The sequence below is a fragment of the Brassica napus genome, chromosome C2 (genome assembly GCF_020379485.1).
Source record: "Brassica napus cultivar Da-Ae chromosome C2, Da-Ae, whole genome shotgun sequence".
In the NCBI taxonomy this organism is placed as follows: Eukaryota; Viridiplantae; Streptophyta; class Magnoliopsida; order Brassicales; family Brassicaceae; genus Brassica; species Brassica napus.
In genome coordinates, this window is record NC_063445.1 from 11,035,914 (window position 1) to 11,305,172 (window position 269,259).

At 35.6% G+C, this 269,259-nt stretch overlaps 25 protein-coding genes, 4 long non-coding RNA genes and 3 pseudogenes across 40 annotated transcripts; 19 read left to right on the forward strand and 13 right to left on the reverse strand.

Annotated features, from left to right (window-relative positions):
- Positions 1-15,943: 15,943 nt before the first annotated feature.
- On the reverse strand, positions 15,944-25,017 carry LOC125581561 (flavone 3'-O-methyltransferase 1-like). Of its 5 annotated transcripts, XM_048747210.1 has the most exons (4): positions 23,394-25,017; positions 22,555-22,868; positions 17,295-17,365; positions 15,944-17,170 (listed from the first exon to the last, which is right to left on the reverse strand). In XM_048747210.1, exons 1-4 carry the CDS (start codon positions 23,789-23,791, stop codon positions 16,949-16,951), a joined length of 1,005 nt encoding a protein of 334 aa, XP_048603167.1. In that variant the 5' UTR covers positions 23,792-25,017; the 3' UTR covers positions 15,944-16,948. The 5 variants fall into 5 exon arrangements, with proteins under 5 accessions (XP_048603167.1, XP_048603166.1, XP_048603165.1 ...); XM_048747209.1 differs by lacking the exon at positions 17,295-17,365 and having other exon boundaries at positions 15,947-17,170; positions 23,394-24,384; XM_048747211.1 differs by lacking the exons at positions 15,944-17,170; positions 17,295-17,365 and adding an exon at positions 20,194-20,438 and having other exon boundaries at positions 23,394-24,382.
- A 2,131-nt stretch (positions 25,018-27,148) lies between these two features.
- Positions 27,149-27,649, reverse strand: LOC125581562. The gene has a single exon (XM_048747213.1). The coding sequence runs from the start codon at positions 27,532-27,534 to the stop codon at positions 27,343-27,345; it is 192 nt and encodes a 63-aa protein (XP_048603170.1). The 5' UTR covers positions 27,535-27,649; the 3' UTR covers positions 27,149-27,342.
- A 14,245-nt stretch (positions 27,650-41,894) lies between these two features.
- On the reverse strand, positions 41,895-44,767 carry LOC106390186 (uncharacterized calcium-binding protein At1g02270). Of its 2 annotated transcripts, none has more exons than XM_048747215.1 (9): positions 44,358-44,767; positions 44,144-44,273; positions 43,846-44,057; positions 43,689-43,765; positions 43,499-43,607; positions 43,253-43,378; positions 42,900-43,010; positions 42,701-42,808; positions 41,895-42,511 (listed from the first exon to the last, which is right to left on the reverse strand). In XM_048747215.1, the coding sequence occupies exons 1-9, from the start codon at positions 44,577-44,579 to the stop codon at positions 42,287-42,289; spliced, it is 1,320 nt and encodes a 439-aa protein (XP_048603172.1). In that variant the 5' UTR covers positions 44,580-44,767; the 3' UTR covers positions 41,895-42,286. The 2 variants fall into 2 exon arrangements, with proteins under 2 accessions (XP_048603172.1, XP_013686056.3); XM_013830602.3 differs by having other exon boundaries at positions 44,168-44,273; positions 44,358-44,766.
- Positions 44,768-48,368: 3,601 nt separating this feature from the next.
- On the reverse strand, positions 48,369-50,202 carry LOC106353614 (vesicle-associated protein 4-1). The gene is made up of 7 exons (XM_013793370.3): positions 49,721-50,202; positions 49,559-49,629; positions 49,387-49,468; positions 49,163-49,284; positions 48,957-49,034; positions 48,753-48,872; positions 48,369-48,669 (listed from the first exon to the last, which is right to left on the reverse strand). Exons 1-7 carry the CDS (start codon positions 49,974-49,976, stop codon positions 48,607-48,609), a joined length of 792 nt encoding a protein of 263 aa, XP_013648824.3. The 5' UTR covers positions 49,977-50,202; the 3' UTR covers positions 48,369-48,606.
- A 919-nt stretch (positions 50,203-51,121) lies between these two features.
- Positions 51,122-53,506, forward strand: LOC125582177. The gene is made up of 2 exons (XM_048748734.1): positions 51,122-53,102; positions 53,202-53,506. Exons 1-2 carry the CDS (start codon positions 51,122-51,124, stop codon positions 53,504-53,506), a joined length of 2,286 nt encoding a protein of 761 aa, XP_048604691.1.
- Positions 53,507-55,001: 1,495 nt separating this feature from the next.
- On the reverse strand, positions 55,002-56,871 carry LOC125582178. Its single transcript, XM_048748735.1, has 4 exons — positions 56,602-56,871; positions 55,856-56,317; positions 55,508-55,766; positions 55,002-55,435 (listed from the first exon to the last, which is right to left on the reverse strand). The coding sequence occupies exons 1-4, from the start codon at positions 56,869-56,871 to the stop codon at positions 55,002-55,004; spliced, it is 1,425 nt and encodes a 474-aa protein (XP_048604692.1).
- Positions 55,955-59,710, reverse strand: LOC125581563. Its single transcript, XM_048747216.1, has 2 exons — positions 57,280-59,710; positions 55,955-57,198 (listed from the first exon to the last, which is right to left on the reverse strand). Exons 1-2 carry the CDS (start codon positions 58,198-58,200, stop codon positions 56,926-56,928), a joined length of 1,194 nt encoding a protein of 397 aa, XP_048603173.1. The 5' UTR covers positions 58,201-59,710; the 3' UTR covers positions 55,955-56,925.
- A 282-nt stretch (positions 59,711-59,992) lies between these two features.
- Positions 59,993-63,129, forward strand: LOC106390205 (stomatin-like protein 2, mitochondrial). The gene is made up of 9 exons (XM_013830623.3): positions 59,993-60,925; positions 61,012-61,255; positions 61,330-61,479; positions 61,709-61,766; positions 61,852-61,944; positions 62,065-62,163; positions 62,295-62,386; positions 62,613-62,672; positions 62,770-63,129. Exons 1-9 carry the CDS (start codon positions 60,648-60,650, stop codon positions 62,908-62,910), a joined length of 1,215 nt encoding a protein of 404 aa, XP_013686077.3. The 5' UTR covers positions 59,993-60,647; the 3' UTR covers positions 62,911-63,129.
- Positions 63,130-69,441: 6,312 nt separating this feature from the next.
- On the forward strand, positions 69,442-71,152 carry LOC125582179. The gene is made up of 4 exons (XM_048748736.1): positions 69,442-69,521; positions 69,606-69,682; positions 70,358-70,701; positions 70,814-71,152. Exons 1-4 carry the CDS (start codon positions 69,442-69,444, stop codon positions 71,150-71,152), a joined length of 840 nt encoding a protein of 279 aa, XP_048604693.1.
- Positions 71,153-75,213: 4,061 nt separating this feature from the next.
- Positions 75,214-77,687, forward strand: LOC106380940 (stomatin-like protein 2, mitochondrial). Its single transcript, XM_013820790.3, is given in 10 exon segments — positions 75,214-75,454; positions 75,540-75,783; positions 75,871-76,020; positions 76,279-76,336; positions 76,412-76,504; positions 76,637-76,735; positions 76,834-76,925; positions 77,211-77,270; positions 77,379-77,458; positions 77,460-77,687. Coding segments are annotated over 10 exon segments (1,065 nt in total). The 5' UTR covers positions 75,214-75,314; the 3' UTR covers positions 77,509-77,687.
- A 228-nt stretch (positions 77,688-77,915) lies between these two features.
- Positions 77,916-78,803, forward strand: LOC106377883 (translation initiation factor IF-2). Its single transcript, XM_022695974.2, has 2 exons — positions 77,916-78,275; positions 78,368-78,803. The coding sequence occupies exons 1-2, from the start codon at positions 78,165-78,167 to the stop codon at positions 78,644-78,646; spliced, it is 390 nt and encodes a 129-aa protein (XP_022551695.2). The 5' UTR covers positions 77,916-78,164; the 3' UTR covers positions 78,647-78,803.
- Positions 78,804-81,911: 3,108 nt separating this feature from the next.
- LOC125581564 lies at positions 81,912-84,445 on the forward strand. Its single transcript, XR_007319171.1, has 9 exons — positions 81,912-82,332; positions 82,415-82,452; positions 82,534-82,605; positions 82,802-82,889; positions 82,968-83,056; positions 83,351-83,492; positions 83,624-83,723; positions 83,813-83,904; positions 84,014-84,445. It is a non-coding gene; the product is annotated as an uncharacterized LOC125581564 (long non-coding RNA).
- Positions 84,446-86,281: 1,836 nt separating this feature from the next.
- LOC106380943 (endonuclease MutS2) lies at positions 86,282-90,335 on the forward strand. Of its 2 annotated transcripts, none has more exons than XM_022695975.2 (18): positions 86,282-86,564; positions 86,650-86,778; positions 86,864-87,031; positions 87,114-87,197; positions 87,278-87,328; positions 87,482-87,538; positions 87,619-87,701; positions 87,779-87,902; positions 87,977-88,036; positions 88,114-88,368; positions 88,444-88,591; positions 88,668-88,795; positions 88,892-88,939; positions 89,017-89,147; positions 89,221-89,303; positions 89,392-89,566; positions 89,674-89,936; positions 90,026-90,335. In XM_022695975.2, exons 1-18 carry the CDS (start codon positions 86,319-86,321, stop codon positions 90,193-90,195), a joined length of 2,403 nt encoding a protein of 800 aa, XP_022551696.2. In that variant the 5' UTR covers positions 86,282-86,318; the 3' UTR covers positions 90,196-90,335. The 2 variants fall into 2 exon arrangements, with proteins under 2 accessions (XP_022551696.2, XP_013676248.3); XM_013820794.3 differs by having other exon boundaries at positions 86,283-86,564; positions 90,023-90,335.
- On the reverse strand, positions 90,217-92,667 carry LOC106380944 (homogentisate 1,2-dioxygenase). Its single transcript, XM_013820795.3, has 9 exons — positions 92,318-92,667; positions 91,868-92,098; positions 91,715-91,794; positions 91,448-91,615; positions 91,186-91,361; positions 91,031-91,100; positions 90,801-90,955; positions 90,622-90,705; positions 90,217-90,556 (listed from the first exon to the last, which is right to left on the reverse strand). Exons 1-9 carry the CDS (start codon positions 92,497-92,499, stop codon positions 90,326-90,328), a joined length of 1,377 nt encoding a protein of 458 aa, XP_013676249.2. The 5' UTR covers positions 92,500-92,667; the 3' UTR covers positions 90,217-90,325.
- Positions 92,668-106,881: 14,214 nt separating this feature from the next.
- LOC125582180 (bidirectional sugar transporter SWEET8-like) lies at positions 106,882-107,589 on the forward strand. The gene is made up of 4 exons (XM_048748737.1): positions 106,882-106,989; positions 107,071-107,139; positions 107,284-107,400; positions 107,491-107,589. The coding sequence occupies exons 1-4, from the start codon at positions 106,882-106,884 to the stop codon at positions 107,587-107,589; spliced, it is 393 nt and encodes a 130-aa protein (XP_048604694.1).
- A 2,006-nt stretch (positions 107,590-109,595) lies between these two features.
- On the forward strand, positions 109,596-111,385 carry LOC125582181 (glutathione S-transferase T3-like). The gene is made up of 2 exons (XM_048748738.1): positions 109,596-109,834; positions 110,782-111,385. Exons 1-2 carry the CDS (start codon positions 109,596-109,598, stop codon positions 111,383-111,385), a joined length of 843 nt encoding a protein of 280 aa, XP_048604695.1.
- A 53-nt stretch (positions 111,386-111,438) lies between these two features.
- LOC125581566 (uncharacterized protein At4g04775-like) lies at positions 111,439-113,570 on the forward strand. Its single transcript, XM_048747218.1, has one exon. It carries the CDS (start codon positions 111,920-111,922, stop codon positions 112,496-112,498), a length of 579 nt encoding a protein of 192 aa, XP_048603175.1. The 5' UTR covers positions 111,439-111,919; the 3' UTR covers positions 112,499-113,570.
- Positions 113,571-114,358: 788 nt separating this feature from the next.
- Positions 114,359-119,351, forward strand: LOC125581565 (annotated as a pseudogene).
- A 2,896-nt stretch (positions 119,352-122,247) lies between these two features.
- Positions 122,248-124,559, forward strand: LOC111202560 (UDP-glycosyltransferase 79B9-like). The gene has a single exon (XM_048747219.1). The coding sequence runs from the start codon at positions 122,887-122,889 to the stop codon at positions 124,228-124,230; it is 1,344 nt and encodes a 447-aa protein (XP_048603176.1). The 5' UTR covers positions 122,248-122,886; the 3' UTR covers positions 124,231-124,559.
- Positions 124,560-124,655: 96 nt separating this feature from the next.
- On the forward strand, positions 124,656-127,955 carry LOC111203045 (annotated as a pseudogene).
- An 8,236-nt stretch (positions 127,956-136,191) lies between these two features.
- Positions 136,192-137,627, reverse strand: LOC111202559 (homeobox-leucine zipper protein ATHB-52-like). Its single transcript, XM_048748081.1, has one exon. It carries the CDS (start codon positions 136,871-136,873, stop codon positions 136,304-136,306), a length of 570 nt encoding a protein of 189 aa, XP_048604038.1. The 5' UTR covers positions 136,874-137,627; the 3' UTR covers positions 136,192-136,303.
- A 13,921-nt stretch (positions 137,628-151,548) lies between these two features.
- On the reverse strand, positions 151,549-154,219 carry LOC111197947 (probable aminotransferase TAT2). Of its 2 annotated transcripts, none has more exons than XM_022695976.2 (7): positions 153,733-154,219; positions 152,853-153,192; positions 152,555-152,773; positions 152,403-152,462; positions 152,148-152,303; positions 151,978-152,071; positions 151,549-151,892 (listed from the first exon to the last, which is right to left on the reverse strand). In XM_022695976.2, exons 1-7 carry the CDS (start codon positions 153,975-153,977, stop codon positions 151,753-151,755), a joined length of 1,254 nt encoding a protein of 417 aa, XP_022551697.2. In that variant the 5' UTR covers positions 153,978-154,219; the 3' UTR covers positions 151,549-151,752. The 2 variants fall into 2 exon arrangements, with proteins under 2 accessions (XP_022551697.2, XP_048603454.1); XM_048747497.1 differs by having other exon boundaries at positions 152,853-153,195; positions 153,733-154,176.
- Positions 154,220-154,326: 107 nt separating this feature from the next.
- LOC106379401 lies at positions 154,327-157,650 on the forward strand. Of its 4 annotated transcripts, XR_007319313.1 has the most exons (8): positions 154,327-154,747; positions 154,870-154,970; positions 155,338-155,873; positions 156,019-156,266; positions 156,352-156,854; positions 156,950-157,066; positions 157,136-157,200; positions 157,310-157,650. It is a non-coding gene; the product is annotated as an uncharacterized LOC106379401 (long non-coding RNA). The 4 variants fall into 4 exon arrangements; XR_007319315.1 differs by having other exon boundaries at positions 155,338-155,597; positions 155,810-155,873; positions 156,950-157,650; XR_007319314.1 differs by having other exon boundaries at positions 154,866-154,970; positions 156,950-157,650.
- A 12,707-nt stretch (positions 157,651-170,357) lies between these two features.
- LOC106379283 lies at positions 170,358-172,053 on the reverse strand. Of its 2 annotated transcripts, none has more exons than XR_001275952.3 (2): positions 170,981-172,053; positions 170,358-170,651 (listed from the first exon to the last, which is right to left on the reverse strand). It is a non-coding gene; the product is annotated as an uncharacterized LOC106379283 (long non-coding RNA). The 2 variants fall into 2 exon arrangements; XR_001275951.3 differs by having other exon boundaries at positions 170,977-172,053.
- A 20,450-nt stretch (positions 172,054-192,503) lies between these two features.
- LOC106380947 lies at positions 192,504-193,807 on the reverse strand (the record flags this gene model as incomplete). The annotated part of the gene is made up of 4 exons (XM_048747626.1): positions 192,504-192,902; positions 193,178-193,243; positions 193,315-193,542; positions 193,619-193,807. Coding segments are annotated over 4 exons (561 nt in total), but the record flags the coding sequence as incomplete, so codon positions are not given.
- A 9,689-nt stretch (positions 193,808-203,496) lies between these two features.
- On the forward strand, positions 203,497-205,923 carry LOC111212877 (protein CUP-SHAPED COTYLEDON 2-like). Its single transcript, XM_022714500.2, has 3 exons — positions 203,497-204,083; positions 204,200-204,483; positions 205,043-205,923. Exons 1-3 carry the CDS (start codon positions 203,894-203,896, stop codon positions 205,670-205,672), a joined length of 1,104 nt encoding a protein of 367 aa, XP_022570221.2. The 5' UTR covers positions 203,497-203,893; the 3' UTR covers positions 205,673-205,923.
- A 20,031-nt stretch (positions 205,924-225,954) lies between these two features.
- Positions 225,955-228,039, forward strand: LOC106380948 (transcriptional regulator ATRX homolog). Its single transcript, XM_013820797.3, has 3 exons — positions 225,955-226,161; positions 226,339-227,688; positions 227,810-228,039. The coding sequence occupies exons 1-3, from the start codon at positions 226,099-226,101 to the stop codon at positions 227,873-227,875; spliced, it is 1,479 nt and encodes a 492-aa protein (XP_013676251.2). The 5' UTR covers positions 225,955-226,098; the 3' UTR covers positions 227,876-228,039.
- LOC106380949 (ribosomal protein L11 methyltransferase-like) lies at positions 227,943-230,047 on the reverse strand. Its single transcript, XM_013820798.3, has 7 exons — positions 229,789-230,047; positions 229,579-229,695; positions 229,303-229,443; positions 229,132-229,197; positions 228,727-228,894; positions 228,345-228,614; positions 227,943-228,234 (listed from the first exon to the last, which is right to left on the reverse strand). The coding sequence occupies exons 1-7, from the start codon at positions 229,993-229,995 to the stop codon at positions 228,133-228,135; spliced, it is 1,071 nt and encodes a 356-aa protein (XP_013676252.2). The 5' UTR covers positions 229,996-230,047; the 3' UTR covers positions 227,943-228,132.
- Positions 230,048-230,101: 54 nt separating this feature from the next.
- LOC111203043 lies at positions 230,102-232,499 on the forward strand (annotated as a pseudogene).
- A 1,035-nt stretch (positions 232,500-233,534) lies between these two features.
- Positions 233,535-235,728, forward strand: LOC111212878 (L-type lectin-domain containing receptor kinase IX.2-like). The gene has a single exon (XM_048748192.1). The coding sequence runs from the start codon at positions 233,594-233,596 to the stop codon at positions 235,589-235,591; it is 1,998 nt and encodes a 665-aa protein (XP_048604149.1). The 5' UTR covers positions 233,535-233,593; the 3' UTR covers positions 235,592-235,728.
- Positions 235,729-237,991: 2,263 nt separating this feature from the next.
- LOC125581853 lies at positions 237,992-239,134 on the reverse strand. The gene is made up of 2 exons (XR_007319612.1): positions 238,293-239,134; positions 237,992-238,202 (listed from the first exon to the last, which is right to left on the reverse strand). It is a non-coding gene; the product is annotated as an uncharacterized LOC125581853 (long non-coding RNA).
- A 3,347-nt stretch (positions 239,135-242,481) lies between these two features.
- Positions 242,482-243,263, forward strand: LOC125582065 (PRA1 family protein H-like). Its single transcript, XM_048748535.1, has one exon. The coding sequence runs from the start codon at positions 242,730-242,732 to the stop codon at positions 243,234-243,236; it is 507 nt and encodes a 168-aa protein (XP_048604492.1). The 5' UTR covers positions 242,482-242,729; the 3' UTR covers positions 243,237-243,263.
- Positions 243,264-269,259: the final 25,996 nt, after the last annotated feature.

Consider the following 269,259-nt stretch of genomic DNA (forward strand, 5'->3'; position numbering starts at 1 on the left):
TACAAAAAGATTTGTTGTATAGCTTTTTTAAAGGGATGTACATTCATATATCCGTTTGGATTTAGTTGATCTATTTAAATAGTATTCGGATATTTACAAATTTTAGTTTAGATTTGGTTTGAATAATTGTGGGTTCGGTTCGGATTCGACTTCAACTTCGGGTACCCATTTTAATTATGTATGTTTTTAACAAAAATCCAAATATACTTCAATCTTTAAAATCCAAAAATAAAATATTATAAAACATAAAATTTGAATAATGTAAGACTAAATATTTAAATTTACATAAAATTAGTTCAATTTAAATATTTGAATGGAAATAAATAAACACTACAAGAAAACATATTTTTTACTAGGGCAGTATTCGTTGTAAATTCGTCGTAAACGGGGTGTTACAACGAATTAACGTCGAAAGACGTTTCGTTGTTAAACGTCCGTCGTAACGGAGGTTTCGTCGTAAACAACTCGTTACGTTTACGATGAAATATATTCCTCGTAAAGAGCAGGGAAAGGATTCGTCGTAAACGCCACGTAAGTCTTCGTCGTAAAGCCCACGTAATTATTTTGATGTAAAGCACACGTAAATACTTTCGTTGTAAATCACTCGTAAACATTTCGATGTAAAACCGTCGTAAATATTTCGATGTTAATCACTCGTAAACATTCGATGTAAACTCCATGTAATGTTTACGAGGAGTTTACATCGTTTCTTATTATATTATTATTAATTAGTATATAATAGATTTTAATTTATATTTAATATTCAGAATTTAAAATAATTTAAATTTTAAAACGAAATATGAAATTGGAAAACATATTTTAAAAAGTCATACAATAATATTTAAATTCATAATACAAACAGAAAAATAAAAAAAAACTACATATTGTCGAAGTAGTTGGTGGGGTTGCTCGGCTGTTGACGGGTTGGATCGGACTCTTGGGGATCTCGTGGTGGCATTCCAAGAGCGGCTCGTCTCTCACTCAACATTCTCTGCATAACCGGGTTTTCCACGGCCATCACGTCTAGCAAATCCTCAAGAGAGTCTAAACGAACCTGCTGGCTATCCATTTGAGCCTTCTGGCTATCCATTTGAGCCTTCATCTGAGCAGTATCTTCATCCCGTCTCGAAGTGTATGACGAAGTTGCCCTTGCAACTTCGTTAACAGAGCCTATACCGACTATCCGTCCCTTCTTTTTAGGAGCCACCTATAAAATCAAAACATATATTAATATAGTTAATTATGTTAAAATATTTAAAATAATGTAAACAAAAATTTTAAGTTACCTCTTCCAAGATTCTGTCGACCTCTTCGGTGGACAATGTGACTGGTAATCCATCGGGAGACTCCTGGGTTAGTTGCGTCTCCCGTTCTTCAGTCCGACCAGCCACTGTTCGGAAGAGTTTCTCAGATGCAGGATCCACAAAAACTCCGTCGGATGTGGCGTGAGTCATCTTGAATAGGTCAGACAGAGAAGGTAAGACTCCCGTCTTCTCGAACTACAAAAAAAAATTAAATTAAATATTATAAATTATATTAATTGAATATTTTAAAATATATATTTAAAACAAAACTTACAGCTTCTAGACGGACTCCTGCATGAGGTTTTTGTCCGGTTCTGTGAAGCATGGGCAAATGACCATCTTTATCCTTCGTCCTTCGAGAAGCCGAGAACGAATTGGCCTTTTTGATCGAAGAGGGGTGCTCCCAATAGGCGACGAGGCCATCCCACACATCCGTCGTGAGCTTAGTGGGCTTTCCCTCATACCCGTAGATCTCCCACTTGTCCTTCCAATCAGAGACTGTGTTGCAGAGGCGTATCTTTGCCTTTGCAACGAATTCCGCCTTCACCCTCTCGGTGATTTCCAAAGACCAATGCCACTTTTGCTGAAACATAAAAATTTTGAAAAAATTACAATTAATAATAAATATTAAAAATATATATATATTTAAAAGTGAAAATTTAATTAAATTTAAAAATCTTACCGCAAAACATTTAAACCACGTGATCTTAACGTGATTTGGTGTCTTGCTCCAGTTCGGGTATGCCCCGTCGTAGTAACCCTTAATCGTCGCCGAAACGCTCCGGCTAACACGGTTGTTAGCCCCAAACCTGAAAAAAAACAATTTAACCGTTACAAAATAAAAATTAATTAAATTTTAAAGTAATAAAAATTAATAACTTACCAATAAGTTCATCGGGGTCTATCGGGGTCTAGAACATCCAAACCCTCCCGTCCAGGCTGGGCAAGCAAATCCTCCACCGTATATCTCGCGAAGGGAGCATATGAAGGCACCCGCAAATCCGGATGAACTGCACCTTCTGGGACAGGCTCAGGTGCAGCCGCTGGAGGAGGAGGTGGAGGCATCTGCGGTGGAAGAGGAGGACTCGAAAAAACTCTCTAAGAAGTCTGAGAGTCTGGAACTGCATCGGAAGACGATGGACCGGAAGAAGATGTACCAGAACCATCGCCAAACAACTGGGCATAAGTAGGTGCTGCTGGTTTCCTTCTAGGAGCCATCTAAAAAAAATTTAAATAAATTTAATCAATTATGACGACATAATTAAAAAATTATTCCGTTACCTAACTAATCACCTAAACTATAGGATTCCGTCATCTAACTAATCACCTAAACTAATTATCTAAATAATCACCTAAACTAATTACCTAACTAATTAATAACCTAAACTAACTTTAAAAAAAAAAAAAAAAAAAAAAGAGGGAAGAGAATGTACCTTAGAGGGAGAGGAGAGGAGTTTAGGAGGAATGGACGAGGCAGCCTCGTCTCGGCGAACCAATATATAGAAAATGTTTCGTCGTAAAAGCGACGTAATATTATGACGAAGTTACCAGGCCCGCGTTTTTTCATTTACGACGAAGTTACCAGGCCCGCGTTTTTCGATTTACGACGAAATTACGTCGAAACATCGGTTTACGACGAATTTACAAGGCCCACGTTTACGACGAAGTTACCAGGCCCGCGTTTTTCCATTTACGACGAAATTACGTGGAATAGATAACCATTTACGACGATTTTACAACGCTTAATCCTAAATACCGAGAATGAAATCCCTAAACCCCAAAGTCACATATCATCTAACATCATATCTCTTCTCTACTACTTTGTGCTCTTTCTCCAACTTAAACTCTAAAACCCTAAAACTCCAAATAATTTTTTTTAAATTAACACAGATACATATTATATAAAACAACATTTGTTACACATACATTAGGATGGTAAAAAAACAATATTTCTTTAAACATACGTTACAATAGAGAAATACAACATCAGAGACATATATTACATCACTCTAAATCGTTTTCGTTCTCATCAATATTACATCACTCTAAATCGTTTTCGTTCTCATCACTATCATTACAATCATCATCGTCGCTTCTCTCGAACTCGTCTTCACGTGCTTCATCTGTCGCATCTTCGGGAATATCTTCATATTGAAAGTTTTGCGGGTCGATCAAAAGGATTTCATCAGTTGGTTGTTCTGGTACCTCAACTTCATTGATAGCGTCTTCTTCTTGCAAGGGCGGTTCTTCTCCAGCGACAATGCGTCCACGAGGTGTAATTTTGATAGCAGCTAACCAGTTTATCCCGGAAGTTCGAAGCCGAGGATAAGGAAGGAAGCTTACTTGCTCGGCTTGTGAAGCTAAAATGAAAGGCTCAAATTTGTTGTATCTTCTCCCAAAATTGACATCCACAACACCAAATTTGTTGTATCTTCTCCCAAAATTGACATCCACAACACCAAATTTGAAAAAATTACAATTAATAATAAATATTAAAAATATATATATATATATATTTAAAAGTGAAAATTTAATTAAATTTAAAAATCTTACCGCAAAACATTTAAACCAAGTGATCTTAACGTGATTTGGTGTCTTGCTCCAGTTCGGGTATGCCCCGTCGTAGTAACCCTTAATCGTCGCCGAAACGCTCCGGCTAACACGGTTGTTAGCCCCAAACCTGAAAAAAAAAAAATTTAACCGTTACAAAATAAAAATTAATTAAATTTTAAAGTAATAAAAATTAATAACTTACCAATAAGTTCCTTGGGGTCTATCGGGGTCTAGAACATCCAAACCCTCCCGTCCAGGCTGGACAAGCAAATCCTCCACCGTATATCTCGCGAAGGGAGCATATGAAGGCTCACGAAAATCCGGATGAACTGCACCTTCTGGGACAGGCTCAGGTGCAGCCGCTGAAGGAGGAGGTGGAGGCATCTGCGGTGGAAGAGGAGGACTCGAAAAAACTCTCTGAGAAGTCTAAGAGTCTGGAACTGCATCGGAAGATGATGGACCGGAAGAAGATGTACCGGAGCCATCGCCAAACAATTGGGCATAAGTAGGTGCTGCTGGTGTCCGTCTAGGAGCCATCTAAAAAAAAAAAAAAAAAATTTAATCAATTATGACGACATATTTAAAAAATTATTCTGTTACCTAACTAATCACCTAAACTATAGGATTCCGTCATCTAACTAATCACCTAAACTAATTATCTAAATAATCACCTAAACTAATTACCTAACTAATTAATAACCTAAACTAACTTAAAAAAAAAAAAAAAAAAAAAGGAGGAAAGAGAATGTACCTTAGGGAGAGGAGAGGAGTTTAGGAGGAATGGACGAGGCAGCCTCGTCTCGGCGTCCCAATATATAAAAAATGTTTCGTCGTAAACGCGACGTAACATTACGACGAAGTTACCAGGCCCGCGTTTTTTCATTTACGACGAAGTTACCAGGCCCGCGTTTTTCGATTTACGACGAAATTACGTCGAAACATCGGTTTACGACGAATTTACAAGGCCCACGTTTACGACGAAGTTACCAGGCCCGCGTTTTTCCATTTACGACGAAATTACGTGGAAACATCGGTTTACGACGATTTTACAACGCTTAACCCTAAACACCGAGAATGAAATCCCTAAACCCCAAAGTCATATATCATCTAACATCATATCTCTTCTTCTCTACTACTTTGTGCTCTTTCTCCAACTTAAACTCTAAAACCCTAAAACTCCAAATAATTTTTTTAAAATTAACACAAATACATATTATATAAAACAACATTTGTTACACATACATTGGGATGGTAAAAAAACAATATTTCTTTAAACATACGTTACAATAGAGAAATACAACATCAGAGACATATATTACATCACTCTAAATCGTTTTCGTTCTCATCAATATTACATCACTCTAAATCGTTTTCGTTCTCATCACTATCATTACAATCATCATCGTCGCTTCTCTCGAACTCGTCTTCACGTGCTTCATCTGTCGCATCTTTGGGAATATCTTCATATTGAAAGTTTTGCGGGTCGATCAAAAGGATTTCATCAGTTGGTTGTTCTGGTACCTCAACTTCATTGATAGCGTCTTCTTCTTGCAAGGGCGGTTCTTCTCCAGCGACAATGCGTCCACGAGGTGTAATTTTGATAGCAGCTAACCAGTTTATCCCGGAAGTTCGAAGCCGAGGATAAGGAAGGAAGCTTACTTGCTCGGCTTGTGAAGCTAAAATGAAAGGCTCAAATTTGTTGTATCTTCTCCCAAAATTGACATCCACAACACCAAATTTGTTATACCGAATCCCTCGGTTCACAACAGGATCGAACCATTCACATTTGAAGAGGACGCATTTTAGCTTCAATAACCCCGGAAATTCCACTTCAATAATCTCCTGCAAGATCCCGTAAAAGTCCGTTTCACCTTTCACACATATTCCGTAGTTACTCGTTGCCCGATGTCTCCCATACTCGTATGTGTGAAAGGTAAATCCTCGTGTGAAATACATAGGTGATGTGGTGACCTTTGCAACTGGACCTTGAACCAATTCGTGAAACCATACGGGATAATAAGGATCGTCATAATCAACCTGCAAAAAGCAGTTATTCTTAATTAATATTGAAGTATCAAAACACTTACTTAATTAATCAATGTATGAGATATATTACGTACCTGTGATTTTAACCACTTGACAAAGTGCTTATCTTTACGTGTGTCCACATCAGTTGCAGATATTCCTGGTATTGCTTCTTCAACTTGAGATACAAACATGCTGCAAATTAAACAAATAATCAAGTCATACATAATTAACTGCAATTCATATAATTAACATTCACAAAAATATTTACCTTTCAAAGTAACGGGTCACTGCATCCTCGCAGTTGAGCAGAATATAAGTGTGGGCACTATGTTTATCCTCTTCACATGGCCACCATACTTCTTTCGTTTTACCACCAAACCGTGCAATTTCGCAGAAAATGTCAGGAACACCATCAATTGGATATGATGTCGGTACTCCACCATCATCATATCTTCTAGGAACTCTTTTCCTCGTACGAACAGTTGGAGCAAAGTAGTATGATGTGAAGTTAGATGTTTCGGCTGTCAAACTACCCGCAACTATTGAACCTTCCACCTTTGCAAGATTTCTTGCTTTTCCCTTCAAATGTTTCATCTGTCGCTCATACGGATACATCCATCCGCTGTGAACAAGTCCACGAAGCAATGCTTCATACGGTAGGTGGACAACTAGATGCTCCATGACGTCAAAAAATGAAGGAGGAAATATCTTCTCCAGGTGGCACAATATGATCGGAATGTTATGATGAAGTTGTTCGATGACTTCTTCCTTGAACGTACGTGTGCTGAGATCTCTGAAAAAAGCGCTGATGGCTGTATATTGCAAAAGTAATCAAATTAATAACATTTCATAACATATGTATATATATTAACGTTTTATAATTACCTGCAAGTGCTTCATGGACATTTGCTGGAAGGAGCTCGGCAAAAGCAAATGGAAGTAGTCGTTGCATAAACACATGACAATCATGACTCTTCATTCCGGAGAACTTTTGACCTCGTTCAACACATCTTGACAGATTTGAAACATAACCATCAGGAAACTTAACTTCTGATGCAACCCAGTCAAACAAGGTTGTTTTGGCTTCTGATGACAACCGGAAGATGGGAACATGAACGTTTCCATTGCTCTTGATATGTAACTCACTTCTTGAGCAAATATCAGGTAAGTCCATCCTTGACTTTTTGTTATCTTTTGTCTTCCCAGGGACGTTAAGTAATGTATTCATGATGTTCTCAAAAAAGTTCTTCTCAATATGCATGACATCCAGATTGTGGCGTAAGAGAAGATCCTTCCAATAGGGTAGCTCCCAAAATATACTCTTCTTATGCCAATTGTGAGACACACCATACCCATCAGGCATATTTCCAGGAACATGCCAATTTCCTCCAACTTTAACTGTTTCCTGAGCTCCGTAATAATCAATGTCTGCTTCGATCTGCTGGCCGGTGAGATATGGAGGAGGACCGTCTCTGACAATTTTTTTGTGCCGAAACAATGTCTTATTTCTTCTGTACGGATGGGCAAGTGGAAGAAAGCGACGATGACAGTCAAACCAACAACTCTTCCTACCATTTTCAGTTGAAAAGCATCCGTCGATCCAAGACAATATGGACAAGATAATCTTCCATGTGTTGTCCAGCCAGACAACATCCCATAAGCAGGGAAATCACTTATCGTCCACAGCAGAACTGCTCGCATCGTAAAATTGTTTTTCAAGGAACAATCGTACGTCCTCACCCCTTCTGACCACAATTGCTTTAGCTCTTCTATCAACGGTTGAAGAAAAACATCAAGAGACCGTTTTGGATGCTTCGGCCCAGGGATTAATATGGTCAAAAATAGAAATTCTTGTTCCATGCACATATTCGGCGGTAAATTGTACGGCGTAAGAATGACTGGCCACAAAGAATATTGTCTACCAGACATTCCAAATGGACTAAATCCATCGGTGCATAACCCAAGATAGACATTCCGAATATTTGTAGCAAAATCTGCGTGTACCTTGTTGAAATGTTTCCACGCTCTTGCGTCTGATGGATGTGCAACCTCACCATCTCTCTGGACATGTTCCGCATGCCACCTCATCGACGCAGCAGTCCTCTCAGATTGATATAATCTTTTCAATCTGTCTGTAATTGGTAGGTACCACATCCTTTGGTACGGTACCCTATTCCTCCCACGGCCTTGCGGTTTGAATCGTGGTTTTTTGCAGAATCGACACTCTTCTAACTTGTCATCTTCTTTCCAGTAGATCATGCAGTTGTCGATGCAAACATCAATCATCTCCGAAGGCAACCCAAGACTATAAACCAATTTCTGAATCTCATAATAAGATTCAGCAGACACGTTGTCTTCTGGCAAATACTCTTTAAACAACTCCGCCCATGCATCCATGCAATTCTCAGGTAAATTATGATCCGTTTTAATATTCATCATCCTAGCTGCTAGAGACAATTTAGAGAGACCTTCTCTACAACCAGTGTAGATTGGTTGATTTGCAGCATCTAGCATTTCATCAAACCTTTTTGCATCCAAATTAGGTTCTTCTACATTTCCAGTTCCATCAGATATTGTTGTAGTTGTTTCTAAAAATGTATCACTAATCATATCTTGAACCCTATCATGATCTACAATCTGCTCATGATCTTGATGATAATTATATTCATTATGCAAATGATTCGGTTGTTCACTATGATGACCATCCTCAAAATTATTATTACTACTACTAGCTTCATTTCCCCCATAACCCTCTCCATGTTGATACCAAATGTAGTACTGTGGTGTAAATCCTCTGTTTACTAAATGCTTCCATACAGTTTCACTACGTGCAAATTTTGAATTCTTGCATTTCCGACAGGGGCAGAACATCTTACCGCTTTCCTGTGTGATCGGTGTACAGCCCGCCTGGTGCATGAATGTCTCTAGCCCGCTCAGAAATGCGTTCGTCACCCTCCCGTCGGAATCTTTGTGCAAATACATCCAACTCCGTAACTCGTAAATACTACAGCCACCGGCCATGTTTTTCTTAGATTTTTTTTTGAAATCTTTTTTTTTCTGATTTTTTTTTCAGATTTTTTTTTCTCCCGTTTGTGTGTTGTGAGGAAGAGAGTTGTGGGAAATGACATATATATAGAGAAATTTTTCGAGTTGGGTAGTTGAAATATAACAACAATTTTACAAGGAATATTTTACATGGATTTTACATGGTTTTAACATATTATTTACAACGACTTTACGACAAAATTAGGTAAGTTAAAGCACATTGAATACACGTTTTCACCTAAATATAACGGTAACATGCTTCGTTGTAATGTCGATGTAATGATTACGACGTATTTCTCATTCCACGTACATTCGTCGTAAACTTACATGAAGTTTACGACGAAATCTATTCGTCGTAAATTTACATGGTGTTTACGACGAAAGTTAGATTCCGCGTAATTTCGTTGTAAACACCATGTAAATTTACGACGAAATATTTTCGTCGTAAATGTTCGTTGTTATGGCCACGTTTTCTTGTAGTGAAATAATTTCAGTATTTTGAACATTTTCTATTATTTTTAGATATTTACCTGTGACTATGTTGATAATTTTTGAATATGTTCATATTTTTAAATATCTAATAGATATAAAATTTAAAATAATTAATATATTTAAGTATATAATTGTGATTTAGATATTTGTAGTATCCAAAATATTTTAGTTTGGATCAGATTCAGATATGGTTATCTGGATATTAAAATTTAGATCCATCTGAGTACTTAATCAATTTTAGTTTGTATTTAGTGTTACTTTGAAATCTAGTTCGGTTCGGTTTTTTTGGATCCAAATATTTGTCCATACTTATTTTCTTTTAATAATATAAAGAAAAATAAAATAAATGTAAAACAAATATTCTAGGCTTATTTAACATACATAATTATCAGACCATATTTTAAGAATACCAATAGAAATGGTTGGGCGTCGTGTCAATATTGTTGGGCATGTTGCAAAACTGACGTAGTATATAATCAATAACATATATCTTCTTATAAAAAATATATTGGTAAATCAAATAAAAACACAATAAAATCGAGTGAAAAGTGTTAGAGTTGCGTGGAAAGTAATATGTCTCTTTAGTCGGCACTTGAATTATGTTTTTCAATCGATTTCGTGAACTTTTTTCTTTTAAAGCTTTTCTGATTTCTGTTTTTTTCTAACAATCTGATTATGTTTTTAATTCTTGGCTGATATAAAAACTGCGTAAAGAAAATCAATATTTTGCTAAACTAAAGATCTGACTCTGTGTGAGATGTTTTTTACTTCAATTTCTTTAATTCATAACCACTCACAATTACTTATTGCATCCGTGTACAAAACATCAACCATCGCTAAGTTCGGCAAGATACAAAACTTTCAATTTCTAAAAACATTCTCATTCCAACATTTTATTTGATGTGAATCTTAGTCGATCGTAAATGAGAACACTGCTTGCGTAAAAAAAAGGCTATTTTGTAATTTTTTTCTTTCAAAATGATATTATTCAGTAGTTGCACATAGAAAATTTCAGTTTACTAATACAAAGGTTAAAAATGCAGGAACTAAAATGAACTTGTTAAAAAAAATAGTGTGAACACAATAAATTGTAAGCTGTAGAGTTAAAAAACATTAGTGTATGAATGCATTAATTGTTAAATGATTGTGACGCCGACACGTCATTATACTCAACTTTAAATCGATGTGACACTACAAGAAAACATATTTATTACAAGGGTCATATTCCTAATTAATTCGTTGTAATAGAAGGGTTACAACGAATTAACAAGGAATAGCGTTTCGTTGTAAAACGTCTGTCGTAATTCAAGATTCGTCGTAACTTCCATGTAACATTTACGACGAAATAAATTCGTTGTAAAAGCGAAAGAGAGTATTTCGTCGTAGTTTCGTAGTTATGCTTCATCGTAAAAGACTCGTATAGTTTCCTTGTAAAGTCCTCTTTAAGTACTTGTACAATTTACGACGAATTTACAAGTCTTTTAATGTAAAGTCCTTGTAATATTTACGAGGAATTTACAAGTATTTCCTAGTAAATTTCTCGTAAAGATTACGAGTATTTTACAAGTAAGTACTTGTAAAATCCTCGTAATCTTTACGAGAAATTTACATCTCATTGTCATATTATTATATTATTATGAAATATTCAAAATCAAAATATATAATTTATAAAATAAAATATTGAAAATTAAAATATTTTTTTTAAAAAAATATATAAATGTCATAAAATAATATTCAAATTAATAATAGAAAACAAAAAAATTGAAAAATAAAAAGCTAAGGGAGAACGCCGTCGAAGTAGTTGTTGGAGGTGTTTCTTCATGGAGAGTCTCGTACTTCATCTATGGGTTCCGTCTCGAAGAGTAGGATGAAGTCGTCCTTGTGGCTTCATTGATGAAGCTTATTCATACCGCCAGTTCCATCTTTTTAGGAGCCACCTTGAAAAAAGAAACATATAAATATAATTAATTACATAAAATTATAAGAAAATAAAATATATTTAATTTTTTAAAAAAAATATCTAATCAGTCGTTTAAATGCCTCAACCTAATATTTGAATATAGTTTTGTTACCTAAAATTACCACCTAAACTAACCACCTAATCTAATTAACTAAACTAATCACCTAAACTAATTACCTAAACTAACCACCTAAACTAACCACCTAAACCTAAATTAATATTAAAAACAACATACCTTTGAGAGAAGGAGAGGAGTGGTTTGAGATGAATGAAGGAGGCATTCCTCATTCACGTGTCGAGTTTATATAAGAAAACAACCTTCCTCGTAAAGTCGTCGTAATTTTACGAGGAATCTACCAGGCCCGCGTTTTTAGTGTTACGAGGAATCTACCAGGTCCTCGTTTTTAGAATTACAACGAATTTACAAGGAATATTTACGACGAATTTACAAGGAAAATTTTACGACGACTTTACAGGGAAAGCTTTACAATAAAATTACAAGGAAAGCATTACAACGAATTTACAAGGACACATGTATTACGAGGAATCTACCAGGCCCGTGTGTTTTCTATTACGACGAATTTACTAGGACTATATCTGAAACCCCGAAAATCAAATCCCTAAACCTCAAAATCACTTATCTATTTACACCATACCCTTTTACCACATCATCCCCTTTATCATATTTTTTCTTAAACCCTAAACTCCAATTGAATCCTTAAAACGCAAGTTATAAGTACTATAATCAAACAACCACTTGATAGCAAATAATCAAATTATTCTGTAATCTCTAAACCGAGGATATGAAATGAAGTTAACTTGCTTGAGAATGCTTACAACAAAATCAGTTTGGTAAAACAGCTTAAACACGTTTTCACCAAAAATAATGGTAACATGTTTCGTGAAAAAAATCTTTGTAAAGTTACAACGAATTCACAAGGAAAGCATTACAACGAATTTACAAAGAAAGAATTACAACAAATTTACAAGGACACATGTTTACGAAAAATTTACCAGGCCCGCGTTTTTAGAGTTACAACGAATTTGCAAGGGAGCATTACAACGAATTTACAAGGAAATCTTTACAACGAATTTACAAGGAAATGATTACAACGAATTTACAAGGACACATGTATTACAAGGAATATACCAGGCCCGTGTTTTCCATTACGACGAATTTACTACGATTATATCTGAATCCCTGAAAATCAAATCCCTAACCCCCAAAGTCTCTTACCTATAACCTCATATCCCTTTTACCCCATTCCCCCATTCTCCCATTTATCCTATTTTCTCTTAAACCCTAAACTCCAATTAAATCCTTAAAAGCCAACAAATAATTATTATAACCAAACAATATACACTTGCATTAAGTCTTAAACTGATTTATATATTTTTTTAAAATATTTAAAACATATATTACATCATTCTGAATCATTCGAGTTTTCAACAATATCAGTACAATGATTATCATCGCTTGCATCGAACTCTTCTTCACTTTCTTCATCCGTCATATCGTCGAAAAGATCTTCATATTGACGGTTATCCACAGCAATTAGAAGGATGTCATCAGTTTGTTGTTCAGATACTTCCACTTCAGTGATACACACTTCTTCTTGCAAAAGTGATTCTTCTCTAATAACTATTCGTTCACGAGGTGTAACTTTGATAGCAGCTAATCAAGTTATTCCAAAATCTCTAAACCGAGGGTATCAGTTTGGTAAAGCATGCTTAAAATACGTTTTCACAAAAATTAATGGTAACATGTTTCGTCGTAAAAGCCTTGTAAAGTTACAAGGACTTTACAAAGAATTTTCTCTTTCCTCGTAAAATCGATGTAAATTTACATGTAAATTACCACGAAACATTTTCCTTGTAACTTTACTACGACTTTACGACGAAATTCAGTTTTGTCGTAAAATCGTAGTAATTTTCTCGTAAATTTACGAGGAATATATTTCCTCGTAATTTTTCCTCGTTATAGGCATGTTTTCTTGTAGTGATGCCACGTGTCTAATATAATGTGAAAACATTAAATGACAATGATTCTCTTTTAATAAATAAGGGATTTTTATTAAAACGTGGATACTCTAGCTAACATTTAGTTTTATGACTGAATAATGATTGGATTTCCAAGTTTTCTTAAAAAATGATTTTTCTTGATCTGCTTCGTTCCGTCCGGTATAATTCAATTTTTTCTAACACTGTCAACAAATTTGAAATATAAGAAATAAAAATTAATAAAAAAACTAAAATTAATAAAATATAAGAAATAAAAATTAATAAAAAAACTAAAATTTTGTGAAAACAAATTATTTCATTATAAAATATTGTCACATTTTAAAAACATAATTAACGAAATCGTGAATTTAGTAAAAAAAAATATCATAATGACACCAAGGGCGATGACGCCACCTCTTGACCTAGTGGGCAGCAGCGATGAAAAAAGCAGCACAGGAGACGTTAGCAACATTGGAGGAAACAACAAAGAGTAACGTTAAACAGAAAGGAAGTAAAAAACGTCAAAGGTCAGAAGAAAAGTGAAGGAAAATAAGAGGAAGAAGATGAATGTTTCAAGACGGTTGAGAACCAGCTGAAAACGTTGGAGACATAGTTTAAGGAGGAGAAAAACTGAGACTTGGCCAAAGAGAGATAGAAATATGTTTCATCTATCCATGTCAGGATAAGATTAGTAGTGGATGAGGACAGCTGGAATACAACGGATTTTAAGTAAGCCAAGAGGATGTGATCTTCATAAGTTACAAGAAATTCTAAGGAATATGGCTTAAAAAAAACTGTTATATAGATTAAAGATGGAAACCTTAATCCGACGAGTCACTTGTGTCGATGCAAAGAAGCATGATGGACAAATGAAGACCTAATCACAAGAGATTATTATTGAAACACAGTGCAAATATTGAGACGGGGAGACAACAAGTAATGCCAAGGTATTATGTGGATGGCGAAAAAACAAAAGTCGAATATGATTGACTGGCTGAATTAGAGAAGCGCTAAAATTTTCCGGCTGGGATTTTGAAGAAAACGTTGACTCAAGAAGGACCCTTGAGAAATCTGGCGGATAAAAAACGTTCCTAGATCAACCAAAATGTCCTCATTTGATGAAATAATGGGAATATGAAAAACATAAACATGAACTCACATAATAGCCTATGGCAAGGAAACCATAAGGCGAAATGCCAAGAAAATGATAGTACTATTGGAGCAAGAAGAAGAAAATGAAGTTGTAAAGTTGAAGATGTGACATATTGTGATGGTAAGGATAAATGTCTCCTTTTAGAATTCGAGGATTAGTTCTATTAAGAGAGGGAGAATGTAATAACCCTCAATAAAAATAAGGACATGGACGAGGCTAAAAAATGGCTGAAGAGATAATGTTTGATGTATTGCCACGAAAATGGTCGAAGGATGACAGGTTAAGAACATTCGAGCCAAGACGATTTTGGTAAGCGGTATAAGTTCTAATGGATAAGATGAATATGGATAAATCATTGGAATGAGTTTGGCACAAGGAAATACTTCATGAAGTCAAATGGCCAGAATAGAAAAGGTTTCAAAAAATTTGAGACGCACCGGGAAGCCAAAAATAGAAATGGAAGTATTCAAGAATGAGAAATCAAAGTCCAAAGGATAAAAGACATAGACAAGTAGTTTTTTCCGAGTACACGTTGAATCAGCCAGATTTTCAGTTGCATTGGTTGAGAAACTGTTTTTTCGATAATTTGGAAATTATTGCAAAACGCTAGAATGGAAAGACTGAAAGTGAATCGATATAATAACCAGAGAGCATGGTATGTAAGGCCAAGTGATGTTAAGCTGCTTGAGAGGTGATTTAATTTGAATTTGAGATTTGTAAGAATTAATGGTATGAGAAGGTTCTTTAAGAAATTTAGCGGGTTGAAAAGCGCTCGCGGTTTGGCTAAATCGTTCTAGAAATCTCGAAAAAATTGATTTAAGTTTTTAAAATAGGAATGATCTTAGAACTATTTTAGAAGTGTTTAAGACATCTCCAAACCCCCTCCCCCACCCCTCACCCTACTCCTTCTATTTTCTTCTCTAAAATAGAATTTAGAGTAAAAATGCTCCAATGGTAATCTAATTTCCACTCTACAATAGAATAAAAAATAAGTTTACTCTATATATATAGTAACTTGTTTTTTTGTTTATCGCTATATTTTTCACTTTAAAATAGAGTACCATTAGAGCAACATCCAACTCTATTATAGATTTACTATATTTTAGAGAAAAAAATAAAATAGACTAAACTATTGGAGATGGTCTTAGATCTAGGAAAACAAAGTTTTAGCCAAGGAAAAATATTTTCGTCAATCCGGATCAGACAACGACAGACACGCTCAGGATTAAATGTGCCTCGTTCGGGTCCGTTTAGGGCATGTCGGGTGTGTTCAGGAACTCCCGGAAAATACAGCTGCTTGCTCCCCTCCTTAAAGTAGCTGGACCCGTGTCTCTCCTTGACTGAACCACTTCTAAGCTTCGGTTGTTCAATTGTTATTGGTTGGTTTGGTAGCTGAACACAATCGATCTTTTAGTTGGGATTGAACTATAACTTGATCTAGTTTTTAGTTTAAACAATCAATCTTTTACTTGGTTAGACTTTGTTTTATAAATGTTTAAGTGCATACATAAAACGTCAGAAAAGAACATATGACTACAAAGGAAAATAACACAGACAGCTCAAAAAGTGTAGCTTATAAAAAGGGATTTCAACATTACTGAAAACAATTAACATGGCCTAATTCTGGCCACTTTTAGAAAAATAAATATTTTTTGCCTTCAAATTTATTTGCCACAATTTTCAATATTTGATCATTCCAGATAAGTTTGTAGAATTAGTATAAACTGCTTCGTTAATCATGAGACAAAAGAAACATTTTTTTCACAAGTTATCAATTATAAATAGTAGTAATCTTTATTTTGTTAATGATCAATCAACAAGGAAGAATAGTTTCGAACACCGTGGAGGTCTGGATCTATCCTCATTAGTTGGGTCATCTTCTTCTTATTCTTTTCATCGGAGTTCTCGCAGAGCTAAATCTCGACATCATCATCCTTGAATTGTTTTTTGCTGCTTTGATCAAATCACTTATTATCTTTTGTGAAACTAGATATGTTTGTTTTCTTGACGAGAAGAAATGGTGAATTTAAGTATATATAACTGGACACGAGAAGGAAAGCTAGAAGACTCTAGTAGTAACAGAAGTTTGAGTTCAAGATTCAGTGAAACTAGTTTGGTCGATGAACTAACATAGTCCACGTCGATGGAGTTTGAATGTTGATTTTATCAGTGTAGCTAGATAAGATTATTGACTTCGATTCAAACTTTATTTTATTTTTCTTCAAACACATAATTATTTTCCACACAAATAAGATAGTTTTATTAATTAGTCAGATAAATGAAACTCTACATGAGTCTCTTAGCTAGTAAACCCTAATTAAACACTTTAGTCGATCTTCTTGAGCAACTCGATAATGTAAACCCCAAAAGCGTTGCAAACAACTTTGATGCCTTTGAAGCCTGATTTATTAGCTAATGCCTCGAACTCTTTCTCGGTCCGTTCTTTACCTCCAGGATTGTGAGCCAGCATAATGCAATAGACATGGAAATTTGTTTGGTCAAGAGGCTTGTTGTGTCTATTGTCTCTGGAAGTAGACACTCTGCTAATATCACTTTTCCATTCTCTTGAAGCGCCTTGTAGCAGTTCTGCAAGAGTTGCACGCATTTGTTGTCGCTCCAATCGTGGCATATCCACTGTTACAGCAATGAGACAAATCGAAGGAAAATGTTTTGAGATCAATTTCCTATTGATGAATTATTTACAATATCAAAGAGTGAGTTTTCGGTATAGGAGTTTTGGTAACTACTAATTACTAACCTTCATGAAAATTGCATCACCTTCAGGAACACTTTTAAACATATCTCCTTCAACGTGTTGTATTGAAGTATCTTGAATTAATGTGATAACCAAAATAGTTTGTTACACAGTTTGTTTAAATACTCCGGATAAGCTAACGGAGACTCAAACCGGAGTGGTTAACCTCTAACCATAATAAACCAATACTCTATTGTATCTAATACGCCCCGGTAAAGTCTCTGAATCCGAAACATGAGGAAGAAAGAGACTTGAGAGTGACATTCGATCAAGTAAGGATCGAAAAAGACCAGAGTGCAGCGGCTTCGTGAAGATGTTTGCATGTTGATTGGCGCTTGAAACGTGCATCAAAGTAATGAAGCCTCTCTTCACCTGATCACGAACCGTGTGGCAATCTATCTCCACGTGTTTTGTCTTCTCGTGGAAGACCGGGTTGGTGGCTATGTGCATCGCGGACTTGTTGTCACAGAGCTTCGCTTTGGTGGTGACTTGAATCTTCATGCTAGTAAGTAGCTGTTGCAGCCAAAGAAGTTCACAAGTCGTGTGTGCCATGCTTCGATACTCTGCTTCAGTGCTGCTTCTACTAACCACATCTTGTTTCTTCGACTTCCAGGTAATCAAGGAAGTGCCAAGATAGACACAGTAACCAGTGACTGATCGATGACTGTCAGGACAAGTAGCCCAGTTTGCATCGGAAAAGGCATTGAGACACACCGTCGAAGAAGCTGAGTAGAATAATCCCTGACCAGGATTGTTCTTGATATATCTCAGTATTCGATGAGCTGCGGTAAGATGAACATCAGTCGGAGAACTCATGAACTGACTCAAGCAGTGGACCGCAAACGTGATGTCAGGACGAGTGATTGTTAAGTAAAGAAGTCGACCAATCAGAGCACGAAACGGAGAGGGATCATCAAGAGGGGTACCGGATTTGCTGCTCAGCTTCACTAGCGGATCCATGGGAATGGGACTTGGTTTGCATGCAAGAAGGCATGTATCAGATAAGAGACTCAATGCATACTTCCGCTGAGAAATTGAAATCCCTTCAGAGCTTCTAGCCACTTCCAAACCAAGAAAGAATCGAAGATCACCAAGGTCTTTGATCTTGAAGTGCTGGTGAAGCGTGTCTTTGAGTTGATTAACCACACCATCGTCATTCCCAACAATCATGATATCGTCTACATAGACAAGAGCAGCAACAAAGGAAGAACCAGATTGCTTCACAAACAGGGTATTATCCGCCGGGGATTGTATGAAACCAGCAGATTGAAAAACTGCAGAGAGACAGTTATACCACTGGCGGGATGCCTATTTCAACCCATACAGTGATTTGTGAAGTCGACAGACAGGATTTGGAGGCAAAGAACCAGATGCAGGAACATAACCTTGAGGAAGGCTCATGAAGATTTCCTCATCCAAATCACTATGCAAAAACGCATTGGAGACATCCATTTGAGACATACTCCATCCTTGAATCGCAGCAAGAGCCAGGAGAAACTTGACACTCGCAAGCTTTGCAACTGGAGAGAAAGTATCAGTGAAGTCGACACCCTCTTGTTGCGTGAAACCCTTGGCAACCAGACGAGCTTTGTAACGCTCAATCGTGCCATCAGCCTTATATTTGATCGCATAGACCCATTTACAACCAACCACGTTCTTCCCTGGAGGCAATGACTCAACAGTCCAAGTATTGTTAGCTTCCATAGCCTGCAATTCCTCATTAGTAGCCTTCCGAAAATTAGGGGATAACATGGCTTGTTTAAAAGATGTGGGTTCTGTTTCGAGAGAGTAAGAAAGAATATAAGATTGATATAAAGGTGTAAAGTGGGAATAAGAGAGAACAGAGGATATTGGATATGGTGTGGAAGTAGATAAAAGAGGAGTAGAAGATGAATCAAGAGAGGTTTGAGAAAGAGAGCACCTCGCAAGATTGCAGTGATACTGAGACAAGTAACTTGGAGTTTTCACATTTCGTTTTGGTCTTCCACCCAAAAGATTCCCTTGACCTGTGCTTACTGGTACAGTCTCTCTCATAACAGGTTCATTATGAGGTGAATGCAAATCTACATGCTCAGGAACACTATCAATGATCACAGGAATAGGCAACAGAAGTATAGTATTATCAAAGATTTTAGAAGAAGAATCAGAAGCATTAGTCTTGTCATCTTTATAAGGGAAAATTGATTCATGAAAAACCACGTTTCTGGTTACTGAAATCCGATTAGTATCAAGATGTAAAACTTTGTACCCTTTGTAACCAGAAGGATAACCAAGGAAAACACATGAATCAGCTCGAGCAGTGAATTTGTTCCGATCTTTAGGCAATGTAGACACATAACAAAGACAACCAAACGATTTCAAAATTGAGTAATTAGGAACTTTCTTTGTCAACAATTCATATGGAGTCTTGTTACCTAGAAGAATAGAAGGAGTTCTGTTGATAAGAAACACTGCAGTGCACACACAATCACTCCAATATATCAGAGGAACACTGGATTGAAACAATAATGCCCGAGCAACATTCAATATATGCTGATGTTTGCGTTCGACAATGGAGTTCTGTTGCGGTGTGTATGCACATGAAAATTGATGAATCATACCATGTTGTTTAACAAATTGAGTAAAGGCGAGTTCAGGAGCATTATCACTACGAATCACTTTAATAACAGATTTATACTGAGTAGAAACATGTTGAATAAACTCTGGAAAAACAGTGAGAACATCATTTTTATTACGCATCATGTATATCCAAGTAACACGAGTACAATCGTCGACTATAGTAAGAAAATATCGATATCCTTCAACAGACTCAATAGAGAAAGGACCCCAAACGTCTAAATGAATCAAATCAAATGGTGATACAGACACAGTAACACTAGACTCAAAAGAAAGACGCTTTTGTTTTGCCAAAGGACAAACAGAACAGTGTTCAGACTTATCAACAGTAGAAACAAGAATATTCAGAATACCAGACATTTGCTTTAACTTGGAAGTTGATGGATGTCCAAGGCGTTGATGCCAAAGAGTCTCATCGGCTCGCAAGGATCCACAGAAAGGCAGAGAAGAAGCAGTAGTATTATTAAGCTCAAGAACATAAAGGTTTTGAAGAAGAATGCCTCTACCAATCATCAATCCCTGAATAGACTCCTGGAATAGACAAAAATCAGGATAGAAGTGAGCAGAGAAGTTACTATCACGAAGAAGGCTACCAACACTTATCAGGTTAAACTTGAAAGATGGAACGTGAAGAACATTATGCAAGACAATGAAAGAGTTAATATGCACAGTTCCTATATGAGTTATGTTTTCACGAAGACCATTGGGGAGAGAGACTGTAACACCAAGCACAGACGAAGTGTTACTAAAGAGTGATAGATCAGAACAAACATGTGTGGTAGCTCCACTGTCAATTATCCAAGAATCACTAGCAATAGAATTTGAAAGAGAAGAAAGGCACTGATTTTGAAAAGTGAGAATATTGTTTTGAAATTTTAGACTGGTAGAAGGAAAAGGGATGATACCAGAAGTAGATTGGGGTGCCATGTATCCATTTTCGGAGACGGAAGACTGCTTACTAGAAATTGCATTCACAGAAGGACTAACGTAAGCTTGAAGCTGTTGAAGTAATGCCTGAATTTGATTTACATCCATCTGACCAGGGAGAGAAGTTGATGAAGCAGGAACAATCTGTTGAGCAACAACATTAGCTTGTTGAGAGTGTTGTGGTTGAGTGTAATGATTGTTCTGCTGCTGCATCGATCGTTGATTGTAGTTGTTCTGCGGCTGCATCCCCCTTTGGTTGTAATTGTTCTGTCCCCGAGGAGCATAACCAGCAGTAGCGTGAGTGCCTTGTCCAGGAATAGATGACTTATTGAACTTGTGACCAGGAGGATAGCCATGAAGACGAAAGCATTTATCAACAATGTGACCAAGTTGACCACAATAAGTACACAAAGGACGTTGCTTTGGACGGTATCCTGAGTTGGCATGAGCTGCAGCAAAAGCTGAAAGATCAGGAGGAGCAGAAAGCAAATTCTCATCTGGACTAGAGGCTTGAAAAACAACACTTGCTGGAGTAGAGCTCGGCTTGATAGCTCTCTGACGTTCATCCTGTGTCACCAGATTAAACACCTCCTCAATAGTTAGAATTGGCTTTAGCATCAGGATATGACGACGTGTTGATTCATAAGATTCATTCAGCCCCATCAAGAATTTGGTAACTCTGCTACGTTCCTGAAGACGTTCCCATAGCTCTGCAGCATTGCACTCACACTTTCCACAAGAACACACAGGCAATTCAACATAGTTCTTGTGCTCTTCCCAAAGAGTAACTAACGCAGTATAGTAGGTGGTTACATCATCAGGGCCTTGCTGAATCGAACTCAACTTCTGATCAATCTCATAAACGCGCGGAGCATCATCTTGTTTGAATCTGGGGAGAATATTCTTCCAGATCGATTCAGCGGTGGACACAAACAATAAGCTCTGACCTATCTTCTTGGATACAGAGTTCATTAACCATGTAGCTACCATATCATTGCAACATGACCAAGATCCCGAGTCTCGATGATTATCAGGCGGTTTAGGAATCGTACCATCGATGAATCCAAGTTTATTCCTGACGTTGAGAGCCATACGAACCAATCGTCGCCAGGAATGGAACTCTGCACCGGTGTTGAGGCGATCGGAAACAAGGACGAGACCGGCATGATCCGAGCTATGAAGGTAGTATGGATTTTCGTAGTGATCGAGGTGACGAGTTGAAGAAGGTGAACTCATCGCGATGACGATCGGAGAAATGACACAGCGTAGTTGATTTCACAAGAATCGGAGTGAAATCAAGAAACGCAGAGAGCTTTAACAAAGGAGAAGAAGCAAAGCCGAAAGGAAGTAGACGGAGAAGACGATCTCGAGCTCGAACACAATCAGATCTTCGATGAAGAGACGAAGGATTTGAAGAATCGAAGAACTCATGAAGCTCGATGATGGAGAATCGTCACAGGCTCTGCTCTGATACCATATTGAAGTATCTTGAATTAATGTGATAACCAAAATAGTTTGTTACACAGTTTGTTTAAATACTCCGGATAAGCTAAAGGAGACTCAAACCGGAGTGGTTAACCTCTAACCATAATAAACCAATACTCTATTGTATCTAATATGTTGGATACCTGTGGTAAATTTAACAGTTAATACAACCTCTAAAACATATGTAAATGAAAAACAGATTTTTGTGTGTAAAGTGTAGGAAAATGTACTATACCATCATGGGGAGTAGCATTTTTGATGACATGAAGGAGATCAAAGTTGATGCCCTTAAGGTTAGGGTATTTAGAGAGAATCACTTTGAGAGTAGCACCAATGCCACCACCAACATCAACCAAAGACGTCAATTCCTCAAAACCCTTATAGGTCTCGAGAATCTTTTTCATGGTGATGGTTGAATGATTAGACATTCCATTGTTGAAGACCATGTTGAACTTATGGTCCGTCTCGTGGTAATCGAAAGAGGTCATTTCATTATGAACCTTGTTGAATGGAATCCCATCATTAAGAATTGCATCTTTCAAATGGTACCTGAAACAAGTATCGTTGGCATGAGTAAGAAACAACATTATCAATCATAAAGAACAGTTTTTTTTTTCTAACTAGGTTTATCTATCTTAGCACAAGATCTATACTGAAATCATATAATAGTATTTTTTGGTAATATCCAGAAAATATTGTTTTCCTCTAGCTCTAGGGATCAACAAAAATATTTCTTTTGATTATTATTCTTTAGATTGTATGATTTTGGCACAGTAACAAACAAACAAAAAATCAACTATGGAGCTCGTATAACCTCTAAAGAAAAAAAAATGGTATATAAATATAATTTCTTTAGTGGACAGCAGGTATAGAATAGAATCAATTTCTTTAGTGGACAGCAGGTATCCATTAATTTGTCTGTTTAAGTTTCAACAATTGCATATGATGATAACCAGGAAGCATAGCTTATGAAACAACATAATCAAAAATAAAGAATAGTTTTTCTAACATGGGTTGGCACAAGATGTTTTGAAATCATATGATAATAATTCTTGATAATATCAAAATACGTACCAGCTTTGCATGAGAACCTCGTCTTGGTTCATAAGACAAAGAGCAGCAATCGAGACACCGTCTTCGTTCTTAGTCAAATACTTGCAAACCGGACCAAGCTCGTAAGTCCTCTCGACGCCGTCTCCGCCGGAGCAGATGAGGATGGAGTAAGACGTCAGAAGACGGAGAATACGGTCGAGCATGACCGGAGCGTTGGAGTTTTTCATCGAAAGTTGAGAAGCTATCTCAATCGGAGACATCGGAGAAGACTTCTTGGCCATGATCTCGAGAAGATCAAGGTCTAACGCCGTTTTTAAAACCATCGGAAGAACGGAGGCGCTGGCTAGCTGCATGGCGAAGAGAGCCAGTTGTTCGTCGTCGTTGGTTACTTGTTGTGGAGTTATCTGTGTATCCGCCATTTTTCTTGAAGATTCTTAGAATGCTTTAGTTTTTCTTTTCTCTGGTTTGAGAGGATTGTTTGATGGATGAGAAGTAGAACGTTAAGAGGTTTATTTATAGGGGTGAAAAATATACTTAGGAGACAGGGGAAGTGTGAATGGTGGAGTTAAGGAGAGAATGTTGTGCTGGTGAATCTTGGGATGCAGACTGGTAGACAAGTGACTGGTGGACAGGCAGAGGCGGACCTACTTTATGAGATGGTGTGTCAATTGACCCAGGTTAAATATTTAAACGTTTCTTGTGGCCTATGGTAATTATGTCTACTCACCTCAAATGGTAGTGTTGCACCCCCTCAAATATGAGTTAACGGGTTCAATACCCTATTTTATTTTACTTTTTGAAATTTAATTTGTCACTGACCCAGATTAAAAAAAGTCTTAGGTCCGCCACTGTGGACAGGAGACCCGTGGACAAGAGACTGGTAGATAGGAGACTATAAAGTCCTACCCACTACCGTGTTCAGTGATATGTCACTATCAAAAGATTCACTAACCATTCATTATATTATATCAATAAAGGATATATCATTATATAGATGTAATCTATTACATTTGGCACCCAAAACGTAAAATGAATGGAAACTAGAAATGAGTTGTCCATCCATTCTGTGGACATGAAAATCACAACTTATGATTCGGTACATTTGTTATTCGCATATACGAACAGAACATACTTATATACTTGTATGGTTTTCTCAAAGCTCGTTTAAATTTGTTCATTGGTTTTATGAACGAAAATAAATTCCGAGACTTACAAAGTGTATATTAATAGTCAAATCAGTTACCAGGTTTATAGCGAATTAATACCAAATACGGATCGAGTATGTGTAGATAGATGTAAACGGATTAGCTTATGGATTAAGAAAGCTAAATATAGCTGAAAAACTTCAGCCACTTATCTTCCAGTTTTTCTCATCTCTTTTTTTTTGGGGTCAAATCAATATGATATTCAATTTATTCTTCTCCTTTATAATTAACTAGATAAGAATGTACATAAAGTTATATTTTAAAATTGAAATTGTTATAATTATCATCCTTATACTGTTATACATTTGAGCAGTGCCGTGCCTGCCTTATAAGAAAAGAAACTTTAGCTTAGAGCATCATTTTTTCATAATGCATCGAATCAAGTCTTTAGATGTGTTATTGGCCACGGTTAAGTATTCATACTATTCATTTTTATATACTGTTGTATTTAGATAAATTCGGTTAAAGTGGGACAGATAATAAATAATTAACATGGACTAGTAATAACCCCTGTTCAAAAATTCGCTAGGCGCAACGAGTGAAGTCGATCCGGGCCTAGCGAATTAACAACAAATCGGAAAAAACTCGGAGAGTAAGAGAATTTTTTTTAAGAACTATTATCGATTTTATAGAGATATATATTTGAATCAGTAACAAAAACATAATAATTGTCTGTGGCCCAGCGGTATTGTGTCTAGTTTGACTATCAGTTCTCGGGTTCAAAGCCCAAGTGATGCATTTGTGGCTTTTTCTGTTTTTTATTAATGAAGGGCAAAAATATAATTTCCGCTTCATCTTCCTCACTGAACCTGCAACCCTAATTGCGGCGCTTCAGATTTTGTTCACGATGGTGCTTCAATTTTTTTTAGTGATTTGCGTCGTTTAGCCTCTATTTCTTTGTTATTGATGATAAAATATGATAGATTTATGATAAAGGTATCGGTTTCAAGCTTGAAAAACTCAGATTTTTCTTTTCCCAATTTTTTGTCCGAATAAGGGTGAAATGCCACGGCCAAAGTCCGTAGAGCGCTTAATCGCCGAGAAAGCGGCCCAAATCGGCGCGTTTTAGAACATGGGTAATAACTCATACGGTTAAACTCTTATATACTTTTGTTTTAAATCAATTTGTTTTAACTGAGACAAATAATAAATAATTAAAAATAATAATGCTTTACATAATTAGAAGTTTACGAGTTACTTTTTTTCTTTTTTCGGTGGTTATCACTTCTGAGTATAATATTATTCTTTCTCAATATTTATCTCAAATTTGTGTTTATTCTATAATTATTTGAAGTTTGTATAGTAATGCATTTATCTCCATTTGAAAATCAATTAAAAATATTGAGTTACTTAATTATTTTATATATGCAAAATAATTATGATGGTCATTTAAAAATATTTTTTTATTTTGAAATTTGTTTATATTTTTTCTAAGATAAATAGAAATTTTTTATATTTTAAAACTATTTTTTTTTGCTAATTTAATTTTTAGTTGTTTGTAATGTAATGATGCTGTTTTTTGTCAACAATAATATTATTTATTAATTTTGATGTATTTTTTAAAAATGATTTTATTTTTTTATTTTTTGCTTCGGGCCGCTATAAAAGCTTGCACTGGTCTGCATTTGAGGAGAGAATGTTATTAGAAAAAATAAACTTGGATGGTGATGCAATATTGCAATAAACGATCAGAAAGGGGAATAAGTAACGAGTACACACGATTAACAACGACGTTAAGTAGAACGAGAAACCAATAAAATAATCTTAAAGAGGAAGAAGACGATGGCCCAATAACCTCCTGTCTCGGCCCAACTAACCCTCTCGAACACAAACGAGCTGTAACCTTCTTCAGTCCAGAGACGGCTTTGAGAGAAGTATTAAAAACACAAGCACAACAATACTATATAGCGAAGAAAAGCAAAAATCAATGCTCGTCAAGAGATCGGCTTTGCTTTGTATCGTATTAGTACGTGATAAAATGAATGTAGAGCTGTAACGGGATTTTATAAAAGAATTGCGAATCATATACTAACGTGAATCAACATTTGCACTACGGTAGCTTAGTCTCATTTGATTCAGTTAACCCTTTTTTTTTCAACCGCTTCTTCATCTGAACATTTGATTCAGTGAACATATTTTTCTTCACAGTTGTATTATTTTGTTCTATAGCTTTGGAATTAGTGTAGATATTATTATTTATTATTTTACTAACACATGGCTCTGTCTGTATAGAAGATGGCGTATATTACACAACTGTCGATTATAATTCTCAAGTCGTTGAACGTCAGAATTTTCTTTTTCAACCAATACACTTTTTATTTACTCCGTAATTTATCAACTTGTATGCTTCATTGACACCACGCTATGTTTAATACTCCATCTGTTTTTGAATAAATGTTAAATAGCAGAAATATATATAAGAACGATAGTATTTGAGATAAATAAAATTATTTTTAAAATTTGCAAATTAATTTTCATTTGAGAAATGTTTTATACTATTAATAAGTTGAGGAATGTGCGGAATGAGTTAATAACATCGAAGTTAGCGAGAACTATTGAACAAAGAAAAAATGAATGCAAGATCTTCTTCATTACCATAAACATAGTTAGTATTATCACAGATCACGAGTAACAAAAGTCATCTCTATATATAAGATACGGATCTACAAAAGCTCTATACGATTCAAAACCAAGAGAGGGAGAGAGAGAGAAGACTAGGAGAACACTCTGTAAAAATCCTCAAGTCACTTCTCATCGATTAGAAATCAGAAGTCGACGAGATGAGAAGAGAAATCAGGAATGGTCGAAGATGTTGAGGAAGGAGCAGGAATGAGGAAACCGCCGATCCGTAAGGCGTTTCTATCGCCGGAACGCCGTGGGAGAATACCGGCGGTGAGTTTAGCGAGAGCCGTCGTGTACTCCACTAGCAGCTCAGTAATAATCACCACTGAGATCATCTATTTTGGATCTGGAGACTCTTCGAGTTGTTCTTTTTTTTTTCTTGATATGCGAAGAAAGATTTGAGTAGTGAAGAAGATGAGGGAACTTGTTTGTGTTTTTATAGGCGACGATTTTTTCACTTTCAGTATAGAGTCAGAGAGAGAGAAAGAGCCAGAATATTATTAATAATAATATTATTATTAATTTAGTTTTTTGGTTTTGTTTTTTTCTCTCTCTTTTTTAATTTTTAAATCACCTGCTTCTCACGCACACTGAACTTTACATGTAAAACCAAATCAAGTTGGAATTTTATAATTGGACTATTTTTTTTTTTTTGTCAAATGGGACTATTTGTTTAACGCAGGTTTTGTTTGGCATCAAACAGGGGAGGAAATTAATCATTTTAAAGTTATACCTGTAGCAATAAATTATTGGTCCTATAATTAATTTGATTCTTTTATCATCGAAATTCATTTTTTCTTGATAAATATACCTTTTTAACCAGACATATATATATATATACCAAGTAAGAGTATGCACTTTATAGGGATTAATATATGTACCTAAATATTAACTTTATTTAAATTATTAAACTAGATATAAATTTTAGATTTATATTAATATTATCTGTAAATTAATAAATTTTGATATATATTAACAATTAATATATACAATTAGTTTTTCATCTTTTTGTTTAGGCGGTATATTAAATATACTAGTTGCTAACGCATTATACATACCATTTTCTGTTTCTTAAATTGAAATACAAATTGCTGTAAAAAAAGGAAATAAAAACTAAAACTATCAATCACATTACACTATTAGGAACAAACTTTAAAAGATATATCATCGTAAGAATCGATTACAGAAGTTACAAACCTAAACAAAATGCAAAGAGCAAATGAAAGGTGAAATCCTATTCTATAAATTATGCGGTATTCCAAATTCGAAATATATTCTTAGGTTGTCGATATATGTGGTTAGACGACGTGAATATTTAACTCTTACATAAAGCAACCGAGCTTATCTCTCAATCAATTGGTCGACCTCCTTAAAATTAGTCTAGGCCTCTGATTTGAGACACCCCAGGTCTATAAAAAAATCCTATTATATACGTACATTTCTGGATCTTTCTTTCTTTCTTTCTTTCTTTCTTTCTTCCTTTTCCTTGGTTTGCCAGATGCGAATAGCTGGATTCATCAGTATTTGTTGTTTTTCAATTATGTGGATATAAAACATTATCTATTTATAATATTTCCATAGTACTGCACATAGTACATGCATACCAATAATTCATATTGTCTTATCTGGGGCTAGCATGAATCACTTTATATAATTATATTCATATAACCGGGTACGCTCTTTGTTGCGATCTCTGAGAAAAATAGATTAATTTATTTTGAAACAAAAAGATAATTTTTTTGTCAACGATGACAACAAAAAGATAATTTATTCTTATTGTTAAAAGTGTCACCACAAAGAAAATTTAACAGCAACGCTCTGAAAAATATAAATACCTGATATTGTTCTACGTTTGTAAATAAACCTTCACAACTTAATTTTTTTTTAAAAAAATTCTTATCAGCTTATCATTACCGGTTAGGAACATACGTAGTGTTATAGAAAAGCCTGATTATCACCAATGCTGATCTACTCTATTTATATACCCTAACTTTTTTTAAAATATGCATTTTCCTCATAATTTTTTTAATCTAATTTCATAGTAATATAAAAACACAAGTTTTAAAAATTATATTTATCATACAAATAATTTTTTTATTTTATTTTTAATATTAGTCTGGAGTCATTGTTCATTACAAATTGAAAATCTTTGGTTGATTTTATTTATTTAAAAAAAATAGCAAGTCATAATATTAAAATAATAATGATGAACATATAATGATAAATAATATTACAATAATAAAAACTGAATATATTAAAAATATAAAAAATGAATTTATATAGTTTTCTCGTTGTTTAGCATTTTAAAAATACAATTTTACTAAGATTCACAGTTGTTATAAAGTTTATAGGTTTTAAAATAATAATAATTTGATAATATTTTTAATTAATAATTTTGTAGTTAAAAATCAAAAAAAAATACTAAGAACTATAAATATTACTCTTATTTTTATATAAATTATGATTTTTTTAAGCAATAATGGATTGAGTAGGCCTGGGACTTTTATCCGAGATCCGGATTCGATCCGAAATTCGATCCGAAATTCGATCCGGATCCGATCCGAAAATCCGGATATCCGGAGGGGCCGAATCCGGATCCGGATAATAAAATGTTGGATCCGTCAAAGCCGGATCCGGATCCGGATACCTTAATTTTTTAGTCCGAATATCCGGATCCGTAAGTTTTATTAATAACTATTTCAAAAATAGTAATGTCTATATATAAAAATTAATTAATTTAATATAGTTTTATTTTTATAATAGTATATATAAATTTTATGTAAATTTTGTAATATTATACATAGAAATAAATTAAAACATTATATATGTTTTTTATTTTTAAATTATTTTTAATATTTTTTATATATTAATATTATTTTTTATTTATTTTAAAGATTCAAATCCGGATATCCGCCGGATATTACAATTTTTAGAAGGATATCCGACATCCGGATATCCGAGAACCCCGGATCCGGATAAGGATAATAAAATTATGGATCCGCTGGATAAGGATCCGGATCCGGATATCTTAAAATTGTCGGGATATCCGATCCGTCTCAGATCTAGGATTGAGTATGAAAATTTTAATAAAATTTATTTTTCAGGATGTCCTAATCGACGGCGTGAGTGACTTGTGACCTAAACTGGCCTCGGTTTACCACATTGTTTTACTCAAATTAGAATACTTTCCGACTAGAATCAAAAGCAACCAAATCATCTATTACTGAATTACAATATAAATTACATGGACCAAAATCCAAATCTACACTAACTAAATAATAACAATTTTTTTTCCAATAAAAATCAAACCAAAACAGACATGTTTACACCATTTGCCAATCTTTTTACTAAAAGACTATCACCAAATTGAAATTTAAGACCGCCACTCCTGCATTCGATGCAAATATATTGTGCTGAAAAAAAAACTTTCTTAAATTATACGAAAACATTCATGTATTTATAATGGCTATATATGAGTATCAATAAGATTGACGTTAATTAATTAGTAGAACGTATTGATTAAATCATTTTTTCCTTTTGAAAAAGATCAGCTGTTTTATATCAGAATTACACTATATTTATATCCAAAATCTAGTGTTACATAATCTTAACAGTTACTCAATACGTACTTCATTTCATCTACATGTTCTTTATAATTAACCACTATAAATTTCACATAATAAGATTTCACATAATAAGGTTTCAGCATAAGTTCAGTCTCATTTTAGTTATAGTACTTATGTACTCTTAACTAATTTTATTACGTTTTAACTAAATTAGTAATTAGTTTTAAGATATGCTTTAATCTTTGATTTTTATACCGCAATTTTCATTTTATAATTAGCTTTTAAAATTAATGAAATAGCATTTATGTAAAGTAATCTTATCATTTAAATCTTACGTATGATTAAATATATATTTGAACTAAATTTTAAACTATTTAATAAAAAAATTGTTCTTCTTAGGCCTCTAAAAAATGCATATCTTAACTAGGATCTGGAAAATGCAAACCACCAAAACACTATTGGGTGGTTATATTCAGGGAGATGTTTAGTGTGGAGAAATGATGTTATGTATTATTGTACTGAGCCTAACTCACACGAAAAACTAATTCAAAAGTAGATAATTGTCACATTAATTATATATTACGTAAAATTCTTATCCAAACGATGTGGGAATAAATAGTTAAATGAAAAAATAAATATTTAAATAAAAAAATGAAATGGTTTAGACATTCATTCATTTTTGTATGTCTAAAATACCTTAGAACAATCATGACAACAAACCAAGTATATATACACCATAATTGGGGCGAAGAGTTAGTATATATATATAATTTGGAGTGGCGAAGAGTTGGAGTATATATATTTACATGGGTGATATTTTAACTTAGAAACTATATATGGAATTAGAGATCAATGATCGGTATGATTAAAATTGACGATGTGTTCCTATATGAGCACTAAATACTTTGTGTCAATATCTTATTGGAGATGATATCGTAGTTTTTTTTGTTGATCTGGAAAGGCGTGGGCAAAATAACCGGAACCGAAGAACCGAACTGGAACCGAACCGAAATACCCGAAACCGAAACCGGACCAATACCCTTAAATACCCGAATGGTTCCTATATTTTTATATCCGAAATAATCGAACCGGAACCGAACCGAGAACCGAACGGATATCCAAATATATAAAAATATTAATTATATATATATATATAACATCACTAAATATATATTTTTAATTTAAAATTCTATTAAAAGTATCTGAAAATAGTTGAGAATAACTAAATTATTATAAAGTATCCAAACTACTCGAAAGTATCTGAAACTATCCGGATAGTTTTATCCGAAATATCCAAAGTAATCCGAAATGTCCAAAATTTTTATCTAAATCATCTTAATTATTTGATATTTTATCCTAAATAACCGATATTTTATCCAAATTATCTGAACTACCCGAACTATCCGAACCCGAACCGGATCCAAATGAGAACCGAACTTTTTCCAGATATTCTCTGGTTCCTACATTTACTATCCGAACCGAACCCGAAACTATCCGAACCGAACCGAACCGAACCGAGAATAGGTCAAGTACTAAATGGATCCTCTAGCCCCTATCCGAACTACCCGAAACCTAAAATACCCGAACCGAACCGAACCGATACCCGAAATGCCCAGGCCTATCTGGAATATCCGGCGGACCGATATCTAACTGACTAATCTCCGGGGATTCAAAGAATATTTAGTAGCTTACTCAATGGTGTGTGTATATATAACTTGCCATTTTCACATGTTGATCTAATGTTACATCATCCGATTTATCACGTTTACTAAATAAATATTCAGTGAACCGAAAATTGGAGGTGTGAATGAAATAACTTAATACTCGCAGACATTTGTAAATAAATAATTTAGAATTTTACGAGATATCTATCTTCTTGCTTCTTAAGTTAAGTCGATTAAGTTTAAGTTTATTCATAGGCCGGATAATGTTCTGGCTGACTCTGGTCTTTGATTCCGGTTTAATTTGACTGAAATGTTTGGTTTGCACAAAAAAAAGTTAAGAATTTACTTCAGAATTGAGGCTTCTCAAGTGTGAACCTTAATTTTCTCTTATCAAATCTGAAAATGTGTCCAAATTTCGGAAAGAAAAAAAAAACTGCTCCAAAATGGGTAATTCATTTTGTGTTTGGTGGATCCCTAGAGAGTAGAGATGTTAACTAGAACTGTTTGTCAAAAAAGGTAGAACCATTAAAAATGTTTCTTCCGGTAAAAGTAAACAAGAAAATCAAATTAGGGGAGGGGGATTATTGGTTTAAGAATTCTTAAAGAATTATAAAATTTTAAGAATCCATTGTTACTGGTTTATGGATTTTAAAATCTTTTCAAAATCTTTTCAAAATTCATTGTTATTGGTTCAAAGACTTTTAAATTCCATTCAAATCTTTTGTTATTCAAAAAGTCTAGTTTTTATTGATTTTGCTATTCTATTAAATTCTATGGTTATTGAGAACATGTTTCTTTATATTTTGTCTCATAAGACTAGAGTTTGAAAATATCATGTCTACTCATAAGATTTCTGAAATCTGTGTAGTAATAAAAAATTCACATACCATATGATATATTTTTCTTGTTTGACATGTGATTTCTAGAAGATTTATTTGTCGGTTAGTTTTATATTTGATGTGTTCAAACATAATCTTTCGTCTGTAACAATGATGTCTTGAAAAAAAAATGTCAATGAAAATAAGACTAATAAAAATCTGTCACGTAATATGAAGATAAAAATGACTATTTTCATAACAAAACAAAGGACAACCCATAACACAAAAAAACTATACCATAAAATGCATTTGTCTCATCATCGAGATTCACTTTTGAAAATTTCTACAATATTTTGTATATTACCATAGAAAGAAAAACTTTTTGAAAACATAAATTGTGCAAATTTTTAATAATCAATAACAATCTATAGAAATCAATACAAAATATTTGATAGAAATTTAGAAAACATTTGTTAAATCTACTAAAATTTTAAAAATATGTCAACTTCTAAAATCACTAAACTTTTTCCAAATTCTGGTTCCAATAACCCCCTCCCCCTAGATTCTATGGTTGACCAGAGTAATACGGTACCTAATCAACTTCGTGCTGTCATATCTAAAAACGTGAAACTCAATAGAGATGAATCATTAATTCTTGTTAATGACAAAAGAAAATCAATTAGAATACCATTATTACGTAATACTCTCCATGTTTTAGAAAGTTGTATGTTTTAAAATTTTGACGCTTATTAAAAAAATATCAGATTTTAATTAACAATGCATTCATTTACGCAATTAACTATTTCTCACAATTTTTAACCAATAGAATTATAATAAAAATGATTATATTTTTTTAAGTTTACAATTTACAATTAATTTATGCATTGAAAATAGAAAAATATATCTTTTTGAAACGAATTTTTTTTCTAAAACATGGATTTTTTTGAAATGGATGTAGTATAAAATTGTTAAATATGTTAAATTTAGGACATGGTTGAAAATTGAAAATTGAAATTAAAGCTATATATATATATATTTAAGGGTTGTAAAGAATCTGGCTCTCAGTAACCATAGAATGTGAGTTTATTTTGACTTGGTCTTGTGCAGAAAAGCAAAGAGTAGACTTTGAAATTACAAAACTGGTTAAATAAGATATTAGAGATCTTTAAAATCCCCTACGTAATGGGCCATTATGAATTAGATATGCATGGGTCCCTTCTTCCCTTTATAAAATTGTATACTTGATTACCTCGCCTTTTCCGCCTCCTATTTAGTAGTACTAGGTCCTTGTCCGCGCTACGCGCGGATAGTATTTTAATTTTTTTTTTATATTTTTATACTATTATGTCAATTGTTTAGTTTTATAAAATGTTATGTTTTTACTGTAAATTTGGAATTAAAAATCTAATTTTTCCTTACTATAAAGTAAGTTAATTTTTTTGAATCTTACCACAACATATTATACATGAAGAGAATATAGTTGGTCTTTATATTCTTATTTGCTGTAATATTGAAAATTTTGATGATTTGTTTAAATGGTTTTTTTTAATTATATATTTTAAGATTGATTTTTCGTGACTACATTCTATAATTGTCTAAAAAAAATTGTTTGTCCCATATAGACATCCACATAAATATGAACTTCTTATAAATTTGTTCATTGGAATATTTAGTTTCACTTTCAACTTTATTCTCTTTTTTGGCACCCTCATGCTAACTTGTGGGGCTAGCCAACTTGGTGCAAAAGGGTTTACAAAAGCTGATCGAGATGCGCGTGATCGGACACCTTTTGCTAGGCTATTCGTACAGAATTTTAAAGATCTAAGAATATAAGCAATAGAAAGTTCAGAAAATTATTTAGATACAGCATGTATTTCGTCTAGCTCTGAGTCCAAAGCAGGCCAGTCTTCCTCCTTTTGAATGAGTATAACCAGTTGTTCACAGTTGATTGAAAAACCATCTCTTTGTGTCCAAACTTCAGTATCACTTGCATTGCCCATAGCAAACCTTCAGCTTCCGCTTGCAGTGGTGATTTGGTGCGTGTATATTGGCCCTTGCTCAAAACAGCATTGGAAAGTCACCATCTATTAACACAAAGCCAAGTTCATATATATCTCTTTCATTTTATTCAGGATGTCTAGCAAGAGCGTTTCTTTGCGGAGGAACAGTTGTGTCCGTTACTTCAACTCCCATATCAATCTCCATAATCTCGTCTATACGTTGAGATATCCTCCAACAATCTACTTCAATTTTATTCGCTAATGGAAAATACATAATTCCTACGACACTATTAATTATTGTTTTTTTTTGTAACACCGATACGACAAACTTATGTTTGATTTAACAAAACTCTTATTTTAATTTTGTATTAAAGAATCAATCATATTTCATATTATCCATAATTTTAGTAAATTTGCTTATTTGTCATGTTTTTATTAGGTTTTAGCTAAGTCATTGATTTATTATTTATTTTTAGCTAAGTCACTAATTTATTAATTAAAAAAATACCCTTAATTAATATTATATATATATTAAAAAATAAATTTTATTTTAGTAATATTAAATTTCTATTTTATATTAAAATTTAGTTAGTTTTTCTTATTTTTCATATTTTATTAGGTTTTAGACTTTTAGATAGGTTATTGATTTATTATTAAGTTCTAAGTGATTCGCTAATGTGTTAATTAAAACAATACCCTTAATGAATTTTATATATAATTAAAAAAGAATTTTATTTTAATCATATAAAATTTATATGTTATATTAATATTAAATAATTGATTCTAAAATAATATAATAAAATTATCAAAAATTGAAAAATAAGATAATTTTTATATATATTTTGTTGCTATCTGAAAACAATATTTTTATTATAAAAGTTAAGAAGATACAAAAAATTATAGTTAAATATTATTCAAGAAAAAAACATTTATATAAAGATATTTTCTAAACTATTTCTAAGATATGAGTGTTTTAAAAAATTTAACACAGGATGTTTAGAACACGGGATTATGCTTATGAGAGAGTGGCTCGGGAATAGGCTTCGAAATGGGTCGAATGGGCTCCGAAAATAGCTTATTTTTTTTAACTCAAACTCAAGTCCGGATGACATGGCATCTTGATTGGTTCACAATATTTTGCCTATGTGGCAAGGCTTAGAAAGTAGGGATTTAGTCCCTTTTATATAGTAGGATTAACTACAACAAAAAAAATTGTTTTTTTTTCTCTTTCTTTTATCAGCAATTATTTTGTTATCCAAGCAATATCAGATTTCTTTAATTACTGGAGAAGAAACAAATCTTCCCATTTTATACTATAAATAATAAATTAAATGGAAAATAAAATAATAATATTTAAAATTAACTATAATTTTATTAATATTTATACCGCCCTAAACACATGAATTACGTATCTCAGACCAAAATATATAAACTGGTAATTTTATTTATCTCTTTTATTTATTATAATGTTTCTCAAATTCAAACTTTCATACAATATTGTATGTTTAATGGAAAGGCATTTATATATGTGCTTTTGATAAAGTTAATCCAAAAAGCTTTTGACTTATAATTTATTGGGGGTCAATTCTGTACTCGTAGGTATAGTGTGATTTATTTGAAATTTAAAATTAAAACTTATATAACCGATTATTATACTATAAATGTTCAGTCTGACAAACCCATCGTTCAACACTTTGGGACAAATAAAGATCAATATTACGATGGTTTAATATATTTTATTTTTGGAACTTTGTGTCATCTTCAACTTGCATATTTTAAAGAAAAACACTCTAAACTAATACAGTATTTAGAACTAGTTAATTTTCTTCCAAACTTAACAAGAAAGTTCCAAAATAGTATTTGTTAGTGTGTACAACTATTGTTTAATACTAAAAAAATTAAAAAATAAATTAAATATTATGTATATAGTAAATTTAGTTATTACTGGTAATTAAATCGATAGCGCTATGCTTAGCACAAAAGCTTTAAAATAAATCATTTTAGAGAACCATCCTACCTTAAACAAAATATTTAGGTCAGTTCCATATATTCAACGTCCAAAGTCGAAAACGGCTAACCATACGCATATACGGCCCTCTGTAATACTACCAAGAGATCCTCTAATATCGGCTCATCTGATAGTTGCAGTGATTAATTGACTAATTAACAATAATCAATAGACATATAAGTATTCCAGTAAGGACTTGTCATCGGCTAAGCAACCAGTATCCAGTACCATATATATATATATATATATAAAACAATTAGTAACTATGATTGATATACAAAATAAAATTCCATACAAATTATACACAAAGGAAAATATCAAAAATTATACTACTATTTATGATATGTTTAGATTACAGGTGGCTTTCGATATCTCTCACTATAATCAATAATGGAGAACTTATGATTGTTACATGTTCTATATAGAAGATATGGTGAAGATTTTTCTCAACCCCTAAAGAAGATGTGGACTTTCTTGATTAGGCCAACTTAAAGTTTCAATTCAAAGATTTAATGTTAGTAAATTGACAGATCCAATGACAGTCACGTGGTCGGAGGGATTATCGAACTACGTGTTTAAACTTGATTAGAAGGAACTGGATCTTGGAATGATCATCTTTCATGGCTTTCCAAGTGATGGAAGAGGTTATAACGAGTGATAAATCTGGTTTTAAAATTTGGAGTTTCTTCAGGAATCAAGAAGCCAATATGACTTCTGCTTAGCTAGAAAAAACAATCTCAATTGTTTTTTTTTTTGATAAACCCTATCGGTTGATCCGGTCGGCTTCGGGAAGAACGCACTTAGTAATACTGAGTCGACTGGCTACCACACTTCCTGACCGAGTTTGAAATACATTCCGACTAATGCCAAGGGGTGAACCGATCATATGTTATGATCCACCATGTACACTTGGGCCGAAGCTCAAATCCAGACTGACCAAGTGATGATAATTTAGTTCTCAGAGAGAATCAAACCTAGGACTGATATAGGTACACACCAAGTTCCAAGATATTGCCACTAGACTACTACCACTTGGTTATCTCAATTGGATTTCTTTTTGAACTATATATAATTGTTGGACCCAATTTCGTTCAACTATGCAGTTGGGTCTGAGTAACTTGGACCGCGCAACCAACAAAGAAGCCCGATTCCGGTGAGCAAGAAGAGATCGGTTCGAAGAGCCAGAGATCGCGGAGAGGTTGAGAGAAATCTGGAATCAATCCGCTATAAGAAGAGATCGATACAAATGAAGAAAGGACACAGAGAAAACCCTAGAGAGAACTACACACATCGACCTCATTTCACTCTGGTTTAAGTCTTTTCTCCTATCAACTTCGTTTGTAATGTTGGATCTCGTTTCTCTTGTTGTATTCAATCTTATTAATCAATAAAATTCATCTTTGTCTACTGGAATCTGATTACATCGTTGTGTTCTAAAGATATCGTTGTCCACATCATCTTTTTTTCCCTAGATTAAACTTACAATCGCTACAAAATACTTAGTGTAGATTTTAGGATCTACAGTAATCAACTTGCTTACGTCATACCTGGGTGTATTTGGAGATATGTAATTGTGAATCACTTGTGTACTGTTTATTTTTTACTTATTTGTAATTAGATTTAAGGTTATGTATATATAGACTAATTAGAAGTCGTTTAAAAAAGTATATAGACTAATTAGTAAAGATGTTGTTGTTGGATGAGCATGATTTATCAACACACTTGGGATACATTCGCGAGGAAGAGAGATGCAGTAGTTAACATAAAATTGGATTAAATTAGAAAATTGCAATTCTAAAAAAAAAAATAGAAATTATAACTACCTTTAAGCTAAACGTAATTTCCTGTGATAATATAGATGAACTGCAGGTTGTTGAGTTCGATCGTCGTATTATGCTTCTTTTTTTATTCCTCGCGAGTGGCACAAGGAGATTATTCTTTAAGATCATTTAATGTCTTTAGTTAGGGATCACATGTGTCGCAACTTTTGTCTTTGCTTTATAGCCTTTAGGTGAGATTAAGCCCTTAAACCTAATCTCACTCTCTTTCTTTATCTCCTAGCTAAATTTTCTTTCTTCAAATTCGACGAGCTTTGTATCTCATGTGAGAGTCATGTGACACAGTCAATGTTTATATTATCCTAAATTTTTGTTTAGGAAAAAGACAAATTAAATTTTATAAACAATACAAAAGAAAACTTTTCTTTTCATGGATTTATAGACTAACTATAATCCAAGATGCTGCTTTTTCCCAGAGACTGACTCTTTTGGTCATTGTTTTCTTAATCTGAATAGTCAAATTAAATATTGAAAATACACCATTTTCTGTTTTGTTATATATTTATATTGCTTATAAATATATCAAAAAACTTTACCTGGTTTTTTGTCGGTATCACAAAATTAAATGGCATTGTTTTTATGATACTCGAACAAGTTGCAACTACCATTTGAGACACATTATTACTAACACAATACTCGAATTTTGATTTGTTAGTAAGATGTTCATAATAGTTTGCCAAAAAAAAGAGTATGGAGTCTGATGGTGGTGTACGTGACTATATATATTACTTATCTACTCTTACGTGAGTTTGCTCGAGGGTTGCTTAAGAGAATAGAGTAAATGCATCAGAGCTTGATGTCTAGGAAGGTTACTCTGGAACCTTGTACATTGGTGGCCATGTTTGAAGCTTATGCATACTTTGTTGTATTAGGAAAAATGGAGGAAACGTATGATAAGATGATAAAATACTCTTACCAATAAAATAACATTATTTTTATTAAGTTTTGTTAAACAGTTCAATTTAAATCAAATTAATAAAAATGTTTAAACCAGTGAAACGTAGACACATGTAATAAGAGTCTTTTAATTTTTTTTTTTGTAAAAAATATTTTTGAGAGACCCATTTCACTCTCTTTCATTATTTTAATTATCTTACATTATTTTACTTTTGAAACATACTGAGAGCCTCTCGATGAAAATGATCTAGGAGCCTCTGCATTGTTGTGTGAAGAACATCTCTGATCGTTATTATATTTTATATTTAGGATAATTTGATTATGCATTAAAATTAAATGGTGTAAAAAAAGTTATGCCAATAAAACAAAGACAGGTATAGACAAAGTCTCTCAGCTTCCTTCGATAATCTTTTACGAAAAAATCGATTCAATGTCTCTCTCTTACTTTTTAGTTTTTTTTTTAATATTTTCTCTGAGAGACTTTTGCACATACCCACCAGTGCGGATGACCTAAGGTATGGGATTTGTCTGGATGAGAGTTTAATTAAAATGTTAGCTAATGTTCACATTGATAACCTTATGTTCTCGAAGCTGATGATTTGGGTCGTGACATTCGTAGGAACGATCTGACTTGGTGTCTCTGTGTTATGCCCATCTTGTGAGTCGAAAAGGTTTAGATTATATTGTTAAAATAGATGGAAGAAATAGAGTTCTATAGGTTACTCAAAGATGGGTATTTTCAAGAGCACTGAACTGTTACACTTCGAGTTACTGAGGAAACATGTGAAACTTGATCTTGTGATTGTAGGAATTGTCTTCGCCTTGAGTGAAGCTACGTTCGATGGTACTGCATTATTCATGAGTTGGAAAAAGATTGGGTTTCTTGATATGACCAATGTCTTTTTTTTTCTTCGATAAACCCTATCAACTATCTGGTAGGACCTAGGAAAAACAATTTAGTGTTATTGTGTGGATTCATCAAAAATAACTATCACATGGTCTAACCTGAGTTTGAATACCTTCCGACTAATGTCAAGAATAGTCAAAACGTCTATTACTAGCCTACCATATAAACCATTTGGGCCGAATCTAGGCCCAAACTGGTAAACATCAACAACTTAGTTCCCACCGGAAATAGAAATCAAGACACTAAATATGTTTGTAATTGAACTTTCGATTTGCTTTAGAACATTTTTTTAGAACATAGGTTGCTGAAAGAAACAATTGGTTAAGACTTGGTGAAGATATCATCCAATTACTTATCAGAGTGGAATAAAATTTTCAAGGCAAAGCATTATTTATGGAAATTTATATTAAAAGTGATTCAATCTATTATGTAGAGCAGGCGTAGTAGATAACTAGATGGCATAGGTGTTATCACAATAGAGCTTTGGGCTTGAGTGTAGAGGAAGACCAGTGTCCCGCATAAGTGAACCTATCCAACATAGCTCAACTGCAATATGAGATAGTGTGATAAGTACTCTGCTTCTGTACAGAACCGTGACGCTGTTGGGTGCTTTCTAGCATACCAAAATATATGATTAATAAGCCCAAGAATGTAAAAGGTCACCAGTTGATTTTTCTTGTTCTCCACATCCTGTCTAGCCACTAACTCCCTATCACTGTAAGCTCAGTGTGATTATGTCTTAGATGAGACTGTCAGATCCATATAAGTATCTCTCAATATCCACTTCAGAACTGTGAAATCTGCAAAATAGGAACATGAATATTTTGACACATACGATTATTTGTTTAGTTGAATGCGTTAGAATCAAACACTGAAATTTTCCCACCACACTAGCTTAATTTAAAAAAATGGACCTACAGAGAAAAGAACAAATGGGACCATTTTAATATATGGTTAGTGCCCGAAATCATTTTTTATCTATCTATTAACTTTGGAGTAGTGAATAAATTTTATTGGTTTCATTTCTCTCTAACAAACTCTACACAGACTCACAGAGTCATAGAGGTATCAAGTTTTTTTGCAAAAATAAAAACAGAAAGAGGCAAAATAATGAAGACAGTTGCAAAGCTGCTTATTAAATCTCTACTACAGCATTTCATTCTATATTTGGTTTACATGTTTTGTACATGATGGTATAAAGGCATAAGACTCGTGTTCTGTCTTTTCTCTCTTCTTCCCCACAGACGCAGAAACCTCAGGGTGAGAGCGCTCAGGACGGTGCCAGTCTTCCAATGGAAACCGAGCAAAGCGTTGATTCTGATCTCTAAGGACACAATCTTAGAGCTCTCTAAAATGGAAGAAGACAAAGGTTTGTTGTAGAGTGTTTTGTCAGGAAACCAATTGGGAGCAAGGCATTCTTATGGGAGAGAATACAACGGTTAGTCTCGCGTGATCTGAGAGAGAGTAATTTTCTGGCCACACTCCTTTCTCCACTTCAGGAGGAAACAATACTGCGTTCTTGACGCTGAAACCAACTGTTTGTTCTTGGTTGCCTTTTGCTTCTCCGTCCTCTGCATCTCTCTGTTCAGACCACGTTTGATTCCAAATTCTTTGCTGTAATGAGTTATATAAACAAATGAGTAAGGGTTATAGCTGCTATTGGCATTATCAAATCTCTATGTTCTTAGTCTAGCTGTTCACCAGTGATCACATTCAGCTATTGTAACTCAAAACTTACGATCTGGAACTATAGCTTATGAGTGATCTATTATGAACAGGTTTTAAAGAGAGTAGTCTCATTACCTGAAACTCCTTGTAATCTACAATACCGTTTCCATCAATGTCAGCTTGAATCCACAGATCTTTAATCTCTTTCTTCGTAAGTCCATTGCAATGACCCGTTAGGTTGAGCTGTATAGTGGAGGAAAAGCAAATTAAGAAAGAGAAAACTCTGTGAACATCCTGGTGGATAAAATTAAATTGCGTTACAGATTCAATGTACCTGTCGAAGAGTCTCGCAGAAGCCCAAGAATGTAATGTAGTCACCAGCATTGTCGGTTTTCAGAAAGGCAAAAGCATCTTCAGCTGTTAGTGAAGCTCTTCTCAGTAGATACTGCAAAAACGAGATGTTACATGGATAATCTAGTAAACAACTCTGTTTCAGGAAATCATTTAGACAAGACTAGCGAAGCAAAAGACTTTCTTCTTCGTCAATACTCTCTGACACAATGATAGAAACATTTCAGGATCAACGATTAACTACCATTTTGGATAAAAAAAAGTCAGAGCATTTGGACAGTAAAATGAACAAAGAGGTGAAATATTGTGATGAGAGAAAGTTAAGGAGTGTCTCACTCTGAACATGCCAAACACTGCCTCACTCCAACTTGTTTTGAGAAGCTTTCTATAGCGATTTGGATTGAGAAGCCATATGAAATCTACAGCGCATATGTTACCCCGGTGATTCCTATGGCTTACCCACTGTAAAAGCCAAAAAAAAGACGACAAGAGAGTTTAAAAAACCTTGATCACCAATTCACAACATCACCAAAAATCTACAGCAAACCCAAAAGTATTCTCCAAATGAAGAAAGACAGTGACCTTTTGAGATTCTGAATCTGTGTACCGATGAGCAGTGTCGTAAGACGACACAAACCCCTGTGACCTGAGAAACTTGTACACGTGTCCTCGCTTGCTTCCGTTCCAATCTCTGCCCACAAATAGACACAATCTTCAGTACTCCTCTTCAGATGAAAATGTAAATAAAAAATGCAGACTTGGTAGTAGTTACCCGCAAAGTATAATAGGCATTGGACTGAGATTAACTTCTTGCTGATAAGATTCAACGTACTGAAGAATCTTATAAACCTTTCAAAAACAAAATCTTGATCAGAAGAAAGATGCAAATCATCAACAACAAAGAATCAAGACTGAAAGTATTATAATACCTGCTGCAATCTTACAATAGAGAGTGTGGAATCATGAGGAAAGAGCAGATGAGTGTTGACGATCAAAACTTGCTGATGCGCATCGTACTGAGAGTAAGGAGGAACTAGCTCCACATGTAGCAACTGCGCGACTCGGTCACCACAATCATTGAAAAGCAAATCTCTAGAGCGGACAACTCTGAAGTAGTCCTTATGAACAGCCGTAAGCAAACCTAACAAACAAAATATATTAGCCATATAAAATATTATTTATCACAAATTAATTTTAAGTTGGAAGCATATAATAAATAAACCAAACCCGAATCTAACAAAATAGGTTTACCGTCACCACGGTTGTTGGTACGGCCAAGTTTGTAACAGAGGTAACCAGCGTCTCCGAGTCTCTTCTCGTACAAGCGAACAAGCTCTTCGTTGCCTACCCAAAACTCCTGAAAATCACAATCATCGACATTAGAAGACATGATCGAAAACCAAAAGGGAGGAGGAGATTGGTGGTGGAAGGGAGAAGGAACCTGGAGACATATGATTGAAGATCTCTCGTAGAGTAACCAATCGAGGATTCGGTGATTCCTTCCCATCCAATACGCTCGATTATCGCTTTCGCGGATGCTTTGGTCCTTTCGGGAGAGGCGTTTGTAGATGGGAGCGAGGATGTTGAAGGTAGTGCAGGAGATGCAATCTCTTGTGGATGATGATATTGCGTAGCTTCCTATCTTCGATATTCTCCCCTTCATTTTTCTCTGAAGATGACGAATCTCGAAATCGTCGCAACTTCCCTCTGATTCTCTTAATTATAGATTTAAACCAATAATTAAAGTAAAATCTCCCCCAAAATTAGAAACTTTAACGAACCTATTTTAGTTTTATTTTTCTTGCTCTGTTAAAACCTTTAGTTTTCTTCCTCATGAGCGTATAATTTATGGTTCGTGTGCATGTGTGTATTTATAGTGGCGGAGCACTCTGATGTGTGGCCGAATTGTAATCTAATGACGTTGGAAATTAAATATTTTTATTTCCTGAATTTGCTCGTTGGTCAGATTAAAGAATAATATTTTTTTTCTGAGTCAGTCTTTTTATTTTTCATGATGAATATTATGCTTTCCATCGAGGGCATAATCAATGGGCGCCGCCCATAATTTATTCCTTTCGGCCCTCCATTAAATTGAGATACGATTTGTTTTTGTTTATTTGTTATTAATAGTAAAGTCTGCACTTTTATTTTATTCTTATCTTAATGAAGAACAATGCATGGACAATTACACATAATGATAGGTTGTAGCAGTTCTTGTCGAAATCTTTGGTTTAAGGATTTTTAAATTGATGACGGTTTTGTTCCGGTTTATACTCTTTATACAGCAGTTGAAGTATTGTTTTATAAAAATAAGTTTCCTCGTTGTAGGATAAGAGAAGTTGACAACAACCAAAAGTTTGGTGGCGGATTAATTGACAATGACTACGTTTTAATTTTCTTGTCTCGTATTGATTTTTTGTTAATGAGAAATACCGTAATATTAATTACTTTTTTGAGCGTCAAATTAATTACTTATTGATGAGCGGGGTATCTTGAAGAACTTTGATAGTTAACATTTTACCCCCAAAAAAAAAAAAACTTTGACAGTGAATTGTTTGTCTATATGCCTTACAGTTATTTGTGCGAGAAAATATGTTGAATGGTTTTTTAATTTCTGAGTGGTAACATTGATAGATGATTAATAATCCATGTTCTATGGACATTTGTTTCCTAAACTGTGTTTTTTTTTCTAATAAGCATGGAAATAGTTGTGTTCGTTTGCCACAAAACGCAATGAATTTAGGAGCACTATAGTAAACAGTATTTTTGTTATTTTTTGTACTCTTATGTATGAAGTAACGCGAAGTTGGTGGTCGAGTGGTGTGAGGCGACTCGCAATGGTTCTAAGGGCCGCGAGTTCGAACCTTTCCCTCAGATATACCCCTACGCCGGGTCACCCGGGCCCACCCTGCTACTTTCTGTGGTGGAAATAACGTGGCTGCTGCGGGTCTCGAGGGACGTCTGGGTCCCGGCCTGGAACATTCGATATCAAAAAAAAAAAAAAGATATGTATGAAGTAAATATTACATTAGATATGTTCTTGGCATAAGTATATAATAGATACTCTGATTCTTTAAGTCTTATCAAATGACATTTAAACAATTCTTATTGTCAAATGATATTTGATAAGAATTGTTTACGAATTGTTTACTGTATTATATGAAGTAAATATTTCCTCTGATTCTCAAAACTTAGTTTTCTAATATAGTTTAGTGTATTTATAATATGCTTAGCTAACAAACATGAATATAAAATTTCTTAGACATACTTATAGATAAACATAGCTTTTCAAGTACAGATCTGACTCAAAAACTACAAAAAAAATTCCAATTTATGCGATAAACAAGTTTTGATCTTAAGAAAATTAAAAAAAAAAAAAGATTCCAAACCTTCATCCTACATGTGCCACAACCTAAACTGAGCTAATAGGCTTTTGCTGGTTTCAGCATATTTTAGGTTTAGTGGGCAATTATAATTTTTTACGAATGGGCAAATATCAAATTATTGGGTTTGTGTATATTAAAGATTTCATTTGAAATAGGCGGACAAGTAATACATTTGTTCGGGAACGCGGGAAATGATATAACCACCGCGTTGGGTTACCGAATCGCACATCCACACCGCGGCCTAGCTCTGGTTACCGACTACGCGGCTAGGTTCCTGCATTTTTTAACAAGGATATATAATAGTAGAGAACGTGTTCTTGTTTTGTAGTTGAATCAGTCGAGTTTGTGCATATTAAATGTAGGACATCTATAACGGTGAAATTTACCTCAACACAACTGTAAAATTTATTTTTCTATTTTCAGTTAATTTTTTACTTATCCAGTTTAATTTATTATCTTTCTGTTACCAAATGAATGTATAAAAAGAAAATTTCTTCGTTCCAAATAAAAATAAAGCTATATAAGGGAGTGAGGTTGGTTCAGCGTACAAAAACGAATAAGGTTAGAGTTCCGTGTTGTCAAAGGTTTTAGAACAAGCTCTCATTCTTAATATAAAATTATACTATTATTTTATTGTTACTTTGTTTGTACATTATTATGATATTATTTATCCAAATTGATGATACTAGAATTTGATAATATTAGAAGAATGGGAGACAGGATTGGCCAGAAGAGCCCATCAAAATCAAAACCGCCTAACTGAACTCTGAAAATGCAATAACGTTTTATAATTGCATCTTCAAAACCTTCAACTAGTTCATTAATCTTCAACTGGATTGTCAATTTTTGAAATGAAATTGTATAAAGTAATTTATTCCATTAATTTATTATTTTTTTATCATTTAACTTGAATGAAATAAAATAAAACACACATTCTATAGATTTTACTACCATTCAAAAACAAAAATCCTTCCTAAACATTATTCTACAATTTTGATAAAAAATGAATTGAATGAATATATTTCATTTTTAAAAAAATATTCCATTCATCTTATTCTCTCTCTCTTTTTTTTTTCTTTCTGAAACACCAATTCATCTTATTCTATCCGTTTTTATTCTACTAATCCCATTTCACGGTTATCATTGGGACAGAGATGAATCTGAATATCACAGTTTTTGAATGCAAGGAGCAAAATAGCAACGCATCAAACTCACCCTTTGGGTACACGTCTTTTTGGTACTAGGGCACTCGTGCGTGCGGTTGGTTGTGGTTTGGTATCAGTCTTTTAGAGGTCACTCTTGCGGACCATAGAGTCTTATATAAAGTAAACATGATTTTCCAAAACTATAACAAACTAGGAATGTAAAAGAAAAGATAGAAAGACTTCACAATTCTGACTAATAGCAAGGACCAAACTTGGTAAAAGACTGTCATCAAATACAAACATGTACTTTAGTTTGAGAAAGGTTCCAAGCGAACTGGATCACGGTTCTTTGGTAAACTTATCGTCTACAAAACCATCATTCATATTTCACACGTTCACTATTATTCCAAAAGTTGACAAAAAAACTATTATTCAAAATTAACGAATATTTTATCTTGTTCTAAGAAACCAGTTGTATATAATGAATTGTAATAATTGTTTAGCTTTTTTTTTCTAGTATTGAGAGTGTTGTAAGATGTAGAGAGAGCTCTTAAATAATTCGAAAACTTGAAACAATAACAAGCAGCACTGTAGGTAAAATTAGCTATGTTTTGTTACACAGCCGGTAAGAGGTGAATTTACTCTTGATGATATAAAGCTTTTGATTGTGGAAATAAAATTAAGCCTCAATTCCAAGCTACTTGTCTACATTTTGAGCTGGAATATAGTAAGCATTGTAAAAGAGTCAATACCAACAATGTGATTTTTCATTTTCAAAGGAATCAATTCAAGATCAACTCAAACTAGAGGTATCAGATACTCTTATCAAAACGGAATAACAAATCTACATTTGTAAACGGATAAAATATACAAAAGAACCAGTAGTGATACCACAGAAGTCAGAGAGCACAAATCGAGAACTGAACTAAGCTATGGTTCGATTCTAGAATAATGAATTCGTTTAAACCGAAACAAAATTTGATGAAAACGGCGTGAATCACACAAGAAGCAGAGACATACAAGAAACCACAAAGTAGCCACTCTAGACATTATAACACACATAAAAATAGACGGATACAATTATGTACAGCTGCAAAAGATGATGGAGAAGCGGGTCTCTTACCTCCGCAAATGACAAATGCAAGTTCCTCTCTGCGTTTTAGGAAGAAGAATCAATGGCTTCGACTTGTTGTCGAGCAAGGTACTTCTCTCTTCTCTCCTTCTGATAGATGACACAAACTTTGGTTAGTAAAAAAAAACCATGGAAGAAAGAAAGCAAGAAAAAAATCTTAATCTATATGTTACCCATTCGTCTATCACAAGACCTTCCCCGACCACACGAGGCCCTGTCTCCGGTAGAGGCTTCTTTCTTTCTTCAACTGCAGCTTCAGCTTCATCCAGTTGACGTTTCAGTTTCTCCAGCGCCTGATAATTATATATCAACAATCCTCCTTATTGAAAGATTCATACTCAGAATTTTTTTAAAAGTATCTACTACTTAAAGCTTACAGCACTTGGGCGTTCTGCATCAAGAAAAATGACCCGGAGAACCCTCTCCACGGTGACTTGATCTTTTTGCTCATCAAACTGCAATGATAAACACACGGGAGAGTTGCATTGCATCATCTAAAACATGCTAAGAAACAAGATTGAACAACGCTTTAAGAGTTGTATATAATAACCTAATAGAGTTAGAGAGGAGCAAGATAACATACCAACTCAGGGACAAACTCAACACCGGGTTTGACTTTGAGGCTCATGATCTTAAACTTAGCCTTGCTCTTCTGGTTCAACTGCTGTTTCTCATTGTTCTCTGGGTGTTCCACGAACTTAAACACTGAACATTTTCAAGAAACAAACGGAATCAGAGGACGCATGTAACAACTAGTTAGAGCAAAGACAACGTTTTGATTTCCACAAAAAAATAAAAACTCATTACCAGTAGCAAAGGCGCTCTCCCCTGGAGCCAAAACGCCACCAGGAGGACGCATGTAACAGCTCTTCGGTGCAGTTGTTTGGAACTAAAACAAAGAAGAGACTTACTTATATTAGATGAAAACAAAGTCAACTTTCTCTGCTCTATGAATGATACATGTACAAGTCTCGGTTACCTTGAAAGCAGTATGAGATTTGCTAGTGTTCTTAAGCTTGATTGCGCTTCGCACTTGCTTCCCAGGCTCATCTGCGAACACACACAAACCAAGGATCCTAAACTTCAATCTCTAACTAACGCAAACAATCAATCGAAAGGAAAGGAATCGAAGGAGACGTACAAGGGAAATAGAGATAGCTGGAAGGATCCAGTCGGAGACGACGGCGAGCGGGGAGAATTGATCTCGCGACGGAAGAGATAGACAAGGCGGATGACCGCTTGGATACATCCGTATTCCGATTTCGATGGCGGCCAGGTTGATTCTGAGTTGACGAAGGAGGAGAAGAGGAGGCGGTGGTTCTCCTCTGCCAGAAAGGGAATAGCCTGAAGAGACTCTTCGTCTCCGCCCTCGGATTCTGACGGTCAGTGATAGCCATCGGAACTTAAGTCAATTTCCGGTGACCGGAGAACAGTGACAATCTCTCTCTCTCTCTCTCTCTCTCTCTCTCTCTCTCTCTGGAAAGTGAATTTTTCAATTTTGAAAGGACATAGAGAGAGAGGAAGAAACGAGTTTACAAGTTGATTTTATTTATTTGTCAAGTTTATACTGAAGTTATCAAATCAAAGTCCGTGTGAAAACGAGTTTGACAAAATGAAAAGTCCACCAAAAGGGTTGTTGCGTTTTCGCATTTATAACAGAAAAGGATTTGAAAATCAGTGAGTGGTTATCCTTGTTGTGATTTCATTTTCATTCCTTGCCTTGTATGTAGTATATGTTTGCTAACCACTATTTTATTTGCTTAATATCTTGCGTACTTTCTTGTGGTATATAAAAGGGAAAATTGAATGGGACACTTTGAACTTTTATTTATCACAATAGGATTTCTGATATTTTCGGCAATTCTGGACATATTTTACCTTTTTTTTATGGAAAAAATAGTAAACTGAATTTTAAAAATGTTAAAAAATATCAAAACTATTGGAAACATAAGTATGACAATATATATGTTTAAATTGTTTTTTTTTTTTAAATGAATCATATTTTATTTCATCTTCTAGCTACAGTTACAATACTCATTCTAGTCATCTACTTAGTCTAGAAATCGGCTACTAATGTTTATACATAGATATATCTTTGGTATACAACGTAGCCTATCTTTTCTTATATATTCTAACCAAAGCTAGGTTACGTTACGTTATAATCAAGAAAGATGTCTTTCTTATACCTTTAGCTTGATAACGACATATAGCCACAATGCGTTGATATACCCTATCTATATTTGGAGCCATGATATGGTCTGTCTTTTACCTTATGTGGCGCCTAGGGAAGAATATGTTTCACATCTACTCTACTGTATTCTGACTTACATAGGTTATACATTCTACAGGAAATCCGAAAAATATGGAAACTTCCATAATCGGTTAAAGATGTTTCCTAAATGTAAACTAAATCTTCCCTAAATATCTCCAAGAATATTTTCTCCCACGTTTTTCTCCTTCTCCCACGATCTTTTGTCGTCGTTCTTTGTGTTTCTCTCTTCTTCATCGACATAATCATCTCTCTTTTCTCTATCAATACAACATGGTTCTAATCTATGTCAAATCGGGTGAATGGATGTGTAGTCGCGGTGATGACTGGAGTTTCGTGGTAGACAAAGAAAGGCGTGGTCGAATGGTAACATTAGCAACTACTACTACGTTGAAGCAGCTCAAGATAACGGTGTGTGAGGATTATGGGGTGGACCATAATGCCATTAATGCCGAGTTCAGTTATTCGTTGTTGAATCAAAAAGGGAATCCTCCAATTATTATCACCAATGATCGGCAAGCATCTAATTTTGTGGGCTATGCAAAGAGGGAATCGTCTACTACCTTGTGTGTGATGTTCTCTGTTTCTGGTGTAAATCAAAAGGAACGAGTCAATATCGATTTGAATAAGGAGCCTTGTGATTCAAGTAATGTTGAGGATGAAGAAGTTCCTGAGATAAATCGAGCAGAGTTTGTCAAGCCGTCAAAGGAGTCTTTTGTTAAAAGAACGAATCATGTCGCTGCGGATGGTTGCGGTGCTTTAAGGAGTGAAAACATTGAACTTTGTCAAAACAATGGAGACAGTGATAAGGATGGTCGAGCTTGGAGAGGAGACTTCGTGAAGAAGGATCAAATTTTCACAAGTAAAGGGGTTCTGAAGGCAACAATGGAAATTTTGGCGATGAAGAATAATTTCGATTACACTGTTATCAAATCCACGAGAAAATGGTGGTATATTCGATGTAAGGATGCATTGTGCAACTGGACTGTGCGTGCAGAAGGAATAGATGGGTCTACATATTTCATGATCAACCAATGTGATGGAAGACATTCATGTGCTCCTTCAAAGAAAAGGAAATTCGGAAAAACAGCATCTGCAAGAACAATTGGGACTCTGATACAACATCGATTTGATGATGCAAACGATGGCCCAAAACCGAATGACATCATTCAATTTATGAGAATGGAGCATAGTTGTGAGATTACTTATTGGCACGCTTGGGAAGCTCGTGAGTTTGCTATTGCAGCTGCTAGAGGTATACCAGATCGCAGTTACTCTAAAATACCAGCATATTTGCATATGATTAAAGAAGCAAATCCTGGTACGCATACTCACTACGAAACTAATGAGAAGGGAAGATTCATGTATCTATTTATGTCATTTGGGCAATCAGTTAGAGGATTCTACAATGCAATGCGAAGGGTGATTGTCGTTGACGGAACTTTTCTGAAAAATAAATACAAAGGGACACTTCTTGTTGCTACTGCTGTAGATGGTAACTCTAATTTGTATCCGATTGCATTTGGGGTTGTTGATTCAGAGAATGACGATTCATGGGGGTGGTTCTTCAGACAGTTGAAAGTGGTTATTGCTGATTGTCAAGATCTAGCTTTTGTCTCAGATAGAAATGCGTCTATTTCTAAAGCTATTGGGACTGTCTACCCTCGATCAGCACATGGAATTTGCATTCATCACTTATTGACCAATGTGGTCTCATTTTTCAAGACAAAAGGATTGACTGCGTTGGTGGAAAAGGCTTCACGGGCATATAGGTACACTGAATTTCAAGAACGTATCACCGAAATTTTTGATATGAGTCCTGAGCTTGGAAGATATCTACGGGAGGCTGATGTGCGCAAATGGGCTCGTTCTCTCTTCCCTGGCTCCAGGTATGACATTAGGACCACGAACCCTGCAGAGTCTATAAATTCAGTTCTTAGAATACCTAGAGAATATCCGGTTATTCCTTTGCTTGATAGTATAAGAGAACTGTTGACTCGATGGTTCTATGAGCGTCGCTTGTTAAGCTCAAAGCATGTAGATCCTTTAACCGCTAAGGTGGAGAGAAAGATTGATAGGAGAATTGTGAAGGCAAAAGGATTCCAGGTTTACAAGGTTGACAACTTCAGATCGGTTGTAAAAGGAGACATATATGATTGTCATGTTGATTTGGAAAGAAGAACATGCACATGTGGTAAGTATGATATAGGAAAAATTCCTTGCCGACACGCCATTCCTGCAATTTATTCACGAGGTATGGAAGTATAAACACATGAATACTTGAGAATTATTTATTTTCGGGATTTTCATCATATAGACTTCATATTGATCAAGTTTTTTTTGAGATTGACAGGTATGGAAGTGCACAGATTCACTGACGCCTTATACAGCACTGCAGCGTGGAGAACCGCCTATGCAGATTCCATTAATCCAATAGCAGTTCTAGAGTCTGAATGGAATGTCCCTGCTGAGGTTAAACTTGCAAAGGTTTTACCACCAAAGACAAGAAAGAGTGCTGGTCGACCAGTAAAGAGAAGGTATGAATCAGTAGAAGACAAGATCGCATCTTCTCAAGGATCAAGGAAGAATAAAAAGCATAAGTGCAGCCGTTGTGGAACTGAAGGACACAAGAGAGGAACATGCGATTTACCCATCTAGTTTGTTATGTGTCTGCATCTGTCTCTGTTTTTTTTCTTATTGCTTTTGAAACTATTTGATCTTCTGTTTAAGAACCTATTTGACAATTTGGTATTTGCTAAACTATAGAGACAAATCGATTTATTCTAGTAACAACCAAAGTATTTGCAAAATAATTCGTTTCAGTAGATGATGATCACCTCGAAATAACAAGAAACATGGTCTTAACTTCTTTGAAAAAAAGAAACAACAAGTTGAGGAAGCACATAAAAGTAGTTGTGCGCGAAGTCGCTGCCTTTGTTGAACATCATGCATAGATATGGTACAAGAAGACCATCACCAAACAACACACAAACAAAGCTTTTATGCCCCTTAGTTCCCTAATGCATTCCGAGGTCTTCTCTTCGTAATGGCACATTGCATCTTCCATCTCTTGAATTCTACTCTCATGGCGTGTCATCATGGCCTCACCAGCTCTCACTGATTTCTGAAACTCGGAATTGTCAACGAGTAACACGTCAAACAGGTCTTGGAAGTCTTCAATCTCCTCAACAACTGACTTGTCAGTCCATTTGAACAAGTGGGTTTTGTCCTTCATCAGTAACATCCAATACACAATTAGATTGACTAATTCTACTCTCATCGGACAACAAGGAGACAGTTATATGATAACACGACTAACCTTCTGAGATCCCAAAGGACAACAATGAAATAATCTTCCCGGATTTTGAATTGTTTTTGAAGTGAAACGATTCACTGCCTCACCGCAATTGCATCTTGTGGGAATTCCCCGTTGTTTCGCGAGGCGATCTCTTGTAGTGGATGAAGAATTTACTGAAGACATGAGGGAGTCGATCTCCAACTTTTCGCCGCTGCAATCTCTCTGTCGAGGAAGAATGAGGAAGAAAAGTGATTAGGTCAAAAAAATAACCAAAACTACGTCGTTTCATACTCCCATAACGCGTATTCTAGCTAAGGCAGAGCAGAAAAAAGTCACTAAATTTATCGATAACACCACAAGAACTTTGTCTTTGAACCCTCTAAATTAGTGTTTAAACATCTATCAAACATAGTGGACGGACGTACTTAGATAGTGACCAATGTACAATAATCAATAAATAGGTGTGTGTTTGAGGCGTTGGATTAATTTGTACTTTGGTTTTAGTTAAGGGTTTGGTTAGAGTATGTCTACGGTTATGGTTTTAGAGTTTGTTTAGGGTTAAGGGTTTGACTATGAATTACGGATTTAGGGTTTGTTTAGGGTATGATTAAGAATCATTATTGTATTATGGTTTTAGGGTTTGGTTAGGGTATGTCTATGGTTATGGTTTTAGTTAAGGGTTTGTTTAGGGTTTGGGTCCTCAGGTTTTATGATTTTGTAGCACACAATTCTTTATAGGGTTGTTTCATAATTTATACAAAATCAAATCTAGAGTTGTTTCTTAATTCAAATCAAATACCAAAGCCAAAGTTGTTTTCTAATTCTAACAAACCAAACTACTAAAATCACAGTTAATCAATCATCCTCGAGGTCAAAGACCTCAGACCTCTCCCATGGTGAAGGCACATATCGTGTCATAACCTCAGCAAAGATGGGGTCGTGTGCAGCCTCCCATAAGTCCACTCCAATCTTCTGTCTACAACCCATAATGATTTCATCATCCACTAAACTGACGTCAAGACCAAGCAGCGAGCATTCCAAGTGCTTCAGAGCGTATGCACCGCAATCACAACAACTTTTGTTCAATCTCAACTTCATAGGCACATCCACGATAGAATATGATGAGAGGAGTAGCTGCTTCTGTCTTTCTTGTGGTGCAACGGACTTCACTATCCTAGGAATGATAGCAGCAAACTTCTCAACGTACTGTCTGTTCTTTCCCCGACCGCAATCAAAGACTTCCACTTTTCTTTCAATGATGTTTACACAGACACCAACCCAGTGATTACCTGCGTTCGAGTCCACAAAAATATGTAAACGAAGAAATGTATACTAGGATGTAAAAAGAACTGAATGGTTACCATTTACAAACAGAGGAAAGTAGAGTCGATCAACATCAACACCCCAAACTAGATCAGTCTGCCCATGAGATGGAAGCTCTCCTCTGCCGTACCCAAGAAGGAAATCAGGCAATTGATAGGCTTTTTTGTTTGGTAAAAACTTCTTGTATGCAGCGTCTACTTGGAGGCAAAACATAGCACTCATGAAAGCAACACGGCGAGGGGCCCAACGATTCAATGTAGTGTTCACACGCCATATAAACATAACCGCATCCATCTCCTAAAAATTTACAATGAAAGTTAAGTAATATAGCATATAAGAAGTATTAGGAAGATAAATTCACTAAAGGTTAGTACAAGATTCATTACCTCGTTTCCAAGCCATTTTCCAGCACTTACTACTCTTGTAGCTACAGACAAATTAAAGCATGTAGGACCAATTGTTAAAGGTATAGGCTTTAATGCCCATTCCGTGAATCCTTTCCATGACTCTTCGGAGATATAATAAAGTGACGCCTGCGGAGAAGCATCTTCTGGCAATGGTGAATCGCTAAGCTGAAGTCCATGACCTTTTCTTTTGCACCATTTCTCCCACTGTGACGGCGGTGGAGCTGTATTCATCTCTGTCTTTTCTTTCTTTACTGGATTATCCACTGAACCTCGGACCGAAGTCATTGGAGTCCACCAGTCTTCTTCTTTTTTGTCCTGAGATGGATCAAAGCCTGGCACATACGACGTCTGAGAAAGCCCTTCAACCCCTTGCGTACCTATCCCGCGACCCATATCATCTGCTTCACTATAATTCACATCGAATGTAGTCTCGGAACCATCCTGTTATGTCACGACAAATAAGCAATAATTGAGACACCAAAATACATTATCATTACATAATTATTTTACATAAAAGTTCCAGACCATTACATAAGTTCAAACAAGACACTTACAAACCAAGGACACTTACACACCAAGCACACATACAAACCGAGACCTTATAAAGTACAACAAAATTCAGGCCGATAACTTAGATGCCAATAAAACAAACAGACACGCAAACCACGAACTTAAACAAGACAAAATAACATTGAAGAGGATGGTGAAGACTAGTGTTTGTTTACCCCGCGTGTGGACCTCCTCAACGGTGCCTGGCTCGTCGATGGCTTTGTCGGTGAAGGCTCTCCAAGCTCAACTTCAACGCTGGCTTCCTTACGTGATTGTTTAAGCTCTGTCCGCATCTGCTCAAATGTCTCGGCCATCTGTTTCTGTATCCTTTGTTCCATTCCAGAGAAGTTGTGCTCAAACAACTGTGTCATAAAAGCCTTCATGTCTTCATTAAAAGGAGCTTGCTTTGCACCACTTGCGAGAACCTTATGCTTTCTCTTCTCCATACCACGATCGGGAAGCCTCTTTTTACCCCTCTTTGATCTAGAACCAACGTTTTTTTATCCTTTCGGAGTCTGAAAGTCGTCATCACTCTCGGCTGCTTCAACATTCACGCTTGCTTCATCATTCACAGCTGATTCGTCATCGAGAGATAAAGAAATCACTTCATTTTCTTCAGTTTCCCAAACATGCTCACTAAAATCATGCCCCTTCTTTATCATCTCCATCAGAACATTGATTCTATCATCCTCCACATCATCATCTCTGCGAAACGCCTGAGCTTTGACAACATCATAATTTCCTGTCCATGAGATGTATGGGTAGATGTCATCCTACACAAGAAAGGGAAATACAGTTAGATACTAAATACTCATTTCAAACCGGAAGGAATCGTCATAAATAGATAAAATTACCTTGGGTGTAATAATCTCCTCCAAGCGAATGATCTCCTCATATGACACCTTCGCAGCTCCCATCCAGTTTATGCATCTAGGACCGTCCTTGAAACCCTTATCCAGCTTTTTTCCACAAAGCTTCCCAATTTTTGGTACCGCTTCCATTGCCCAAATCTGCAAGGCGTATGAGAAGCCATCCAAGACATAGCTAGTGGTCTTTTCCTTCAGTTGGGAACGATTTTTGGCTATTGATTTGCAGAGAAGGTCATAAGCAGCAACTCCCCAAGGATACCTTCGAACTCTGTCAAGATCCATGACCACCGCGATGTACTTCAGGGGGATATTAGCCTTCTCATCTCTCGCCAATACCACACAAAGAATGATCGCCAAGTAGACAAGACGTATGCGATCTGCATTCCTCCACTTCTTTACAGCTTCCTTGTCCTTAGTCCACAGGTTGAAGAGTGTAATTGTTCCATCTTTTCTCCTCAAAACCTTGCTCCAGAAACCACCATCATATTTCCACTCTTCAAACTCCTCAAGCGAGATATGAGTATCGCATTCAAACCCGGTTACGGCGTGGAACTCTTGCAATGAGAATCGAAGCGGTCTCCTCGCAAAGACAAACCATAGCTCGTGCTGTAAGAAAGTCACCAGCTCCCTACACAAGAAGCTGTGTATCACCCTGGCAGAGTATCCAAGACCATTCTCATGGAGCTTAAAAATCTGATGAAAAACCGGGTCTTTCTTCACGACATCCAACTCCTTTGGCAGCCACGCTTGGAACTTTCGGATTATGTAGTCGATCCTGCAGTTGTTGTTGATCTGAGTAACTCGGGGCTCCTCGCCCTCCTTAAAAAGCCTCTTCGGTAGCTCCTCAGACATAGCTACAAACCGTGACAAAATTGTTAGTTCAACATGTAAAGGTTTCAATATCATCACACAAATAATGATGTATAAGATGTTTAACCAATCCGTGAAACAAAATTAGTTTAAGAAACACGCCAAATCGTTTTTAAAAAAATCGAGCTTTAATGGAAGAACACTTCGATTTCGTTTAATATGAGAATCTATAGATGTAATCCAATACCTTATGTGAAGAATTGTGAGATTGAGAAGCGAAATTGATGGAAGAACACTTCAAAAATCGATTTGACCCAACGAAGAGGAAGAACGATTCGCAGCCGTTGTGTCTTCAGTGAGATCGAAAAGGATGGTGACGGAGACGAGAGTAGAGACCACGGGCTGATGAAACACCGACGAAGAACAGCGCTTCTCACCGTTGAACCCTAAATCGCCGTGGGAGAGCGACGACTCTACGACGGAGAAGACAAGGAGAAAGAGGAATTAGGTTTGCGGCATCCCGCGTCTCCCTTTTTCCCATTTAGTGTTTTTTTTTTAATTTTTATAGATTTTAATTTTAACATTAAAACGACTTTTTTTTTTAATTTTTATAGATTTTAATTTTAACATTAAAACGAAAATTATTATAATTTATAATTTAAATTCAACATAATTGGTAAATTAAGGGTATTTTGGTATTTTACAAGATCTAAAATCCTATTTTCCTAAAATATCTTCTAGAAATCGTAATGTGACAAATCCAAGTTTAAAGTGTCCTATTTATCCAATTTTCCCTATATAAAATTAGTACGCATGTTTGATGTGACTAGTTTTGTTACCTACATTTAATGGATAAACATTAGAGTATAATCTGAATGCTAACTACTTGTATGTTTCTAAGATCGTACATTGTTCTTGGTAACACTTCTTTTTTCAACTTTTTGTTCCGTTAATTAAGGCACAAAGCCAATACATTCTGTATTTCTTCGGATAAAAATTTGTATATATATTATTGTTCAATTTTTTATATAACTATTATAAATGTTGGAAAACCGTGAAATGCCAATTTTTTATTAGCTTCATAAATTTTTTTAACTAAAATCCATACATAAACCGATAAAAATGTTATAACTAATAACTTAACTTGAAAAGGTGAAGATATTAAATATTAACTAATATTTATATCATTCAACTATATGGTGTATCAAAATAGGATATGATGATTAATAATATTGCAGTTTTTTTCATGAGTTAGTTCCAAGTTCCAACAGAACATAGAATTTTAAAACCACTTTAACTCGCAATCAACCCATTTTTATTATGAAACAAATTAAATAATTATTAACAAGCTTAGGGTCCGACTGGTTCAAACGCGTCGGTTGTGGTTGCAGGTGCGGAAGTTTACATATGCGGGTGGTTGTGGTTTCAAATGTTATTAAGCGATTTGTATAACTGGTACAACGTTTGAAAATTGTTTCGTTTGCGGGATATTTGTGACTGATTGATTATAAGATATTGCAGCGGTTTAATAATAAATTACCAATATTAATATATTATAAAATTATATAAAACATACTATTGAATTTAAATATAATAATTATCTATATAATATGATTAATAATAATTTTTTTTTATTAATTTAAATTTTAAATTAGTTGAAAGTTATAATTTTAATAAATGTTTTTGAATATTTATATTAAAACTTTAAAAGAATATTTTGTTTCGTTTTATATATGTGTATATCTTTATATATGAATGTATATTAATTTTTAAAAATTCTAATGAATAGTTAGTTTAAAGTGTTTATAAAACAAATTATGATACTTTTGTGATTTTAAATTAATATATAAAATCTGTATAGATTTTAATTTATAATATTTCCATTTTCGAATTTTAATTTAAAATTTTAAAATATTTTTGAATTTTTTATATATTTATTTATCCACCGCAACCGCAAACGCTAGGTGAAACCATCTTTTGATTTTAAGAGGTTCAGAGCGGTTTGAAGCGATTTGTAACGGTTTGTATAATTGTTTCGAAATACTGTCAACCGCTACCAACCGCAAAAACTGCGTTTGTGGGTAGTAGCGGGGAAACCAGTCAAACCCTTAATAGTCTACTACAAAACAGATTAAATAAACTGATTATTCCATTTTGACTCACATTAATCCATAATTATATTTATGTAAATATAATATTAGATTATAGAAAGATAAAGTAACATATATTATCAATGTATAAAATATCATAAAATGTTAAAATATCTTATAGCAATGTAGAAAAGTTAAACTTACATTACAAAACTTTATAATAATTATTCTATTAAATTAAATTATCACAAAATTAATTTTTTAAAGGATATTTCTGAGCTAACCGCCAGATCATTAAGTCTTGTCTTTTCTTTGGCAAAAAGTTTGAAATATTTCCAATTTTGTTTTTGCCTCTTCTCCACGTTACTTGATATCTAAGTATAAAAGTTATCATGAGAAAAGAGAAGAAGAGAGTTTTACCTAGTTCCTTCCCAGTTACAAGCTACAAGGATCATGAACCAACTGGTATCTTCACCATCCTTCGGCCAAGCCGCCGTTAGGTCCCTCAACTACATCCGTCCACTCTACGCAGCTCTACCTCTAATATCAGCAGGACTCAACGCCGCCTCCAAGCCCGCCACCACCACCGTCCGCAAGTTCAGCAGCTCTCCCGTGCCTAATATCAACAGGATTAAGTCTCCCGCTGCTCCTATGACGCAACTATCCTCCGCCGCCAGCGCCTTCGTCCGTAACTTCAGCAGCAACTCCTCTGCTAGTGCTGTTCTCGACAGGTTTCTAAGCTTAGAATTTCGTACTACGCTATAATATGTGTGAGAACTGAACGGTAATAATCTTTGTGTTGATTGTTTACTTGTAGATTCCAAATCACGCCCCAGACTAACTGGGGAGTCCGAATCGTGCCGGAGAGGAAGGCGTGCGTGGTCGAGCGGTTCGGCAAATACGTCAAGACTCTGGGGTCGGGGATTCACTTCCTTGTTCCCGGTGTGGATCGCATCGCTTATGTTCATTCCCTCAAGGAGGAAGCCATTCCGATTGGCAATCAGTCTGCCATCACAAAGGATAACGTCAGCATCAACATCGACGGTGTTCTATACGTCAAGGTTTGAGACATTCTTCTTAGTTTAAAGGGGTCTTTGTGTCTATGTTGTTGAGAGTTGTTCATTGGTTTTTGCAGATAGTGGACCCTAAACTAGCTTCTTATGGTGTTGAGAATCCAGTTTACGCTGTTGTCCAGTTGGCTCAGACTACAATGCGTAGTGAGCTCGGTAAGATTACACTTGACAAGACCTTTGAGGAACGAGATACTCTCAATGAGAAAATTGTGGTTCGTTCTCTACACACTTTCTTGTTTCTTGTTCAATTTTTTGTTATGTTATTGTCAGTGATGTACTTTGGTATTAGTACCTAAGCTTGCAGTTGAGCTTCTTTTTTTTGTCACTGCTTCCTATTAGTTTGAGTTTACTTTTGTAATGAAGATAAAAGTAACAACTCGTGCATTTGTATTTAGTTATGTTTTGGATATGATGGTTTTGAGATGGAATTATTTCTTGCAGGAAGCTATCAATGTTGCTGCAAAACATTGGGGTCTTGAGTGCCTTCGTTATGAGATAAGTGAGTAATTTTTCTGTTTTTTGAATCTCTTTTAATGGAGTCCCTTGTTTGCATGTTACTAAATACATGTGGTGTGTGTATCTAGAGGATATTATGCCTCCTAATGGAGTGAAGGTTGCTATGGAAATGCAAGCTGAAGCTGAACGTAGAAAGAGAGCCCAGATTCTTGAGTCTGAAGGTACTTAACTTTGCGTACTTATGTCATTGAATGCTTGCTACTGCTCATTTGTTTCAAATTATTTTCTCAAAGCTACCTACTTTACTTGTTGATTTGTTTTCTCATAATCTGTTAATATAGGAACACGTCAAGCCCATATCAACATTGCTGATGGTAAGAAAAGTTCCGTAATCTTGGAATCAGAAGCTGCCAAGATGGACCAAGTCAATCGAGCATCAGGTTAGTATTAACTATCTAGTAACCAAGCACTTCAAAAGCATGAACACATAAATAATAAAATTTCAAGTCATTTTTCAATATATTTATGCTAAAAAATATTTTTTTCAATAAATTGTGCTGCGTCTCCCCAGGTGAAGCAGAAGCAATATTAGCTAGAGCACAAGCCACAGCCAGGGGTCTGACCTTGTTATCTCAATCCATCAAAGAAACTGGTGGAGTGGAGGTTAGTAAATATGCAATGATTTGAACAAAGGTTTAGTCATTCATTGCTACTTAATCATCAGATGCAATTTGGTTTAATATCAGTCGCCAATGCATTAATTGTTTTTGAACCGTTATCCCATACAAATTCTCTTTTAGATTCTACATAGTTTTTTTTTTTGTATCTTGTTGAGTTAGGTTAACTTGTTTTGATTTTAAAATTGGGACTTCGTGGTGCCAATATGCAGGCTGCGAGTTTGAGAGTTGCGGAGAAATACATTGAAGCTTTTGGCAACATCGCTAAGGAGGTAAACAATTATGAAACATAACTTACTACTTTTAAATCTCAGATTTCACTTGAGGGTATTGATCTAATGGTGTAATTAATATTCTTCTTCTTGATAGGGTACAACAATGTTGCTTCCGAGTTCTGCTGAAAATCCTGCAAACATGATCGCTCAAGCTTTGACAATGTACAAAAGTCTCGTCCCCAAGAGTGCTCTCCAAGAAACTTTAGCAGTGGAATCCTCTGACGTGGTTACCTGAGCTACACATTTCACTAGAAGCCATGGTAGCTGAACTAGGAACTATAATTATTTTTTGACCTGTGAAAGCTTTTTCATATGAGAGACAGTTATCAACTTATCTATATATACCTTAGTGTCATTTTTTTCGCAAACAAGAAAACATACCCCTAATCTCCTAAGGGGGTTTTCTCCAGATTTGGTTGGCTTTTTTCTTGTTGTCTTAAATCTTTATTTTAGTATCAAACTCTTCTGTTTTGTTTTTATTGGTTGCTATCGTCCTTTAAGTTTCAAGGACGATCTCTAACTACAAAAGCAATCAGAACCAAATCAATTAAGTTTAGAAAAATAAAACTCTTTGTCCTCAGCGAGAACAGGCAGCTTCTTGTCCGCACTCGGATTCTGACGGTCAGTGATCGGCAATCAATTTCCCTTGAACACTCTAAAGCTCAAATCGGAACAGTCACGCAATGAAAACAGAGCACATACGTTAACGAGTGTTTATAAGAACGTTATTACAAATCCTCAAACCTGGATTGAGTTTCTGTTGGGTTTCCCTCTTTAGCCCAAGATTAATTACCAATTAAGTTATAACCCAAAAGCCTAAAATGAAAAAAAATCTAGAAGAAGAAGAGTGTAGATTAAGAAGTGTGTAGAATGTGTTTAGGATAAGATCAAAAGAAAAATCTAGAAGTAGCTTGCACATACTCCTCACTAGTATAAATAGGGGTGTTTAGTTCTCTTGTAATCATCCAAGAATCAAGAAAAAGAATAGAGAGAAAATATTTCATAAAGAGTTAGGAGTCTTTAAGAAATCTCCAAACACAAGCCTTAGTGAAAATCCCTTTCCTAAAATACGAAGGTTATCTCAAACATAAACCGTGTACATTCCATCTTAACCTCTCGAAGAAAATATTATCCGCTAACTTTCCCAACAGCTGGTATCAGAGCCAGGTTACGATTATCTTTGAAGAAGTGAAGATGAAGGCCACCGTTACCTTTGAAGGTGACATGTTCAAGCTCACGACCGACAACTTCTCTTATTGGAAACCGATAATGGAAGGTCACCTTTATTGCAAGGATTTGCATGAGCCCATCATCATGAAGGATAAGCCGGAAGGAAATGATGATAATGCATGGGATATTCTTAATAGAAAAGCGGTTGCCATAATACGCAAGTATGTCGACCGATCTCTTTTTAAACATGTCTCTACCTACACAAATGCTTTTGAATTATGGACAAAACTTGGATCCATGATTCAAAAGAAAACACCTCGAAACAAAGCTCTTCTTGTTCAACGGTTGGTAAAGTTGGAGTACAAGGATGGCCAGAGCATGATGGAGCACTTGAACAATTTCAAGGGGATCGTAAATCAACTTAACAAAGTTGATATTAAGGTTGAAGACGAAATGCAAGCCCTTTTACTCCTTAGTTCACTACCGGAGAGTTGGGACACACTAGTTGTCACCCTAAGCAATTCAGCACCGGAGGGTAAGCTTACCATGGACACAGTCACTGATAGCCTTCTAAACGAAGAAGTTCGCAGGAAGGAGCGAGGTTCGAGTTCTTATTCAGAAGCTAACATTGTTGATAGACGGGGTAGAGAAGAGACTCGTGGTCACAACAGAAGCAGAGGACGAGACCAATCTCGAGGAAGATCCAAGTCACGTCCAAGAGTTATCTGCTATTATTGTGGCAAGCCGAGTCACATGAAGTCGGAATGTCAGTTTTTCAAGAAAGACAAACAAGCCGGTAATGTCAAACCAGATCGATTCAATTCTACACAGAAGCATGAAGACAATACTACCACTATTGTGGAAGACCAGAGCGAAGAATTATATCTCGTTGGAGAATGTAATCTTAGCTCTGATGATAGCTCATGGATCGTTGATTCTGGTGCGTCTTTTCATGTCACCCCTCATGGAAGCTTCTTCACAACCTACCAAAATGGTGACTTCGGTAATGTTCAAATGGGAAATCAAGGAAGAAGCAAGATTGTTGGAAAGGGGGATGCTATTCTTACATCAAACACATGATGTAAGATAGTTCTCAAGGATGTGAGACATGTTCCCGACATCCGACTCAATCTCATATCAATCGGGAAGCTTGATGATGCCGGTTTGGATAGCCACTTTGGCAGTGGCAAATGGAAGCTAACCAAAGGGAGTTTGATCATGGCTCGAGGAAGAAAAGAAGGCTATTTATATGTAACACAAGCCAAGCTTTTCAAGGAAGAAGTAAATGTCGCAAGTGATGATATGGATACATGGCACCGAAGACTCGGGCATATGAGTGAGAAAGGTTTAAATATACTTTCTCGCAAGAAACTTCTTCCTGATATGAAAGGTATTTCTCTCTCACCATGTCATGATTGCTTAGCCGGAAAACAACATAGAGTTGCTTTCCGAAGATCGTCTACGCCTATGAGAAGAAACCATATTCTTGATCTTGTGCATACTGATGTATGCTCCATGTCCGAGAAATCCAATGGAGGTGCATCATATTTCGTCACCTTTATTTATGACCATTCAAGAAAGGTGTGGATACATCTTTTGAAAACAAAAGATCAAGTTCTTGATGCTTTCAAGGAGTTTGTTGCCCAAGCAGAACGAAGTACGGGTCAAAAACTCAAGTGTGTTCGATCTGACAATGGTGGAGAGTATCGAGGTCCCTTTGAAGCGTTTTGCAAAGCTCATGGAATCAGAATGGAGAAGACACCACCAAAGACGCCACAACTGAACGGGCTAGCTGAAAGAATGAATCGAACGATCGTAGAAAGAGTTTGGTGAGTGCTCTCTCACGCTAAACTACCCAAGTCTTTTTGGGGAGAAGCTATAAAGACTGCAGTGGACATCATAAATCTTACACCATCAGTTCCTTTGGAAGGCGATGTCCCGGAGGAATTTTGGTCGGGTAAGAAGGTCTCTTAGAACCATTTGAAGGTGTTCGGGTGCAGAGCGTTCGTCCACATTCCTAAGGATGAACGAGCCAAGCTAGACTCCAGAACTAAAGAATGCATCTACCTTGGCTCACCAAAAGATGATTTCGGCTATCGGCTTTGGGATCCAGTTAACAGGAGAGTTATCCGGAGTAGATATATTGTTTTCTTCGAGGATCAAACAATCGAAGACATCAACAAATCAAAGAAACCAAAGTTAAGGGTTGTAAGGAATGAAGATGCTCATAATCCCCAAGATCATGAACAAGTGATTGGAGATGATGGCGTTAACCCAGAAGAAGGGGATCCTATCATGGATTCGAATGGTGATGAAAGTGAAGAAGAAGATCAAGTGGAGCCCGAAGAAGAACATGAGTCAAGAAGGTCCGGAAGAGAAACAAGGCCATCTGTGAGATACTATCGAGATGAGTATGTTAATCTTACAGATGAGGGGGAGCCACAAAGCTATGAGGAGGCTCTAGGAGACACTCACAAAGATAAGTGGGTAGAAGCTATGCAAGAAAAAATGCAATCCTTGCATGATAATCACACTTATGAGCTGATGAAGCTACCAAAAGGAAAGAGAGCCTTGAAGAACAAGTGGGTGTACAGGTTGATGTATGAGGAGAGAAGTTCAAATCCAAGATACAAAGCCCGATTGGTTGTGAAAGGATTCAACCAGAAGAAAGGCATAGATTTTGAAGAAATATTCTCTCCAGTGGTGAAGATGTCCTCTATCCGAGTGGTTCTTGGTCTAGTAGCGGTTCTAGACTTGGAGATTGAATAACTCGATGTCAAGACGGCCTTTCTACATGGTGAACTCGAGGAGGAGATCTATATGGAGCAACCTGAAGGATTCAAGGTTCAAGGAAAAGAAAACTTGGTGTGCCGATTAAAGAAAAGTCTTTATGGCCTAAAGCAAGCCCCAAGACAATGATACAAGAGGTTTGACTCCTTCATGGTGGATCATAACTTCAAGAAAACCAAGAATGATCACTGCGTTTTCATAAAGAGGTATGCAAGCGGCAACTTTCTCATATTGTTGCTCTATGTTGACGATATGTTAATTGTGGGCCAAGATCGCAACAAGATAACAACATTGAAGAAAGACCTAGGAAAGGCTTTTGCGATGAAGGATTTGGGGCAAGCAAGACAAATTCTTGGAATGAAAATCACTCGGGATAGACCAAGGAAGCTTTTATGGTTGTCCCAAGAAAGATATGTTGAAAGGGTGTTGGAGAGATTCAACATGCACAAAGCAAAGCCGGTGAGCACTCCACTTGGTGGACACTTCAAGCTAAGTTCGAAGCAAAGTCCAACAAGTGAGAAGGAGAAAGAGGAAATGAAGACTACCCCATATGCATCAGCAGTGGGCAGTCTCATGTATGCTATGGTGTGCATCAGACCCGACATTGCCTATGCTAGAGGAGTTGTGAGTCGCTTTCTATCGAATCTAAGAAAGGAGCAACGAAAAGCAGTTAAGTGGATCCTACGCTATCTACGAGGCACAACGAAGAAGTGTCTATGTTTTGGAAATGGAAAATTGGAGTTGAACAGTTACACCGATGCAGATTGGGCTGGTGATAAAGATTCAAGGAAATCGACATCAGGATTTGTGACTACCTTTGCAGGGGGAGCTGTTTCATGGCAGTCGAAGCTACAAAAGTGTGTTGCCTTATCCACCACGGAAGCGGAGTATATCGCAGCAACGGAAGCGTGCAAGGAGATGCTATGGATGAAGAACTTCTTACTTGAGTTGGGAGTAAAGCAAGACAAGTACACCATGTTGTGTGACAACCAAAGTGCTATCCACTTAGCAAAGAATCCAACGTTTCACTCCCGCTCGAAGCACATCAACATTCGGCATCATTGGATCTGAGAAGTTCTTGAAGAGAAGCTCATACATCTCAACAAGGTACACACAGATGCAAATTGGTCAGATTTTATGACCAAGGTATTACCGATCAAGAAGTTTGAAGATTGTTGCAGAGGCACGGGCATGGCGACGGTTTCGGGCTAAGTCGGGAAGGGGGAGATATGTTGGGTTTCCCTCTTTAGACCAAGATTAATTACCAATTAAGTTATAACCCAAAAACCCAAGATGAAAAAAAAATCTAGAAGAAGAAGAGTGTAGATTAAGAGGTGTGTAGAATGTGTTTAGGATAAGATCAAAAGAAAGATGTAGAAGTAGCTTGTACATACTCCTCACTAGTATAAATAGGGGTGTTTAGTTCTCTTGTAATCATCCAAGAATCAAGAAAAAGAATAGAGAGAAAACATTTCATAAAGAGTTCTAAGAGTCTTTAAGAAATCTCCAAACACAAGTCTTAGTGAAAATCTCTTTCCAATAATACGAAGGTTATCTCAAACATAAACCGTCTACATTCTATCTTAACATCTCGAAGAAAATATTATCCCCTAACTTTCTCAACAGTTTCATCCTTTAGATTAATTTTTATTTAGTAATATGGCAATTCAGGAACTAAGCGACCGTAACATAGTTTACGTTATAGTGGACGCATGGCGCATGCATGTTGTTGGCTATAGCTAAATTCCGTGGAAGATTGATCATGATGGCTTATGCATACATGAGCATTCTCTATGTGTGTTATGATGATCATGTTGCACATTCTCAATTGTCGATATTTTTTGAAAATAAGTTAAACTTGTGATAAATCATATTTTATAAGAACGGTAGGACACCCAATTTATTAATGGTGTTCGGCCAATTTGCTTACATCAACATACATCAGATGTTTTATTATTAATAGAGAAAATTACAACAATTTCAACTCACCTTATGGTGATATTTAAAAGTTATGAAGTTTGGTGGGAGCCAACAAATACTAGTTGTATGACCGCAAAGAGCCTCCTTCAAAATAACGATAATATAGAGCGATGAAATGTTCAATACATTACAACGTAAACCTATCATTGAGTCGCAATGTTACAAAATACCTTTTGAGGTGAATTTTAAGACAATCTAAATCGGCCTAAAGTTGAAAACGTTTATCAGTTAACTCTTCTATAAGAAACCACAGCTAGCGCGCTTGAAAGAGACTACCGGAGCACAACACGATACCTGAGAAGCCGAACATATTTCCCAGAAAATACTCATAATTTTCAACTGTGAAAGATCCCGTCATTGACCAAAAAAAAAGATACCATTCAAAAAGTAGACTTATCGAGAATCACTATTTTTTTTTACAACAAAAAGCAAAACGAAACTAAACAGAATCCTTAGAGCATCCTTAGAGCATCATTATTGCCGTATTTAAAGGGGTATCTTATGGTAAATGGTAATTAAAATAAATGAAAAACACATAATTAAGGAGGAGCAGTGTCTTAATATGGGGACGGAAGAGCCGTATGTTCGTGGACACGTGTACGCGTGTGGGAGCCCAGAGGAGCGGTATCTTCCTTCGTCGTCGTTTCACTCTTCTCTCTCTCTCTCTCTCTCTCTCTCTCTCTCTCTCTCTCTCTCTCTCTCTCTCTCTCTCTCAAGTTCTCTCCATGCGACGAAAATGGCGACTCTCTCTCTCTCTCTCTCTCTCTCGGTGGCTCCTTAACGAAACGGCTCCGGCTGTCTCCGCTTCTGTCGTCGACGAAGGAAAATGGTGTTTCTGTCCCTCGCCGTGGTTCTCCTCGACGTCAACGGTCCTCTATCTCTCTGTCTCTCTCCGCGAATCGAAAGGTAAAGGTGTTCTTGTGGTGTTCAATCATGCATGTGTTTGATTAGGCTTCTTCTTGTTCTGATCGAATGTTTGATATGTTTTAGTGGGTTAGATTCTGTCTCTCGGTGGCTCTCTACGGCGGCGACGGAGCTCTCTGCGGTGGGTCGGTTCGAATCAAGGGGTAAACCTTCTGTTTCATGTTCTTGAATCAAGCATGTCTTAGATTGTGGTTTTTCTGTCAGGAGATTGATTTTATAGTTGTGTTCGATACTGTCTGTGGATTGATTTGTTTGTTGTGTTTGATCGATTGACATTTGTTTGGTGCTACTTTATTAATATTGATTTGGTTTCTGGATGTTGATTCAATTTTTTGTTTCTGTCTTTGTGTTCTGGGATGGATGGATGGATAAAATACGCTTTGATTTTTTTCTGTGGAATGAGACACGAGGAAGGTTCTTCGAACAAAGGACTCCAATTATAATACATGTTAGTGTTACGATTCTGTGATGAATTGAGTTAGTTTATGTGATGAATTGAGTTAGGTTCTGTGATGAGTTGGTTGTCTCTTGTGTGATTAATGGTTAGCTAGAAATTGTGTGATGAGTTTAGTTAGCTTCTTCTGTGATGGTTTGAGTTGGTTCTATTCTCTTGTCTGAAACGAATTGGTTGTTCTTAGTGTTACATTCTCCTCTTTCTCCTATGTCTTTTCTTTCTCCGCTTTCTCCTCTTTCTCCTCTTTCTCCTCTTTCTCCTCTCTCTTTCACTTCGGAAATGGATTTCAATCCATTTGAGGACTCTTCAAGTTTTGTTGAACTATTAAATAGTCAACAAAAAATTGTCTTTGGTAACGTATCAGATACCGTTTCCCTCTCATCATCAGAAGTTCCTAAAAATGGTGGCAAGCCTCGTGCAGAGCGTAAGAAACGAAGGACCTGGACGCCAACATATGATATAGTGCTAATCAGCTCCTGGCTAAACACTAGCAAAGACTCTGTTGTTGGGAATGAGCAAAAGTCAATCGCCTTCTGGGAGCGAGTTGCAACATACTTCTCGTGTAGTCCTAAGCTTGCGGGCTGTGAAAGACGAGAGGGATCTACATGCAAGCAACGTTGGCACAAGCTAAATGATCTAGTTTGCAAGTTTTGTGGGGCTTATGAAGCAGCTACCAGAGAGAAAAGCAGTGGTATGAACGAGAATGATGTTCTAAAATTATCCCACGAGATCTTCTTCTCCAACCATAAAAAGAGGTTCACACTTGAACATGCTTGGCATGAGCTTCGCCACGACCAGAAGTGGTGTGAACTGTCTACAGCTAAAAATGAAAGCAGCTCGAAAAGGAGAAAGTGTGGGGATGGTTCACATTCTGCAAGCTATGCAAGTAAATGAAAATGATGCTGCTGTAGACGATGAGGGAACGAATCGTTCCCTAGGTGTTAAGGCAGCAAAGGCCCGTGGAAAGAGGCCGGTGGTTGAGGGGAAGGAGTTGTCTGACTTCCAGTCTATGTGGAGCCTCAAGAAGGCGGATTTGCAACTGAAGGAAAGGCTCTCCAGGATGAGGATGCTTGAGAGTCTTGTTGCAAAGCAAGCACCGTTAGCTGATTATGAAGAAGCTTTGAAGAAGAAACTCATAGCTGAGTTGATTCCTAGTTAGCTTAAGTGTAACTCTCCGCCATGTTCTTGTTCTGTTTAAGTTTCATGTTAAGTCTTGTTGCATCTTCATCTTTAATTTTCATGTTAAGTCACGTTATGTATAATTTCATGTTGGTTTCTCTGCTTATGTATAATGTTCTCTAGTCTTAATATAAACGCTTGTCTTAATATAATGTTCTCTGGTCTTGTTCTTAAAACTGTGTTTATATTAATGTTCAGGTTAATGATTTGATCTCAGTTTCTGGTTCTACATAAATTTATTTAAAATGTTCAGGTCTTGTTCTTAAAACTGTGTTTATATTAATGTTCATGTCTTGTTCTTCTTAATTGCAGGAGAATTGGTCGATGACAGAAAAGAGAAGGATCACAGACTTGTTGTTTGAAGTGGTGTAGTGTCAGATCATAGCTGAAAAGAGACAAGTATAAAGAAGATCTATATAGATCAGAAACGTGAGAAGGATCACAGACTTGTTGTTTGAAGTGGTGCAGTGTCATGGACCTGTTGTGTCAAGTCGTGTAGTGACAAGGATTACGGACTTGTTGACTTGTGTCTTGTACTCTTGTTGTGTCTTGTACTGGTTGTGTCTTGTTACTCTTTGGTTTGGAGTGTCTCGAACAATTGTACAAAAGCTTGTGACTTGTAATTGCACTTTGTATTCTCGTTTCTATATATTGCACTTTGTAAGACGTATATCACTACTCACATATCTCTCGACTTGTAAATCATTTATAAACTCTCAACACTCTATATATTCTCTCTTTTATCTTTCTTCCTTTCATCACAAGTTTCTTAAACAAACTCTCAAGTCTCTCTATATTCTCTCTTTCATCACAAGTTTTTACAACTTTTTAATCACCCCTATGGCTTCTTCTTCTCAAAACACTCTAGATGAGGAGTTTGATGAGCTCTTCGATCAACAATTTGATCAATATTTTGATAAAAGTTTACTATTCAAGGTGATCGAGAAGAACGAAGAAAAAAAAGAGAAAAAAGCGAGTTTATATCGAAAGAAATCATGAAGAAGGGCATATTCGTTTATGAAATGATTATTTCAGTGAAACTCCAACGTATCCTGATAATTTTTTCAGACGCCGTTTTAGAATGAACAAGCCATTGTTCATGCACATTGTTGATCGACTCTCCAACAAAGTTGAATATTTTCGGGAAAAGAAAGATGCTCTCGGAAGGATTAGTCTCTCTCTCCTTCAAAAGTGTACTGCAGCCATTCGTGTCTTGACGTATGGTTCCGCAGCTGATACGGTCGACGAATACCTCCGGCTCGGTGAAACAACAACTCGGTTATGTGTGGAAAATTTTGTAGAAGGGATAATATATTTGTTCGGCGATGAGTACTTACGAAGACCCACACCGGCTGATCTTCAACGTCTACTTGATGTTGAAGAGTATCGTGGATTTCCCAGGATGATAGGAAACATCGATTGTATGCATTGGGAGTGAAAGAATTGTTCCACCGCTTGGAAAGGGCAATATTCTCGTGGTTCGGGTAAACTAACAATCGTTTTAGAGGCGGTTGCTTCATATGATCTTTGGATATGACATGCGTTCTTTGGACCTCCAGGTACCTTAAATGATATCAATGTTCTTGATCACTCACCTGTTTTTGAACATAATAAAAGGTCAAGCTCCGAATGTCACTTTCACCGTCAATGGAAGAGAGTATCATATGGCTTATTATCTCACCGATGGTATTTATCCGAAATAAGCAACTTTTATCCAATCTATTCCTATACCACAAGGTCCGCAAGCAGTTTTATTTGCTCAACGTCAAGAAGCTGTCCGAAAAGATGTCGAGCGTGCTTTTGGAGTCTTGCAAGCTCGCTTTGCCATTGTTAAAAATCCAGCGTTGTTTTAGGATAAAGCCAAAATTGGGAAGATAATGAGAGCATGTATCATACTCAATAATATGATAGTACAAGACGAAGGAGATGAATACACTCAATTTGATGTTTCAGAGTTCCAACAAGGAGAAGACCACGGAAGTTCACATGTCGACCTCACGTATTCTACAGATATCCTTTCAAATATCGCAAATATGATGGGTGTTCGAACAAGGATTCGTGATAGACAAATGCATCAACAACTAAAATATGATTTGGGTGAACATATTTGGCGTAGATTTGGACGTGACGAAGACAACAACTGATCTCTGATGCTTCTTTCAAATAATTCTCATTTATTTTAATAATCTTTATTTTCATGTTTTTATTTATAAATCTATGTTTAAAATGTACTCTTTTACTTTGTTTTATTTAATAAAAAACAAAAAAATTAATAAAAATTGTTTAATATTATTTTATTTATAAGAACCCCGAAATAAGAAACTTGCAATGGAGACATAAAAATCGCACGTTTCTTAACTAGGTCTCTTAATCAACTTTATTCCTAAAATACTATAAAAAAATAATTAAGAGACCCATTTTGGGTTTGTGGGATAAAGATGCTCTTAGAGCATAATTAACTCCGGTCTCTTAGCCCGAGTTCTTAACTCATGATTTGACATTTTTTGTTTTTGTTTTTGTTTTTACACTTTTCGACTAAGAGACGGCTCTTATATCTCCTATTTAAGAGACGGTTCTTAGCTTTTAACTAAGAAAAACTAAGAACCGTCTCTTAAATAAGAGATATAAGAAAGCCGAAAAGTGTAAAAAAAAATATCAAATCATAAGTTAAAACCTCAAATAAGATATCAGGGTTAATCATGCTCTTAATGAGTAGAACTCCACTTTCAATATGTAGTCTATAAAATATTATTATCTTAGTGTGACTCGTGACCAAAGAAATGAGGAGGAACACTATGTTCCTTAATATTCTTTAAACTTTTTACCATTCATGAGGAATATGTTTTCTTTTTCACTCATTTGTTTGTAGAGAATTATAGAACAAATCAATTCCTCATTAATTTTGATAAGAAACTATCGTTCGTCGTCATTCTTAAAATTTTATTTTTACTCATTTATTTTTTATCTGTTTCTATTGTTCTTTATGATGGATACACGATAGTGTCTTTTTTCTAGTCAAATAATGATTTTAATTTTATCAAAAGTTGACCTACTAAAAATTAGACATGTGACTAGGATCTGTGTTTTACGGTATGTTAAAAGTTCTTTTTTAGATATTTCTTTCACAGGTTCTTTTTTTTTTTTTTTTTAATGTTACTTTTTGTTTAGGAACTGGAATAAAAACCCCACATTGAAGCTCCTCTTATCCAACAGAATCACTATTTAAAATAACACAAAAACAACGAGCAAAAAGGATAAAATATTCATGAGATATTAGGGTTGATGAGAAAACAAAGAGATTAACAATGGTTTAAAAAACTTGTTGTTAGTATCGAGCATTATATAAGGAAGAATAAATTAACCATACGCTTTGGATCTTCTGTAAAAACTAATTTAAGTTTGACTCACATATTTGCTCTCTTTCCTCTAAAGTATTGTACTTTGCTGATGTGTAAGAAGGGTGGAGGCTGATATGTCCATTATCTTGTGAATCTCCTAGCTAAAAACATTCTTAGTGTATATCTCTATAATTCTCTTTAAAACAATGATTTTTTATTATATAAGTAATTTTGCTTTGATATATTCCTCTATAATATAATTTTTTTTATTTAGATTATAATTCTTTATTTTAGATGAAAATAAAGATAAATGAAAATAGTATTTCACTATATTTTTTCCTAAAAATAAAAAACTTTATTTTACAGACATATACTAAAGTAAATTTACCTTTACAATAAAAAATATATTGTAGAGGAAAATATATAAATAAATATAAAATGAGCTAAAATAGTCAAAAAATTTATATAATATATCTGTTGAAAAAATAAATCTGGAAAAAATAAACAATAATAATACAAATGAACAAACGTGTCTAAAAAGAAATAAATTTGTTGAAGAAACGTGTTTAAAAAGAAAATAAATTTTGTTAAATAAGTAATAATCTCAAATAAAATAAATCGGTGTTTATCTGAAATGATCTGTCAAATGTCTTACCACATCCCCAAGTATTTTTCACAGTATATATATGTATGCTTGTCAACCAAAAAAAAAAAGAAATTTACAAATTGAAAAAAAAAAGCAAAAAGATTTAAAGAGGGTTTTTGTTACTCCTCCTCGAATTTGACACACGAGTTAGTTACACAATGAACCAAATAATCCGATCAAGATCCGTCGCCAACAATGCGGTAAGGTCCCTCCGTCAATCTCCACTAGTCTCCGGCGCCACAGCCACCACCACCCCAGTCCGCCACTTCAGCTCCTCCCCCGGTCATGCTTTCAACAGGTAAGAATCATTCGATTTCGAGTTTAACTAGGAGGAATCTTGGGGTTTCGGTCGGTTGATTATATGCGTTCGTTTGTTTATCTAGCTACAGAATCAATCCGCCGGCGAACTGGGGGATCCGGATCGTGCCGGAGAAGAAGGCGTGCGTGATCGAGCGGTTCGGCAAATACGCCAAGACTCTGGAGTCGGGGATCCACTTCCTTGTTCCCGGCGTGGATCGCATCGCTTACGTTCATTCCCTCAAGGAGGAGGCGATTCCGATTGGGAATCAGACTGCGATCACGAAGGATAACGTCAGCATCCACATCGATGGTGTTCTTTACGTCAAGGTTTGAGACATTCTTCTTTCTCTGTTTTTGGATCTTATGTTTGAGTTTTTCTTGGTTGATAATATGGGTGGGGGTTTTGTTTTGCAGATTGTGAATCCGCATCTGGCGTCTTACGGCGTTGAGAATCCAATCTACGCTGTTGTTCAATTGGCTCAGACTACAATGCGTAGTGAATTAGGGAAGATGACTCTTGACAAGACGTTTGAGGAACGAGATACTCTCAACGAAAAGATTGTGGTTTGTCTTCTCTTACATTAATGTAACTATTGATTCTTGGATGTCATGGTTAGTGATGTTAATGTGATATTTTAGTGGGTGTTGTTGGTAATGTTAGTACCTAAGATTGCAGCTGAGATGGTTTAGCTTTATTGTTCTATTAGTCATTGCTTGGTGTTGAGTTTAGTTTAGTTTTTTGTTAGATAAAAGTTTATAGGGGAATGCATTATGCGTTTGCTGTTTATATATGATGATTTTGAGATGGAATCATTCTTGCAGGAAGCTATCAATGTGGCTGCAAAAGATTGGGGTCTTGAATGCCTTCGTTATGAGATAAGTGAGTAACTTTTTTCTGTTTTGACTCTCTTTTGATGGATTCCTGTTACAAAATACATATGTGGTGTGTATCCAGGGGATATCATGCCTCCTAATGGAGTTAGGGTTGCTATGGAAATGCAAGCTGAAGCTGAACGTAAAAAGAGAGCTCAGATTCTTGAGTCTGAAGGTACATTTCCTTTGCAAACTTATGTCCTGTGATTGAACAGCCTGCTTGCTACTGCTCATTTTCTTTGCTAAGAAATAAATAACAAAGCCTGCTCAATTTGTTTCTCATAATCTGAATTACTAACTTGTAAAGGAGAACGCCAAGCCCATATCAACATAGCTGATGGTAAGAAAAGTTCTGTTATCTTGGAATCAGAAGCTGCCAAGATGGACCAAGTCAATCGAGCATCAGGTTAGTATTAACTATTTAGTTAGCATGAACGCATCATACTAATGTCAAGCCATTCCTCAATTTGTTTCATCACAAAAAAATTTTGTATGGCTTTCCAGGTGAGGCAGAAGCAATAATAGCTAGAGCAAAAGCAACAGCCAGGGGGCTAGCTATGTTATCTCAATCCCTCAAGGAAACTGGTGGTGTGGAGGTTAGTACATGAGATCAAACAGCTGTATCTTTACAAGATTTCCAAAGTTTTGAGCTTAATGAATTAACCTGATTACTTAGGGTGTAATACGATTAATGTGATCCTTCAAATGCAGTTTGGTTTCATACCTGGAGCCGCCAATGCATTAAGTCATATAACCTACTTTCACATAAATGATTCTCTCTTAGCTTCTAAATAGATGTTTCTGTGGCTTATTGGACTTTAAGTAAACTTGTTTTGCTTTCCAAACTAGGAACTCATGCTTAATCGTGGTGCAAAATGCAGGCTGCGGGTTTGAGAGTTGCGGAGCAATACATTCATGCTTTCGGCAACATTGCGAAGGAGGTAAATATTTACAAAACATACTGTACCAGATTTCATATACTTTTTTATATCGTCCACCGTTGGGGATATGAATCCAATAAGAGTAACTATTGTTCTTCTTCTTGATAGGGTACAACGATGTTGCTTCCGAGTTCTGCTGAAAATCCTGCAAACATGATCGCTCAAGCTTTGACAATGTACAAAAATCTCGTCCCCAAGGGTGGTCTCCAAGAAACTTCAGCAGTGGAACCTCTCCTAAAGAGGAATAGGTGACGTGTGGTAGAAGAGAACTAGGAACAATAATAATAATTGTTTTGACCTGGGAACAGCTTTTTAGTATGATATGAGAAACTCTAATTTTCGAAGGGAGATTTTGCATAGGTTTTGGTTTGATAACATTGGTTTTTTCTTCTTTTACATCATATCATTTCAACCGCATTGCTTGCCATAGTAAATCCGTATCTTTATAACAATAAGCTGCCCGACTCTTGTTTTGTTTTTCTTGTTTGTTCTTTCTCTGTTTCTATTGGGTTGCTAATGGCAGAAGGAAAGCCTGTGGCAAGTTTGTGAGGCTGTAAAAGTAACTGTGGCTAAAACGTAAACTTAGAATAAAGGTTGAAGTTTGTTTCTCCTGTTTAATAGGTCGTTAACAGAGAAGAGCCTCAGAGAATCTATGGTGACGTGAAGAAAATTTAGTCTTTTCCTGAAATAGCGTTTGTCTTGGGTGTCCTTACAACCACTATATATATCTCTTTGTTGCCTTCTCCTACATTTGCTCAGCCTCTAATAAGTAAAAACAGTTTTGGCTTTTTTTTTTTTAAAAAAAAGGATCAGAAAAGGAGTTTCATTGTTAGCTCCACAGCTCTTCCCATTGTAACTTGTCTTTGTTTCAAACCGAACCTTTCGTTAAACAACATGGGAGGCTGTGCGAGCAAACCTAAGGAGTCTGATATCCTTGAAACCTCTGCCGTGACTGAAAACGCCGTCGTGGAGTCCAAGAATGTGGAGTCCGAAGCCGTTTCTCAGGTTTTGTGGATCAAATATATCATTTTGGTTTTGTGGTAATGTTTCAGGTGAAAGATGTGTGATTCTTTTTCTACTTTCGTGGCGATTTACAGGAGAAGGCAGATGAAGTTCTTGCAGAGAAGAAGGAAGTGTCTGCTGTAGATGGAGCAGAGACACAGAAGGAAGCTGAACCAGCCAAACCGGCTGAGGCTGAGGTAGCCAAACCTGTCGAGGCAGAACCAGCCAAGCCTGCCGAGGCTGAGGCAGCTCCAGAGGCTGTGAAGACTGAAGCAACTGTCAAAGCTGTTGATGAGACTGAGCCACCAAAACAAGAGGAGGCTGCACCAGCCAATGACACCAAAACCAAGGAAGAGACTCTTGTAACCCTTTAATTCTCAAAATCATTTCTCTCAAATCTCAATTCATATTTGTATGTTTGTCACCACTGTTGCATTGCTATTTGTTGTAACATGCACCTCTTATGAAACGACCAACTTGTTGTGATTTGTAATCTCTCCTTACAATATCTATCACATTGTGATTAGTCTTTATGTGATATATAAACGTGCTTATGTTACTAATAATCCTCGGCGTTCGGCTTAGGTAGGTAATTTGAGAATTTTTTTGGTTTTTCACTTCTTGTAACCTTTTTGTTCGGACAGGTTCAGTTACCTTTCAATTCGGTTTGGGGTGGATATTTCTATCGAGAATCAGTAAGTATCCGAAAATTTATCGGTTTTCGGTATTTATTATTTTTGTGTTCAAAGTTTTCAAACTATATAAAAATATTTAAACTGTCGAAATTACCAAAAAATTCAACTCGAATCTATACTAATAAAAGAGACCTTTTGAGGCTCCATGGAGCGTCCACATCAGCAAAAAAAAAATCTCCCGAAAGATGACACGTGGCATAAAATATAGTTTTATATTTTAATATTACTAATTTCGAAAATTATAAATAACATGTAAACATACAGTATAAAAAACGGAAAAACTACATTAAACATATGTAAGATTACCATTTTTCACGTAAAAAAAAATACGGCTTATCTCCATAATGTAACATTACCGTTTTATAAAAAAAAAACAAAAAAATTATATATAATTTCGAAAATAATAAATATATGTAAACATACAAAATAAAAATGAAAATACTACATTAAACACATGTAAGATTACCATTTTTCACTAAAAAAAAGATGGCTTATCTCCATAATGTAACATTACTATTTTGTAAAAAAAACATTATATATACAGTAAATGCACAATTTTTAAAATATGGAAAGAGTACATTAAATATTAAACATCTATTTTAAAATGTAAAATATAGATATTAAGTAAATAGAAAGTATAAGAAAAAGAAATACACAACTTAAAAACAATGGAAAAAGTATATTAATATTTAAACATCTATCTTAAAATGTAAAATATAGATATTACGCAAATAGAAAGTATAAGAAAAGGAAATACACAATTTAAAAAAATGGAAAAAGTACATTAGTATTTAAACATCTATCTTAAAATGTAAATCTATCTTAAAATATAAAATTATTAGTAAATAGAAAGTATAAGAAATAGAAATACACAATATAAAAAAAAAATAATAAGTAATATATAATATAAGTAAATACGTAATTTAAAAATGGAAAATTACATTAAGATTTAAAAATATATCTTAAAATTTAAAATATAGATATTACGTAAATAGAAAGTATAACAAATGCAAAATATACAATTTAAAGAAAATAGAAAATATACATTAATATTTAAACATCTATCTTAAAATGTAAAATAGAGATATTAAGTAAATAAAAAGTACAAGAAATAGAAATACATATACAGGAAAATAAATAATAAGTAAATAATGTAAATATATAATATATGAATTATATATATAATAATAAGTAAATACACATTTTTTATAAAAAAATGGAAAAAGTTCATTAAGCATTAAACTTCTATCTTAAAATGTAAAATATATAATATAAGTAAATACACAATTTTTAAAAAATGGATAAAGTACATTAAGATTTAAATACATATTTTAAAATATAAAATATAGATATTACGTAAATAAAAAAATATAAGAAATGGAAATAAACATTTAAAAAAATGGAAAAAGTATTTTAAGATTTAAACATCTATCTTAAAATGTACATCTATCTTAAAATGGTAGTAAATTATATAAAAATGGAAATACCACATTAAACAAAAGAAAATAAAAATGTATAGTTTTACATCAAAAAAGTCCCTATAAAATTCATTATTCCATCAACATCAACCTCACACTATCAAGGAAAACTTCAAAGCACTCGAGCAAAAAAATGGTTCCACCTTCAACTCTTGCCGTTCCAAAAACCTTTAATGACCTTGAAGGAGATTTTTTATAACTACGAACTTTTTGTTAGGTAGATTCATTGTTGGGAAACCCGCAACTTCCAAAAGCCAAACTTATTCATGGGAATTGAATTGCTTTTCATAGACTCAAAGGTATTCTTACAAATTTAAATTAATCTAATCCATAATTTTATTGTTAATATTCATACTAACTCTTTCATGATCAAACAATTACTGTTAATAACCATTCAAACGTTTATCCCGAAACACTTCTTTCCTCGCCGAATCAGGTATTGGTTCATGTTGGTTTAGTATTTTTTTGGTTTATTAACCAGTTTAGGATGGTCCTATTGTAAATATAATTTAAGTTGGTTTAGCATATATTATGCTTAAAATAACTTAAATTAAATAATAGTAATATTATCCTTAAAATATAATTTTAGAGAGTTTTCAAATATAGTTTACAGAATATTATAGGTGATGAATTTAATTTATTAAATTCGTTTATTACTTAAAACTAAGTTTTTTTGAAAAAACATACTGAGTTATAAATATCAATGCTGGATTGGTGAGTATAACATGAAGATAAAAATATAAATATTTCATTTTCAAGATAAAAAATTCAGCTTTTATTTAGTTACTCAATATATAATATCTTAAATTATTTTTTAAAAAATATACATAATTTATATATATAGATTAATCTTCCAAACTTAAACTATTATATTATATATTAATAATGTTTTTAAATAAAAATAATTTCTGATTTAAAAAAAATAAAAACAACAAAAGGTTATTTTCAAATAATGGATGTAATTTACATTATACTATCATTTAACAAGTATTAGATACGTTTTGATATATCATTATTTTTTATTTCAAGAAAAAATTAATTGTTAAACATCAATATCATCTAGGTTAAGTATACTAACAACACAAATTCAAACATCACAAAAAATATTTACATAAACGTTATAATACAATAATTTAATCAAAAAATACAATTCAAAAAAACAATATTCAAAAGAATAGTTATATACTAAATATCTGAAAAATCAAAGATTTTTTTGCTAAAATTGTACTTACCTGGCCAAGGAGATCGACCATCTTTTTACGGATCGATCGATTGTTGAGCATGTGGTCGATCCGAAAATACTATGCAGTTTAATTAAATATCTAAAACATTTATTACAACACTCAATATATAGTTTTGCTAAATATGATAACTAGATAGCCAAGAAAATTACAAAAAAATATTTAAATAGTAAAAAATACGTTAATTTAACGTGTTAAAATTTAAAAATAAATTTTAATTATGACATGCATCTTAACATTTATATAAATATATATCATAACCTAAATATAAATAATTTAACAACTTAAATTAGAAAAAAATAAAAATACCGGGCGTAGTCCGGGTTAATCCCTAGTCTATATTATAATAGGAGAGTTTTTGTTCTCTCCTAAGCATGTCCACGTGGCATATTGTGGGATCCAACCGGGTTTTATTTTTTTATTTATTTTTATTAACCAATTCTTTTTCCTCACGACCGTGCATATCCTTTTCACCTCTTTCTCTCTTCTCGAACATTCACGCTCTCTTCCTCTCCCGGTGGTCCCAGCGGCGGCGCCACGAGGCAGTTCTCTCCGGTTTATGTAGTGGATCTGGGTTCATGGGTTTCGACCTCGGTTCTGGATCCGGCCCGGTTTATCCAATCGACGTTATGTCTCACGATGATATGTCAGTTTTAAAACTTTCTTCTGTGTGTTTTAGTAGTTATTATAATCGATAGATTCTGATCGATTTGTTTGCGTCATTGCAGAGATGGTTATTCTGTTCCTGTCATTAAACCCCAACATGGTGAGTTCTTCTAAATGCTCTCCCATCACATTTTTTTTATGTCTATCACCCAGTTAAATTAAATTGTTTTGCTTTCTACAGAAGATGACGACATCTCAAAGATGCATCATGAATTTGAGCGGACGAAACAGATGCCTAAGATGAATCCTCAAGGTTTGCCATTGAGTACTTTTAGGGATATATGTTAATTAGAATCTCAGATTGGATACATATAAGTTTACTGATATGACTGTGATTACCCATCACATTGATCCTCTTACTTGCATAGTTGCACAGTTTAATTCCAAGAAGCACATGGTTAATGAGGTTATCTATATGACCTTTTGCTTTGCTGTTCATGTTTTTACAGACTTGAGTATTTCTTGAGAAGTATATGAGCTCCAGTCTTGCAGTTTTGTTATAGTTTCTGTGCAGAAAACTATTTTGGTTGTCGTAAGGTATTGCTAATCAAGAAAATTTCTTTCTTAATTGCTGCTTTGTGATAATGATCTCTCACCATTTATATGATTGTGCAGCTTAGTAGTACGGAGAAAAAAAAGAGTACATGTGTCGTGATCAAATGAGAGGTCATGTGTGATTAATGGACTTCTTATGTTTGAGCAAGGTCAGTTTACATACCTTTTAAGCGATTTGGTCAGAGTAAAATTGTAGGCATAGATGAATTTTAATCCTAAAATTCAGAAAAACATCCATCCACCACATATCTATGTACTTGCAAGCCAAATTCCCCTGGAAAATTAAAATTTTTCTTAAATTTAGGTTCATCTCTTAAAATGGGTTTCTATCGTCTAGCCTATACATATTTTTTTCATTCCAAGAGATGTGTATTATATATCTTATTTTGGTAAGGATTTTCTGATGAAGGCAACTCATATAACAATTAACAAGTGCGTTGCAGAGAAAATATGGCAAGCCGCACCAGGAGTTTGTGAACATTCTATGCACATACAAAGACATATTTGAGCTCCGAAAGCGAGTCGAAGCATTTGATTTGCAGTATGAAATGCATGCTTCTAGCTACCAGAGAGATTGTTTACGCAGTAAGTATTTCTCCACCATCATCTTAAGATTGCTCCTGTTACAGTTATGTCTCCCATCAACAAGTTTTGCTGTTTAACTTAGCTGAACCAAGCAACGTCTGAGACTGATCTTCCATTGTCGTATAACACAGTTAACAGAGGACTTCTGAATTATAAGTTTTGATGCCTAAAACTCTATAGAATATGATCACCATTGAGCCCAACGGTTTTCTCTTTTTGAGTCACTCTCAGGTTCTTTCACCTTTTTGTTTCACAATTTTCTTAATCTTTTCATTCATAATTATAGATGATTTGACGTAGTGTTGATACTGTTGTGACAGATTGGATGCTTGACAGTGCTTCCGGCTATTTTTACAACCAGACCAATGGTCTGCACTATGAGGTTCTGGATTCAATTACAGTGACTCAATAGGTACGTAACAATCTGAGTTTTTTTTTGTTCGTTCGGACAGAATTGAATCAATTTCTTTCTTCGTGTGGGATTACACTGATAATGAAAAAAAAATGTTGGGTGACACAAGATGAAGCATACTATGCAGTTAAAGAAAACGTGGCAAGAGGCAACCAAGAGAAGTGTGCCTAGGATGGCTGGTTCTACTTTATGGAGTAAGTCCAGTGTTGCAAGATATCTTTTTATAGCGTGCCTACAAGCTTCTTCAAGGAGGATGTCTTTTTAGTGGCACAAGATCAAGAAATCTGCTTCGGAATGTTTCATAACCGATGGAAACTTTTAATGCAATGCATGTGTAGGAGTGACAGAGTGCGAGTATTATGTATTTTAAATCCCCACTACATACTTTTTGGATTCTATGCATTGCATGTTGTATGAATGAGAGTAACTTTGTATGTATTTTAAATTCCCACTACTCTATTTTATAATTCCTTAGAATCAGTGGTGAGAGCCAATCTTTGTATGTACTTTTTTTTAGTCATGTATATAACAGATAAATCTCAAATCTCATACTAGGTAAAAAATTGAATCCCATTTATTCGTCCGTTCACACATATTATACACACACATCCAAGTAAGATAAAGTGTCTCGGATTCTCTCACTTGGTTTGAATTGTCCTTATTATTATCCTTTAAGAATTACTTAATTTGGTTTTATCATTGTATGCATAAAATTAACAAATATACAACCGAGACGACAAATTTAATTTCAAAGTAACATAAATTTCATAATTTTGATTTTCTTTTAGTTTGGATAAAATTTTGTTTAGTTTTACAGATTTAAAATGTACATTATTTAGTTTTCCAAAAGTATAGTCACCTACAACAATATTTAAATTTGCTCCACTTTACATTTTTTTTTTGTAAAAAAGTATCCACACATGTTTAAAAAAAATTGTAAAAGAAGATTATATACAAAAATTTGACTAATTGCTTGATTGGTTTAGACAAGCAGTTCCGTTTTCTTATTTTACATAAAATAGAAAAAAATGAATTCAATATTACAACAAAATCAAGCTCTAATCAGAGACACAACATAATGCATCCGTTTGTTTTTGGCCATGATATTTATGTTTTTTTTATTTGAATCATAATGAACCAAAAGTTAGAAAAAACATTAAAAATTGGTTCAAATAAAGAATTTAGACGAAAATTTATGATCATGGCAGATGAAGGCGTCTTTGTGCTTGGGGTCTATCTACAGTCCTACGGAGGCTCTGGATGGTACAACTGAGCGGATTCACAAAACTTTTTGCAAGACCGGTCAATCAAATACAAACTTCCTCAGTTAAAAGTTTATGTAAAACTAGATATAATTTTCCACTACCTACAAAAGATTTAGTACTCCACTGACCACATAAGCACCCTAGACCTTATACTATAAATAGGTTTAGTTGCAAGCAAAGTTAATGCAGTACAATAAGATGAGCCATAAATCATTATGAATAGTTAGGTAACTGTGCGGAAATTAGAAGAAGAACGTACTAGAAAGAAAGCTAAATGGTGTTCAAAAGCAACGAAAACGTATATCAACTTCATGAAATATTCATTACTTAATAGAACTAAAAACATTCCAACATGTTGGATAGCCAAACCATCTTAAAAATTGATAAAAATATATTATGAAGGAGCTGGATAACACTGGCTGCCACTACATTCAAATCAACATGATTTAAAAATAATACATCAAAACCAAAATTATTAATTAGCAACAAAATAGCAAACACAAAACAACAACCAAAAGATTAACGCATATCCTTTTTGGGTTATGTATCCGGAAAAAAATCCCTTTTAAATTGCATAATTCTTAGTACCAAATTTTATTTTATTTCCCTTACACCATTTAACAAAAATATACTAACAATTCACTCATTTCACCCTGACCCATCCCATGACACCATCTTTTGAACATGGATATGCTAATAATACTAATTATAGATAAAATCGTTATAAAAAACTGTATCAACACATATGAACTCACCACTCATTCTTATATCAATCTAATGAAGTTGTGTAACATCGAATGTTCCGTTCATCACCACTAAGTTAAGCCAAAAATACAAATGTTTAAAAAACGAACAACAACATCTCCTACACCAAACTACACAATACATTAACCATTTACTCACCCGACAATATCCCCTACACCAAACTACTTAACACAATAACAATGCACTCGGCTCCGCGCAAGCGCGGAGACTATGCTCCTAGTTACCAAAATAATATATGAAATATTAAAAATTTAAAATACCAAAAATAAAAATTAGTAAAGTTTACGAATATATTATTTAATTTTAAAAATATAAATAAAGAGATTATATATCCCCCATTTATTATAAATCGATTCTTCCCTGAAATCAAAGGGGCTAAAAAGAATGCAGGCTTTGTCGATAACATTCTGCAACTGTGCCCTGCTCGTTAGAAGAAACTCTGTCGGAAACAGAAACAGAGTTAATCTGAGTTTCATCTCCTCTTCTTCATCTTCCTCTTCTGCTCCCACTCTTATTTGCCGATCAAAATCCAAATCCCAAACCGACAGCTTAAGAGTGTTGGAATGGGACAAGCTCTGCGACGTCGTCGCTTCTTTTGCTCGTACTTCTTTAGGTCGCCAAGCCACAAAGGTTTCAACTTTTTTCTCAAAAAATCTTATGTCTGTAAAGCTTCTCTGCTTTAAACTCACATTGACATTTTTGATGGGGTTATCAGAAAAAGCTTTGGTCTCTTGACCAGAGTTTCGATGAAAGCTTGAAGCTTTTGGAAGAAACAGAGGCCGCCATTAAAATGCTTGACCATGGTTCCTTCTGTCTCGACCTCTCCAGCATTCAAATCTCCCTGGTAACAACTTCACCCTCAATCCCATAAATTAATAATCAGTTTTGTGTTTTTTTTTTTAATGTAAATACTGATTTGTGTAAAAAAGGTTGAGTGGGGCATACGTAATGCTAAGAGGAAGATGTCGTTGCGAGCAGACCAAGCACTTGAGGTGGCTTCTCTTCTTCGCTTCTTCGACAATTTGCAGCTTGATCTCAAAGCTGCCATTAAGCAAGATGGAGATTGGTACAAACGGTTCATGCCTCTTTCTGAAATGGTATTTACAGTTTGAGCTCCAAAGTTGGATACTTTTTAACTTCAAAACATTGTGGTGACTGCCTTATGTACTGTTGTTTCAGATAATGCTACCTGTAATAAATAGATCATTCATCAAGTTGGTTGAACAAGTTATAGATGTTGATGGAAAAATCAAAGATTCAGCGGTTTGTTCTTTCTCTCGCACTTTTTGACTACACCCTCAAGAGGAATGATCCTTATGTTAAACTCATCTTTATTGTTTCAGAGTAGTGAGCTGAGACTGTCGCGTGAACGAGTCCAGACAGTTGAAAGAAAGGTCAGCTTAGACTGTCTAAAATAAGTTGAAAGATTGTCCAAACAGTATCTTACAAGGCTGTTGATTTTTGAGTTTTCACTGATATATTTGTTCTTAGGATATATATCTTTTAAAGTAAAATTGTCTGAAACCCTCCTATTTGTCTCCTTTCAGCTGCAACAACTGTTGGAAGCTATTGTCAGGAGCCAAAAGGCTAATGAATCTGTCATGGTAAGCACTCCCTTAGCATGACATAAGAAGAAAGAGCATATCTTCATTTCTTAAAAATTGGCACTATTGATAAATTCCAGGTAGTAGCTGAAATTGATGGAAGATGGTGTATACAAACAAGCTCAAGCCAGCTTACTTCTGTTGATGGTCTTCTGCTTTCCAGGTAAACTTAAATTTGCAGTTTTCAGATTGTGCTTTTATCTTCCAGTTCAATCCTTTTGAAGATAATATGTGTTACAGTGGTTCAGGTGGAGGGACTGCTTCGGAGCCAATAGCTGCGGTGTCTATGAACGATGAACTCCAAAGCGCAAGAGCATCAGTTGCAAAGGCTGAGGCAGAGATTCTCTCAATGCTAACTGCAAAGGTAGTTGAATATTTGATTTCAAAAGTTGATATTCTATATGACTATTTTACTCATTTTGATGCAAATCAATACAGATGCAAATGGATCTTGATCAAATCGACGATGTGATGAAATACTCAATTCAGCTGGATGTGGTAAGCTTATGCTTTTACTAGCGACATGAGCTTCCAAAGAAAGGAGATATTACAGTGTGTTTTCTTGTTTTGCTTAGATAAACGCTCGAGCAACTTATAGTCGTGCATATGGTGCTTCACATCCTGATATATACTTACCACCTGAAGATGGGGTGGACTCTGAATCTTTATCTGCTGGAGAACCCTCACCTGCGAATAACTTCTCTGGTGAGGAATCGCTTCCTAGAAAAGAATGGTTGCTGTATCTACCTAGATGTTACCATCCTCTATTGCTTCACCAACACAAGAAACGCATAAGAAAGAAGCAGGAGGCTGTAAAATATCATAAAACAGTATGTTCCCCAATGATCATTGCTCGGATTTGGTGATCCTTTTTAGCTGAAGTTGATAAGTAATTTTTGTTTCAGGCAGACACGGTATCAGGAGCTCCACCAGTTCCAGCTGATTTCCAGATCGCTAAGGGGACTAGAGTTTTGGTTATTACAGGTCCAAACACAGGAGGTAAAACCATTTGCTTGAAATCAGTTGGACTCGCTGCTATGATGGCCAAATCAGGTAAGCTATATCTTACTTAATAGTTTTTGTCTGTGAATTCAATACTACACCAAATGATTTGCAATTCGCTTTGTAGGTCTTTATGTGCTAGCATCTGAATCTGCTCGCTTACCTTGGTTTGACAACATCTATGCTGATATTGGTGATGAACAGTCCTTGCTGCAGTCACTTTCTACCTTCTCCGGTCATTTGAAACAAATAAGTGTTAGTCTGTTTCTCTGTCCCTGTCACGCTCTTTCACAGTTCAACATATGTCTCCTCTCCTCATCTCAGTGTTTTTTCTTACTGGTTAACTTGCAGGAGATTATCTCGCATTCAACTAGCAGATCACTTGTGTTGTTGGATGAAGTAAGTTCAAAAGATTGGACATATTTGTAGTGATTTTCTTGGAGGAACCCACTTTAAACCGTTGGTGCTATTAACAGGTTGGAGCAGGTACAAATCCGCTTGAAGGAGCTGCGTTAGGGATGGCAATACTCGAATCTTTTGCAGAAAGCGGCTCTCTACTCACCATGGCAACCACACATCACGGAGAGCTTAAGATGCTTAAATACAGGTTTTATAATCTGCACCTGCCGTTTTTATCTTGGATCATCCTATGTTTTAGAGAGTATTAACTTCTTTTGTAGCAATTCTGCGTTTGAGAATGCTTGTATGGAGTTTGATGACCTCAACTTAAAACCCACTTTCAAAATCTTATGGGGAGTACCAGGTTTGGCTACAGACTCTTTAGTGCTCTATTTTTCTTACCTCTGAATTGGAATCAGCGTTGAAACGTTTCACCAAGCCATGTCTGTCAGGTCGTTCGAATGCAATAAACATAGCAGAAAGATTGGGGCTTCCATGTGATATCATCAACAGCGCTCGTGAGCTATATGGCTCTGCAAGTGCTGAGATCAATGAGGTCATACTTGACATGGAACGCTACAAGCAAGACTACCAGAGGCTTTTAAACGAGTCACGTCGTTATATAAGGTGATGAGAAGCTATGGTTGTCTCAGAGAATTAAACAAGATTCAGGAGCTGGTACACTCTTATATGCTTCATGTTCATGTTTTTTTTTTTCTTTTTTTGGTTCTTAGGATCTCGAGAGAGCTTCATGAGAATCTACTTACAGCAGAAAAGAACATTAACAACCATGCCACTAGAGAAAGACTAAAGATGAGACAAGAACTGACTCAGGCTGGATCAATGGCTCGTTCTACACTTCGCAGAACATTGCAACAGTTTCGTGTGTCTGCTGCACAATCTTCTCGGTCAAAGGTAGCTACACAACTCAAAACGACCAAGGATGGAGATAACGCAACTCCTTCACCATCCATGGTAGCCAGACGACCAGTTTCTGGTATTGAACTAAAACTTAAGCCATTTGAAAGATATCTATTCTCTGAATTTGATCACTGAAACTGAACCATGTTTTTCCACTAACAGAAGATTCTGCACAAAAAGGGAATACAAAGCTTCCAGAAATCGGCGACTCGGTGTTTGTTTCTTCTCTGGGCAAAAAAGTGACTGTATTGAAGGTAGAACAGTCAAAGAAAGAGATCTTAGTTCAAGTAGGCATCATGAAGATGAAAGTAAAGCTGGCTGATGTTGTGGCCTGAATCTCTTAATGTGATATAATATTAGGAAACATTACCTGCTTATTGCATCTACACTTGCTGTATTTTTTACATATGATAAAGGTCTCTGTACATAATGGGTATTGACATTACACATTAGTTTATGTTTTATTTACTCTGAAGCTTCGTTCTTTTTCTCTGTTGATTCAATGTTAGTCTCGTTCAAGCTTATGCGTGAGAAATGGGACTTGAGGCCAATCCAACATTGGTAGTAATCGTGGTCGAGGAAAGGGGACTCCAGAGCCCAATGGCAGACTCTAGGGATCAAGGCTGATTCAAACATGAAAGCCATTGTACCCGTGAGTTTAGAAGGAGCCATTGCATTTACTCGAGCAATCGTCGCCTACAAATATCATTATGAGAATGCTTCAGACTCTTGAGTTATAATTTTATAAGCTGGGTTGATACCTCGTAAGTGGTTGTATCTGGACCGTGAGGTGTCATACAACTGTGAAGACTTGCGCCACCAGGGAGAAATCCATCAGCTTTGGCCTGCCAAAAGGTGGAGTCAGCATCTAGATATCAGTAGGAAGAAGAACACAAGCAAGTAAATGATTTGCTGAAGCAGGAAACATAAAGCATTATACCTCGTAAGCACCGTAGATTAGGCCCATAAATTCACTCATGCAGTTACGATGGTAGTAAGGAGGTCGAAAGGTATGCTCAGCAACCAACCAACGAGGAGGGAATATGACAAAATCAAGCAAGGCCACACCAGGTTTATCCGTTGGTGCTGTCAGAACTGAGAGAGCCATTTACATTGATTATCAGTTACAGATGAAGAACAACACATTAGGTATATATTTAGTCCCCTTACCTGTATTCACAGATGGATCTCCATGATCTACAAGGACAGTGTTGTATGGACAGAACTTGTGCAGGTCATACTACAGATGTAAATATATGATATGGTCAGAAAAAAAGTAACTTCAATCTTTTCAAGAGCTTTGACTGAACAAACACTGTAATAACCTTATAAGGCACGTAATTGCCATGCCAGGCGACCACATTGAACGGAGAGAAATCTTGTTTAGCAGTAAAGAGTTCACCACCAAACTTCTGAACAATAGTGTAGTCAGGCCGTAGCCCTTCCTCAAACCATGCCGTTGGTGCAAGAAAATCTCTTGGTGCAGCAAGACCATTGGCACCTTCACACATCCAACGATAAAAAACATTCTTAAAGAGATGGCCCTTTTAAATACAATCAAAGTTGAATCAGAAAGAAGAACCATACCTATAGGTCCAAGATCAGGAAGCTGAAAATGAGCACCATAGATCTCAGCAACATAACCACGAGACTTCCCATCTGGCAAATCTATGGAAAATCTGAATCCTTGTGGTATAACAGCAATTTCACCAGGAGAAACCAAAAGCCTCCCACACTCGGTTTCAATCCACACCCCTAAACACCCACTCAAAACATCAGAGCAAGACTAAACCTTTATAACAAATGAATCTAACCAAATCTTGATACCAAAGCAAGGAATGGGAACTAACTTACTTCCAGCTTGAGGAACAAACAAGAAGTCACCATCAGCGTTGCAAAAGGCAGAGTCTTTCATCCCTTTATTAGCAGTGTACCTTCAAATAGAAAGAAAACAAGATCAATTACTCATCTAAACCAAAAGAGAAGAAGGTATATCTCTCTCTGTACATGTGAATAGCAAACCCATGACGTAGAAACGAGCTCCCAGCTCCGCAAACAGTGTACAACCCATCAACGAAATCAGTAGGCGAGTCAGGAACATCCTCAGGCCTCCACCGAAGCTGAGTCGGATTCGTACGGCTGTTCGACGCATCGAACTCACTCACGAGCCTCGTATGAGCAGGAACACGAGGCTTGAAGGGCTCATGCGTCACCGATGGCTTGATCCGATACAACCAACTGAATTTAAAAAAAAAAAAAAAAAAAAAAACAGAAAATTGATAAAAGTCATGAATGAGATAGAGAAGTGAGAAACTTGGGTTCCACAGCTCAGTGGTAGAGCAATTGACTGCAGATCAATAGGTCTCCCGTTCGAACCCCCGGTAGGGCCTTAAGTCTTCTGTTAAAAAAAAGTGCTACAAAAAAAAAGAGATAAAGAGAGTAAAGGAAAGGAAGGACCTTCGCTGATTAAGCTTGCGAGGGGAAGTGAAAGAGGTTCCGGAGATCTGCTCTGCGTATAGGCCGTGAGGACAAACAAGAGGACTGTTCTGATCTCGCGGCAGAGCTCCGGCGATCGCTTCAGAGGAGAAGTGGTTGCCGAAGCCTGGTTGGTACTCTAAATCTGCAAGCTTCTCTCCCATGGCTTCTTCAGCGACGAAGAGGAAGACGAAGACGAGGGACGATACACTTTAGCTTTTAGTTAGTTTATAAACGTGGGGAGTTTAGTTCGGGTGACGTTGACATTTCGATCAAAGAGGTAAGAGAGACGACGTCTGGTTTTAAAACTCCTTTTCTATGGATTATTATCCAGCGTGGCAGAGACCAGAGCATTTACGTTAACTTATCTATTAGCTTTTAGGCTTATCCATTAATGGGCTTTTTGAAATCAGGCTCGGTTCTATTTAAAATCAAACCCATGAAATGGGGTTTTGACTTTTTCTTAAGCTAAGTTTTGTTTCTCCCTACACTGCAACTCTTGAAGAAGGTTTTCAACTCTAGAGATCAAGTAGTGATATTTTAGGAAGTTGCTTGTTTACAGGATATTATGTTGGCTTTTCCATAAGTTTATTATTTCATACAAACTTGTTAAGTAATTTATTAACGAATTCTTCTAAAACACTACAAAAAAAAGTCTATTTTACATCATTTATTTTAAATATTTGTATTAGTTATAAGTGATGTAAAATAATTTTGCATCATTTATATAAATGACTCTGAAAGTGGTGATGCAAATAATTTGTATCAATTGATTAATAATTGATGTAAATTTATTAAATATTTGTATCAACTATAAAATTGATGTCAATATATATATCAATTGCAATAAATGATGTTAACATTTACATCAACTTTTATAATCGATGTTACTATGATATCAATTAAATAAGTGATTTGAATAATTATGTCATTTATTAATAAATAATCTAAAATTAATTATATTTTCTAAATAAATTTAAATGTATATTAGTTGAAATTTTCGATTTAAAATAATAAATTTATACGGATTTTTAACTGATACAAATTAATAATAAAAAATTATAAAATATTTATTCACTTCCACAAATTATATATTAACACATACGAAATAATTAATTAAATAGAAAATTCAAATCTTAACTACAATTGTATATATAAAAAATACACAATTCATCCATCATACAAACTCACAAAGCATAAATAGACAAAAAAAAATTGCTAAACAACATTCCAAAACTACATTTACAAAAAAAAAAAAAAAACATTGCAAAACTAATCATTATTCATATCTCCATGAACACTGCTTGTCTTTCTCCATGGACTTGGACGACTTCCAACTTCTTATGTCAACAATGCAATAAGTATGCCAAAATCAAACCTGAACAAAATCAACATATCCATAATAGTTTAAACATAAGAAACAGAAGAGATAGTGGAATCAGAGAGGATAATTATAGAGATTTTCATGTTTTCACCTGGTAGCAACATTGGTGGTGTCTAAGATTGTAAATTCTTCCGCCAATGACTCGAATGCCACAGTTCCCTACAGCCATAACACTTACAGAGTTATGATCATCATTGCTCAAGTTCTACATGCTTAGAGAGCAAAAAAAAAACAAAAAGAGGAGAGGAGATGATCTTCTCAAATTCTACGAGATTACAGAGAGAGCAAGAAAATAAGAAGAGAGGGGGATCAAGAAAATAGGAGAACATGGTTAGAGAGAAAGAGGGAACGAAATTTCAGGGATTCGTTTGTTGAATACTCTCAAATCTAAGTAAATCAATTTAGGAGAAAAGAAAAAAAAATTACAGAGGGAAACAAATATAATCTTATTGAACAAAAATAATAACACTGAAAAATAAAAATAATAATAATAAAATTGAACATATTTTAGTAAGTAATATTAATAAAAAATGATATAATTATATAATTGATATAAATTCATGTAACATTATTATTTTGTTAAAATGATATAAATTAATAGTTATTATATCATTTTACTGAACTGATGTTAAGCTAATTAATAATAACGTTAGTTATTATAAGTAATGTTAAAACGATATAAATTAATTATTATAGATATCTATTTTTTCATCATTTCACTGAACTGATATATATGTTATGATATAGTTTTATGTTAATAACATTGAATATTCTGACCTCAATGGTTTTGACATAATTACCACGAACTACAAATTTATTTTAACTGAGTTGTGCTAATATCATTTGTTTATTGATGCAATATTTGCTTCTTTTACTTAAATGATGTTAACTTTGTATCATTTCTATAAGTAATACTAACACAAATATATATGTATATCAGTTACGTAAATGATGTAAATCTAAATTTTGTATCACTTTTTAAAAAATGATGTAAACCAATATAGATTTGTATCAATTTCACTAAAATGATGCTAAGTAAATTAATAAAACATCATTTATTATAACTGATGTTATAAACACATATTTTGTATCATTTGTTGATAAACGAGTCAAACTAGTATCACTTATTTTTCTGATACTATTTATGTGATGCAACCCAAGTGTTTTTTTGTAGTGAAAGTAACAACTTTGTACCGTAGATAAAAAAAATACTCTATTTTAATAGAAGACTAGTAAAAAGATGCATTTAAGGACTTAAAAAACTAAAACTCATTTTTTTATCTTTCAAATATAATAAACACTAGGTGAAGACCGCAGGACGAAGACACGGAATGAATATTATATATACAAATCACTTTTACTTATTATAATTTATTTTGTGTTCATTATGTATTATGAAATAATTTATATATTGAATAATTGAGAAGCGAGTAACTATCATGTATATAATTAAACTGGAGTAATCACATAAATCAAAATAATCTCTCTTGTTTATTTACAATTATTTTTATTGGTAAATAAATAAGAACAATCATTTTATTAATTTTATATGTTATGTAATTAAATTTAAATGATGTTGACATATATATACAATATATTTTAATATGGATATTTATTAGCTGAGACTTCCTACTCATATAATTTCATTAACATTTGTATATTTTTTGTACCAAAAAAAAATTAAACCATTAATCACAAAATTTTCAGTGTGAGATTTTCAATAATTTTAGTAATTTAAAATTGTTTTTAAAAATTCAATGCAAATTTCAAAATTAAAAATATTTTTGCAATGAAAATTTTGAAATTAACATATTTATGTATTTTTTATATGGTATATACTATGATTGTATGATCATTTGTATTTTGTTATAACAAAGTTAAACGACTGATCACAAACAGTCGTTTTAAAAAATTCTAAATATAACATATAAGAAAAAATCGATTTTTTTATTATATGATTAATGCGATTATTTAGAATCTTATAAGAATATAAAATTAAACAAAAATGATGAAGGATACAAAAATTGTTATCAAATATTTATTATTTAAATAATTAATTGTCATATATATGTTAATCATATCAGGTAATTCCAAAGCTTTTATTTAAAAAATGAAGAAGAAAATATTTTTGTGCACCATTAATTAATTAATTTTATATTTAGTTTAATAAAAAATATAATATATGTTTTGATAGACCAACTAATTTTTCTAAGAATTCTAAAAATCATCTTAATCTAATTTTTCTAAGAATTCTAAGAATCATCTTAATCCTAGTGATAACACGTGGTTACAAAAAAATGTTGTAATGCTCCTCAGTTAATATAAAAGGGATCTTATATTTCATAAAGGAGGAACATAAAAGTGTACACATTTTATCCAATAGCATCAAAACTTTTGATCAATTTCATCTTGTAATTCTTGTTCGTAATAAGACATAACTAGAGATAAGATAAAATAGAACTCATAAGCAACACAAAATTAAATTATTTGCTTGGTCGATACCATTTTGAAGAGAACAAAAACCAGACAACATAGTTCACTTTGTTCCACGCATGCAAAGACCTATCTCCTCACTCGTATTAGCATTATGTGAGCTAATATAAGATAACAAAACAATTACAGAAATTTCCAAGATTTTTGTTGCAACATATTGAAAGTTAGTGACCAACTTGAGAACGTAACTGAACCCAACCCACTACTTAATCTAACTGTGTGAGAAGTAGGCGAGATGTAATATATAGGAAGTGGCATCTTCTGTGGAAGGTTAGGCAATGGCGACTCCAAGTTCAGGACTTGGGTGACTTCTCTTACAGAAGACCTTGAGTTTCCGTCATGATGACCGCACCATACCCCACAACAACAAGATACTCAGCGTGTTCCCTATTAAACTTTTCACCGAGTTTCTCGTCCAGAGCTGACAAAAGTTGCTGACTTCCATACATATCCCACACTCTTTCAAAAAGAATCTTAGCCTCGATATTTTCTTGTGAATGATCCACCGGCTTTCTTCCCGTGACAATTTCTAGCATACTAACTCCAAAGCTATATATGTCAGATTCCTTGCTGGCCCTTACAGTCATTACATATATGTAGCCAAAACTTCCGACTAATCCTGTTGCATGGGAACGTAGGACATGGTCCATTAATCGGGCCAGCCCAAAGTCACCTAGCTTAACATTGAAATTAGTGTCCAATATGATTTTGCTTGCCTTGTTGTCCCTCTGCATTACGCATCGATCCCACTCTTGGTGAAGATAAAACAGCACCGATGCTAGACCAAGAATTACTTTGGATCTTGCGTCCCAACATAGATGTGGTCTTTTCCCAAAGAGGTGAGTGTCCAAGCTACCATATCAGCAATTAATTTTGTTTTTCTTTACACCGACCAATGAGTGTCCAAGCTTCCATTTGGCATGAACTAAGTTAACGAGTGATTTGATTTTGTTCTTCATTATTTTGAGTTTTTTATAGATTCTAAAATGTATCAAATTTGATCGTATAATTTGGTACGTAAAGTAAATTATGTTAATTATTGATTTTTACATATTAAATTTTAGGGTTTTTTGCAAAAGTGACTCAAAACTTGGAGTCAAACAGAAAACTAACCTTTTTTTTTGACTTTTTTTTTTGAGATTTTAACCCCACACCTGCATTTTATCTACGAAAATGCCATTAACATTTTTTTTTTTTTTCGAAAATGGCTTCTTTACTGTCTCAACCTCATCTTCTTCAAGTATTTACAATATTGTCACTGCAATGAATAGTGGCAACAACCTTGTACGAACTGTTTGGAGCTTTTAATGCCCTTTAATGCACGTAAATCTCTTTACACTCTCTCTGTTTCAATTGTTATGAACTAAAAACAACATTTCTTTCACTTTCTCTCTATATTCATCCAAAAAACTCAAGCTTTTGATTCAAAATATGGGCTATGGTTGACAGAGCCATATCTCTTTCGTTTTGACTTACGGTTGCTTTCGTTTGAGGTTTTGGGTGGTTGGAGAAGACCCTGTGTGCAAACGAAGTCATCTCACCTAGTTTAAGGTACGAATTTGAATTTTTTTTCAAGATCTGTTCGCGTAGAAGACTTACTAGTAAGTCATCTGTATGTAGAAGACTTACTGATGAGTCTTCTGGTCAAACGGACGACTTAAATTAAGTCGTCCAGCTTTGTTTGTTAAAAAAAAAACTCCAGACGACTTATATATAAGTCGTCTACGAGAAACGGGCTAGTTTTGCATTTGACCGAATCGTGTCAGATCTTTGACTATTTCTGGACGACTTATAATTTAGTCGTCTCTGGGAAAGTTAAAATTTCAATATTTTATGAAAACTTGACGACTTACGTGTAAGTCGTCCTAGGTTAGTTTTGTAATTGAAAAATAAAACTTCATAATTTAACTTTAACCAGACGACTTAATATAAAGTCGTCCCTCCAGAAGACTTAATTTAAAGTCGTCCGGGGAAAGCAAAGTCGTCCAGAATTTTTCCCAATTTTCTGGTCAAACTTTGCTTATCCCGGACGACCTTAAATTAAGTCGTTTAGCTGGACGACTTTCATCTAAGTCGTCTGGAGAAAGTTAAATTTCAAGTTTTATTTTTCAATTACAAAACTAACCTAGGACGACTTACACGTAAGTCGTCAAGTTTTCATAAAATATTGAAATTTTAACTTTCCCAGAGACGACTGAATTATAAGTCGTCCAGAAATAGTCAAAGATCTGACACGATTCGGTCAAATGCAAAACTAGCCCGTTTCTCGTAGACGACTTATATATAAGTCGTCTGAAGTTTTTTTTTTAACAAACAAAGCCGGACGACTTAGAATTAAGTCGTCCCTTTTAATTTTCAATTGCAAAAGTGACCTCTTTAGACGACTTACCTTTAAGTCTTCTGGACGACTTAATGCTAAGTCGTCTGCGGCAATGTTTATTGAACTTTTCATTTTCTCTATGTTTACTAATGTGTTTTATTTTGAATATTTGCAGATGATTTTTCAGTTACATGCAGTGTATGGAGAATGGTTGTTGAGAGATTTCCGTTGGGATTTTGTGGTTGATGATCTCAAAGGAGCAAGATTGTTTTTATTGAATGAAGATTCAACACATGCTGAACTTGTTGCAATGGCTCAAGAAGATTATAACCTGGACATGAGAACAGTGAGTGTGGAGATTAGCTACTCATTACCAGCAGAAATGATGATGGCTCCAGGCAGTCTTCCCATTCATGTTACAAGTGATAGACAAGTTCGAAACTTGCTGGAGATACTCAAAACCCATAGAGTATGTCTTTGTGTATCAAGCCGCAGCAAGGTCGAAACGGTTTCAGAGAAAAGGGATATTGATGAAGCTGGTGAATGGGAAAAAGATGTTGGTGATAATGATGAAGCTGGTGAATGGGAAGAAGATGTTGGTGATGATGATGAAGGTGGTGAATGGGAAGAAGATGTTGGTGATGATGATGAAGCTGATGAATGTTTTGAAGATGTTGGTGATAATGAGTTTGTTGAAGATGAAAATCAAGATCGGGAGGAGGAAAATGGGGAGGAGGATGCTGATAATTCTATTGTTGGTGAAACGGATCAGAATGGTGGGGATTACAGTCTTTATGGAAAGGTTCCAGATGAGGACGAGGAAGATGATGATAATATTTGTTTAGAAGAAATCCAAAAGACATATGCTAAGACAAATGCTATTGAAGGAGGAAAATCGAATGGTACCAGTATCTATGTCAACCAGAGTTTTGTTAGCAAGGGTGCACTGCTTTCAGAGCTGCGGTTGGCAGCAGTGAGGGGTAAGTTTTCTTTCAGATTATACAAATCAACGAAAACTCTCGTTGTGGCAACATGCCGGGTTAGCTATTGTGGATGGAAGGTCAGAGCGAGTGTCAAACATGGGACAAACACGTTTTGGGTAACAAAGTATGTGGAAAAACATTTATGCTCAGCGGGAGACCGAATCGCTCAGCGGAGACACTGTACTCCGAAGTATGTAGGTAGTCTTTTCATTGATCGTGTTGGAATCATTGATGGGATAACTCCGCAGCATATCACTGATGCAATGAGGAACATGTTTGGCATGGCGCTTGATTACACCACTTCATACAGAGCACTGTTATATGCACAAAGATTGGTGAGAGGATCAGCAGAAGAAGGGTATTCGCGTCTGGCATCATATCTCGAGCAAATCTCCATTGCAAATCCTGATTCTATCACGGCGATAGAACTTGATTCTATGAAAAGATTTAAGTATCTATTTCTCTCTTTTGGAGCTTCTATCAAAGGTTTTAAGTATCAGAGAAGGGTCATTGTGGTGGATGGAACTCACCTAAGTGGAAAGTATGGAGGAACTATGTTAGTTGCAGCCGCACAAGATGGCAATTTTCAGATATTCCCATTGGCTTTTGGGATCGTGGATGAGGAAGATGTACCTTCTTGGGAATGGTTTTTCACAAAATTGGCTAGTTGTATATCTCATGACAAGCCTCTGGTGATAGTCTCCGACCGGCACAAGGCCATTAAAAGTGCGTGTGATAAGGTGTTTCCTTGGGCAACCCGAGGAATATGTTATTATCACCTTCAAGATAACATTGTCAAAAAGTTTAAAGGGAAACATCTCATGTACTTGGTGAAAGGGGCTGCTTATGCTCACACGGTTTACGATTTTGACCGGTACATGGCTGAGATACGGAGTGCAAACCCGGAACTTGCAACGTATTTGGAGAAAGCCGACGTCAGGCTATGGTCAAGGGTTTATTGTAAGGGGAACAGGTTCAACATAAAAACAAGCAACATTGCTGAATCTATTAATTCCGCACTGAAGCGAGCAAGAGGATTTCCGATTACGTTCCTGCTGGAGTTCATAAGGCAGAAGTTAGGAAAATGGTATTGGAAAAGGAGACAAGATGCTTTGAGTCTCACAACTGAACATAGCGGGGGTGTTGAATACTTGCTTGCTGTTCGAGAAGAGATAGCGGATACGATGACGGTCGAACCAATTGATGGATGGCATTTCTTTGTCAAAGGTGGCAAAATGGACTGTGTGGTTGATTTGGAACATGCAAAGTGTGATTGTGGTGTCTATGGAGTGGAGAAAATACCTTGCTCTCATGCTATAGCTGCTGGAACACATGCTGGTTTGCATATCTCCACACTTGTATGTCCACTGTACTCAAAGAATTATCTGTATGCAGGATACTCAGAGAATATATATCCTATCGTGTCACAACATATTGAGGAACGAGAATGCTTTCCTCCAGAACTAAAGCGTGGTCGGGGGAGACCGAAGAAATCAAGATGGCAATCTTGGTTGGAGCTATCTAGGATGAGAGGACACAAACCCAGGAAGAAACACAGGGCACGAAGATGCTCAAACTGCAAGGAAACTGGCCATACGAAACCACAATGTACACAACCAGTTGACTAGTTGTCCAGACGACCTAAATTTAAGTCGTCCAGTCTTGATTACCCGTCCAGACGACTAAATTTTTAGTCGTCCAGTGTATTTTATTTTTAGACGACCTTCTACTATCCCTTCAAGTGTATTTTATTTTTAGACTACCTTCTACTAAGTCGTCCAGTGTATTTTATTTTTAGAAGTCCAGTGTAAGTCGTCCAGTGTATTTTATTTTTAGAAGTCCAGTGTAAGTCGTCCAGTTGGAAAACCTTCCAGACGACTTATAATAAGTCGTCCAAACCTTCTAGACGACTTATTTGTAAGTCGTCCAGTTGGAAAACCTTCCAGACGACTTATAATAAGTCGTCCAAACCTTCTAGACGACTTATTTGTAAGTCGTCCAGTTGGAAAACCTTCCAGACGACTTATTTCTTCCAGACAACTTATATATTTACAAATCTATACAAAGACAAGCTGAAATACAAATACTTCGCTCGTTAAAAAATCATGTTCAAATACAAAGACAAGTTCAAATACAAACACAAATCTAATCATATATGCCCACGAACTTATCACCATCCACATTTTCTTTCAAATGCTGATCAACAAGCTCCTTCCATATATCCACCGCCATATTATCCCTCATTTTCTTCGCGTTGCACCTAGCAAAGTCTTTAGGGTCAAAGGAGACCCCAAGAGCATGACATTCAATGTACTTTACAGCGTACACGCCACAATCACCATTGTTGGCCGTGGGTACACCTTTCAGCGGTCTCTCATATGTGTATGGCTCCAACCCGTATTTGACCCGTATTTCGTCGGTGGCTGCGCACTCAACAAGCAGATAAGGGACCATCTGGAGAAAAGGCTCCATTATCGCATCCCATGCGTCTGGTACACTAGATGAAGGTATGCTGTCCCAGACGACTATGTGCCTCTTAGGGATCGATATCCAAATAGCAACCCAATGATTGTCGTTCAAGTTCACTGGCGCATAGATATCATCAATGTCCTCCCCCCACTTCTTGTTTGATTGGCAAAATGAAGGTATTGATCCGTCATAAAAATTCGACGCCCCACCAGGTAGAACTCTTCCTAAACCTTTGTGATCAGGTTCCGATGTTTTGAAGAGCTGATACTGCTCTCTCCAAGACTGGGAAAAGTTGTGATCCAGGAAGCACATTCGCTCGCTCCTGAAAGCTTGTGGGTTCTCCTGATACCTCTGCCTTAGCACATTAATCCAAGCATCTATATGCTGCATATTAAATATAACAAGTTAGAAGTTACCAGACGACTTAAATATAAGTCGTCTACGTGGTCGTCCAAGTAGACGACTTTCCAGACGATTTATCTTTAAGTCGTCTGGAAAGTAGTCTACTTGGACGACTTTGTAGACGACTTAAATCGTGTGCAGAAGACTTACGCAGTCTTCCAGCCATTCTCTGGCTGTCCGGAGGAAGTGGTACCACCTTGTTGGTGATGTACGTGGTTTGTCCTCGGTCTTAGTTGAATAATGACTGCAAATAAAAAAGCAATCAGTTTTGGACGACTAAATCAAGCTATTATGGGTAAAGCAATCACTTACGGATCAGTTTTCAACCAATCAGCGAGTTCCTTCAACTTATCTTTGTTTACTGGCGGAAATGGATTATAGGCTGCCACTTTATCTTTTTTTTTCTCTGCCGTATAAGGAGATCTCACAGTGGGAGCAGGTTTCTTCGCTCGTTTACTCTTTGCACGCTTGTCCAATACAACCAGGCTCGGTTCTGAAACTGGATCGCTTGGCTCGGTGGAAGCGAGGCTCGGTTGTTGATCGGTGGAAGCGAGGCTCGGTTGGTGATCGGTGGAAGTGACAGCAACAATCTCTTTGGAGGTGACACCATCTGCTTTATCCTCCGGCAAGATCTTATATACCGAGTTCGCCTCGGTTGCTGTATCCTCCGGCAACCATCTCTGCAATAAAAGTTGCACACAAGTTAACCCTGGACGACTTAAATAAAAGTTGTCTGGACGACTAGTTGACCCTGGACGACTTAAATATAAATCGTCTGGACGACTAGTTGACCCTGGACGACTTAAAATTAAGTCTTCCGTGGTCAACTAGTCGTCCAGACAACTTACGTTTAAGTCGTCCAGGGTCAACTAGTCGTCCAGACAACTTTTACAGTCGTCTGGACAACTAGTTAACCCTGGATTTGATACTAACCTCTTTGATTTGAGGAGGCTGTTTCTTTTGAGGAGGAGGCTGTTTCTTTTGAGGAGGAGGAGGAGGCTGTTTCTTTTGAGGAGGAGGAGCCTGCTGTTTGGTTTGATGAGGAGGAGGCTGGTTACTAACCACGGTTTCATTGGCATGAGGGGTAGCCTGTTTGTTACTACCCCTGGTTTCTTTGGCAAGAGGGGTAGGCTGTTTATCTTGAGGGGTAGCCTGATTGGTTAGAGGTGGAGGGGTAGCCTGATTGGTGACACCAACCTTCTTCTCCACAGCTTCCAATCTATCGGACAACTTCCTAATCTCCCTCATGCACTTCTTAAACCCTTCTTTCATGCAGTCAGCTACGCCCTTGAACATAATTTCCAAATCCTCTCTGGTCACCCCTCTAGCCTCTTCTCTAGCCTCTTCACTAGCCACTTTAGGAGCCTCTTTACGAGCTTTCTTCCGAGGTCTTGGATTGTCTTCCTCCTCCTCCTCCTCCTCCAACACAACCATCTCTTTGGCTTTCTTCGATGGAGTCACAACCTTAGGTTTTGTATAGACCTTAGTACCAGTGACTTCCCAGCAATCCATGGTCCACTTCCACGGTCTCCGCTCATACATGACTTTAATGATGTTCTCCGCGGGCAGGTCCTCAACATCAGAGTCCCATTTTGGCCACATTTCACTAATGTCCTTCTCAACAAAGTTGATCACGCGGGTCTGCAGTAAATAGAAGAATCGAGTTAGATAAGTCGTCCAGCTGGACGACCTTCCAGACGACTTATTATAAGTCGTCTGCTCAGTCTTTTGGATTGAAGTAAATACCTGACTCAAGATAGCAGCTTTCATTGATCTGCGGCCTCTGCTGCCCTCGTAAGCCAGTATCGGTGGAGACGGACTGTCTGCTCTGGGACCACCAATACTAGCACCCAATTCCGGCATAGCTGTGTACGCCCAGACCTGAAGAACTTGTATAAACCCATCCACGGTGTAACAGCCAGTAATTTCTTTGTTCCACAAAGAGTCCATCAGCACCTTAAACGCGACTCTCCCCCATGGATAATTCTCAAACCGTTCTAAATCCATCACTAGCCTTGCCAGAGTAGATCGTGTAGCGGTTGAAAACTTTCTCCCTTCAATGAATCCAGTGAAGATGGAGAGGTACGCGAGCCGCTTGCGATCTTCCCTGGACCAATCCCCGCATCTCTTCAGTGCTGCTATTATCTGATCAGTAGTTGGCCCAGCTTCCAGATGAACTCCCAGCATCCCCAGAAAGAAACCATCTCTTGGGTAACGTCACATTTTGGTGTCTCAAGGTCCTCGATGTACTTGCAGTTTAGACCAGTGAGGTTTTCAAACTCTAACAGTGAAAACCTCAAAGGTTCTGGACCAACGAGAGACCACATCTCATACTTCTTCTTAATGTCCAGCTTGAAACTGAGCATGTAGTGAACCAGCCTTGAAGCCCAACCAAATCCCTGCTCCTTGAACTTGATGAAAACTCCCAAACTCGACTCCTTCAACTCTTCAAATTCGTCATTTAGTAAGAGCTTCCCTAAGAGCAGTATGCAACTTGCTGTTATCCGTATGATACGAAATGCTATTGTGGGCTTCTGGCTCTTCCCCTGATGTGTATAACCTACGGGGGAGTTCTGGAATATCCATCCTTTTTGTCTGCAAAATAATCAAAGACAACAATATAAGTCCAGACGACTTAGTAGACGACTTAAATTACTTACAAGTCTTCCAGTACAAAGCGGACCTGATTAGTCGCAGAAGGAGTTGGAGTACTCGTCATTGCGGTTATAGATCTGAAAAAATAAACGTGAAACGGTGAGAATGAGTAAATTGATAGAGACAACGTTTTATGTTCATCTTTTCCTCGAGATTGATGACTTACCGGCGTTAGGGTTTACAGAGAAACGGCGCTAAGGTTTACAGAGAAGAAGCGGCGGCGCTAGGGTTTAGAAGAAGCGGCGGCGCTAGTGTTTAGAGGAAGCGGCGGTGAGAACGTTGGTGACCACGGTGGCGAGGGCGACGGTTTGTTCGGAAATAGTGGAAGCGGCGGCGCTAGGGTTTAGAGGAATCGGCGGCGCTAGGGTTAGAAGAAGCTGCGGCGACAATGGTGAGAATGAAGTGAGATAGATAGCCGACGTTGAGAACGATGGTTTGTTCGGAAATCGTGGGAATTCGAAATCGCCTTTGAGAGAGAACTGTTAGGGTTTCTGAATTTCGCGAAAAATGAAAAAAAAAAAAAAAATCACCTTATATATTGGGTAAATAATCCGGTTAGCTTTAAAAGTACATTGGTAAACTTTAAGGTTTGGTCCGGTTAAGACGACTTATTCTGGCTGATAATGTACAACAGACGACTTAATATTTAGTCGTCTGTTTTCAGACGACAAAATATTAAGTCGTCCTAGACCCTAAAATGAACCCCTAAACTAAAATGACTAGATTAACTAACTAACCACGTTATAAAATCAAATTATACTTAAATAGTGTTTACTATACACAGAAATGAACACGCATAAGTAATTTTAAAAATTTTCAAAAACGGTTTTAATGCTTTCCAAAATCTAACCCTAAGAACACATACAATACTACAACATATGTTGATGAAACATAAACTAAAGAATATCATGACTCACTACTTTCACTCATCTATGCTGAAAACAATTGAAATTTGTTATATCTTAATTTATACCTCCTAAGACATATGTTAATTACATAATTCCCATTTTTCACTTATCAAAATATTTTTTACAAAATTTTTAAATTATGTTTAAGACTAACTGTCCAGACGACTTTCAGTTAAGTCGTCTGGACGACTTATTTTCAAGTCGTCTAAACAGACGACTTGCGAGGGGTAGAAACGTAAAAAAAATTCCGTTTTTTTGTTTGGTCACAAGGGGATAGTTGTAATTTCAATAGCCTTTTAGGTTACTTTTGCCTTTGACCCAAGTTGAGGTATTGTTTTGGGTTTGACTCCAAGTTTTGAGTCACACTTGGCAATTCTCCCTAAATTTTATGTGCTTAAAGAATTTGTTTTGCTTTTTTTTTATAGAGATAGATGCATTTATCTAGGCCAAAAAAAAACAAAATATGGTTCTTAATGTTTAATTTAAACTGAAAATCCTAACTCTAAACTAATCCCAAACCCCTCAGAACGCTCTCTATCTCAAACAATTCGTCTTCTCCTTTAGGACTTTTCTTATTTTCTCGTTTCACAATGGTGGATGCCGAACAAGTTCAGTTAATATTCGGAGTTATTGGTACGCACCATCTCTTTAACTGAGAATGTGTCTGTTTCACTGATTAATTGACATAACTGGTCATGTTTCTGTTTCTTTGCAGGGAATATTACAAATTTTGGACTGTTAGCTTATCATATGTAAGTATATCAAACTTTTTCCCTTTTTGTGTAGTTTGAGTTTTAGTTAATGCGTTTAGTAATTTCGTAGACCTAGGTACATCAAGGTTGTGAATGACGGATCCGTGGGTAACATGCAGCCGGATTTTCCCATGGTCAATCTATTGTATTGTGCAATTTGTTTTATGTACGGCCTTCATGATGACACAATACTTCTTCGCATCGTTCATGCCCAGGGGTTTGTATTTCATGGTGTTTGCTTTCATCTACCTACTTAACTGTGAGGCCACGAAATCAAGAAAAATCTATGTAAGTTGATAAAAAATGTTGCACTTTTGTTTTTTATTGATGATGATGATGATGATGATGATGATGATTATGATGATGCAGATAAAGGTGTGCCTATTTGCAGTTGCTGAGATAATTGCGATGTTAGCCGTTATTTTGATTACATGTATGGTATGTAACAGTCTTGATTCTAAACTCAAGTTCCTTGGTGTTACTTGTGTCATATTCAACATTATGACAGTTAAATATTTATCAATTATGTGATTTTTTTTGTTTTTCCTTTTTTGGTTGAATTTTTTCTTTGTGCGCGAATAGGCAATAGTGGCGGAGAGCGTTAAGCTCATGCCATTTTCCTTAGTGCTCTTTGGTTTCATAAACTCTATAGTTTGGATGGCTTACTCTTTGATCTACAAAATCAATATTTACCTCTTTGTAAGTCTTTTATTTTTCATTGAAATTTTGATTTTAAAATTAAAAGATTGTTTTGATTGTAACTTTTTATGGTTTTTGTTTTGTTTTCAGATATGCAGTGCGATTGGCGCTTTCTTGAGTGCTTCTGAGATAGTCATTTATGCTCTGTACAGACACAAGGTTAAAACATGCAAGGTGAAGTCAGCTTGAGAGATGGAATAGAATTTACCTCAACTCTGAAGTGCGATAACAAGTCTAACATGTCTTGTTTTAAGAGAAATTGAACTTTATACACGAAACTAAACGATTTTGACAAATACATGTTCTCTATTGGCATGAACTCATATATCAGCAAATACTCTTGTTTTTCATTACACCAACCGATGAGTTGTACCAGGTTTCGATGTCTTAATTTGCTGATGATCTTTACTTCAGTCAAAAACTCTCTCTTTCCTTGCTTGGAACGACCAGATAATTTCTTCACGGCAACCAACGAATCTATTTCGTTCAAGAATCCTCTATAAACTGCTCCAAACCCTCCTTCACCCAGCTTCCTCTGAGCTGAGAATCTGTTGGTTGCTGACACAAGATCTTTATAAGCGAACCTCCGTGGTCCTGCTTCCTTATCTAGGTCTTCGTTAATAGATATCAAGTCAGTGATCTCTTTCGCCTTCCTTTTTCTTTTCTGGTGCAACCAAACCAACAAAAATATGACCGAAGAGATCAGAAAAACAAACCCTGAGACCGAGATGCCAACTATCAGTCCTGTCCTGATAGAGGCTTTCTCAATACCCAAACCTGAGCTGAACTCCCATGACAAAAGTCTTTGTCCCTCCGTAACATTTCCAGTAGTGGCTGAGAATCCGATCATAACTTGTGGTGGCAGAACCTTTGCAAGATCAATGATGTAAGAAAGGCTGGAGTTCTCTCGAGGATCAGAGGTTAGCTTATAACTTATAAGTCCAAGACACGTTCAAGTTCTCAGTAACAGAGTCATAGGAGATCCGTGCATGACAAGTATCTTGGCTGTGTTTGCTTGCGTTCCAAGAAGTGTAGTTAGAAGACCTAAGCGAATTATTATTGATGCCCACATGGGATTTAATTTCCAGAGGATCCCATGGTACGTTGTTGTATGTGTCAAACTCGACATGGACCAGAGGAAACGAAGATGTAATATTACTAACTAGATCTCGAACAGCGCGGATTTTTGTTTTTATTTATTTTTATATAAATATTTTGTTTTCAATTCTAAATTGGTATATATTATAATATATATGTGTCTATCCATTTTTAAAACATAATAAGTTTACCGTATATTTTTTTCATTGAATAGATTATTTCAAACTTTCACATGTATTTGTATCTTCTTCTACATATATATTTTCGGATTATTATTTCATTATTAAAATCATAACTATATATATAAATATTAGTAAAATATTTTTTATTGTCATATTCAAAGATATTGCAACATTTCACAAATTTCAAAAGTTTTTAAAAAATTAAACTTTTCGCTTCATAGATTTATATTATCGAGTAAATAATTAAACATTTAGTTTTTGTTTAATTTTTAAAATAAACTATATAGTTTAAAATTTGTTTTCATTGGTTTAAAGTAGTAAAGATTAATAATTGTTAGATAATATGATTTTTGTTATTTAAAAAAAAATCTTTATATTTTTAAAAGTTAACATCGACAAATATTTAAATATTTAGCATATTGAGGTATAGTATTACAACATTAAATTATATCTATTTAATTTATACTATCTATAAATACAATGGGTCATCTATTGTTTAAATCCAATTGTTGATAGCCCAATAAAAATTTCTGGTAGGCCCAAAGTTTAAATGATAAGATTAGATATTAAATGTAACATGACTTTCTATGAATACGTCCATCGGGTCCATTTTTTTAAAAATCACACATGAATCAAAGTTGTAACTTCTGTTTTAATATATAAGATTTGATTAAAAAGACCCAAGAAACGGCCATCTGACCGAAAATTTCCATAACTTGCGTTCCGGGTTTTAGCAAAAGAAAAAAAAAATCTTGCATTCCGGCTATCGATTACGAAACAAAAACTGGTATTAAAATCAGTAAGAGCATCATTATCAGCGGGTCTTAGGCTCAGTTCTTAGCAATTATGGGCCGATAATTAAATAAAAAAGACTGAAATACAATAGAAACAGACCTTAATTAAGAAGTTTTCGCGATGGTCCTTACGTGCCACCTCGCAGCATGCGATTGGGTGTGGAAGTCGTGTAGGGCAAATTCGCTTTGCGGTCTCCAAATCACATTCATTTTCTCCCGATTCTCTCTCGACGGCGAAACCTTTCGCCAGAGCTTGTCCGCCGATTTCATCCCCAAATCAAAATCCTCTCGGTTATTTCGCTCACTCGACACCGATCTGTTATCTCATCCAAAGCTTCTCCGCGAATTCCAATCTAAAAGGTATGTGTTCCTCCTCCGTTTTGAGATTTAGAGGATGTCGTTGTTATTGTCGATCTACCTCCTCCGCATCTGGGTTTCGTTGCTTTTTGTTGTGATGATATGATTGCCGTTTTGTGATTGTATGGTTGGTGTTTGGGTAAATTAAATTGAGCTCCAGTAGTTGTTATTGTTAGATTCGCAAATTATAGGTAGTGGTTACTTGTCGTTTGTTAGATTGGCCGATGATATGATTGCCGTTTGTTGTAATTGTCGATCTACTCTTTAACTCTTTAATCAACAAGAATACCCATTTCACATTCAATAGAGCTTCAGTAGTTGTTATTGTTAGATTCGCCGATTATAGGTAGTGGTTAGTTGCTTGTGATTTGACTGTAGTGGTTAATGCTAAAATGAATTGAAACCAAATCCTCTTTTGTGCTAGATAGTTGCTAAAATGAATTGACAAGGCAAGAAGTCAAGTTTGTTTGCAACCAAATCCTATTTTAATTTAATGGAAAGTAACTAAAATGAATTGCCTAGTCTGATTTTATTGAAGTTCGTTTGAAACCAAATTCCCTTTAAATTTAATGAAATTGTAAACGAAACTTGATAGCTTTGTAGTTGTGTAATGTTTAATAACTTCTGATTAGACTTTGGTAGATAATGGTTAGGTGATTGTTACTTATTATTTGTTTTAGTTTCACGTATTAAATCCCAACCATCATTCATTCTTTCATATAATCTCCATAATCTTCTTTCTCTCCTCTAAAACCAGTAACCATTCCGCTTTCTCTTCGATAATCTCTTCTCTGTTCTTCTTGCTATGGATTCAAGGAATCCATATAGTCGGTATTCTAGTTATGTAGTCCTTCTTAACAGTCAACAAGAAAATATTGTTCATGAAAACTTTCCTTATGAAAGTTTTCCTTCTAGTGTAAACATTGAGCCTCAGAAATCCCTCCTTTCAGTTCCCAACAATCTGAGGCTCCAGCTCCACCTGAAGACACACCAGTGGAGCGTCGGGAGAGAAGGAAATGGACCCCAGCTGATGACGAGGTTCTAATCAGTGCCTGGCTAAACACATCTAAGGATGTTGTTGTTGGAAATGAACAAAAGTCAGGGACCTTCTGGAAACGAGTAGGAGAATACTACGCAGCAAGTCCTCATGCTAGAGGGGGTGGTGAAAAGAGAGAGCATATCCATTGTAAGCAGAGGTGTCACAAAATCAATGATCTGACGAACAAGTTCAGTGGCACATTCGCTGCTGCAGAGAGACAAAATAGCAGCGGTCAGAATGACAATGACATTCTAAAGGTGGCTCATGACATCTTCTACTCTGATCACAACATGAAGTTTATCCTTGAGCATGCGTGGTGTCTGTTGAGGTATGAACAGAAATGGCTAAACCTGAACACTCCTAAAGCTACTGGCAGTTCAAAGAGAAAAGCTGGTGAGGTCGGTTCCCAATCTTCAAGCACTAATGTTGGTGACCATGAGATCCAGCCTGAAGGTATCAAGGTTGCAAAAGCAAGAATGAATAATGCTCAAGGGAAGGCTCTTTCTGAGTATTAGAGCATGTGGGAGCTCAAGATGGAAGATTTGGCGATGAAGGAGAAACTGTCAAAGCTGGCCATACTAGACACTCTTCTTGCTAAAAAGGAACCACTTAGTGAGACTGAAGAAGTTGTCAAGAATAAACTTCTGGCCGAGTATTTCTAACTATGTTTCTAGTGTATAATAACTATGTTTGTACTTCCTGGTTGTTTCTTGTGTAATATCTAAAAATACTATCTTATTTATGATGAATGTACTTCCTGCTTGTTTCTATGAATATCTTTATAAATGAATATGATGTTCCTGCTTGCTTAATCATGCTTGTTTCTGTGATGTTCAATAGTTCTGGTATTAACAGTAGAGAAGCTAAAATTTAACGAGAACTGTTCAATATAATTAGAGTATTGAACCAGGCTTTTTTCTATGAATGTACTTCCTGTTTGCTTCCTGCTTGTGTAATAACTTATGTATTATCAATTCTGTTTTTTCCTCTAATTCAGTTTGAGAATCTAAAATTTCCCTTGTAAATTTTTTTTTCAGGTGTAGGAACAAATGGAACAAGATTATAGCTATACCCAGCCTTCTGAATCGGAGGAGTATGGTGAAAACTCAGCAGACAGTGGCTACAGCCAAGCAGAAGCTGATATTCTGCTGGACCAAGCTGAGATTAGCTACAATAATGCCGAGCGGCTTCAGTACCCTCCGCAACCTGAGGTTGAGTTTGGATTCCCGAAGACATGCTACTGTGGTGGTCAACCTCTTGTAGCAACATCTTACACTAGAAATGATCCATGCAGAAGATACTACACGTGTGAGAATGTTGATGACGGAGAGTGCCATGTTTGGAAATGGTGGGATGTGGCGGTTATGGAGGAGATGAGAGCCATGGATACACAGTATGGCCAGCTGGCTGAAAAGGTAGATTATCTAACCTTCTTGAGTGACTATGAGACACAACTTAACCAGGTTAAGGATCTCCATAATGACACTGAGCAGAAGCTGGTTAGGCTTGAGAAGATAGTGTGTGAGTTAGCTAAGAAGAAATCAAGGTTTACGCATGGCTTTGAATTCGTTGTTGGTGTATTGGTTGTTGTATTTGTTCTAATAGGTATGGTCCTCATGTTCAAGTAAATGAGATTGCTGTTTATCTCAACACTACTTAAAACTGATCAAGGTGTATGTTTTGTAATGATTCGGATTTTATGAACTAGGTATTGTATTATGTTTTATTGTAATTTGTTTGGATTGTATGAAACTGATCAAGGTGTATGTTTTGTAATGTTTTTGATTGTATTATGTTTTGTAATGATCAAGGTTCACATGTGTTCTCCATATGAGATTTGAACCTTGTTTTAACTTGCACCAAATTTTAAATGATCAAGGTTCACATGTGTTCTCCATATGAGATTTGTACTCAATGGTCACATGTATTTGTTTGTTTCTTCCACAAGAAAACAAGCTAGTATCACAAGATGGATACTTCTAAAAGAATAAGCATCACAGGAGTTTCACACATCAAATATCACATACACAAATCGTCCCTCTTCTATTCATTTCCAAAATATTTCTCCCTTTTTTTTCATTTTAAATGGCATCTTCTTCCCATTATCATTACCACAAAGATGATGATGTTGATTTTGAATCCCCATTTAAAGAATTTTTTGAAAACTATGCTTTTATTCCAGAACCGAAAGAGCGAAAAAACGTATTTATATCGAGAGAAACCGGGAAGAAGGCCACAATAAACTCTGGAATGATTATTTTAGTGAAACTCCAACATACCCTCACAATTTATTCCGAAGACGGTTTCGAATGAACAAATCATTGTTCATGTGTATTGTGCATCATCTCTCCACAAAAGTAAAGTATTTTTAACCAACACAAGATGCAGTCGGACGGTCTAGTCTATCACCGCTCCAAAAATGTACTGCAGCAATTCGTCAATTGGCATATGGTGGTGGGGCTGATACAGTTGACGAATATATACGACTTGGTGAAACAACAGCTCGAAAATGTTTGCACCATTTTAACGCCGGAATAATCCACTTGTTTGGCGATGAATACCTAAGACGTCCCACACTGGAGGATCTTGAAAGACTACTCCATATTGGAGAACAACGTGGATTTCTCGGGATGGTTGGAAGCATCGACTGTATGCATTGGGGGTGGAAGAATTGCCCCACCTCTTGGATAGGAATGTATTCTCGAGGAACCGGAAAACCAACAATTGTGTTGGAGGCGGTAGCTTCGGATATGGCACGCGTTTTTTGGAGCTCCAGGTACAATGAAATTTTTTAATATTCTTGATCGATCACCTGTTTTTGATGACATTATTAACATAATAGCTCCGCAAGTCAACTTCTATGTCGACGGAACGGAGTACCATTTGGCTTACTATCTCACGGATGGTATTTATCTGAAATGGAAGACTTTTATTCAATCTATCCGACTACCACAGGGTCCGAAAAATTCATTATTTGCTAAAACCCAAGAAGCTGTGCGAAAAGATGTTGAGCGTGCCTTTGGAGTCCTGCAAGCTAGATTCGCTGTTGTCAAAGATCCATCTAATTTATGGGATAAAGACAAAATAGCAAATATTATGAGAGCATGTATCATACTTCATAATATGATTGTCGAAGATGAACGAGATTCATTCACTCAGTATGACGTTTTAGAATTTCAACAAGGAGAAGATGTGGATCTTACGTATCCCGTCGATATGGCTACAAATCTCGGCAGCAATACAATTGATCGTCGAACAAAAGTTCGAAATAGACAAGCTCATCAACAATTAAAAGATGATTTGATTGAAAATATATGGGCTAAATTTGGACATCTTCCAAATAACATATAATTTATAAGTTTCTATGTATTGAATAAAATGTTTGTTTGCTTTTATTTATGATGTTTGTATGATTTTCTGTTTTTAATTTATGTCTTGAATGTTTTCTTTTAAAAATTTTAATGTTTTAATTCCAGGTTTTTTCTTTTTTGCTATTTTTTTGACAACTTTGTAATTTTTTTATGTTTTCAATTTAAATGTTATATGTTTTATTTTAAACACATCTTGTATATGTTATTACTTATTAAAATAAATAATTTATTTACTAAGAGACAACATAAAGTATCTACCAATAATCTGCAATTTTGCTATTGTATCTTAACATTGTCTCTTAGTCTAAAAATAATAATAAAAAAAAGCTAAGAACTCAAAATTTTGTCCCAGCAATAATGTTTCTCTGAGCTTACCAGTTTTAGAACTCCAAATAGGCACTTTCTCATCACACGTGACCGTACCAACGCGACCTGCATAGTCACCGTGGTATATAACATTCCCAGGATCACCTCGTTGGAAGCTAGTAAAGTAAGTAAACAGAATCAACAAAGCAAGGGAGAACGAGGAGCAAGGAAAAGAACAATATAGAAGTGGCCATTGAGAAGAAAGAACAAATATAGCTAGATGAATACACAAACATTTACTCCATTCAAGATCAAGTCAAACAATTAGCGCCACCTGTAAAAAAATAGAAACCAACGCCAAAAATATCAAAGATGGCCGTAGATGGATCCCACAGGCACATGGGTTATACACTGCCGACAACAAATCTCAAAGAACAAATCATCAATAATAATCAACGTCAAACACCAAATCAACCACTAATTATTAATTTAAAGCACTTATCAACCACTGTGTTTAAAAAAAAGCACCTATCAACCACTAATAATTAACTAAAAGCACCAATCCCACTAATAATGAAGTTAAAATAGTAATCTCCAGCAGCGCACTAAGAGCATGATTAACCCCGAAGTTTTTAGGATAGGATTCTTAGCAGAAGTTAAGAAATTGTTTCTTAACTTTTAACTAAAAAAACTAAGAACCAGTTCTTAAATCATTTAAGAACCGGTTCTTAACTTTTTTAGTTAAAAATTAAGAAACAGTTTCTTAACTTCCGTTAAAAACCTCACTCTAAAAACTCCGGGTTAATCATGGTCTAATAAAGCGATGTCCTATGAAGGGGGGTAAGCATCTCAGTCGCAGAAAAATAAAAAGAAAAAAAGTAAAGACGCTTGTGATTTAAAACACACAAAAAATTTCTTGTTTTTGCTCTCTTTGACTATTTGTGTTCCTTTCATGTTTTGATTAATTTTAAAATGGTCCAAAAGTTTCACGCTTTTATGTTCCCGTGGTTCGCTTTTGGTCATATGATTCCATACTTGCATCTAGCCAACAAGTTAGCTGAGAAAGGTCATAGGGTTACTTTCTTGCTGCCCAAGAAGGCTCAGAAACAGTTGGAGCATCACAACCTGTTCTCAGACAACATCCTCTTTCATCCATTAACTATTCCTCCTGTTGCTGGTCTCCTTGCTGGCGCTGTGACCGCCTCGGATATCCCCATCTCATTGGGAAAGTTCCTGTCCGCAGCCATGGATCTGACACGCGACCAGGTGGCAGCCGCAGTTAGTGCTATGAGACCGGACCTGATCTTATTGGATTTTGCTTATTGGGTTCCGGAAATGGCTAAGGAGTATAAAGTCAAGAGTATTTTGTACAGCGAGATAGCAGCTACCACTATGGCCCATAACTATGTCCCTAGTAGCGAACTAGGAGTTCCTCCACCGGGTTATCCTTCATCAAAAGTAGCTTACCGCGCATAGAGCTGTAAACTGGGTGGACTGTCCGATGGGCGTCCATGTCCACATATATTTGGGCCTCCACTAATTATGTCCATATTTCCAGGTGGGCTTTAAGTGGTCAGAGTTTGAAAACCAATTTATCTATGGGTTTTTATGGAAATTGGCAATGTGGACTTGGGCGGCCCAATAAAAGAAAATTTATAGGGTTTTCAATTTTGGAAAAAATTTAAAAAAATTCATTTCTCTCTTTTCACGAAACTCGGCGCTTTGGCGATTGCGACGACGACGAAGCTCTCCATTCTCCTCCTGTCCTCCGTCTGTTTTCCACTTCTCCTCCTGTCCTCCGTATGTTCTCCACTTCTCCTCCTATCCTCCGGCCGCTCTCCACTTCTCCTCCCTTCCTCCGTATGTTCTCAACTTCTTCTCCGTGACTCCGTCTGTTCTCATCTTCTCCTCCGGTCAGTTTCCATCCTTTGGGTTTGTTCATATTGATGATTTTGTTTGAGATTTGAGTTGGGTTTTTTTTTTATCCGAGATGGATTTTTGTTTGTGATCTGAGAATCTGAGATTGGGTTTTATGAGATTTGAGATAGGTTCAAGTTTACTGATCTGGGTTTCCTATATTTATAAGATTTTTCTCGTCACTTCTGAGATAAAAGGATCTGTACGCATTCAGTTTGTTTGTATCCGTTCTTGTGTAGATATGGATTGATTCTTTGACTTTCGTTCTATCCGTTTGTATCGCGTTTGAGATATGTAACTTAATGGTTTTGTTCTTTTGTAACAGGCAAGAGTAGGTTCGAGTCCTTGACACTTGACAGACAAGAGTAGCTGAAGTGAGAGAGCGTTTCTGTAGTGACACACAAGGTAACTTGTCTCTTGCATAACTGAATGTGTGTTTTATTGATTTGTTATGGGATATGATCAGATGATGATTTGTTATGAGATATGTAAAGGTCATCGATGAGTTTGATGTGTTTTATGAGTTTGCTTGCGACTTTTATATGATTTAAACTATGATCAGATGTGCTTCTCACTATAGCACATATTTAAAAAAACGAGTTATCATCACATTCTGTTTTGTAAAGTCTTTTATGTTCTGTAAAGTGGTCATCTCCTTTATCATGATATCTCTTTTCTTGCCTTTTTGCTCTCCCTTAATTGATGCTTTATCTGTCACGCTTAATCTCCAGCAATTATATTACATAATAGTGGTCATCTCCTTTATCATGTTATCTCTTTTTTTTTCAGGATGAACAACGAGGATACAATGAATCTTGAGCATACCCATCACCACAGTTGCTTCAGAATCATCCTTCAGCATTGGAAGCCGTGTATTGAACAAATCCAGAAGCTGCCTTCTCCCTTCGAATGTCAGAGCACTGATTTAAGCAAGAAATTGGCTAAGAGGATTTGAGTCTTTAGACTGTAAGTTCTTGATCATTAGTCTCTGGTTATATCCTTAGATTTGTCTCTGGTCTTGTACTTGAAACTGATAATTGAATTTTCTTAGGTGATGAAGTGGATTTTGAACCCTTGGAGTTGGAGGAAGTTGGAGAAGAAGTTAATGAAACATGTTAAGTCTGAGTTCATGTGTACGTTTACTGATATACTCGCTTGTCTTGGCTTCTTTGTGTTGTGTATGTTTGAGTCTGCTTATACGTTTGAGACTTGAGTCTGCTTGCTACTTATGCTTTCACATTGCTATCTTGTGTTGTGTATGTTTGAGTCTGCTTATACATTTGAGACTTGAGTCTGCTTATACGTTTGAGACTTTGAGTGATATGGGTAATGGGTTTGCTTATACGTTTGAGTCTGCTTGCTAAAGATGCTTATTGGTCAGAGTGATATGGGTTTGCTTATACGTTTGAGTGATATGGGTAATGGGTTTGCTTATACGTTTGTGACTTGAGTCTGCTTATACGTTTGAGACTTTAAGTGATATGGGTAATGAGTTTGCTTGAGTATTTTTGAGTCTGCTTGTTATCTTGTGTATGTTTGAGACTTTGAGTGATGTGTATGTGTGAGAACGTATTAGTCTTGCATGGCTAATTAATAACATTATCTCTTGATTTGGTGCAGGCAAGTGACATGTATGAAGTTGAGCACTTATGGAGTTTGAACTTTGAAGTTATGTCTTTAAGTATTTATGATGCTATTTATGAACTGATGATATTTAAGTATTTATGAACTAATGCTATGTACTGATGCTATTTGTGTAATCTTTGAACTTATGTATTTTTGCACTTATGAATTTATGGATGGATTTTAATCTTATGAATTTATATTTGAATTTTTAGGCTTAAAGATTGAAATTCAAAATATTCTTATATGGTCCTTAATGGACCCCATGGCAGCCCATATAAATATGGGTGTTAGTGGATTTGGGCCTTAATGAACATGGTCCTTAATGGTAATGGTCACTCTTTGTCCACAAATAATAGATGGACAAACGGATATGGGCTAATGGACATGGGCTCGCCCAGTTTACAGCTCTAACCACGCACACGATGGTCACACGTTGTCGTCTCTCTCCATCTTCTACAAGAGGCTGTACCATCGCATGACCACAGGTCTTATGAGTTGCGATATCATTTCAATGAGGACATGCGAAGAAGTGGAAGGTAAATTCTGCGACTACATAGCACGTCAATACCAGAGGAAGGTTCTTTTGACCGGTCCAATGCTTCCTGAGCCAGACAAGAGTAAACCACTTGAAAATCAATGGAGTAGTTGGTTGACCGGATTTAGACAGGGCTCTGTCGTGTTCTGCGCACTTGGAAGCCAATTCACTCTTGAAAAGGATCAACTCCAAGAACTCTGTTTAGGAATGGAGCTTATTGGTTTACCGTTTCTTGTAGCGGTAACCCCACCAAAAGGCGCTAAGACGATTCAAGAAGTGTTACCAGAAGGGTTTGAGGAGAGAGTGAAGGGTCGTGGAGTAGTTTGGGGAGAATGGGTGCAGCAACCATTGATATTGGATCATCCATCAGTAGGCTGCTTTGTGAGCCATTGTGGATTTGGGTCCATGTGGGAGTCTCTAATGAGTAATTGCCAAATAGTCTTGCTTCCATTTTTAAGTGATCAGATCTTCAACACTAGATTGATGACAGAGGAACTCGAGGTTTCGGTTGAAGTGCCAATAGAAGAAACTGGATGGTTCTCCAAGTAGAGCTTGAGTGCTGCTATCATTTATGTGATGGGGGAAGATAGCGAGTTAGGGAATCTGGTTAGGAGGAACCACGCCAAATTGAAGGAGAGTTTGGTAAGTCCTAGATTATTAACCGGTTACACTGATAAGTTTGTGAAAGCATTGCAGGATCTAGTCAATGATACAAATCTTGAATGAAATACATTTCATTGAAAAGGACAACATATCAGCTGTTTCAAATAAGGCAAAAAGAAACTAGACCATGAAATAGTTGTGTATGCATGTTATTATTTTAATTGTGCACTAAGGGGGATGTATTCAATTGAGAGTTTTAGGTGATTTGTGTCAAAATGACAAATCCACTGTTATTGAAACATGAATTTTAAAAACTCATTTAAAATCTAGTGTTATTGAACTTGACATTTTATAAAATACTCTGAAATCTACTGTTATTGAAAATATTTTAAGTTGTAGAGTTTTAAATTTTTCAAGTGATTTTAAAGTGTTTGGGTGGAGTTTCTTAGTTAAAAAAATCAAAACTCAAATCTCATGGTTTTAGGTGATATTCTAGAGTAGTTTAACAAAAATCATTTTATTCTCTGCAATTCCTTAAAATCATCTAAAAACCTCATTAAAAATTAAATCACCTCAAATTTTAGATTGAATACACCCTTCTAAATAAGGATGCCCAAAATAAGTTGTTGAGGTTCTAAAACTGTTTAATATATTGCTTGTGAAGAACATAGCAGATGTTTCAAATAAGGCAATAAGAGACTAGAGTTACGAGACCATGATTGTTTATGTTGTTCTTATACCTTTTGTTTCATGAAATCTTTGACAATATGTTTCCTTGACATATTTGAAATCCTACTTATTAATAAAGAATCACATTTTGACAATTGTTTCTGTTATATAAAAATGTTGTTTTAAAATTTTAATGCAATTTATACCTATTTAAAGTTTAATATTATACAAATGAAAAACGCGTTGATCTTATAAATAGTTTTATTTACCTCAAACACTATCGGTTAAATTATGTAACTAATAATAACATATATGCATTTCAATCATTTTTTTAATTTATGTAAAAAATGTCAAAATGACAATTATCGTCAAACAATGCAGTATAGTTTATGAATAGGCAGAGACCCACTTAGCATTTAGGGTCACATTACACCCCGAAAATCAGGTGTGACTGGTGACCATTTGAGGAACACTATGAACAAATAAAAAAGGAATGAAGAGGAATAAAATTAAAAGAATGAGTGGGAATGATTATTCCTACTCAAAAATAATGAGAAATAATTTTGCTTTGTTATTCTCTATAAAAAAAAGAATGATAAAGAATAGAAAGAAAAATAAATTCCTTATGAATGGTGTATTCTTATGGGAATCATAATGAATTGAATTTTACTTCTCATTTCCTTGGTCACCAATCACACAAGCACCAAACAATGATCTCTCGACTTTTCTTCTTTTTGCAGAGACAACTTTCTTCATAGAGGCACGTCCTCCATGTATACATAACCAGAACTTGCTCCTCAAGTTCTTTCAAAAGCAACTTAAGCAACTTTCGTTTTTCTCCTAAGGAATAACTCTCTTGTCTTTTCCTCTTCAAGTAATATCCTTTACACTTAATGTGAATCTCTCAATTAATATATTGCTTCTTAACAAGCCCACGGACATCACACAACACGAACTCCAACCAAGTCCATCTTCATGACACATGCATGTACTACCTCTTGTAGTACTTCACGAACTGATACAGAATATACATCTTCAATCTCCCCCTTTTTGACTATGCATGTGAACTCAACACCTCTGGATAGAAAACCATGTCTTCAATCTCCCCCTATGAGTCATATCATGGTCAAAAACTAATATGAAGATCCACATCCTCCAAAGTTAGGAGGAAATCCCATTCCACCATCTCCATAGTGTTCAAATCTCCTAGACCACGTATTGTCGAGCCCAAATCCTCCATGATTAGCTCCTTGAACAGACCTGAAACAGTCACATCGAATATGCCCTTGAACTCCACAAGAATAACATACATGACCATGATACCTCATACCATAAGCTTGCTTCATCTGGTTTTTCTCCCTCAATAACTTGAAATATTGGTCTAATGTGTCCAACAACACCACAATGATGACAAACATGCCGAAACTTTCGTTGAGATGCACTCTTCAATCCGTAAACTCTCTCTGAAGCAGACGCCGTATCAGTTGCCGTAGCAATACTCATAGTAGTACGCGTAGCATTCACATTCTTCACATCAGTTGCAGGCTTCACTACAGTCTTTCCATTTGCAGCATTCCCTGCAGACATCGTAACTTCTGGCTTTGTAGCAGACGTAGCTACATCCTTAGTTTTTCCTGTTGATACAAAAACACCTTCAGCTTTAGAACATTTTCCTTGATATCCAAGGCCGCATCTATCACTTTGCCCAATACTGAGAAGATGATCAAGCTGATCCGTCCCATTATTCAGCATCCTCAAACCCTTCTAAGTCTCTGCAAGTTGAGCACCAGCCTATCGTGCTTGTTCTTCTTTCTCTGAGGCACACTTAAGTGCTTCAGCAACTTGAGCTTCTAGCTTGGCTTTCTCCTTAGCCAAATCTGATTTCGCCTCAACCAGCTTGAGCCAATGCTCATACAACTTTTCATAATTTCCAGCAAGATCAAAGTTTCCACCATCATCATCTTCACTTCCAGCATCATCATCACCTTCACATGAAGACCTTGACACAGACACTGAAGCAGATTCCCGCCAAAACCGTAAACATGCGCTTTTCCGCCAAAACCGTAAACATGCGCTTTTCCGCCAAAACCGGAAAAACGCATTTTCCCGCCAAAATCGCAAAATATGTTTTCCCAAAAAACCGCAAAAACGCGTTTTCTCACCAAAATCGCAAAATACATTTTCCCGTCAAACCCGTAAAATTGTGTTTTCTGCCAAAACCACAACACGTTTTTCCGCTAAAACCGCAAAAATGTGTTTTTTCGCCAAAACCACAAAAACGTGATTTCTTGCCAAAACCACAAAAACGCGATTTCTCGCCAAAATCGCAAAAACGTGTTTTCCCGCCAAAACCTTAAAACCGTGTTTTCCAACCAAAACCGCAAAAATATATATTTCTGCTGAAACTGCAAAATTTGAGTACATGATGCTCTTACCATTGCTTTTATCTTTTAAATTTTAGTTTTATAAAATGTGAGTGTCCCCTTTGAGTTGTTTGGAAGTTTATTCAAATTTGAGTTTCTATTTTGAGTTTTATTAAAAGTTATAGTTGTAGTTAAATTTTAATGCAAATTTAAATAAAAATAAATAAATTTATATGAAATAAAAATTTATAAATGTTAAATGCTAATTTTAAAATAATTTCAGTGTAAATATATTTTATACTAAATAATAAAAATTAGTATAGTTAAAATTAATATCTAATAATCAACGTCAAGCACAATCAACCACTAATTATTAATTTAAAGCACTTACCAACCGCTGTGTTTAAAAAAGAGCACCTATCAACCACTAATAATAAAGTTAAAATACTAATCTCCAGCATCGCACTAATAAAGCGATGCCCTATGAAGGGGGATAAGCATCTCAGTCGCAGAAACATAAAAGGAAGAAAAGTAAAGATGCTTGTGATTTGAAACACACCAAAATTTTCTTGTTTTTGCTCTCTTTGACGATTTGTGTTACTTTCCTGTTTTGATTTTTTTTAAAGATGGTCGAAAAGTTTCACGCTTTTATGTTCCCGTGGTTCGCTTTTGGTCATATGATTCCATATTTGCATCTAGCCAACAAGTTAGCTGAGAAAGGTCATAGGGTTACTTTCTTGTTGCCCAAGAAGGCTCAGAAACAGTTGGAATATCACAGCCTGTTCCCAGACAACATCCTCTTTCATCCACTAACTATTCCTCCTGTTGATGGCCTCCCTGCTGGCGCTGAGACTGCCTCGGATATCTCCATCTCATGGGGAAATTTCCTGTTCGCAGCCATGGATCTGACACGCGATCAGGTGACCGCCACGGTTCATGCTTTGAGACCGGACCTGATTTTATTCGATTTTGCTTATTGGGTTCCGGAAATGGCTAAGGAGCATAGAGTCAAGAGTGTGGTGTACAACGTGGTATCAGCTACCACTATTGCTCACAACCAAGTCCCTGGTAGCGAACTAGGAGTTCCTCCACCTGGTTATCCTTCAGCAAAGGTAGTGTACCGCGCACACGATGCTCACGCCTTGTCGTCTCTCTCCATCTACTACGAGAGGCTGTACCATCGCATAACCACAGGTCTTATGAGTTGCGATATCATTTCAATGAGGACATGCGAAGAAGTCGAAGGTGAATTCTGCGACTATATCGCACGTCAATACCAGAGGAAGGTTCTTTTGACCGGTCCAATGCTTCCTGAGCTAGACAAGAGTAAACCACTTGAAGATCAGTGGAGTAGTTGGTTGACCGGATTTAGACAGGGCTCTGTCGTGTTCTGTGCATTGGGAAGCCAAATCACTCTTGAAAAGGATCAATTCCAAGAACTCTGTTTAGGAATGGAGCTTACTGGTTTACCATTTCTTGTAGCGGTAACTCCACCAAAAGGAGCAAAGACTATTCAAGAAGCATTGCCAGAAGGATTTGAGGAGCGAGTGAAGGGTCGTGGAGTTGTTTGGGGAGAATGGGTGCAACAACCATTGATATTGGCTCATCCATCAGTAGGCTGCGTTGTGAGCCATTGTGGATTTGGGTCCATGTGGGAGTCTCTAATGAGTGATTGCCAAATAGTCTTGCTTCCATTTTTAAGTGATCAGATCCTCACCACTAGATTGATGACTGAGGAACTCGAGGTTTCGGTTGAAGTCCCAAGAGAAGAAACTGGTTGGTTCTCCAAGGAGAGCTTGAGTGCTGCTATCATTTCTGTGATGGATGAAGATAGCGAGTTAGGGTATCTGGTGAGGAGGAACCACGCCAAATTGAAGGAGAGCTTGGTAAGTCCTGGATTATTAACCGGTTACACCGATAAGTTTGTGGAAGCATTGCAGGATCTAGTCAACGATACAAATCTTGAATGAAATACTCTGCTTGTGAAGCAGCTGTTTCAAGTTAGGCAATAAGTGACCAGACCGTGACGAACTTGAACATGTTGTTATTGTTTTTTTCATTTCATCAGCTCTTTAGCAACATGCAGTCCTTGATCTCTTTGAAATCCTACTTCAAAAATTATTGGATATAAAATATACAATCATGTTGGTGGGGTTTCTATTAGAAAAAATAGTCATATGAACTAAACTCAATGTCTTTGATAATTTCAAAAACTTAATATTGTGTTATACCTTTTGATAAATGGATTCGCAATGTTGTCACCTGACTTAATATAATCTAATAGTTTTATATTGTTTTTAAAATATGACAAGATCTTCTTTTTTTTAGTATACCCCTTTGTCTATTACAGTGTACACATGACTCTCTAATTGGGGTATTTACTGAAGTAAAAAGGTGGAAAAGGGATGAAATGAAAGAAGTGATACTGAGAGTAAGGGAAAACATAGTAGACACCAAAATAATCAAAGAACCATTAACAAAGATAATCAAACTGATTAACAGAGATTGAGAGCTTGGATCATGAGTAAGCAAGATAATTGACAAGGATATATTAATAACTGAATCAAGGTGTTGAATAAACAATATAACTCATTCTCAAGAAAATGGATCAGACGATTTAGATTAACTCATTTTCATGCTTTTAGTCTATTTACTTACTGATAGTCTTATAAGGTAAAGCATCTCGGTAATTTCGGATAAACGTATGTATCAAATGTATGAAAATACAAGTTTTAATTTTCATACGTTTGGTTACAGCGTTACTTGCTGAATTTTAGAAAATACAAAATTAAAGAGTTTGAACAATAAAAGATATACACGGGAGTGAACACAAATTGGATATCCAAATTTTTATATCTAGATTCGTTAAAATCTAGTAGTCTCCAGATCCGTTTAAGATAGTGAATAATAATATACAATGACCAAAACATAAAAATTAGATAACAATGACCAGAACATAACATAAAAAAAATATTAAATTACTATATTCTATTAAACCAAAATTTTGAGATCCGAAAAGCGGGAAAACTTAGATGGAACTAGACCAACCCTCATTTCGGGTTCCATATATTTTGTCCAGAATATAGTTGCACATGGCACATGAAATTCACTACTAAATAAACCTCAAACACCCATCAACTACGAATAATTAATTTAAGATACTAACCACTCACTAATACTTTACTTAAAGCACCCTCGACAGTCGACACACACTCGCATGATAAATATACGGCTGCCCGTGAGAGGGGAATAGCATCTCATCAGTCGCAAAAACTTCACAGCCCAAAAAAAAACTGTTTTTTTTTTTTGAACAACTTTTCTATTTTGCTTGTGTTGACAATTATGGGAAGGGAAATGGGCCAAAAGTTCCATGCATTCATGTTCCCGTGGTTCGCTTTTGGTCCACATGACTCCGTACGTGCATCTAGCTAACAAGTTAGCTGAGAAAGGCCATAGGGTTACTTTCTTGCTGCCCAAGAAAGCCAAGAAACAGTTAGAACATCTTAACTTGTTCCCAGACAGCATTGTCTTCCACCCTATTACCATTCCTCATGTCGATGGTCTCCCTGCTGGCGCCGAGACCCCCTCCGATATCCCGGTCACACTATGGAGGTTCTTGTCCACAGCCACGGATCTTACACGTGATCAAGTCGAAGCTGCGATTCGTGCCTTGAGACCTGACATTATCCTGTTCGATCTTGCTTACTGGATTACGGAAGTGGCGAAAAGAGCATGGAATCAATAGTATGTTGTACAACGTGATATCAGCTACCTCTATAGCTCATGACCTTGTCCCTGGTGGTGAGTTAGGAGTTCCTCCACCTGGTTATCCTTCATCAACTTTATTGTTCCGCCGACATGATGCTCACGCCTTGCTGTCTTTCGCCGTTTACTACAAGAGGTTTTATTATCGTGTCACCACAGGTCTTACGAATTGTGATTTCATTTCCATTAGGACATGTGAAGAAATCGAAGGTAAGTTCTGCGACTATATAGGGCGTCAATACCAGAAGAAGGTTCTCTTGACGGGTCCAATGCTTCCTGAGCCAGACAAGAGTAAACCACTTGAAGATAAATGGAATAATTGGCTGAGCAGGTTTGAACCAGGCTCTGTAGTGTACTGTGCACTAGGCAGCCAGATAACCTTGGAAAAGGACCAGTTCCAAGAGCTCTGCTTGGGACTTGAGCTCACTGGTCTACCGTTCTTTGTAGCTGTAACGCCACCAAAAGGCGCCAAGACGATTCAAGAAGCGTTACCAGAAGGGTTTGAGGAGGGGGTGAAGGGTCGTGGAGTAGTTTGGGGAGAATGGGTGCAGCAACCATTGATATTGGCTCATCCATCAGTAGGCTGTTTTGTGAGCCATTGTGGATTTGGGTCAATGTGGGAGTCTCTAATGAGTGACTGCCAAATAGTCTTGCTCCCATATTTGGCTGATCAAGTTCTCAACACGAGACTGTTGACTGACGAACTCGAGGTTTCAGTTGAAGTGCCAAGAGAAAAGACAGGATGGTTCTCTAAGGAGAACTTAAGTGCTGCAGTCACCTCTGTGATGGACAAAGATAGTGAGATTGGGAATCTGGTGCGTAGGAACCACTCCAAGTTGAAGGAGGTTGTGGTTAGTCCTGGATTGTTAACCGGTTACACTGATAATTTTGTTGTCACTTTGGAGAACCTACTCAAGGAGACAAATCTTGCATGAATTAGTTTTGCAGCTGTTTCTAATAACGCAATAAGAAAGATAACTACTTAAGAAGTAGTTGTCTTTGTGCAACTTCCCTTTTTCTTTATTCATCACTCTTTCTTTGTTTAGTTCATTACTATATGTTTCCACATATAGTAATTTGTTTAATGTTATAACTTTCGGAGATATTGACGCCTTATGAACAATCACGTGTTGGCGTGCGATGATTCCCCATAAACTTCAGAGTAGTTTATTTAGTACAAATTACTCACTAATAATCGCCCTAACTTTCTTAAAGTTCTCGCTACATATAAACAACCCTTTGATGCTCTTTTACACAATAAACATAAAAGAGTGTCATGGGGGGAGGAGATAAACATCTAAACTATTGAATAGTGAACATTATAGGAAACAAAATGGGTCAGAAATCTCATCATCTCATGTTTCCATACTAGGTTTTGGTCACGTGACTCCATACTTGCGTCTAGCCAACAAATTAACTGAGAAAGGTCACAGGATAACTTTCTCTGCTTGTTCCCTAAAAAACTTAATCTATTCGCAAACCACATAATTTTTTTACCTCCAATTCAAAGAGCACAGATCCAGGTTCCAATATCTCATCAATGTTGGGGAATCGCCTACTTGAAGCCATAGAGTCGCATCTTCGGTTCGCTCTTTGAAACAAGACTTGATCTTTTTCGATTTTGTTTTTTGTGTATCAAAATGGCTAAAGTAAATCAATATTATCAGTGGCCGAGCCGGGTTTTTATAGAGTGATCATTAAGAAGTCAAATCTTTATGGAAGGATCAATATCAAGAACTCTGCCTAGCAACACCGTCTATTTGCATTTCGGGGCGGTCGAAAATTAGTCCATATTTTTATTTTCTGATACTAAGTTTAGATGAAAATCATAAGTTCATAAGAAAATATTCATAATCACTATATCAAATTTTAATTTTTCATATTTATTGACCAATAAATATCAATATAATTTACATAATCTTTTTTATTTTAATTACATAACCAAATAATTGTGGAATTAGCACTACAAGAAAACGTGCCCATAACAACGAAGATTTACGACGAAAATATTTTTGTCGTAAATTTACACGGTGTTTACAACGCAGTTACGAGGAGTCCAACTTTCGTCGTAAACGCCATGTAAATTTACGACGAAATATGTTCGTGTAAAATCTATGTAAGTTTACGACGAAAGTACGTGAAATGAGAAATACGTCGTAATCGTTACATCGACATTACAACGAAACATGTTACCGTTATATTTAGGTGAAAACGTGTATTCAATGTGCTTTAACTTACCTAATTTCGTCGTAAAGTCGTTGTAAATATTATGTTAAAACCATGTAAAATCCATGTAAAACATTCCTTGTAAAATCGTTGTTATATTTCAACTACCCAACTCGAAAATTTCTCTATATATATGTCATTTCCCACAACTCTCTTCCTCATAACACACAAACGGAAAAAAAAATCCAAAAAATCAGAAAAAAAAAGATTTCAAAAAAAAATCTAAGAAAAAAATGGCCGGTGGCGGTAGTATTTACGAGTTACGAAGTTGGATGTATTTGCACAAAGATTCCGACGGGAGGGTGACGAACGCATTTCTGAGCGGGCTAGAGACATTCATGCACCATGCGGGCTGTACACCGATCACGCAGGAAAGCGGTAAGATGTTCTGCCCTGTCGAAAATGCAAGAATTCAAAATTTGCACGTAGTGAAACTGTATGGAAGCATTTAGTAAACATAGGATTTACACCACAATACTACATTTGGTATCAACATGGAGAGGGTTATGGGGGAAATGAAGCTAGTAGTAGTAATAATAATTTTGAGGATGCTCATCATAGTGAAGAACCGAATCATTTGCATAATGAATATAATTATCATCAAGATCAGGAGCAGATGGTAGATCATGATAGGGTTCAAGATATGATTAGTGATGCATTTTTAGAAACAACTACAATAATAGCTGATGGAACTGGAAATGTAGAATAACCTAATTTGGATGCAAAAAGGTTTTATGAAATGCTCGATGCTGCAAATCAACCAATCTACACTGGTTGTAGAGAAGGTCTCTCTAAATTGTCTCTAGCAGCTAGGATGATGAATATTAAAACGGATCATAATTTACCTGAGAATTGCATGGATGCATGGGCGGAGTTGTTTAAAGAGTATTTGCCAGAAGACAACGTGTCTGCTGAATCTTATTATGAGATTCAGAAATTGGTTTATAGTCTTGGGTTGCCTTCGGAGATGATTGATGTTTGCATCGACAACTGCATGATCTACTGGAAAGAAGATGACAAGTTAGAAGAGTGTCGATTCTGCAAAAAACCACGATTCAAACCGCAAGGCCGTGGGAGGAATAGGGTACCGTACCAAAGGATGTGGTACCTACCAATTACAGACAGATTGAAAAGATTATATCAATCTGAGAGGACTGCTGCGTCGATGAGGTGGCATGCGGAACATGTCCAGAGAGATGGTGAGGTTGCACATCCATCAGACGCAAGAGCGTGGAAACATTTCAACAAGGTACACGCAGATTTTGCTACAAATATTCGGAATGTCTATCTTGGGTTATGCACCGATGGATTTAGTCCATTTGGAATGTCTGGTAGACAATATTCTTTGTGGCCAGTCATTCTTACGCCGTACAATTTACCGCCGGATATGTGCATGGAACAAGAATTTCTATTTTTGACCATATTAATCCCTGGGCCGAAGCATCCAAAACGGTCTCTTGATGTTTTTCTTCAACCGTTGATAGAAGAGCTAAAGCAATTGTGGTCAGAAGGGGTGAGGACGTACGATTGTTCCTTGAAAAACAATTTTACGATGCGAGCAGTTCTGCTGTGGACGATAAGTGATTTCCCTGCTTATGGGATGTTGTCTGGCTGGACAACACATGGAAGATTATCTTGTCCATATTGTCTTGGATCAACAGATGCTTTTCAACTGAAGAATGGTAGGAAGAGTTGTTGGTTTGATTGTCATCGTCGCTTTCTTCCACTTGCCCATTCGTACAGAAGAAATAAGACATTGTTTCGGCACAAAAAAATTGTCAGAGACGGTCCTCCTCCATATCTCACCGGCCAGCAGATCGAAGCAGACATTGATTATTACGGAGCTCAGGAAACAGTTAAAGTTGGAGGAAATTGGCATGTTCCTGAAAATATGTCTGATGGGTATGGTGTCTCCCACAATTGGCATAAGAAGAGTATATTTTGGAAGCTACCCTATTGGAAGGATCTTCTCTTACGCCACAATCTGGATGTCATGCATATTGAGAAGAACTTTTTTGAGAACATCATGAATACATTACTTAACGTCCCTGGGAAGACAAAAGATAACAAAAAGTCAAGGATGGACTTACCTGATATTTGCTCAAGAAGTGAGTTACATATCAAGAGCAATGGAAACGTTCATGTTCCCATCTTCCGGTTGTCATCAGAAGCCAAAACAACCTTGTTTGACTGGGTTGCATCAGAAGTTAAGTTTCCTGATGGTTATGTTTCAAATCTGTCAAGATGTGTTGAACGAGGTCAAAAGTTCTCCGGAATGAAGAGTCATGATTGTCATGTGTTTATGCAACGACTACTTCCATTTGCTTTTGCCGAGCTCCTTCCAGCAAATGTCCATGAAGCACTTGCAGGTAATTATAATTTTATAATATATATACATATGTTATGAAATGTTATTAATTTGATTACTTTTGCAATATACAGCCATCGGCGCATTTTTCAGAGATCTTAGCACACGTACGTTCAAGGAAGAAGTCATCGAACAACTTCATCATAACATTCCGATCATATTGTGCAACCTGGAGAAGATATTTCCTCCTTCATTTTTTGACGTCATGGAGCATCTAGTTGTCCACCTACCGTATGAAGCATTGCTTCGTGGACCTGTTCACAACGGATGGATGTATCCGTATGAGCGACAGATGAAACATTTGAAGGGGAAAGCAAGAAATCTTGCAAAGGTGGAAGGTTCAATAGTTGCGGGGAGTTTGACAGCCGAAACATCTAACTTCACATCATACTACTTTGCTCCAACTGTTCGTACGAGAAAAAGAGTTCCTAGAAGATATGATGATGGTGGAGTACCGACATCATATCCAATTGATGGTGTTCCTGACATTTTCTGCGAAATTGCACGGTTTGGTGGTAAAACGAAAGAAGTATGGTGGTCATGTGAAGAGGATAAACATAGTGCCCACACTTATATTCTGCTCAACTGCGAGGATGCAGTGACCCGTTACTTTGAAAGGTAAATATTTTTGTGAATGTTAATTATATGAATTGAAGTTAATTATGTATGACTTGATTATTTGTTTAATTTGCAGCATGTTTGTATCTCAAGTTGAAGAAGCAATACCAGGAATATCTGCAACTGATGTGGACACACGTAAAGATAAGCACTTTGTCAAGTGGTTAAAATCACAGGTACGTAATATATCTCATACATTGATTAATTAAGTAAGTGTTTTGATACTTCAATATTAATTAAGAATATCTGCTTTTTGCAGGTTGATTATGACGATCCTTATTATCCCGTATGGTTTCACGAATTGGTTCAAGGTCCAGTTGCAAAGGTCACCACATCACCTATGTATTTCACACGAGGATTTACCTTTCACACATACGAGTATGGGAGACATCGGGCAACGAGTAACTACGGAATATGTGTGAAAGGTGAAACAGACTTTTACGGGATCTTGCAGGAGATTATTGAAGTGGAATTTCCGGGGTTATTGAAGCTAAAATGCGTCCTCTTCAAATGTGAATGGTTCGATCCTGTTGTGAACCGAGGGATTCGGTATAACAAATTTGGTGTTGTGGATGTCAATTTTGGGAGAAGATACAACAAATTTGAGCCTTTCATTTTAGCTTCACAAGCCGAGCAAGTTAGCTTCCTTCCTTATCCTCGGCTTCGAACTTCCGGGATAAACTGGTTAGCTGCTATCAAAATTACACCTCGTGGACGCATTGTCGCTGGAGAAGAACCGCCCTTGCAAGAAGAATACGCTATCAATGAAGTTGAGGTACCAGAACAACCAACTGATGAAATCCTTTTGATCGACCCGCAAAACTTTCAATATGAAGATATTCCCGAAGATGCGACAGATGAAGCACGTGAAGACGAGTTCGAGAGAAGCGACGATGATGATTGTAATGATAGTGATGAGAACGAAAACGATTTAGAGTGATGTAATATTGATGAGAACGAAAACGATTTGGAGTGATGTAATATATGTAACAAATGTTGTATTTCTCTATTGTAACGTATGTTTAAAGAAATATTGTTTTTTACCATCTTAATGTATGTGTAACAAATGTTGTTTTATATAATATGTATTTCTTTAGTTTTTTTAAAAATTATTTGGAGTTTTAGGGTTTTAGAGTTTAAGTTGGAGAAAGAGCAAGAAGTAGTAGAGAAGAAGATATGATGTTAGATGATATGTGACTTTGGGGTTTAGGGATTTCATTCTCGGTGTTTAAGGTTAAGCGTTGTAAAATCGTCGTAAATGGTTATCTATTCCACGTAATTTCGTCGTAAATGGAAAAACGCGGGCCTGGTAACTTCGTCGTAAATGGAAAAACGCGGGCCTAGTAACTTCGTCGTAAACGGACGTTTCGACGTAATTTCGTCGTAAACCGAAAAACGCGGGCCTGGTAACTTCGTCGTAAATGGAAAAACGCGGGTCTGGTTACTTCGTCGTAATATTACGTCGCGTTTACGACGAAACCTTTTCTATATATTGAGACGCCGAGACGAGGCTGCCTCGTTCATTCCTCCCAAACTCCTCTCCTCTCCCTCTAAGGTACACTCTCTTTCCTCCTTTTTTTTAAGTTAGTTTAGGTGATTAATTAGTTAGGTAATTAGTTTAGGTGATTAGTTAGGTAATTAGTTTAGGTGATTAGTTAGATGGCGGAATACTATAGTTTAGGTGATTAGTTAGGGAACAGAATAATTTTTTAATTATGTCGTCATAATTGATTAAATTTATTTAAATTTTTTTTAGATGGCTCGTAGAAGGAAACCAGCAGCACCTACTTATGCCCAATTGTTTGGCGATGGTTCCGGTACATCTTCTTCCGGTCCATCGTCTTCTGATGCAGTTCCAGACTCTCAGACTTCTCAGAAAGTTTTTTTGAGTCCTCCTCTTCCACCGCAGATGCCTCCACCTCCTCCTCCAGCTGCTACACCTCAGCCTGTCCCAGAAGGTGCAGTTCATCCGGATTTGCGTGTGCCTTCATATGCTCCATTCGCGAGATATACGGTGGAGGATTTGCTTGCCCAGCCTGGACGGGAGGGTTTGGATGTTCTAGACCCCGATAGACCCTGAGGAACTTATTGGTAAGTTATTAATTTTTATTACATTAAAATTTAAATTATTTTTATTTTCTAACGGTTAAATTGTTTTTTTTCAGGTTTGGGGCTAACAACCGTGTTAGCCGGAGCGTTTCGGCGACGATTAAGGGTTACTACGACGGGGCATATCCGAACTGGAGCAAGACACAAAATCACGTTAAGATCACGTGGTTTAAATGTTTTGCGGTATGATTTTTAAATTTAATTAAATTTTCACTTTTAAATATATATATATATATATATATATATATATATATTTTAATATTTATTATTAATCGTAATTTTTTCAAAATTTTTCTGTTTCAGCAAAAGTGGCATTGGTCTTTGGGAATCACCGAGAGGGTGAAGGCGGAATTCGTTGCAAAGATAAAGATCCCCCTCTGCAACACAGTCTTCGATTGGAAGGACAAGTGGGAGATCTACGGGTATGAGGGAAAGCCCACTGAGCTCACGACGGATGTGTGGGATGGCCTCATCGCCTATTGGGAGCACCCCTCTTCGATCAAAAAGGTCAATTCGTGCTCGGCTTCTCGGAGGACGAAGGATAAAGATGGTCATTTGCCCATGCTTCATAGAACCAGACAAAAACCTCATGCAGGAGTCCGTCTAGAAGCGGTAAGTTTTGTTTTAAATATATATTTTAAAATATTCAATTAATATAATTTATAATATTTAATTTAATTTTTTTTTGTAGTTCGAGAAGACGGGAGTCTTACCATCTCTGTCTGACCTATTCAAAATGACTCACGCCACATCCGACAGAGTTTTTGTGGATCCTGCATCTGAGAAACTCTTCCAAGCAGTGGCTGTTCGGATTGAAGAACGGGAGACGCAACTAACTCAAGAGTCTCCCGATGGATTACCAGTCACATTGTCCACCGAAGAGGTCGACCGAATCTTCGAAGCGGTACAACTTAAATTTTTTGTTTACATTATTTAAAATATTTTAACATAATTAACTATATTAATATATGTTTTGATTTTATAGGTGGCTCCTAAAAAGAAGGGACGGATAGTCGGTATAGGCTCTGTTAACGAATTTGCAAGGACAACTTCGTCATACACTTCGAGACGGGATGAAGAGACTGCTCAGATGAAGGCTCGAATGGATAGCCAGCAGGTTCGTTTAGACTCTCTTGAGGATTTGCTAGACGTGATGGCCGTGGGAAACCCGGTTATGCAGAGAATGTTGAGTGAGAGACGAACCGCTCTTGGGTTGCCAGTACGAGATCTCCAAGAGTCCGATCCAACCCATCAACAGCCTAGCAACCCCACCAACTACTTCGAGGATATGTAGTTTTTTTTATATTTCGTTTGTATTATGAATTTAAATATTATTGTATGACTTTTAAATGCCTTTTTAAAATATGTATTTCAATTTCATATTTCGTTTTAAAATTTAAATTATTTTAAATTCTGAATATTAAATATAAATTAAAATTTATTATATACTAATTAATAATAATATAATAAGAATTGATGTAAGCTCCTCGTAAACATTACATGGAGTTTACATCGAATGTTTACGAGTGATTAACATCGAAAGATTTACGAGGGTTTTACATCGAAATGTTTACGAGTGATTTATAACGAAAGTATTTACGTGTGCTTTACATCGAAATCATTACGCGGGCTTTACCACGAAATCTAATGTGTCGTTTACGACGAATTCTTTCCCTGCGCTTTACGAGGAATATATTTCGTCGTAAACGTAACGAGTCGTTTACGACGAAACCTCCGTTACGACGGACGTTTAACAACGAAACGTCTTTCGAGGTTAATTCGTCGTAACACCCCGTTTACGACGAATACAGTAAAAAATATGTTTTATTGTAGTGTAGATAAGAAGTAACTAGTACTGTTATAAATTATATACCGTTGGAAGTAGAAACTGAATATTGATGTGTGTTTTTAATATTCAATATTAATTTAGAAAGTTAATATATAATTTGATTATGTTTAGGAAACTTTTATTAATTATTATTATTAGAAATACCAAGATAATACACATTTTCTTCACCAAATGCTCCACAAAAACCATAATTCATATTTTTAACATAAAGCAAAGATAAGAATCATTATGTAGAACAGTATTGTGTCAAAACAACACACATAAAATATTTATAATTTTAGACAAAAAGGGTTAATTATATTTTTTTTTTGTACCTTAAGTTAGTTATAATTTTGAACCGTCTTTATAAAGTTTGAGACGTCCATGCTGAGTGGAGCTTACAGGTTTACCATTTGTTTATCTGTAAATTCATCAAAAGGATCAATGATTGAAGAAGCTTTACCTCAAGGTTCGGGTGTAGGATGGAGGAGCTGCGGCTGGGGTGGTAGGAGATGGATGCCATCAGTTGGCTGCTTTGTGAACCATTGCAGGTTCGAATCAATGTGGGAGTCTCTAAGTGATAGCCCTATTGTCTTGCTCGCATATTTGAATGATGATACTCAACACTAGATTTACACGAGGAGGTTCCGGTGGAAAGTGAAAACATAAGGACAAGAGGGAGATTTCTTGAAAAAAGCTTGAGATTTGCGACCGTGTATGTGATGACTAGCTAGGATAGTGGGTTAAGGTATCTTTTGAGGAGGAATCCTACCATATTGAAGAGATTCTGGTTAAACCGGGATTATAAACCAGTTACATCTATAAGGTTTTAAAATCATTGCAGAATTGATACATGATGAACAATATTCTTGAATGAAAACACTTCATGTGATCAATAAGGTAATATGAAACTAGACCATAAAATATTTGTTGGTTTCCTGCGTTGTTGAATATTGCGGTTCTTGATTGTAGTTTTTTTATATCCTTTAACTATATATCTAAAGTTGAAACAAGAAAAAAAAAAATCATCTTTCTTTTCATTTTCCACACACACACTCTATTAGTACATGACTATAATTACAATTGAGATAATATTAAATATTGGAATCTCATATGTGTTGAAACAGAGTCAGGCCCATGAGGTTGATGAGGATCCATGTCCATTTGTAACGAAACAATCATAAAGCTCGTCAAAGACCACCACTTGATTATCATTACCTTCTTCACAAGAACCAAGATTAGAATCATCCACAGGAGAATCTTGATGCGTGAACAGAGCAAGCTGATTTCTAGACCTCTTCAGCTCATCTTGGAGAAACTGCACTTGATGTTCTAACTTTGCCTTATCGGAGAGAACTGCTTCAAGCTTGGACTGGAGATTGCAGTACTGGAGCTCGAGAGACTGAGTCTTGGACCTTGCTCGCTTGTTCTGGAACCAGACTGCGACTTGTCTCTGAGGTAGCCCTAACGTGTTGGAAAGTTGAAGCTTGAGATCTGGATCGAGTTTATTGTTCAACGTGAAGCATTTCTCCAGTTTTCTAACTTGCTCTTGTGTTAGCCTCTTTTTCTTGTTTCTACTCTGACCCTGAGGATTCTCCATTTTCTCTCTTTTTCTTTTTCTTGTGTGTATGTACAACGTTGTGCTTGCGTATATATATACACACTCACATTTATGTGTTTGTTTAAAAAAAAAACACATCGAATGTGTTTTATGTAAACCACGAGAAAACAAAATAAATTCCAACTTGGTAATCGAAATTGAAGTCCACCAATCTGGTATAACGGACTATACAATAATACAAATACGTAAATTATTTTTAATGCATCAATGGAAAAAAGGAATTCACGAATAAATTATCGTAATTAAACTCTATGTAAAAAAGACTAAAAATTAGTACGCATACCAAAACATTATAACCTATTTAGCAAAATACCAATCGCAACTATTTGAAGACTGTACACATTCGTATATAACCATGTTATTCCTATGCTTAATTAAGTCATTTTTTTTTCTTACGAATGCCTAAATATTATAGCTAGATTCGATAAGATCTTAGATCCATGAGGTCATATTTTACAAAATCTTTGTTTGTCAGAAAATAAACAGTTTTTCTCCTAATCTTCTTCACGATTTTGAAATGTGAAATTATTATAGCACTCTTTCTCTTTCATCTATGAAACCTTTTGACTATCTCTCTTCTAAGAAAAAATCTCAATTTCACTCAAAAAAACCCTACAAAATACCATCACCACAATCATAAGGATTGAAAACTTCATATATCTTTTTTTCTTTCAAGATCTCTCATATTTTCAAATATACTTCCTCTAAGAACAAATACCTGTCAACCCGACGAAACCACATAAATTCTCTTCAACTACCATGTTGGGGTCAAAAACGGTTACGACGAAGTTAACGTCCAAATCCCCGCAGAATACAAGTATGTCTTTCCGCAACAAATCATGCTCGGTCAAGAAAACGTCGCAACGTATGTTCCCGAGATAAAGCTTCGTTCGAATTCTATTTAGATCAAACATAAGCCACCGGAAACATACCCAGACCAGCTACGGATAGGTCCGAGTATGACGATCAGAACACGGACGAACCAAGCTCGGTCATTACGCAACTACCGCACATGCACGCTGTCCGGTCGCTACGTAGCGACCGAGCTCGAGCCAAGCTCGGTCGCTACGTAGCGACCGAGCTCTTCCAAAACGTCGATACGACATTAGTCCATGCATTCTCGTCTACCCTTCGATGAAATCTCCCGAAGACCGTAGCGAACCCATTTCATGTTTCCCGCCATTCTAAGTCATCGATCAAACTTTACGGTAAAAACCGCGGAAAGTTCATTTTTTATCGAAAGAAGCCGTAATAAAAGCTTCGAGTCAGAAGACGGCCCAAAGGGACCTAAGACATGACTCGAGGCCCAACTTACGATTTTTTAACCAACATCCCGTAAGCCGCATGACAGTTTACGCTTGGTTCGCAAGGAAAGAAAATGTCAAGTTTCCGCGGATAAATACGAAATTTTGAAGATAATTACGAAGATCGAAAAAAATGGAATATCTCTATTTTTATGCAATGACGGCTTAAGGGCAGAAGAAGAAAAGCGTAAACCGACCTATGAGCCAATATAAAAGGAGTCCTAGGCGAGAGGCATGGGGAGAGACTTTTTTCGGAGCAAACTTAGCACTTAGAGCGATTTAGGCATATTTCTGTTTTTGTTATTTCGAGCTGCGACTCAATTAGGTTTAGCCGTCTTAGGGTTGCTAGAACTAGGAATCTCACCGACAGCTCTCGAGCCCAGGCTTATACCTTGTTGTAACGCTCAAACACGGATTCGGAATAAGATTTATTTTGCTCTCTTTTTACAATTTTTGTACTTTGTCGTTGATATCTCATGTTCTGGTTGCTTGGCGTGTGGTATTAACAGATCTCCGAGACCTATGGGAAATTAGGGGTTTCCTAGTTTCCTAATTTAAATGGAAATCGACAATGCAAATTTCGGTTCCCACAGTTTGGCGCTAGAAGGAGGGGGGGGTACGGATCAATCTAACTCTCAACCAAATCATGCTCAACCAGACATGTCAACTGACGACGCGGATAACGTGCAGACTCCTCTTAACGGAAGCAGTGGCACTGATCTCCACACTCCCGCAGCAGACGTATCCGCGGCCAACGCACCAGCCAACGCCGCGGCGCTCGAGGAGTTTAAAAAGATGTTTGCCACCTACGAAAAAAGGTCGGAAGAACATGACAGGCTCGTGAGCACCTTGACCAAACAGGTTGAAACCTTAACGGCAAGGACCAGAGCAATCCGTCCCCGCGGAACCACTAAATTCCGCGGAAAAGGACTCGACTTCGCTACCCCACTTGATAGGCCTGGAGCTGCGCGGAAATAACCTTCGGGTCAAAACCCTAGCAAAAAATCTCCCGTCGAAAAGGGGAACCCTGAAAGTCCTCCGCCTCCCGCGAAAGATTCGGAGGATAACAAAGTCGAGCACGTCGACCTGGATCCTAGCGATGTCTCAAACGATACCGATGAGGACATTGACAGACATCCAAGAAGGACCAGAAGTCGATCTGCTCAGGAAAGCTCTCCGTTCGACAAACCGATGACGGAAGAGGAGGAAGTCCTCTATTGGAACGAACAAGAAGAGCTGGCTGAAAAGCAAACCGAGCTCACTCGCAGTAAACGCCGACAGGCTCGGAAATCTGATGTCGAGACGTCGGATATTCACGATCTTCGCGACTATATCACAAAGACTGCGACAGAAGTAAGAGACATGAAATCCCAAATCCATCTCGCTACCAGCGCTGCACCCGAGATGGACAGGCTGCTGGAAGGGGCTCGGAAGACCCCTTTCACCACTCGCATCTCAGATATGAGGATATCCGATCCGAAAAAATCAAAGTACCGAAGTATGATGGTACGACCGATCCGAATGCGCACCTTCAGGCTTTCCACATCACGATGGGAAGAGCGAGACTGAAGGACGGCGAAAAAGACGACGGCTACTACCGCCTGTTCGTCGAGAATCTGGAAGGAGCAGCCATCGAATGGTTCGCACGCCTTAAGCGAAACTCTATCTCGCATCGGAATTTCTCAAACAATACTCTATGTTCATAGATAGAGAAACTTCCGATGTCGATCTCTGGAGTCTGTCTCAGAGGGAAGACGAACCCCTCCGCGAGTTCATCAGCCAATTCAAGCTGGTACTGTCCAGGGTCAGCGGGATAAGCGACAAGGTGGCCATTGATGCGCTCAGAAAGACGCTCTGGTACATGTCAAAATTCAGAAAATGGATAACCCTCGACAAACCGCAGACGATCCAGGACGCCCTCCACAAGGCGACGGACTACACCATAATCGAGGAAGAAACGAAAGTCTTATCGCAAAAACATAAGTCGGCAAGACCATCCTCGAAAGATGTAAATCCAAAAATGAAGAAGAAGAACTCTCGTAACGACAAGTATGTCCATCACGAGGGGGAAGATCTCCAAGGAGCGCACAATTACGCGATCAGTTCTGACAAGGGCCGAACCACGGGTAATACGTGGACTCGCAATCAAGGATATGATGAAAACACCTTCTGCGAGTTCCACCAGTCCCGAGGATACTCCACGACTAACTGCAAATTCTTGGGAGCAAGGCTGGCCGCGAAGCTTCTAGCTGGAGAGCTCTCGGAAGTGACCAGCGTGAAAGATCTCATCCTCGAGACCGATCGCCCCCCGAAGATGGACAGAAATCCGCCCGCGGAAAAATCTCCTTAAAGAAACCAATCCGGGGATAAACGCGGCAGAAGGACGGACAACAAGGGGAACGATAACAATCGTCGCAGAGTCAACATGATCATTGGACGATCGCAATTCTGCATCGATACGGTTTCGGCCATCAAGGCTTACCAGCGGAAGGTGGAGTCGAGTGCAAACTGGCCTACATGGTCTCTTACCCGAGATGGTCAAAATTGCTCAATCACCTTCACGAGGGATGAAGCTGGCGGGATCGACCAACCTCACTGCGATCCGCTCGTCATATATCTCGTCATACAAGATCTGGAAGTCGGAAGGGTACTCATTGACACGGGAAGCACGGTCAATGTAATCCTCCGCGACACTCTCAATCGGATGAGCATCAAACTCGGAGAAGTAACTCCAACGCCGAAACCGCTCACGGGTTTTTCAGGAGAAGTATCGATGACCCTCGGGTCAATCCAGGGCCAAGGAGATCACGAAAAGCGTCGAATTCGCAGTGGTCGATCATCCTGCCATCTACAACGTGATCATGGGAACCCCATGGATCAACGCCATGCAAGCCGTCCCATCGACATACCACCTAGGTGTCAAATTCCCGACCCCAAACGGAGTCGTAGCTATCTGGGGATGTCAGAAACAGTCGCGACTATGCTTCCTCGCGGAGCACAAGTTAAGGCATATGACGACTTTTGCAACGGCAAATCGCAAGCGCATGAAGATAGATCAATCTTCGGCCAAAAACGCTTCAAGGAAAGACGATTTAACATCGTCTGCTGACGCAAACGCTTTGGACGTCGAAACTCAACACGAGTCAGAAGCCGACTCTACAACTCAACCGGAAAATCCGGAAGAGAACGCTGACCCGGCCACGGTCATCACGATCAGGGCGGTTAGCACGGCGACAACCGCCGAGTAAAAACGCTCGCGGCATAAAACAGAACTACAAGATGACTTGATTCTCGAAAGAGGTACGAGTTCAGCTATCCCCCTCTCTAAAAAGGGGGGGGGAGTGGGTGCGTATATTCGTATACTCCCACATAGGAAAATACGCGTTATTGTAATCGAGTTTTTAGAGATTTAAAAAAAAAAATCTCTCTTTACAATATGCATTGCTCCTTTTTAATTAAAACGCTTACGCTTCAGTTAAACTCAAAAGTCTCTGGACACGCCTAGAAAATCAACGAACGTTAAGACTCTTGTCAGCGGCCTCATCCAGCCCAAAATCGGAAAATAATCTTTCTTCAGCACCGAAAATATTTCATATAGTCTTCGAAACAACCGCTAGACGTCGCCAAGTTAAAATTCGAGACGATGCGAACAAATTGTCCGACCACGACCACAAAAACCTTACACTCCGTTCGTCGATTGGCCCCGACGAACGCGTCAGCCATCTTAAACAAACGCAACTTGATCACTCTTTTGATCTTCGAACGTCCAATACAAGGACGAGAGCGCGCTACAAAAAAAATCCGAAATTTTGGTCTAGCACTTCCAGTTGGCTTAAAAATTGTCTTTGGAAAGATACTCGATTCATACCATACAAGTCATATAAGCCAAGAACCTATCGCGGACTTTAAATAGGTACGAATCAGGTAGAAATCGCAACAGGAAAATCGATAGCCGGCTAGTCATCACACAAACCTTAAAACCGAGAGTAAACCTAGGTCTTTCCCTAAACCCATCACATTGGTCTCAGACATCTCAAGACATGATATCTAAATGATACGAGATCCTAAACCATGTCTCTCCGTTCACATCTCAACGTTCCCGAAAGTTATAAGAATAAGGAATTTTTACGAAAAGTCACGAACGAACCGACATATTGAACGTCCCAACGGAATTAAATATGAGACGACAACTCAAATTTACTCGAAACAATTCGAAATAAAACGTCCATCATATATAAAGACCGCATAAAGCGGTGGAAAATCAAAGCCACACTCGGCAGAAAAAAACAAATAAAAGCCATACTCGGCAACAAACGCAGGATAAATAAACAACCTCCTACCTCCAGATTTTCACTCCACCTCTCAAGGTTCAAAGTAAAAGTTCCCAGACAACAAAGCTCCAAACGCATCCGCGGGACGATCCACCTCCCCGTAATCACCGGGAAACTCGGTCGTGGTCTCTACGGTATCAGGAGAAACCGGGATGGGATCCCAAAATTCCTGATCCTCCCGTCGATCGGAGGAATGAGCGCCTCAGCGCGAGCATGATCCTTCATGCTACCCTTCATTAACTCCATCTCCTTCTTGAAAACGTAATCATCCGCCCGCGTCTTCCAAAGGCTCCCGACTGAACCATGATACTCACGGAAATCGCCTAGCGAGGTGAAAGCATCCTTGAGGTTCTTGTACTCGACCTGGAATTGAGAGGCGCGAGTCTTCATCACCTCGACAATCTCCCTCTTGCCCTTCCATTCCGCCTTACGAACAACCCTCGCATGATCACGAGCGAGTTGCGCATCTCGCGCCAACATCTCGTCTCGCATGCGAGTAAGATCCTTTTCCGCTTTCTCCGCTTTAAAGCGATAGATCATGGCTTCTCTATGGCTCGCCTCAATGACCGATCCAAGCAAGTTCAAGCCCTGCAAAACCGATTAACACGTTATAAGCAAAAAAAAAAAATATATATATATATATATATATACTTGAAACGATCGACAAAATTCTTAAAGCCTATACCCCGTTGATGATACGAGATCCTTCCGCGACGACTTTCGGCCTCCCCGACTCGTTCGTAGCCGGAGGAGCATCGAAGCCCGAGGGAAGACCAGCAAAGAAATCATCGAAGTCCAGAATAGGGACCTCTCTCGTACTGCTTCCATCGCCGAAAGCAAGGTCTGGATCCCATCCTGGAAGCATGGAATCGTCCACCGAAAACTCTATGTCACCAAGGTCAATATCTTTCCCCTTCGAAGAATTCAACCCCGTCGCAACCGTGGGAGCAGCGTCGGGATCTTGGTCATCGGGCTCGGAGTCACTCCATGTTCCCCCGCCCAAAGCAGGACTAGGATGCACAAACCTCAACGCCCTTCGAACTCTCTTCGGCGTAAAGGAAGTCCAGAAAAAAGGACCATTCCTGAGAAGATCCCTCACCGCGATAATATCCTCAGGGAACAAAGCAAGAGGATTGATGAAGGGACGATTGTTTGGCAACCTCCGGAACAATGGGATACAACTCTTTTCAACAGACGCATCGTCTATACGAACGAAGAAGAAAAATTTCTTCCACGAGTTGAAGTTGGAAGTAAACCCTTTAACCAGTGACATGAAGTTCCGAGGGACCAGCCTATACTTGTCTGTATCCTTGACGATCTGTAACCTAAGAAGGGCTTCAAAGTGATCAACGGTAAGGGAGAGACCATGCTCGTAGCTCAGGATCATGACTCCAATGAGGTGCTGGATGCCAGGGGGATTCAGTTGGCTTATCGCCACCTCGAAACGATCCAACACACGGACGATAATTTTGGGAATCGGGAACCACAAGCGACAGCGCACTACGAATGCTTCGTAACAAGTAAAGTAACCCTCCGGGGGATTGCTATCGCGCTCTCCTTGAAAAGGAACCCGGAACTCCACCGCATCCGAAATCTGATAGAACGACCGCATGATCTCGAGGAATTCGCTAGTACTCCTACTTGGTGCACCTTCCTCGACCGGGCGACGGTTCATGACCAGGAACGACTTCTCTTTTGGAGGTGTGATCGAATCATAACACGCGATCAACCATGCCTCGTTCTCGGCCGGGTCTACCGAATGAGGAACAAATTCTATCTTTGGCACAAGGAGCTCTTCAGGAACGTTCGCGGGCAAGGACCCTTTCTTCGAACTCCTTTTCTTACTCGATATTTTGTATTTTCCTTTTAAGAATCAAGAAGAAAAGGGTAGAGAGAGAAAAAAAAAATCAAGAGACATCTCTATGAGAATGAGTAAGTGTAAAGGTTGTGAAGAAGTTACCTCCCTTCTTATAGGCATGGGAAATTACTATTTACTTGCGGATTTTCGGACACGAACTTTGCCCAAATACACTAATCTCGTCCGAACTCGCCATACCGCGCGTTAGAATCTCACTAGAAATACACAATTCTAACGAGCTGGGGGGATAACTGTTGGGGTAAAAAAATGGTTACGACGAAGTTAACGTCCAAATCCCCGCAGAATACAAGTATGTTTTTCCTCAACAAATCATGCTCGGTCAAGAAAACGTCGCAACGTATGTTCCCGAGATAAAGCTTCGTTCGAATTCTATTTAGATCAAACATAAGCCATCGGAAACATACCCAGACCAGCTACGGATAGGTCCGAGTATGACGATCATAACACGGACGAACCAAGCTCGGTCATTACGCAACTACCACACATGCAAGCTTTCCAGTCGCTACGTAGCGACCGAGCGTCCGTCCCGCTCGGTCGCTACGTAGCGACCGAGCTCTTCCGAAACGTCGATACGACATTAGTCCATGCATTCTCGTCTACCCTTCGATGCTATCTCCCGAAGACCGTAGCGAACCCATTTCATGTTTCCCGCCATTCTAAGTCAACGATCAAACTTTACGGTAAAAACCGCGGAAAGTTCGTTCTTTATCGAAAGAAGCCGTAATAAATGCTTCGAGTCAGAAGACGGCCCAAAGGGACCTAAGACATGACTCGAGGCCCAACTTACGATTTCTTAACCAACAACCCGTAAGCCGCATGACGGCTTACACTTGGTTCGCAAGGAAAGATAAATATCAAGTTTCCGCGGATAAATACGAAATTTTGAAGATAATTACGAAGATCGGAAAAAATGGAATATCTCCATTTTTATGCTATGACGGCTTAAGGGCAGAAGAGAAAAAACGTAAACCAACCTGAAGCCAGTATATAAGGAGTCCTAGGCGATAGGCATGGGGAGAGACTTTTTCGGAGCAAACTTAGCACTGAGAGCGATTTAGGCATATTTCCGTTTTTATTATTTCGAATTGCGACTCAATTAGGTTTAGCCGTCTTAGGGTTGCTAGAACTAGGAATCTCGCCGACAGCTCTCGAGCCCAGGCTTATACCTTGTTGTAACGCTCAAACACGGATTCAGAATAAGATCTATTTTGCTCTCTTTTTACGATTTTTGTACTTTGTCGTTGATATCTCGTGTTCTGATTGCTTAGCGTGTGGTATTAACAGATCTCCGAGACCTCTGGGAAATTAGGGTTTTCCTATTTTCCTAATTTAAACGGAAATCGACAGTGCGAATTTCGGTTCCCACACACCATCCTATAGATGGAGGACAAGAAATCTGAACCACTGCTATGCCCCATCCTAGAAAGGATTTTTGCGGGAGGAGAAGAACCAATTAAGGTCAGGGTAACACCATACCACAAACCATGTACCATCAGAAAAATTCTCAAGGCCTTCGACACCGGCGAAATTAATCATATTCACAGTTATAACTAAATTCAAAACGGTTATAACTAAATTCAAAACAGAAGTTAATCTTGACCAAAACACAACACATAGTGGATTATTTATTTGTAATTAAGGACAATAATTATTTTATATGCAGTGTTTTGATAATTAAATTTATTACCATCTCACAAAATTGTTAACCGTAAAATTTATTTATTGGATAGTCAGAAAAATTATTGTACCATAACAATGAATTTTGGATTATTGAAAATAAGGTTTTTCATTACCATTAACAAGCTATTAAACAAGTTACACATCTAACTACAAAATTTAAAGGCGATCTTATAAGTTACACATCTAACTACAAAATTAACAAGCAATATTATATCATAGACCGTAGGGGTGTAGGGGTTTCACTACATGGTTAAAACTATAGAGTGTAAGGGTATCTTGTTATTAACATGTTTCTTAATTGTGTTAGCCATCCAAAAAAAATATGGTAACTATCCAGAAGGAAAATTGGACATATAATAATAGACATATATTTTTACTTTATTTATCAGGTCTTAGGCTTAATGAAATTGTCTATACGATTTAGTGTATTGTATTATAGTGTCAAGGGTTAGGTGTTGCTATTGGATTTAAGGCTTATGATATTGATTTAGAGTTTGGATTTTACGGTTTAGTATATTTTGTTTTGGGTTAGAGTTTAGGGTTTATGATCTGGTTAAGGTTTATAGTTTAAGAATTTGGGTTTAATGATTAGGGTTTATGATTTGGTAAAGGTTTTTTTTTTTTGATCAAGATTTGGTAAAGGTTTAGGGTTTGAATTTTAAGTTTAATGTTATGACTTTGAGGCATAAATTATTTTACATAGCTAACCAACAATTTTATTAGATGGTAAATTATTTTTGCCATACAATTTTAATGTTAGCAAACATGATTTTCTGATAATTTACACTCAATTTATAGACGTCTACAATTTCGAAAACAATAGAAAGCATTCACACAATTTCAATTTTTATGTAGAGGAGACAAAGTCAGTGAACAAGTGGATGAGGTTTACTCTGCACCAGTCACTGTTTACCCTCATTTACCGAGGCAATTTTAGCAAATATAAGCTTAAATCTTTTGAAGATTTCATCATATCTAAAAAAATCACGCCAACTATATTTGAGAAATCGAAGTGTCTATGATTCATAGAAAAGGCAAGAGTGTCAATTTACTCCATGTCACATCACGCGTGATTCTTGAGAGTTACTGTTTCTGGTATATGCCTAATATTCCACTTTTCCTTTGCCAAATTAGCTCTAAAAAGACGACGATGCATGCACAACAAAACTAGTTATCTAGAAAGTGTTTTTTTAATTAATATTTTCGGACTTTAACTCAAAATCTCTCATATACTTGAAATCAATCTTTAAAACTTCTGATATAAAAAGTAACAATTCGTATGAAAGATGGTTTGAACTCATAATATTAAAAAAATAATAATTCTCGTTCACTACCACTAAGCTAGCAAAATTTGTTGTTAATAGCTTTTTACAAGTTTCGTGTTTTAAAATACTAAATTATGGGAGAAATAGTGCAAAAACGTAAATTTATGTTGATTGTTCAAAATGAAAAACTGAAGATATTTTGAAAACATCATTTTAGTTATATTACTCATTCTAAGTTAATATTTACCGTATTAGGAAAAAAATGGATAGAATACAAGTTAGGAGGTGTGTATTTGGAGGGGTCATTCAAGAATCAAAGCTTTGGGGCCCAAAGCCCAACTAACAGTTCTTTATGGACCCACTTTACTATTCAAAAGAATGAACTAGGACTAGTTAAATTAAATATTTTGATTAATAAATTTAATAATTGGTTGATTGCAAGTATTTTTCTCAAATACATGCATGTGGTCACGTGGGCTGGTCGTATCGTAGCCACTAAAATTTAATAACATTATCATCTAATCCCTGTTCTAAAACTCGGACGAGCTGCCGAGTATGCGGCTGCGTTTGCGCAAACCGGAGCCACGCCATGGCAAATTGAGGTTGTTCGGAAGTATAACGCGGACAAGCGAGTTAAGTCCGAGTTAACCGCTTTATTGCAAAAGTCGGAGAGTTATTACAGAAATCCGGTTATTTGAGTTGTAGAAAACTTGTATAATTTGGTTTTAAAATCATATACTGAGTTCAAGATATATTATTAGTGAATGAAACCTAAAGAAAACAATTTAAAACAGGTCATTATCTTGAAAAAAAATGTATGCGACGAAATACATATTTTCAGATCTACCAACTGAAGAAGAAATGGGGATAAGATGGTCTTTTAATACTCACTAAAGACAAAACGAGTAAAAATAAAAATAAAAATATGACTTGAGTTTGGAACCTGAGAATTCTAGTTGTGTAAAGTGAGCACAAGCCACTAAACCACATACATCAAAGAATATATATATATATATATATATATATATATATACTTAAATTGTATAAAATTAATTCCGCGTACTTTCCGCTTAATCCCCGATTTTCTTTTAACTCACTAGGTTCGGACCGGCCGCACGCGTTACGCCTATCGCAATTCCGAACATGGCATCTAACACAATACTACTAAATCAATAAATATTTTAAACTTCTTTTTTTTGTTCTTTTGGGACAATGCATCTTGTTTTATGAGTTCTTTCATTTTCATTAGGATTTTTCAGTATCAGAATCGTTTAGTACTTCATACTCTTTTCAGATACGGTCTTTTGAATGAAATATACAACATTTTTTTAATAATAGCACCAACATATACAACATTTTTTTAACAATAGCACCAACATTGGGCCTTAAAAGAATCTGATGCGTCTAAGAGAATGGGCTTGTGTTTGTCCAACACTATAATCTTAAAACTATTCTAATAGCATCTTAGGGGACTAGTATGTGTACAAAGTTTAGTGCACCAATGCTAATCTATTTACTAGGGGTGGGTGTTCGGATAGCCATTCGGGTTCGGTTCGGGTCTATTCTGGCTTCGGATTTTCGGGTTCAAAGATTTCAGCTTCATTCGGGTATTTCTAAATTTCGGTCCGGGTTCGGTTCGGATCTTTGCGGGTTCGGTTCGGGTTCGGATAACCCATTTAAATTATTTTTAAAATTTTTAAATTCATTATATACTTTAAATTTTTCAAAATCTATAAACAAAAAAATATATTACATATAAATTTGAATAGTATATGTCAAAGTACCTAAAATTAACATATAAATTGGTTTGGTTTGAATATTTGGATTGAGAATCAATAAGTATTGTTGGTGTTTTGAGTATACTTTAGTTATTTTATACATGTTACTTTTGACTATTTATATATATTTATAAGTATTTTGGACAATTTAAAAGTATCTTATATATTTTGATGTTCTTAACATATATTAAATCTAAAAATAATTAATATATATAGGTATATATAAGTCATGTTCGTTTGGTTGCCGCAGGTTTCGGCGTCAGCGGCAGCGGCAGCGTCAATGAGGACAGTTGTTGTTCGTTTCGCAGACGCTGACGCTGCCGCTGACGCTGCCGCATACTATATCGCGACCGCAGATTTTATCGGCGTCAACCGCAGGACGCGGCGTTCGGACGCGGCGTCAGACGCAGTTTCCTGCGTCAACGAAACGAACAAGAGTTGACGCAGAATGTTGACGCTGCCGCTGCCGCCGGTACCTGCGGCAACCAAACGAACAGCCCTATAAATCAATTTCGGATATAATCGGATACCCGAAATACTTCGGTTCGGATCGGGTTCGGTTTCGGTTCTCTAAATACCAAAATTTTGAACCCATTCGAATATTTAATCAATTTCGGTTCGAAATCGATACTACTTTTTCGGATCCGGGTTTTTTACCCAGCCCTACTATTTACTATAGATAAAAGAGGGCTAACTCTCTCCGGCACCTTGCCATGTTAGAGACTAGAGAGTAAGAGCATCAGCATTGGTGAGAGATCCATTAAATTTTTCGAACAAAATTTTTAATATTAATGTTAGATACTGTCAATGTTGAGAGAATAACACCTTTCTAAATATCAAACCAATAAGTCATGTCATCGAACATAATGCTTTAGAAGCGTTCCTTAAAGGATTAGGTATGATAACGTGAACGTAATACATTCTTTCAGAAGAGTTTAGGGTTTTGCAACCGGTGATTAAAACCCCACATCACTTCGTCTGCCTCTTACTATTCGTATATTCACTTTGCATCGCCAAACTAAGATGAAAAGGCTTCTCCTAATCTTCGTATATCTTTCGTTTTGATTTGGGATCTTAAAGGCTTTTTCGGAGTTAGGGATTCCCTTATTAATACACTTGCTTGCCAGTGGCTGATCCAGCCAAAAGGTTCACCAGGGGCAATATAAAATTTGAACATAAAATCATGAGGGAGGGGGAGGTGGGGGCACTAGAAAGAATTTTAGTACTTATTTGTAAGATCTTCAGAAAAATCAATGAAATCAATATTTTTCCAATAATTTATGTGGGGCAGCTGCCCCCTTCCCACCTCTCTACCTCTGCCGCTTCAACTTATGGGGCACTAGAAAGAATTTTAGTACTTATTTGTAAGATCTTCAGAAAAATCAATGAAATCAATATTTTTCCAATAATTTATGTAGGGCAGCTGCTCTCTTCCCACCTCTCTACCTCTGCCGCTTCAACTTATGGGAATCATCATCATTTTCTTATGTCTAATCGACTAGGACCTATCCATGAATGATGTGCATGTAAATCGAGATTCACGCAGGGGCGGATGTAAAGAAATATTTTGTTGGGGGCATAACTAAAATTACTCAAAGAAGTAGAGGTAGATTTGCTATAAACAAAGGGGCATAACTGAAATTATTCTATGTTTTACATAGATTTTTGAAAAAGTACCGGGGGCAGTCCCCCCCCCCCCCTACGTAACGTGGCTGGATTCACCAATTCGGAATGTGGGACGTTCTAATATTAAAACTAGTTACTTGGCTAATCATAAGATCTGTTTTTAAGAATACTTAACTCTGGTTTTAGATTAACATAGTCTCAGACATGGGACATTCTAATATTAAGACTAGTTACATTAAAAAAAACTTAACTATGGGTTTGATTGGTCGAAGCTGTAGCTTTCTATTTTTTGCTCAAAGATTTAGGTTTTAAATTTTTACTTTTGGGTTTAATTTATTCTGCTGTAGAAATTTTTTTAGAGCACTAAATAAAAGCTTTAGAGAAAGTGATTTGTAAAGCTAACATATTTTCTATTTTAATGTTTTGGCTTTGGATTCAATTTTAAAAATAAAAGCATGATTGCTTTAAAGATGGTTCTAGAAATTAAAAAAAGTTGTCTACAGCTTCTACATACACTACCGATCACCTCTCTGTTTTTAGATTAACATACATTTGACTCATTCGCTTATATACTGTTATATGATATATGTACGATATTCCATGTTAATGCAACTTTTTTACCTAATTAAGCAAATCCTTCCCCGTTTTTCTAGTCTAGGACAAGCACAAAGCTCAGTGACAAAAAAAAAAAAGTATGGGTTTTTACCTAAACACGCTCTAGAAGAAGACTTCGCTCTGGGTTATATAAATATATCATATTATCTTAACATCAATAGTTCATGCATGCTATTTAAATATGGGTGAAATAAGCTACAAAAAGTGGAAATCAATGATTTAGTACAACTGTGAAACACATTTCTGTCAGTGAACATATAGTTTACACAAACATATGCTCGAAACTGTATTTGATTCTTTTTATAAATATTTCCTATAACATGTATTTTTCCTTTGATTGAGTTGATTTTATTACAATATAAAGCTACTTACTTGTATATCACATATTTTAAATAGAGAGAAATAGAAAACACTATACTGTATCTGCTTTCTAAACACTTTTTTTTTCTTTTTCTAAGCACATTTTGACCATACAAAAATCACAAATCAACTATGATTTGAGATTGAGTCTTGGCATGTCTGAGATAAAAATATTTGATCCTTTTAAAAGCTTCTTCAATCGAAGAAGCATCAGCCGCAAACGTTATCCTCAGCCAGTTCTTAAGCCCCACCGCAGTCCCTGGTCAGCCGCATCCATAATATATTAAAAGAGATTACTCTTAATGTAATATTCATAATCAGAGAGACTGAAGTAATATCCTTACCAGGAAGAAGGATGACTGATTCTTCTCTAGCTAGCTTGAAACAGAAGTCGATATCGTCGCTTATATCTTCTAGTAACGAGAGATTCAGCTTAACCTGAACCAACCGCATAAACTAAATCAAGAACACTTTTAAATTGTGTACACTATTCACAATTTATATATTTACTAACCATCATTGCCATGGATCCTTCTGGTCGATGCGAGGAATCAATGCAAGGAATCTCGTTGATCCAGTCATAGCAAATATCCGAAGAGTTCTTCAACGAGTTCAACGTTTTCTTGAAGAATGGTTCGTCCGTCTGTTCAAGAATCGTGGGAACTGCAGCCTAATGCAACACAATCAAATAACAAAATTTGTGTCTTAAGATGAGAAACCATAGAAGTTGATTCTGAATCTATGTTATATAATATATATATATATATACCTGGATAAATGTGGCTGGTCCACCAAGAATATCAAAGTATTTCTTGAACCGCTCGATGATCTGATCCAAATGAACAAGTTCAGTCAGTAAATGGTTTAATCTCACCCTCTCTATATAATTAAATTTGAAAATAGACTGAAACAGTTACTAACCTTTGGGTCTTTAAACGAGCCAGAAGGGTCAGTGGTCACGAACCAGCCGAGCCGCCAACCAGGAACTATCCATCTCTTTGATAAAGATCCAAGAGTAAGAACCGGAACGATAGATCCAAACACACCCATTGGCACAAATGGTTTGCTCCCAAAAGCAAGATGACCATAAACTTCATCAGCAATCACAAGAATCCCTAGTTTTTTCGCCGTTTCCGCAATCTAAAACACACAAAAAAGATTGTATAAACCAAAAGAAAAAACATGGTTATGTTTCCTGATGTCAAAGTTTAGAGCTAACCTTCATCAAATGCAGGTAACTATAGACATTCCCGCAAGGATTACCAGGGTTTATAACAACCAAAGCAACTGTGTTTTCGTCTGCAAGAGACTCGACAGCATCAAGATCGATCTCCCATCCGTTTTCTGGAAGAAGGTCGAAGTAGCGAACCTCGAGGTTTCTAAACTTAGCACAGAGTTCATAGATCGGGAAACCGGGCCTTGGAAGAAGTATATTGGCCCTGGGACGAGCCAACATTGCCAATGCTACATCGATTGCTTGTGTGCAACCAGATGTGATGAATACATCGTCCTGAGATAGTTTGTATGGAAGATCACGCGATAGATACTCTGCGATTGCCCTGCTTCATTGCACAAAAAGTGGGAAACGTGTTTCGCAAGTTAGGTGTTTATATTTGGTCCTATTGTTTGCACATTCAGGTTTACTATAACGACATTTATTTTACATAAAAGAAAATAAGTGTTTTTCAATTAGCCAACGTTCGAACCTAGGTTTGGTAAAATTTCTGATTGTCTCAAATTTGCATTCGGTTCAAAATTTGAATCGGTTATTTTGTTTATGTTTACTTGGTTGAGCTAAACCAACCGAGTTTGGCATCCCTAGGCCCTAATAGCACCACGTCTACGTTCTAGCCCACGTCTGGAATGTAAAACTTGAAAGCCTTCTTTTTTATGACGTCGAAATATAGTTTTTTTTTTTTTTAATAAATAATTTTCATATGACTGCTCAGATCTTCAATTCTTTTTGTCAACTGTCCAGGTCGTTCCACAATAATTACCAAAGATTTGTTTCCAAAGAAAAATATTATAAAAGATTGACGGTGGTAACGGCGGCGTTAAACTGTAAAAGGAAAAGAAAACAGGTAAATGACGAAAATAACCTTCGAGTTTGAGGAAGACCAACGGTGGGAGCATAACCATGGAACTTGTTGGAGAGAAGAGAATCTGAAACAGCTTGAAGTGAAACTTGTGTTGTACGGAAACACGAGTAGAGTGTTGGGTCTCCCATTCCAAGTGATATAACTCTCTTCACGCATCTTCCTTCTTCATCTTCCAACTCTGAGATGCTTTCCATCAGCAAACTCAGAATCCCTTTAATTGTGATTGTCGATCCTCCATTATCCATCTTTATTCAATTCGACTTCTCCTTCTTCTTTCTTGTGTGTCTATTTAAGTGTTTCTTGAATCTTTCACTTGGATTGTTTGGTTGAAGTCTTTCGGTGCAACTCGTAAAGAAGGGGGATTTGTGTTTGATATGTGTTTGAGAGTGAGATTTGCCAGATTGGAGAAGGACATATAGGGAAACAAGAAGTGGTGTTTAACTTTCCAACCTTTTATCATATTATTGTTTTTACAGCCACTCGTTTGTATCCAAGGATATAATATTTCATAATGCATATTTGATCCCAAAAAAAAGATATAATATTTCATAATAGTTTTTTTTGTCAAAAAAACACATATATCTAACCTATACTAAAAGGGTTATATGAGCATCAGAGAAGCTGTCCACGTAGGACAATTAAATCAGCCAATCATTATGTGACATCTGTTCACTTTACCGCGTTTCATTTATTCTGTTTCCGTTTGGGCTACATTCTTTGTTATTGTTTTGGTTTATAAAGCCCAATCTTTAAAAAGCAGAGTAAGACGTATGCCTGAAACGCAGAGTTTTTAATTCTATGGTTTCATCTCATTCTCTTCTCCGCCGTTGCAATATCATACCCTAGGGTTTTGATCGAGATGCTTCATCTTCTTCCTACGGATCCAGCAATCTACCTGTTACAGATTCTTACTCTTAAAGCCCTTTTTAAATCCATCCTCCACGATGAAGCTCAACGATTTCTCACTCAATACTCTCATCTCTCTTACAAGCGGTGAAGCTCCTCCTACAAAAAGGTATGTGCTCTTCCCAGAAACATCATTCTCACAATCCTACTACATTCCCATAAACTGTTTTCTAAGAAATCAAAGTCGATAATGGCTAATTCCTCCGTCTTTCTCGCCGATTTGAAAGCTAGCCGCTGCACCTCCACCGCCCAGGTCCGTTTGCTTAGGTTCTGGGAAGATAGGAATGTTAAGCGCGACAGAGAGGGTCAACATTCTCTTCATGGACGCCAAGGTAAATCCGGCTTGACTATGTAGTTTTGTTTTGTTTTTTAATCCTTTCTCGCGTTGTTGTGTTTTGGTTATGAAACTTTCAAACCTAATAGTTCTTCACCGGAGATCAATACATTCATGTCTTCGTTATTCTCCATAAGTTTTTGTTATCTTCAAATATTTGGGATATGATCATTGTTGTGATTGTTGATTCTTTTTTACTTTTTTCGTATATTTTATTCATACCTAAAATTCAAATAGTCCGTGTAGAGACATCCATATGCTTATGTCTTTTGATTATGAAAAAGTTAACAAGCGCTTTAGTTTATTTTTAATGATTGCAATATTTATTTCATTTGTTTATGTTTCCAATTTTTCATGCTTTGCAGGCCACTCTCACCTAAGCCACCGTGAACGTCTACCGCTTAAACACATTCAGACATCTTTTCACTGTTGGTTAAGTGTACTCTGTTAGCGGCTTTGAGCTGTCCGGACTTCAAGCTGTCCGACTCTCCTGTGTCGATCCGGTTCAATATTGAGACGGGTTTGAAAGACTTAACTGACCCAGGTTCACCAATTCCTCAAGAACGTTTCAGGTTCTGCAAAGATGAGTTGCTTGGTCTAGCAAACACCAACACCCATCTTCCAGGTAACCCTATTATTTTTTTTTTGCAAATATGTCATTGATAAATCGATCCACACCGGAATCTTGGATGAGAATCAAGGTATTTTGTAATTTATATGTAAAGGCTTATATAGTTTATTTCTTAATAAACATCATCCTCACAACTCCTAATAACACCAGAAACTTCTTTTCTCATATATCCTTCTAGATATGAGTTGATTGATAAATTTGTGCAGGAGCATGGGCTAACTGAATAGTTCCTCCGTGCCTGTCCTTTTGGTATAATGCCTGATGGATCAGGTAACAATCATTAAAACCATAAACTATGTCTTAATGTATCACATTAGTATGAAACCATGTCAACTTGCAGGGTGAAAATTTTGATTCCAAGTCAATTGACCTATATTATCTTAATAATTATTTCTTCACCTTTATTTTCTTTCAGGCACCAAATTTTTTAGGTGAATCCTTAGACGTTAACGACAATAACAAGTCGGTTTACTGGAGGAGAAGAAGGAGATAGTGAGAACAAGAATGATATGACAAAGGAGGTGAAGAGCAAAAACAAGCAAGACAAGCGAAGAAGTAGAAAACTAACGAATGAGACATATTGCGGTCGCTAGGAATAGGAAGCAAATGAACGAGCATCTTCGTAACCTCAAGTCTCTTTTGTCTGGATCCTACGTTCAATGGGTATCATGATAACACATATACATCTTCATTTCGTGATTGTATTCATTATTTTAAAATATTTTTTTAATATGCATGTATATAACAGAGAGATCAAGCGTCGATCATAGGTGGAATAGAGTTTGTAAGAGAGCTTGAGCAACTTCTACAATGCCTAGAGTCACATGAGTCGTATAGGAGGAGGAGGAGGGCTCCGGGAAGAAACAGCTGAGAACGAGTCGTGCTTGGCTGATGTGGAGGTGAAGCTGCTAGAGTTTGATGCCATGATCAAGAAACTTTCAAGAAGAAGACCAGGACAACTTATTAAGACTATTGCTTTTTTGGAGGATCTTCATCTCTCTATTCTTCACACTTACATGACTACCATGGAGCAAACAGTCCTCTACTCCTTCAATGTCAAGGCAAGTTTCACCTTTGTACATTATACTCTTAGGCATTCATATATATAGTACATCCTCAAATAAAGTTTTTTACCCATATATTTGGATTGATTTAAATAAAATATGCATATATTAGTAACCTACAAGGAAAAGTGGACGTTGAAGGTTTCCTCTCAGCACAAGCTGCCATAGATGCAATTAAGGGCTCCATGTAAGTTTGTTTTCTCCAAAACACCAGAGTATTTTACACGTTTACTCTGTTACCTTAGTCACAGCAAACAATGTAATGTTTTGATGTAAACGCAGGGATCTTTACGCAGCTAACATCAAAGCTGGCTTGCAGCGTTAATGAACATACCGGTCAATCTGTTCCTCCAGGTTTGCGTTGATGCCTTCTCCGGCTCGCTGGAGAACAAACTCACTGTGAGTGGATCAGTCTCACCGTTGGATAACATCCTATTTTTGAATTTGAATTTAAGCCACTTCGTTCAGTGTATTTTTTCTGCAGAGCTAATGTGTCTGAAAATGAGAGGCGAACAGGTCTTTATGATTATCAGGTATGCTCTCTTTTGTACTTGAAACAACACCTCTAACAAACGACTGGTGAGTGTATATGGGAGTATTTTGGATGGGTTTTGTTAGATAGACTGAAAGATGTCTGTGCAGAGCCATGATCAATATTCTAAGGCAAGAAACATGGACGGATAATAGAGAAGCGGGAATATCCGAAGGATTCTTTTACATGCGTTTGGAGAAAATCTTTAGCTTAGTGGATGTCTGACTGATCAAACTTCAGAGTACGCACCAAGGGGCAAGCCTATGGAACATCCCAGATTCAATACATATCATACTTGGTGAGACAATAAGTTTAGAAGATCACAAACAAGTAACTGTTTTTAGGTGTGAGAGAGCTTCTTGAGTATGAATGTTATAATAACAAAACGGGTTGTATTGCAGCGATACTAATGTGGTTGCTCCATTCATATATTGAAATGAATTTTCAGATTGTTGTTAACTCAGTAAGATAGCTTTGTTTTCATTCGAAATAAATAAATATATTTTTGGTTTAATTCATTTTAACAGAATCTCTTTCACACATAGCCCAAATTTGATAGTACATTCAATCAAGTTTTTGCTTAAGTCGATTACGTGGAAATTCATTATATCAACAAAAATTAATAAAAAGTAAATAATTTACACATGTACTAGAAACTCAATAAATTAATATTTGATAAATAAATAAATACAATAATTAATAAAAAATTCAGTTCCAAGTTGAATATGTGCAGAATATAATTTTGGGTAAGTCCTAATCCCTTTTAGATCCGGTTTTAAATATTTCACTTATAAATAATTGAAAATTTTCATTTATCATACAGTTTCAACTTCTACCTATTTTCAACTGAAACTAACGAAAAATATAATTAAAGTTAAGCATTATTACATTTCAAAATGACATTTAAAATTAGCATTCTACATGAAAATTTCATATAATAATTTACATATTTTTGCAGAATTTTGTTTTCATGAAGGGACGTCATCATATGAAACAACATAAATTTACAGATCCTAACAATCATTTAATATTTATAAAATTTCTCACATCTCTTACTCCTATTATTTGAACTGAATGTATTAAAAACATCAAATGGTCCATATATATATTAAATAAACCATTGTACATAAAAATTGTAATTTAAAATTATAAATATTTATTTAGACATATTTTAACAAATAAAAATTAAAACATTTGATTATACTAATATGTTTATATTTTTAATATTGTCAAGACTTAAATTTAAATTTTATAGCAAAATAATTATGATAATCTATATTATTATTATTATCAGCAAGGAGAAAGTGAAGTCGTTCACGCTCTTCATGTGGTATCCATTCCCTTTTCTTCTGCAGCAAATATCCCATTAGCAGATTGAAGTCATTCAATCTAATGTATTCAAATCATGCAGTAATGTGATCTTTTTTTTTTTTTTTTTTTTTGTTTTTTTTTTGACAGCACAGTAATGTGATCAAGAACTTACATTCACCTTCCTCTTTCTATATATTTTTATGTATTTTCAAGAATTGATCAAACTTTGCAACTTATTACTTATAACATCATAAAACTCATCGAGCAATGTTTTAAAACTAATTCTAACTATCTATAGTCAAACTAAAACAAACATTAAAAAAACAAAATAATAATCTCCTATAAAACTTTTAATGATTAATAAGTACGATTTTTAAAATGAATAGTCAAATAAATATATAAATTGTTTTAGTAAAAAATATAAATATTAATATTAATTTCAGTTAAGAATAAGTTAAACATATTAAGTAATTTGTATAATTTATTTCACACCCGTAGTAAGAGAAAATGCGTTTGTATATTTTTATTTACATAATAGTTTGTAAAGAAATATTTAGTGTAAATAATATCATAGTTTTATAAAATACTAAAATAAATTAGGCTGGTTTTCAACTTTTACAAATAAAAAAATATTATTTGTAAACTTAGAAAAGAATATGTTAATTAACACAATGAAACTTATATATATATATATATATATATATATATTTTAAAAACAATCAACACAAGTATGAGAGTCAATCAGGAAGGAAAAAAGTTCTTCGATTGGCTCCTTTAGGTTGGGGAAGATCATCCACAATTAGAATCGCGATATGAGCGTGAAGACTACCATGAACAAATGATAACTGTCGATAAATCATTGATTCGTGAGTTATGTTGACCCATTAAAAGAAGTTGTTGATACCGCATATGGAGAAGTCAACAAACTGACAAATTCCCAGACCTCCTACACTGATAAAGCTATACTCACACCCCGTAATGAAACCATCGATGAAATCAATGCTTATACAATCTCACAGACCGACGGGGTGTCACGAGATTACTTCAGCTCAGACAGCTTTGAGATATCGGACACTACATCAGATCAAAATGATACATTATATGCCTTTGAGTATCTCAATTCATTGGAATTCTCAGGGTTGTCTTCGCACAAACTAACTATGAAAGTTGGTGCCTCAGTTATGCTTCTGCGAAACATAAATAAAAAAAATGATTATGCAATGGTACCCGTATGATCCTAACCCACATTGGCGACCGCTTATCAAGGGCAAAATTATCACTGGCTCACACATTGGAGAAGAAGTCTTGATCCCAAGGATTGTTCTTTTGTATGATGAAACAAAGTTACGTTCATATTACGTCGGCGGCAATTCCCTATCAGATTGTGTTATGCAATGCAATCAACAAAAGCCAAGGCCAAAGTTTAAAAGATGTCATCTTATATCTGCCTAAACCGGTCTTCGCTCGTGGTCAACTTTATGTGGTCCTCTCACGTGTCACAAGCAAAGCAGGATTAACAATCATCAAAAGCGAAGATTCCCACCAGCTGAAAAGCGAAGAACATAGTCTACAAAGAAATATTCAAAGGCCTTCCCCCCCCCACCCCCCCCCCCCCCCCCCCCCCCCCCCAAAAAAAAGTATTTTTAATTAAAATTAGTAGTTTTCACTTCCACCATTTTTCAAAAGTCTTCTGATAAAATATTCTATTCACAGATTTACAACGCCCAACATATCAACCATACGATGATACAATTAAATAAAGAAGGACTTACACAGAATTTTTACCAAGCTATGCCAGGTATGGATCTTTTTATATAAATAACCATAGCTTGGTATTTACTTAAATTTAAGTTTACTAACTTATTTTTAACCAAGTTCAGGTTATTTTTTTCTTATGGTCCATAGCGCAGCTTCTGATTTTCAAAAGACTTGATCTCTTTCTTACATTATTTATGATTACTTAGCTACTCTTTTTTTTAAAACAATTGCATAAACTCGATATTCACCAATTTTCAAAATATTTTGAAAAATACAATGCTTCCATTCCAAACAAAAACATTCGAACTTATAATCAAAAATCGAGTATCAACATACTTTTCCGCGCATCGCGCGGAGAAAGACTCTAGTATTTCATAATAGTAGTCAGTGATGGTTGAGATTGTAAAGAAATAAGAAATAGCCCAAAAAAGGTTTTGTTGAAATAAATAACCCCAAAATATTGGTTTCCATATTCCGAATAGCACGAGAATTTTCTAGATTACCTACCTCCTTTCTAAACCGTTCATTGGTCGGATTAAATATTTTGTAAGTATTTTTCTTAAGAATTTCATTTATAAAATTTATCATAACTAATTCATACATATAGAAAGAAAATAGATAGTTTCGAAATATTAATACACATCTATTTCGAAGGAGTAGTCTATATAATGCATTATTTTCTAAAATAATAGACTAGAAAAATTCTTATCGTATAGTACCCGATTTTTGACATGTTTTGATTCTGAATGAACCGCGATCCACAACAAACTGTTAAATTCGCAGAGTTAGCTCAAAACCGAATACAGAGAACATGTCAAGTTAAACACTATTGAATCAGAATTGGTATGTTTAAGATGAATGTACGAATTCAGTTGTGACTTATTTTAAAACACTTTTATTAGAAAAAATATGGATTGATTATGAAAAAGGGTATTCAAATTGGTTCAAGCGATTATCTATAAATCATAATTTTTATGTTGACTTTGTGTATATAGGATACTAGGTGTTTTTATGCACCATGTACAGCAATATACAATTTAAATTATATTTAAAAATAAATATTTGTTAATATTTCAAATGTATTATGTTTTACCAATATTTTAGTATAAATTTTGACTTAACCTAATTTAAAATATGATAAAATAAATAATTTCTTTTTAGTTTAAGTTTTATATAATAATGTATATTTATATTGTTTAAAATTATAGTCTTAGATAGTTTTATTGGTTAAAATATATTGAATCAACTTGTATAAAACTAAGAAAAATTAATGTAAATTTTCTATAACTGATGTCAAAAAAATTATAATTAGCAAAAATTTAAAACAAATAGTATTTATAAAATTTGTAGATAACAAAAAGAAACTTTATGATTTAAAATTTAAATATTTTTTTAAAATAGCATAAAATTTTGAAGAACTATTTTAGTAATAAAAATGTATAATTATAAAAATAAAATAAAACATATTTTAAAATTTGAAAAATATTGTTAGTTTCAATTATTATAGTGAGATTGTTTAAACTACATTTTTAATACCAATTTTCATGTTTATTTTTAGTTTTAAAAAGTAGATAAACATTTATATCTTTAGGGTTGACTAATTTATATTTAGGGTTTAGATGTTAGGTTATAGAGGGTAGGGTTTAAGATTAACAAAAATAAAATAAAATATTTAAAATTTAAAATAATTTTTTATATAGTTTCAAAAGGAATTTCAAAATAAAATTTTGAAAAAACTGAAAAAACAATATTTCGAAAAAAGTTATAAAAAGTATGAATTCAAAAACGTATAATTCAAAAACTTTAAAAGTAAATTATATTTTCTTTTTTATTTTTATTATTTATTTAAATAATTATTTATATATATTTTTTAAAAAAAAATTCAAAATAAAATGGTCTTACGGTCTTTTGATTTTTTAATGAAACTTCATACATTAGGTATTTGTTAAAATGTTTCTCAACTAGAGGTAAAAATGAAAAGTGGTACAAAAATAAGGTAAAAGCATAATTTCCCTATTATTATATAATTTAATGTTATATTTGAATATATTATTTTAATGATGATGTATTAGTTATTACTATATTCTAAAAATCTTACCAAAAATATAACATTTCTAGTATGTCATGTCACATTTAAGCATGAACTATGTCATCATTTCTAATACGCCATGTACAATTATTTTGTGAAAATGATTGTATATAAGATACATAAGTAATATCTGTGAAATCACTTTTCAAATAATGTCTAAGAGATGGAACGCTTAGGAAGCAACTTATTCTCTATCTATAGAGGAAAACCAGTTAGATATTTTTACAAAATTTCATAAACACTATAATTTTTATTTTTCAAAGAGAATTTTTTTTACTAAATCATCTTAAACCATAAACATTATTTTTTTTTACTAAATCATCTTAAACCATAAACATTCTTCTTATCTATTGGAGATTGATTTCACACTTCAGTAAAAGCCTATTCAAGTCGAAAGCTCAACAAATCAAATAAACCCAGCTCGCTAAGAGAGCTAAGGATAATAAAAGTGACGTGACGAGCTCGAGCGAATACTTATGAGTGACATGCTAACCGGTCAGAGAAATATGGATGATACAATGATTCGTGTTAAATGCTTAGGGAAAAGGCAAGTTAAATCCGCGTCATAGCGAATATGACCTCATTCTGACAAAAACCAAATATATGATCTCATCACAAAGGACGACTAGCTGTCTTTTGTCTTATGTAGAGTGCTATTTGGCTATAAAAAAAATAGGTAAATTGCACCCCATGCACTAGACTTTTACAAAAAAAATATTTTCTAAGCGAACAAAGAACCGACTTTTCTTACGATCGAGTAGGGAAATTATGCTTTTACCTTATATTACAAATCCATTTCATATATTTTTTACATAAACTCCCTTCGTTTGGCACAACAAACAAGGTGATCAACAATAGATATGGGTTAAAAAAAAATTAGCTGAAATCAAAAAGCTATTCTATCGCTTAAAACTAGAGTGATCTTCTAGATCGTAACAAAACAACTAATAAAAAATACTTCTATGGAAAGCTCTTGTAGTCGTGGCCAAAGAGTATGATATCTTGTTCCTTGTCTGTGATACATGAATAATCTTAAAGTCATGGAGTCTTTCTTGAATAGATACTATTGCTCAACAGATTTCACTTTGTTGGAACATGGATCATATCCCCACGTACAGATCCAACATAAATCTCCTACAATCTAAATTATATGGGAAGATTTTTTCCTTTAGTTTATTGTTTGAACTCATAAAAAACATATTAAGTCGTGGATGACTCATAACATGGCTTAGATCTTTTAGCAAAAGGAAACAAAACTTGGCTTAGATCCAACTCTGGAAATCTCCAATACGAGAACATCCTATGGAAGCCTCCATGATAAAAGTAAAACCAACTCGAAGTCAACTCTGGAAGTGTGTTTAAACTTTAAAAATTTAGATTATGAAAATAATTGCAAAAAGTTGCGGTCCTAGAGACAAGCGCAACTTAGACCATCATTATCCGTGGAACCCCTTTTGGGCTTCTTAATTATTATTTTTTTTTACTGATTTAAAAAAAAAAATTAAAAAAGAAACTAATTGAGGACCGCCACGTTTCAGCGGGACCCGCAAACAGTACCAGGAACACCCCAAGATCGGTCACTAATCCATTACCTCTGTGACCGATTTTTTGTTTTTCTGTGGGATCCACACTATATTTTATTTTATTTTTTGTTAAAGATTCTTCTTATATCTCTTCGATAATTGTGGTCTTATAAACTAAAAAATATCTCCACAGACTTACAATCTAGTACAGTTTTGAATTAGTGTGTAGTTGGTACAATTATGTTATATGGTTCATATTTGAGTTGAAAGAATTTAAACAACACTATCTATTTTCTTTAAAAAATCTACTACTAATCAATATAAACATCTGACGATAAGCTATAAATGAATAACTTTAATATTATCATAAACATTTGAAATATATGATTTACGTACATTTTAGTGTTATATATTTTTTAACTCTATAATCTTATATATTAATTTATGTCTCTTGTTCGACATTGTTAAAATATAGCGAACTTTTTTATACATTTTACTTTGTTATTGCATATAATACATTTTCAAATTTTATTTAGTTATACTATAGAAAATATGAATCTTTAGGATAATTTATATTTTTATGTTGTGGTTAATAAAAATACTTTAACATCTGTTATTTTAGTACTTCGTAGGATTTTATAAGTAAATATGTTGTTCTGTTTAAATAGTATAGTTCTATTATTTTTAAAAAAACTATTCATAGTATTTATCATATTATTTTAGTAAATTTTATCGATATAAGATTTTTTTGAATGTTATGGTATTAAGTTTTCTAAAAAAATTTTACTAAATTAAAATTTTAGAATATTATATTACTTTTCTATTTTCACAATATAATTTGTTTTTCCGTATTGCATCTCAAAACATTTATACTTTAGCATCTGTGATTTTATCTTTTGTAAAATATGGAGTATTATTGTTTTCCATTTGAAATATTCAAAATAATTATATTTTTGTCAAAACAAATTTGTAAAATAACTTTTCAATTTTTTGTTACTAAATTAATTCATTAATTATATAAAAACATTCGAATTTTTGGTAAGATTTTTTATATTTTCTAACAGATTTTGTTATAATGACCAATAAACATTAAATTTATAATTAATATTTATTTTTCATTAATATATTTAATGAATTATTAAAATTTCATAATTTTCTAATTGCAGATTTTGTATATAATTATTTTTAGATAATATATTATTTTGAGACTCAAAATTAATAAAAGGATAATATATAGTTGTAGATATAAAATTTTAACTTGCGTATATATTTTTGTATAAAAATATTACATAATTTATTAATTTTAACCTATTTTAACAATGAATGATAAAATACTTAATTAAATAAAAGGGTGTTTTTGAAAAAAAAAAGGTTAATTAGTTAAATAGTTTTACTATGACTTGTAAAAGTAATAGATAAAAATAATAATAACTATGTTTTAATAGAATAGATCACAGTTGGGTAAAAGAAGAAACCGAAGAGAGAGAAAGTAGATCTGGTTCCGGTGAGCGGCCGGCGCGTAGGCGCGCGTGCCGTCGCCGGAACCTCTTGGTTTTCCCTTCCGTTAAAGCAGTCCGTATCCTTGTTGTTCTCTCGTCATCCTCCCCCTGATTCGCTTTGCCCGAGCTCTGATTGACTCTCATCCAGAGACGATAGCTCGAGGAGCGAACCGTCATCAACGGTGGCTGGGCTATTGGAGTGAAGGCGCGGTCGTGTGGAGGTGAAGCGTGGTGAAGTTCTTCTCCGGGAGGTGGAGGCTACTAAAGCTCCGTCGTCGCCGGCTCAAGTCTCCGGGAGGTGGTTGGCTTCTTCAGCAACGTCTCCTCGGTTTTGTCTTCGGGGGGTGAAGGCTTACACAGCCTTGCGTCGCTGGCTCTAGTGGTGAGAAGTGGTGGTCGGGTATAGCGTGTGATGTATATGTTGCTGTGGGTCGCGGCTCTCGTAAGACGGATGAGATCTCGATGAGATCGAGGATGCTCTCCGCAGAGAGTTCTGAAAGCTGAAGAAAAGTGGTTACGTTGGAGGTTCACCGGTTTCGAGCTCCGGCGTAACGAGGGTGTCGGTGGCGGTGCTCAGGCGGTTTTTCGCGTAGGTGACGGTCAGGATGAGGCATCGGTTGACGCGTGGCGTGCTGATGATGAGATTTCAACACGCGTCCCGGCTCCTTGACGCGTCGGCCAAAAGGGGAAGTCTGGGCCACCGATTTCGAGTTGAGTGTTGTGGGCTGCAGGCCCGTTTTCTTTTGAATGGATGTCCGACTGTTTGTGGGCTTTGGTTTGTAAAATATTGCTGGGCCCGGATCCAGTTCTGTTGGGTTCGGGCTTTTGTTTCTTTGTTATGCAATATTAAAGAAAAAAAAACCTTGACGAAAAAAAAAAAAATCACAGTTGGGTGTCGGATCCATCAACTCGGTTGGACAGGTAAAATTTAGAAACTAGACATGATAGGGCTGGAAAAAAAAAACCGAATCCGATCCGAAAATAGTATTAAATCCGAACCGAAATTTATTAAATATCCGAACAGGTTCAAAATTTCAGTATCTAGAAAACCGAAACCGAACCCGACCCGAACCAAAGTATTTCGGGTACCCGAATGTATCCGAAATAGATTTATATACCTAAATATATTAATTATTTTTAGATTTAATGTATATTAAAAACATCCAAAATATATAAGATACTTTTAAGTTGTCTAAAATACTTGAACATATATTACAAATAGTTAAACGTAAATGTCTAAAATAGCTAAAATATACTCAAAACACCTAAAATATTTCAGATATATATTAATTTTTTATCTAAATATTCAAACCAAACTAATTTATATGTTAAGTTTAGGTATTTTGACATATGTTATTCAAATTTATATGTAATATATTATTTTGTTTATAGATTTTAGAAATTTACAGTATATAGTGAATTTTAAAATTTTAAAAATCATTTAAATGAGTTATCCGAATCCGGACCGAACCTGCAAAGACCCAAACCAAAATTTAGAAATATTCGAATGATGCTGAAATTTTTTACCCCGAAAACTCGAAACCCGAATCAAATCCGAATGGGTATCCGAACGCACATCCCTAAGACATGTAATGGTCACTGGTCACCAACTAGCGGTGTCTTTAAACCTAACTATACATTATCAAAAAGTACTTTTGATCGTTGGTAATAATTCAAATAAAAAATCCTTAAAACGGAAATGGACCTCACCTCCTTTATGGTAGATAAGATCTGATACGATTATTTGATTTTAAAATGATTTGGACGAACCGAACTGATTAGATGGACACGTAGGATAGGACAAAGCACGTGAAGATAAAACCAAAACATATTTGTGAAGATGAGAGTACTTTCACCACACGTCTTCTTACAACTCTTTAGTTACGTGTCTCACTTTTGGAACGTAAGCTTCCACTTGTCGTCTCCCTCTCCTAATTTCCATTTCACTCGCTTTTCATGTGAAAACATAAATATTCTTCGCCATTCGTATTCGTCTCTCAATCGTTGTCCGTATCGTCAAAACCACAACTCATCGAACCAGTGTACTGGTTCTATCTATCAAGAAATAACCGTGCATATTTCAGAGATTTTACAAACGATCCCATGTTCTTATGCCGAATCACAGAGGCTTAGAAACCGTGCATATTTATTGTATCCCAAGCTTACTTTCAAACGGTTATTTATGATTTATCAATACTTTTTAAGTGTCGTAGGTGTCGAATTTGGATCTCCATGTCGCCTACGGTTTCTTTCCTTCTATATAGAATCAGAATGAATGGCAGTTTGAAACACGTACCTCACTAAGTAACAATGCTGATTTTCCAACCCAACGTCCACCGTTTTTATCTATTGTTATTCATTAGTATTTGATGAAACTCCATATTCAAAGAATAAGATCTATTCACAAATAATAAACTAATATAATTGAAGAAAACAATGTTAAGCCAGATGGGTTCCAACCTAAAACAAATCGGTGATAAGAGGAGTGATTCATCTATCTTATATATTAAGAATGATCTCTTCCAATACTCGATGTGAGACTTTTGTCCCTAATATGCCCTTTCGAGATGATGGTTCTTTGAGCGTCAATCTCGGAATGTTTGGGTAAGGATCGATGGGCCAACTTTGGACTAGATCGATGTGGATTGGATTGGACTGCGTGGATCGGGCTCTGATACCATGTTAAGCTAGATGAGCTTCCAACCTAAAACCAATTGGTGATAAGAGGAGTGACCCATCTATCTTATATATTAAGAATGATCCCTTCCAATACTTGATGCGGAACTTCGGTCCCTAATATACAATGGGTCGAAAACTAGAAAACAGAGCAAAATTACTCTTGACAAATAAAATATAGCATAACGATCATGGGCCTGCATTATGGAGACAATCCTATTGGGTTTATGTGCACTTTGATACCAGAGCGAAACAAACCTATTGCAGAGTATCTTCTCGACTATGCAAGTTAAATGGGATCGTAATAGGATTACGCTATCTCTACAAAGTAAATTGTGGTTTGAAACACACCCATACGAATCAAAATTTAGTATATCATGCGAAGATCAAAATTCTCGACATAGGACAAGGTATCATACCATACCAGACCGGCATTACATTTGATCCCCGAAGTATCAAACTAGAACACTTCTCTAACTAACTGGATCACTTAAAGTCTCACATCAGTCATTTCCCCGATTGGACAATAATGGACCCGATGCTAGGGATAAGATTACCTTTTTAGAGGCTTTTTTTATGAGTTCGTTTAACATTTTGAAAGAATTACATTGAAAAGACAGTTTTATGTTTTTATTAACACAATAAGTCAGTTTGTTCTACTAAGACACTTTTTTTTCACTTCTTCCATGATTCCTAACTAAATCAGTTACTCACTAGTTAAATCATTACCAGTTTCATCTTTTTCACTCTTCTTCTTTCTCCTATCTTATTTTCTAATAACTAGATCTAAAAAAAAAAAATCACTTTCTTCTTTCTAGTATCTTATTTTCTTATACCTCAGATGTTTTATTTGCAATAAAAAAATTTTATTTATACCTCGTAAGCACTCCTACTTCACGATTGAAAATTGTAACCTTAATCATCTTTGTCTTCCTCTGTGAACAGCCGTTATTTCTTCCCAACGAGAGTTCCGTTGTCGGCAACCTTAAACCACGAGCTCTATTACAACATAGCTCTACTGCCACCATGGCCGTCAAGCTCAGGCCTAGAGTTGTGGCCGCCAGATTCGTCGTTACTTTAGTCGCAGATTGAAAAAAAAAGCTTCACTGGTTCAACAATGGTGAACCTTTGATTATTTGCACATCTGGTCCTTCAACACTTGTTTATTCTCCAATTTATTTAAACTTCTTTTCTGTTCAAGTCTGTTCACAAATTTGTCCCGAAATTTTTAATTGTGCAATCCAAACCAAATAAATATTCAGATTTTGAAACATTGGTTCCTGCCATTTTGTTTTATTTTCGCTTATACCTCAGATGTTTAATTTGCAAATATCATTGAAGCAAACCCAAAATTTCAAAAGAAATTCAATGATTTTGGACAGTATACTATGGATGACTAGTATAAATGATCTAAATGTAGTACCAAATATTCATTTTTATCATATGTGATAATTTGAGCAATTTACAAATGTACACATGTGATTTGTCTTTATTTTTGAGAAACTAACTAAAACCTATAAAAACCAAAATAACAACTTGAGCAATGTACAAATAAATCGGTGTACATATTTTTTTGTAAATAGGTACTGCTCTAGGTTAGAAGGCCTACATTTTTAATGTTTATGTACATAAAAACAGTAAAATTATTTGATATTCATATATTATTGTACAAGTTAATAAATATACATGTGGATAATGAAATATTTGTGTATATGGTAATGTACACAGCAAATTGCTTTTAAAATCTTACTTTCATTTCTTATGTACATTTTGTAAAACCTTAATAGTATGTTTATACAGTTATATATTCATAGTGAATTTGTACATCATATTTGTGTACACGAGTACAATGGGTGAAATGTGTACACAAGGTCATAGTGCATTTTTGAAATGTGTACACGAGTACAATGGGTTTGATATTCATGTGTACACAATGTCATAGTGCATTTGTGAAATGTGTACACAAGTACAATGGATGAAATGTGTATACAATGTCATATTCATAGTACATTTGTACATCAAAAGAACTCTAATTATTGATGTATGGAACATTAGGCAACAAAAAGACTAGAAAATTCTTATGTACATTGTTTAAACATTGTGTCTAATGTGTTAAGAGTGGCGTGAGTTACGGACATTGCAGAAGCTTGATTTTTTAGATGAAAAAAAAACAAAAAAAACGTGTTTAAGAAATGTATGTACACGATTATTTAGGTGTACAATACAAATTAGGTGAACACATGTACTGTCAGAATATAATGTACACATGTACTGTTGGAATATAATGTACACATGGATAGTCTATGCGGGTAACAATTTTGGTTTTTAAAAATGCAAATATGGTATTGCAAATGTTCAAAGCATTCATATACACATAATATCAAAAAGCTGTAACAGAAAAAACCAGAACAAAAACATTTAAAAGCACAAGATATAAGGTGTGATATCTACATGGGAGTGTCCTAATAAGTAAATTTACAGGGGGAGCAAGAACACCTAGTTTCCCTGATGATTTCCATAGCATCACAAGCAAATCAGCAGCACAAAATGAAGATCTTTATTGAGATCCAACATGTAAATGATAGATTTGCAAAGCCTGCAAAATAAAAACAAAAATATGCAAACTTGTTAAACGACATAAAAATTGAGAGTCTTTCATACAGTTGGGCAAAAAAAAGACCAAATCTGAAAGAACACAATTTGATAGAAAGATCCAATATTGATGCTTCAGAACAAGATCCAAACCAATTTGATTCTGACCATTACATAAAAAAGAAACTAACTTTCACAAGAAGCAGTGAACACACAAACAGAACGTCTAACGAGAATATGGTTACCATGAGTGATCTCGAAGAGAGGAGGCAATAAGGAGGAGGCAATAAAGTTTCTTGAATCACAATAATATGGAATTAGAGATTTACATACGAATCTGAAGAGCTCATCATGGCGGAGGAGCATGTCAGCGATTGTTTTCTGGTTGAACCGAGTTTCCATATCAGAAGAAGACAGATCGTCCACCGGGGGTGAAAGGTGATGGAGACGTTAGCGGAGCTCCGCCGAGAGCTTTGTGGAATCATGGTGCTATGGCGTTGTCATCGTCTATGTCCTCATTGTTGCCGCTGTCTTTGTCGTCGTCTCTCTGTCCTCATTTTATTCTTCATCTTCGTCATCTACCAAAGGACAACAAAAAAACCAGATCTGAAGAAAAAAAAAAAAGTAAGAAGCCGAGAAGATGTAAAGAAGTGGACCCTAGTAGTTATATAAAGTCATGTTTAATCATTTTTGGGTCCACCACTAGTTTCTCTTTTAAAATTTTGAAATCCAACTAAATAAAAATATCCTAACTAAAATTCAACTCACCGGTTACGCTTTTAAGAAGGCATTTTTAGTCTTTTCACCCAAAAACTGCGTTAGAGCGTTGTGGGAACCGGAATTCACACCATCAAAATTTGTTAATCGGAAGAAAGCTAAGCTAACCTAGCATTCTCTGAAGGTCCCGGTTATCTGCTGGGCCACGCACAACACAATCAATATGAAAGAGTCGAAAGTAATAAATCGTAAAAGAGCGAAAAGAGAACAACGAGGTCTTATTTCCGAATTCGCGTTTAAACGTGAACAACAGGTAAGATCCTAAGCCATGAGAGCTGTCGGTACGTTCGCTAGTCTAGCCACCTAAGTTCTAACCTAGTCGAGTCGCAGCTCGATAGTAAAAACGGAAAAATGCATAAATTGCTCTAAGTATTAAGTTTGCTCTGAGAAAGCTCTCCTCTGCTCATCGCCTTAAGCCATCCTCATATACTCTCTCTAGGTCGGTTTGCACATTTTCCTGGGCCGGATTCATCGCGAGACGGGTTTTTCCATTTTTCGTCACCCTTCATGATTATCTTCGGAAACTTGACATTTATCTTTTCCTGCGAATAAAACACAGACCGTCATATCAGCCTTAGGCTCAATCCTGTTCTAAAATCGTAAGTGGGTTGTTTAGCCGCTGTTCAGGCCCCTTTTGGGCCGTTTTGGGACTTCGACGTTTTTACGGTTTTTCATAAGAAACAGCCGTTGATTTTTCCGAAAGGATTCCAATTCCCCGTATAGTTAAGGCAACTGGTGTTCAAGCTAACCATAGTCGTTTTATACGGCATGCAGGAATCCATTTCGACCACCAAGTTTTTATAACTTTTCCTGAAGTCTTTCTTTGATAATCCTAAGCGAGACGAGACATGGGTATTGCGTCCAAGGGCCCGAGGATTGTGTTACGGGAACTTAGACGAGGATGCACGGTTTCGGGACAGGAGGTCGGTCCTCGCCCATGGGCGAGGTGACCTCGGCGCGGGTCATCCTCGCCCAGGGGAGAGGTGACCTCGGTTGAGATGGTCATCGCTTACGATCGAGACCTCATCCAGACTGGTCCTCTTCTCGACATTCCTCGGTTCGCATCCGTGAAAAACTGTCTTTTACTTGATTAACCGTTTTTCGGGAATGTCTAGTTTTCAAGGATCGATCGAGAGTTGATTTACCGGGAACTTTCAGGCATTGATTCCGTCGTGACCGGTTTTGACCCCAACAAGCGTTAATAAAACTTGTAAACTGCCTTAGAGTGTGAATGACTCTAACATTTTACCCCCCCCCCCTCCCCCAATTGAGCACAAATATTAAACCTTTTTGAACTATACAGGAAATTTCAAAAAGCAAACCAATATTAACAAAATAGGGCAAATATTTGCAGATATTGACGGATCTAGTTTTGGCTACATTATTATAGTTGTTTTGACAAGATTTTCTGCAAAGTGATTATGAAAAGTTGTGTTTGATTATTTTTCATTTCATGTATAGTTGTTTGGGAAAGCTTTCATAGAAAGTTATGATGAAAATCTTATTACATCAGTTATGCCTTATGATGGTTGTTTGGTAGAGTTTATGTGCATAGTTGTTTCGAAAAGTTCTTAGGAGAAACAGTTTTATGAAGTTTTACTTCGAGAGTTACTCAATTTGATTTATAATCAAATTTTATATGTAGGAATATGTTGTATACATTATACATATATAGTTTTTGGTGACTGGAAACTGAAGAATTAAATGACACTTTTCGGTTGATCAAACGAAAGAGAATAAATTGCTTACTTTAGTGGATGATTTGTCGTATGAAGGATTACCACAAGATGTTTAAAGAAGAATACAAGATTGATTGTAAAGATATTCAATTGATTTATCTATTGCAGGAGGTAATGCTAGAGAATATGCAAAATGAAACACCACATGCGTAATAAGAAGATGCATTAAGACTATTAGTTACATAACAATTGGCCTATATCTTTCATTTTAAGATAAAATTTGGCCTATTTTAATAAAATTTTCCCACTGCTAATTCGGTCCGCAATAGAGGATTGATCCGGCGATTCTAAAGTGTTTTACTGCAACACAATTTTGTTTACACAAAATATTTGAAATACTAAGGGGTTTATTGTTTGTAGTTTTTAAAAATATTTTTTGGTTTCTGTTTTTCCAAAAATTATTTTTTATTCTATCAAGATTTTTAGATTTTATTTTAGTTTCTATAAAAGATACTTTATTAGCCAATCAAGTTTTCAAAAAGTAAATTCCCTAAAGTTCAGGAATCTAGTTTTCCGAAAAATTATTATTTTAGCAAATATTGTTGTTTTAGAAAACGATAATTAATTAAATATTCTTTATAGAAGAGGAAAAATGTGTATAAACTTTTACACAGAAATTATAATTTCAACAATAATATCATCTGGAACTGTTTCAAATTTTAGTATTGGCTCGAATTCAATAAATTTTCTAGGACAAGGAAAGAATAACTTATTCGAAGTTAAGCTTGCTAATGGAATTTTTAAAAAAATTCATAGATAGAGAGAATGAAAGAGAAATGTTAAGAAATATAGTTTAATAGCACTAAATAAATAAAAAAGATCTTTTAAAGTAGCATACAAGAAAAAAATCTTAAGCATAACATTTACCGTGGGAACCGAAATTCACACCGTCGATTTCCGTTCAAATTAGGAAAATTAGGTAAACCCTAATTTCCCAGAGGTCCTGGATATCTGCTAAATCACACGTCAAACAATTAGAACACAAAAGTAAAGACGAAAAGAAATAAGAAATCGTAAAAAAAAGCAAAAGGAGTCTTATTCCGAATTCGCGTATGAGGGTTACAACAAGGTAGAAGCCTCGGCTATGAGAGCTGTCGGCGAGATTCCTAGTTCTAACAACCTAAGACTGCAAAACCTAGTTGAGTCGCAGCTCGAAATAACAAAAACGGAAAGTTGCCTAAATGCTTTAGGTGCTAAGTTTGCTCTGAAAAAGTTCTCCTCTTGTGTCTCTCGCCTAGAACTCCTTATATACTCACTCCAAAGTTGGTTTTAGCTTTCTTGTTATGCCCTTTGGCCGACTTTAGCATCTTTCGGAAATATTCCATTTTTCTAGATCTTCGTAATTATCTTCGGAAACTTAACATTTATCTTCGTAAATTTAATATTTATCCTTTTTCGCGGATAAAATACAAACCGTCGTAGTGCAGATGGACTTTTACCAAATAAATTCGTAAGTGAGCTTTTAGTCCCGTTTTAGGCCTCTTTGGGTCGTTCTTGGACTTATCGCGTTTATTGCGATTTTCAAATAAGTTATCGCAATTTTTATCGTAATGTCTCGACGACAACTCCACTTAAGATGGAGTAAGGGACAGTATAGTCGTAGTTCGTAAGAGGTCATATCGAGGTTTAGATGAGAGTGCATGAATTGGTATCGTCCCGACAGTTTCGGGTTGGATCGGCGTTTCGGGACCACTCGACGATCGTCGAGCGGTCTGTGAGTTCGGTCTGGTTGTTCCGAGCATGTTTTTAGACGACTGGTCATTTCGGTGTTTCGGATAAGTCTTTCCAAGTTTTTAAAAATCGAAATCTTTATGAAAAACTTTCCCGAAATAGTATCCTTAACCATTGATTTCGAGATAACCGTTTTTGATCCCAACATTTATTAAAAAGAAAAAATAAATATATTTATATATAACTGAGTGTAGGTTTTGAGATTGAAATTTAGAAATCTTATATATTAAAACAGAAGTCACAACTTTGATTCATATGTGATTTAAAAAAAAATGGACCTAATGGACATATTCTTAGAAAGTCACGTTACATTTAATCTCTAATCTTATCATTTAAATTTTGGGCCTAGCAGAAATTTTTATTGGGCTATCAATAATTAGATTTAAACAAGGGTTTTTTGCAGAATTGACCTACAATTTAAAATTAAACACAAAACTAACCTCCATTTTTTTGGAAATTGGTTTTGCCCTATTCACCCCACAAGTTCATATAATTCACGAAAATGCCATCAATTTTTTTTCTTTTCGAAAATGACATTTTTACTCTCTCACCCTCATCATCTTCAAGTAATTACAAGATTGTCATTGTCATCAATACCCCAACCACCATGAACAACCAATTTGAAGCTCTTAATGCTCCCAAAATCGAGTTATCCTTCTTCTTTTTCCATTCTTGTGAACTAAACACAACATATCTCTCACTTTCTCTCCACAATGAGCTAAAAAAAACCAAGATTTTGATTCTAAATTTTTTATGGTTCATAGAGTCATAGAAGCTAACGATTCTGGGTGGGTCACTTTCGTTTGAGATTTTGTGTGCTTGGAGAAGCCTTATCTGTGCTAAGGAAATTATCTCACTAATTTAAGGTATGAAATCGAGTTTTTTTCCAGATCTGTTCGCCAGACGATACATGGGAAGTCGTCTGGTCAACGCAGAGGTTATTTTTGCAATTGAATTTGAAATCGGTTTTCTGAGACGACTGAAAGTTAAGTCGTCTGATTTTGTTTGGTTACAAAAAAATCTCCAAAGAACCTAGACTACTTACATTTCAGTCGTCATAGGTTAGTTTTGCATTTGACTGGATTATTTCAGAAGTTTGACTTTTCCGGACGACTTACATTTCAGTTGTCTGGTAAAAATTGAAATATCAATATTTTATTAACACTAGACGACTTACAATTAAGTCGTCATAGGTTAGTTTTCAATTGAAAAAAAAAACTTCAATATTTAATCATACCCAGACGACTTACAATTCAGTCATCCGCCCGATGACTTATATGTAAGTCGTCCAGAATTTTATTCCGAGATTCTGGTCAAACCTCGTAAATCCTGGACGACTTACATTTAAGTCGTCTAACGGATGACTGGATTGTAAGTCGTCTATATATAATTAAATATTGAAGTTTTTTTTTCAATTGCAAAACTAACCTATGACGACTTAATTGTAAGTCGTCTAGTTTTAAAAAAATATTATTATTTTAATTTTCACGAGACGACTGAAATGTAAGTCGTCCAGGAAAGTCAAACTTCTGAAATAATCCAGTCAAATGCAAAACTAACCTATGACGACTGAAATGTAAGTCGTCTAGCTTTTTTGGAGTTTTTGTTTTAACCAAACAAAAGTAGACGACTTATTTTTCAGTCGTCTGAAATAACAGATTTCAAAATCAATTGCAAAAATACCCTCTGCGTTGACCAGACGACGTATAGTTTAGTCGTCAGGAGTACTTAGATTGAAGTCATCCGCTTCGATCTCTAATTAACTTTCGTTTTCTTTGTTCTAAGTTTGCTAATGTGTTTTATTTTGACTTTTTCAGATGATGCGTCAGTTACATGCAGTGTATGGAGAATGGTTGTTGAAAGATGGATGTTGGAATTTTGTGGTTGATCATTTCAAAGGAGCGAGAATGTTATTTTTGAGTGAAGGTTCGACACATGCTGATCTTGTTGTAATGGCTCAAGAAGATTATAACCTGGACATGAACACATAGTCTGTGGAGTTAACCTACTCATTACAACAGATGGCTCCAGACCTTCCTCCTATTCATGTTACAAGTGATAGACATGTTTGGCATGACACTTGATTACACCACTTCATACAGAGCATTGTTATATGCGCAAGAAATGGTGAGAGGATCAGCGGAAGACGGGCTACTGAAGTTTATTATTTCATTGATTTGTTTATTATTGATAAAAAAAAGGCTACTGAAGTTTATTATTTCATTGATTTGTAAATGTGTAAACACATTGTTAGCACATGTATTACATCTTGGGAAACATTATTACTGATTTTACAAAAAATTCACAAGTAAAAGAGTAGACATGCAATTCACAAAACAGACCACAAACAAAACTATTATAGATCATTCCTTTACAAAGACAAGCTTGGACTCCACTTGATATGGAAGAAGACTTTGTCAGAAGACTTCCACGAAGTCCAGACGACTTCCAGGAAGTCTAGGCGACTTCCAGGAAGTCTAGACGACTTTCAGGAAGTCTAGACGACTGAAATGGAAGTAGTCTGGAAGACTTCCTGGAAGTCGTCTAGTGCATTATATTTTAGACGACTAACAGGTAAGTCGTCCCAGAAGTCTTCCAGATCTGAAAAATCTGCATATCAAATCCATATCTGAAAAACCTGCATATCCAAAAACGTTCAAATTGCTTAAAAGCAGAAAAAATGAGTGGAAGATTAGATAAATCTACCTTTATGGAACACACAAAAATACATATCTAAAATTAATAGTAGATCTACCTTTAAATGAGTGGAAGATGAGTACCATCTGATTAAAAACCTGCAAAAAAGATAGATTAGTAAGAAAAACATGAGACAAAACTGAAAAATTCATATAAAGTTTGGTGTTTTCAAGTCAAAGAGATTAGAGTGGGTTTGGAGAGTTTTAGTTTGGAAAAAAGTAAGAACTTTATACAACAAGAAGTTACCAAATGAAGAAAAATCAGACATAAAAACTTACCAAAACGCTCAGATCTATTATGAGAGGGAGACTTAGTTAGAAGACTTCCATGAAGTCCATACGACTTCCAGGAAGTCCAGACGACTGAAATGGAAGTCGTCTGGAAGACTTCCTGGAAGTCGTCTAGTGCATTATATTTTAGACGACTAACATGTAAGTCGTCCCAGAAGTCTTCCAGATCTGAAAATCCTGCATATCAAATCCAGATCTGAAAAACCTGCATATCCAAAAACGTTCAAATGACTTAAAAACAGAGAAAATGAGGGGAAGATTAGATAAATTTACCTTTATAGAACACACAAAAATACATATCTAGAATTAATATATCTACCTTTAAATGAGTGGAAGATGAGTACCATCTGATTAAAAACCTGCAAAAAAAGATAGATTAGTAAGAAAGACATGAGACAAAACTGAAAAATTCATATAAAGTTTGGTGTTTTCAAGTCAAAGAGATTAAAGAGATGTTGAAGAGTTTTAGAGTGATGAACATTACATTTTTGTTGCAGTCATTTGAAAGGAGGAGAGAGAATGTGTAAATTTTTCTTTATATAGGGAGACAAAAAATCCAATTAGGTTAAATATTTTTGATTCAGACGACTTCCTAGACGACTTACTTGTAAGTCGTCCAGAACACTTTAATATTTTTAGCGGAAAATTAAAATATTTTTAGTGGAAAACTAAAATAGAAAACTTGTAAGTCGTCTGGTTTAAATTATTTAAGCGGAAAAATAATTTTTTAAAAAAATTTAGGCGGGAATATTTGAACGACTTACATGTAAGTCGTCTGTTTTAATTTCTTCACCAGACGACTGAAATGTAAGTCGTCTAGACCCTAAACATAACCCTTAAACTTAATTAACTAACTAAACACTTCATAAAATCAAATTAAACTTCAAAAGTGTTTACTATACATAAAAATAAACATGTATAGGTAAAAAATTAATTTTTCAAATAAACATTCAAGCTTTCCAAAATCTAACCCTAAGTATACATACAATACTACAATATATGTTGCCAAACCCTAGACCAAAGAATACCATGAGTCACTACTTACACTCATCTATGTTCAAAACAATTCAATTTTGTTACATTTTAATTTATATCACTTAAAACTGTTTATAATTACATGATTTTAATTTTTCGTTTATCAAAATATTTTTTTAAAAATTTTAAATTATTTTTAAGATCAGCTACACCAGAAGACATACTTTGAAGTCGTGCAGACGACTTCCAACATCTCACACGACTCAGGCGACTTACTAGGGCTATATTCGTAAAAATGGCTTCTGTTTTTTTTTTTGTTCACAAGGGGCTGGACTGTAATTGCACAAGGCTTTTAGGTTAGTTTTGCATTTGATTCAAGTTTGAGTATATGTTTGGGGTTAAAATCAAGTTGTGGGTTAGTTTTGGCAAATTCCCCTTTAAACAATAGATGATCCATTGGATTTATAGATAGTATAAATTAAATAGATATAATTTAATGTTGGGATATTATACCTCCATAAGTTAATTATTTAAATATTTGTCGATTTTAACTTTTAAAATTATAAAGATTTTTTTTTTAAATAACAAAAATCATATTATCTAACAATGATTAATCTTTACTACCTTAAACCAATGAAAACAAATTTAAAACTATATAGTTTATTTTAAAAACTAAACAAAAACTAAATGGTTAATTATTTACTGGATAATATAAATCAATGATTCGAAAAGTTTAATTTTTTTAAACTTTTAAAATTTGTGAAATGTTACAATATCTTTGAATATGACAATAAAACAATATTTTACTAATCTTTATATATATAGTTACGATTTTAATAATGAAATAATAATCTGAAAATATATATATAGAAGAAGATACAAATACATGTGGAAGTATGAAACAATCTAATCAATGAAAAAAATATACCGTAAACTTATTATGTTTTAAAAATTGATAGAAATATATATATTATAACATATACCAATTTAGAATTGAAAACAAAATGATTATACAAAAATAAATTAAAACAAAAATCTGCGCGGTTGCGCGGGTCGAGATCTAGTTAATATTTAAAGTGTGATCATAGTTATAGTTTAGGATGTTAGATAATTTAGTGTTTTTATTGTTTAACAAATACCATTCTGAAAAAAAATTAGTGTTATTTTTGTGTAAAAATTGAAAAATAGTATTTATCGGGTATGCTCACGTTTTACTAGGTTTGTGTATTTTTCACTAAAAGAATTATTGATTTCTGATTAAAGTAGTACACAGCGTAGGATACAAAGCTAACGAGTCATGATGATTCTTAGAAGCAAAGCCGGCAGAAAACAACTTTCCTACAAATAACCGCACATCAACCAGTCAAACTTTATTTATGAGGCAAACACACCTTATTTATGAAGCAAACACACTTCATCATATTGCTTTGAATATCTCACTTCAACGAGCCAAGAGGAACAAACACAAACAAGCAAACCCAAGGAGATGAAATACACCTTTTAATTTTCAACCTCCCACGACATGATGCAGAGAGCTGAAGCCCCAATTCTTTGAACGCGAGCCCAATAACCTTTGCATGAACCAGAAGATAAACCACAAACCAGGCTCTATCCTGTGGCAGACTAAAACAAGGAATAGCACACTACCTACCCTCGGCAAAACCACCACAAGAGGAAACAACAAACATGCAATTAGATCTAGAAGAGGAACCATTGGCGCAAGCAACATGACCTTGAACTGGGATCGAAAGCAAGGGCACCAAAGAGAACCGATCGAATCTCGAGAATAAGAAACCACGTTGGAGAAGAAGGATCCACGATAGACATATACTCATGAGTCGATTTTTTCAGATGGATTTTCCAAATTTATCCACAGCCAATGAATAGCGATATATAAGTCCAAAAGTCATCCACCAAATGTATACATCATGTAAGCATACAGCTTGTCAATTAATGTCTTTATATAGTTACAGTGAAAATCAATAAAAGGTTATATGATAACATTATAAGGGACGTGATTGGGAAATCGGAGCCTAGGAAGTACCTATTATACTATCAAACTTTCAAATAATGAAATTAATTGGTTTTTTTTTTTTGAACAGCAATGTAATTAATTGGTTATAGCTCAATATTTCAAGTCGCTAATAAATATGAGGAAAAGAAGATATTTGAATGTAATCTTAAATCAAATAAGCAGACAACAGAAAGGAGCACGAACTCGACATACAATAATCCAAGTAACTTCGACCCTGCTGCATATTTTTCTCTGGAGAAAGAGACGTGCATTCCAAGACAGAAAAAAAATATGAAATGGTCTGGGCACGTATACCATTAGAATTTTTTACGCACGTATACCATTAGAATTTTTTAGGTGTAACATGTTACCTTTATTTCGTCTAAAATGTATATAAGAGCACGATTAACCCTATAACCCCATTTGGATTTCTTAATGATTATTTAAGTATTTAAGTAATTAATTGTACTTAAGAATTCTAGTTAAGAAACTATTAGATTTTGTGCTCCAATGGAAGTTTTTTAATTAAGGGTTCTTTAAAAAAATTTAAATTTTTTTAAAAGATAAAATTTATTTATTAAATAAAACATATGAAAAGATAACATTTTAAACATAGATTTTAAAATAAAAACATAAAAACAAGGATTAATAAAATAAACGAGGATAATTTGAAAAAAACATATGAGCTTAGTTGTTGTCTCCATCACGTCCAAATTTACGTCATATATATTCAACCAAATCAGTTTTCAGTTGTGATGAAGGAGACTGTTTGTCGATTACTTTGTAGAAAGTCTTTTTCGATGAGAAGAATGGAATGAGAGAATGTAATTTGTTTGGTGAGAAGGAGAGAAGAAGACTTTGTGAAAAAAATGCTTTGTGAATAAAATCTTCATATATAGAGCAGGGGAGAAGAACCAAAATCATATGCTTGTGGCTTGCACACATACGGACATCAAATACAAACAAACATAACACTAGTGACTTCTCTTGACTTGCACACATACGGACATTACATACAAAGTAACAAACATAACACTCGTGACAAACATAACAACTCATGCACACATACGAACACTACAAGAAAACACGCCGAATTCCGACGGACACCAAAGTCGTCGGACATTTGTGACGGATTTGTGACGGATTACCGACCAAATCCAAAAAAATTAAGTCGTCGGAATTCTGTCGGCCATTTCCGACGGAATTCCGACGAAACAAGGGTCGTCAGAATTTTCCGACGACTTTCCGACGACATTCCGATAAAAAATGTAACCGTTGTAGTCGTCGGAAGTTCGTCGATATATTACGACGAATTTCCGACGACATTCCGATTAACAGTAAAGTCGTCGGAATTCCGTCGGTATTTTCCGACGAATTTCCGACGAACCATGTGACCGTTGCCGACAAATATATATGACCGTTATATAGCCGTTTGAGATTGGACAATACCGACGGAATTCCGACGGACTGCTTTACATCCGTCGGAATTTCGTCGGAAAGTCGTCGGAGGTCCGTAAGCAATTTCCTATAAATACAACCCCTCCTCATTCAACTCATTCACACTTCATTCTCTCTTCATTCTCTTTAGTCATAACAATTCCGTGAAAATCATGTCTTCAGAAGTTTATTATCGTTCGTGGATGGATAAACCTCGTTTGGATCCGAACACCAATTTGCTTACGGAAGAATACGTTCAAGGGATTGGAGAATTTATGAGGCTTGTTCAACAGCAACCGGATGCAAAAAGTGGTATGTTAAGATGTCTCTGCTCTTCTTGCAATAATAATAAGGTTATAAAGAATTTGATGTTTGGACTCATTTGTATATGAAAGGATTTTCACGTAATTATAAAGTTTGGTACCTTCATGGGGAAACTGGTTATGAATATGGTAGTACTAGCGAACCTCAGCCTGTTAGTGAACTTCAGCCTGATATTAGGTTAGAAGAATCTAGAACGGATATAGATTATGGTGTAGGTACTGAGCAGATGGTACATGATCATTATAGAGGGGAAGAACCAAACCCCGAATCTATGAGATTTTTTGACATGTTGGATGCAGGAAAACAACCTTTGTATCAAAATTGTAGAGATGGTCATTCAGTCTTATCATCTGCAACTAGATTAATGGGTATTAAGACAGACTATAATTTGGCTGAAGAATGTATGGATGCGATTACTGATTTTGTCAAAGGTATTCTACCTGAGGATAACCTTGCACCGGGTTCATACTACGAGGTTCAGAAACTTGTTGCAGGTCTTCAACTACCGTATGAAGTGATAGATGTATGTATTGACAACTGCATGATCTACTGGAGAGCGGATGAGACACGAAATGTATGCAAATTTTGTGGGAAACCTCGTTATCAGGAGACGAGGGGAAGAGTTCCGATCCCATTCAAAAGAATGTGGTATTTGCCTTTGACGGAAAGATTGAAGAGGTTGTATCAGTGTGAGCGCACAGCAAAAGCAATGAGATGGCATGCAGAGCATTCCACAAATGGTGAGATTAGACATCCTTCAGATGCAAAGGCTTGGAAACATTTCCAGTCAACATATCCAGAATTTGCGGAAAAGAGAAGAAATGTTTATCTTGGATTATCTACTGATGGTTTCAGCCCATTTGGAAACCATGGAAGACAGTATTCTCTATGGCCAGTTATTGTGACACCGTACAACTTACGGCCGAGCTTGTGCATGCGACGAGAGTTTTTGTTTCTCTCAATTCTCGTCCCCGGGCCAGATCATCCTAAAAGATCACTAGATGTGTTTCTTCAACCACTGATATATGAGTTGCAACAAATATGGGCGCATGGTTTTGAGACATACGATGTTTCGCGCAAAGAAAACTTTCAGATGCGGGCAGTACTTATGTGGACAATAAGTGACTTTCCAGCATATGGTATGTTATCTGGATGGACAACACATGGGAAGCTATCATGTCCATATTGTCAAGATGACACAGATGCTTTCCAACTAAAAAACGGAAGGAAAACGTGTTGGTTTGACTGTCACAGACGATTTCTACCACCTGATCATCCATACCGCAGGAGTAAGACTTCGTTTACGAAGAACAAGCAGGTGTTTGATGGTCCACCTGAGGAAGTTAGTGGGAAAGATTTGTTGAAGCAGTTTAGGTATTTTGATGCAGAAAGGACGCCAGATGTAGGTGGACATGAAAACATTCGAGTCAATGCGGTTGGAGAGCTACATAACTGGCACAAAAAGAGTATTTTCTGGGATCTGTCATATTGGGAGAGTCATCTATTGCGGCATAATTTAGATGTCATGCATATTGAGAAGAACTTCTTCGATAATCTGATGAACACAGTCCTTAACATCCAAGGTAAAACGAAGGATAATTTGAAGTCAAGGTTGGATTTAGTCGATATTTGTGATCGTTCTGAACTTCACGTTGATGAGAACGGTACGGCCCCTTTTTCCCATTTATCGGCTGGATGGTGCTAGAAAAGAAGAGTTCTTTGATTGGATTACAGATAAAGTGAAATTTCCTGACGGATATGCATCAAATTTGGGGAACTGCGTTGATAGAAGCGAAGGAAAGTTTACTGGCTTGAAGAGTCATGATTGTCATGTAATTATGCAGCGCCTCCTTCCGTTTGCTTTTTCAGCATTATTGCCACGTAATGTTCATGAAGCAATTGCAGGTATATTATATTTTTACAATTTAATTTATTTTTATATTTAACAATTATGCTTATAAAAACTTAATACTTACGAAAATTATGTCTTTTATCTATGTAGGGATTAGTGTTTTCTTCCGCGACTTATGCAGCAGAGTAGTGACTAAGAGGGTATTAATAATTTGAAGACAAACGCACCAGTCAGCATGTGCAACCTTGAGAAGATATTTCCTCCATCATTCTTTGATGTAATGGAACATCTTGCTATTCATCTCGCAAGAGAACTGGAACTTGGTGGTCCTGTGCAGTACAGATGGATGTATATTTTTGAGCGTTATATGCACCATCTGAAGAAGATGGTCAAAAATCAAAGCAGGGTGGAAGGATCTATAGTGGCACAGGTGATCAATGAAGAAACTGCAATTTTTGCTGAAAATTATTTTCCACCAGAAGTGCATACAAAACACCGAAGACCTGCTCGGCATGATGATAGAGGGGAGAGAGCAACATATCATGTTACTGTCCCAAGCATGTTCAAGGAAATAGGACGACTTAGTGGAAAATTCACGAAGCGGAGACTTACGGACACTGAGCACGCTCATTTGCAAACATATTTGCTCACCAACTGTGAAGATGTTCTACAATATGAGAGGTAAAAATATTTATTCATTTATTGTTAGATTAATATTCAATAAATTTATTTCATATTGATAATATTTTTGTATATAGTGTATATATGGCGGAGTTGCGTATGACTCACAGGCATGCAACAGAAGATGAGCTTCGACAACTTAGAGATAACGGATTTGCTGCGTGGCTTCGTAGTTATGTGAGTCATATATCATATTACCCTATGCAAATGATTAGTTTAAATTTAATATGTATAAACTAATTAACTTTTCAATCATATATGTTTTTAATTTATAAGTGAATGATGGTTTGGCCAGAGGTCTTGTGTTCGATGATTGGATACGCGAATTTGTGCAGGGACCAAACTATGTGGTCAAATCATATCCTAAATTTTGTACGCGAGGATATGCATTCACAAGGAAAGGTCATTCTAAGACAACATATGATGCTGGTGTTTCATCTTCTTCTGGTGACGATGTCTACTACGGCAACATAAAAGAAATATTGGAAATCCAATTTCCTGGAATGGTTGGATTGCGTTGTGTAGTATTCTATTGTGATTGGTATGACACCACCCCAGATAGAGGAGTGAAGATTGATGCGTTTGGTGTTACATCAGTTCATTCGCGGCGGAAACTTCAATATTATGATCCTTTCATTCTTGGTTCGCAAGCTGATCAGGTATGTCAATCTATTCATAATTTTTTACCAATATAATTAATTAATGTTATATATTTTACTAATACTTGTATAATTGATATGTATAGGTGTGCTATATCAGTTACCCTCGGGTGACGTACAGAGACGATCCATGGGTTACTGTAACGCAAATCAACCCAAGAGGACGAGTGGATGGACTTCTGATGATGATGAACCATTGCAACCAGAATCTACCAGCAACGCCCAGGCAGTTGAAGATTTGGAAAATGTTCAACTCGTTGAGAATTTGACTGTGTTTGGACATGATGCTGTCGTACATTCAGAGCCAGAAGCCGAGGTTGGGGAGTTTGATGAAGATTCAGAAGATTCTGATTAGTTTTTTTTTTTTTTTTTTTTTAATTGGTCCGTCGGAAATCCCTCGCAATATACCGACGACATAGCGACGACATTGGGTTTCATTGAAATTTGGAAAGGTCGTCGGTATTTCGTCGGAAAATACCGACGACATTCCGACGAACTGGACAAGTTCGTCGGAATGTCGTCGGTATATTCCGACGAATTACCGACGACAAGTGTTTCTATAAAATTTCAATCAAAAAAATCTATAAATTTAGATGCCAAAACTATGAAAATAACACATAATAAGTGTTTAGTATAATATTAGATCGCAACCGTTCAAATATAACAACTCATTAAAATATTTATGTATGCATATCATTGTTTTCATAACATCTCATCTTAACATTATATACTTATACAATCATATTTATATAAGCTTACACTACAAAAAATGTTGTTGTGTAAAATCGTGTTATAAAACATTTTTATTGTTAAATCTTTATGCAAATACTATATATATTATCAAAGATTTGGATTTTGCATTTAGAAACTTGAAATCAACACCCTAAACACTAAGTCGTCGGAATATACCGACGGAATGTGTCCGTCGGAATATACTGACGGACACATTCCGTCGGAATTTCAATTTGCCCGGGAGAACCAAACCGCTTGAAAATTTTCGCGAATCGGCATTTGGTATATTTTAAATATACCGACGGAATACCGACGAACCCGTGTCCGTCGGAATCTTCTGATATAATAACCCTCCTTCTTTTTTCTTCGTTATCTCCGCGGCCTCTCTCTAAATTCCTCTCTCTACACCGGCGATTCCTCCCTCTACACCGGCGATTCCTCCCCCAAACCCTAAATCATGTAAGAATCATCCCAAACCTTCTTTAATCTCAATTGTTTAGGGTTTTGGAAGTTAGATCTCGGATTTTAGGTTGTTTGATTGATAGTTTAGGATATATAAGTTAGGATTGTTGTTTGGATTGTTGTTTTAGTTTTTTTTTGGAACATTTTTTGATTTTTAAAAACGTTTTTTGATTTTTAAAAACGTTTTTTGATTTTTAAAAACGTTTTTTGATTTTTTAAAACATTTTTTTTTTATTTTTAAAAACGTTTTCAAGTTTCCAGTAATGAAATATATATAATAAAACGTTTTTAAAATTTTTTAAAATATTTAACAACATTTTTCTATATTTATAAATTTTTTATAATTTTGTATACATATATATATATATAAAAATCATGTATAATAAAAATTTTAAAATTTTTTATAATTTTTTATAAGTTTCCACTAATAAACTATGTATAATAAAACGTTTTTTAAAAAAATATATAAATATTTAACAACATTTTTCTTCATTTATAAATTTTTAACAACATTTTTCTATATTTATAATTGTTTTATAATTTTGTATACATATATAAATATAAATCATGTATAATAAAAAATTTTAAATTTTTTTATTATTTTTTATAAGTTTCTAGTAATAAACTATGTATAATACAAGGTTTAATAGTTTTTTTAAAAACGTTTATAAAACCTTTTGTAAATATATAAATGAAAACATTAAAAATAGAAATGATTTGAAAATATGTTTGATGTATTAATTTTTTTTTTTTAGGACCGAGGATGAAGCCCGCCCCGCAGCCCGTCTTCGACGTAGTTCGCTGAGCAGTTCCCGTGCATCGGGATCGTCTCATGACTCGGTTCCCGCATATATTCCCGCTCCAGCTCCCTCTGCCCCTCACGCTGCTGCTCAACAGGATCCGGGGGTCATGCCGGTTCATCTATTGGTTCAACAACCAGGTCGAGAGCATCTCCCGTTTCTCCAACCCAACCCACGACGAGGCCATAGCACTTGGTTAGTATTTTTTTATTTGTACCGTTATATTTTTTCCTTTAATTAACTTGCTAACTTGTATTTTTTTAAAAGGTTCACCAAGTCGAAAAATGGCATTAGGCGGAGCATCAACCAGATGATGTACTCCATGCTCCGTTTTGGATATCCAAAGTGGAGTGTGATCCCTTCCGACGAACGAGAGTTGTGGTTTCGTCAGTTTGCGGTATAGTAACTCTTCATTTTTTTAAAGTTTTTACATTTTTTTTAATATACTTACTTATTAAATTGTGTTTGTTTTGTAGCAAGAGTTCAACTGGCACTCCGATCTTACGGAAACAGTCCGTAAGAAATTCAACGAAAAGGCCATGGACTCTTATACAAAGCAGATAAACGCCTGGAAGACAGTTTGGCAGAAGAACAAGAAGCCACGGTTCATCAACGGGACGGTGTGGGAGCAGTTGATAGCTCATTGGGAGAAGGAAGAAACTGCAGAGACGTCTTCTAGGAACTCCAGGAACCGGAAGAGCGATCGTGGCGGGAAAGGTATGTATGTGCACAACCTCGGCGCTTGCTCTATGTCTACTAAGGAGGATGAACTTGTAAGTTTTTTATTATTATTTATCTTTATATTTTTTAAATAAATATTTTATATATTCCTTGGCTAATAATGGCGGATTTTTTAGATCGAAGCAAATGACGGTAATCCCGTTGATCGTCTCCAACTCATTAAGGTGGCTCACACTAACAAGACGACGGGTCAAATTCAGGACCCCGTGATCAAAGGTGTAGTTGATTTGGTGGAAGCTGAAATAGTATCTCAATCTCAGCCTCTCTCTGATGACGGCGACTCTACGGGAGCTTCAACCAACCTGTCTCTATTGCAAATAAATGAGATGGTTGAAAAGGTAATTTTTTTTATTAATATTTTTTTTTTATAATGTCGATTACTTACTTGTCCCTATTTACTTACTTTAAATATTTTTGTGGCGGTTCCTAAAAGGAAAGGAGGCCGTTTAGTTGGGTTGGCCCGTCGTGCTTCTTCGTATCCGGCATCTTCTTCGCAAGCTCCGTATGCCGATCCCATGATTCTCGAGGAGCTACATGACAAAAATGAACGGATTGGGGCATTGGAGGAGCAGAACACCACTATCCTTTCGGAGAATGCCACTATCCGTTCGGAGAATGCCACTATCCTTGCTGAGTTGGCATCCCAGAAGAAGTTCAACACCGAGATTATGCAGAAGCTAGATCGTTTGATGTCTTCGAGTTCATCTTAGTTTATTTCGGCTTTTAAAAACTTTCGGAATGTTTTTTTTTCTATTTCGGTTTGTATGAATTTTAAACTTTCTGAATGTTTTTTTTCTATTTCGGTTTGTATGAATTTAAATTATATAATATTATTAGTTTTAAATTTCTGATATTTTTAATTTATTAATATCAAAATATATATAAAAATGCAAAATTAATTCGTTTTTAAAATTGGTATATACCGACGGACAATGGTCGTCGGAATATACCGACGGACATATATCTGTCGGAAAGTACCGACGAACATTGTCCGTCGGTATATTCCGACGACTATTGTCCGTCGGTATATACCGACGACTATTGTCCGTCGGAATACACCGAGGAACACGCTACGTCGGAATTGTCCGAGGAATGCTCTCCGTCGGTACGTAGTTTTTTCGATGAACTCTGGTCTCCTGTGTCCGCATCGTAATATCGTCGGAAGTTCGTCAGAATGACGTTTCTCGGTATTCGTCAGAAAGTCGTCGGAAGTTCTGACGAAATTCCGACGAATTTTTTTTTTCCGACGAAACGATACCGACGGACAGGTTCGTCGGAAATTCGTCGGAATTGGTCTATTCCGACGAATTTCGGACGATTTCGGCCATCAGAATCCCCCTGTTTTCTTGTAGTGGAACATCACATACAAACAAACATAACTCTTATCCATGTTATCTAGAACGGAAAGAGATACAATAAGATGCTTATCCAGAACCAGGGCCGGCTTAGATAGGGGGGCGAACGGTGCGACTGCCCTGGGCCCAATCCGTTGTCCCCCTATTTCTTAATAGATAAGGGCCCAATTTTTATTAAAAAAAATACATGTATTTTTATATTAAAAATAAAAAAAGGGGCTCAAATTTTTTTTATATGAAAGTATTTTTTATTTCCATATATTTATTTTTAAAAATACTTCTGGTATTTAAAAAAAACATATATTTATCAGATTTTTTTAAAGAAAAATAATAGTTTGGAAAATTAATTATTTTTTGCCCCAAGGTCGATGATACCATTGAGCTGACCCTGCCCAAAACTACCAGGAACCGAAAGTAACAAATAAACTCTTGTAAAAAACCTCAAACTGTTTAAACTGAAAGTATATGATGATATTAGTATTCTCACTTCAGCACAGAATACATCCAAGGCAAACCTGTTGAAACAACTGATCACAGCTTGCTGAACATTCAATCCAAGATTATCCAAGGCTTTCATGGTAGCGAGTAAAAGACCAGGTCTACGACCACAGAACATATGTATATTTACTGCTCTTCCTTTCCTTAATCTAACCTCAACCCGTGGATATAAACAAAAGGGTAAATGTCTCAACCATGAAAAGAAGAAAAAGAAAAAAAAAAGTCTAAGCCTTACTCTTGCTTGTTAGCCATTGGGGTTGTTGGTGTTAACGGATGGAAGCTTGATGAAGTTGGAGGCAAAGATCGAGGTGGAGTTGGAGTTGACTTAAGTTCGTTGTGAAGATCACTGATCCTTTGTAAAAGCTCCTTCAGATAATCAATTGTATCTCCAAGTATTGATGCTCTATCCATCTGTAAATCCATCAAACCAAACCAAACCAAACCAAAGCTTATCAGAAACAACACAACAAAGAAAAAAATTAAAGACCTTAAGGAGATAAAGAGAAACATGATTGTTTACTTTGGTGATCTTGGGGACAATTGATCTAATCATATAAAGCCTATCATTAAGCTTCTTCCTTCTTTGCAGGCATCTGGAACAGAGTAATCTGGAACACAGTAGGCTGTGCACCAGAGGATGCTAACACCTCTAAAGGCTTCAGAACTTTCGCAAGACTGGTGAAGCCTTGTGACTCCGAAGGAGTGAATCCACCTCCTCCTCTGTATAACGTCGTTGAGTTGTTGTTTACCGGAGAAGATAAGAAGTCAGGGACAGAGCTCAGATCCCTGTTCCTCAACTGTGTCAACGAACCAAAACCTTGGTTGAGGAAACAAGAATCATAACCAAAGTCAAAGGCATTGTCGAAAGGGTTTGTGTAGGAATTAGGAACGTTGAGGAGACAAGACTTGTTGTTCGCTGTCAAGAACGAAGGCTGAGATGTGTCGATGCTAAAAGACGAGACGGAGAAGACGAGAAGACGAGACGGAGAAGACGAGAGAAAAGAAAAGAAAAAGAGAAAATAGAAAAGAAAAAAAAAAAAAGAATCAGTGATTTGCTGACATGTGTTTCTAAAACCCACTTAAAAATCGGTCACCAAAATCTTAACCCAAGGATCGGTAATACATATTATATTTAGTTTCCATTTAATTAAATGAATTATTTTCTTTAAAAACACAGTTAAGAAACAGGGATAATCGTGGTCTTGTTGCTAAAAAAACAGGGGTTGTACTTAAAGACTTGTTACATCAACTTGCAAAAGTAAAATAATAAGAGAGACGTTGCATCAACAGAGCTATGAGGTTTTAGGTGTAAGGCTATCAAAGGGAACCTGGAAAAGTCACCAAGTAAGCGTATAGTAAAAAACTAAAGGTTAAAAAGAAGTGAAAAACTAAAGGTTAAAAAGAAGTGAAAACTACGAGTATCACCAGATATAGTACTTACAAAAGAAATATACATATAATATATTTAAACATGTAATTTCAAAATAAACACGACCTGGTACTATTAAGTTAAATATCAACGTATATAAAAAGTAGGCAATTTATTATTCTTTTATGTAAACATCATTTAGTTAGTACTGTGCCATTTGATTATTTAATAAAGTTACCTTTAAATGGTATAACTATGTTCAAAAACATTCTTTAAATGGTATAATTGCGTAGATCTATCTGAAATGATAGTATAATATAAATAAATTGAAGTTATACACTAGTCAGTATGATACATTTATACATTACAGAAAAAACGAGTTCATGTGATGATAGAATGCTATCTCACCTGCTACCTTCCACACCTACTCTTCGACTGCTTGAGCTTGACCATCAAGAAAACAATAATTTGTTTTTTGTTTTTCCGGAAAGAAGACTATCTGAAACTTTGAAGTAAGATCCTCTCTTGAACCAGAGCATCGTTATCCTAAGGATCTCTTAATTAATTTTTAATACTATTTAAGTAGTAAATTTGGTTAAGAGACTTAGTTAAAAACTTTCAACTTTTATGTCCTCCATTGCAAGTCTTTGGTATATCTTCAATAAGAGACTTAGTTAAAAACTTTCAACTTTCATTAAAAAAAAATTATGATAAAACAACATATCAATAAGAATAAGCTTTGGTATATCTTCACAATGCAAGTTTGAGAATAAGTGTCAGCTTATACAACTTCTTTATACCATTCACATTAAGATCACTCGACTTTGATGATGAAAATGGAAAATGCTTTTACAAAGTTTTAAGATCATTACCCACATAACTATACTTTGCCGGCTTGCTGTATCAACAGCTCGAAGGCCAGTTATAATCTCCAAAAGCAACACTCCAAACGCAAACACATTCGTCTTCTCATCAACAATCTCATGCATAAAGTACTCTGGAGCTAGATACCTTGTAAGAACAACAAAAGGAACCAAACCTGGTTTAAGATTTAAACATCAAGAAGATATTGTATTTAAGCAGAATGCTCGAAAATACAATAGTCCCAAGTGTACAAGCTACCTGCATTCAACCATGTGAAATGACATTAATAAGAAAAAACCAATCCAACATAAAAAAAAAAGAAAGGCTATCAACGTTTTGATTAATGTCAAGTAATATAACACTGATGAATATGCATGTTAGCTCATGTGTTCAACAACAGAGAGGCATCATCAGGCATGCCTTGCACGGTACAATGTAAGACAACTAAACAAATCCACTCCCTGCTAACTAACTACCAAGAAGACTAAATCATCTAAAGATTCATAATTTAAAGGATCTTAAAGTATAATTACCTCGAGAAAGGCCTTCAAGATCCACAAAAACGCAAGCATAAGTACGCCATTCACTGAGAAACCCACCTACATTGAACAAAACAGCACAATACTCGAAGAACGATCATCAGTTTACATTCGAAAGGTCGAGACTTTACCAGCTTGGTGGAGATGGAAACAGGCAAGATTGATCGGACGGCTCTCCTCGCTCTCTTGGAGACTTTTCTAAAGACATTCTCCACGAACCTAAGTAAAAGATCCAAGCTTCTATCTTCTTCCTCCTCCTCTTCGTGCTCGTCTTCGTAATCCTCGTCATCGAACCCGTACTCCGGTCTGATCTTCCGGTTCCAGCCTGTCCGCGCACAGTCGACGAACTCATCCCTCCTCTGTTTCAAAACCCATAAACAGTTTCAGATAGTGTATACATATACAAAGTAGACGAAGACAAGAATCGAATCTAAAGTTGATGAAATCGCGAGGTCGCCGGGAAGCGAAAAGGGAAGAAGGAAGATCGGGGATTCTGGAGGAGAAGATTAGGGGTTTGAGAGTGAGGAGGAAGAAGGGGAGTGGAGATCGAGTTTTGGTTGAGAGGAGAGCGAGAGAAGACGGCGATGAGATTGGTGAGCAGGAGACGTATCTTCTGTTGCCTAATTAAGATACGTCGCTTATGGTAATTGTCTTTTTTCTTTTTCTTTATTTCTTAATTAAACTAAATACCCTTGCTAAGAGACCCGGATAACTGTTAAGAGTATATGTTCTGTTCATAAGAAGATATGACCATATACGAAAAGCAACACATAGATTAGGCTAGTTTACTCATTTGATAGATCACCAAAGGGCATTTCCACTGTTTGCACAATAGCCTAATACTGTTAGAGGTGTCAACTGGGCGGACTGACCATGGACTGGGTTAGCCCATTGGCAGGCTGACCATGGGCTAGCCCAGTCCAATTCATTTTGGGCGAGCTATGGACGTGCTCAATTAATAAATGGTCCAACTGGATAAAACACCAATTGGTATATGGTCCAATTGGGCGAAGACATACTTTCATGAATTTAACAAAAGAAAGCATATCTTTACAATTTAACCAAAAAAAACAGTTTTATCGTTAAAATAAAAAATTAACGATTTTGACGGAAAAAGTACTTTCACAATTTTGACGGAAAAATGCATTTCATAAATTTAGCGGAAAAATGCAATTTCTCGAGTTTGGCGAGAAACATAATTTCTTGGTTTTGGCGGAAAACATAATTTTTTGGTTACGGCGGGAAACATAATTTTTCGGTTTTGGCAGAAAAATGCAATTTCTCAATTTTGGCGGAAAACGTAATTTCTCGGATTTAGCAGGAAGACACAATTTTTTTTGGTTTTGGCGAGAAAACTCAATTTTACGGTTTTGGCGGGAAAACACAATTTCTCAGTTTTAGCGGAAAAATGAAATTTCTCGGTTTTAGCGGGAAAACGCAATTTCTCGGTTTTGACAGAAAACACACAATTTCTCAGTTTTGGCGGAAAAACGTAATTTCTCGGATTTTGGCGGGAAAACGCAATTTCTCGGTTTTGGCGGATTTTTCGGTTTTTGGCGGAAAAATGAAATTTCTCGGTTTTGGCGGGAAACACAATTTCTCGGATTTTGGCGGGAAAACACAATTTCTAGGTTTTGGCGGGAAACGCCATTTCTCGGTTTTGGCGAAAAATAAAATTCTCGGTTTTGGCGGGGAACGCAATTTCTCGGTTTAGGCGGAAAACACACAATTTTTTGGTTTTGGCGGGAAAACGCAATTTTACGGTTTTGGCGGGAAAACACAATTTCTCGGTTTTAGCGGGAAAACGAAATTTCTCGGTTTTAGCGGGAAAACGAAATTTCTCGGTTTTGGCGGAAAAATGAAATTTCTCGGTTTTGGTGGAAAAAGCAATTTCTCGGATTTTGGCGGGAAACTGAAATTTCTCGATTTTGACGAAAAAAATGAAATTTCTCGGTTTTGACAAAAAAACATAGTTTTATAGTTTTGACAAGAAAAAATATTTTTATAATTTTGAAAAGTAAATATATTTTCAAAATTTTAGCAATAAAATATAAAATATTAATTGAAAAATAATTATAAACATTATTGGGTGTCCATGTGAAGGTTCATTTGGACATGATCTTTATTGGTCTTGGACATTTGTTTGGACCATTGTCCAATATGGACCATCCATTACTATCCAAAATTGAAAGGATCCAACTGGTCATGTCCAATTGGCCCTGGACCGACCATTTGACAGCTTTAAATACTGTTAACCTCCTCTCCCCCATTCTGCATTTATTATTTATATTTTGGCCTTTTACGTCAAATATTTTATTATTGGGTCCGATTGGTAATGGCTGTAGCTTTAAAACTTTTGCTGTAGAAAAAAATCTGTAGATTTTTTGTTGTGGCTTTAAATTTTATTTCTGTAGAATTTTATGAAAGCACTAAAAATTTGCTTTGGATATTTGGCTCTGCAGAGCACTTGTACAGCTGTAGGTTATTTTTAAAGTTGTGGTTTCAAAAAAAAATTTAAAGCTTGATTGCTCTGAATTTGGTGCTTTAGAAATAAATAGGGCTGTGGACAGCACCTACAACAACTACCAATCACCCCCATTGCCTTGTGCATTTGCTTTTCCAGACATTAAATAGTCCCATGCTCTTTAAAATCAATTGAAGTTGGGTAATAATTATGATAGAGAAAATAATAACAAAAAACTCTTATGGTGGGCTGATTTTCTGTGAAAATTAACAAATCGGGTTGGCTGAAAACTATCTTCTAACTGAACATAAACATCCGACTAATTTTAGTTGGGTAAAAAAATCGTCTTAAATTTTTTTTTTGTTTTTATGATATCAATAGAGTAGTAAAGTGGTATAACTTCTTATGAAAAAAAGAAAAAAAGAAAAAATAATTTCTTATGGAATACGTTAATTAGCGTAATAGACACTATATACTAAGATAAGTTTCTTATAAATTACCGTTAGCATATAAAGCCAAAGATGATCCAAAGCAACATAGCATATAAAGCCAAAGATGATCAAATCATAAGGAACAAAAATATGAAGAAAACTCTGAAAAGTTGGGAAAATAAGTATCAAAAACGGTAGGTATTTCGTTCCTAGTTAGTGAAAACGATAAACTGGGCGGTGTGTAAACTGTGATAGCAAGTATTTTTTAACGTTAATACAAATTGAGGGGTTTTGTTGTGAATAATAAGAAAATTAAATAGTTGATCGAAGATAGGGGCTTTAAAACAACTAGATTTTGATCCGCGCGGACGCGCCGATGTATTTTTTAAAAATATGATGCTATTTGTTTTCTATGTAACTATTTAGGGTTGGACAAAAAACTCGAATTCGAAGAATCGAACCGATCCCAATCCGAATAAGTAGTACTAAATCCGAACCGAAATTGATTAAATATCCGAATTATTCATAATTTTGATATTTGAAGAACTGAAACCTAATCCGATCCGAACCGAAATATTTTGGGTATCCAAAATAGATTTATATACTTATATATATTAATTATTTTTAGATTTAATATATATAAAAACATCCATAATATATATGATAATTTAAAGTTCGTTTAATTACTTGAAAATATATACAAATAATCAAACGTAAATATCTAAAATAGTTAAAATATACTCAAACTTCAAAAATACTTAAATAATTATTAATTATATATCCAAATATTTAAACCAAACCAATTTAAATTAGTTATCCAAATCCGAACCGAATATTCAAAGATCTGAACCGAACACAAAATCCCAAACAGACCCGAAAACGAACCCGAACCTCCACCCCTAATCACTATTTATATATCATATATGTGTCATCATAGGTTACAAAATATGTGTTATCATATAATTAATCGTATTTTATACGTACCATCAAATAAGTTTTCTTATAATTAATAATATTATACGTACAATCATATAAATAATCACATATATTATATTTTTAAATTTCAATGTGAAATATAAAAACCATAATTTAAGTTGGTGTTTGAAATTGGGCTTTGTATTGTATTTTTCTTATATATATTGAAAACATTTTTTTATGGTTATTGGAAAATTTGTTAGTAAAAATCAAATTTTGAATATATGTATATTTTTGAATGAATTTTTGATACAAATCAATTTTAAATTATTATTTTGATTTGAATATGTATATCTAGTAACATAAACTCATTACTTTTTAATATAATGCAATGGACTTCCAATTTTTTAATAACATAAGCACATTACTTTTTTTTCCTAACTTAGTGATATCCATGTTTTCAAACAATACTATTTTTTTTACTGTTATATATGTTGCCAAACAAAAGCTTAAAGTAATTCTACTTTAATGAGATAGATTCTATCATAACACTAACTTTGTTTTTTTTTTGGTGTTAAATTTTTTTTTTTTTCATCTCTAACCATCATACTAAATACTATAAAAAAATAATATTATATATTAATAACGTTTAGTTTTAATAATTTAATACAGTAATTATTTATAATTGACTAAATATAATTATTATATTTTCTTGTCAACGCCCAACGCCCGCAATAGTAGATCAAGTAATGGTCGAATCTGAGTAGTTCCGAATACACGTTCGATTCGGCCGGATCTGATCGACATGCAAAAAAAAAAAATCACTGTTTATTTCATTTTTGGTTGTGTGCAAGTTCCGGATTTTTGGGATATAAGAAATGCCTAAACTTGAAAAATCATCTCATTAATTCATCACATTTAAGATTTTCTATCGATAAATTAGAATTTAATAATTATATGTTTTCACTGTTTATTTAAATCTTTTTGTTGTTTATTATTTATATATTAATTTATTATTTTATATACACGATTAGTTGAATTAAAATCTTATACATTTAAAAATGAAATAAATTTATTTTGTTACAATTTGATGTAATTGATAATATTCATTTAGTTATATATCAATATAAGTATATATAGAATAATACTTTAATGTTTATTAATGTGAAAATAAATATGAAAAATACAAAACAATATGGTATGTTCATTTTAAATATAAATCTAAACTTTGATAATACTAATTTATCTATAATTAAATAAATAATATAAATTTTATTTTTTTTATAAATTTTCAAATTTATTGCTCTATCAATATGAACAAAATTACATTTACAAAAAAATCATGACGGCAGAAAGAATAGATTTAAGTGTGAAAGTAGAAAGTCATGAAAAAGTGGATACCAATCCTTATATCCTATAAGCTCAAACCACCTTTGGAGCAATCCTGCATTATGGTGTTGATGACTGTATCCGAGAGACACAATCATGTTCCGCATTGTCTTATCAATAATTTTTTGAAGTTGAGTCGTATACATCCAACTCATCTCAGGCCTTCTTGCATATCTTTTTCTCCAAATTAAACATGATAAATGGTCATTTGAAAAACCATCCTAATCAGTATAGAGTCAAGCCGTTGAAGTATGTTACCATATTAAGCGTTTGAATCCAGTCAGGGTCCGTTCTCCCTCCAAAGAACCCCTCAACAATTCTTCCTAGACCGTAAATGATCATGAAAAAGCAAAAATAAGGTAATTTCTTGTCTCATCCCTCTCTCCACACAGCCCACAACCATGTATGTTACTCCATTCCTCATCCTATCTCATGTGTGAAGCCCTCATTCCTCTTCCTATCTCATGTGGAAAGTATATTCAATACAACTAACCATGCGATGAATGCATAACGTGGCACCGCTTGCGAGAACCAAACTACACTACACCATTGAACTTTATCCTTTTGAGGCAGAATTTGCTCCCATGTGGTTGCAGTAGAGAACATGTCTTGATAATCATCCTCATCATGCTTCCAGAGCACAATATTAATGCCAAGTTTTGCATCTTGAACCAGTTCTGCAAGAATTTGGTTATAAAAAGTTTGAAAACGCCTAGTGTGTATACTTCTCAAATACCATCCATCTAGAGTAACAGCTTCAGTAACTAAAGCCTTGCGAGGGCGACCGAGATAGGTTGTCCCAGTAGCTCTCGAACAATCCCCTAAGCCCTCCTTCTTCCTTAGGATAACACAAATCTTTCAAATTTACCTTTGCTTTGTGAGTTTGTGTTGGTGATCCTGACCAGAGGAACACACTACGCATTTTCTCTATTGTATCAAAGCATTTAGCAGGCAAAATAAACGCATAACTCCAACGTATGACAATGCTTGCAATTACATACTATATCAGCTGAAGCCTCCCGACGAAGGATAAGCTCTTATTAGACCAGCAAATCATCATGCTCCGAACTTATCCATCAGTGGTTCATAGTCGTGACTAGTTAAATCTTTTGCGTTAAGGACATACTTAAAGAGCGGATCAGTAGACTGCCTAAACCAATACCCAGTGCCTCACTAAACATATGAGCAAGACTATTCTCAGCCGCAAAAATTTGAGAGTTAGCTACATTGATACGAAGACCCGACATATATGCAAAAGTCTTCAATACCTCCATAATCTCAAGCAGAGGTAATGTTGTGCCATTGGTGAATACTAAAATTTCATCTTCAAAGCTAAGATAAGTACATTTAACTTCTTGGCATTGCGGATGATATGCAAACTTCCCTGCATTAGCTGCTTGATTGAGTAATTTTGAGAGCATGTTGCTGAGTATAACGTACGGTACGGCGACATATAGCATTCATGTATAATATCTTAGATGCTGGTGAAGAAATCTTCAAAACTACTATTGACGAGACACAAAAAATATATTATTTCAATATTAGTTGTGATGTACAGTATTATACTATCACAAAACATAAAATTTAGTGATATAATTTTACTTTTTATATTTTATTTGATATTGAAATTATACTAAATTTGGTGTTTCGTATAACTTGGTCTTTGTACTTGTATCACGAAAAGTTGTTTTGAATATATTAAAATTCTATCTTATCAATCTTCAGAAGCAAAATTAAACAATAAAAAAAAACTTGTGCGAGCAATCAACTTGAAGTGCGCTAAATAGATGTTTCAAAATATACGAAAAATAATAGTACTAAAGAATTTGGCAGGAGTCTGTTTCAATAATGTAAGCTGTTTCCTGAAATGGTAAACTGCCTCGGCTGAGCATTTCATTTTACGACCTTTGTCTTTTATTTTTAGACAACTAGCTAGCACTTTGTCTTTTTTTTTAACCAGTCTTTTTATTTTATATATACTTACAATTGTAATGCTGTTTAATTTGGTTTATTTTCTCCTAGTATTTAAGGGATGAGAGGATCTTATTAATTAAGTTACTGTCATTTGCTGATATTTCTAAACAGATAGATAGACCTACATTACAATAATAAATATTAGTGAAACAGTAGTAGCAGTTGTAACAGTCTTAGCATGTCTCTGATAATCATTTTAAAGTATACTTATTACCCATGGCTTATAACACACGTTATTTGGTGTTTTGGTGTTTTATAAGAGTTGGTCTATGTACTTATATGACGAAAAGTTATTACGAATATATTAAAATGCTATCTTACCAATTTTTCGAAGCAAAATTAAACAATATAAAAGTTCAAAAAAGAAGAAGTATACTTATTACTTTTATTACACAAACCCGAAACCACGAATATATGGTAGTCAGAAAAAAAAGAATATATGGTAGTAAAAAAACGAAATTTGATCATGTTTAGCTGAATTTTTTACGTATGATAAAATAATTATATAACAAAATTACATTAAAAATATTGATTTAAAAGGATTGAGAACTTTAGAGGGTATCATAACCAATAAGGTTGCTCTTAGGTACTCCTCCATTACTCTGCGATATACTGTGGTTCGCTGTGTCGACCGACCGTTTTGTTCAACATTTGTCTTGCATCCACGCGTTTGTACCGGTCGATAGTGAAGCTTGAATATAGGCTCACTATTTGGTTTAAGCCCAACTCTCTTTATCAAATCTTCTCTTTAACGTGTAAATGTACAAACCATTGCCACTTTCTTTAACCCGAGGTTCTTAGAGTGAGATTCTTAACGGAAGTTAAGAAACGGTTTCTTAATTTTTAACTAAAAAAACTAAGAACTGGTTCTTAAAGTCCTTATTTAAGAACCGGTTCTTAAAGTCCTTATTTAAGAACCGATTCTTAGCTTTTTAGTTAAAAGCTAAGAAACAGTTTCTTAACTTCCGCTAAGAACCTTATCCTAAGAACCTCGGGTTAATCATGCTCTTAGAGCCTTATCTTGTGTTGAGAATTTCCCTTTTTCTCTCAAGGATCAAAACTTCTATCGTCAGAGGTTTCACATATAAGAAAAAAACAACTATATATATATTATTAAAACTAAAGTATCTTTTGGTACTGTTTGTAAGTGTATCTCCAACCCCACTCTATTTTCCCCTCTAAAATGGAGTTTAGAGTAAAAATGCTTCAATGATACTCTATTTTCTACTTTATAATAGTGTAAACCTATTTTTTACTCTCTATATAGAGTAATTTTTTTTATTTTTGTTCATCACTCTATTTTTCACTCCAAAATAGAGTACCATTGGAGCAACATCCAACTCTATTATAGAGTTACTCTATTTTAGAGGAAAAAATAGAGTAAACCATTAGCGATGGTCTAAACATGGATAGCTGTATAAATGAGAATTATTTTAAAAAATGGATAGCAGTATAAAAAAAGTATAGCGTCATTTTAGTAATTTCATAAATATAATTACATTAATTATCTTTTCGTATTTCACTCAGTTTCACAATTTCATTAATTATATTACTTTAACAATACATCACATTATTAATTATATTACTATGATAATAATAGTGCAGCTTTTTATTTATTAGTTAATCAACATTAAATTTGTGCCAATTATAAAATCAAAAATGTAAAATAACTGGGTTTTATATGGTTAAACGTTCAGTTTAGTTTGTTTTACTAAAACTTTTACTTTTATTTTGGTTTCAATCGGTGAAAAATTATGTAGCCAAAAACATAATTGAAAGACATATTTTGTGAATAAAATAATAACTTACATCAAAATAATAAAATGTATTACATTTATTGTCACTTAATTTTTTACTCCATATAATTATTTTACTAAATAAAAATTCTTTTTATTTCACTTAATTTAGCCTACACACAAAAAAGTCATTTTATCAGTTTATAAAACTAGTTAGGCATGAATATTGGCTATCCATTTAGGTACGAGTTGTTTTTCGCGTATCATTCTTTTTTGTTTTGAAATTAGATCTTGACTAAATATTATAAATTTATGTGTGGAATTTTGAGTTGACTATTTCTGGGCCTGGATGAGTTTTATGATGTATATGAATATAAAAATATCTAAGTAACAAATGTATATGAAACATGTTTTGATATTTGTACCAAAAATAACCATATTATCCGATTCGGTTAAAGTCTTTTAAATATAATTAGTTATATTGAGACTCATCTAAAATATAATACTAATTATAAAAAATAAATTAATGCATGAAAATGTAAAAACTAATATATGTGCTGGTGCGTTCGTCAATCTCTGTGTCAATCTCTAGTATTACTATTAGTTATGACAATCAACTGAAATTGTGATGTACTTACTACCATAAACACATGTAATAGTAAACTAACAAAATTATACATTTTAAAAGAATTATATTTTAAAGAGCAGGTCGCAGCAATATTTGATTTTGTATAACCTTGTATACAGAAAAATAATTATTTGTAAATTACCTTTATGCTGCAAACATACAAACTTGAAAGTTGAAGCCAATAAAATAACCAAAACCCCATCAGAAGAAAAAAGAAAATGAATTTCAGTTACAAAAAAAAGACCAAAGAGAGTGAAAATGAAACAAAATCAAGATAAAGAAAAGAGATAGAGAGAGAGAGAGAGGTGAAAGGTAGAGAAGGTGGTGGTGGCGTGTAGTAACAAAGTCTCTGTCAATTTTTTTGATAAATTAATCATGTACTGTGCTGACACTCCAAGATTTGAAACAGCCTTATCGATACTTTTTATAAAAAGATAAAATGGGGACTCTTCGTTTTCCAAATAACTACTGTATACGTACTAATAATGTATCACTTACTATAAAATACTATTGTTTAGATTAGTTGTACAATAAATAATATTGTAAACAGAATAAACAAGATAGTAGTACACAAATATAAACGACTGATAAATAAAAAGATACAATCTGCATCCTCTCTTATATTTTTATCACTGACAGAGAATACCACTGCACTTTTTCTCATGCACGCACGCATACTCAGACAACAACAAGAGCCCATTCACTGTTTCTTTAATAATTTAATGACAGAAATACGGATGCTGCATGGTTAATTTGTATTTTAATTCGGTCGATAAAAAAATCTCGAGTCTATAAAAGAAAATATATCGGTAAACTAAAAAATATGATGTAATAATCTGCTTTGGCTTGGCTCTCTTTACTACAAGACAAGGCAGGGAAAAACCACAGATTCCTATGAAAGAGTAGACGTACCTGTCTGTTTATTATAATTACTATCTCTACGACTTTTATTTACTTTCAATACAAAAAAAACTCCATCTATATCGCCGTTTTTGATTTATCAAATCCCTATGTATACAAAATAAATATAATATACAAAATAAAATATCCATCCACGTTACCATATCAAAGTCCCTTACTCAAGAACCCTCCATTCTATTTATATGTGTGTATCTCTTCAGAAACAGTTGGAGTCTCCTTAGGGTTTCATTAAAAGTTTAAGATCTTTTCTTCATGGACATTCCGTACCACCACTATGACCACGGAGGAGACAGCCAATATCTTCCTCCGGGTTTCAGGTTTCATCCGACAGATGAAGAGCTCATCACTCATTACCTCCTCCGTAAGGTCATCGAGGGCTGCTTCTCAAGCCGTGCCATCGCAGAGGTTGATCTCAACAAGAGCGAGCCTTGGCAACTTCCCGGTAAGAGAAAACAACCCAATTCTTTACTTCAGTTATATAGTTCTTGTAACTTTCTTGGTTAAATCTTGTATTCTTCTTGAATCTTCTAATTAACTAAACCACTCTCATTTTTTCAGGGAAAGCTAAGATGGGAGAGAAAGAATGGTATTTTTTTAGCCTCCGTGACCGGAAATATCCGACGGGACTGAGAACAAATAGAGCAACGGAGGCTGGTTACTGGAAAGCTACCGGAAAAGATAGAGAGATTTATAGTTCAAAGACTTGTGCACTTGTTGGGATGAAGAAGACTCTTGTCTTCTACAAAGGACGAGCTCCTAAAGGAGAAAAGAGCAGTTGGGTTATGCATGAATATCGTCTTGAAGGCAAATTCTCTTACCATTTCATCTCCAGAAGCTCGAAGGTATCAATTAATTTGAACCCTTTTATAATCTTTTATTTAATTAGTTATAATCTTTTGCTTCTTTTCTCAAAAGTATGACATAGTCGGTGACGTTGAGTTTTTGTTCTGCTTTTTTCCTGCATTTGATATTGATGGCTGAAAAGGCACGGCTATTTTTTAGGGTTAAAGTGAGAGCATCATGTTTTTATTGTTCAATCATAATGGTGATTTCCTGAAGCAAGAAATTTTTAATATTTTTGACAGAAATTAATTATTAATATTTCATACTTTTGGGAAAATCAATGCAAAACCCAAAACCCATCTTCAGGATCTTCTGACATATATATAGATATATTAAATGGAGTTTCTGTAAATTTAATTAATTTTCCATATATATTTGCAATAACCGATGAACATTCCCTCTATGCAAGCGTTTACACGATGGTTATTTTTGATCTTCACTCCTTTGTTTTTTTTTGAAACACTATCTCCACTCCTTATATTTCCAAGATCTAACATTGACTGTCTCACCATTATATAGATATCTAACTTTCTCACAAATTCTTTTTTATTCCCTCAGGACGAATGGGTGATCTCTAGGGTTTTCAAGAAAACCGGGTTAGCTACTACCGGAGCCTCAGCAGGAGCAAGTATTAGCGTTAGCAATGGTACTGGTACGTCTAAAAAGACAAAAATACCCTCGAACATCTCCACAAACTACCGTGAGCAACCAAGCTCTCCTTCCTCCGTCTCACTTCCTCCTCTCCTTGACCCCACCACAACCCTCGGCTACACCGACAGCAGCTGGTCCTACGACAGCCGTAGCACCAACACACCGGTCATAACCACCGCAATAACCGAGCACGTGTCCTGTTTCTCCACTGCCACTACTACAACTGCCTTGGGCTTAGATGTTAACGTCGACTCATTCAACCATCTTCTACCGCCTGTGCCGCCTGGGTTTGACCCTTTTCTTCGCTTTGTCTCAAGAAACGTCTCGCCTCTATCTAACTTTAGGTCGTTCCAAGAGAACTTCAATCACTTTCCTTACTATGGGTCGTCTTCGGCATCCACCATGACCACCTCCGTTAACCTGCCTTCTTCCCACGGTGGCACCGGAATGAACTACTGGCTACAGACAACGGCGGAAGAAAACGAGACAAAGGCCGGTCTGCTTAATGGTGGACTTGATTGCGTATGGAATTACTAGTCACAGAAAGAGGCGTTAACTAATAATTGTGTTCCCGTTAGGGTTTTTTATGTTTAAATTTCTAGGATGGTTATGATATTTCTAAGTGTGTCGAGGAGCTTAATAACGCCCCTAGCTTGGTGTTTTTGTTTAATTATGTAGTTTTGTGTATCCGGCCGTGTTAGTATAAGGTGCTCAAGAAAGTGTTTTGTGGACTATTTAACGTCTGTTTATCGTCGTTATGTATTAATGTTTATGGTTATGTTGATTAATTTTAAGTCTTCACAAATTTGCTATTTCCGTATATAACCCGACATAATGGATTTATGTAATCAGTCCCCTTTCTGTACATTAGTTTTCGTCATGAAGTGCTATGGCAGATTTGTTATGGGCGGTTATGCATAGGTTTTCAGAATTAAAAATTTCCGAATCTTAATACAAAGAGTAATAGTCGCCAAATTAGATGATTGCTATAATTAGCTAACGTATGTGGCTAGTAATTTGTGCATTTAAAGATGCTCGAATGTGACACGTGCACATAGACTTGTTCCTTCTAGCTAACTAGTTGTTTTCCTGCACCTTGTGCAGTAAGAATTTTTTTAAATCTAATTTATATTTAAAAATAAATTTTAAGAATTTTTTTGAAATCTAATTTATATTTAAAAATAAATTTTAAGAATTTTTTTAAATCTAATTTATATTTAAAAATACATTTTATTAAATATTATATATTTTACTATTTTTTTACTAATATTTAATATAGATTTGATATATATTAAATCAATTTGCATAAAACTAATAAAAATTGTATAATTATCAAAAATTTAGCCTAAACAATATTTATAAAATTTGTAGATATATAAGAAACTAATGATTTTACGATTAAATATTTAATTTTTTAAAAAATTGTAGAAATTTTTGAAAGGTTTAGTAATACAGATTGTATAATTATACAAAAATAATAACATTTCGAAATTTGAAATGTTATATATGAATATATTTATTTTATAGATGATGCATGAGCTATTACTATATTTAAAAAAAGTTTACCAAAAAGAAATATCAATATTAAATGTAATATATGAATTATTACTATATTCTAATAAGTTTGCCAAAAATATAAATCGACATTAAATGAAATTATCCATGTCATATTTTTCCGGAAGTCATGTCATCAATTTCAGTAACCATATCATATTTGTTTTGTGAAATTGATTGTAAAGATGACATGTGGCAAAATTACTTCGCAAATATAGTCTAGGGAATGTTAACTAAGGAAGGAAAAAAAACTTATAAGGAAGGCGCGCTGCTAAACATATAAATATGACTTTTTGTCGGTTGATGATCTCTCTTAAACAATGTTTCAAATTTTTAAACTAAGTGCATAAGTACTTATGTACTTGTAAATCCAGTGGTAATCAGTCTATCAATCAAAACTGAAATCAATTTCAATTGTTTTTTTTTTCTTTCTCTCTGAGAGTATTTTCAACGCAAAACCAGTTTTAAAAAGAACAAAACCTCAAAATGAAGATTTAAAGGTCGATTACTTCAACCACGAATCCTAAAAAAAATCCTTTAAATTTTATTTATTTACATTATAGTCTTTGGCATGAACAAAAGTTACTAATAATGATATATCTTCAAAAATACATATAACATATACATTTAATATTTTATACAACACACCATTACAATATTATATAATAAAATATAATATAAATTACATATATAATAAAACAACACACATACACACAAATTTTAGAAAGTTATATACACATAAAATACCTAATACTCAAACATTATTTCCGTATTTTTATTTTTATTTACATATAGAATTTATTTTTATTTAATGTATTTTCTATTGTGTGAACTTTATTTTAATGTTATGTAATATTTATCATATATTTTATTTTGGTGTACTTAAGTTATTATAAATTAAGCTTAGTATATATATTTGTGAAAAGAAATAATTATAAAGACCAAAATGAAATAAAAGATAGTTTTGAGGTTGAGTTGAAATTGAACAAAACCTTAAAATTTAAAAATTTGAAGTTAAGTCGGAGATGCTCTAACGACCGAGGACAACAATTTGGGGTTTGACTTGTTTAATATAACATGCATGCACATGTTAACTTCTTTCAATAATGTAAAAGTTAATTAATTTGGAACACTCCCATGCATTGTTTTTTTTTGCTTTAACACTCCCATGCATTGTTTAGCCATTAGTTTATTAAATAATCACAGAGAAGAACAAGTTGTTAATTTGCTATCAAGAATTTTGAAACGGAGATGATGACTTTGATGCGCATGCTGACGAACGGACCACTCTCAAGTTCAGGTCTTGTACAACAGTCCACCTCACTTTCGGAAGGATGGCTTTCATGTTTCTATTTTAAGAAAGAGACATAATTAATAACCTCTCTCTGTTTATTACCATTATGCGTTTCCATTTCACGTGTGTGTCGTATAAACATATATTGTATATGTATGTGTTTAACACCGTAGCACCACCACCATCGTCAATTATTGCTCTTGTTGCATCACCAACCTATGCTACCTAGTCCTAAGACAAATTCGTGGTCACGTACTCACATTTACGTCTCGCTAAATGTCAAATTTTCATGATGCCAAAAAAAAAAAAAAAAAAAAAAATTCATGATGCCAATAGGTATTCATCACATACGTATGCTTATTATTTTGAGCTTCCTTTGGTTACATTTGTAAAAAAAAAAAATTGTTTGATAGAAAAAAATAATTTCTGGCAGAATATTTGTCAATACGTCTCCATAAAAATAAAAGGATAAAGGAAACTGATCTTGGCTGATAAAATTGACCAAAATAATGTAAGATGATTTTTTTTCAAAAAAAATAAAAATATTGTAAGATGAAAATCAGCTAGTTTACTAATTTTATCTCGTACTACATCCCCTATATACTAAATCGCAAGTCGCATGGCCAATCAGATTTTGACACATGGATCCTATTTCAAAAAATTTAATAAAAAATGTAAACGAAAATATTTTTGCACAAAATAGCTTTTGTTGATTTTTATTTATTTATTTTATATGAAAAATAAAATTCCTAAAATTTCTCACACTATCTCTGAATCCTTAAAACAGTTGAATCTTTTCAAGATTTAACTAACTATCATAAATTTTAAATTCCTAATTCCCCATTCTCTCCGAAATCTCTTCTTCTAGCCAGAAAGAGGTGACAGCGTTAGCAAAATTTGGGTTCGTGAATGAAGCTATGAGGAATCGATCGGACTCTCTGAAAGGATTTAGGAACAAGGAACGAGATGGTGGCGAAACAGGAATAAGGAAAAAGTTTCATCAAGGAAGAATGATTTGGAGTTTTCAGACTAGAGTGCTGCAGCAAGAGGAGATCAGGAGAAAATGCTGGACCTTATAAGTTCATTCACAAACATCTATTTTATTGACATGGAAGTTTGTGTTGGTCGGGGAGAAATGCTGATTCTGGAAAGAAGATTCCCAACACCAAATTATCAAGGTATGAGATTCATTTTGTGGGGAAGGGAAAAATCACATATTTTACAGTTTCACTTCCCCCTTCCAACCTCCACGATCACCATTCACCAGTATATCTACCTTTATATTCTTAACTACCGATGTGGGCTGCATTGCTTCTTCCTCAGATAAAATGTTAATTTGTGTTGTTGTTTTTTTCCTTTGCTTCATCTCTTTTCTCTGTTTCTACTACAACATTTATTTTAATACTAAGTCTCATTCGCTCACATCCAGAGTCTTCTTCAAAAACTCAAGGTTTTACCTTTTTCCAAATCCAAAAGTCTGAGACTGAGGGGAAAAAATGAATATATTGAATTTTTCAACTTTCTATTTCGTTCCTCTTCAAAAACATTTATTTATTTTAGTATCCTTTTCCATGCTTCAAGAAATTGTACCCCATTACTAATTAATACTAATGACTAATTGATACAGGTTTTAAAAGATGTGAAAAGGCAAAAAAAAAAACTCACTCTATCGAACAGAAATGGAATTACAGATAAACTTATCGGACTCCTTTATTAACCTTTTTCGTCATCTATTAACCTTTTATTATCAAGAAGTATCATATTTTGCATGGTTTCCATGGGATTAAAAATTTGTTTAGGAAAAAAATAAACTAACATAAAAGTTACGATGATAACATCTACGATATCATTCTTTTTGTGATTTCTGTTGAAATACTACTTTTTTTTTGTTGTTGAAATGCCATTTGAATCACAAGTATATGTTTATTGGTTTATTTACAAAATCAACATGTTTTAAAATTATGTATAAGTATAGAATTGTGAGATAAATTTGCAGCCCAAACTAGAAAACAAAATTTTGAGTTTGAGTGGATTTCTGGAATTACGTGATTTAGAGAGTTTCTGCAGTTACATGTCCTTAAATCAAATTATATATTATTATTGTTATTTATTTTAAATAAAATTATATTTGCGCTTCAGTTTTTAAAAATCTCGATTCACAGGTTTTCAATGTTCTAAATTGTTGTAAAATAACATACAAGAGCTCAAAAGAAAATAAGAAAAACAAAGCTACACAAACCTTACAACCAATTAAATGATTTATTCTTAAAAATAATAATGAATTCAAAAAGAATATTATTAATGACTTTGCCCGTCCAAACAGGATGGAGAGAATGTTATTACAATTCTATTAGGACTCAGGTATAAATTTGTCGTTTACAAACATTGCAATGCATTGATTAGCATGATCCGGAATTATTTATTTTCTTCAATGCATACTATTTTAAAATGATTAAGATAATAAATTAATCATTATCTTTTCACAAACCCAAGAATAGCTAACCAGGAGACAATCATTTTCTATTTTTAACCAAAAACTGTAGATTGTAGTTTTAATACATGTTAAAATTAATGAAATCTTTACCCCGTACGTAGTACCGGGCGCAAACACTAGTAATGTATAGTTTTAAAGAGTCCAGAAATTCAACTGCCGGACTATTTTCACTGTTAAACGATACAGTTAATCTTTTTATTCTGACCATGGCTATTAATTTTAACATCTGACTTTGTTCTCATATCGCCCACACCAATTACAATTTAGTACTCCCTCTATTTTTGATATGTAAGTAGTTTTAACAAAAAAATGTTTGTTTCACAATGTAAAATGTTTACATAATCCAAAACATCTTTTACATTTATTACATTTTGTGTGACCAATCAAATAATTCATACTTTTTTATTATTGGTTGAATTTATGTATTAAATGTTATTTTTTTAAAAGTAAAAATTTTCTTAATATTCACATTTTTAGCTAAAACTAGTTACGAATAAAAAAGGAAGTAGTTATTATGAGATCAAATGCTGAGTTTTTTTCGAGAAGAACAAAAAAACACACACACACGAGCCTTTATGGCAATTGACTTATAATCCCAAAATTTCACCAAAATTTGTAAAATAAATTAATCCGTATGATTTAGTACATGTCAACATAATATTTCAGTCTCTGAGAATTTTAGTCGTTGCAGTGGAAGCCAACTAATCCAATTTTGAACCATACCGTTGTATTTGAAGGACGGATAACAATATTAAAAGAGTTTGCAGCGGGACAAACCAGTTGTTTCTTCTTGTTTTTTGTACGTACGTACGATTACAAACCAAAATTATAACTAGTGAAAATGGTATTCTCTGCAAGTTAATTAGTTGATCCCATTCGATGCAATCGTTCACATTCTAACTCAATAATTTGGAAAAATCCATCAGATACTTATAATCTTAATGTATTTTAAAGCCTTGGTGTTATGTAATATACGCTCAACTGTATACGCTTTGAAGTGACTACAAAAAGCCAATAAATATATGTACATTGAATTGCCATTTTGCACCGATAAAACAACGAATCTCTCATAGATATGTATCAAAGTCATGTTTTTTTTAACATTATCAATATGATCATGTTTGTTTTAGTGCAATGATATATATGGTATCTGCATACATATACAGAAATACTGCTTTAGCTAGATAAAGAGGTAAATATAAGGGTTATTTTGTCGGACTAAAACTAGTTTTAAGTATTTGTAATCTTCCCACCAAGAATATTCTCCAAATTTCTATTTATATCGAGAAATAATTACAAGAACCCTAGTTATAAATATAAGTACATGGCAATATGCAGGTTTTGCAGCAAATGACAAAACCTGTGAGGGGACAAATATCAAAAAACAACATCAAACTCCGACGGTGATGATGGGTTCTTATGTGGTCGTGGTCCCAAAAAATCGGATGCTCCATATCGAGCCAAGTGGCGGATGCATACCCGTTGATTGACTTGGCCGGCGAAGTAACGGGGTCACGTGATACGAGCATGCATGCAGTGTGTGTACTAATGAGTGGAGAGAGTGAACGTGGTGCATGGAAATGGCAATCCACGCTTCTACGCGATCGGAACTTGGTCTTGGACGATATAGCATTCACGTATTTAAAGTTTCAGGGTAAAAATGAGAAAAGAACGAAGATGAATCGAGAGAAATTTAAAGTTGGAAGAGAAATAAATCAAATTATTTTAACAAAGAAAACAACCGAAATTGGGAGTAAAGTTAAAAAAGCTAGGGTTTGGACGCTTTCGGGAAGAAAGACAGCTGTGTATGCGCATAGGGATATGGGTCTTGACGAGTGTGGCCTGATCATGTATATTTATGCATATACTTGTTTCATGTAGTACTTGGATGATTGCAGTAATACTGGTGCAATTTTCTCAAAAAAATTAATACTGTATCACTAATTTTTAAGTTTTATTGCTTTTAGAATTAGGTATATCAATAAAATGATGGTCATATTATAAACCATTTTGTATTTTATACCATTTTATATGTATGTTGATTTCATTAAAAGAAAGGAGAGAGTTTGAATGGATTTCAAAAATGCATGAGGTTAACCAGCCATGAGACTATAGTTGACCCTTGCCAAATTAAAAGTTGTATTAGGCGTCTATTCTATAAGAGAGATGATTAAGACCAAGAGAGCCAAAATTGTACTGATCGCTGGAGTCCTTCATGTACTGCGTTGTTAAGATTGTATTCCTTTTTTTTTAATACCAAGAAGTTTGAGGCTGAAATTCGTAATTTCTCTAGACCCGAGACCATCGATCATGTAATATTAGTTTCGTCTCATCGGTCATTGGAACCGAGAATCTCTGCCAAAATGGCCAATATTTTTTCATGTTGAACTAACAACCTATGGTAACGGGGAATTAAGTTAAAGGAAGCCATATAATTTTCATAAAAGGAAACTAAATTAAAGGCTGTGTCCCATTTTGCAAATGAAACTATCTAGTTTCTATGATAAATCATTTCTCTCTCATATTTTTTCTCAACCTATTTTTTGTGGCGAGCTATTCATCTCAGTTACCTTTTCCAGTCAACTCTCCCTTTCAGAGCACCAATGAACCCCCGGTTGGGGTTCATAATTTGAATATTTTATTATTTTTTCTGATTTTTTTTTAAAAATAAAAAAATAAAAAATAAATTGACCAATAGCGGGCCGCCACGTGGCGTGGGGCCCGCTGAACAGTGACGATTCGGGTTCATACGGAAAGAGCGTGGTGAGACAGGATCATTACTGTAGCATATTATAATATATTTTTTTTCTGGGGAAGAGTGTGAATTCCACCCACGAACCTCCAGTGCTGGTGCTCTTAGTGTCTTCCTAAATCCAAAGACGTCTTTGGTTTATGTGGAAGTACAGTGAGGAAAGATAAGCTAGTTAGACTAAAGGGTCTTTGAATCTGCCATTTGATAGTACCGATTGAACTCATATCTGGATCAGTTTGAGATACAAGACTTCGCTGGAACGTTGAAGCGTTGTTTCCTCCTTTGATGGACCTTTTGCTCATCAGATGTGTCACCTATTTTTGTGCAGTTGTCAGCCTTCCCATGCGTTTCATCGTTCCAGTACAAAGATCCGGCCAAAGCTTGTGTGCTCTTTTGATGTCTTTGTTGTATCCTCTGAGATCTCATTCGTGTTGCGTAGTCGGATCTGGAGAGTTTTAAAATTTCATCTACTCTTAATCGGAGTATCTCATGTTGTTCACCATTAGCGTCGACATCACATCGGTGGTTGCACTTGAGCACTCTCCAGTGTTTAGCTACTTGATTGTTTGTCAGAACTCTCTTCAATTAGTATTCTGGGGCAGAATTGCCAACCCCAATGTTGGAACACTTCTGGAAGAGACTTTGCCAAACATGTAAAAATATGTTGTCTTTGAAGTTTAATTTTGTTGTCAATTGTTCTTTGATTCATTGAACTCAAAACTTTGTCCATTGTTGGAAAGCCTAAACTTAGCCTTGATGTTTAGGGTCATTTTACGGTTCTTAATTAGCATAAGAAAAGCTATTCAGAAAAATGAGAACCAAGTTTTCCTATATCAAATCTACATTACCAAATAATGAAATTTACAATTTAGCGACAACAAAAAGGTCTATATATATAAAGTTGTATATATGTAAACAAACTCTTTGTATAGACACTACAAGAAAACACATGCTTAACGACGAAAATTAACGAGGAAAAACAATCCTCGTAAATTTGCGTCGAGTTTACGACGAATTTACGTGAAAAACTAAAGTCATCGTTATTTCCTCGTAACGTAACGACAAAACTGTTTCGTCGTAAAGTGGATGTAACTTTACGAGTATTTTACGAGGAAAAACTATTTCCTCGTAAATACGACGTAAACTTTGCGTGGTATTTACGAGGGAATAGTTTACGTGTATTTAGCGAGGAAATTTTTGAATCCACCAACTTTATAGGTGTTACACGTTTTTTTTGCCCACCTAATTAATTTTCGTCGTAAATTCATAGCAAAATTACAACTACCAGATTCGAATTTTCCTATAAATATGGATGTTTAAACATCATTTTAAACACACCAACAACAAAAAACGTGAAAGAAAAAAAAATGGCTGGCTCCGGGAATATTTACGAGTTGCGGAAGTGGATGTATATGCATAGAGATGCTAACGGGAGAGTGACGAAAGAATACCTTGCGGGTCTGGAGACATTTATGCATCAAGCAGATTCAACACCGCTCGCCCAAGAAAGTGGTAAGATGTTCTGTCCTTGTCGGAAATGCAACAATTCGAAACTGGCAAACCGTGAAAATGTTTGGAAGCATTTAATAAATAGAGGTTTCACGGCAAATTACTATATCTGGTTTCAACATGGAGAAGGTTTTAATTATGATCAGAATGAAGCTAGTAGTAGTAATAGCAATTTTCAGGAAAAAGAACCGGTTGATCATCATTTGCATAATGAACATAGTTACCAGCAAGAGGAGATGGTAGATTATGATAGGGTTCATGATATGGTAGCTGATGCATTCGTAGCTCATGATGGAGATGAAGAACCTAATATAGATGCAAAAAAGTTTTACGAAATGTTAAACGCGGCGAATCAACCACTTTACAGTGGTTGTAGAGAAGGTCTCTCTAAATTGTCGTTAGCTGCTAGAATGATGAATATTAAAACTGATCACAATCTACCTGAAAGTTGCATGAACGAATGGGCGGACTTGTTTAAAGAGTATTTGCCGGAAGACAATGTGTCTGCTGATTCTTATTATGAGATTCAGAAACTGGTTTATAGTCTTGGGTTGCCTTCGGAGATGATAGATGTTTGCATCGACAACTGCATGATCTATTGGGGAGATGATGAGAAGCTAGAAGAATGTCGATTCTGCAAGAAGCCACGATTCAAGCCGCAAGGACGGGGACGTAATAGGGTACCGTACCAAAGGATGTGGTACCTACCAATTACAGACAGATTGAAAAGATTGTATCAATCAGAGCAGACTGCTGGAAAGATGAGATGGCATGCCGAGCATACTCAGACGGATGGTGAGATGACTCATCCATCAGATGCAAGAGCCTGGAAACATTTCAACAAAGTACATCCAGATTTCGCTAGCAATATCCGGAATGTGTATCTCGGATTATGCACAGATGGATTTAGTCCGTTCGGAATGTCAGGGAGACAATATTCATTGTGGCCAGTCTTTCTTACTCCATACAACCTGCCACCGGAGATGTGCATGCAACGGGAGTTACTATTCTTGACCATATTAATACCTGGTCCGAACCATCCAAAAAGGTCCCTGGATGTTTTCCTACAACCACTGATAAAAGAGTTGAAGGATTTGTGGTCAACAGGGGTGAGGACGTATGACTGTTCAACGAAGACGAATTTTACGATGCGAGCGATGCTTTTGTGGACCATAAGTGATTTCCCTGCCTATGGGATGTTGTCTGGATGGACTACACATGGGAGATTAGCTTGTCCATATTGTAATGGAACGACAGATGCGTTTCAACTGAAGAATGGTAGGAAGACAAGTTGGTTTGATTGTCACCGTCGATTTCTTCCCATTGGCCATCCTTACCGAAGAAACAAGAATTTGTTTAGGCACAAAAGGGTTGTGAGAGACACTCCTCCTCCATATCTAACTGGAGAACAAATTGAAGCGCAAATCGACTACTACGGAGCTAACGAAACAGTTCGTTGGGGTGGTAATTGGCATGTCCCTCGTAATATGCCAGATTCTTACGGTGTTCATCACAACTGGCACAAGAAGAGTATATTTTGGGAGTTGCCATATTGGAAGGATCTTCTTCTGCGCCACAACCTCGATGTGATGCATATAGAGAAGAATTTCTTTGAGAACATCATGAATACAATATTGAATGTCCCAGGGAAGACAAAAGACAACATAAAATCGAGGTTGGACTTGCCGGATATTTGCTCAAGAAGCGAGTTACATATTAAAAGCAATGGACAAGTTCCCGTTCCGATATTCAGATTATCTTCAGAAAAAAAGTCGGTGTTGTTCAACTGGGTGGCATCAGAAGTGAAGTTCCCCGATGGGTATGTTTCGAATCTCTCTAGATGTGTTGAAAAGGGTCAAAAGTTCTCCGGGATGAAGAGTCATGATTGTCATGTATTTATGCAACGACTACTGCCCTTTGCATTTGCGGAGCTACTTCCAACAAACGTACATGAAGCACTTGCAGGTACGTAGTGTATTATATCACAATAATTTACAAAATAATATATGACTAACAATGTGTTTAATTTTTTTTTGAATATAAAAGGCATTGGAGCATTTTTCAGGGATCTGAGCACACGCACTCTTAAAGAAGAAGTTGTGGAACAGCTTCAGGAGAACATTCCCATCTTATTGTGCAACTTGGAGAAGATATTTCCTCCCGGATTTTTTGACGTCATGGAGCATCTAGCTGTCCACCTCCCATATGAGGCATTGCTTCGTGGACCTGTACATTACGGATGGATGTATCAGTATGAGCGAGCCATGAAATATTTGAAGGGAAAAGCAAAGAACCTCGCCAAAGTTGAAGGTTCTATAATTGCTGGAAGTTTGACGGAAGAAGTTTCTCACTTCACATCGTACTACTTTGCGTCAAAAGTACGTACACGGAGAAGAGCTCCAAGAAGATATGATGATGGTGGTGTTGCGCCAACATATGCAGTTGCTGGTGTTCCAGACATCTTTAGCCAGATTGGACGACTCGGTGGGAAGTGTAAAGAGGTTTGGTGGTCGAGTGAAGAAGACGCTCACAGTGCACACACCTATATTCTACTCAATTGCGAAGATCCATTGATGCGTTATTTTGAAAGGTAACATATATTGACACTTCGAAACACATATAAGTATAATTAATTGTATAATTGCGAGAGATTCATTCCTATAAAATGTGATTTTACAGCCTATTTGTTTCTCAAGTCGAAAAAAACATTTCCTGGTATATCCACACGTGACGTAGACAAAAAGAAAGATCAACACTTCATTAAGTGGTTGCGGAATCATGTACTAACTAAAACTTTTTTTTCATACATTATCTGTATTTCATTAACATTCTCTTTATTTTTGCAGGTTGATTATGACGACGACGATGCAGATTATCCTAAGTGGTTACACGAAGTAATTCAATCTCCACTTGTAAAGGTCACCACATCACAGATGTATTTCACACGAGGCTATACTTTTCATACATATGACTATGGTAGACAGCGGGCGACCAGTAACTATGAAATATGTGTGAAAGGGGAAACAGATTTCTACGGGATCTTGACGGAGATTATTGAAGTCGAATTTCCAGGGATACTGAAGCTGAAATGCGTCCTCTTCAAATGTGAATGGTTCGACCCCGTCGTCAACAGAGGTGTTCGGTCTAACAAATTCGGTGTAGTTGATGTCAACGGTGGACGAAGGTACAACAAATTCGAGCCTTTCATCTTAGCTTCACAAGCAGACCAAGTTAGCTTCCTTCCATACCCTCGGATGAGAGATTCAGGTATAAATTGGTTAGCAGTGATCAAAGTTACACCTCAAGGACGAATCATCAGTGGAGAAGAACCACCATTGCAAGAAGAACAGATAAATGAAGTCGAGGAACCTGAACAAGAAATTGATGACATCCTTCTCATTGATCCGCATAATCACGAGTACGAAGATCTTACCGATGATGCCACAGACGAAGCTGTTGAAGACGAGTTTAATGAAAATGATGATGTTTCTAGTGATGACGAGAATGTCGATGTATCCGATTGATGTATTTGTTTTATGAATAAGATGAGGGAGTTTGTTTTATGAATAAGATAATGTGGGGTTTGTTTTATGAATAAGGTAATGCTGGGAGTTTGTTTTATGAATAAGCAAATGTGGGATATTGTGGTTTGGAATGGAAATAAAGATGGAGTTTGGAATATATGAAGTAGAAAATAAGGAATATGGGGTTTCGGGTTTTTGGTTTCGGGTTTTGGGTTTTGGGTTTCGGGTTTGGGCTTTCGGGTTTCGGGGTTTGGGGTTCTAGGGATATATGAAGTAGAAAATTAAAGATGGGGGTTTGGAATATATGAAGTAGAAAATTAAAGATGGGGGTTTGGGTTTCGGGTTTCGGGTTTCGGGTTTCGGGTTTGGGGTTTCGGGTTTAGGGTATGGGGTTTGGGGGTTGGGGTTTCGGGTTTCGGGTTTGGGGTTTCTGATTCTAGGGATTTAAACATAACACTCGTTAATTCCACGTAAGCACAAATCGTCGTAAAGTCCACGCAGGATGAAATCGTCGTAAAGTCCACGCAGGATGAAATCGTCGTAAAGTCCACGTAGGATGAAATCGTCGTAAAGTCCACGCAGGATGAAATCGTCGTAAAGTCCACGTAAGACAACGAGGAAATAACGACGAAACCTAAAATTAAATATGGGGTTTGGAATATATGAAGTAGAAAATTAAAGATGGGGGTTTGGAATATATGAAGTAGAAAATAAGGAATATGGGGTTTGGGGTTTCGGGTTTCGGGTTTCAGGTTTCGGGTTTGGGGTTTGGGGTTTCAGGTTTCAGGTTTCGGGTTTGGGGTTCTAGGGATATATGAAGTAGAAAATTAAAGATGGGGGTTTGGAATATATGAAGTAGAAAATTAAAGATGGGGATTTGGGTTTCGGGTTTCGGGTTTCGGGTTTGGGGTTTCGGGTTCCGGGTTTGGGGTTTCGGGTTTCGGGTTTCGGGTTTCGGGGTTGGGGTTTCGGGTTTCGGGTTTGGGGTTTCGGGTTTCAGGTTTCGGGTTTCGGGGTTGGGGTTTCGGGTTTCGGGTTTGGGGTTTCGGGTTTGGGTTTCGGGTTTCGGGTTTGGGGTTTCGGGTTTGGGGTTTCGGGTTTCGGGGTTGGGGTTTCGGGTTTCGGGTTTGGGGTTTCGGGTTTGGGGTTTGGGGTTTGGGGTTTGGGGTTTGGGGTTTGGGGTTTCGGGTTTCGGGTTTGGGGTTCTAGGGATTTAAACATAACCCTCGTTAATTCCACGTAGGATGAAATCGTCGTAAAGACCACGTAAAAAGATTTAAACATAAATCACGTTAATTCCACGTAAGCAAAATCGTCGTAAAGTACACGTAAAGCAAAACACGGGCCTTTGTGATTCCTCGCCATTTCCTCGTAAAAAAAAACACGGGCCTTTGTAACTGCTCGCTATTTCGTCGTAAATTTACGACGAATTTGCGACGATATGTAATCTTATATATACACCCGACCGCTCACTCTTTCTTTCCTCTCTACTTCCTCTCCATTTCGTAGCAATGGTAAGCCTCTCTGATTCCTCTCTAATTTGGTTAGTTTAGGATATATTAGGTGGTTAGTATAGGGAATTTAGATAGGTTTGCGGATTTTATGTTATTTAGTGTTGATTAGGTGGATAATGTTGGAAAATATATTGTTGATGTTAATTTTAAAAATTTCATTTTTTTTTCCAGGTTCGAAAAGGAAGACTTACTGCCCATTACAGAGAGATCTTCGGTGAGCCGGGTAGTCGTTTAGACCCGGCCTCTTCTTCCGCTCCCAGTTCTTCGGGCCAGGAGACTGTCCCCGAGACTCAGTACACTCAGAGAGTCTCTGGGTCTACTTCTTCTAGTGCACCATCGGCTCCTCATGTGCCTCCTCCGATGCCTCCTCCTGTGCCTCCTCCGATGGCACCTCCGATGGTCGCTGATATTCATCCTGATCTGATGGTGCCTCCGAGTGCTCCTTACTCGCAGTACACGGTAGAGGACATTCTCAGTCTGCCAGGCAGAGAAGGTTTACCAGTCATCGACCCAGACCGACCGGACGGAACGTTGTGGTATGTTGCATTAATTTTTTTAATTCGTTTAAATATCTTTTATAACATTAAAAAATAATTTATATTTTAAATTTGTATTTTCCAGGTGGGGGGTTGACGGATGTCTTGCATCGGACGTAACCGACACGATCAAGGGTTACTTCTCCATGGCACATCCAAACTGGAGTAAGACGCCTCACTACGTCAGAAAGACGTGGTTCAAAATTTACGCTGTAAGTTTCTATTAATTAATTATATATTTTTTAATTTTTTCATGATTTATATATATACTTTCTAAAAAACTAATTGTTAATTTATTTTTTCCAACAGCAAAAATATAATTGGGCTTTGGGGATCACTGAGAGGGTGAAGAAGAAGTTTAACGCGAAAGCGAAAGTTCGCTTGTTGGACACGGTCTCCAACTGGAAGGGTGACTGGATCGTGAAGGGGTATGAGCGTGGCAAACCCGCTGAGCTCACCACGGACGTGTGGGATGGCCTCATCCGTTATTGGCGCCTTCCTGATTCGATTAGAATCGCCCAGGCTTGCTCTAACTCCCGTAACACGGTCGATGAGCACGGGAACGGGCCGATGCTTCACACTACGGGCCAAAAACCCCACGCCGGTGTCCGTTTGGAAATGGTAATTAAATATTTTATTAAATAATTTTTTTAATAATTATATTAATTTATTCTAACTTTCTTAACTGTTTTTTAGGCCAAAGAGACGGGACATCTCCCATCTCTTATGGAACTTTACGAGAGGACCCACAAGAACAAGGCGGGCGTATTTGTAGATGGCAAGTCCGAGCAAATCTACAACGACGTAGTTGCTCGGGTTGAAGACCGCCAGACTCAGCTGACCCAGCAGTCTACCGACGGATTACCCGTCACCTTATCCACACTTGAAGTGGATAAGATTTACGAGGAGGTAAATTTTCAAAAAAATTAATTTTTAATTATTCATTTAATTTAACTTTAAATATTTACTTACAATATTTATTTTTTTTGTTTTTAAGGTTGTCCCTAAAAAAAAGGGACGGACATTGGGTATTGGTTCCGTCAACGATGTTCCGAGAGCGACATCGTCTTATGGTCAGCGACGGGATGATGAAGTCACGGAGCTGCGTAGAGAGTCCGCTCAGCTGCGTAACGAGTTGACCGCGACAAAATCTCGTATGGGTGGAGTCGAGGGCTTCTTAGACGTTATTGCGGCCACAAATCCGGAATGGGAGTCCATGTTGAGGAACATGCGACAACAACATCCCATTCATGGCGAGTCATCCGGCGACGTACATAACGAGGCGGATGTTACGAGGAGGAGTGATGAATTCTACCGGGCGATGAACGACCCTTAGTTTTTTTTTGTTGTTGTATTATATAAATTCAAAACTTATTTATTTATAAAATATTTTCATATGAATTTATTTTTATTTTGAATTTTAATTTATTATTAAATTAAATAATTTTAATTATTTTTTTATTATATTTTAAAATTCTGTAAAATAATAAAAACGAAGTAAATTCGTAGCTAATGTACGACCTCTTTACGTGGAAATCTTACGAGGAAATGACGAGAAACAGTTTACGAGTATTTTACGAGGAAGTATTTACGAGGAAATAACGAGGAAATGTTTACGACCATTTTACGAGGAAATCATTTCGTGGTTGTTACGTGTATTTTGCGAGGAAAATCTTTCAAGGTATTTACGTGTAGATTACGAGGAACTGTTTTCGAGTTATTTACGAGGAATTGTAGTGACGTCCTTACGAGGAATTGTAGCGACGTCTTTACGACGAATCGTTCTACTTCGTCTTTACGACGAAATATATTCCTCGCTAAGTTACGACGAATTAGCGAGGAAATATGTGTTACGACGGACGTGTAACGAGCAAACGCGTTTCCTCGCTAATTCGTCGTAAAGCCTCTTTTACGACGAAATAACGAGGAAAACCGCCCTCGTTAAGATTATGTTTTCTTGTAGTGAGAAGGAAGCAGGGGCATAGCTAGAATAATATTTTTATGGGTGCAAAATCTCATAATTGACAAATGGATGGAACCTAAAACAACATGGATGCACAGCTTCATCAAACCATATCACCTACCTAATTTCTTTGTATTTTTACATAGTAAATTGATATTATTAATTATATTATGGGGGAACTTGCCACCATAATGGACGCCTTGGCTTTTCCCATGGAACGAAGTAGAGACTTTGCAGATTAGTCACATGCAAAATTTATCAAAGATTTACACCCCCAAAAATTTGACCAAAAAAAAAAAAAAAAGATTTACACCCCCAAAAAAAGTTTATCAAAGATGTCGAGGGTCTTCCTTAGTGGGACATCCGGTAAATGACAATAAAAGCTAAAAGCACATTAAAACTTTTTTTAGGCGGCCAAAAATTAATGGGCCCAATTAAGACCCAAATTTCACTTATAGGGCCATTTATTTTGTAAGTGACAGAGAAAAAAGAGACGCAGGAGGGATATACAGGAGAAAAAAGAGACTGCGAAGAAGAAGAGAATGAGAAGGATATTTACGGTGGAGCTTGAGGGAAGATGGGTCGGTTCAATGATGTCATGGACCTTCGGACAAAAAAAAATTTTAATTTCCGAATTATTGTTTTTTTTTAAAAAAATCTAATAGATATATGTTTTTTTTAAATACCAGAAGTATTTTTAAAAATAAATTTATGAAAATAAAAAAATATTTCATATAAACAAATTTGTGCTCTTTTTTTTTTAATATAAAAATATATGTATTTTTTAAAAAATTGGGTCAACGAATTGGGTCCGGCCCTTATTTAAGCCGGCCCTGTGGAAGATCTTACAGATGGAGGTTTTGCAGAACCCATCTTGCTCTTCCCGATGATCTTATTTCCAAGGTACATCTCTCCTTTTTCAAAGCTTAAGTAGTAGATATTTACAAGTTCTCCCCTTCAGGCGAGTTATATAAACTATCTATTTGCAGCGTAGCTCCATAAAATTATTTTGTGAAGAGATAGGATAGTTTAATTACTAATATAAATTCTCAGACTTTGTGTTTTCTCTTCTGGGTTTAAGAGGTAAAGATTGGATAAATAAAGTAGCTGAAGAAACGGTTCGAGAGAACTGAGAAGTTTATATTTGAAGTACTTAGAGTTACTTCTATTTAAAGCTATTGTGCAATAATAACTGGGTTGCCTGCCTATTTCCCTCCTTAGATACACTGTCCCTGCTTATTTCCCCCCAAACTATCAAGCTCTTCGTAAATCTACCTGATCATATACTTTCTCTTTACATCTCCCCCTAACTTTTTTAATCCCCCTCTCTAATCAATTTCGAAATCGCAATTAGATAAATTAAAAACGCGTTTAGAAAACAGCGATTGCCCAATTAAAAAAAAACCAGACCCGACTTAAATTAAAAAAAGAATTGTATTGGGGATAAAATTAAAATAAGGGTTTCTGTGTTCTTCACTCACAACACAGACAGACAACGAAGAAAAGAGAGAGCGAGAGAAAGAGATGACGACGAGAAACAGAGAGAGAGAGAGAGAGACAACGACGACGACGTGAAATAGAGAGAGAGACGACGACGAAGAGAAACAAAGAGAGAGACGACGACGACGACTAAGAACAGAGGAGAAAGAGAGAGAGGCAAAGAGAAGAATGACCAAGTACTGAGGAGAGAGATAGACGAAAAACAGAGAGAGAAACGATCAGAAAGAGTGACAAAGAACTTCTCCACTGATCATGAGCAGCTCAGCCTCATCTTCTTGGCGACAGAGAACAATGGGAGGTGAGGCTGTGATAGATGAGATTGGAAAGGTGGATGCAAAACATGATGACTTGTGAATGATGTCAGCACCAGAAGTCAATCGATCAGTGACTAACTTCAATCCCGCATGATCGGAGTTGTGGAAATAATAGGGATTCTCGTAATGATTAGTGAGAGTTGGCGGAGTCGGATTCGCCGGATTCGGAAACGGAAGAGTAGGCTCCATAGCTCCAAGAGATACAAAATCCAAGAAAAAAAACCGTAGATCAAAGAGTAAAAGTGCAATCAAAGCACAAAAGAAGAGAGACGAATCTCGATCGAAGCTCAGATTGGACGAAACGAGCTTCAATCAGATCGCAAAATCAAGAAAACGAAGATCGATCGAATGAAGAAGAAAACGGAACGAGTGACGATGAATAAGAAGAAGAGAATCTGATATAGAGCAAGATCACGCAGAGATGTACTCATGATCGTGAGGCTCTGATACCATATTAAGGTTTACGAAAGCTGATGTGAAGAAGACGATATGAGAGTGGAAAGAAGTTTGTTATGAAATATGAATCTTCACATTAATGAATCTGTACAGTGTAGTTCTGTATATATACAAGATAAGATTAGCTATCGTGCACCTAACCGTATAAGTAACTACTAACATACGCATAGATGTAGATACACCTAATGTGATGTTCATGATCTGCGACAGAGTGTGATGAAGCGCTTTGAGTTTCAAGAAACAAGGCTTGAGAAGATGGAAGAAGAAGCTATGAAAACTAAGATGGTCTTAATATAAACATAAATTAATAATTAATGTATATACAGTTTATATAAATATAAACAATGCATTTATGAAGTCCATTTAATTTTTCTAAATGCATTGAGTTATTTTGTCATTTTACACACACATATATATATAGATATATATATATATATATATATATATATATATAATTTAATCAATACATATATTGTAAAATCAAGTATTTTCTTGTTTTTGCATATAAATATACTTTAAAATATATAAATACAAAAAAGAATATTTTTCTGAAAATTAATAACTATATAAATTAATAAATTATTAAAGTTCCAACATTATTAATTGATAGAATTTTTACCATATATTGAATCTGATTGAAACTTTATTCTTGTTGAAAAGGACTCGTACAAATGATTTTAATTTATTTTTTCCTCTTGTGAATTTTTAAAAGTAAAAAAAAATTACAAAAGAAGGAAACATCCTCATTCGCTTTCCACTCTGCTTAAATCATGGTTTTGAAAACCGGACCGGACCGGCCGGTCGAACCGGTCGAACCGGTCCAACCGTGACTCGTTGAAGAAGTCGAGTCTGGTTCGTTTTGAAACCCATATTTGAAATCCGGATTTGAACAAAACCGATAAAACCGGCAAAAAACTGGTAAACCCGATGACCCGGGTCAATTTCAAAATCCAGTTCTAAAAGATTAACATATAATTAATGTGTTTTCAGTTGTTATTAGAGTTTAATTAGTATTTCAAAATCAATGTTTGACTATCACTATTTAATTAGTTTTAAAATTTTATTTCATAAGAAATGATGTACGAAAATATTTTTAGATCTCATATACTATTCTTATTTTGCCATATTTATAAAAATTGAAATTTTAGTTGTAAAAATAAATAAATACGGTAATCTGAATGGTCAAGCATTTGATTTTATCAATTTCAGTTTACATAGTGTTCAAGTTTATCGTATATATAGCTAGATTTATATTTATTGTTTATTTTTGTAGTTAATAAAAAAATTATTTTGTTTGTTTTAGGTCTATATGGTGTAAATATATAATCATATATATTTAATTCTTAAAAATAGAAAACTCGGTCCAATCAGTCGATCGGTAGCTATATACGGTCCGGTTTTCGAAACATTGCATTAAATTGAATCGATTATAAACAAGTGGAAAGCCCATTAGCATCCGCAAGAGAAGAGATAAAACCTAAACAATATTTTGGTTTCGATCCCCTTTTGAACAAGAGACAGCGATTCATTGAGGGAGAAAGAGAGAGAGCACGATGGGCAAATCTTCATCTTCCTCGAAGAAACTTAAACGCTCCTCTAAAGAAGATCCCTCTAAGGTACTCTCGATTCAATGATTTTTTGTTTTTTTTGTGATTTACCCATTATATTATATCTCCCATGTATACATATTACTAGCAAAGATCGAAACTTTTTCGATTTGAGTTTATGTAAAGTGTCGACCTTTAGTTACTTTCGAATTAGGGTTTTGTTTGTTGATGAATTGTATTGTGCAGTTGCGTTCGGTGAAGAAGAAGAAGACGAAGAGAAGCAAATCGAAGAAGATTCGTCGGATTAAAGACTCTTCTTCTGATGAGAGTCAATCAGATTCTTCTTTCTACTCTTCTAGCTCTGAAGGTGATTACAGGAGAGAGAAGAAGCGTAGGTCTAAACTAAGCAAGAAGAAGAGGAGGTCACGGAAGAGGTATTCTAGTAGTAGCGAGAGTGATGATGATGATATTCGTCTTTTAAAGAAAAAGAAAAGGTCTAAGAGGAAGAACGAACGTGTAGTGACTAAGAAGAAGAAGAAGAAGAGAAGTAGGAGAGATTCGAGTTCAAGCTCCACTAGTAGTGATGAAGGCAGTGAGAGTGATGGAATGAGAATCACTAGAGAGAAAGGAAGAGTTAAGGATGCTTCAGAGGAACCTGATGAATGCTGGCAAGTGGAGGATGATGTAATGACTGAGAAGAAGAACTCCAAAAGGCTTAAATCGATTGTTGTGGTGACGTATAATTACGATGATGGTGATGAGAGAAAGGAGGGCATGGTGGATGATGAATCTGATGAGAATGTGATTGTGGATGACCAGAGAGATGGTGAAGCTACTCTCTCTTCTCCTGCTCATGACAACAGACGTATTGGATATGATGATTTCGAGGAGTTTACTAATTCTGAAACTAGCAAAGCTTCTCATCCAGACAATTGCTTGAAAGGTGATGACTTGGAAGCCATTCTAAAGAAAAGAGCCTTAGAGAATTTGAAAAGGTTTCGTGGAGAGTCCCAGAGGAATGGAACAGTTAGTAAAGAGGTCTCTTCTGTTTCCGAAGGAGAAACTCGGCAAACTGAATCTGAAACATTTGAAGAGTCACAAGAGCGCCTTCTCCTGGAGCAGAAGCCATGTGTTTCAGAGGGAGACAAAGATCTTGAGGCTTCACAAGTCGAAAATGTGAAGGAATCTGGAACAGGGTTGGCTGATCTTCCCTCTCAACAGTCTGGTGATACTGTCAAGGTTAAAGCTGGTCCTGGAATTAGCTCTTGTACAACAACCAAACGGAAGTTGATTAGACCGGTATTGGGGCAAGAAAGTGTAAACCTGGCTAGCAGGAGAGAAGCCGCTGCATGTCAAGATGCTGAAGCGGAGAGCATCAATGGCAAGAGTTGTCCAGAAAGTTCTTTAGCTCTGGCAACAAAGAATGTAGGGGAAAGCATAGAACCAACAAAAGTTAGCTCTACGTCTCCTCCTCATACTGATACTGAGTCATTAGATGAAAACAAAGGAGAGTCTCAGTCTGAACAGAGGACAAGTGATGAGTCACAGTATGAAAAGAAAACAATGACTGTGATGAGGGGTGGAGAAATGGTTCAGGTAAAGTTCCTGCCATGCTTAGAATATTGATTTCATTATATTTGTTAGGTAAGTCTATATACCCTCAAATGTATGTTGATACAAAACTATTTTTTTTCTTTTGAATTATTTTTTTGTTTAGGTGAGTTACAAGGTCTACATTCCTAAGAAGACTTCTTCATTGGGAAGAAGACAATTGAGGAGGTGAATCGATGACAAGAAGATACTACTCTATATCGACATATTTCTATTTTTTTTTCTAATAGACTTGTGACAACACCAATTTTAAATTATCATAGACTTGAATCTTTTGAATCCAACAATGAAGAGTACATTAAGTTTCAATGTCAAATGTAGCCTCTTACACAACTCCACTAGGCTCCCTGATCATTAGGCATTTTTTTGTTATCACAATTTCTTTTCTAATGCTTTTATGTTATAGCCTCTTTTCTGATCAGTTATCAATCAACTCCTTTTCTTGGTACCGCTCATGCAAACCCAATCACCTATTGTGGCCACAGATATGTCCTCCAATAAGGGAGAGTACCGTTCTTTTACACTTGAAAGCTGCAAAACCAGTATTGAATATGTCAGTTTATGGTCTGTTTCTGGTTCTAGGGATTTGCAGGTAGCCTACTCGCTATAACTATTGTAATTAGAGATGACTGTTTATGTACCTGTTCAGAGAGGATCCCAGAAATGCCTATGGTTGCCCCAGGTTTCGCAAATGAAAGGATATGATCCGCCAGTTCCATAACCGGGTTCAGGAGTATGTTTGCAATGACCACATCAAACTGTTCTTTTCGCAATGGCATCTCTCTATTATCACTTGGTGCAAGGTGCAGCTCCAGTTTCTCCAATGGAATGTTGTTCAGAGCTGCATTGTGACTAGCAGATTTAATTGCCAGTGGATCAATATCAACACCAGCAGATGATGCAGCACCAAACTGCAAATTTCAAACGAGCCATACACCAAGGATGAAAGGATACATAAAGATTTTTTTGAAATAAGATGATTACTTTGTAATGATTGGTTTGTGAAGGAGTGAGAGTTTTGACCTTGAGGGCTGCGATTGCAAGTATTCCTGAACCAGTACCGTAGTCTAGGAATGCCTCTCCGCCTTTTATCAAACTTTGTAGAAGCAATAGACACAGCTTAGTCGTGGGATGTTCTCCAGTCCCAAACGCAAGTCCAGGATTCAGAATTATGTTTACTCCTTCAGCGACCTTGCAAAGAATAGTGAAAGACTACTTTTACACACACACACACACAACTTTATATATCTCTTTCTGTATAAGCTGACACTGAAAGAAGGAGATTCATATTCTGCAACATTCAGTAGCTAAGACCGCTCTTTGTCATATAAACCAAGGCAAGACAATAACGAGAATCCAACTGGATGAAACGGTTCTCTCAGTACAATGAAATTGTTAAAAAGAGTGTTGAAGCGGTTTTATACATACAGGAGGGGAAGTCCACTCAGGTACGATCCAAAGCCTCTCGGCGATTTCAATAGGCTGAAACGATTCCTGCAACACATGAACCAAAAGAGTTATGCAAGCTCTCTTAAAGGAAACAGAACACTAAAGCATTTAGTGTAAACCATCCCTCCTCTGTTAACATAAAAGGCTCGCCTGGTTCTTGGTAACCCAGTCCTGTTCATCACCCATTTCAACTTTGAATTTCGGTATCTCCTTCAAGCCAATGGAGTTTGCAGCCTGTGAAATGCACATTTTCACTTCCTCGTTCACAGGAAATATTGATTCTATACAAATCTGCAAAACAAACCCAAAGATTAAAGACCAAAGAAACACAAGCTATGGCTCTGATGAGACTACAAAGAACAAAACTTTACGTTCCTATTTATTGAAACATTGTTCAATGATAAAAAAGATTGGTGCTTTTTTCACCTCTTTGGAAGCAAGAGAAGACCCAGAAGTCACATCTTCATCTTCTTCGTCGTCGTCGTCTTCATCTACAGCTACTGAGCTCGCTCCAAAACACAACAAAGCCTCCGAGAAAGAATCCTAACGAAACCCAAATTGAAAGAAAGAAACTTTCAATCTCCTTATCCAATTAGGGTGCGGATGAGAGAAAGAGAGAGCGAGAGGGTTACATACGACGACATGTTTAGGACAGTGGATACGAACTGAGAGGTAAGGTGCATCAGCGAAGGACTCAGATGAGGAAGATGTAGAGAGACAGGCGGTGACTGAAAAGGAGGAGGGAGGAGTAGAGGAAGTGAAGCAGCGGCGAGGTTTGACTCTGAGGATATGGCGGGAGAGATTCGTGCACGGAAAGTGTTTGATGAATTGCCAAGCTGACATTTTTTATTAATCTTTTCCTCTCTTTCCTAATTGTGGAATTTAAACGCTTTATAAACGACAAAAATAGAAAGTTTCCTCTATAAATAGTAAAGAACATAGGAAAAAAATGGTAATGGAAGCGACAAGAAGAATGGGTTTCTCTGCTAATCCTCTCTCGCTAACCGTACCAGACTCTGTACTCGAATCATTGCTTCAAGACTCCGGCTAACACGACCTTCTTGACCACCGTATCTCCGCCGTCTCACCAATGTCACCATCCTCCTCCTCTTCTGCCACTGAAGCTAAACCTCCTACGGCTCTGTCGGCTCAGCTCGTCGCTGTCTTCTCTCTTCTAACAATCAATCCTTTCTCGAAGCTCTCAGCCGATGATTTCTCCGGAGATACGCCGACATGGACAACCAGTTTCTTCGGCGACTCTGACTTTTACTCGTTCCCGTCGTCTTCTCATGAAGCTAGAAACAGAGTCCATGAGAATGTCAAGCGGTTCGCTAGGAACTACGTAACACTCTTCATCCTCTTCTTCACTTACGAACTGTATGCATCTATCTATAAAGTCTCAGCCTTTTTTAGCTAAACTGTATTTTATAATTCACTTAAAAAATATTTTTAAGTTTAAGCCTTTTTTTAGCCAAATTGGATTTGAAACACTGTTGTGTTGATTGTCCTGACTCCTGACATTGAGTTTTTGTAGGTTTGAGATGCCACTAGCGTTGCTAGGGTTTGTAACAAGCTATGCCTTTTGGGAGTTGTTCAAATTCTGCGTCGACAGATGGGAATCCAATCGACATCCCTTGATCCGAAAAATATTAATCCGTGTTGCACTATGCGGTAAGTATCCACTTTGGGTTTCTTTCTTGGTTCTTCGACTTGCATACTTAACCTTGTTGATATGGACCCTAAGATGATATTTTTACTTAGTTGAGATATTCTCTTTTATGTAATTCTGGATCATTTAACAAAGTTTCTCGCTTTGTTTTGCAGCAACCGTGAGCTTTTTGTCGTTTCTGAATGTTCAAATTGCTGTTTTCTATGCTCTTGCGATAAGTTATGCAGGTAACTTAGTCAGTATATTGGTATCCTTCAGTTATCTTTTCAACAGTCTCTAACGAATTGATGATGATGTTGTTTGCACTCTTCTTTGTAGTTGTAATATTGCACGGCGGGTTCAGGAATCTCTCCCTTTCCGAGAAGCAATCTTGAGGCAAGATACAACTAAATATAATTAGAAGACTAACAACAACACATTGCGATGGCTGGAGAAATTATAGTATTACTTTTCGATTTTATTTACTTTGAAATTTTCGATTTAGAAATTCTGTGGCATTCTTAGCTTTATTTAAATCATTAAAAAAAAACAGAGCTACCGTTGAGACAACAACTCATGTTTGGTTGAAACAATAAGAACAAACATTTGAAAACGTTTCCCGAAATCTATATTGAATGTTTATAGAGTAGAATCTTGCGTTTGTGATTCAAAGGGAACTCTTCCAGAAATTCTCAAAAGGCATATATCAAGTAAAAGTATTTATAACTTAAATTATAATTCAAGTAATCAAAATTTTGTTTTTGGTTTTTGGCATTCATTGTTCAAGTTCCCATGTTGTCTATTAAGATTCTAATTGCTGACCCTTCGATAAAAAATAAATGGAAAATATTCATTTGAGGAAATGAATAAATACAAAATCATGAATGGCGATGAAAAATACTTTCTCCGTTTCATTTTAATTGTCGTTCTAGATTTATGCACACAGATTAATAAAACATATGATTTTGTATATTTTTAAATAAAAAACACAATTACCTATACACCTAACCACATTTCAACCAATAGAAAAATAAAGTAGATAATCTTAATAATAAATTTTGCATCGAAACTATAAAACGACACTTATTTTGAAACGGAAATTTTTCTCCAAAACGAAAATTAAATCGAAACGGAAGGAGTATATATATTTTAAATCCATATTAGTTCCTCATCAAAATTTAGGAGGAACAAAATTTCTTCATTAGTTCATTTAAATATGAGGAATAGAGAAGAATTGAGTGGGGTCCATATGTAATAAAATTAACAGAAAATTCAACATGATTGACATAAGGAACAAAAAATTCATCACTTTCTTCTTCTTTTTTTAACGTTTAGATAAAATTTTGATAAAATTTAGAATAAAACTATATGAAAAATCTTTAAACCCCAAAATATCTAAATCCAAACTGAATATTCGAAAGAAATTGAAAAGGTATCCAAACCCGAGAGGATACAAATATATAAAATACTCAAATAGATTGTATACTCCTAACTAGAATACCCAAAATTTTGAAATACCAGAACCAAACTTGAACAAACACTCTAATTAATCATCCATTTTATTTAAGAAAGTTTTATTAAAAGGTAAATTTTTGTAATCATCTATATATTAAAAGATAAACATTACAACATTTGAGGTAGACATGTGTCATCATTACAATGAGTTTTAGAATACTTAGAAAACTATGTTGGTCCATCTAAATATATAATAAGTTTTTCATTCTTTTCCTTAAATAAAAATTACAGAATTGCCTAATGTGGCTAAAGTATATATGAAAATGAATGATTTTGAATGATAAAAATTAGTGATTCTCTATCATATTTGTTTACTTTAAATTAATAAAATAAATTAAACAACTACATTAACCATATAATAAAAATTTAGATTTTTCTGTATATGTTATATTTTGATTTTTTTAAAACGACTATAAATTACTAAAACTATTAAAAATATCACATTCAAAATTTTGTGATCCATGGTTTAAAGATTTTTTGTTATGATAAAATATAAATGATTACAAAATCATATAAGTAAGAAGTCTCATATAATAAATACTAAGTGTAAAAGATATATATATATATATATATATATATATATATTAAAATTAAACTATATACCATATAAAATATATAATTTTTTTAATTTACTTTGAACAAATATTTTGGTAAAAGTTATTGAACAAATATTGACAACTTAATATTTAAATTTTAAACTTAGCTTTGAATTTTTTAAAAATTACTAAAACTATTAATCACACAATGAAAATTTTCTTATCAATTATTAAACTATCAATTCTCTAATCCGAATGGTTCAAACCGAACCGAACCGAACCATTCGGATTAGAGAAATCTTCAACCGAATGGTTTGAAATAGACTTTGGTTCGGTTTGAATCGGTTTCGGATCGGTTGGTTCGGTTTGAATCGGTTCGGTTCGATTTTTTTGCCCACCCCTATAAAAAAAGTGCCAATACATCGATCGGTATACCAAATGTTAGCTGATTTGGTCGTGTTATGATGACCTTTTCTCTAGTTTTTTTTTTTTTTCTGTGGTTCATGAAAGCAAAGTTTACATATGAGCGCTGAAGTGTCTTGCACGTTTCGTTTTATTAAACGCTAAGTCACTTTGTTTTAAGATTGTTTAATAGAGGATTCAGTTGACTCACAGATTAAAGTAAGATTTTTAAAAATCTCTTCTAAGAAGACTGATATTTTAATAATATTCCGTTGAATGGACCTCTCTTATTTTCAGTTGTTGATTCCATAGCAGCCTTTGAATTATTTGTGAGTTTATCATGAATCGACTTCTTGAAATGTTTGTGTATTCATCACGACATATTTGTTCATCCTTATCAATGGCCACTTCTATCTTGTTATTTTACTTGTTGCTCGGTCTCCCTTGCTTTGTTGATTCTGTTTACTTTAACTTTACTAGCTTCCAACGAGGTGATCCTGGGAATGTTATATACCACGGTGATGCAAGCCCCGATGGAGCGGTGGTGCTTGGTAACATTGACTATACAAGTCGCGTTGGTTGGGCCACTTATGATGAGAAAGTGCCTATCTGGAGTTCTAGAACTGGTAAGCTTGCTGATTTTAATACCAGTTTTTCTTTCATCATCGATACCCGGAACGTAAGGTATGGAAATTTCGGACATGGGTTATGCTTCTTCCTTGCTCCTGTGGGAATCCAACTTCTTGTGAACTCAGCTGGTGGTTTCTTGGGTCTTTTTAACCAAGTCGATGATATTACATCTTCGTTTCCACTGGTTCATGTCGAATTTGACACATTCCAAAACACAGAATGGGATCCTCTGGAAATTGAATCTCATGTGGGAATCAATAATAACTCGCTTGTTTCTTCAAACTACACTTCTTGGAATGCAAGCGAACACAGCCAAGATATATGTAATGCACATATCTCCTATGACTCTGTTACTAAGAACTTGAGCGTGTCTTGGAGTTATAAGCAAACCTCTGATCCTCGAGAGAATTCAAGCCTTTCTTACATCATTGATCTTGCAAAGGTTCTGCCACCACAAGTTACGATCGGATTCTCAGCTACTACTGGAGCGGTTACAGAGGGACATAGACTTTTATCATGGGAGTTCAGCTCAAGCTTGGATAGTGAGAAAGCCTCTATCAGGACAGGACTAATAGTTGGCTTCTCGATCTCTGGGCTTGTTTTTCTGATCTCTTTGGTCATATTTGTGTTGGTTTGGTTGCACAAGAAAAGAAAAAGGAAGGCAAAAGAGATCACTGACTTGATATCTATAAACGAAGATCTCGACAAGGAAGCAGGACCACGGAGGTTCGCTTATAAAGATCTTGTGTTAGCAACCAACAGATTCTCAGCTCAGAGGAAGCTGGGTGAAGGAGGGTTTGGAGCAGTTTATAGAGGATTCTTGAACGAAATAGATTCGTTGGTTGCCGTGAAGAAATTATCTGGTCGTTCCAGGCAAGGAAAGAGAGAGTTTTTGACTGAAGTAAAGATCATAAGCAAATTAAGACATCGAAACCTGGTGCAACTCATCGGTTGGTGTAATGAAAAAGAAGAGTATTTGCTGATATATGAGTTCATGCCAAATGGTAGCTTGGACACTCACCTCTTTGGGAAAAGACCCCATCTCTGTTGGGACGTAAGCTACAAAATAGCTCTCGGTCTAGCCTCGGCGCTGCTTTATCTTCATGAAGAATGGGATCAATGCGTATTGCACAGGGACATCAAGGCAAGCAATATAATGTTGGACACTAATTTCAACGTTAAGCTAGGTGACTTTGGGCTGGCTCGATTAATGGACCATGACCTACGTTCCCATACAACAGGATTAGCCGGAACTTTTGGCTACATGGCTCCCGAGTATGTAATGACTGGAAGGGCCAGCAAGGAGTCTGACATATATAGCTTTGGAGTTAGTATACTAGAAATTGTCACTGGAAGAAAGTCCGTTGATCATTCAGAAGAAAACATCGAGGCTAAGAGTCTTGTTGAAAGAGTTTGGGATTTGTATGGAAGACAACAACTTATGTCAGCTATGGACGAGAAACTCGGTGAAGAGTTCAACAGAAAACAAGCCGAGTGTCTAGTTGTTGTGGGGCTATGGTGTGCTCATCCTGATAGAAACTCGAGGCCCTCTATACGACAAGCGATCCAAGTCCTGAACTTGGAATCAACTTGGCCTGAGCTTCCACAGAAGATGCCAGTTCCTATGTATTACCTCTCACCTACTTCTCTCTCAGCCAGCTCAAGTAGGGGTTCAGTTACGTTCTCAAGTTGTCAAGTTGGTCGCTAACTCTCGATATGCCATTTTACAATGCAACCAAAATCTTGGAAATCTTGTAATTTTTTTTGTTATCTTATTTGCTCACATAATTCTTTACGAGTGAGGAGAGAAAAAAAAAATTATGTTGAAGTACAAAATTAAATTACCAAAAGAAAAAACACTGCAAAAAAATAAATATATTGTTACAAAAATGAAAAGATAAGTGGGTAAATGTGTTATTTTTGTCCCTTGTTTCTTTTTGGTCTTTTTACCAAAAAACAAGGAAGTGGTCTTTTGCATGTACTTTTGTTAAGTTTTTGGTTCCCACCAGAGACTCTACCCCCCAGTTTACTCATCTCATCCTCTAACTTCCATTTTCTTTATTTTTTTTACTAAAAAATGTTAAACCCGGATCTGCTAAACATACGGATCTAACCTCCAGATGGAAGGTGCAACCCACATATAGACCCTTTTTCGGGTATTCAAATGGATCGAAATGCAGTAGCCCATATTCGTGTAGGTGACTAGGAAAATATGACTTAGTTTCGCATGACAGTTGGATCGAACCTGAAATGTAGTGACATCCCAAGCCTTTCCCCTTACCACTTGGCCACAAGTTCCCGGTCTCTAACTTCCATTTTCTTCTGCCACCAAATTTGTATATATGTGTGCTAGCGTGCATACATATCAACGCAATGTGTAACGACTGAGAGAAAACATTCATAATACTCTTAAGGATTAGGAAATGGAAATGTTATTTAGGAATCTTACCGAAAGCATGAGAGGAGCTAAAGATCTTGTTTTTCTAAGAAAAAAAAAGAAAAGAAAAGAAAAGAAATACTGTTTTTTCTTTGTAAAGAAAATAACAGATTGGTTGTTTTATAAATTCTTGCAAAAATAGCTAAAAGAACTCACGTCACACACTTAGAGCATGATTATGACACACTTAAATGGGTTTCTTAATGATTATTTAAGTATTTAAATTTACTTAAGAACTCTAGTTAATAAACCATTCGATTTTGTCTTCCAATGGTAGTTTCTTAACTAAGGGTTCTTAAAAAAAAATTACTAAACTTTTTTTGATTAAAGATAAAATTTATTTATTAAATAAAACATTAAAAGATAAAACTATATATGTTCTTTGGTTTTTTATGTTATTCTTACATGATTTTGAATGGTCATGGGAGATTATTGGTATTTATAGACCTTCGAGTGAAGAGAGACATTTTCGAGTAGCTTTTTGAATAGTTGCTAAAACAAGATGTGTTATTGTGTCTTTTACTCTTTGTTGGTGAATCCTTTTGAGTTCATAGTGTGTTCAACTCTTGCCATGTAAATAAATAAAAGAAGAGCTAAGAAGTTTGGAGGGTTTTAGCTCATGGTTTTAGCAGTTCATCCTTTAATATTCAGATCGTTGATCAGTTCCACTATTATTCTTTTCAGATGTTATGAGAAATTGACTTACAACGAGAAGGTATCAATTTCAGATTCCATATAGTGAGTTTCCATCGCAGATGGTGTAAAATTACTCACTGATGTATGAGGAAGCAGAAGTCTCTCTTCCAATCTCATCTTAGAACGCACCCATCAGAAGACTATTGTCCTCTTGTATTGCGTTTGCGTTTGTGTTTTTTAGAGTATGATATTTTCTATCTATATTCTCTTATGACATTCTCATCTTAGAACGCACCCATCAGAAGACTATTGTCCTCTTGTATTGCGTTTGCGTTTGTGTTTTTTAGAGTATGATATTTTCTATCTATATTCTCTTATGACATACTGGTATGATTTTGTGGTTTGTTTTTGTAATATTTTGAAACTTTTTGCCCATGTGGCTTATCAATGACACACAGTGTTAAAAAAAATAAAATAAATCTCTCTCTCTCTTCTACTTTGTTCTTGATGAGGATCACTTTGTTGTATTGACATATTAATCTAATTTAATTTGAAAATTTTGCTTCTGTCTCAAGAAGAAAAGAGAGAAACAACTGGACAACACCATAAACTCAATGATGTTAGGGGACTTATTGTAAAAGGTTGTTGTAATCATTTCTTTAAAGGTTGCCAGACTTTGAAAAAAGTAGAACAAGATTAGTGTCAAAAATAGGGAGATCATTCAAGTATTACTTATCTTTGTGGTTGTTACACAATTCGTGGAACTGTACAAGTTAAGGCCTAGCCTAAGCTGAGAAAGAACAAAACGATTATGTTGGACCTAGAACAGGACTGTGTATGGCAATGAAAAAAATTCCTACTTCAGACAAAAACTGAGAACTAGGAAAACATGATTCCCCCGGCTTCTGCAAGTTCATGACCAAGAAGCCAGTCATCGCTGTTGCTACTGTCTTCTTCAATGGAGAGACAAGGAAGAACAGGTTCATCAAACAGTGAACTGTACCGGGATTCTATGCTTGTCTTATGTTTTTTCTCTTCTTTGATTCAGAAAGAACTGTAGTCTTGTCACTATCAAGAGAAGCTGGGAGCAGATTCTCATCATGACCTGAGACAGAACTTGATATTTCAGTCCCTGAGGTGGAGCAAACACGATCCTCTTGAGGGACTTGAGGAACAACAACCTCAGATTCTCTCGGTTTCTTGAAGACAAAACATATCCGTAGAGGATTACCAGTTACAGGCGTAGCTGCAAATGATTAAATGAACCATCTTCAGAAAATTACAATAGAATTTTAAAAATGAAATTCATCTAGTTAAAAGAAGAATAAACACAAACCTTTGATATTACTCTCAACAGAAGGAAAAGCGTCCCTTATTCTCTTCTTACTACTTTGGCTACCATCAGACAAATATTTCTCATGTTCTTCTGTGAAACAAATCTTCTCAAGTGGTTCGACACATGAAGTGACTATTTGTCTTTCAATCTTTATAATCCATTAGAATAAAGGATTTAGACTATTGGGGGATAATTATCGTTTTTTTTTTTGATGAAATTTTAAATTTATTCATCCACTGTGGGCATCTTTTACAAAATAATCATGAAGCTTCTATGACTACTCTAATTCTATGTGTGACTGAAAAAAGAAATAAAGAATGGCCATCTACATCGTTTGAATGAACCATCTTTGAAGCAGACCTGCATACTTATGATCTGCTCGATACTTGAGAGACGAAATGCGGTTCCTCATTGCCTTATCTATCACAGCACACATGGCCTCAGCTGTCCTCCAGCTTGTGTGGTGACGCCTTGCATTACGTTCTCGCCATATGTGATAGACGGTCGTCTGGAAGAGCATTTTGAGAAGGATAGTATCCATACCAACTCGCAATGTCTGCAGATGATCCAACGTCAGCTGCCAATCTGGATCTATATGAGAGCCAAGGAGTCTATTTGCCAAGTTGTGCCATACTGTGAAAGAGTACGGACACGCGAAGAACAAATGATCTCTTGACTCATCTCTCTCTCCACATAGTGTACACTCCTGAATCATCCCCCAAGTTCTCATCCTATCTCCCGTTGATAGTCTGTTCTTGACTGTTAGCCAAGTAATGAAAGAAAATCTTGGAACTCCTTGGGGAAACCGTACAACCTTACCCCAATCCACTACTTCCTTCCTCACACGAATTTGATCCCAAGTTTTAGAACTCAAGAATTTATCTTGGTAGTCATCCTCGCCTTGCCTCCAGAGAACCACATCATGCCCATGGTGAGAATCAGGGACTGGTTCTGCAATGATGGTTTCATAAAGTTCGTGGTAGTGGCGACTGCGCTGACCTCGTATGGACCAAACATTTTCCTTCACCGCATCACTCACTGTCGCACGGCGAGGCAGACCTATATAGGTGGTTCCAGCAGCTCCAGTGATATCAATTATGCGCCCATTGCCTAACCAGTTATCAAACCAAAAGTAAGTCGACTTGCCATCCTTAATCTCCATCCTAAAGAATCCATAAGCCTCGTTCCTCAACTTAAGAAGTTTTCTCCACATCCAAGATCCTTTATGAGTATCCCTTACGTCCCAAAAAGAGCTGTTCTTAAGCAAGTAATGTTTCACCCAGCTGACCCACAACGACGATGGTTGAGTAAAGAGTCTCCAAATAAGCTTTAACGCAAAAACCTTTGAAGAATCTTTCAGCCTTCGAATCCCCAAACCACCCTCCTCTTTAGGGGAGCAAAGATCACTCCAACTGACCTTGGCTTTATGAGTTTGATCTGGCGAGCCAGACCAAAGGAACGCGCAACACATACTTTCAATTGTGTCGAGGCATTTGGTAGGAAGGATAAATGCAGAGCTCCAGAAGTTAACTGTGCTCGTGATTACAGAATTGATCAGTTGTAGCCGTCCGGCAAAGGATAAGCTTTTAGTCGACCAGGATAACATTCTACTGCGCACCTTTTCTATCAGAGGTTCGTAATCATGAGGAGAGAGGGATTTAGTCGTGAGAGGCATGCCCAAATACCGAATCGGGAGTGTACCAATTCTGATTCCCAGAGAGGGATAATTATCGTTTTATCAACCAAGGATTCAGACAAGCCTATGGAACCTCTCTCTGTGGCGCGAAATCAAGCGAAATTAATCGAAATCGAAGCGAACCATGATTACTTTTTCTCTACTCGTATTGTCAATCTAAAAGAGAGAGAGAGAAAGAAAATAACAATTGGTTGAGAAAATAGTGGAGAGGGTAACTGACGAGCAGGGGTGTCAATTGGTTGGGTGCCCATGTGTGTTATCCAGTCCAACTGTGTTGGGCGGTTAATGGGTAAGCCTATGAACACTAAATTTGCCCATGGGCAAGTTGGGTCAATACAATTGCATAATGGGTTAACCCATTACATAAAAAAATAGGTTTTTAAATATTGGGGGAAAATTGAAAAATCAATTGTACGATTCATCTGTGATTTTGTGACTTGATTTCTCCGGCCTGAACCAGATTTCTCTATTATATAAAGGACAATTCTCCTAAATAGATTATTTTCAAGTTTTGATCACAAAAATAGACCACAAGAAAGAAAATGATCAAAATGTTTCATTTAATAAGTAAAAGGACTCTAATAATTTAATAATTTTTTATAGTTTTAGATTATATGTTTTCAAATTCGAACTTTTTTATAAATTTTTTTTTTAAAATGTTTTTTCGAAATTTGTTTTTATTTTTTTTTCAAATTTTCTTTTTGTAATTCGAAAATACTTTTTGAAACTATTTTTAAAATTTTTATTTTCAAATTTTTAATATTTAGTTTTATTTTATAAAATTTTAAATATTAATCTCAAATCACCACCTCTTAACTCTAAACCCTAAGGTTTGGATTAGTTAACCCTAGGGGTATAAGTGTATATTTACCTCTTTAATGAAACAATTTGGTCATTTTGGTCATTTTGATCCTTAGAGTCTATATTTGTGACATAAACTTTTTTATTGCTATCCTAGGGTATTTCCCTTATATAAAACAGAGTTATATTTTTTTTACATAAAACAGAGAGTTATAATTTCTTTTAATATAAAACAGAGAGTTATAATTTTTTTTTTACATAAAACACAGTTATCAAAAATTGAAGTCTATTGAATTTATTTTACATCACATTTGTATTCATAATTTTTCAACGACATTAAAATTGGACTTAGATTGAGTTTAAACATATTTACTTATAATCGGGCGGGTTTGGGCTGTCCAGTTGGGTGATGGATGAAGTTAGGTTTGAATGTTATTGGGTGTAGGCTAAATATAGGTATGGGTGTTTTGGGTCCAAAAAAATATATGTCCAACTGGACGCACCCATTTGGGTGTTGGACCGCCCAGCTGAGAGCCCTACTAACGAGATAGATCGGAGTGAGATCCATGGAGAGATAGATCGGAGTGAGATCCATGACTCTGATCTTCCAAGTATCGACAAATCCAGGCTCAGATCTTCATCCAAGAGAAACCAATTGAACAAACAATTGCAGGGAATGAGAGCCATCGTCTCCCGACGGAGAAGACAAGAAAAGACCAAGAGTAACCAAAAAAAAAAATTGAGGGCTGAGTGCTCTTTCAATGACACGTATGCTGTTTCTCAATTTAAGGATCGGTCACCAAAAGTCTATATTAAAAATCGGTTATTGCAGTTTAATTTACTTTTGATTTAATTAAATAATATAATTTGTTTAAAAACTATTTTAAGAAACTGCAATAATCATGCTCTTCCACCTGAGAAAGTTGGGTTGTTACCTTCTTGGTTATAAACACAAAGCATCTCATAAGAGCATGTCTCTTCTTGCTGTACGTACTGAATTTTACACGTCAACACATTCCTCGCTTTTACAAAAGCAACTCTCTCTCTGTTTTATATTAAATGTTATTTTGAATTTGTGCACACAAACTAAAAAAGTAATTAATTTTGCATATTTTCTATATAAAAACATCATTACCAATATAACTAATCATATATCAACCAATAGAAAAATAAATTAAAAAATAAAGTTAATAAATTCTACATTAAAATACTAAAACTACAACTATTTTGCGATGAAATTTTTTATCTACAATGACACTTATTATGAAACAAATGGAGTATTAAAATTGAAGTACATTTAATAAATCACTCTTACTTCATCTTAGTATTTACTAACTTGTGCCGTTAGTAAATAACTATTAATAAAAGAAAACAAAATAAAATTATCACGGAGATCCTAACTTTATTGTTATCTTCCTAAAAACGATTTACAATTAGTGTTATTTGATAAATTTGTTTTGGAAAAAAAGACCTCAAACTAAGTATTTAACGAACAAATCTCAAACTAACTTTATTTAATGAATTAAACTCTCGCCGGTCATAATTATCATTACTATCGGTAAATTTTTAATTTAGGAGTTTCTACATTAAGTAAACATGGTTGAAGAATTTTGTCATTATAAAAAATCAAAAAAATTCAAAATTTGTAACATTATAGTAACTTAAATCTTTAAAATTCGCATTTTTAAAAATTTATATAAATATATGAGTTTGATTTGTTTTTAACATCAATATCATATATATATAAATAACTAATTTTTGTTACATTCTCTTGATTTTTATATTTTTAATTTATGGCACGGAAAGTGTTCGATGAATTGCCAAGCTGACATTTTATATTTATCTTTTCCTCTCTTTCCTAATTGTGGAATCTAAACGCTTTATAAACGACAAAAATAGAAAGTTTCCTCTATAAATAGTAAAGAACATAGGAAAAAAAAATGGTAATGGAAGCGACAAGAAGAATGAGTTTCTCTCCTAATCCTCTCTCGCTAACCGTACCAGACTCTGTTCTAGAATCCGGCTATCATGACCTTCTTGACCACCGTATCTCCGCCGTCTCACCAATGTTACCATCCTCCTCCTCCTCTGCCACTGAAGCTAAACCTCCTACGGCTCTGTCGACTCAGCTCGTCGCTGTCTTCTGTCTTCTAACAATCAACCCTTTCTCGAAGCTCTCAGCCGATGATTTCTCCGGAGATACGCTGACATGGACAACCAGTTTCTTCGGCGACTCTGACTCTTATTCGTTCCCGTCGTCTTCTCATGAAGCTAGAAACAGAGTCCATGAGAATGTCAAGAGATTCGCTAGGAACTACGTAACACTCTTCATCCTCTTCTTCACTTACGAACTGTATGCATCTATCTATAAAGGCCATGTTCGTTTGCTCACCCAGGTGATCCATCTGGGTGAAGATGCAAATCGATGTTCGTTTTGTGCATTATAATGCTACATCCAGATGGATCACCCAGCTGAATTTTTAAAAACTCATCTCAAATTCTCACCCAAATGAAGGTGAGTCTTGATGGTGCATCTGGGTGCAGATGCATCTAGTTCAGTCCAAAATGATTAATGACAAAAATGACTTTTTAAAATCAAAATATTATTTTCAAACCGTAAATTCTATTTTCTTGCATATACATTTTTCCGCTATAACCAAAAAATATATTTTCTCGCAAAAACTGAAAAACACACATTCCCGCCAAAACGCAAGATGCGTTTTTCCGCAAAAAAAAAACATAAAACGCACATTTCCATAAAAACGCATTTTCCCGCCAAAACCCAAAAAATCCATATTCCCGCCAAAACTCCAAAAAAAACTTTTTCCGTCGAAAATACTTTTCCCACCAAAACCGCAAAAATACACTTTTCCCGTCCAAACCGCAAAAACTTATTTTTCCGCCAAACCCATAAAAACGTATTTTCCGCCAAAACCACGAAAATACACTTTTTCGCCAAAAACACATTTTTCCTCAAAAACCGCAAAAATATTTTCCGCCAAAACGGTAAAAATGTTATTTTTCCGCCGAAACGTAAAAAATTATATTTTAGTCATTTTATTAACAAGTCCACCTGGATGCAGATGGATGTTAAAAAATGAAAAACAAACGAACATAGTTGCATTCAGATGATTCATCTGGATGCATGGACGAAATGAAGAAACGAACAACACCCAGATGGAACATCTAGATAAGACATCTAGATGAACCATCTGGATGCATCTTCCAGATGTACAAACGAACAGGACCAAAGTCTCAGCCTTTTTTAGCCAAACTGTATTTAGAATTCACTTAAAAATCTTTTAAGTTTAAGCCTTTTTTTTTAGCCAAATTGGATTTGAAACACTGTTGTGTTGATTGTCCTGACATTGAGTTTTTGTAGGTTTGAGATGCCACTAGCGTTGCTAGGGTTTGTAACAAGCTATGCCTTTTGGGAGTTGTTCAAATTCTGCGTCGACAGATGGGAATCCAATCGACATCCCTTGATCCGAAAAATATTAATCCGTGTTGCACTATGTGGTACGTATCCCACTTGGGGTTTCGTTCTTGGTTCTTTGGTTTGCATACTTAACCTTGTTGATAAGTATTAAGTATGAAAATAACATGATCTTCTCTTTGTTTTGCAGCAACCGTGAGCTTTTTGGCGTTTTTGAATGTTCAAATTGCTGTTTTCTATGCTCTTGCGATAAGTTATGCAGGTAACTTAGTCAGTATATTGGTATCCTTCAGTTATCGTCTTAACAGTCTCTAACGAATTGATGATGATGTTGTTTGCATTTTTCTTTGTAGTTGTGATATTGCATGGCGGGTTCAGGAATCTCTCCCTTTCCGAGAAGCAATCTTGAGGGAAGATCTAAACATAATTAGAAGACCAACAAACAACCCATTGCGATGGCTGGAGAAAATATATTATTACTTTTGGATTTTAACTACTTTAAGTGTCGATTTAAAACTCTGTAGCATTCTTAGCTTTATTTAAGTCATAACAGAACTAACATTGTAACAACAACTCACGTTTGGCTAAACAAGAAGAAGAAATTAACAATTGAAAAAGTTTCCTAAATCTATTGAATGCTTATAGGGTCAAATCTTGCGTTTGAGGCAAGGTAACAGATTGAAAAATGAAAACTAACAGAATGGAATATCTTTTGTGCTCGTTAACTCATCTTTAATCCTTTTGAAAGGCATAATCATTCTAGGACTATAGAAAATGCCACTGGAGCATCGATCGGTAATACAACATGTACGTTGATTTGGTCGTGTTGTTATGACCTTTTCTCTAGTTTTTTCCTATGTGGTTCATGAAAGCAAAGTTTACATATGAGCGCTGAAGTGTCTTGCACGTTTCATATGATTAACAGCTACCTCACTTTGTTTTAAGATTGTTTTATAGGGTTCAGTTGACTCCCAGGTTAAAGTATGTTAAGAAATTATATTGTATGTAGACAGGTTTTTATAATATTCCGTTGAAAATGGACCTCGTTTTTAGTTGTTGACTTCTTAGCGGCCTCAGAATTATTTATGACTTACTCATGAATCGAGTTCTTGAAATGTTTATGTTTCGATCAAGAAAGATTTCTTGAAAATTGAAATGTTTCACAGCTATCTTTGTTCTTCCTTTTCAATGCCCACTTATATCTTGTTCTTTTGCTTACTCCTCATTCTCCCTTGCTTTGTTGATTCTGTTTACTTCAACTATACAAGCTTCCAACGAGGTGATCCTGCGAATGTTATATACCACGGTGATGCAAGCCCCATTGGAGGAGCAGTGGATCTTGGTAACATTGGCAATACAGGAAGCGTTTGTTCGATCACTTATGCTGAGAAAGTGCCTATATGGGATTCTAGAACTGGTAAGCTTACAGATTTTAATACAAGTTTTTCTTTCATGATCTCTTCCCCGAACTCAAGTTATGGAAATTTCGGACATGGGTTATGCTTCTTCCTTGCTTCTGTGGGAATCCAACTTCCTGTGAACAACTCAGCTGGTGGTTTCTTGGGTCTTTAAAATCAAGTCAACAATATTACATCTTCGTAGATCGAATCTCATGTGGGAATCAATAATAACTCGCTTGCTTCTTCTAAATACATTTCTTGGAATGCAAGCTTACACAGCATAGATATATGTAATGCACATATCTCCTATGATTCTGTTACTAAAAAATTGAGCGTGTCTTGGGATTATATTCTATTCTCTGATCCTCGAGAGCGTTCTAGGCTTTCTTACATCATTGATCTTGCAAAGGTTTTGCCACCAAAAGTTACGATCGCATTCTCAGCCACTACTGGAGCGGTTACAGAGGCACATAGACTTTTGTCATGGGAGTTCAGCTCAAGTTTAGATATTGAAAAACCCTCTATCAGGACAGGACTGATAGTTGGCATATCGGTCTCTGGGTTTGTTTTTCTGATCTCTTTGGTCATATTTGTGTTGGTTTGGTTGCATAAGAAAAGAAAAAGGAAGGCAAAAGAGATCACTGACTTGATATCTATAAACGAAGACCTCGACAAGGAAGCAAGACCTCAAATAAGATATTTAAGAGCCGGTTCTTACCTTTTTTAGTTAAAAGTTAAGAGACGGGTTCTTATATTCTGCTAAAAACTTCACCCTAAGAACCCTCCAATAATCATGTTCTCATAGGGAACAAGCTGAGTGTCTTATTATTGTGGGGTTATGATGTGGTCATCCTGATAGAAACTCGAGGCCCTCTATAAGACAAGCGATCCAAGTCCTGAACTTGGAGTCGCCATTGCCTAACCTTCCCCGCAAGATGCCAGTTCCAACGGATCACATCTCGCCTACTTCTCTCTCAGGCAGCTCAAGTAGGGGTTCAGTAACGTTCTCAAGTTGTAAAGCTTGTCGCTAACTTTGGATATATTGTCTGGTTCAGTAACCTCCAAAATCTTGGAAATTTTTGTAGCTTGTTTTGTAATCTTATCAGCTCTTGATATAATGCTTGTACGAGTGAGGAGACAGATCTTTGTATGTGCGGTGAAAATGAACTATGTTGTCTGGTGCGGTTGATGGAGTTAGGGGACGTGGATAGTCGCGGTTTCTAGGGTTATCCCTTGTATATTAATCATGAAGCATTACAACATATTTTTGTAGCCACGTGTCATCAGGAGAATGATTCTTAGAATTGTTAGAAAAATAAGTTGTTTCATATAAACATATATTATGTTTTTTATTAAACTAACTAATAAATTAATAGGTAGTGTACAAAAGAATATTTTTACTTTCCTTAAATAAAATCTACGAAATTACCTAATATGGTTAACATATACTATATGACAATTAATGATTATAAATAATACATATTTGATAATAATTTTTCTAACCTGTCTTTTTTGTTTAATTTTATACTATTAAAAGATATTAAAAATCACATTAAGCATATAATAAAAAAATAATTTTTTTCTTATATGTTATATTTTGAATTTTTAAAAACGACCATAAATTACTAAAAATTGTAAAAATCCCACATTGAAAATTTTGTGATCAATGGTTTAACTTTTTTTTTATTCAAACAAGATACAAATGATCATATATCGTAGGGGTGAGCGTTCAGATACACGTTCGGGTTCGTATCGGATATTTCAGTATAAAGGTATAGAACTCATTCAGGTATTTCAAAATTTCAAGTCGGGATTGGATATTTTGGGTTGGGTTCATATATTTAAATTTTGAAGAAAAAATAAATGTTAAAATCATTTAATAAATAAACATTATTATAAAAACTCACTCCGCGCATGTGTAGGGTTATCATCTAGTTAAGTGATTTATATGACTAGTATATTGGTTAGAAATTGGTGCGTTTGGAGAATATTTATGACTGGTTGATTATGAGATATTACAACAGTTTAATAATGAAGTATCAATATTAACACATTATACCCTTTTTTTGTCGGCAACTGAAACAAACAAACTTAACTAGACTCTTTAAACGATACTGGTAGCTCCGCATCAAAAACATATTACGTGATAAAATATAATAATTAATAATAATATAACTAATAACAATATTACATTTATTTTATTTAGATGAAAGTTATAATTTCAATAAAATTTGTTTTAGAGATTTATATTAGAATTTTTAAAAGAATATTTAGTTTCGTTTATATATGTATATATCTTTATATATGTGTATATATATATATTAATGTTTAAAACTATAGTGAATATTCTTGGCTTAAAATTTTATAGGAAAAAAATATGATATTGTTAGTGAATTTAAATAAAAATAGAAAGTGTATATATATCTTTATTTATAACATTTCAATTCTAAAAAAAAATTTAAAATTTAAATATTTATAGAAAATATTTATATATTTATTTACGTCTGCAACCCTAAACAGTTGCGGGAACAAACTTTTAATTTTAAAATTTTTGGAACAGTTTAAAATGATTTACTAAGTTTTTTATGATTATTGCAAAATAGTGATAACCACTACCGATCTCAAAACTAGTTTACGAGTGGTAGCGGGGTGGTATCGTGAACTGCTTACTGACGGGAATGGTTTCTGCCCTAGAGAAATATAGTTAATACCATTGCGAGACAATGTCCCACGTATCACCATTATAAAGATACAACAAGATACTACATTTGATTCTTTTTCAAAAAAAAAAAGATACTACATTTGATCTAGTTGAAAGACCGAGAAGAGGTATGTTTCTAAGCTTCCTAATGGCTAATTTTTTTATAAATACTACGAGGTTTTTCACCAAACTAGCGATGTTAGGAAATAGTGATCCGCATCAAGTAAGAAAACTTGACAAGAAAACGTATATGGGCTAAAGATCTTCCCTTAATTTCTTACTCTACATTTCCTCTCAGCCACGTCAATATAAAGACTAGTGATATCTGAAATCTCAGATGAATAGTGAAAACAATAACAAAGAAAACACATGATTATTTTTTTTATCAATAAACAGGCCTGAAATATCAACTTTGAAATTAGTAGTCTACATTTTGAAATACAAAACTAAATTACGAAAAGAAAATAACTACAATATTATATATATATATATATATATATATATATATATATATATATATATATATATATATATATATATATATATATTGTTACAAAAATGAAAAAAACTCGGGAAATTTGTTCTTTATATCCCTTGTTTCTTTTTGGTCTGGAGAACAAATTAGAATGTGGTGGAACTTGGAAGTGGTCTTTGCATGTACTTTTGTAAGTTTTTGGTTCCCACCAGAGATAATATGCACGCTCTACTCTTAACCACCGCAAAGACCGCACGTGACTCTACCCCCATTTTTTGCCCCTACCAGCTACCACTAATTTTGTATATATGTGTACGTGCGTGCATATGTACATATCAACGCAATGTGTAACGATTGAGAGAAAACATTCATGATAATCTAAAGGATTAGTAAATGGAAAACTTATTTAGAATCTTATTGAAAGCATGAGAGATTATAGGCTGAGAGGAGTTAAAGATCTTGTTTTTCTATGGAAAAAAATGAAAAATGTTGTAAAACTTAGGAAAATAGAATCTTATCCTTATTAATCATAAACATAAGGAGCCTTTTATATATAGAGAATTGCACCGTCATAGAATAATGAAAAGAGTACAAATCATAAACCAATAAGGAAAAAGAAACTAGGGTTTCTCTCTCTTTAGCCGTCGGCTCTCTCTCTCTCTCTCTAGGGCGCCGGCTCTCTCTCTCTAGTATAGGCTGGTTATGGACATCTATAATATGATTTATAACACTCCCCCTTGGATGTCATAACCATACAGAGTTTGTAATACGCTTTGGATGTTGCCTCATTAAAACCTTACCAGGAAAACCCAGTGGGACAAAACCATGGTGAAGGAAAAAGAGTACAACACGTATTACTCCCCCTGTTCTGAACATCACTAAAGGTCTTTCAACCTACGCATCCCAATCTGATAACGTGTTGGTCGGAAGTGATTTGGTGAACAGGTCTGCTGAGTTGTCGCTGGAACGCACTTGGACTACTTGGACCTCGCCGGCATTCTGTAGCTCGTGCGTGAAGAAGAACTTAGGTAGTATGTGCTACGTCCGGTCCCCTTTGATGTAGTCATCCTTAAGCTGGGCAATGAAAGCTGCATTGTCTTCATACATCACGGTTGGTGCGTCCTTGCCTTCGGTCATCCCACAATCGACTCGGATATGGTTGGTCATGGACCTTAACCATACACATTCGCGGCTGGCCTCATGAATGGCCAAGATCTCCGAATGGTTGGATGATGTGGCCGCGATCGTCTGCTTCATGGAACGCCATGATATGGTCATTCCACTATGTGTAAACACATAGCCTGTATGTGATCGAGCATTGTGTGGATCCGAAAGATAACCTGCATCAGCAAAACCAACTAAACCTTCTTTGTTTTGGTTAGTATAAAATAGACCCAAGTCTTTTGATCCTTGCAGGCAACGAAGAACATGTTTAATCTCGTTCCAGTGCCTTTGGGCCGGACAAGAGCTAAATCTAGACAATAGATTCACGGCAAAACATATATCTGGTCATGTGTGACTAGCCAGATACATCAAAGCTCCTATGGCACTAAGATATGGCACTTCGGGACCAAGGACATCTTCGTCGTCCATCTTAGGACAGAACAGATCAGTGTCCAGGCCGAGGGACCTCAAGACCATGGGGCTCGACAACGGGTGAGACTCGGCCATATTAAATCTCTTGAGTACATTTTCTGTATATGTCATTTGATGCACAAGGATTCCATCTTTAATGTACTCAAGCTGTAATCCCAAACATAATTTCATTTTTCCTAGATCTTTCATCTTGAATTCTTTCTTAAGATATTCAACTGTTTGGGAAATCTCTCTAGAGGTTCCTAGGATATTCAGATCATCAGCATACACTGCTATGATCACAAATCCTTTATTTTCGAATTTCTTTATGAAAATACATGGACTGATCGGGTCATTCTTATAGCCCTCTTTCACTAGGTACTCACTTAGTTTATTGTACCACATTCGACCTTATTGTTTCAGTCCATAAAGTGACTTATTCATCTTTATACAATGTTTTTCTCAAGAACTCGATTTGTCTTTCAATTCAATACCCTCTGGTACTTTCATATATATCTCATTATCCAGTGGACCATATAAGTATGCAGTTACTACATCCATTAACCGCAAGTCTAAGTTTTCTCTTATAGCCAGACTTATCAGGAATCTAAAAGTAGTAGCATCCACCACAGGGGAGTATGTCTCCTCATAATCGATTTCTGGTCTCTGTGAGAATCCTTGTGCAACAAGCCGTGCTTTATATCTCACTACTTCACTATGTTCATTTATTTTCCTCACAAAGACCCATTTGTATCCAACTGGTTTGACATCATAGGGTGTCCGGATTATGGGACCGAAGACACCTCTTTTTTTTTAAAGAATTTAACTCCACGTTTATAGCTTCTTTCCATTTGATCCATTCTGATCGTTGAGTGCACTCATAAATAGACGTGGGTTCATGATCCTCGTTCAAATTCATAAGTTCAATTGCTACCTTGTATGCAAATATATCATCAATGTCGACATTCTTTCTGTTCCATTGTATCCCAGACAAGACATAATTTATTGAGATCTCATTATTATCAGGACCATCAATGCCATGAAGCTTGGCGTCCCAAGCATCAGTGTTAGGCACATCAGGACCGTCGGCCATGTCTAAAACCTGAGGATCGGACGCGGCCACATTTCGGGTAGGATCGGCCGCGGCCATGTCTGGTGTTCCGGCCTCGGATTCAGCACCTTTCTTTGTTTTCTGAGGGTTCTTAACTTTGGAACCTATTGGTCTACCATGTTTCAAACGTTGTCTAGACTCTGTAGCAACTTGATTGTGTCCCTCTTGAACATCAATTCTAATTGGTGCATTAGCAGCTGGTATATATGACTTTGTCACTCTTTTCGGGTCAGCAAAGGAATCTGGCAATTGATTAGCTAGCTTTTATAGATGTATAATCTTTTGGACTTCTAAATCACATTCTTGAGTCTGAGGATATTGCCAAGATAAGAACGTTTGATTCAATGTAATTTCTTTTACCAGCTTATTATTATCTCCCCCTAATGTTGGATGTTCGGATTCATCGAAATGACAATCCGCGTATCTGGCCTTATACAAATCACCTGTAGTTGGTTCAAGATACTTAATAATCGTGGGAGAATCAAATCCAACATATATCTCCATCCTCCTTTGAGGTCCCATCTTTGTTCTCTGTGGTGGAGCAATTGGAATATAAACGACACATCCAAATGTCTTAAGATGGGATATGTCTGGCTCATGACCCGTAAGCAATTGTGATGGAGAATATTTATATTCACTAGATGGCCTGATGCGTATGAGTTTAGCCGCATGTAGCATGGCATGTCCCCAAGCAGAAACCGGAAGTCTCGACCTCATAAGCAATGGTCGAGCTATTAGATGTATGCGTTTTATAAATGATTCGGCTAAGCCGTTCTGTGTATGTACATATGCCACAGAGTGTTTCACAGTTACCCCCATGGACATACAGTAATCATTAAACGCTTGGAACGTGAATTCACCAGCATTATCAAGACGTATAGTCTATAAAGGAAAATCTGGAAAATGAGCTCGTAATCGAATTATCTGAGCAAGCAACCTCGCAAACGACAAGTTGCGGGTCGACAGGAGACAGACATGCGACCATCTCGTGGACGCATTAATGATGACCATGAAATATCTAAACATCCCACAAGGTGGGTGTATTGGTCCACAGATGTCTCCTTGTATTCTTTCCAGAAAGTTTATCGTTTCCTTAGTCACTTTAACTGGTGATGGCTTAACGATGAGTTTCCCTCGTGAACATGCTACACACGTAATGTGCTTAGGAACAACTCATTTCTCTTTCAATGTATGACCATTAGTGTTCGAGATCAATTTACGCATCATGGTCGAACCGGGATGGCCAAGCCGGTCGTGCCATAGAGTGAAATTTTTGATGGCTATTTTATTAAATGTGGCATTGGCCTCAATCATACTGACTTTGGTATGGTAAAGACCAGTAGAGAGTGCAGGTATAGTCTCTAAGACTTTTTTATGGCCTTGGGCGATTTCAAAGATCTGAAGGAACTCTTTGTTTCCTTCGCCCTTAGTCTCAATATGAAAACCATTCATTCAAATGTCTTTAAAACTCAATAGGCTTCTTTTTGAGCTGGGTGAATATAATGCATCTGATATTTCAAGATGCGTACCCATAGGCAACAAAATGTTAGCCTGGCTGTGGCCCTCTATGAGACTAGCTATACCCGTAATTGTGAAGATGTTGGCGTTTTTATGGGTTAAGTTTATGAAGTATCTTTTGTCTCTTAAGATCGTGTGGCTTGGCCACGGTCTCGACCATACTGATTTCCTCATCCGCGGCCAAAAGAATTTTGACCACGGCCACGTCCATGCCATTTTCCACGACCACGGCCGTGTTGGCCATTGCTTTGGGTGTGATTAGCCTCTTTCTTGGCCTCAGTGGCCGCGTGTGCTTCAGGTAATGGGGCTGATCCAGGAGGTCTCATTTTACTGTTTCTCATCAACAATTCATTGTTTTGCTCAGCGAGCAATAGACAAGAAATCAGATTAGCATAAGTCGTGAAGCTCTTCTCACGGTACTGTTGTTGTAACAACACATTGCTTGTGTGGAAGGTGGAAAAGGTTTTCTCAAGCATATCCTTATCCGTTATATCCTCACCACACAGTTTCAATTTCGAAACAATATTAAATAGGGCTGAGTTATACTCGTCCACGGACTTATAGTCCTGGATCCTGAGATTCCTCCAATCATACATAGCCTTTGGTAAGATCACTGTTCTCTGGTGATCATATCTTGCTTTCAATTCTGTCCAAAGGTCTAATGGATTCTCAATGGTCAGATACTGATCTTTGAGACTCTCAGTTAGATGATGGCGAATGATCAAGATGGCTCTGTATCTATCTTTCTCAGTAGCATCATTGTCCTCGGTGATACACTCACCGAGTCCCTTGGATTTCAGGATGATCTTAGCATCAAGTGCCCATTGCAAGTAATTATCTCCAGAGAGATTTAGGGCAGCAAAATCCAAGTTGTTGATTTTCGACATCTGAAATCATATGTTTTACAATTTGGATCTTTAAAGATTATAATGTTCATAGTGTTCTTATGATTATACAAGACAATCAGGTATGTAATGCGAATTGGTCACACGACCAAACGGATATGATGCATTCAGTTCATACGAGTATGATGCAAGATAAGCCGCACGGCCAAGACAAGGTATGAACAATCTTATCAAACGGTTTCTATATGATCTTAATGCAATCGGTTCGTACATCTTAGCAATCGGTTTATAAGTGATCAAGCAATCAAGCAATGCATCAAGGTGTTAATTACTATCAACTTAACGGATCATATTTAATGCGATTAGGGTTTTAAACATATGAACAAAGCCGGTCAGGTTAAGTCTTAAACAGGATAAGAACAATTAACCTAGGTGATTCCTTAATCTCAAAACATTCAATCGGTTCATCAATTCAATCAACCAAATTCAAGTATGGGTTTAGCAATCCTAACAAACGATTTCTATGTGATCATATTCAATCAATCAAAACAATCAATTTCGATTTCAAAGATTAATTAGGGTTTGGATCGATTTTATGCATAACATGCATTATGCATGCATGCGGCTAGGGATTTAAAGTATTAGGGTTTCGATTTTGATCATTAGATCATTGGGGTTTAGGAAATCGATTTTGATCATTAGATCATTAAGGTTTCGATTCAAAACCATTAAGGTTTCGAATTAGGGTTTATGGTTTCGATTTCAACACATTAAGATTTTGATTTGCTTATTAGTTTCGATTAGGGTTTAAGGTTTTATGGTTTCAATTTATATCAAGCAATCAAAATTCTATTTTGGGTTTAATGATTGATCATTAGGGTTTCGAGTTACCTTAACCTCAGATGTATTGAATGTACAACCAATGAGAAGAGACGCGAGTTGGACGTTGCTGATCGGGAACGCGAACTAGCTGGAACGAGCTGAGACGTCGTCTGTTGGATTGGGAACGCGAGCTGTCCTTCGGGAACGCGAGCTGTCCTTCGGGAACGCGAGCTGTACTTCAGGAACGCGAGCTGGCTGAGATCGTCTATCGGACAAGAGAAGGCCGCAAGCTGTTCTTGCTTAGATCAGGACGCGAACAGGTCGAAGCTGATATCCGGAACGTTAGCTGTCCAAGCTGAGATCGCCGTGAGATGGAACTGATCGGGATGCGAAGAAGCTTGGATCGGGAAGGTTCGCGATCGGGATGGTTCGTCGGCTAGGGTTTTAGGGTTTATCGATTTTGAATTTTAGCCTAGGGTTCTTAGAGTAATTGTGCTGATAACGTGTTGTAAAACTTAGGAGAATAAAATCTTATTTTTATTAATCATAAACATAAAGAGCCCTTTATATATAGGGAATTACACCGTCATAGAATAATGGAAAGAGTACAAATCATAAACCAATAAGGAAAATGAAACTAAGGTTTCTCTCTCTCTAGCCGCCGGCTCTCTCTCTCTCTAGGACGTCGGCTCTCTCTCTAGTATGGACAAGTTATGGACATCCATAATATGATTTATAATAAAAAACTATTTTTTTATCTGGAAAGAAACTAACAGATTGGTTGCTTTATGAATTGTTGCAAAAATAGCTAAAAGAACTCACATCTCATAAATTTTACACGTCACCCCATTTTGTTCGAACTTCCAATATTGAATATTTCCTCGCTTTTACAAAAGTGAGTATATTATTTAGCTCGTATTATAACGGAGAGAACAGCTGATTCATTTCGACAAGACCCTAACCTAAGAAGAAGAAAATAAATATTGAAATCTCTAATAACTCTCTGAATGCTCTTACAGCATAAATATTCATCTGATATTTAAAACAAACTTCACAAAACCTATAAAAATAAATATTCTATTTAATTTACCGTTGATTATGGAAATACTAAAGCTCTAACGGTAACCCTTAAAGAAATATAAGGAATATGAATGAAACGAATGAAAATGAATAAAACGAGAGGAAGATTTATTTCTCTCCTAATTTGATAAAATATAATTGTAATCTATTATTCCTTAAATTTTAAGGAATGTTAAAGAACCATAGGGAACAACTATCTATAAACTATTAAAATTGAAGTACAAATTTAAAATAACTCTAACTTTTTCTAAAGAATTACCATCTCATGCCACTGGTTTTAATTATTAAACCAGTCAAATTAAATTGATAGAATTAACTTTAAATAATTACAAAACCAATTGAACTTAAAATAACGCTTTTCAATGATTGTCTTCTCTAAATTCATGGGTTGTTGGTAGATGCAAATTATTTTGTCAAATTTGTAATTTTTATGAAGAAATGATTGTTTTTTTTAAACACAATGAAGAAATGATTCATCACCACGTCACATCGATCTCTTTTTTTTCTTTTTTTTTTGATATTTGAGGTTTGGATGTGAAGCGACACTTAGCTTTGATAGTAGCTCTTTATTTATATGTATTAACCATTAGTTTTCTAATGAATGGTGCTCCTGCTTCTGTTTATGAATGCTGATATTGCTTTGAAGTCTTTCTACGATGGTAACGAGTTAAGATTGTTTGTTTATTGTTTTTTTTTTTTGAATTTTTCTGGATATTTTTTTCCTAAATATTATTGATCGAAAAGAAAACCTTTTCTTGGTATTTTTTTTACGATTAAAATACTAACAATATTCTTTTACTTCCTAAGATTGTTCCTAATATTTTTAACATGGTTAGTGTATAACTATCGGATTCCTAAAATTTAGCTATACCTTAAACGTACAATCTTTTACTTATCACAAGAAAATCTAATATATAAATAAAAAGAAATTAGAATATTCCAATACTAATAGAAACAATATTTAGAAACATGCTATAATATACAATAATTAATAATGGAATCGATAAAAGGAAATGGAAATAACTTGGATACCTTTTCTAAACCTTATACATACAGTTTGTATATTTTATGTGTTTTCTAAACCTTATACATACACTTTGTAAATTCTATAAATACTTTTTCTAAACATTATACATATACTTTGTATATTTTTCAAAAAGTAAATGAAAATAAAATGAAATGAATAAACTGAATAAAACCCACAAATATACTTATAACTCTAATATTTTAGACTTTAATGTTTACTTTACCAAATAAAATGAATAAAAGCACAATAAAAAAACACAATGCCATAGTTTAAAAATGGAAACTAAACGCATTGAACAAGACACACTACTCTCAAAACTGAATAACGTATAAGTTTGTAATAAGAACATCTAAACTATTAAGTTTATAGCATTGCCAAAAGTTAAAAATATATCATTATGAAGAACAAATATCTGCGCGTCCGCGCGGGTCAAAAGCTAGTTTTTTTTAAATGATGTAAATTGTAAAGAATGAAAAGTAATTCACTATTTTCACTCATTCCATTGATCACCATTTAGAGCCTAAGTTACATTTTTAGTTTTAGTTTTTTTTTTATTAACTTAGAATATCCCAAATCTATAAAAGATTCAGATTAATTTTCAAAGGGGAAATGCAGCCCATTTAGTTTTTCTTTACGTCAGTTATTTTCATTTTTGTCCACTAGTTTACCTCTCTAGTTAACTATTACTTCTTTCTTGTTTTATCCCTTTATATAATTCAAATCAGAACAAATTAAAGTGTGTAATCAAGAAAAAAACATGATTAATAAAATCTAAGGACAATTATTAAATTCAAAAGTGATATGTACGATTATTGCGGCTCTTTAAATAAAAACAATAATAGGTGTTCGACGATAAGATACAATGGATTAGTTCACAATGGGTCATTTCACTACTAATATATATTTAGGTCCTAAGAATTCTTTTTTTTTTACGAGTGAGGACGTCTCTGACCGTCTGAGAATGAGTCTTGCTTTTCTTTTCTTAATTGTGAAACTAAACTACATAAATGAATACTATAATCTATATATACTATGTTCATAAAACACAATAAGATACGATGGAGGACCCACCATAGATACGGTCGTGGGAGGAGTTAGATCGGCCCGTGCCGGTCAATGCGGAGCCTAGTTGAATGCTTACACATCTGTTGTTTTTAGTTCTTCCTCAAATGACGCGCTCTAACTTCTCCACGCGCAATGTGTTTGCCTGTCTGAATTAGAAAAAAAACTTATTTTCAGATTTCTTTTCATTGTTTGTGTCTCCCTAATATTTCATGTCCTAAACAATTTTGTTATTGGAATCTGTAAAGAAAATTATTCGATATACGAGCACTAGAATATAAAATATGTTGTTAGCAACTAGATGATTTAGATATATAATTTGGCCGTTTTGGATCATACCAAATGTACAAGATAGTTTTTTGTCAAAATTCATACAGTCAAATTTTAATAAAATGTTTTTGACTAAAAATACAATAGAAGGAAAAACTATATTAGGAAAATTCAATAAATTTTTTTTTCTGAAAACGTTGATTTTTCATTTTTGCGAATAAAATGAGATGTTAAGTGACTAAACAAAATTGATACAAAATTCAACAAATTCAACTTAACTAGACAACTTAGTTATTCGTCTTACAAGTTAAATATCGCGAGAAAGACTTATAATAGGTAATATGTTGATCTATTTTATAATTGTAGAAAATGCAGTGCTTGACATAAAATTACTAAATTTGATTAGAAATAATTTGTAACTTTAATTAGCTCATAAAAATCTGTTTAGAATAGATAAGTTATACATCGTTGACAAAAAAAAAAGAATAGATAAGTTATACATAGTACAAAATTATTTGATATATTCTAGATTAGAGTTTTCATAGTAATAGATGTGCATAAAAATAGCGTTGAAAAACTTAAATACAATTACCACTTGCTTTTAAAGAAAATAGATTTTGTTGTTTGCACGTAACTTGTGACCAGTCGCAAATCGTAGGTCATATGTTGTTGTTTGTTTTGGTATCACATTGATTGCGGAATCATGACACGTATTACAAGTCACAAATTGTTGTTCGTTTTGATGTTGTACGACCAATCGTAAATACGATTTTGAAAATCGCTGAAAAATTAATAAATTAAAAGTAAAATTTCAGATAGTTATGAAAACAAAACTAACAACATTGGTTGTAAGTTGTAGATCACAAAATCACAACGAAACAAACAACCTTTTAGTCACAAATCGTAGACGTACATCGACGTGGCATGTAAACAAACATGGTCATAGTCTTATTTGCGTATTTTCCAGCCAATTGGATATAACCATTAGGCATGGGCACGAATCAGATATCCGGGTTTTTGAAGGTATTTGTGATTTGCTTCGTATGTCACAGATATCTAATTTTTCGATTTGCTTTGCTTTGGAAAAATAAGGATATTCGGAAAAATGGATATCCAAAAAATAAATAGATATTTGCGGATATTTACGAATACTTACGGATATCTCATATGTTTTGATTAATACAAATAATCTTAAATTTTTGATACAAATTTGTTTTATAAAATATTTGTTTGCATGATATATATGATAAAAATTAAAAGAAGTAGTGAATCTACATATTTTATTAATTTTTTGAACTTAGTTAACAATTTTAATAACACAGAACTTAAGAAAAAAATATAATTATCATAAATGTGTTATCTTCCTTTTATGTAATACTTTTATATATGTAATAATGTGAATAGAATTTATCAAATCATATGTTAGAATAATAATTATATAATTTTATACATTAAAAACTTTAAATATAATCATGATATACATGTATTTATATATTGCCGGATTGGATCGGATATCCGGTTTCCAAAATTTTAATATTTGTAATTTGCTTCGATTTTAACGGATATTGATTTTTAATATTTGCTTTGATTCGAAAATTTGCAGATATCCAGAATTTTCGGATCGAATTGAAATCAATAAGGAACCGAATCAAATTTAACAGAATGTCCAGGCTTGATAACCATTTTAAGATCTGTGTGCTTTCAATCCTAAGATCTACTGGATGTGCGTGAGATGGCGCGTGGTCTCTGAAAGAGGACGCGAAGAGTGTTGCAAGCAGAGAAAGCACGGTCCCGCGATTCGTGCGGTTCGCTTTCCTCACGATAAGTGACGCACCGACTCACTGCTGACGGCACGTGCGCACGTGACCCCCTCCTTTTTGATATTTTCTTTTCTGAATTAATCAGATTAGATTAGTACATTCTGATATTAATTATCTTCTTCATCTAGACAGATCTCAGTGATTAGGTACTAGTTTTTTATTTTGATAACTTTATCTCTAAATTTTATAACTAATATTCTCGTTGATTTAAAAGAGTTGTACTGTGTATACTTTTCTTATGTCACATGACTGTAAACTTTAGTTACATTAATTATAAGTTTATAACATTCATTCCTTGTGTACATAGTCAAATAATGCACCTACCTCTTTGTTTGGTTAAAAATTAAAATTTATATTTATTTCTTTTTGTAACAACATTAGTGTATTTTCATATGGTATTAGCTTTGTTTTTTTCTTGATGGAACATGTTTATATTTTCGTACAGCCTACGACACTAATAATTTTGTTTTTAAGTCGATCTTATAATATTAAATTTTCATTCTTCTCTCTTTAGTTTGGAATCAAGATCAGTCTCAAATTTTGTAGTAAATCATATAAAATTTTATGTTAAATTTGCATTTGTGTTTTTTTTTCCTTGTTTTGTTTATATTTAATGTATGTTTCTCTAATGAATTTAGGACTTTAACTATTTAAACAATATTCGTACGGTAGTCCTGAAAGAAATTTTTAATGAAATATAAAAACAGTCTTTCGTTTTAATTTTTTGCCATGATTATATTATGATCTATCCACTTCTCTATTATTTACTCTCTTTTTTTCTCTATTATTTACTTAATGTAAAAACCTTTACACCTTTGATCTTTAAACCAAAAATTTTCCATCATTTCATTTGCTATTGTATCCTTAACTCTTTATTGTCAACAACCATGTAAATACTTTTTAGTAAAAAAAATAACCATGTAAATACTGCATTTGTGTTTTGGAAACTTCTGGGTTTTTTTTGGCCTTTTTCTCGTGTAAGAATCGGATCCTATGTTTTGATCCATGATAACCAAATAATGACGTGTAAGAAACCATAAAAATGAAATTAACAAACATTCATATCCCTAAAATTATTATACATAATAGATTACTAGTTTGTTATATTAATATAGACAGTTGTGCTAACTTTTTAATATACGGAAATTTCTGAAGTTAATATCTAAAAAATTAAGACTTTGTGAAAACGAACAATGCTGTGTTAAGGAAACATAATAGCGTTGTTCCCAAAATTACGATGTAAACGCGAATTATAACAGAAGTTTAAGAAGATATTGATGGGCTATGTATGATGAAAAGGTAAGTGTTTTTTTTTATAACTCATGTTTTTGAGGTTTATCCCGGTGTATCTCTCTTTTACACTCTGAAACTTGGAAGTTAAGGTTTTATTGTGGTATAGGAAGTGCATACTTGAGAGTAATTAATTGTAGATTGGTGGTGCTTGAGACTGTTTGTTCTGATTTATTGCAAATGCTCTATGATTAAGGAGATTGGTCAACGTTTTCATATATACTGGAGGAGTTTTCATGCTTTAGAACTTCTTTAATTTATTTCTTTCTATTTTCTATTTTCTATTTTGCTGATTCCATTAGGACAAGGAGTAATGATGTACTTAAGATATACTTGGGACGAAATATTATATATGCTCAGAGAATAAGCATCATATATATGCTAGGGTTGATAGTAGAAAGCATAGTATAAATATTAATGTAATGATCTTTTAATGATATGACATAAAGAGTATTCGTTCCATCTGTACATGGTATGAGAACCTATCTAATTTTTTTGTTATCTATTCTTAAGTTTTGCATTTCTTACTTTTCACTTTTATTTATTTTTCGCAATGCTTTTTCTGTTAGCAATATGATTGGTAAATAAACGATAGCCATGGTTAAATCAAGTGGTGCTGATAAGAACGCATTAATTATATCTTTATATTATCTTCATCCTTCTGGTAATATTGGATAAGTGCATACATCCATTTCTGGAATAGAACAAACTATAAACAGTAGGTGGAATTAATGCTGAATTTGCTCGCTAAACAAAAGCCACGTACGTTTTATTAATGGAACCCTAAAGCTTTCGATTAACAAGCTTGAAGATTAAAAAAAAAAAAAACAAGCTTGAAGATGGAGAAATTGGGATATGGTCAGTTCCACTTCCATCCATGATCATCTATTGCCTATTGGATGTACAACTATAACCCTCGACATCTCTTGTTGACAGCCAGAACTAATGTGGGGAAGTCTTCTTCTTCTGTCGATATCGATGGATAATGTATGCTTAGGCACACAATATTAGATATGCTTGTGGAATAAGTATCGTATGTATTTCATGTATTCCAGGGTTAATAGCCGATATAGAACATATTTATAGATTTTTCATTGTAATGTCTGACGATTTTCTTATATATAACACGAGATTGTTATTTTTCATGTTTGTACCAAACAAACTTCTTCTTTGAAAAAATCCGTTCGCATTTTTAATCATCAATATATAGGATTTGACGTGAACAGAAAAAATATGAAAATGTCGTCTTAAATTTTTCTTTTGACGTTTGTCAAAACTAAGAGTAAGACCACATTATTGGTTAGAATATTAACGAGATAAAGAGATGATGCTAGGTTTGGCCTGGAAAGAACACAACTTGCGGTCCAGTCTGCTACTTGACTGAACTCTTAAGTATAACATGACACAAATCTAGTTTTTTTAAATATTATGTTCTTTTTTATGTTACAAAAAAAATAATTATGTTCATTAAAATATAAACTTCCGCAATAAAATCATTGTGAGATGGAGATGAAATGGTCCAGCTTCGTTTTCAATACGATAAAACATCAAATCTGTCCTGGGTCGTAATTTATGCGGAGGAAGAAGGGTAAAACGAAACTTTAAAAAGAGATGGTAGTGAGTGATGAGAGGGGAAAACAAAAACAGAACCACTTTTGTCATCCCTCAACACCTACATTTGTCTTGCTAGCCAGAAAGAAGATAATACTTGTCCCCACCCTCTCAATCTTTCTATTTTCTATTTATTTCCATTGACAAATATGCAATTTTGAAAACTTTCATTCATGTCTTAAATAAAAATAAAAGAATATTTTTAAGGGAGAATTGCCAAGTGTGACTCAAAACTTGGAGTCAAACCCAAAACAATACCCCAACTTGGGTCAAACGCAAAAGTAACCTAAAAGGCTATTGAAATTACAACTATCCCCTTGTGACCAAACAAAAAAACGGAATTTTTTTTACGTTTCTACCCCTCGCAAGTCGTCTGTTTAGACGACTTGAAAATAAGTCGTCCAGACGACTTAACTGAAAGTCGTCTGGACAGTTAGTCTTAAACATAATTTAAAAATTTTGTAAAAAATATTTTGATAAGTGAAAAATGGGAATTATGTAATTAACATATGTCTTAGGAGGTATAAATTAAGATATAACAAATTTCAATTGTTTTCAGCATAGATGAGTGAAAGTAGTGAGTCATGATATTCTTTAGTTTATGTTTCATCAACATATGTTGTAGTATTGTATGTGTTCTTAGGGTTAGATTTTGGAAAGCATTAAAACCGTTTTTGAAAATTTTTAAAATTACTTATCCGTGTTCATTTCTGTGTATAGTAAACACTATTTAAGTATAATTTGATTTTATAACGTGGTTAGTTAGTTAATCTAGTCATTTTAGTTTAGGGGTTCATTTTAGGGTCTAGGACGACTTAATATTTTGTCGTCTGAAAACAGACGACTAAATATTAAGTCGTCTGTTGTACATTATCAGCCAGAATAAGTCGTCTAAACCGGACCAAACCTTAAAGTTTACCAATGTACTTTTAAAGCTAACCGGATTATTTACCCAATATATAAGGTGATTTTTTTTTTTTGTTTCATTTTTCGCGAAATTCAGAAACCCTAACAGTTCTCTCTCAAAACCCTAACAGTTCTCTCTCAAAGGCGATTTCGAATTCCCACGATTTCCGAACAAACCATCGTTCTCAACGTCGGCTATCTATCTCACTTCATTCTCACCGTTGTCGCCGCAGCTTCTTCTAACCCTAGCGCCGCCGATTCCTCTAAACCCTAGCGCCGCCGATTCCTCTAAACCCTAGCGCCGCCGCTTCCACTATTTCCGAACAAACCGTCGCCCTCGCCACCGTGGTCACCAACGTTCTCACCGCCGCTTCCTCTAAACACTAGCGCCGCCGCTTCTTCTAAACCCTAGCGCCGCCGCTTCTTCTCTGTAAACCTTAGCGCCGTTTCTCTGTAAACCCTAACGCCGCTAAGTCATCAATCTCGAGGAAAAGATGAACATAAAACGTTGTCTCTATCAATTTACTCATTCTCACCGTTTCACGTTTATTTTTTCAGATCTATAACCGCAATGACGAGTACTCCAACTCCTTCTGCGACTGGAAGACTTGTAAGTAATTTAAGTCGTCCGGCTTTGTCTTCCAACTGGACGACTTAGTAGATGACTTAAATATAAGTCGTCCATTTGGAAGACTTTCCAGACGACTTAATTATAAGTCGTCTACTAAGTCGTCTGGACTTATATTGTTGTCTTTGATTATTTTGCAGACAAAAAGGATGGATATTCCAGAACTCCCCCGTAGGTTATACACATCAGGGGAAGAGCCAGAAGCCCACAATAGCATTTCGTATCATACGGATAACAGCAAGTTGCATACTGCTCTTAGGAAAGCTCTTACTGATGACGAATTTGAAGAGCTCAAGGAGTCGAGTTTGGGAGTTTTCATCAAGTTCAAGGAGCAGGGATTTGGTTGGGCTTCAAGGCTGGTTCACTACATGCTCAGTTTCAAGCTGGACATTAAGAAGAAGTATGAGATGTGGTCTCTCGTTGGTCCAGAACCTTTGAGGTTTTCACTGTTAGAGTTTGAAAACCTCACTGGTCTAAACTGCGAGTACATCGAGGACCTTGAGACACCAAAATGTGACGTTACCCCAGAGATGGTTTCTTTCTGGGGGATGCTGGGAGTTCATCTGGAAGCTGGGCCAACTACTGATCAGATAATAGCAGCACTGAAGAGATGCGGGGATTGGTCCAGGGAAGATCGCAAGCGGCTCGCGTACCTCTCCATCTTCACTGGATTCATTGAAGGGAGAAAGTTTTCAACCGCTACACGATCTACTCTGGCAAGGCTAGTGATGGATTTAGAACGGTTTGAGAATTATCCATGGGGGAGAGTCGCGTTTAAGGTGCTGATGGACTCTTTGTGGAACAAAGAAATTGCTGGCTGTTACACTGTGGATGGGTTTATACAAGTTCTTCAAGTCTGGACGTACACAGCTATGCCGGAATTGGGTGCTAGTATTGGTGGTCCCAGAGCAGACAGTCCGTCTCCACCGATACTGGCTTACGAGGGCAGCAGAGGCCGCAGATCAATGAAAGCTGCTATCTTGAGTCAGGTATTTACTTCAATCCAAAAGACTGCGCAGACGACTGGAAGTCGTCTGGAAGGTCGTCCAGCTTGACGACTTATCGGACGACTTATAATAAGTCGTCTGGAAAGTCTTCCCAGCTGGACGACTTATCGGACGACTTAATTTAGTCGTCTGGAAAGTCTTCCATCTGGACGACTTATTAGACGACTTATAATAAGGCGTCTGGAAAGTCTTCCCAGCTGGACGACTTATCGGACGACTTAATTAAGTCGTCTGGAAAGTCTTCCATCTGGACGACTTATTAGACGACTTATTATAAGTCGTCTGGAAGGTCTTCCATCTGGACGACTTATTAGACGACTTATAATAAGGCGTCTGGAAAGTCTTCCCAGCTGGACGACTTATCGGACGACTTAATTAAGTCGTCTGGAAAGTCTTCCATCTGGACGACTTATTAGACGACTTATTATAAGTCGTCTGGAAGGTCTTCCAGCTGGACGACTTAGTAGACGACTTATAATTAAGTCGTCTATTTAGTATTTTTTTTCAAATATCTAACTCGATTCTTCTATTTACTGCAGACCCGCGTGATCAACTTTGTTGAGAAGGACATTAGTGAAATGTGGCCAAAATGGGACTCTGAGGTTGAGGACCTGCCCGCGGAGAACATCATTAAAGTCATGTATGAGCGGAGACCGTGGAAGTGGACCATGGATTGCTGGGAAGTCACTGGTACTAAGGTCAATACAAAACCTAAGGTTGTGACTCCATCGAAGAAGGCCAAAGAGATGGTTGTGTTGGAGGAGGAGGAGGAGGAGGAAGACAATCCAAGACCTCGGAAGAAAGCTCGTAAAGAGGCTCCTGAAGAGGCTAGAGAAGAGGCTAGAGAAGAGGCTAGAGGGGTGACCAGAGAGGAGTTGGAAATTATGTTCAAGGGCGTAGCTGAGGCTATGAAAAAAGGGTTTAATAAGTGCATGAGGGAGTTTAGGAAGTTGTCTGATAGATTGGAAGCTGTGGAGAAGAAGGTTGGTGTCACCAATCAGGCTACCCCTCCACCTCTAACCAATCAGGCTACCCCTCAAGATAAACAGCCTACCCCTCTTGCCAAAGAAACCGGGGGTAGAAACAAACAGGCTACCCCTCATGCCAAGGAAACCGTGGTTAGTAACCAGCCTCCTCCTCATCAAACCAAACAGCAGCCTCCTCCTCCTCAAAAGAAACAGCAGCAGCCTCCTCCTCTTCAAAAGAAACAGCCTCCTCCTCAAAAGAAACAGCCTCCTCAAATCAAATATGTTAGTATCAAATCCAGGGTTAACTAGTTGTCCAGACGACTGTAAAAGTTGTCTGGACGACTAGTTGACCCTGGACGACTTAAACGTAAGTTGTCTGGACGACTAGTTGACCACGGAAGACTTAATTTTAAGTCGTCCAGGGTCAACTAGTCGTCCAGACAACTTTTATTTAAGTCGTCCAGGGTCAACTAGTCGTCCAGACAACTTTTATTTAAGTCGTCCAGGGTTAACTTGTGTGCAACTTTTATTGCAGAGATGGTTGCCGGAGGATACAGCAACCGAGGCGAACTCGGTAAATAAAGCAGATGGTGTCACCTCCAAAGAGATTGTTGCTGTCACTTCCACCGATCACCAACCGAGCCTCGCTTCCACAGATCAACAACCGAGCCTCGCTTCCACCGAGCCAAGCGATCCAGTTTCACAACCGAGCCTGGTTGTATTGGACAAGCGTGCAAAGAGTAAACGAGCGAAGAAACCTGCTCCTACTGTGAGATCTCCTTATATGGCAGAGAAAAAAAAAGATAAAGTGGCAGCCTATAATCCATTTCCGCCAGTAAACAAAGAAAAGTTGAAGGAACTCGCTGATTGGTTGAAAACTGATCCGTAAGTGATTGCTTTACCCATAATAGCTTGATTTAGTCGTCCAAAACTGATTGCTTTTTTGTTTGCAGTCATTATTTAACTAAGATCGAGGACAAACCACGTACATCACCAACAAGGTGGTACCACTTCCTCCGGACAGCCAGAGGATGGCTGGAAGACTGCGTAAGTCTTCTGCACACGATTTAAGTCGTCTACAAAGTCGTCCAAGTAGACTACTTTCCAGACGACTTAAAGATAAATCGTCTGGAAAGTCGTCTACTTGGACGACCACGTAGACGACTTAAATATAAGTCGTCTTCGTCTGGTAACTTCTAACTTGTTATATTTAATATGCAGCATATAGATGCTTGGATTAATGTGCTAAGGCAGAGGTATCAGGAGAACCCACAAGCTTTCAGGAGCGAGCGAATGTGCTTCCTGGATCACAACTTTTCTCAGTCTTGGAGAGAGCAGTATCAGCTCTTCAAAACATCGGAACCTGATCACAAAGGTTTAGGAAGAGTTCTACCTGGTGGGGCGTCGTATTTTTATGACGGATCAATACCTTCATTTTGCCAATCAAACAAGAAGTGGGGGGAGGACATTGATGATATCTATGCGCCAGTGAACTTGGACGACAAGCATTGGGTTGCTATTTGGATATCGATCCCTAAGAGGCACATAGTCGTCTGGGACAGCATACCTTCATCTAGTGTACCAGACGCATGGGATGCGATAATGGAGCCTTTTCTCCAGATGGTCCCTTATCTGCTTGTTGAGTGCGCAGCCACCGACGAAATGCGGGTCAAATACGGGTTGGAGCCATACACATATGAGAGACCGCTGAAAGGTGTACCCACGGCCAACAATGGTGATTGTGGCGTGTACACTGTAAAGTACATTGAATGTCATGCGCTCGGGGGCTCCTTTGACCCTAAAGACTTTGCTAGGTGCAACGCGAAGAAAATGAGGGATAATATGGCGGTGGATATATGGAAGGAGCTTGTTGATCAGCATCTGAAAGGAAATGTTGATGTTGATAAGTTCGTGGGCATGTATGATTAGATTTGTATTTGAACATGATTTTTGTATTTGAACATGATTTTTTAACATGATTTTTGTATTTGAACATGATTTTTTAACATGATTTTTGTATTTGAACATGATATAAGTTGTCTGGAAGAAATAAGTCGTCTGGAAGGTTTTCCAACTGGACGACTTACAAATAAGTCGTCTGGAAGGTTTTCCAACTGGACGACTTACAAATAAGTCGTCTAGAAGGTTTGGACGACTTATTATAAGTCGTCTGGAAGGTTTTCCAACTGGACGACTTACAAATAAGTCGTCTAGAAGGTTTGGACGACTTATTATAAGTCGTCTGGAAGGTTTTCCAACTGGACGACTTACAAATAAGTCGTCTAGAAGGTTTGGACGACTTGAAGGGATAGTAGAAGGTAGTCTAAAAATAAAATACACTTGAAGGGATAGTAGAAGGTCGTCTAAAAATAAAATACACTGGACGACTTAGTAGAAGGTCGTCTAAAAATAAAATACACTAGACGACTTAGTAGAAGGTCGTCTAAAAATAAAATACACTGGACGACTAAAAATTTAGTCGTCTGGACGGGTAATCAAGACTGGACGACTTAAATTTAGGTCGTCTGGACAACTAGTCAACTGGTTGTGTACATTGTGGTTTCGTATGGCCAGTTTCCTTGCAGTTTGAGCATCTCCGTGCCCTGTGTTTCTTCCTGGGTTTGTGTCCTCTCATCCTAGATAGCTCCAACCAAGATTGCCATCTTGATTTCTTCGGTCTCCCCCGACCACGCTTTAGTTCTGGAGGAAAGCATTCTCGTTCCTCAATATGTTGTGACACGATAGGATATATATTCTCTGAGTATCCTGCATACAGATAATTCTTTGAGTACAGTGGACATACAAGTGTGGAGATATGCAAACCAGCATGTATTCCAGCAGCTATAGCATGAGAGCAAGGTATTTTCTCCACTCCATAGACACCACAATCACACTTTGCATGTTCCAAATCAACCACA

What these genes read in the sequence shown, in the direction of transcription:
- LOC125581561 (XM_048747208.1), bottom strand. Translation starts at nt 22,070, where the DNA reads ATGAGTTCACCTTCTTCAACTCGTCACCTCGATCACTACGAAAATCCA. An exon ending in GGCACCCCAATCTACTTCTG is followed by an intron (nt 20,439 to 20,812) that starts GTATCATCCCTT and finishes TGTCTATTCCAG; the next exon opens with GAGTCTATTCAGGGATTGAT.
- LOC125581562 (XM_048747213.1), bottom strand. Translation starts at nt 27,534, where the DNA reads ATGATCTCAGTGGTGATTATTACTGAGCTGCTAGTGGAGTACACGACG.
- LOC106390186 (XM_048747215.1), bottom strand. Translation starts at nt 44,579, where the DNA reads ATGAAGGGGAGAATATCGAAGATAGGAAGCTACGCAATATCATCATCC. An exon ending in CAGATTCAGAATCTCAAAAG is followed by an intron (nt 43,379 to 43,498) that starts GTCACTGTCTTT and finishes TGGCTTTTACAG; the next exon opens with TGGGTAAGCCATAGGAATCA. An exon ending in CAGTGTTTGGCATGTTCAGA is followed by an intron (nt 43,011 to 43,252) that starts GTGAGACACTCC and finishes TCGTTTTTGCAG; the next exon opens with TATCTACTGAGAAGAGCTTC.
- LOC106353614 (XM_013793370.3), bottom strand. Translation starts at nt 49,976, where the DNA reads ATGGCTATCACTGACCGTCAGAATCCGAGGGCGGAGACGAAGAGTCTC. An exon ending in AATCTCATACTGCTTTCAAG is followed by an intron (nt 49,469 to 49,558) that starts GTAACCGAGACT and finishes TCTTTGTTTTAG; the next exon opens with TTCCAAACAACTGCACCGAA. An exon ending in TTGAGTTTGTCCCTGAGTTG is followed by an intron (nt 49,035 to 49,162) that starts GTATGTTATCTT and finishes TTATCATTGCAG; the next exon opens with TTTGATGAGCAAAAAGATCA.
- LOC125582177 (XM_048748734.1), top strand. Translation starts at nt 51,122, where the DNA reads ATGGTTCTAATCTATGTCAAATCGGGTGAATGGATGTGTAGTCGCGGT. An exon ending in TCCTGCAATTTATTCACGAG is followed by an intron (nt 53,103 to 53,201) that starts GTATGGAAGTAT and finishes TGAGATTGACAG; the next exon opens with GTATGGAAGTGCACAGATTC.
- LOC125582178 (XM_048748735.1), bottom strand. Translation starts at nt 56,871, where the DNA reads ATGGAGAAGAGAAAGCATAAGGTTCTCGCAAGTGGTGCAAAGCAAGCT. An exon ending in TGAGGAGGTCCACACGCGGG is followed by an intron (nt 56,318 to 56,601) that starts GTAAACAAACAC and finishes GTGACATAACAG; the next exon opens with GATGGTTCCGAGACTACATT. An exon ending in CTTTCCTCTGTTTGTAAATG is followed by an intron (nt 55,436 to 55,507) that starts GTAACCATTCAG and finishes ACTCGAACGCAG; the next exon opens with GTAATCACTGGGTTGGTGTC.
- LOC125581563 (XM_048747216.1), bottom strand. Translation starts at nt 58,200, where the DNA reads ATGATATTGAAACCTTTACATGTTGAACTAACAATTTTGTCACGGTTT. An exon ending in AGGAGATTATTACACCCAAG is followed by an intron (nt 57,199 to 57,279) that starts GTAATTTTATCT and finishes TTTCTTGTGTAG; the next exon opens with GATGACATCTACCCATACAT.
- LOC106390205 (XM_013830623.3), top strand. Translation starts at nt 60,648, where the DNA reads ATGAACCAACTGGTATCTTCACCATCCTTCGGCCAAGCCGCCGTTAGG. An exon ending in CTCTCAATGAGAAAATTGTG is followed by an intron (nt 61,480 to 61,708) that starts GTTCGTTCTCTA and finishes TATTTCTTGCAG; the next exon opens with GAAGCTATCAATGTTGCTGC. An exon ending in CCAGATTCTTGAGTCTGAAG is followed by an intron (nt 61,945 to 62,064) that starts GTACTTAACTTT and finishes CTGTTAATATAG; the next exon opens with GAACACGTCAAGCCCATATC.
- LOC125582179 (XM_048748736.1), top strand. Translation starts at nt 69,442, where the DNA reads ATGGTGTTTCTGTCCCTCGCCGTGGTTCTCCTCGACGTCAACGGTCCT. An exon ending in GGGTCGGTTCGAATCAAGGG is followed by an intron (nt 69,683 to 70,357) that starts GTAAACCTTCTG and finishes GTAACGTATCAG; the next exon opens with ATACCGTTTCCCTCTCATCA. An exon ending in GTGGTATGAACGAGAATGAT is followed by an intron (nt 70,702 to 70,813) that starts GTTCTAAAATTA and finishes AACTGTCTACAG; the next exon opens with CTAAAAATGAAAGCAGCTCG.
- LOC106377883 (XM_022695974.2), top strand. Translation starts at nt 78,165, where the DNA reads ATGGGAGGCTGTGCGAGCAAACCTAAGGAGTCTGATATCCTTGAAACC. An exon ending in AGTCCGAAGCCGTTTCTCAG is followed by an intron (nt 78,276 to 78,367) that starts GTTTTGTGGATC and finishes GGCGATTTACAG; the next exon opens with GAGAAGGCAGATGAAGTTCT.
- LOC106380943 (XM_013820794.3), top strand. Translation starts at nt 86,319, where the DNA reads ATGCAGGCTTTGTCGATAACATTCTGCAACTGTGCCCTGCTCGTTAGA. An exon ending in GAAAAATCAAAGATTCAGCG is followed by an intron (nt 87,198 to 87,277) that starts GTTTGTTCTTTC and finishes TTATTGTTTCAG; the next exon opens with AGTAGTGAGCTGAGACTGTC. An exon ending in CTGTAAAATATCATAAAACA is followed by an intron (nt 88,369 to 88,443) that starts GTATGTTCCCCA and finishes TTTTTGTTTCAG; the next exon opens with GCAGACACGGTATCAGGAGC.
- LOC106380944 (XM_013820795.3), bottom strand. Translation starts at nt 92,499, where the DNA reads ATGGGAGAGAAGCTTGCAGATTTAGAGTACCAACCAGGCTTCGGCAAC. An exon ending in CATGGGTTTGCTATTCACAT is followed by an intron (nt 91,795 to 91,867) that starts GTACAGAGAGAG and finishes TTCTATTTGAAG; the next exon opens with GTACACTGCTAATAAAGGGA. An exon ending in GTTTGTTCCTCAAGCTGGAA is followed by an intron (nt 91,616 to 91,714) that starts GTAAGTTAGTTC and finishes GTGGGTGTTTAG; the next exon opens with GGGTGTGGATTGAAACCGAG.
- LOC125582180 (XM_048748737.1), top strand. Translation starts at nt 106,882, where the DNA reads ATGACACAATACTTCTTCGCATCGTTCATGCCCAGGGGTTTGTATTTC. An exon ending in CGAAATCAAGAAAAATCTAT is followed by an intron (nt 106,990 to 107,070) that starts GTAAGTTGATAA and finishes ATGATGATGCAG; the next exon opens with ATAAAGGTGTGCCTATTTGC. An exon ending in AAATCAATATTTACCTCTTT is followed by an intron (nt 107,401 to 107,490) that starts GTAAGTCTTTTA and finishes TTTTGTTTTCAG; the next exon opens with ATATGCAGTGCGATTGGCGC.
- LOC125582181 (XM_048748738.1), top strand. Translation starts at nt 109,596, where the DNA reads ATGGTCCTTACGTGCCACCTCGCAGCATGCGATTGGGTGTGGAAGTCG. An exon ending in CGCGAATTCCAATCTAAAAG is followed by an intron (nt 109,835 to 110,781) that starts GTATGTGTTCCT and finishes CCCTCCTTTCAG; the next exon opens with TTCCCAACAATCTGAGGCTC.
- LOC125581566 (XM_048747218.1), top strand. Translation starts at nt 111,920, where the DNA reads ATGGAACAAGATTATAGCTATACCCAGCCTTCTGAATCGGAGGAGTAT.
- LOC111202560 (XM_048747219.1), top strand. Translation starts at nt 122,887, where the DNA reads ATGGTCGAAAAGTTTCACGCTTTTATGTTCCCGTGGTTCGCTTTTGGT.
- LOC111202559 (XM_048748081.1), bottom strand. Translation starts at nt 136,873, where the DNA reads ATGTGTTTTTTTTTTAAACAAACACATAAATGTGAGTGTGTATATATA.
- LOC111197947 (XM_048747497.1), bottom strand. Translation starts at nt 153,977, where the DNA reads ATGGATAATGGAGGATCGACAATCACAATTAAAGGGATTCTGAGTTTG. An exon ending in GCTCGTTTAAAGACCCAAAG is followed by an intron (nt 152,463 to 152,554) that starts GTTAGTAACTGT and finishes CATTTGGATCAG; the next exon opens with ATCATCGAGCGGTTCAAGAA. An exon ending in GACCAGCCACATTTATCCAG is followed by an intron (nt 152,304 to 152,402) that starts GTATATATATAT and finishes GTGTTGCATTAG; the next exon opens with GCTGCAGTTCCCACGATTCT.
- LOC111212877 (XM_022714500.2), top strand. Translation starts at nt 203,894, where the DNA reads ATGGACATTCCGTACCACCACTATGACCACGGAGGAGACAGCCAATAT. An exon ending in CGAGCCTTGGCAACTTCCCG is followed by an intron (nt 204,084 to 204,199) that starts GTAAGAGAAAAC and finishes TCATTTTTTCAG; the next exon opens with GGAAAGCTAAGATGGGAGAG. An exon ending in TCATCTCCAGAAGCTCGAAG is followed by an intron (nt 204,484 to 205,042) that starts GTATCAATTAAT and finishes TTATTCCCTCAG; the next exon opens with GACGAATGGGTGATCTCTAG.
- LOC106380948 (XM_013820797.3), top strand. Translation starts at nt 226,099, where the DNA reads ATGGGCAAATCTTCATCTTCCTCGAAGAAACTTAAACGCTCCTCTAAA. An exon ending in CTAAAGAAGATCCCTCTAAG is followed by an intron (nt 226,162 to 226,338) that starts GTACTCTCGATT and finishes TGTATTGTGCAG; the next exon opens with TTGCGTTCGGTGAAGAAGAA. An exon ending in GGGGTGGAGAAATGGTTCAG is followed by an intron (nt 227,689 to 227,809) that starts GTAAAGTTCCTG and finishes TTTTTTGTTTAG; the next exon opens with GTGAGTTACAAGGTCTACAT.
- LOC106380949 (XM_013820798.3), bottom strand. Translation starts at nt 229,995, where the DNA reads ATGTCAGCTTGGCAATTCATCAAACACTTTCCGTGCACGAATCTCTCC. An exon ending in ACTGTCCTAAACATGTCGTC is followed by an intron (nt 229,696 to 229,788) that starts GTATGTAACCCT and finishes GGGTTTCGTTAG; the next exon opens with GATTCTTTCTCGGAGGCTTT. An exon ending in CTTCTCTTGCTTCCAAAGAG is followed by an intron (nt 229,444 to 229,578) that starts GTGAAAAAAGCA and finishes TTTGTTTTGCAG; the next exon opens with ATTTGTATAGAATCAATATT.
- LOC111212878 (XM_048748192.1), top strand. Translation starts at nt 233,594, where the DNA reads ATGAATCGACTTCTTGAAATGTTTGTGTATTCATCACGACATATTTGT.
- LOC125582065 (XM_048748535.1), top strand. Translation starts at nt 242,730, where the DNA reads ATGGTAATGGAAGCGACAAGAAGAATGAGTTTCTCTCCTAATCCTCTC.